This window comes from Typopeltis vanoorti, chromosome 10, assembly GCF_054136105.1.
Source record: "Typopeltis vanoorti isolate ZY-2024b chromosome 10, IOZ_Tvanoo_1.0, whole genome shotgun sequence".
Taxonomy (NCBI): Eukaryota; Metazoa; Arthropoda; class Arachnida; order Uropygi; family Thelyphonidae; genus Typopeltis; species Typopeltis vanoorti.
Genome location: NC_143558.1, coordinates 98,150,722 through 98,434,393, shown reverse-complemented (window position 1 = coordinate 98,434,393; position 283,672 = coordinate 98,150,722). Strand labels below are relative to the sequence as shown.

General features: G+C 35.6%; 1 protein-coding gene across 2 annotated transcripts; it reads right to left on the bottom strand.

Annotated features, from left to right (window-relative positions):
- Positions 1–40,939: 40,939 nt before the first annotated feature.
- On the bottom strand, positions 40,940–246,041 carry LOC150102621 (legumain-like). Of its 2 annotated transcripts, none has more exons than XM_090399527.1 (14): positions 245,887–246,041; positions 245,431–245,633; positions 234,562–234,659; positions 220,879–220,960; positions 189,590–189,675; positions 182,339–182,411; positions 170,793–170,858; positions 159,230–159,299; positions 112,073–112,191; positions 97,111–97,200; positions 91,893–91,967; positions 74,935–75,051; positions 61,099–61,257; positions 40,940–41,196 (listed from the first exon to the last, which is right to left on the bottom strand). In XM_090399527.1, exons 2-14 carry the CDS (start codon positions 245,608–245,610, stop codon positions 41,071–41,073), a joined length of 1,341 nt encoding a protein of 446 aa, XP_090255653.1. In that variant the 5' UTR covers positions 245,611–245,633; positions 245,887–246,041; the 3' UTR covers positions 40,940–41,070. The 2 variants fall into 2 exon arrangements, with proteins under 2 accessions (XP_090255653.1, XP_090255654.1); XM_090399528.1 differs by lacking the exon at positions 245,887–246,041 and adding an exon at positions 245,775–245,862.
- Positions 246,042–283,672: the final 37,631 nt, after the last annotated feature.

Here is a 283,672-nt window from a genome sequence, read left to right as displayed (position 1 = left end):
CAGTCTTTGATCAAGAGTTTTATTTCTAACATAGCTCTCAGATCCATAAGTTAAAATTGGATTGAACACTGTCTTTGTACAGCTAATTTAGTGTTTTGATTAATTTCTCTCTTATTCCATATAAACAGTTGACTTCCTACCATACCAGCTCTTCTAATTTCGCTGTCTATTTCCAAATTTAATTTGTCATCTTCACTAAAAAAAAAAAAGTGTGCCTAAATAGCTGAAATGTTTTACTTGTTCTATAGGTTCTCCTTTCAGGATGCAGTTGAATGTTTTCAATGTTCCTGCGTATTTTTTCACCATCTTTGACTTTTTACTGCTGATTTTCATACCAAATTTATTACAGCAGTTATTCGATATGGTCAGGGAATCTTGCAAACTTGTCCTGGATTTATTGAGGAGTATAACATCATCTGCATACAGTAAAGAGCTGAGATTAACATATCCAATTTTGATAGGATTAATATTGCTTTCCTCCATAATGTGATCCATATAGATGAATAACTATGGAGATAATGTACACCCCTTGTCGCAAACCTGACTTATCAAACCATTTTCATGTAACTCATTCAATTCACAATTCAAATAGAGACTGTATTAAAATGTTATGACAGTTTCAGATATTATGGAATTCGGATGAAGAGAATCAGCATTTCAACTCAACAATTGTTGGCTTGCCTTTATCATTGAGTCACGCAATCTTTTGTTAATACTGAACCAGTTATATGCACATCCTTATAGCTGCTCTATTTCTTATTTCTACTGGCCTACCATTGCTGTCCGTTTTGTGCTCTGCCTTCACTTCTCATTAGTCATTTGGGAAGAATTTTTCATTACATATCTCAAGTCTTGTAAATTACTGGTACTTTCTGCTTGAAATATGGAGAAACATTCAAGTTAAAGTGCTTGTTTTAAACTCAAGGTTATTTTTTTTTAATTTATTTTTTTGATTTTTTTTTTTGATTTTGCAGAAAAACATAACAATCGAGCAGCAGGCCGTGAGTTTACAGTGACTGAGTTTAATGTGCATTCCCTGGATCTGCCAGTGTTTATTGACCAAGTCTCTTGTACTTGCAAACTGTCCTACTACAGCTAAACAAGCAGAACAGTCAATATCAGAATTTCTGAACATATGGAATACATATCCTTTGAGCACTACAGTCTTGCTGACCATACTTTGGACACCCACCACAGGAAATGCTGGAAGTAGGTCATTCTATATTATGCCAGAGTAAATACAGATATGAAAGGCTATTCTTGTAATCTGCCTCAGCCCTGAGAAACTTAACTTCATCAAATTTGGATGCATGAAACTGCCCCGAATTTAGAAAGTAGTCATCCTTGGATCTTCGGCCCAACAGCTAAGACTACCCAATTTATCCCACTATGGAGTGCCATTTAGGACTCGGCCTGACTTTGGTTGCCTTTTCTTGGCCTCATTTACCCAGTGTTAGTGGCTGTGTGCACATATCATTGTTCTGTGATCCTGATGATGGCAATGTAATGCCAAAATATCCTATCCTTCTCATCCGTCTAATATGGGTTGAGTCCCCTCCTAATGATGGGTTACTGGCATATTAATGCAGTGGGTTCGCCACTCCTCTGCTGCATCCCCTAAGAGTGATATTCATGACTGTATCCGTGTGTGTTCATGGGACCCAGTCTGCCTGTTTGCGGGATAAAAAATCCCAGATAAACTAGGGGAAAAAACCCTGCTGTCCATGCCCAAGACCGGCTAACTTGGCTATGGCCGAGGAAGATCCTTAAGCTCCTCACATTGTCGACTGAAATCAAACTTAGGACACTCCTTCCTCAGGCATATGGTTGCAAAGCGTGCAGCCGCTAGGCTAACCATGCAAACTAATTAAAGTTATTGTAATTAATATTCAGTATATTTTGTAATTTACTCAAAAATAATAATTATGTGTATATATATGTCTATTCATAATTATTATTTTTGAGTTTATACTCATAAACACAAAATACATAATTTATGTATTTTGTGTTTATACTCATAAACACAAAATACATAAACACAAAACAAAAGTTAACAGTTCAGTAATTATGGACAGTTTTGAAAAATATTTGCATTTTAAATATCAGCATTCTTTTGTAGAAACCACTGTATAATAGAAAGTGCATAAAAATATAATTAATAAAATAATAAAACCATAAATATTCATTATTATTCATCACAAACATTTGTTTAAGGACTTTAATATTGGAAAAAATTCAATTTTAACTATTCTTATGAGAATACTTCATTCTCAATGAATTATACTTTATATTAGCAATCTTGTTCTGGGAGAAATTATAAAGCTCGTAATTATCACAGACTTGGAGGCTTGAGAAGCTACAAGGAAAGAATTTTAGTAGCGCATGAGAAGTGGTCAGGAATTGTTTGAGAAAAGCAGTATCAGACTCCATACCTATGGTCAGGAGATTAAACCAAGTAGGAGTTAAGACAATGAGTAGAGACATAAAGCAAGAGGTACAAAAAAGAAAACATCATGGAGAGAGTATAAGGAATATCAGTATTTTACTCCAAGAGGTCTTGCTATTAATGAAGAGGTCTTTTACCATCACCCTAATACCATCAGGTCATGACAGGAAAATGAAAGTCCAGAATTACATTGTTAATGTTTCAAACTTCCCTCTTAAACCTTGTCAGTATTTTGGACGAGTGGCAGTATGTGAGATTAATGTTTTCAGCTGCTGATGAACCTTGGTTGCTTTAACATTTCTGGATAAGCTTCATAAAGCTCCATTGTAGTCAGCAATGCATTGCATTATTAAATCAATTTGTTATCTAAATTATTCCATTCTTTAGTATTAGGAAAACCAACTTTGACTATCCTGAATAGACTAGATAAACAAGGTTACATCAATCAGTTGTATCTTGGCTGAGAGCACCATTTGATGTTCCAGTTGCATATCTTCATGCAGCCATTAGATCTGGTGGATTAGGAATTCTTGCAAATGAGATGGATGGTTCCATCTCATTTGCTACCACGCTCTTGCCCAGCTTCCATGAATGGAAGCTGGGCAAGAGCGTGGTTGACAAGGGTGTTAGAGCTAGGTTTTTTGCTTGGAGAGTGGTGAATGAGTGGAATAAGCTTCCAGAGTCTGTTGTGGGTGCTACGACTGTGAATGAGTTCAAGGCAAGATATGATAGATACTGTGTGAATGTTGAATAGTTGTTCCAGACATGATGTTAGGGCCTCCCTCGATGAGTCTGTCGACTCCTTGGAGTTTCCCGGAACAACAACAATAATAATAATAATAATAATAATAATAATGGTTCCTCGTTTAAAATATCTAAGGTTAAATAAACTACAACATTCATCTTCACTTTTTACCATAGCTGCCTTTAGAACTGCTTTGATTCAACAAGAAGTAACTAAAACACTATGTTGGACCTTACCTTTGATAATGGAATGCATATTATTTCTAACTCTCTTGAAAGGAAGAGATAAGAAAGACTTCTATATCTTGCAGTCAACAGGAAGCCCTTCAGTGGCTTAGGGTTTCTGTCTCAGAATCTGAATCCTGCAAGGAAAAGAATGGTACCTGGATGGTGGGAGTATATAGATATGGTCAGGGCTAGGATAAATACCCTTACCAAGGCTTGTGTAGCCCATGGTAGGCATAATATAGATACTGCATGTAGGGCTGGATGCAAGTTTAAAGAGACTATAATACATATATATCTCAGTGATGTTTTAGAACTCATGACATTATAGTTAAAAGATATGATGCAACATATACCATCGTATAGAACGACTAAAACAGAAAGGATTGTTAGTGAAAGGAATCAAATATCAGGACTGAGGTAAGTATAAGAAAGAATGATCTTTTGGAATCAAGAGATGGTAGTGTTGTTATTCTGGATATTCAAGTCTGTAGATTGAACAGAGACCTTGATTGGGCAAATGAAGATAAGATACATTATTATACAGGGTGTTCGGGATAAATTTGACAGTTTCGTAAGGAAAAAGAAAATCTTCTTTGTATCTATTAAATTTAATGAATTGACAAAAAAACATTACAGGCAGAGTTAATTACAATACTATCAACAAGATTTACTCAAAATAACCACCATTAGCATCGATCACAGCTTCAATTCTGCTTCGGAACCTCGAACAAGCTGATGCTACAGTCTCCCTGGGAAGGGCCGCAAAAACTGTTTTAATTTTATCCATTAACTGGGCTTTTGTATTACTGGAAGTGCGATTGGTGTCTTTTTCAACTGCGCCCCATACAAAATAATCCATGGGGTTAAGGTCTGGGGAGTTTGGAGGCCAAACATTTGGACTGGTGAAGTCGTAGAAATTTTCAGACAACCATTTTTGACTTTTCCCAGAGGTGTGGCAAGGGGCCGAATCCTGCTGCCATACATACAGCCTACCATTGGCTACCCTTGTTATCCAGGGCTTGACTACAGTTAGCAACTCCACGAACAAAGCCCGAATTCCAATGCCAGGGTTCTTCAACACCTGTTCCTGCAGATTTGCGAGGAATTCTGCTGTACGAACGCAATCAGATCGTCTGCTAGGGATCTTTCTTCTTGCTACATCCTCGTAGTCACCATTGCAAGTCTCTAGTTCATGCCTGATTGTTTTTACTGTATTCAGGGAGCATTGGGCAGCAGTCGTAATATCCTTATTTTGATGGCGGGCACGAATCATCATGATACAAGTTATTCTCTTCCATGATTCAGGTGGGTTCCAGCTATCCATCCTTTCTGACATCTTGTATATGAATGAAGAAGGGTCCAAACTTTTAAATGAAGAGAAGTGCGTGTTAATACATGTTACTTACGGAAAAATATAATTAATTATATTGAAAGTTTATTTTCCACTTGGTTAGAGTATAATAAATTTAGTTTAATCCTTTATCCAAGTGTGAGCAAACAAAGTTTGCGCCTGAAAGTATCTTCAGGACTGGGTTAAGGTGATACAACACCAGGGCAACTCGTTGCAAAGGTGGAGCAAGATACCAACACTCCTATCCTAGTATCTCCTATAATGCAAAACACATCTCCTTGCGGATATGTCTAATGTTATGCATTAAGGGAAGGGCCACTACCCAGACCGGTTTCGACCTTTATTGAGGTGTCTTCAGTCGGAGCCAGGCCCAAGTCGAGATATCAGGCAGAAGCATTAGCAGGTCATCTCCACCTATAGGAATTGCCAATTGGTGTGTCACCCTTTTTTAATAAATTACTCTGGATTTAGAGAAAGATGTTGAAAGTTTATTTTCCACTTGGTTAGAGTATAATAAATTTAGTTTAATCCTTTATCCAAGTGTGAGCAAACAAAAAGTTTGCGCCTGAAAGTATCTTCAGGACTGGGTTAAGGTGATACAACACCAGGGCAACTCGTTGCAAAGGTGGAGCAAGCTACCAACACTCCTATCCTAGTATCTCCTATAATGCAAAACACATCTCCTTGCGGATATGTCTAATGTTATGCATTAAGGGAAGGGCCACTACCCAGACCGGTTTCGACCTTTATTGAGGTCTCTTCAGTGGGAGCCAGGCCCAAGTCGAGATATCAGGCAGAAGCATTAGCAGGTCATCTCCACCTATAGGAATTGCCAATTGGTGTGTCACCCTTTTTTAATAAATTACTCTGGATTTAGAGAAAGATGTTGAAAGTTTATTTTCCACTTGGTTAGAGTATAATAAATTTAGTTTAATCCTTTATCCAAGTGTGAGCAAACAAAGTTTGCGCCTGAAAGTATCTTCAGGACTGGGTTAAGGTGATACAACACCAGGGCAACTCGTTGCAAAGGTGGAGCAAGCTACCAACACTCCTATCCTAGTATCTCCTATAATGCAAAACACATCTCCTTGCGGATATGGTATTATACTCTAACCAAGTGGAAAATAAACTTTCAACATCTTTCTCTAAATCCAGAGTAATTTATTAAAAAAGGGTGACACACCAATTGGCAATTCCTATAGGTGGAGATGACCTGCTAATGCTTCTGCCTGATATCTCGACTTGGGCCTGGCTCCCACTGAAGAGACCTCAATAAAGGTCGAAACCGGTCTGGGTAGTGGCCCTTCCCTTAATGCATAACATTAGACATATCCGCATGGAGATGTGTTTTGCATTATAGGAGATACTAGGATAGGAGTGTTGGTAGCTTGCTCCACCTTTGCAACGAGTTGCCCTGGTGTTGTATCACCTTAACCCAGTCCTGAAGATACTTTCAGGCGCAAACTTTGTTTGCTCACACTTGGATAAAGGATTAAACTAAATTTATTATAATTAATTATAAATATGTCAAATTTATCCCGAACACCCTGTACATGTCTACAAGGAAATGTGCTTTGCATTATGGGATACTAAGGCAAGTGATGTGAAGTCATTAGCTTCTATATAAGAGTTGCCCCAGTCCTGAAAATACTTCAGGTGCAAACTTTGTTTGCTTACACTTGGATAAACGATTAAACTGAGTATATAATTTCTTGGTATCTTTAATTTAAAGTCTTATAAGGCTGCACAGGTGTTAGGTTTAGTGCCAGTACATCAAAATAATTTTCTTCTGAGCCCTTCAAGGAACATTTGTTCCATCGAGAATGCAGCTCAAATGACAAATAGGATACCTAGAAAAGGTGTTGGTTAGGCTTCAACATGTATTTGTGAAGCATGCACACTATATATATGTGTGTGTGTGTATGCAGGCAGTTGATGGGTGCTAGTTATTGCCCTACCATTAGGGTACTGTAATGCAAAGAAATGAAAATGAAATAAGGATCAGCATACTTGTGAGCCAGCATGAAGTGCATACAAGAAGGGTGACTAGTATGGTAATAAAGGCCAAATCAGATTACAAAAGAAAATTAGTTAAGTGGGCCGAAGTACATCCAAAAGAGCTCTTTTCTTAGGTAGCAAGTAAGAGGAAGAATGTCCTGGAAGGATGATTTTAATCACAGCTGATGGTAAGAAGATGACAGAAGCAAAATATATAGTTGAATACTCACTTTAGAAGGGTGTATCATCCTTGGCGGAGATTTTACAGTTGCTCATATGACAAAGACTCATGTCAGAATAGAATAGATGAACAGGAGGTACTCAGCATATTGAAAATTTCCAATGTGAATACAGCAATGGGATTGAATGGCATGTCGGCCAGTGTGCTACGTGAATGTGCAAGAGAATTGACTGCACCTCTGACAAAGTTGATCAATTTGTCTCAGCTCTGTCAAGAGGACAGGTGGTTCCAAGAGGCAGGATAAGTCCTGCCCTAAGGCCACACACACACACATTTTGTAGTAGAGTAACAGCAGAATTAGTTAAGAGAATAGTTACCTGTGATACTGCATTTGACAGAATACTCCATGGAAATTATTGCAAAAGTGGAGCAATGGGAATGGATGTGATGCTTAGTGACATAGATAAGGGAGTGGCTGACAGACCAGACAGAAAGTAGTACGGGGTGGCCTGTAACCACGAAGGGTTTTAAATGTGAATAACTTTTTTTTTTGAGTATTTTTTTTTTCAGTATTCTAAGGAACATTTGGGAAATCAATCATGGAGAAGTTCACAACCCAACATTGAACCAAAATCATGCAATTTTGTTCAAAAAATCAGTACATTTCTGGTGAGCAAATAATTTTGCAGAGATCTGTAATTAATTAGTCACCATGTTCTCCAGATATGATAGCTCCTGACTTCTTCCTATGAGGTTGCCCGAAAGAAAAGGTGTATGTGAACAGGCTCCAGACAATCCAACAGCTGAAGGAGAACATGCAGATATTAGGGCTAGAAACATTAACAGTTGTCATGGAACATGGGGAAAGGACCCGTCTTTGTGAATCCAAAAATGGAAAGCATTTAAATGGTATGGGTTTTCATAACTAATAAAAAAATATCCAGGTTCTGTATTTGATTATAATAAAAAGAATAAAAATAATTTAGTTTTTAAATGTTTAAACTCCTTTGTGGTAAATGGGCCGCTCTGTATATGGTGGAATGGAGAATTTCGGAGAAGAGTGATTAGTTGATTGCCTCAAGGTTCCACATTAGGGGCAGTACTCATCGATTTGTATATTAATGATATATATAGGAAAGATTCAAAGGGGATTTTTTTCTTTCTGTTTTTTTTTTTTTTTTTTTTTTTTTTTTACAAAATTGGCATCGTAGGCAAAGGATAACTGTCATCAAAATGTAATGTTATGCACTTTGGGTTGAAAAGGTTACATACTATCACAATGATGGTACTGGATTGCAGGAAATTGTAATAACAATCAGAGAGTTTGAAGCTCAGAGGACATATTACAAAAGTAAATAAAATAGCTCAAAGGATTAGTTGGATGTTGAAAAACGCAAGTAATGATAGGGAGGTTATTATCCCTCTTGATAAGACTATGACTCAGTTGCATCTTGGCTATCATGCACAGATTTATTACCAGGGGATCAGGACGTGGAGGAGAGGACAGAGATGAATGCCTGAGTTGGTGACAGGTCTGTGGAATGCTCCCTATGAGGATAAGTTGAAGGTGTGTGGGTTGCAAAGTTTAGTTGATAGGCAGAAATAAAGGGGGGGGGGGAGGATATGATAGGAAATTATAAGTTATTAAAGGAGTTTTATAAGATTGACACAAAGGAAATTTTTTTGCACATGAACAGAAAGAGAATTAGGGGGGTCATCTGAAGTTGCGTAAGTGTGGTTAGGAAGGGAAAGCGGACTAAATTTTTTGATTGGAGAGAGGTGAATGAGTGGAATGGGTTCCAGAATTAGCTGTGAGTGCCCTGACAGTGAATGACTTTAAGGAGAGATATATGTATTGAGAGATTAGTGTACAATGAGCCTTCTGATTCCATGTAGATACCTGTATAATAATAATATTTCTAGACATAAGAAGATTAAATCCAACTCATTATTCCTCTGTATTCTGCATATATATATATATATCAGTTTCAAAAAATCAATTTCTTAACCTTAAAAATTAAGGTTAAGAAATTAACAATGTGAGTGATATATAAACTGAAATAACTTAATGTTATTTCCTGTATTTCTCCAAAGTCAAATTGACATCATTAGGTAAAAACACATAGATAATGATATGTACAGACTACATGGTAGATTTGATTGGGTGCTCCTGGCCGATTAGTCTAAGAAAGAGCATTTTCCTAGATATGAGGCAGTTTTATGTATTCAAATTTGTTGAGGTTTGGGTATTTTTTTTTTAAGACAGGCAGATTCCTGTGATAATCTTTCATACTTGAATACTTTGGTGAAGGAAGCTGGTCTTTTTCCAGCACATCGTGTGGCTGTTATCCACTAGATAATGAAAAAAAAAAAAAAAAAAAAGTTGGAGAAACAAGAGCTCATGGCTTCTCTTAACTATTTAAAAGAGCCAGAGTTCATTGTGAATTGAAAGAAGATCTGAGATATCAGGAGATAATTCAGTTTGGATTAGATCAGTGTTTCTCAACGTGGGGGGGCATATGCTCCACAGGGGGGCAATTAGAAAACGATGTTGCATTCGTCACCTCATCACTGATATACTCAAAACACTCACCATATTGTCGGTGAGGGGGGTGGGACATCAAAATCTTTGAGGCAGGGCATGATCCAAAAAACGTTGGAAATACTGGATTAGATCAAAGGTGTGTTTAAGAGGAAACATTAAAACTGACCATTATGTTAGTCCTGTGGAGAGCACTTTTCTATATTGGACTTAAATGTACAGTAATTCTTTATGTGCAAAGAGGTATTGCCAGCATACTGCAAGAGCATGGCTAATTTTTAGGCATGTGAATCATTGTCATCCACAACTGAGTGCAATTATATTAGTGATAATTTTTGTTTTCGTATATATTATATGAAACAAAAATTTCTTGTCTAATTATATTAGACAAGAAATTTTTTGTTTTTGTTTTAATCTTTTACACAAGGATGGGACAACAAAGTTGTATGTGTGTGTGTGTGAAGTATCTTTATGACAAAGCTACTTGTATAGAGATAAATGACTACATATATTGCTACTTGCATGGAAAATATGACTTTTGCATTAATTTAGCTCTTAGTATCCCCAAGGGTCTAATTACCATTGAGACCTCAATAAAGGTTGTAACTGGTCTGGATAGTGACCCTTTCCGTAATGCATTATGCATAACAATATACACTACCAAAAGATGGTGTATGTGCATAATGGAATATTAGGACAATTTCATGTGATGTCATCAACCAGTATATAAAAGTAGCTTTATGAAGATAATTCATGTGTATATTTCATTTTCTCACACTTAAGTAAAGGATTAAAACCAGAATGTAATTTCTGGTCTAGTGTAATGTATTGTGTAAGCAATTTAAAAAGCATTCTGCAATAGTACATTTTGTTTGTGGATTTCTGACAGTCTGTATGTAGTGGGATCACTTGCATTTGGTTGGTAACAGCTTTAGCTTCCCCTAGCGGGTACTCATAGGGTGCAGGAACGAGAACTTAGCTGCACACCCCCATAGTAGTAGTAGTAGTAGTAGTTAATGCAAGGAACAATATACTAAGAAAGCTTACTTCCTGCAAATGGTGTGCAGACCCTAGCACACTGAGATCTGCCTTGGCCCTTTGCTATTCTTCTGCTGAATATGTCTGCCCTGTATGGTCCAGATCCTGCCATGCTGAAAAACTTGACTTAAATGAAAGCTGCTGCTTAATTACAGGATGCCAGAAACTAATACCACTAAGAGACCTGTATACTTTGGCTGATATTGCACCCTCTTCAATTCAAAGATCTGCATTCTCAGCTGACGAAAGAAGCAGACAAAAGAATGAGTGCCACCCACTATTTGGCCAGACTACAGTACCCAAAGACCAATATCCCGACATAGCTTCCTAGCAACCGTTGAACTACCTAAAAACCCTCCAGAGACAAGACTTCAGCAATGGTTTGCACTATACCCTGAGAATAATACCAGTATTTCCAACAACCGAACATATTCCACATGGTGCCCACTTGGACTGGAATACTTGGAAAAGCCTCAACAGACTATGCATGACAGGATGCTGCAAACAGAACCTTCAAATGGGGCTACTCACTGGACCAAATAATTGTGAGTGTGGGACAACCCAGTCCATGGAGCACCTTCTTTCTTGCTCCTTTCTTCAATCACCTTGCACAAAAAAGGACCTTATATCCTGCACAGAAAGAGCAGTTGATTGTGCAAGATTCTGGAGGAACATCTAATATTTATTGTATATAACTTATGTATAGTTTCTTTTTCCTTCATATTTTACTTATTATTCCTTGTATAATTTACCTACTAAATTTAAACTGTTCTCATTTGTAATGTATCCTAATTTGTTGTAAATAATGTTGTACCACTTTACTTACTACTGACTTGTGTTTGAATACGAAATAAATAAGTCTGTATGTAGTGGGTGGGATTCTGGAAGTATGTAGCTTTTATTTATTTGTGACTTCTACAGAACAGGAAGTGACCTGTTTAAGGAGTCTGAAGGTTTCAATTGGTGTTTTTGCCATAATCTGTTCTGATGTTCTTACAATTTGAGTAACATGGTCCATGAACTTCAAGTCTCTGTCCACTAGCACTCCTAGATCTGTCATCTCTTTCGTCTCCTTCAAAATTTCTCCATTAATTGTATACTCTACATTCCAATCTTGCCTACAAATTTCAAAACTTTTGCAACATTCAACTGAAAGCTCCACTCACAATCTATTGAGATTCTCCTGCAAGGCCATAACATCTGCTCTGCTCCTGAGAGTGCTTCCCAACTTCGCATCATCAGCAAACAACTCCATACCTATAGTTAATCCCATCTCAACATTGTTAACATACAAAAAAATAATGGCTCCAAGGTACATGGAGCACAGTATTCTGGGAGCAGAAATTAACTAGTGGGTGTTTGTTTTGGATGTCCATTATTGTTTAATTTGCACATTAATAACTGGAACAAGTCTAACTAAAAATATACAGTTGCTTGTAGATAATGCAGAGTTGGGGAGAACTGTGAGAAGTACAGAATATGTGGCCTTGCAGGAGGATCTGAACAGACTGTGAGTAAAGTGTTACAAAGTGTAAGGTTTTGAAGCCTAGGATGCAGCATACAGTGGTTGAGAAACTTTGGAGATGAGGAGTCTGGGAAGGATGAAAGGACCAGAAATTTAGGGGGGTTTCAGTGCTAAAATTGCAAGGATTCCACAATGCATTATGGCAACAGTAAGAAAGACCTTGATATGTAGAACAAGAGTCTGGTCAGAAAACTTATATGGTGGCTGTTAAATAGAATAATATACTTAATACTTCTAATAAAGTTTCCTAATGATAAAGCCATCATTAGGGAACAATATACAATGATATGTGCACATAGACACCACATTTGATAAGTAACAATGAAGCAGGGCAACAACAAATGGTGGACATAAAGCCCAAAATAGTGCCTCTTAATGGACTGGTTTGGGCATTCTTGACTTTGAGCTGATGTTCTGAGAATGAGTGCTTCCAAATTTCTTGAAGTTTGGATAGTTTCTTAATGCTGATTCCACGAAAAGTCTATTATAATTGTATTTCCTGTAATGGAGGAAGGTAATTTTGTTTCTAATATATCCTGTGGTGGGTCTCTGAAGTGTGGCTCACAAGTCCTGAGTCACCATAGCAGAGGAACAGGATATACAGTAGCAAACAAATTAATCCAAGCAAGCCAAATTTTCTTCAAGTTTTGGTTTGGTTTAGTTCATTATTTTGGTTGAGTGCTGCATACTTTAACTTTCTCTATGTTTATTAATAGTGTTGTGCATTTTTAATAGTGTAAACAAGTTAACATCCATAGTGTTTTATTCATTTTGTGTATGAGGGCTGTTCAATAAGTAATAAGACTAATTTTACTGTTGCAAAACCACTCATCACAATATTCATTTTTGTGGAATAAAGAAATGTTGCTGTCTGTATTAACAAAAGAGGTTGATAGATGGCGTGTACTGGCTGATGTGCCAGAGTGTCACATGACTAAACACAAGCTTGCTTCTTCACGCCTACGAGCCGAAACCAGTCATCGAAATGGAAGCGTCCTTGGAACAGCGTTATGCGATTAAATTTTGTGTGTGTTTGCAAAAATCGGCATCGGACACTTTTAACATGATACGCGAAGCTTTCCATGATGAAGCAATGTCGAGGGCAAGTGTTTTTCACTGGCATAAAACTTTTAAGGAAGGAAGGCAAAATGTGGAAGATCTTGAACGTGAGGGAAGACCTTCAACATCCATTACAGACAATGATCAATACAGCAGTGATCATCAAGGAGGATTGCAGAATTACACTACGCTAGCTGCATGTTGTCCTGAATATTTCTGTGGGAAATGTTCACTCAATCATGGCTGAACATTTGGGACTGAAACGTGTTTGCGTCTGATGGATTCCCAAACTCTTGACACCGGAGCAAATGCAGCATCGAGTGGATGTGTGCACAAAATGAAAGAAAGACTGGAACAAGAAGGCGACAACTTCTTAAAACGCATCATTACAGCAGATGAAGCTTGGTTGTATCACTATGACCCTACCATGAAACAACAAAGCAGTGAATGGAAGCATCTGTCTTCGCCTACCCCCAAGAAAGCAAAAACTGTAAAATCGGCTGGTAAAGTTATGACCATATCACCAGCAGCCCTGCTCGATTTTAGTGATTTTATTGCTAGATGGACCTCTTCTGCTGTGAGACTAGTCATCGCCCTGATCTGCACCTCTTGGATGTCCACAGCTGCCGGACCATCCGAGTTAAGAAGGCTCTCAAAGTATTCCCTCCATCTGTGGAGGATATCCTTCTCGGTTGTTAAAAGTTCACCATCAGAGGCCTTAATTGCCCTTACTGTACACGATTTCCTCCCTTGAAGGCGGCGGTGGGTCTGCCAGAATACCTTGTTTGCATTTGCAAACAAGGTATTCTGGCAGAAGATGAATCTAATCTTTCTCCAAAGGATTCCCAAGCCTCCTACTTTGCTGTCTTTACTGCCTCAGCAGCAGCTTTTCGTGCCTCAGCGTGCCAGAAACCAGGGGCGCGCCAGCCATATGTGTAATGTGTGATGCACACAGGTGCCAAAGAAGAGGAAATACTTAAAAAAACGTTTTTTTAAAGTGATTTTTTTATTGGAGGGGGGGGGGATAGGGGCGCCGACTAAAGTTTTGCACACAGTCACCGGACACTACTGGCGTGCTACTGGGTATAGGGGCACCAACTAAATTTTTCACACAGGCGCCGGACACTACTGGCACGCCCCTGCCGGAAACGCATCTCAGGTGACCTGATCCTAATCCATGTTAGGTAGGCCTACTTTTTTGCTCGGACAGCTTTTTGTACCTCTTGGTTCCACCAAGGTGTCCTTTTCTCAATGCCCGTCGCCACACTGAGCCACTTTCTGCCACAGCATGAGAGTGCAGAGGCAGTGACAGCTGTTCTGAACAGCTCCCACTCCTCCTCAACATCTGCAGTATATCTGGAATCTCTTTGAACCTGGAGATGTTATCTGTAAATTTCTTCCTCACAGCCTCATTTTCCAATGCCTCCCATTTCACACAGTATAGCTGCTTAGGTCTACCAGCATTGATGATAGCATTTGTGATACCAAGTATAACTTAATATAATCCATCATAAAAGTATGGTTTTGAGATGCAGAAATAAGAAAAATATGTTTTACATTTGTAGAGTCCATGCCTAAGTGAATTAATGAACTTATTAGGAAAACAAAGGAGCACATATGTTATTAGGTAAATTTGGAATTTAATTTTTGTACTTATTTTCTTACACAAGTAAAATTTTTGTTTAAAATGTGTGTTCAAATTGATTTGTTTGCTAGTAGTTCTTGTGTTCAGGATTCTGATGTTGGCTGTCCTCTTTAACCCTAGTAAGATAATTTACAACTGAAAGGTGCCTGGTAAACACCTGGCAGGTACCTTCTGATAGAGATTCTGATTGGTCTTTGGAGGAGTGGACAGTATTTTATATGGTCTGTAAATGGTTAAGAGGATTATACTTTTTAAGATTTTAGCAAGTTTTTCAGATGTGCCCCAGATATATGGGATGGATAATCTTTGTATAGCCTATGTTTTGGAGGAGAGAAGAGTGTGGTATTGAGCTTTAATATTTTTTGGATTTGATGGAGATTAGCAATTGGCTAAGGAGGTGTCTCAAATGTGGTCAAGTTCAGGAGTGAGGCATTATCAAAACAAATCAGTTTTGTTCAGGTTGTACAGTCTTATACTGTTGAAAAGGGGGGGGGGGGGAGGCAGGACGTATGACTTATTGGATGTGTCTGTTGTTTTCTTTTTCTAAGATGAACCAGATTCTGAGATGTTGGTTATTTAAATGTGTTCAAGGGGCATAAAGAGTATCTGAGCCATGTGACAAAATGGAGAACATATCATCTACACAGCATACCTAAACAGTGGGTCTATGTGGACAGAGTTGAGAGCTTTCTCTTCAAAAGCTTCCATGAAGTAATTAGCTGGAAAAAAGGGGAAAAATATATATTTATATGGGATGAAATTCAGCTTGCTGAAGGTCTGAGGTATCTTTGAAATGTGAAACACTGATGAATAGAGAGGAGATTTCAAAACTTACCATTATGTCAGTATGTTAAAGGGTAAGATTCTCTATACTGGACTTAAAGTGCACAGTTTGTGTGTAAAGAGGCATTGTCAGTATGGAAGAGAGCTTTGGCTAAGTGTTAGGCTAATCTGTATGTGTGTAAATCACTTATTCATAAATGGGCATAATAACACATTTTCTTTCTGGATTTTTTAGCATGTATATCAGGGTTGGGAGGAGGTCTGGAATTGTATGACTTCAGTGTATTGTTCATTTCTACAGGCCAGGAGATGATCTTCTTAGATCCTGTGAAGGGATTCAATTTAGTGGCACACTCATGATTTAATTTTGGTGGGAGCTAAGATGAATGGATAAAAATATTTTTAATGCAAATTTGATAAAATTCATTAGGTGATTATAAAAATATATTTAAAGAATAAAATCCAGTTTTGTTTTCTTTTTACAAAACTCTTGAATTACTTCAGTCATGGTTACATTAACCCCCCCCCCTCCCCCGATTTGATTTATGTGTTGGTAGGAGTCATTGTCCAAAGGATGGTAAGCATAGTGATCCTTAAGTGGGGAGATATTTAAATAATAAAAATATTTAAAGAATAAAATCCAGTTTTGTTTTCTTTTTACAAAACTCTTGAATTACTTCAGTCATGGTTACATTAACACCCCCCCCCCCCCCCCGATTTGATTTATGTGTTGGTAGGAGTCATTGTCCAAAGGATGGTAAGTATAGTGATCCTTAAGTGGGGAGATTAGTTTGTAGTGGTTTAGAAATTACTATTCTTTTATTGTTCTTCATTTCTGTTAATGCCTCAAATTCCTTGTAGGAGAGGTTACTTTTGACACTATTTGCCTGCTAGAACATCTGCCATATCCAATCTGATGTCTGCAATATGAGTATGAAGGCTATGGATCCATCATTTAATCTGGATCATAATTTTCATTGGCAGTACTTTTCTAGGTGTGAGTGTGTGGTTGTGACCATGGACAAGTATGCTAGTGGCTATTAGCTTGGGGTGGGGGGAGTGAAGTGACTTGGTTTTCTGCTGATGACCTGGAGGATCATCGGGAGGTCAGCATCAGAGAAAGTTCCTCTTCTAGCATACAAATATCTCTGTGTCAACAAGCAGAGTGCAATGGCACCAATTTGTTCATGTAAGAAGGGAAAGCTGGTCCACTTGTATATGCAGAGTGCCTTTACATAGTTTGGGATGACATTATTATCCCAGCAGCATTTTAAGAAGTCTAACCCATTCAGTTGTCTGAAAAGCTTTTTAACTTACCAAAGATACAGACACCGCATGTTATGAATCTCCATGGAACGTAGGGGTCTAAGGTCGTTAGACTTATATGTTGGCTGTTCATGCTGGTATTTTAATAAGCAAATTACAATGTAGAATATATATTAATTAGAGTAATTAAAGTAATACTTCCAATATTTTGACAGTCAAATTGCCATCATCAGGAACAACATATGTCATACAGACACTACACTAGGTGCAGTGACAGTCAGCCTATAGTTCTAATTAGCAAACCCTAGTGGGTTGGATATGGTGTTCTTGATTATTGAGATGATAGTCTGAGGATGTGTAGGGGTCTAAGGTCGTTAGACTTATATGTTCATGCTGGTATTTTAATAAGCAAATTACAATGTAGAATATATATTAATTAGAGTAATTAAAGTGATACTTCCAATATTTTGACAGTCAAATTGCCATCATCAGGAACAACATATGTCATACAGACACTACACTAGGTGCAGTGACAGTCAGCCTATAGTTCTAATTAGCAAACCCTAGTGGGTTGGATATGGTGTTCTTGATTATTGAGATGATAGTCTGAGGATGTGTGGTTTCCAAAGTTGAGGCAGTTGTGCAAAATTAAAACACTGCTTTAGTTCACAAAAAGGCACTCTGTATATACAAGTGCACTGGCTTTGCCCTCCAGAATGAGCAAACTGCCACCACTTGCATTCTACTTGCTGCCACAAATGAAACTATTCATGTCCTACATGAGGAACTTGCCAAAAAGCTGAATGCTAATCTCTGGTTGTTTCTCTCCAATGCTTCAGCAGCAAAACAATTTTCCAGAAAATAAATAGGAAGTTTTTCCACTTGGTTATGCTATAAATTAAAGATACCAAGAAATTATATATAGGTAACCCTTGTATAACGCGAATGTTAGGTTCTGCAGAAATGCCGCGTTATTGCGAACCTCAGATCACATAGAAAAAGTAGGGTTATGTTCTGAAATCATTTTTTTTGTTTTTTTAATTATATAAACAACAATGACATATCCAACAAAAATATATTTTTTATTTAATTCAGGTAATTCATGTAAGTTAAGAAAACATATAAACTATGAAACAAATACATAGTATAAAAATTACAAATTGTAATTAAGCGTCATTGCACGTAATGCATAAATGCATTAGGCAAAATAAAATTGCATATTTTAATCTTTCATAGCACGAGGATTTGAGGATTGGTTAATAAACACTGGTTCTGTCATGTAATCTCCTGATGCATTACTACAAAACAGTAGAGTAATTCTATCTTTGGAAACTTTGAATCCAGGAGCTGATCTTTCATTTTTCGAAGTATAGGTGCATTTTTGCATTTTTTTTTTCCAATATAACCCAGATTCATCTGCTTTGAACACCTGATCTGCACTATTAATGTTTATAAACTTTGAGAGCTTTTTGTTTAATAAGATTTCATGCATCAAATACCATAAGTCATTAGTAGAAAAATATCAGAGGAATTTATGATTTGTATCCATACTATTCCTACCCATGTTAGACTGGATATAACAAATATTCTAACACAGACAAAACTGCCAAAAAGAAAGCTGTTCCACAAGAAAGTTGAGGCATTAATAGTAATGAAGGACAATAAGAGAACAGTAATTACTAAAATGAATGCCACTGTAGTTATAAACCACCATGATTACAACCTTAAACTAACCTCTCTAGACTTAGGGATCGTTTGTATACAAACACTCAAATCAAAACCCTTCATAGGCTCTTTAAGAGGGTCACCTCCTCAGGCCTGTAGAAATTACCACTAAACTAAAGCCATCCAATTCCTCCCCCCCCCCAAAAAAAGATATATGGGCTACTAAAAAAATACACAAACAAAATGTGCCATTACACCCAATTGTTGATGTTATTGATTCACCCACATAGAAATGAGCCAAAGTAATCCCCTAGCTTACTGGCATCACCTCTTCACACACAAAAACTATCCACTTTAAGTTCAGGTTAGAGAACATCACTCTTCAAGAGACTGACCTATCGGTTTTGACATTTATTCACCTCTCTATTCATCAATGTTCCACTTTTTAAAGACAACTTGAATCACCTGACTTTGAATGGAGGCTGTTTCAGTTGGCAAAGAAAATTATATTATCATATCACCAAATCCAAGAAGTGGAGTCAGTTAGACTTGTTATAAAACTAGAAATAAGCTAGGTGTTTACAAATGCTAGATGTACTCAAAATAAGGGGAATGAAACTATTGCATAGTTTACTTGACCCAAGTTTTCAGAATAAGTGAGACATGGTTGGAAGATGGTATTCTAACAGGAATAGAGATAGATGGATATGATGTTTTTCATGAGAGATTGGGCAGAAAGGGATATATGCTGTTGATGGTCATAGAAGAGCTAAGCACATCTGAGGCAGAGATGAAAAGGAACAAACAGTGACAGTGGTTTTGAAGTAGTATGGTGGATAGATGGGAATATTTAGTTAAATGTTGTTTAGACCTGGCAATGTGGAGGGTGGGGAGAAAGAAATGATTATTTCATCAGCAGATATTATTGTAAAAGAGGTGTCAAAATTTCCTCCACTTGGTAAAAGTGACTATGAAGTGATCACTTGGATGGTGGCCATATCAGGACTTTTGTGAGAAAGGGATACATGTGGAACTATAAGGCTGGTGATTATGACAAACACAGAAGACAGCTTGCAGCTATATCATGGAATGATGAATTGGACCAGGAAGAGATCAATGCTGCTTGGTCTATACACAGGAACTATTTGGCAGAGACAATGCCTGAATGCATGCCAAAGCTCAGGAGATTAAATAAGGTAGGTGTGAAATGGATGACTGAAGAAATAAAGTATGCAATCTGAAAGAAAAAGTAATTGTAGAGACAAGTACGAGATGATTGGCAATAATCAGTTGTGTTAGGAATACAAAAAGTAAGAAAGGTAACTTGCTTGCTAAGGTAGCAAAAACACAGTTTGAGCAGCAAATAGAATGAGGTCAAAAGGGGCCTTAGGGAGTTTTTTCAATATGTGGCCAGTAGCAAAAAGAATGAAAATGGTAAAATGATACTGTTGGAGAGAATGGAAGACTAATATAGTGGAGATGTTAAATGCACAATTCATTATGGTATTGCAACTTTGTGAAATTTTTATATAATGAAACCTGTGGTGAATTCATTTGTATTTTTATTTCATCCCATTAAATCCATCCACTAAAATTTCATCCCAAGTATCTTGGGACATCCTCAATACAGTAATTCAAACAATGCTGGGAATAACATAATTAAGGCGCATGATTACGATGGAATCTCAATACGCGTGCAGTAACCCGTTATAGAAGTAAATTAAGGAAAAAAAAAAAAAAAAACATATGTAAAGAGACTATTTTACACAATTTTGGATGACAATTTCCCATACTTGTGGAATAGTACGAACGTCATCGCAGTTTAAATTTCATCTCTGTAGTAAGGCTTCAGCGCTTTCTTTATATAGACGTTCATGTTTAAATAAAGATCTATGTAAAAGTTTCGACTTTTCCCAATGGATCCTGTGGTTTGGGTTTTCAACACCATGTTGAGAGGAAATCCAGCTGCAGAAATCTAACCAGATTTCTGCAGCTTGAAAAGATGAATGTGGTCTTGATGCTCCGAGATGCATTTCCAAACAGATCTACCTGTCTGTCCAAAGTAAGACAAATTGCAGCAGCATGGGATCTCATAAACGCCAGGTAACATCAGAGGTGAGAATTTGTCCTTAGGAGAAGGTAACAAGTTATAGATCTGGTTGATGGGTTTGTAAGTAGTGGCAAAATTGTATTTCTTCATAATTTTTGAAAGATGTTCAGAGATGCCTTTGACAAAGGTATGGGAATCCTATGGACTTCTTCTTGTCTAGGTTAATGTGTGGGGAAGTGACATGATTTTTTGAGTTGTTTTAAGATTGTATCCATTTAGTATGGCTGTATTTTTGATTATTTCTAGTTCTTCGTTTAGAGATTCTTGTGAATCTCTAAACCCAAGAACTAAACTAAGAGTTTAGTCTAAACTAAGAGTTTCATGCTGATTGTTCTTTGGCATGAAACTCTTAGATTTCGATCTCCGAGTTTCGTATCTGGCTTTAAAATAATGAGGGATTTATTATCCCCTTAACTTAATGTACACTGCCGGAAAAAAATAGCCTCTTGGCTCTTTATTGTAGTAATAATAAAGATGATATGGGTACACCTTTCTGGCAATTCGTATAGTAAAGATATGTAAGTTCATTTCACTTTAACCTTGGTATTATCCAGGTCTACCTACTCACTGATGAGACCTCAATAAAGGTCGAAACCAGTCTGGATAGTGACCTCTCCTCATAATGTAAAACAGTAATACATCTCCTAGGAGCTGCATTTTACATTATGAGAAAATATTAAATATAGTGAGGGAGCTTGCTCCACCTTTGCTCTGAGTTTCCCTAGTGTTGTATTACCAGGTGTTGGCTTACGCTTGGACTCGCCGATAGTTCTTCGGCATGAAACTCTTAGATTTTGATCTCCGAGTTTCGTATCCGGCTTTAAAATAACGAGGGATTTATTATCCCCTTAACTTAGCTTTAACTTACCTCTTTAACTTGATGAGTCTTAGATTGAACAAAATTCCAAAACAGTTTAAAGAGAGCCAAATTGTTCTGCTTCATAAAAGGGATGATAAGACAAAGGCTTTGAATTATAGGCCAATCTGCTTGTCTGCAGTTATGGTCAAGGTTGATGGATAGCATGGGTTTGCTCAAGGGAAATTGTGTTTTAGCAATCTACTTATAACAAGGTGATGAATACATTGGACAAGTAAGATTCATAACAGTGGTATATTTAGATCTTGCAAAAACCGGTGATAGACTGTCACATGACAATGGCTGGTAATTGGAACAGATGGATTTGGAAAGTAGATTATTGCATTGGATTGGAGATTGGCTGTCTGATAGGTATCAGCAAGTTGTGGAGGGGAGAGCAATATCTCATAAGAGCAAGGTTGCCAGTAGTGTGCTCCAAGGGTTTATTTTGGAGTCTTTTCTTTTAATTTGTACATATATGATATTAGGAAGGGCTTGAATGGTGATATGCAATCGTTTGCAGATGATGTGAGGTTGGGAAGAAGTATGAGGAATAGAATGGATGTTGTAGCCCTGCAGTTGGGCTTGAATAGACTGTGTAAATGAGTCAGGCTTTCAGTTCAGCATAGCAACCTGACATTAACTTAGTAAACCTTCTCTGGACCCTTTCCAATAACCAGGCAAACAAATCTGCACAGTAGTCCATATGTGGCCTGATCAAAGCATTATACAAGATAATCATAGCCTGCTGAGAAATCTGAAAGCTATAGCACTGCTCAGTGTCTGTCTTAAGTTACTATAAAGACTCATTTACAATAGAATTAGTACTATAATTATTGACACTCTCCTTCATGAACAGGCTGGTTTCAGGCCTGGACGCAACTGTGAAGATCAAGTTTTGGCCTTAACGAATCATAGAATCTGGTTTTGAAAAATGCCTTAAAACTGGTGCAGTCTTTATAGACTTGACGGCTGCATATGATACCGTATGGAGGAATGGCATGATCTACAAGCTCCTTCAAATACTGAAATGTAAAAAAATGACCCATATGATCAACACTATTCTATCTAATAGAACAATACTTGCTCATATGATCTAGATGATGATATGAGCAAGCCAAGAACACTTAACAATGGACTCCCCACAAGGGTCAGTTCTGGCCCCTCTTCTTTTCAATTTGTATATTTCTGACCTTCCAAGGACAACATCTAGAAAATTCGCATATGCTGATGATTTATGCATCGCATTCCAACAACAGAACTTCTGTATATAGAGCACGTACTAACTAGTGACCTAGAGGAGCTAAACCATTTCTTTGAGAAGTGGTGTCTTATTCCAAGCACTACCAGGACTTAAACATGCTGTTTCCATTTGAACAATAGCATGGCACAAGACATCTTAAGAGTCCCACTAAATGGAAACCTACTACCGCACAATTTTAATCCAAAGTATCTGGGCATAACCCCAGACAGAACCCTCTCCTTTAATAGACATCTCTCCGATACTGCTGCCAATCAGACCTAGAAATACCATACTGCATAAACTTGCCGGCACAACCTGGGGGGGGGGGGCTTGTGCTCCCACATTAAGGACATCTGCTCTGGGCTTTGTCTACTTAACTGCCTGGCTGAACAGTGCACACTTTAAATTAATTGATACTGTGTTGAATCAGACAATGTGTATCATTTCTGGAACAATAAAGACTACTCCATCATATTCTGAGCCACATACAACTGCCACAACTACAAAGCCAAGACAACCTGATTTGCAAATATAACAAAATTTGCCAGACCCCACTGCTTCCTATACACTCTGATATTGACAGCTTTACATCACAGAGGCTTAAGTCAAGACACTCACCTATTATAATTGCACAACAACTTGTCACCGAGGACTATGATGCAACAATCACATGGCAGATGGAATAGACTGCCAAAGCCCCAGTAAGCTGGCAGACTGTCTTTAACCCCAAACAGCCCTCCATCAGGGTTTGACCTACCTCAAAAAATATGGACCTCCCTAAATAGGGTTCGCACCAACCATGGTAGGTGCAGAGCTTCCTTATTTACTTGGGGAATAAGACCAAACTCATCTTGTGACTGTGGCGAGGATAACCAAACTATATAACATATCACATTTGACTGTCCTCACAGAGCCTTCATGGGACCAGTAACTGATTTTATAACAGTTTCTACTGATGCTGCTGACTGGTTATCGAATTTAGACATTCAATTTTAATTTTATGCTTATTTGAATATTTTTATATGTATATATGACTACAGTGTTGTCACTTCACACTACTGGATTCCTTTATGCATTTTGTTGTCTTGTACATGGTTTTTTTTTTTTGTGTGTGGTAGCATATGCATGTATTCTTCTTAGCCAAATGCTAAATAAATAAATCATAACCTCTTGCTAGGTCACACTGCTCTACTTCTCGTAGCACTTACCAACTTTTTAAACAATAATGGTCCCAAAACAGATCCCTGTGGCACTCCACTAGTGATCTTCCTCTTTTGGGATATAACTCAAAATCCAAGTACACCACCATATATGCATCTCCTTGATTGAGTGAATTTGTCACCTTGCTGTAATACATAAACAGACTGCTAAAACACTTCCCCCACGTAACAAACCTATGCTAACCATCATAAATACTGCTATTATCAACCTACTTCTGAATCCTAGTCCTCACCAACCTCTCTAACATCTTAACAACAACAACCCCAGACACACAGACTGGCCTATAATTTGTAGCCCGAGTCTTATCCCCCCCACCTTTGTGGAGTGAAAAATTTTCCCACCTTCCATTCTTTTGGAGGAAGAGGAGGAGAATTCCATTAATTCCATAGAGCTTTCCTCAAGATGTGTCATGTACTGTCAAGTCCTATTGCCTTATTAACATCAAGTTTATTAAATTTCTCATCTCATAGCTCCTCCACCATATTCTCTAAACTCCAACTTCTCTTGTTGTCTTCACAAGGATGAAATACATGATACTGATCATTGAATATTTCAGCTATATCCTCTGTATTGGTTACCAATCTTCCAGTGTCATCACAGCATCATCCTCCCATAGTCATTTTTGATTCTAATTGCCACATGTTGAAAGAACTCACTAGGATTTTTGTTAGCTTGATTGGCTAATTTCTTCTCATACTGCAATTTTGCTGTTTTTACCAACTGAATCACCTTCCTGACCTGATCTTTGTACTCTTCATGCAACTGATCATTAACAACATTCATCTTGTGTTGCCTCCACAGTGCCTTCTTTCAGCTTTCACACTTAATCTCTTCCATTTTATTCCTACCTTGTTCAGCTTTCTCACCTTTAGAATACAGTCAAACATTACTGCTGTTAGGCAGCTCTTAATAAAGCAATGAAAATGTAACATCTATATCCTTCCCACTCAACTTTTATTTCAACACTATAACTCCCAATTCTCTCCTACAGTGGGCCATGGAAGCTTGAAAGCTGTATTATGGAACGATGAATCATGCTACATCCTCTACCATGCAGATGGACAGGGCATAGTGGATATCTGGTGAATATCTCTTACCAGAGTGCATAACCCCCAGTTACAAAATTTGGAGGTGGCGGTGTGATGGTATGGTCCTGTTTTTCCTCAGATCTCTGTTTGTGATGCCACAAACATTGAAAGGTATGTGAACATTCTAGATGGTGCAATGCTTCCTACTTTGTAGCATTTTTATAGCACTGACCACTAGCTCTTTCAATAAGACAATGTACCATGTCATAAAACTGTTGCTGCTGCTGTAACTGCATGGTTTATGCACATAAATGTCATCACACTTGACAGAGCCCTGATCTCAATCCTACTGAACATCTGAGTAGGATGAACTAGAGCACTGGGTGAGGTTAAGGGATATCCACCCCACAACAGTCCAGGACCTCATTACATGCCTACAGGAAGATGGTCCATTCCCACGGATCACTATCATACACTTGTGAAAAGTATGCCTCGTAGGATTGCTACAGTCATCGCAACAAAAGGAGGTATTACATCTTATTAAGATAGGAGCCATGACTGTTTGTTCCTGACACTATGGTGTCCATTGACTTCTTTCCATGCAGTGTATATTGTATATTAATTGTTTTGTTAAAATCATGATGTAATTTTTGATCAAGAATCCAAAATCAGTCGTGACACTGATTATTTCAGCTGAAGATGCTGTATCATAAGTTTTTGATTTAATGAGCTATTTTGTGCTAATTTAGTTTATTTCATTTATTATTTTTTGAGTACTGTTCACATATACCTGAATCTCCAACTTCAACATTTAAAATAATACTACAGTGAATTTTTATTCGTGGTTACAAAAAATCTTTTCAATCAAATATCAAGTTACATGAAATATTCTAATTCCTACCTCTGACTTCTCACTATTTGTCACAATATGTAAACAACTGACACAACTCACTGCTTTCTCAGTGATCATTCAGAACACAGAATATAATTTTGTCATCAATGTCTCGAAATACTCGCACATATTTGCAATAGGCAGAGATAAGGGCTTCCATCAAAACCAAATATATGTAGAGAGGGGAAAATCTGTTTCAGAATGTATGAAAAACCAATAATTAAACGAAATTCTATATTAGTTGGCATATTTAAACTGGCCAATAATAAAAAGCACCTGTATATATAGGTTGCTTAGTACTGTAATGAAAATGACTACAAAAACACCCCCCCCCCAAAAAAAAAAATAAATAAATAAATAAATTTAAGACACCATACTGCACACAGCTGCAACCAAAACAGTTTTATTGTAGCATTAAGTACAAATATAGAGCCAATGCACAGTAATATAATTAGAAACAACTGAAATGTAAGCACCTATATAGTGAAAAACATTCTTCTCCACAGTCACCATACTGCATAGATGGAAGCTAACGTAAAGGTTTTACTGTAATACTTCAACTTGCTAAAATCAACATAGTGCAATCCCCCAGCCATGACCACTAGTATATATTGTCTGTGAACTGTGTGTTCAAGGTCAATTTGCCTGTATGCAAGATGAAAAACTCTTGAGCTTCCAGGAGGGGAAAACCCTACTGTCACTATATAAGATTGGTTTACTCACCTTCAACTGATAAATAAACTGATAAGGCCTTTGAGCTTAAGGCCTTATCAAAGGCTGATAAGGATATATTATCCTGATGGTTTTGACATGATTTTTTAAACTGCCAGAACTATCCTAGGAAGTGAGTATTATCCATTATTTCATCAATTTTGTTAATCTGACTTACCGTGGGATTTTAACTGCTGCATCTATAGGTTATATAATCTCTGAGAAGCACTAGTAGTCTGGTATTGCAATCATTGTTTATATATTCTAAGAAATATTATAAGAAAAATTTTCTTTTTCATGATAAAATAATCTAACATTACATTCAAGAATTTCTATACCATTAAGAAGATTCACGAATGCTATTTTTACAAATAGGTTTACTCAAAAGAAACTGTCATGCCACATATATTTAACTATTTGTAAATAGTTAAATATGTCTCGCCTGACATGCATCCTGCATGAGAGACAGCCTAAAGTATACATGTTAACTTTACAAGTTACCAATTTTTTTTTCTTTTCTTTTCTTTTTTGTGTTACTCCCATCCATGAAAGGTTATTTGCTAACCTATAGTACATTTCGCACTGTTTATGGGTTAAGGATTTTTTTTTAAATTAATTACCTTATTTGCCGGCGTATAAGATGCACCCCCCTTTTTTGTACACATTTTTTAGTAAAAAAAACTTTATCAGTGAATATTATATGAATTTACAGTATTTCAAATATAAAGTAATAAGTAGGTCTACTTTCAACAAATACCTAGGAAAGAATATCCACCTTTTAATCTTCTTCGTCAAAACCCAGAAATTCATCTCCAGAGCTAAATGAAGAGAAACTTGAAACCTCTTCTAAATCAGAATCCTCATACAACAAATTGTTCTCTATACCATCCAGTGCATTACTAATGCCACACTTCTTAAATGATTTAACCACTGTGGCAGTTTATATAGCATCCCATGAAGCTTTGACCCGCTCAGAAACTTGCGAAATGATAGGCCTCTTCCTTCTTCCTGATGGCGTAACCTCAAAATCTGAAGACTGCATCCAGCAGTCTTCTGGATACAGTGTTCCACTTCTCCTTCATAAATCCCTTAAATGGTTTATTAATACAGACATCTAAAGGTTGAAGCTGACTAGTTAGACCTCCTGGAATTACAGCTAACTGAGTTTTCAATTCCTTCAATTTATTTTTAACATCTTCTGTTCTGTGAGAACGAAATTGATCCCATACTAGCAGGGCAGGCTTCTTCAACAGTCCGCCAGAGTGCCTAGACCAAATGTTATCTATCCATAACTGGAATACATAACTAACGTAACTGAAATGCTCTCACAGACCACAAGGAAGCAAGAAAGAAATCACATAACTTGGAACAGAGAAAATTTCCAGAAATGAAAGTAATAAAAAACTGAGTATCGGCGTATAAGACGCACCCTGTTTTTCAGACCTATTTTCAAAGAAAAAAGTGCATCTTATACGCTGGCAAATACGGTATATGTATATTTTTTGTACTTTTTAAATAGTATGGAAACCCTGCTCTAGAGGCTAAACATGGAAAACTTTGTTTAAGTCACTTCAGGCATCCAATAAATGGGGACATGGTCTCACACCAGTTGATGAAATTCATCTCCCGCCTGAAGACAAACACAAACATCCATGCCCATGCACGATTCAAACCCCCCAGCCTGTTGATTGGTCAGTTGCTTCAACATCGCAATTATCTTTTGAATTATAATGTAGTTTTTTTATGTGATCTTTAATTTTCCCATGACTTTACAACTATTTGTCGTAAAGTGAATATCTGATCCTGACAGCCTCTTTTTGGCCTGAATCCAGCTTTTTCCTCACCAAGCTTCTCTTCCACAATCTTCAACCGTTTCTCAAGTATACTGGCATAAATCTTGCCAGTAACACTCAGTAGAGAAATACCTCTGTAATTCTCACATTCAGTTTTATTTCCCTTTTTATATATGGGTACTATGAGAGCTCTACTCCAATCATCTGGAATTCGTCCTTCTGTCCAGGTCCTCTGAACTATGCAATGTAGCCACTGTAAAACTTTTATACATCCATACTTGAGCATTTCTGGTCTAATATCATCTACTCCAGCTGCCTATCCACATTTCACACTTTTGATAACTTTTCCTACTACAAGCATGGGTAATTCCTGATTGCATGCCTCGTCAGTGTTTTTTTATCACTGTGCTGTCATCACTGCTTGTTTCATTTAGTAATTTTTTGAAGTAATTACTCTATACTTCAAGGATATCTTTTTCTCCAGTTTTCATATCACCTTTATCATCTCTAATTCCTTTTACAGCACTCGTTCCTCCATTTCTGAGCTTCTTCCTCCAGAATATCTTGCCACCTTCTTGATATTTATTTTCTATGTTCTTACCAAAGTCTTCCCATGACTTTTGTTTAGCTAGTTTTACACAGTTTAACTTTCTTACATTTGTCTCTGTATTTTCTAAAAGCAGAAGCTGACTTATTTGCCAGGAACGTTTGATATGCTTTCTTTTCCTTCACTGCCTCTTTAACTTCCTGCATCCACCAGGGAGTTCTGATTTTTTTTTATCCTTGCAGACAACCTCACCACATGCTTCTCTGGCAGAATCAATGTTTTTTTCAGAGCTTGTCACTGAATCTCCAAAAAAAATGAAACTGTTTCATTTTTCCTTGAATAATGTTTGTATATTTTAGTCTACAGTTCACATCTGAGAGCTGCTCAAATTTTATTTGTTTTAAAACTTTCTTACATGTTCTTCTTTTCAATATGAAATTCAATTTTATCCTGCTTAAGACTAAATGGTGATTACTTCCAATTTCAAATCCTCTGTACACTCTAGTGTCCTGCACCAGAGAGAAAACATCAATATCAATAATAATATAGTCAATGAGACTTTTCTTATTCCTTGCCTCTTCTCTCCATGTGAATTTATGCACACTTTGATGTTGGAAGATTGCATTAGTAATAACCAGTCCATGTGCTGAGCAGAAATCCAACAGGTATTTGCTGTTATTGTTACTTTGCTCTTTTCTTCAAATTTTCCCAATATATTTTTGTATGTCTGACAGTCATTTCCTACTTTGCTGTTTAGATCCCCAACAAGGACCAAGTTTTCCTTTTTCATTGTGTCAGTTGCTTTTTCTAAAGCCTAAAAAAATTCCTCCACTTCTACTTTAGTAGAACCTTCTGTGGGATCATAGGCACAAATAAGTCTCATTGTTCAGTTTCCCCATTCTGATATTTTCCACATCACTCTACTTGAAACTGCCTGCCATTCAAAAAGATTAGCCTCGTATTTAGTGTTGAATACTATGGCTACTACTTCGTTTCCTTGATTGTCATTGCCTGAATATAACATTTTGTATTTATTGTTCAGAAAGAGCTCACCAGTTTTGGTCTTTTTTGTTTCAGTCACCCCTATTATGTCGATCTGGTACTTATCTAATTCCTCAGCTGGCTCCATTTCTTTGCCATTCAGGCTTCTTATGTTTATAGTACTGATCTTCAATTCTGGTGATATTGAGTTGGGATGTGTTTTAGGATTAATAAAATATATTTTGAGATTTGCTTTTAATTATAGAATATTAATTTTTCATTTTAGCAAAAAAATCCTAAAATGAAAAATTAATATTCTATAATTAAAAGCAAATCTCAAAATATATTTTATTAATGAAAAACTTCAGTTTTTTATTTATTAATTAATAAACAAAAGAACCTTTAAAAGTCCATAACTTGCATAGATTTTTTTGTTTAGTCCTGTTAATTATTTATTTCTTTATTATGTCTTGAATTAATCATTTTGTGGATTCTCATCATCATCATCATCATCATGCATATCAAGGATTTAGGCCTAGCATGGCCTGTTCCAGCCTTAGAAGTCATCGTTGAATCGTTTAAGAGGACGTCCCGTTTTCTTTTTCCTAATGGCTTGTATTTTAAGGCTTGTTTTGTGGATTCTAAGAGAATTAAATTCAAAGTTATTGCATTACTTAGAAAGAGTCTCATGTTTCTTTTTCCGCTGAGTATAAAAGTTATATATATATATATATATATATATATATATATTAGGATAACCAAGCAATTTTATATGCTTGGTTATTTTAGCTCCTAATCCCAAGTATGCAAACAATTAAGTTTGCGCCTGAAACAAAGTTCAAGTCTAAAGATGGTACAACACCAGGGCAACTCATTGTAAAGGTGGCTAAAGCTTTGATCACTATTCTTAGTATTTTCCCATAATGTAAAGCACATCTCACTAGAAGATGTATACTGCAATGCATTATGGGTGGGGTCACTACCCAGACCGGTTTCGACCTTTTTTGAGGTCTCCTCAGTGAGTAGCTAGACCCTAAATACCAAGGTTTTAGTAATACAAAGCCTTATCAACTTTACCTATATAAGTTGCAGCAAGGTGTATTAAGTTTTAATAAAAATCTCTGGAGGAGATATTGATGGGAATAAATTTTTAACTTGGGTATATTGTATATTAGGATAACCAAGCAATTTTATATGCTTGGTTATTTTAGCTCCTAATCCCAAGTATGCAAACAATTAAGTTTGCGCCTGAAACAAAGTTCAAGTCTAAAGATGGTACAACACCAGGGCAACTCATTGTAAAGGTGGCTAAAGCTTTGATCACTATTCTTAGTATTTTCCCATAATGTAAATACTAAGAATAGTGATCAAAGCTTTAGCCACCTTTACAATGAGTTGCCCTGGTGTTGTACCATCTTTAGACTTGAACTTTGTTTCAGGCGCAAACTTAATTGTTTGCATACTTGGGATTAGGAGCTAAAATAACCAAGCATATAAAATTGCTTGGTTATCCTAATATACAATATACCCAAGTTAAAAATTTATTCCCATATATATATATATATATATATATATAGCTAAACAGTGTACAGTAATGCCCACCATATGTTTTTTATGATGATCCACTCACACAGGGATTCAGCTATTACAATTGTCCATTTATGTGACACTGCATTTGCTTCTGCTAACAATTTTAGTGACAAGTGACATTGCCATAAATCAACCAATGCACAGTTTTCATGGAATCATTTTATTTATGAAGTTATTGCTTGCTGCATTTTTCTGTGAATTAGAAATTGTTTATAGCTATCATTTTATTGTGGCTAATAATGGCAGACAAAAATCAGGCATTATCAGCTAAAATTAAAATGATTAAATTTTGTGATGATGCATCACACTTAGAGACAAGGACAGGGTAACCTTAACTTGTTTATTAAATAAAAACAAAGTTCTTAGTGAAGTGAAAATTGCTACATAATAGTGTGCCCATTAAATAATGAAATTGATTTTTTACACATCAGTCCTTTGAATAAAATTAACATGTTTATAGTTTTGACTGCTAGTGTGTGTGTTGTAATCACAGGTGCAACATCCAAGTCAGGTAATGCAGCAGATTTCACGTGGCAACCTTGAAGTAAGAGTATGTGAGTGGAGCAGGTAAGAAGTTGTATCATGGAGCAAAGAGCTGTGATAAAATTTTACTGTAAATTAGGAAAAACTGCTACATAAGTGAATGAAGACATAAAAAAAAAGGTTATGGCCCTGACTGTCTGAGCCATGCACAAGTGTTCTGTTGGTTTTCGATGTTTAAGGGGAGGGGGGTCCCTGAAGGATGAACCATGCTGAACCATGATGGCCAGTTTCAGCATGGACCAATGAAAATGTGGTGAAAGCTAGGGAAATTGTTGCCCATGACAGGCAAATAACCATTAGGCTACTCGCTGTACAGCTTGGTGTTGGTAAGGAAAGGTCAGATTAATCTTAGAAAGAGATTTGCACAAGAGGAAGATTTGTTCAAGGTTTGTGCCACACATGTTGACATATGAACAGTGAGAGCACTGGGTTGCATGTTGTCAAAATTTCAACCAATGCAGCTGATCAAGATCATCGCCAGTGATGAAAGCTAAATGCCAGAGCATGGAATGTCTTCTTTCTGGCAGAAGAAACTCAGGTTGAAAAAATTATGTGTCAAAACAATGGTCATTGTTTTTTTTTCGACACACACTGCTGGAATTATCTGCCATGAATTGTTCCTGAATGGCACGTGTCAGGAAAGAGTTGTTCCACAATAACATTGCTTTCTGTTGCATAACAATGTTCCCACATAGCCTGTGAAGCAATTTCTGACCTTGAAGTCTATCTGTGTAATCAAACATCCTTCCCCCATTTTACCACATTTGGCTCCTGCACTTTTTTTCCCCTCTTCCCAAAGATGAAGTGTAGCTTGAAAGGGGAGCGCTTTGGTGACATTGAAGACATACAATGTGACCTAGAGAGTGAAGGAGGTTCCCATTCAGGACTTCAACCATGCCTTCAAACACCTGTGCAACAGCACTTGTCTTGGTATTTCCCATAATGCAAAGCACATCTCCTTGCAGACATGTAAATGCTATGCATTAAGGGAAGGGTCACTACCCTTCTTTTTTTTTTACCACTTTTGGCAACTCTTATAGGTAAATATGACTTCTCCATTACTTCCACCTTAGTATCACCACCTCTAGGTCTGGCTTCCACTGACGAGACCTCAATAAAGGTCGAAACCGTTCTGGGTAGTGGCCTTTCCCTTAATGCATAGCATTATACATGTCTGCAAGGAGATGTGCTTTGCATTATGGGAGATATTAAGACAAGTGATGAGAGCTTAGTCCACCTTTACCATGAGTTACCTCAGTCCTGAAGATACTTCAAGAACAAACTTTGTTTGTTTACACTTGGATAAAGGATTAAACTAAATTTATTATAGTCTAACCAAGTAGGGAAAAACTTTCAACACCTGTGCAACAGATGTAAACGTTATATGGAGATGGGGGAAGAATATTTTGAATCTGACATTTCCAAATGTACTTCGTTGTGATATGATAATGAGTATTGTCTCATTACTTAATGGGCACACTGTGTAATAAGATTATTTCTGAAATGGGAAAACATTTCTACTTCAGTAAAAATGATTCTAAATTTTTCATTTGCATAACTGATAAAAATAAATGCTTCATTTACATCAGTTACACACATACTATATATATATATATATATAGTATCTTAAAAATGTTATTAAACCATTACATGCATCTACAGGTGGTGGCTGTAGGAGGGTTGCAAAGATTTACTATATGACAGCAGTCTGTAACTCAATGTCATAAAATGAGGTACGTGTCTATAATCAGTGCTGTTAATACCTGTACGTATTAACAGCACTGATTGGTCTATAATTTACAACAGCTGTGTTGGAGCCATCTTTATGCAATTGAACTATTTTGTCCTGTTTCCACTTCCTTGGACATTATGAGGGAGATAGCTGATGCAGAACCTTTGCCAATGGTTCTGTGAGCAAGTGATAACAAATGTCAGTTTAATATTACCATGTGTAAGGTTATGCATTTTGGGATGAGGACATTGCAGTATAGTAAGTGATCTGCTGTAAGTAATCAGTGAAGCCAGCAATCTGAGATGACTGTGGACACAAAGGTTGTAGTACACTACAACTTTGTGTTCCCATCATGTTAAAGTCCAAGTTCTCACATCGCCAAGGTGGTTAAGTCACTACATAAAATAACTGCAATGGTGAAGATAACACTGACTTGTAGACAAGTTATTCCTACAAGTTAGTAGGAATAACTGTGTTATTCCTGCTGCTTAGTAGAAATACGTGTGGAGAGAGAGACTGAGGGTATGTGGTCGTCAAATTCTGAGAACAGACAGAAGAGATGTAGGGAAATAAATGGCTTATATCAGAGGCACTGAGAAAGGATTAAAAATTATGTAATTCTTCCAATCATGTTGGAGCTTAAATGGAGTATTAACAGCACTAAGAAAGGATTGAAGACCAACTTTAATGCTTCCAATATTTCATTTCAGTCACTGAGACATCTTCAGGGAGTACAAACAACACTTGTAACAATTAAGCATTACATTGGAAGCATTAAAATTAGATTTTAATCCTTTCTTAGTATTGTCAATACTCCATTAAACCTCCAATACGATGTCCTCCCAGCATTTAAGTCTTAATACACAAATTCTTCGAATATTTCATCTCAGTCATTGAGACATTGTCAGAGAGTACAATATGAGACTTGTAACACCCAAACAAAGGCAACACAAAACTAAGTGAAACATGTGGACAATAGAGTACAGTCCTAACTGTGGAAGTATGATAAGGCCAAATGGTGATGTGTTCCCCATTTTGACTCATGGCCTAGATAGTCTCTTTCCTCTCTCAACTCAATAGTCATCACCCTAGAATCCAGTTTACCATGGAAAAAGAAACTAATAATAGTTGAGCCTTTCTAGATACCCTGGTAATACACCTGGCCAATGGTAATAACCTGTCCTTATACAGGAAGCTCACCCACATAAGCAGATACATTCACAAACTTTCCTATCATCCCCTCCTCTTCTCTCAACAATATGGTATCATTAAAACACTAACCAACAAACTATAACCTTTGTTCTAATGAGTCCTCTCTTACAGCAGAACTTAATCATATACAGCACACCTTATCTAATGGCTACAATTCCCACAACATCAAAAAAAATAATCAATCCTTCCCACAATCTTTGACCTTCTCTTCAGAAAGATTTTAGTAATGCTATTATCATCCCATATGTCCAAGACACTTAAAAAAAAAAAAAAAAAAATAGCCAGCCTTTAAAAAAATACAATCTCTGCATGGCTTTGAAGTCCCACCAAAAGCTACCCTTATACTTTCTACTAAAGATCAATTCCCTCCTCTCTCTGTATCTACAGTATATAGTGTCCTGTTCTTCCAAGTTGGCCTATTATGGACAGACAGGAAGATCAGCCAATATTTGCATGGAAGAACACAAAAAATACATCTGCAGTCATGACTATGGTCAATCAGGCCTTGTGGACCATGTTTTAGATATGGATCATAGAAACAATTGGAAAAAGACCACCATATGCTCCATCACAGTAAATTTAGAAGATAAAGACTACTTTTGGAATCTGCAGCTACCCTCAAAAATCAGCCTAATTTAAATAAATATGGTTGCATACTTCACAAAATATGGGCAACACTAATACTTTGATATCCCAACTTACATCCAAGGCTGCCAACAAGTGCCCATAGAGAGCACCCCACCTAGTTAGGATTCTAGTCTTTTGTCAATGTGTTTCTCTTAGTTTTGCGTTGCCTTTGTACTCTCATGTTGTACTCCATGGTGATGTCTCAGTGACTGAGACAAATTACTGGAAGAATTAAATATTTTTAATCCTCTCTCAATACTGTTTCACTCCATTAAGCTTCTAAGATGAGTTTCTCCCAGCACTTAAGCCTTAATGCACAGAAATAAACAGCATTTTTGCAGGCTAGTGGCAGGTGTGAGAAGAACATATGTCATCCATGAGTAATGTCAGGAAGCATGTTAGAGTCCTGGTTCTCACAGAGCATGAGCAGCATGACCTATATTACCAGATGTTGCGAGAGCTAGTGAATATATTAAGATTAAGAAAGATATGAAAAGTTTTTAGATACTGTTTGTCAAATGGGGATAGTCCTCCCTCAATGAGCTTTTAAATTCCCTGGAGAAGTCTCCATAATAATGATAGTTAATTTTCACATCTTTTAATGTTTACATTTTATTCTGATTATGTTTGGAATATTTTAATTTACTATGATTTTTGATATTTTTTGTTGTCTATCAAACTGACCTGCAGACCTTATATTTTGAATTACAGAATTCATCACACCTATCTAATGGTGCACTTCCAAAAAACTAGTTTATTAAACTTAGCCAATATTAGAAAAGATAAGTTTCTTCTGTATTTTTACTTCTAAGAGATATGTTTATTCTGTACTATTACTTCTATCTTTGATCATATTTTTTACAAAATCCAAAATGGTTCAAGTGGAACTGGTCTAATAAGGCTGCTGTGATATAGTAAGATTAATATTATTATTAGTTTTTTTTTTTAATATGGTTTTAAACTGATATGTTTAACTGTTCTTTTCAGTTTGCATTTGAAATTTAGAGGTTGCTCAATATTGCTTTATGTAATTATTAATTGAATGCTTTGGTTTTTGCTAATGTGGAGATAAATCCACTCAGGAAACTGACATGAAACTTTAGAAATAAAATGACATTTGTTAGTATTATTTCAAGAAATATATAACAGTTGGAAATAATGGATTTTATAGACCTGAATCAAGTAGAAAATGCATACATTTGAGACGGATGGTTGTGTTTTCAGAGAACTCCCGAAAGCTAAGTACAATTTTGAGTAAAAATTAGAATATAGGTTAAAATCATAACGTAATATTGCCTAATTTTGGTAGCTTGTTGTGTCTGTGGGATTTTGGTGTGAATTCCGTTATTTAATTTAGTATATAACGTTACGTTTCATAGATTTGAATATGGCGCCAATGTGACGTAAGATAATGGCGTCCAAAAATACGACGCCATTGTTCAAAAACTATAATGTGAGAGAGTTTGTCCAATGTGATGTGTGTGGGATGTATGCATACCCGAATGAGGTTGTAATTTGAATTGAAAGTGATAGTGGTGGGAGAATGTGCAGAAAGTGTAAGCAAAGTGAGGAGTTGAAGTATGTGTCAGGTTGTGAGATAGTTGAAGAAAGCCAGAATTGCCAGAATGTGAGTGAAAATAGTGGCTTGATAGGGAATTGCGATGTACAAGATGGCAATGAGAGCGGTGATCTAAGAAAGAGTGAAAGCAACCATACAGAGAGAGAAAATGGTTTAAATGATAAAAATAATGAATTATTTGTAGGAAGCGAGATCGCTAGGTTGCGTGCAGTGATACAAAATGCGCAGCGGCAATTAGAGCACCTGCAAAACTCTTTCCAGAGTTATTCGGCTAATGTAAATGAACAGCGTAAGAAAGGGAGAGTTTCTGAAATGAAGGAAAGAGTGTTGTATGGCGAATCGTTATTAAGAGGGGTGATAGATGGCAGTGTAACTAAATCGTACTTACCGGGTGCGAAATTTAAGGATGTAAGTGAGAGTATTAGAGTGCAAAAACAGAGGGTGAAAGAATTAAATTAATAATTGTGGCAGGTACGAATGAATTGAAAGGTGATAAATTTTTTATGAGAGAGGACTTGAAAGTATTGTTAAAGGTAGCGAAAGAAAAGAGTGACAGAGTTAGAATGGTTAGTCTGTTGCCGCGGTATGACAGAGAAGAGTTTAGAAGGAGGGCCATAATCGCAAATGACATTATGCGCAGGTTATGCAGACGGTGTGGTGTGAAATTCGTGGACATGTGGAATGAGTTTGAAGGGTGAAAGGACTTATACAAGATGGATGGCCTGCATTTGAATGGACTTGGTGTGCAGAGACTGGAAAGAGTGTTGCTGAATGAAGTGAAAATGGATGTGCAAAACCAGGGAAACTAGACCTACCAAGGAGGGGGGGAGAATGGATATGCAGACATCAGTGAGACAGATGAGTGTAAGAATGTATATAATGTACTAGAGCCAGCACTAAGGACAAAAAATGGGAATGGGTCATTTAGAATAACCCATCAATATAGGGGTGGGACTAAGGGATCACTGCATTTCATGTATACTAATGCCAGGAGTATTAGGAACAAGGAAGAATTTTTGGCCTTGATTGGCTCTTCCTGGGCACAGGTTATTGACATTAGTGAAACATGGCTGACAGAAGATGATATAGTTAGTGGGATAGAATGTGTAGGTTATAGTGTGTTTAGGAGGGACAGAGAGAATAAAATGGGGGGAGGGGTATTATTGATGATAGCTGATGAACTGCAGCCAAGGAGAATTGAAGATGTATTGCAGGATGGTGAAAGGAGCTCATTTGAGGCTATTTGGTGTGAGATTGAGACTGGCAGAATAAAATATACAGTTGGGTGCTGCTATAGACCAGGTGATGGAATAGATGGTGGAGATAGTATGCATAGGAAAATTGATGAAATGAGTGGAAGGAGGGTAATTATTATGGGGGATTTCAACTATGGTAACATTGATTGGAAGGAGGAGAGGACACATGTGAGGAAGGAAAAGGATTTTATTCAATTATTAAGGGATAACTATCTGAGACAGCATGTAATTGAAAATACTAGGGGTGTGAGAGTGCTTGACCTGGTAATAGCATCTGAGAATTTGACTGTAATGAATATGACCATGTTGCCACCTATTGGTGAGAGTGATCATAAGGTCTTGACCTGGGAGGTGGCTAAAGGTGTGGAATTTTCGATTAAGACAGGGTATATGTGGAATTACCGTGCTGGCAAGTATGACAAGCTTAGGAGATTGCTTGGATCAGTGCCATGGCATGTACAACTGCAAGGGCTGGATATCGATAGAGCATGGGAAGTGGTCAAGGAGCATTTACAGGAGGTTATGGCTGATCGTATACCTAGGGTCCAAATAGTAAAACAAGTAGGGGTTAAATGGATGAATAACACCATTAAGCTTGAGCTGCAAAAAAAGAAACAGCTGTGGAGGGAATTTAAAGAAAGGGGTGACCTGCAGGCACACGAACGGTATAAAGAGCAGGCCAGAAAGGTAACGAGTGTGGTAAAAAAAGCAAAAGCAGATTATGAAAGGAAACTAGCTATGCAAGCAAAAGAGAATCCCAAACAGTTCTTTCAATATGCTGCAAGCAAGAAAAAAACTGTACACGGCAAAATGATTTTAAGGAATGACGATGGTAAGGAGGTCACTGAATCAGTCGATATAGTGTAGTTACTGAGTGTGCACTTTGCAAAAGCATATCATCCAGGTAGTGACATTGAAAAAATAAAGGAACCATTAGTTCATACGGGAATAGTGATGAATGAAGTGGAGGTGACTAGTCTATTACAGAACCTTAATGTGAACACATCTGTGGGATTGGATGGTATACAGGCATGGGTCTTGCGTGAAGCGGCTAAGGAATTATCAGTGCCCTTGACCATGTTGTTTAATCTGAGTCTCAGGTTTGGTTTAGTCCCGAAGGTGTGGAAAGAGGGGAAAATAGTTTCACTGCATAAAGGAGGATCCAAGACTACGGTTGCAAATTACCGACCGATCAGCATATCAGGAGTCGTTGTCAAGGTCTTGGAGAAAGTAGTCAAGGGAAAAATACAGGAATGGACTGATGAAAATGAGTTACTGTACAGGAGACAGCATGGCTTTGTGAAGGGTAGATCATGCTTCAGTAACTTGCTCAAGTTTTATAACAAGGTGACGGCTGAACTGGATAAGGGTAATGGGTTTACAGTGATACTGCTGGACCTGGCAAAGGCGTTTGACAGGATACCACATGGAATACTAATCCGTAAACTATAACATATGGGAATGGATATAGGGTTGGTGAGATGGATAGGTGGTTGGTTGATGGAGAGATATCAAAGAGTAGTTTATTCAGGAGTAGAGTCCAAAAGACGGCCTGTGACTAGTGGTGTGCCGCAGGGTTCTGTTCTTGGACCACTGCTGTTTAATCTGTTCATCAACGATATAGGGAAGGATCTAAATGGAACAATTCATTTGTTCGCTGATGATGCAAAGTTGGGTAGGGCAATAGTGAATGCAGAAGATGTCAAAGTCTTGCAGGATGACTTAGATAGATTGGAGTTCTGGGCTAAGGAGAATGGATGTCAATTTAATGTGACAAAATGTAAGGTTATGCATTTTGTGGTGAAAAGATTAGCAGCAGTATACCACATTGGTGGAACTGTACTCCAAGAGATTGATGAGGCCAGGGACTTGGGAGGGTTGGTGGATAGGGAGATGAAGTTTAGGGGGCACATTGCAAAAGTAGCTAAATCAGCTCATCAACTCATTTGGTTGTTGAAAAATACTTTGATGAGCAGAGACAAGCAAGTTATTGTACCTTTGTACCGAGCCTTGATAAGACCTCATCTCGACTACTGTGCCCAGATTTGGTCACCTCGGTTCCTTCTTGATGGGGAGGAGGTGGAGAGGATCCAGAGGCGAGTGACTAAGATGATAACAGATCTATGGAATGAACCATATGAGAACAGGTTGAAGATTTGTGGGTTGCAGAAACTAGTTGATAGGCGAAAAAGGGGAGATATGATTGAGACATTCAAATTGCTAAAGGGATTCTATAGGATTAATTCAGAGGATATTTTTGAGATCAGGACTGGTGGTGGGAGAACTAGGGGACCCCTATGGAAGCTGGGCAAGATTGTGGTTAGCAGGGGTGTTAGAGCTGTGTTCCTTACTTTTAGAGTGATAAATGAGTGGAATAAGCTGCCAGATTCTGTTGTGGGTGCTATGATGGTGAACGAGTTCAAGGCAAGGTATGATAGATACTGTGAGAATGTAATCGCATGGTTGTATGGACATGATGTTTAGGGCCTCCCTCGATGAGTCTAAGGACTCCTGGAGTCGCCCGAAATAATAATAATAATACATTAATAAATTGAATGACTTTATTTTTTTATAAGAGAGAATTTAGCATTTACATACATATGGTAAAATAATATAATATGTTTTTATATTTTAAATACAGCAACGAAAAATTATTGTAACCAAATCTGAAGCTGTGTTCATACGATATCACAGATGGTTGGATGAATGCAGACATTATCAATACTATTGATTATTCTGGATATAGGCACATTGCTCTCACACAGGTTCACAAATACATAAAGAAACTCCAATGCATATGGATTCTGTAAAGAAAAACAATATGATAAATAATATATACACTACTGAGGAAGAAAGGAGGTGTCCAAGTATAATTTCACACATGGATAAATTAATTAGCATATATTTGAGAAAATTTTACATGTTAGCAATTTTGCATAACCAAAGCTGGTGTGTAGAAAAGTAATGTATAATCATGGGTGAGAAAAAAAAAAAAACTTGAATATTTATTAAAATCAACAGCTATTGCCTAAGTATATTATTTTAGTGTTTTTCCACACTTTATGACTTTTTAAAACAAAATCCTTCATATCAGAATTACAGGGTAGTCAAGTCTTGAACACACCATAGGGTAATGCAAAGTGTAATGCAAAAAGTACAAAGGCAGGAGACATGTAAAAGTGCTTTAAGTTTTACTGGTGAGGAAGGAAAGAGCCTCTTTAATAATCAAGCTCAGTATGGTGAGCATTTCTGTGACACAAAATGATCACACACCATGTCCTCTGGAATATTTTGCAGAGCACAACCTTATTGATTTGTGTAAATGCAGTCTCTTCTATTGGTTCTCTTATCTTTTCGTGGATACAGTTACAGTTCTCCAATATCCTACAGTTTGCTATCTCAGAGAAATAAGAACTTCTGGGAGGCCAATCATTTGGAGCTTATCCTTGCAATATCAACAAATCTACAAATTATATAGAAAAACCCCTGACACTGATGGCATAGTGGGAGAGTACTCAACTTTGTTCAAAGTAGAGCATATTTCTTTGATAGGACCATCAAAAAAAAAATAAATAAATAAAAAAATAAAAAAATAGGGGCTAGTAAATGTTTATTAAATTGTAGGTAGATTTAACTTTTCCTGTAGGTTGCTTTTAATCCAGAAGTAAATATTCCTGTTCCTAGTGCATTGATAAATTGCAAGCTGATCTGAAAAGAATATATCTTACTACCATGAGCATTACAAAAACTTCAACTGATGCCGAATGTGCTAGACATAATTTTTTTACATGTCATCATCATCACTTAGCTCAATGACAAATTCAGGCCTAAAGGAGAGTTCAAGTGAAGATCACGTGTGTTAGCATTATCGTTTTTTGGAATATTAAGTGTGGATGATCCACATTTGCTGCTTCTTTTCAGTATTCTTTGATATTTTAAATATACTACCATTAGTAATGGTTTATGGCTATGAGGTCTGTTTTGCAATAAAAATTCAACTTTAAACCACTGAAAGGAAGCTAGATATTTTGTACTTAGCAGAGAAGCTTACCTCAGGGATATTATGAAATTTTAAAACTAGAACTACCAGAATAAAAGGATGAATTAAAATATAAAAACTTTAGCATTTAACATAAAAACTGCTTAAACTTTAGGATTGTTTTCAGTAGCTATGACAACTTTCAGTACTTCAGGTTTAAATGTAAGGTTAAGCAAAAAAAAAAAAAAAATCATTATATGCAGACAAAAGCAAACCCTCCAAAGCCATTCAAAATTCACTTCATAAATATATGTGGTCTTATTTTCAACCACAGCAATGTTTATTTCCACCTTCAGTCTGCCAAACTACACCTATTTTTCTAATAGAAATGCAAATTTTAGCTTCATGAGGTATTACACACCTTAATTTTCCCAATAAACTTTGACAGTTATCTCAAATATGGTAAACGGTTAGTACGACAATCACAAACATCCATGCCCTGACAGGAGAGCAGATAACAAATTGACCTCCCAGGCTAGCAAGTGATGATAAAAGTACTAGAAAAATTGGTCCAAAAGAGAATTCAGGAATGAGTGGATAATAATAATATATTCTAAATAATAAATAAAAATATGATACTCTACAAGGGATAGAATGGCTTTGTGAAGGATTGGTCATGCCTAAGTAATCTACTAACTTTTTATAATAGAGTGAGAGCCAAGTTGGATAAAGGAAATACTACACAGTGATATTGCTGAATTTTGCAAAGGTGTTTGACAGGATATCACATGAAACTCTGTTATGCAAACTCCATTATGAATCTTAGGGCTCTATGGAACAGAAGTAATCTAAGGTGGTATGGCTACTTAAACAGAATGGGAGAGGAAAAGTTAGCAAAACAAGTGTTTTAGATACCAAGAAAGAGATACAGAAGAAGACCAAGATCTAGACTGAATGATTCAGTCAGAAGCACCTTAGAAGAATGAAATGTTAGATGTGACAATACTGGAGTGCTAACAAGAAATAGACCAATTTGGAGGGGAAATAATTGATAGGAAATTAATAATAATGTAAACTTAATCATGTAGTGCTGTCATAGGCCTGAACGCCATTTAAGGGTACACATTAAGAAATTGATGATGTATCTCATCCTCATAATTAATAATATAGGAAAGACAAGCTCCAAGGAATGAGATTGTGCCTAATTTCTGGGGAAACAATGATTTACAATAATGTGAATCAGAACAAAGGTCTGCAAGAGGAATAATAATTATGGAAGGGTGTGTTTCTATATACAGACATACACACACACACACCACATACATAGATTCATACTATCTGGTCAGTTTTATGTTCCCTAATGGAAGTATTCTCTATTTCAACAAATGTTGTTTGGGCATTGATGGTTCAAGTTGTTTAAGAAATCTTGAAGGGATTGCCAACCATGGCTCCATATTAAGAAGATATCACCAACAAGCTTTTCTTCATAATTTAGAAAGCTTATGAATTTGATTTTTTTTCTTTTTTTAGCAGTCAAAAGTAAAAAGTTCAGTTAGTTATTGACATTTAAAAATTTGGTAAATGCTAATTGTCAGTTCTGTGACAATATGTGAATTATATTAAATTCCGTTATTTCTGTGTTACTTGAAGAAAATTCTGTCAGTTATTTGTAAAATTTGTCTGAAATGCCAAATTTTTGAAATTATGGAAAAAAGTGATGTTTCTTAATGTTCCCTAATGTGATGTCCTTTGTGAAATTTTGAGAAATTTTGTGCCCTATCCCTTTCCTACTGTGCACGTGGGTAAAGAAATAATGGACATGTATCATCTCTTTTTACTACAATACAAGCAAGAAAGTAAAAGTAACGGTAGACTGAGAATGCAAATCTATTGAAAATTAATGCAGTTAAATTATTTGTTCATCTGATTTGCTAAGGCAATGATATCAGTTAGAACAGAGGACTTGAATTCAATTGTAGTAAGACATTTAGGTTCTCAACCACGTGCACCTTAATGGAGAAAGAAATGAAGTGAGCAAAAATTTGAGTACCTCGGATCCATCATGTAAAGAATTGTTATCAAGACATCAGAAAATAAATCAGTAATGGTTAAAACAACAGACTGGTCTAAAATATGGACGGATGGATCGGTAACAGATGAACAAAGTTTAGGATTCTGGATGCAACTGTTTTTTGAACAGTGACGTGAATGTGAGATTTGGAACTAGAAGAAAAGTAACAAGAAAAAGAGTTTCTTTTGAGATGTAGTGTTACAGAAAGTTGTTGAGGATATCATATACTGAAATGCACACAAATGGATGGGTGCTAGAAATGATTGGTTGAACTTCTTTAAGACTCTTTAAAGATGTTGACAGAAGGAAACTGAAATACTTTGGATTCATTGAAAAAGGAGAAAGTGGCAGACCCACAGTGAGATGGAAGAATGGTCTCTGGAGTGACTGGTTTGCAGAAATTTAAAACCTACAACAGACCACCTGGCCAGGACTGGCATTGCATATCACTGAGGAACGTAGTGACAGTGACATGCAATGCCATCCAACATTCTATATCCATCTGCTGGACATCATATGCCATATGCATATGATATCCAGCGGATGGATATAGAACTTATTCAATTGAAATTACACAAACATTTTATTTAATTTTTAGTTTTGGAAAAGGCAAAGAAATTTTCTGCCAGTTGAACAACCATCCTCTCATATATTGGCTCAACATAAAAAAAAAAAACAGAAGTTGAAATTGAAGTGAAGTATTCTTCATTCAAGATTAGCTGTTGTTATATCTAAGATTCTGCTTGATGAGTATCATTTCATCAGAAAGCTGCTCTAAGGAAATGTGATTTTATTATTATTACCTGACACCTCCAGGGAGTCTAAGGACTCATTGAAGGAGGACACCTACTCTACAACTCTGTCTCCACCACTCAAATCCACCAACTACAATGAGCCGCAACTACACCAACACCATCTACTGCCAACCACTACCACTACTATACAATCACAAACATTAATGCCCACGGTGGGATTCAAACCCACAGCCTTTTGGCTGAAGAGTGGATACACTAACCACTCGGCCAACCAGGCCGGCTGAAATTTAATTTAAAATTTTTTACTAGTTCTGCTTCTTCAGTGATTGCTGAGCCTTCATGTTTAATACTTCACCCACCCATTTTACTAATGTGCATAATGTTCATATATAAAAGTTTGGATTTGCATTAAAAATAGAATATGAAATACACTGAGTGTTTCAAATGATAAAAACTAAATGTGCTGTTTCTTTCATTGATTAAAGATGCATGAAAAGCTTAATACATAATTCTTAAATATAGATGTTGAACAGTTCAGTATTTTTTTCATCCTTTGAATTTGAAAGTCATGTTGTACCATCATTTAACATTGAGGTTTAAGCTAATATGAATACAATTTGGTCGGCTAAATCCAAAAAAAAATTACCAGCTCGTCCTTGTTTGTTCAGTATGCCGGTAGACACCTAACAGGGTGCACCACAAGAAGGTGAGGATTGGACATTAGGTCAGAAGCCCTGGTCGGTTCTCTGCATTCCTTTTGGTTATCCGCTTTGATAACTAACTATTTTATCAACAACAACATAGTCAGTTATTGTATAACTGCCTATGTTATTGTTGACAGTGATGTTTTCTCCCTGATGCAGGACAGTACAGTATACAGAGGATTTGAAATTGGAAGTAATCACCATTTAGTCTTGAGCAGGATAAAATTGAATTTCATATTGTAAAGAAAAACATGTAAGAAAGTTTTAAAGCAAATAAAAGTTGAGCAGCTCTCAGATGTGAACTGTAGACTAAAATATACAAACATTATTCAAGAAAAAATGAAAGAGTTTGAGAACAGGAACCAAACCTTAGAGATTCAGTGGCAGCCCTGAAGAAAACATTGATTGATTCCGCCAGAAAGGCATGTAATGAGGCTGTCTGCAAGGATAGAAAAATCAGAACTCCATGGTGGACACAGGAAGTTAAAGAAGCAGTGAAGGAAAAAAAGAAAGCATATCAAAAGTTCCTGGCAAATAAGTCAGCTTGTGCTCTTAGAGAATACAGAGACAAATGTAAGAAAGCTAAACACTGTGTAAAACTAGCTAAACAAAAGTCATGGGAAGACTTTTGGTAAGAACACAGAAATAAATATCAAGAAAGTGGCAAGATATTCTGGAAATATTCTGGCTAATGTAAAAGTTTAGAAACAAAGGAAAAAGTACTGTAAAAGGAATTAGAGATGATAAAGGTGATATGAAAACTGAAGAAAAAGATATCCTTGAAGTATGGAGTAATTACTTCAAAAAATTACGAAATGAAACAAGCAGTGATGACAGCACAGTGATAAAAAAATACTGACGAGGCATGCAATCAGGAATACATATACATACTTGAAGTAGAAAAAACCATCAAAAGCCTGAAATGTGGAAAGGCACTGCAGGAGTAGATGATATTCGACCAGAAATGCTCAAGTATGGAGCTATAAAAGTCTTGCAGTGGCTGCACTGCATAGTTCAAAAGGCCTGGACAGAGGGACAAATTCCAGATGATTGGAGTTGAGCTCTCATAATGTCATATATAAAAAGGGGAAAAAACTGAAGTAAGAATTATAGAGGTATTTCTCTATCGAGTGTTCCTGGTAAGATTTATGCCAGTATACTTGAGAAACGGTTGAGAAGGATTGAGGAAGAGAACCTTGGTGAAGAACAAGCAGGATTCAAGCCAAAGAGAGGCTGTCAGGATCAGATTTTCACTTTACGATAAATAGTTGAGAAGTCATGGGAATATGACAGAGATCTGTATTTAAGTTTTCTAGATGTGGAAAAAGTGTATGACAAGGTGCCAAGAGAGAAGCTATTCAAAATGCTGCAGTTGTATGGTATCAATGGGACATTACATCAAGCAATAATTAGTCTTTGAGTTGTAAGTTAGCAGTATGAATTGAAAGAAGTACAGGAAGATGGTTTAATTTAAATCTGGTGCCAGACAAGGATGTACTTTATCCCCCTTGTTATTCATTATCTATATGGATCACATTATGAAGTAAAGTGGTACTAAACCTGATATCAAAATTGGAGATGTTTATCTCAGCTCTTTGCTTTATGCAGATGACATTATACTTTTAAATAAATCTGCTACAAGTCTGCAAGATTCCCTGACTAAATTGAATAACTGTTGTAATAGATTTGGTATGAAGGTCAGCAATAACAAGACAAAAACAATGAAAATAGGCAAAAACATTGAAAATATCAATTGCATTGTGAATGGAGAACATATAGAACAAGTAAAATATTTCAGCTACTTAGGCACAATTTTTAATATAAATGGTAAATTAAATATGGAAATAGACAACAGAATCAACAAAGCTGGTATGGTAGGAAGTCAAATGAATAAATTTATATGGAATAAGAGAGAAATTAGTCGGAACACTATATTAGCTGTATACAAGACTGTTCAAACCAATTTTAACTTAATGATCTGAGTGCCAGGCTAGAAGTAAAAGACTTGACCAAAGACTAGAGACTGCAGATAAGAGAATCCTGAGACATATTAGGGGCATGAACAGATGGCATCAATGGCAATATCATATTAAAAACAAAAAATGTTAGGAAAGAACCTGACATTGTTAGCATTCAGGAATGTGTTAGCAGAGTTAATCTCAGGTGATATGGTCACTTAAACAGAATGGGAGAGGAAAGATTAGCAAAACAAGTGTTCTCTGCCAGGTTGGCAGGAAAAAGACCCAGAGTAATACCAAGATATAGGTGGATTGATACAGTAAAAAGTGCCTTAGAAGATAGAAATATAAGATCTGACAATGTTGAAGCCTTGAGAGGTAACAGATTGATCTGGAGAAAAATTGTAAACAGGAAGTTAGTAATGATGTATATTTTTCATGTAGTATTATCATATCCTGTACACCCCTTGAGAGTAAATGACAGGAATTTGATGATGATAATTAATCTTTCTTACAGTGCATTCAACTACTTCTCAACCTAGATCCTGCACCTGCATAACATGCACATCAACAAACACATATGCACAGAGCTACTTTAAATTACCAGAATCCTGTCTAATAGCACATCTGTTAATATCAGTGTTATTCATGTACCATATTTTTCTTTTTTATTATTATTTCGTACACTGGAAGAAGATCTTTGCAATAAGGATAAAACTAGTTGTGTTTATATTAATACATACAACTAATCTATTTACACATGTAAACACTCCAAAAAACTGCTTTAATAACAGTCTCATATCTTTTTCTGCTTGTTTTTCCTCTTTAATTGGTTAGTTTAATTAATTTAATTTAATTAATAATAAAAATAATAGGTAAGCTCTTCTCATACTTTAGAAAAGTACCTCCTGCAATCATTGTTGTAACCTTTAATTTTTTTATATATACTTTATTCTTTTCTGGTGAAAAAATAGCCAGGAGACCTGTACAAAATTTCTGTTTGACTAAGCAACTTTGCATGTTCTTCTGTATAATTTATAATATTGCAATGAGAACTTTCTCATTTCACCAGATACTAAATACCACTGATAAACCATGTGGCACCAGCAAGGCAAAGGAAAGCATAAAAAATGACTGTAGTTGTGTCAGTGGCATAGCTAGAGCAGTTGCTGCCCGGGACTGTCCCCAAGTTTGCCACCCCTCTCAATATACACCAAAAATACTACAAGTCAAAACGACGTATAGGGAAATAAACTAAAACACTATTTTTGAAGGAAAACTTTAATTTCAACATTCTAAAATGTTATTTTTCTTGCTTTTCTGTTAGCAAAATCGATGACATTGGCGAAGTCTATTTCATAGTAATGTAGGTAATTCGTAATCAAATTTTATTTTAAAAAACTCCTCTCACAACTAGCAACACTTACAGCAATTGTGAGGAAAATTCGCAGTAGCATTACATTATTTGGAACTGAGTTCTCGAGACTGTATTTTAGAATTAACTACAAAAGTTCAAAAAGGTTTAAAGTGCCGCCTGGAGCAGACCCCCCCCACCCGCCCTTCTATGCCACTGAGTTGTGTATGGTAATAGAAAGGGCATGGTACTAACCAGATTAAGGTACGATATACTCATAACTGTGACATAAGTCATCAATTAGTTCATAATGTTGTAGTACAATTAAGGCATCCAGGATCATCTAAGCTAAAATTAAAGATGAAAATTGCCAGCATGGCAGAGAGGATAGTACACCTGCTCTCCAACCAATGGATAATGTGTACAAATCCCACAGTACACAAGGATGTTTGTAAAAGTCTGCTCTGGACGAGCTTCTATAGCTCCCTGAGTTCATAAGAAGAATAAGTTTATTAAATACAGGTTACAAAATATACAGTAAAATCCTGAATAAAAGACTTATTGCCAACAATCTACTCTCAGAAGAACAAAATGGTTTCAGAAATGGAAGATCATGTATAGATAATATTTATGTACTAAAACAAATTATTGAAAAAAAGACGAGAATTTAATTTAGACTCATATGGCTTTATCGATTATGAGTAAGCTTTTGATAAAATACAGAGAGAAAAACTATGGAATATAATGAAAAAAAAAAAAGGATACCAAGTACATTTGGTACAAACTATACAAAGTTTATATAAAGATAAAAAAATACATAAGTTAAGGGGATAAAAATCCCCTTATTGTTTTTCAGCCAGTAAGCGAAACTAAGATCGAAAACTACGATCTGTAACGTTTCATGCTGACGAACTGTCAGCGTATCCAAGTGTAAGTGACCACTTGGTAGTGCCACACCACGGCAACTCGTTGCAAAGGTGGAGCAAGATCCCTCACTGTTCTTGATATTTTCTCATAATGTAAAACACACAGCTCTTAAGAGATGTAGTACTGTTTTACGTTATGAGGGGAGGTCACTACCCAGACCGGTTTCAACCTTTTTTGAGGTCTCATCTCATCTCCAACCAATGGATAATGTGTACAAATCCCACAGTACACAAGGATGTTTGTAAAAGTCTTGCTCTGCACCTTTGCAACGAGTTGCCCTGGTGTGGCACTACCAAGTGGTCACTTACGCTTGGATACGCTGACAGTTTGTCGGCATGAAACGTTACAGATCGTAGTTTTCGATCTTAGTTTCACTTACTGGCTGAAAAACAATAAGGGATTTTTATCCCCTTAACTTATATCAACTTCGCCAGAGAAAAATAGCCGTTTTGGCTTTTCATCTTAGTTATAAAAAAATACAGTTAGAAAATAAATTAACAGAAGAGATTGAAATGAATCAGGGTGTCAGACAGGGATTTGGCTTATCTCCAACTCTATTTAATATATGGAAAATAACGATAAAACAAGGTATCCAGTTAACCAGAACTGTTATCAATACAATACTGTATGCAGATGATCAGATTATATTACAAAGACAATGAAGACAACCTTCAAAAATCAGTTTATGAATTAAGCCAACAATACAATTTAAAAATTTCACAAAAGAAAACAAAAGTCATGGCATTTAAAGGTCGAGATCATGCTAGACCAAAAATAGTTATAGAAAATAAAATAACAGAATAGATGACACAGTTTAATTATTTAGGCTGCATAATAACATATCTAAAAGATAAAGATGAAAAAATAAAGAAATTTCAGAAAATCTGAGGAACAATTAAAAGGACACTGAATAAAAAACAAGATGAGAAATAACTAAAATTTTACAAATTAATGGGCACTCCCACTCTGTTATGGTTCAGAACCATGGATGGTTAAAAAGAAAGATGGAAGTAAAATACAAGCTGCAGAGATGAGAGTTTTGAAAGCAATTAAAGAATGCACAAAATTGGACCATATAAGAAATGAAGACATCAAGGAACAGAGAGGGAAAGAACATCTATTTAGGACAGAAAAATATCAACTACCAAAAGAGGTGGATAGATATAGGCTGGGGGGGGGGGGGGGAAGAGAGAGAGAGAGTAAAACAAGTAACAAGATGGAAAGACCTGTGAAGCTGGAACAGGCAAATGCCTAATTTCTGAAGAGATGAGGAAGCTTATAAGGCTTGTTATAAAAATGAAAGAGATAGAAATGAAAAAAAGGATTATGTGTTCCCCAATCATGTATCTGTAAATTTTGTCATTTAGAAATTACGTCACATATGGTTACAGATTTACAGAATGCAAGAACTCTATAACCTCAGTCTTCATTACACAGCTGCACATAAATCAGCAATGCTTGGAATCAATTGCATAATAAAGAGTTTGAATGTTAAGAACATCAAAGGAAATCTATATGGAGTGATGGATCACAATAAACACTCTTCAGATTAGATGGATGTGTTTACACATGATGGCTTACAGGATAACAGATTGTTGTCCTGAGTTATTGGGATGCATCTCCAAATTTTGGCTGACGGTGGTGGTGTCGAGGCTAGCTGGTGAACGGACGTGCTATCGGAGAGCTCCTGAGAGATTTGTGTTTTTTGTTGATTTATTGGTGTTTTGGATTCGATTTAATGGACTTAAGTGTGTAATTTTGGTATATTATTGGAGCTTTATTAGCGTGGTTAGTGTACTAAAGTGTTTTATAACATAATCTATGTCGGGAAGTCGCCGCTAGATGAATTCGTAATGTGTAGTGTTCGTGCAAGCTCCAGATAAGATAAGTATCATTTTCAGTTATCGATACAAATTACTTAATATTGTGTAGTTTTGTTTTGTTTGCCTTGCGTATTTTAGTGCGTCTAATTTTGGTGTGTTATAACGTATAATTTGACAAAACACGTTGCAAATAAGGATGGCACCAGTGCGAAGGAAAATGGCGGCCAGTAATGAAGGTTCGCCATCGTTATCAAAGAACGGTATAAAAGAAATGAGTCAGTGTACTAGCTGTGAAATGTACGCTTTGTGGAGTGCGGTCGGAGTGTGGTTAGATGATAATAAAGGATTGAATGTGTGTAGAAAATGTAGGGAGAATGAGGAATTGAAGTGTATTTTGGATCGTGAGTGTGATATTTTTGTCAACCTTCAGAATGAAGGAAATAGGGATATGACAAGAAACGGCAAGGTTGTACATGAAAATTGTGAGAGTGTGAATGTAGAAAGTGTGAATGATAGTATAAATGGTTTCTCAGAAAACAAAAAAGATGAGATAGATGCATTGAGTGAGATCGCGTTGTTGAATAGTGCGATAGAAAGAGCAAAACAGCAGCTAGAGTGCATGAACAAAAGTAGACTGAATGAACCAACCAATAATAAAAGGTATGACAGGAAAAATAGACATATGAATGTGAACATGAACAAAATGAAGGATAGAGTGCTGTATGGAGACTCGTTAGTACGAGGTGTGTTAGTAGAGGATTTGACAAAATCGTACCAACCTGGTGTGACCATAAAGGACGTAACTGCGTCTATTAGAGAGCAAAAGGAAAGGGTGAAAGAAATGATTGTTGTGGCAGGTACGAATGATTTGAAAGGAGATAAAATGGAAATGATAGAAGACCTGAATGAATTGTTTGAGGTAGCAAAAGAAAAGAGTGAGAAAGTTAGAATGATTAGTCTTTTGCCACGGTATGACAGTGAAATGTTTAAAAGGAGGGCTATAATTGCGAATGACTTTATGCGTGGGTTATGTATGACGAGTGGTGTGGAATTTATGGATGTGTGGAATTTATGGATGTGTGGAGTGAGTTTGATGGGCGAAAGGATCTATATAAGATGGATGGCTTGCATTTGAATGGTTACGGTGTAAGAAGACTTGAGAAAGTGTTGCTGAATGTAGTGGATGTCCAAATTCAGGGAAACTAGATTTGTTAGGTGGGGGGGAGTAGAGATACAGTCCTTATGGAGGCAGTTGAATGTAAGAATGAATATAATATGCCAGAGCAAATAAGGACAACAAATCTGAGTGGGATAGTTAATATAAGGCATCAAGGTAGGGTTGGGGCTAATGGGGATCTTAAATTCATGTACACTAATACTAGGAGTATTAGGAACAAGAAGGAAGAGTTTTTGGCCATGGTTGGCACTTCCAGACCACAGGTTGTAGGTATTAGTGAGACATGGCTGACTGTAGATGATATAACTAGTGGGATTGAATGTGATGGGCATAGTGTGTTCAGTAATGACAGAGAGAATAAAATGGGGGGAGGAGTATTGTTGATGATAGCTGATGAGCTCCAGACAAGGAGAATAGAAGTTGAATTGCAGGATAGAGAAAAGAGCACATTTGAGGCCATTTGGTGTGAGATTGTGGCTAGCAGAACTAAATATACAATTGGGTGCTGCTATAGACCAGGTGATGGAAAAGATGGTGGTGACAGTATGCACAAGCAAATAGAAGAAATGGGTGGAAGGAGGGTGATTATTATGGGAGATTTCAACTATGGTCGCATTGATCGGAGTGAGGAGAGGACACACGGGAGAAAGGAACTGGATTTTATGCGGTTATTAAGGGATAACTATCTGTGACAGCATGTAATGGAAAATACTAGGGGTCAGAGAGTGCTTGACCTAGTAATTACATCTGAGGATTTGGCTGTAACAAATATGACCACATTGCCACCAATCGGTGAGAGTGATCATAGGGTCTTAACTTGGGAGGTGGCTAAAGGTGTAGAATTTTCAATTAAGACAGGGTACATGTGGAATTATCGGGCTGGAAAGTATGACATGCTTAGGAGTTTGATTGGTTCAGTGCCATGGCATGTACAACTGCAAGGACTAGAAATTGATAGTGCATGGGAGGTAGTTAAGAAGTGCTTGCATGAAGCAATGGCTGACTGTATACCTAGAGTCCGAATAATAAATCAAGTAGGGGTTAAATGGATGAATAACACCATTAAGCTTGAGTTGCAAAAAAAGAAACAACTATGGAGGGAATTTAAGGAGAAGGGTGACCGGCAGGCACATGAACGGTATAAAGCGCAGGCCAGAAGGGTGACGAGTGTGGTAAGAAAAGCAAAAAAGGATTACGAAAGAACATTGGCCATGCAGGCTAAAGAGAATCCTAAACAGTTTTTTAGATATGTAGCAAGTAAAAGGAAAAATGTACATGGCAGATTGATTTTAAAGAATGCTGATGGTAGGGAGGTAACTGAATCAGTTGAGATAGTTGAGTTACTGAGTGAGTACTTTGCAAAAGTATATCATCCAGGTGGTGACATTGCAGAAACGAATAAACCATTAGATTATACGGGAATTGTGGTTAATGAAGTGGAGGTGAGTAGTCTATTGCATAACCTCAATGTCAATACATCTGTGGGATTGGATGGTATACCAGCTCGTGTTGTACGAGAAGCAGCTAAAGAATTGTCAGTACCCTTGACCATTTTGTTTAATTTGAGTCTCGGGTCTGGGTTAGTCCCGAGCGGGTGGAAAGAGGAGAAAATAGTTCCACTGCATAAAGGTGGTTCCAAGACTGCTGTTGTAAATTACCGACCGATTAGCATATCAGGAATCATTGTCAAAGTCTTAGAGAAATTAGTCAAGAAAAGAATACAGGATTGGATAGATGAAAATGGGATATTGTATGGGGGACAACATGGTTTTGTGAAGGGTAGATCATGCCTCAGTAACTTGCTCACGTTTTATAACACAGTGACTGCTGAACTGGATAGGGGTAATGGGTTTACAGTGATACTACTGGACCTTGCCAAGGCCTTTGATAGGATACCACATGGAACCCTAATCAGTAAACTGGAGCAGATGGGTATAGATATAGAGTTGGTGAGATGGATAAGAGGGTGGTTGAAGGAGAGATATCAAAGAGTGGTTTATTCAGGAGTGGAGTCTAAAAGACGTCTTGTGACTAGTGGAGTGCCACAGGGCTCTGTTCTTGGACCACTGCTTTTCAATTTGTTCATCAATGATATTGGAAAGGATCTGAGAGGAAGTGTTCACTTGTTTGCTGATGATGCAAAGTTGGGTAGAGCAATTGTGAGTGCACAAGATGTCAAAATTTTACAGGACGATTTGGATAGTTTGGAGGACTGGGCTAGGAAAAATGGATGTGAATTTAATGTGGCAAAGTGTAAGGTTATGCACTTTGGGGTGAAAAGAATAGCAGCAGTATATCGCATTGGTGGAATCATACTCCAGGAGATTGATGAGGCCAGGGATTTGGGAGTGTTGGCGGATAGGGAGTTGAAGTTTAGGGGGCACATTGCAAAAGTAACTAAAACAGCTCACCAAATCACTTGGCTTCTGAAAAATACTTTAACATGCACAGACGAACAAGTTGTTGTTCCTCTGTATTGAGCCTTGATAAGACCCCATCTGGACTTCTGTGCCCAGCTATGGGCACCAGGGTTTCTTCGTGATGGGGAGGAATTGGAGAGAGTCCAGAGACGAGTGACCAAGATGATAGCAGGTCTGTGGAATGAACCTTATGAGAATAGGTTGAAGATTTGTGGGTTGCAGAAAATGGACGATAGGTGAAGGAGGGGTGAAATGATTGAGACATTCAAATTACTGAAGGGTTTTTATAAGATTGATCCAGAAGATATTTTTGAAAATATGACTGGTGGTGGGAGGACTAGGGGCCATGCATGGAAGCTGGGCAAGAGCGTGGTTGACAAGGGTGTTAGAGCTAGGTTCTTTACTTGGAGAGTGGTAAATGAGTGGAATAAGCTTCCAGAGTCTGTTGTGGGTGCTACGACCGTGAATGAGTTCAAGGCAAGGTATGATAGATACTGTGTGAATGTTGAATAGTTGTTCTTGACATGATGTTAGGGCCTCCCTCGAGGAGTCTGTCGACTCCTTGGAGTTTCCCGGAATAATAATAATAATAATAATAATAATTCTTCTATAATCTACTCTATCCCCTTCAATATATACCCTATTCCTCCTATGGGTTTAAATTCGGAAGAAGGCTAGTTCAGAAGCCTTAAGGTAGCAGCCCTACCACTGAACTATTCCATCGTCAGGCTAGTCCCCTGACATGGAGCACATAATCCTACTTGTAAGCTGACAGAAAAAGATAATCGGATTGAATCTATGGGAAACAGCCCTGGAATGGAAAAGGTAAAACAAAAATGGAAACGACAAAATATAATACACATAGCAAACTGGAATGTAAGAGGAATAGCATATAAAGAAATAGAATTAGACCAGTTATTAAATGAAAGAAGAAATTTTAAAATAGCAGTAATCACTGAAACAAAAAAGAAATTTAAAGGAACCATGAGAACTGAAAATTTTAATGTGATATACAGTGGAGTTGACAGAGACCAAAGAGCACAAGCAGGAGTCATGATTTGGATTCATAACTCCCTTTCAAAACAGTTAAAACATTATCAATTATGGAATGAAAGAATAATAGAAGCTAGAATAAAAATAGATAGAGGCTATTTAACAATAATTGGTTTATATGCCCCAGAAGAGGGAAGAGAACAAGATAATATTGATTTTTATAATCGGCTACAAAACATATATAATAAAATAAATAAAAATGATTACGTAATTTTAGCAGGAGACTTAAATGCAAGAATTGGAAATACGAAAATTAATAATAATATAGGAATACATGGAGAACATACTCTAAACAGGAATGGTAAAAAATTGATTGACTTTGTAGTTTATAATAACCTAAAAATAATGAATTCCTTCTATAAACATAAAGACATGCATAAATATACTTGGGCAGCAAGAAGATGGAAATCAATATTAGATTACTTTATACTAAATGAAAAGACATCAAAATTTTCACTAGATGTTAGAGTTCACAGAGGATATGAAATAAGCAGTGACCACTTCCTTGTTAAAATAAAATTAAGATTACCACCTAAATGGCTATAAGTAACAAGAACAGAAAGAATAATTGAAACATTTGTTTATAAAACTAGACTGTTGAATGACACAAATGTACAATGGCTATATGAACAAAGAATTAACCAATATCTAGACAAAATAAAACAAAATGAAGAAATAGAAATAGAATGGCTTAATATAAAAACGATACTAAATGCAGCAGCAAATGAAAGCTTAGGAAAGACCAAAAAATTCAATAAAAGGAAAAAACTGAAGATCTGGGATGATACAATGAAAGAAATAATCAAAAAGAAAAAAGAAGCCTATCACAAATGGTTAATAGTAGAAGCTAGAATAAAAATAGATAGAGGCTATTTAACAATAATTGGTTTATATGCCCCAGAAGAAGGAAGAGAACAAGATAATATTGATTTTTATCAATATTATCTTGACATAGCTAAAAGAGAAGTCAGAAAAAGACAGAGAATCATGGAATAAATTTGTTTCTAATTTAGAACATGATTTATATAAAATAAGACCCAAGGTATATAAGATTTTGAAACACTTAAAAATGCAGATACCAAAGAAAACATAAAATTAAACACTGAATTGAAATTAAAAGAATTTCTAAGTTAGTACACAGAACTGTGGGCACACAAATATTTTAAAAAAGACAACTGGCAAACAATTAACGAAAATGAAATAACTGAAGAAGAATTAGAAATCAGCCTGAAAGAAACAAGAAACGAAAATCACCTGGAGAAGATAACCTAGGTTCAGAACTATATAAATATGCTGGAACAAGATTCACAGAAAGACTTATTATTTTTAAATAAAATTTACTCAACTGGTATCCCCCCAATAGAATGGAAAAAAGCAATTGTGATTCCTATCTTTAAGAAAGGTAATAAAGATGACCCTAAAAACTATAGAGGTATCAGTATACTAAATTCCTGTTACAAAATATATAGCAGAATCTTAAATAACAAACTAATGAAATATTCCGAAAACTTTATTCTAGAAGTACAGAATGGATTTAGAAAAGGACGATCATGTATAGACCCAGCCTTTTGCCTAAAATTAATAATAGAGAAAAGAAGAGAATATAATTTAGAAACACATATTGCATTTATTGACTTTGAAAAAGCATTTGACAAAGTTAAAAGAAACATTATTTTACATATTAAAAGAAAGACAAATACCAAATAATATCCTAAAAGCTATCACAAGTATATACGAAAATAATCAAATACAAATAAGATTAAATCACGAGCTATCATATACAAGAGAGATAAACCAAGGGGTCCGACAGGGATGTCCCTTCTCAGCAACTCATTTTAATATCTACTTAAATGAAATAATAATAAAATGGAGTAAAAATTTACATCAAGGAATTAAACTTTCACCTACAGTTAACTTAAACACTCTCCTCTTTGCAGACGACCAAATAATAATTACAAATTCTGAAGATAACTTACAGAAAGCTATTTTAAATCTAACTGAAAAATCAAAAACTATATCCTTTAAAGGACAAGATCCAGCAAGAACTAAAATAATAATAGATAACAAGATCTTAGAACAGGTGAATTCATTTAACTACCTAGGATGTACGATCACATATGAAAATGAAAAAGATATAAATGTAAAAATTGAAAAATACTTATAAATAACAGGTGTAATTAACTCTATATTTAGACCAAACCTAGTTCAAAAGCAAACCAGACTAAAAGTATACAATACATTAGCCCTACCGGTCTTAATGTATGGAAGCGAAATCTGGACAATAAAACAAAAAGACAAACAAAGATTAACAACAGCAGAAATGAAGTTTATGAGAAAAACTGCAAAGTATACCCTATTTGACCACAAAAGAAACAAAGATATTATGAAAGAATTAAACCAAGAACCAGTAATAGAAAAAATTAAAAAATATAAACATAAATGGATGGAACACGTTCAAAGAATGAAAACAGAAAGATTACCAAAACAAGCCTTAAAGTACAAGCCATTAGGAAAAAGAAAACCAGGACGTCTTCTTAAATGATTCAACGATGACTTCTAAGGCCAGAACAGGCCAGGCTAGGCCTAAATCCTTGATGTGCATGATGATGACATTTTATTAAGTTTATTTTTTTTTTGTATTTTTGATTTATTTTTTAGATAATTTGGAAACTCTTCTCTAGAGACCAAACATGAAACTTTTACAAGCCACTTCAGGCCTCCAATAAATGGGAAGGTGGCCTCACACCTTCCCACTTATTGGATGAAATTCATCTTTCACTTAAAGACAATCACAAACATCCATACCTATGGTGTGATGCAAACTCACAATCTGTTGGTTGGAAAGCAGATATACTATCCACTCGGCCAACCAGACTAGCATGAATTCCACCAAAAATTAACAATATCATTCTGGATAATTCTGTGCTTGCCTACATTGTAGCAGTTCTGTGGAAATGAAAATTTGGTTGTATATCATATGATAATGCAATGTCATACTGTAAGGATTAGCAGTAGTTATGTGATTTGATGAAGAATTCAAAGATTACATTAGCAAGCACAGTGTTCAAAAACCCTGAGCCTATAAAACATCTCTGGGAAGAGTTAAAATGCTGGTTGAAGATGAGGTTAACAGATTCAACTTCACTACACAAACTGACTAACATTTTAGTGTAAGCGTGCCTGTTTACCAACATTTAATGAGTCAACTTGGGTATTTGTAATGGTTGGAATTATGGAAAAGGCAACTAAGGCTATAAAGCCAATAATTAGATTTTTTAATTGTGTGTGTTCTCCAGAGAGCTTGTCTATTCTGAAATATGAAAAAACTCCATTATCTCTGTATGAATTATTAAATATATATTTGGTTTAATCCTTCATCCAAGTGTAAGCAAACAAAGGTTGCACCTGAAGTATTTTCAGGACTTGGGCAACTCATGGTAAAGGTGGAATAAGTTCTGATCATTTGCCTTAGTATCTCCCATAATGCAAAGCAGCACATCTCCTTGCAGACATGTATAACTGGCTCCCACTAATGAGACCTCAATAAAGGTCGAAACTGGTCTGGGTAGTGGCCCTTCCCTTAATGCATAGCATTATACATGTCTACAAGGAGATATGCTTTGCATTATGGGAGATACTAAGGCAAACAATCAGAACTTAGTCCACCTTTACCACAAGTTGCCCCAGTCCTGAAAATACTTCAGGCGCAAACTTTGTTTGCTTACACTTGGATAAAGGATTAAACCAAATATATAATTGGTAGCATAGCCAAGTGAAAAAACTTCCATCAACTATCTCTAACCCAGAGAATTTTAATAATAAGGTGTTGACACCTTTTGGTAATTGGTATATGGTAATATGACTTCTGCATTACCTCCACTTTAGTATCACCACATCTGGGTCTAGCTCCCACTGATGAGACCTCAATAAAGGTCAAAACCAGTCTGGGTAGTGGCCCTACCCTTAATGCATAGCATTATAGATGTCTGCAAGGAGATGTGCTTTGCATTATGGGAGATACTAAGGCAAGCAATCAGAACTTATTCCACCTTTACCACAAGTTGCTCCAGTCCTGAAAATACTTCAGGCGCAAACTTTGTTTGCTTACACTTGGATAAAGGATTAAATCAAATATATAATTGGTAGCATAGCCAAGTGAAAAAACTTCCATCAACTATCTCTGTATGAGACTGGCTAATTCAGTTTCAGTTCATAAGCCCTTATAAAGGTTCTGGATCAAAGATGGGGTCGAAGACCATGGCTTTCCAACAAAAGAGAAATGTTGTGTGCTTGTAACTGTGGTATAGGTCTATTAGGAGGAAGGCAATTGTTGGTGTGCTAGGGTAAAAGGCTTCCTGAAACTCAGTTTCTGTATAATTTATAGCATAACATTAATTTGTCAGGACAGTATGACATTCCAGTACATAATACAAAAAAAAAAAATAAGTAATGTCAAATGTTTAAAAATTAACAAATGAAACTCACCTTGGATAGTTTAAAGCACATTTGATCAAAATACTTGACAAGTGTTTCATAGCATGCAAAATTACTTAGCTCACGTTTGGGTTGCCAGTAGCCAACATAATCATTTTCACTAGATGTGCCAGAAATTTTTAACATCACATTCATCAGAAATTCTCTATCCTGCAATATTACACAAATTTATGCTCATAACTATGCATAAAAAGGAGATAAAAATAAAGAAAAGAGCCATAAAATGATACAAATCTAACCAAATTAAACATAATTAAGCATTCTGCATATATGTATGGAACATGAAAGAATATAATGTGTAGTCACCTCTCACTATAGCAAATGCTGCTAAAACAAATTTCAATCATGTTAACTAATGAAAATACTTCATCCAAGCCTTATACTGTGCAGCTGCTACAAGTTTGCTATAGTGACACTTAATTATAACCCAGAATCCACAAACAAACAGGTTCACACGAGAACAATATGTTAACCATTTTGCAAACCATTAGATTGCTGATGGGGAAAGAAAAGAAAAGGAGAAACCAGTCGTGAAGATGTTGTAACTTCATAATTAATAGTGCCAGGTGGAATTTAATCAGATGAAAGTAAAGAAAGGTTACTTTCGTTTTATTTAGTTGATATAAAGATAAGATTATGTACTGCTATGTAAGTTTACTGCATACTAGTCAGTTCTTGTTGCAAGTTTCCAAGCATCATAATCTGATTTCATTAACAAAACATTTATAATATGAACTTCAATTTCTGAGAAATTTTTTTTTCTTTTTTCATGTATGTTGATTTTTATTATTATTATCCAAAGACATCTAGTTTTTTTTTTTTGTAATTGATGGAAGTTTTCCCATTTGGTTATACTATGAATTAAAGATGCCAAGAAATTATCTTTTTCTTCTCTCTTCCATCATCTATATGGATGATGAGGCCAAATGAACTCTTTCCATTTCTGTCTGTCCCTGGGGAGTCTGAACAATTCTGTCCAGTTTGGTGTTGCTTGTTGTGATCTGGTTTTCAGGTCCTCTTTTATTTTGTCTATTCATCTAATTCTGGGCCATCCTTTGGATCCTTTGCCTTCCATCATTGTAAACAGGGATTTAGTTAGTAACCTTTCTGTGTCTATTCTAGTCACATGACCAAACCATCACAGTCTTCTTTCTTGGATTGTGTCTATTATTGTTATTTCTTGTTTTTGTCATTTCCTTGTGTCTTTGTTTCATAGTCTATCCATCACAGATACTCCAAGTAATCTTAGCCAACCCATTTCAGTAGTTAATAATAAATTTTTTTTCTCTTCAGCTTTTTTGAGATTCCAGCATTCGCTTCCATAGAGAAGTATTGGGAGGACCACTGTCTCACAGATTCTTTTGGATGACTAAAAGTTTGGGATGCTTGACTGATTATCTGTTTATATCTTTTGTAATTTCTGTTGTACTCAATTACTCCTCCAAAGTAGGTGAAGTTTTTTACCTGCTCTAGATTCTTACTATCAATTTTAATTTTCAAACTGGTGTTTCTTTTTCCTAGTTGCATAATTTTTGTTTTGTCTATATTTAGGTTTAATTCAAATTTTATACATTCTTCCATTATTTTATCAGAAATTCATTGTAGATCTTCTTCCATTCTTGCAAGTAATGCAATGTCATCTGCAAATTTTAAATTTGTTATATTTTCCTCATATATTTGGATTCCAGAATCTTCTTTAAGGCTTTACTGGTTGCTTCTTCCAGTGTAAGACTGAACAGGTCCGGTGAAAGATTGCATCCGTCTTACTCCACGCTCTGTGTGGAACGAGTTGGCTAAGGTGTCCTCCACTTGTGCTGCACTTTCAGATTTCTCATATAGATTATTATTCTTATAGTTTTGTTGGGAATTCCAAATTCTTTCATAGTTTTCCATAGTTCTCTTCTACGGATTGAATCAAATGCCTGATGAAAGTATGAAATTTCTATAGCAACTTCGGTTGTACTCTAGCATTTTTTCTATTAGCTGTCTTAGGGTGAATAATTGATCAATTGTGCTTCGTCCTGGTCTGAAACCTGCTTGTTCTTCTCCTAATGATAGTGCTATATATGGTTTAATTTGTTTTTGGAGTACTTTCGTAAAGACCTTATTTGGAACACTGAGGAGGCTTATGCCTTTTTAATTATTGAATTCTGTTTTATCTCCTTTTTTTGTACATAGGAGTTATAACTGATTTAGTCCAATCAGTAGGTATTGCTTCATTTTTGTAGATTCTTTCAAATAATGTTTTTAATGGTCCCAAAAGTTGTTCCTTTCCTGCTTTTAAGAATTCTGCATGTATTTGATTAACCTATCTACCAGCCGTGATGGAAGAAATAGTGAGATCAAATTGCTTGTCTTATCCATGTTATTCAATAGGTGTTACAGAATCGTATCCAGATTTTGCTGAACATCTATATACGTCATGGCCGGTTGGGGTATTAATACCAGGTGCTTTCCTAGTTTCAAGTTTATCTATGCTGTATGCTATTATTTCTTTGGTAAAGATATTTGTTCCATCTTCCATTTCAGCGGCCGGAATAATAATATCCTGAGAGTGGTTTTTATTATATAAGTCTCTAAAGTATTCTTTTCATCTGGCCATTCTTTTTATTTTACTTTCAATTAGTTGTCCCTCTTCGTTTTTGAGCATTATCGTTTTTGTTGTCTGCATCTTACTAATTTGATCTATTTGTTTATATAATCCATTTAGGTTATTTGCTTTTGATAGCTTCTGTGCCATTTTGCATTTTTCTTCCAACCAGTTATTTTTGTCTCTTAACTAGTTTTGTAATTTCTCTGGTTAATCTATTATATTCATTTCTGTTATGGTTCTGTTTAATTTCATGTTTTTGCTTTGGTTACTTAACCTTTTTACTTCATTCGAGATTGAATCCTTTTTGCTTTCTCTTTCTGTGTAACCTATTGTATTTTCTGCCGATTTTAATATTATTTCCTTTAATTGGCACCAATGTTCTTCGATGTTTATATTCTGTTTTCGTAGTTCCTTCAGGTTTTTATCTAGTTCTAGTTGATATTTTCTTAGAATATTATTGTCTTGTAGTTTATTTATATTCAGTCTTCTTTTGACTTTAAAAGTGTTTTCAGATTTTAATCTTATTCTTAGGTTTGCTAGTACTAGCTTATGGTCTGATCCACGTCTGCAGCAAAGGATCTGCAATTTAGGATACATCATTTCCATCTTTGGTTTACAACAATATAGTCAATCATATTCTTGGTTTGCTATCTGGTGATATCCATGTCCATTTTCTTTGGGGTTTTAGTTGTTTAAAGAGAGTATTGGTTATTGTTAGTCTATTAACCTGAACAGAAGTTTAGCAGTGCCATGTCCATTACTTTCTCCGTATCCAAACTGTCCATTACTCCTGGCCAGGTATTCCAGTCTTTGCCTATTTTTGCGATTAAGTCCCCATTACAATTAGGAGATCTTAACTTGATGTCTGCTGTACTGCTTTTTGCAGATCTGTATAGAACTCCTCAATGCCTTCTTCTAATGATGTTGAAGTGGGCGAGTATACTTGAATAATTGTCAGTGATCCAATTGATGTTTTAAATCTTGCTTTAATTACCCTGAGTGAGATAAGATTGTAAAAGAATAGAGTTTTGAGCCTTTGGTTTTAATATAAGTGGTTTAATATATTTGGTTTTAATATAAGTGGTTTAATATATTTGGTTTTAATATTACTCCCTCTTGGTGTTTGTTGTCCTCCAAGGTGAAGTTAAAATTTTGTATTATCCATGATGAAATTCTACTTTTCCATCTGGTTCGCACAGTCCAATCACTTACCATCTGTAGTTATCTAATTCATGCAGTAGTATTTGCAATGCTACTTCCTGGTGAAGGGTTGTTACGTTCCATGTTACTATGCTTGTTATGTTTTTCCTGTCTACTAGGTGATGTTTTGTTCAAATAACATTTTTCACCTTCACTATCTTGGTTCCCTAATAGTGGGTGTGACCCTTGTTTGACCGGGTGACGGTCAAGCCAGCATGCATCTTTAGGTTGGTTTCAGTTCATTCAGTTTCAATGGTTAAGTTTCGTCAAGTATCAACCACCACTCCTTGATCTGAATTCAGCCGCTCCTAACATGGAGTATAGATGTTGTTTGCAGCTGATTCACTGAATACAATTACTGCTTGAGATCACCATATCTGGCTACCCTCACTTAGTTTAGCCCGTAGGTCGACACAGTTTAACAGGGTGTGGCTGCTACCAGTTTATAGTGGCTTGGAGCCATAAGTGAGAGTTGGTTGTCCAGTGAGAACCAATCCATCTGAACTACAATTATGTGCGACTGTCCAAGATCACACATAAAAAGGTGATACCAAGGTCGAAGTAATGAAGAAGTGATATTTTCATATAAGAGTAGCCAAAAGGTGTCAATACTTGGTAAAAATACTTCAGGTGCAAACTTTGCTTATACTTGGATAAAGGATTAAACCAAGAATAAAATTTCTTGGTATCTTTAATTTATAGTATAACCAAATGGAAAAACTTCCAACAACTATCTTTAATCCAGAGTATTTTAATAATAAGTGCAACACCTTTTGGGTACTCATATATGAAAATATGACCTGCATTACTTCAACCCTGGCATCACCTGTTGGTCTGGTTCCCAATGATGAGACCTCATTAAAGGTTGAAACTGGTCTGGGTAGTGACCCATCCCATAATGCATAGCATTATACATGTCCTTAAGGATATGTGTTTACATTAAGGCAAGTGATGTGAAGTCATTAGATTCTATATATATATGAATTGCCCAGTCCTGAAAAAACTTCATTTGCAAACTTTGTTTGCTTACACTTGGATAAAAGGAATACACTGAGAATATAATTTCTTGGCATCTATTTTTTTTTTTTTTTTTGTAAATCACAAAATTCCTTGTGTTTGTAAGTTAGAAAACTTCAGAAATAAGTGCTATGTATAACAATATGAAATGTATGGAAGCCAGGAAGTAATATAGTACTATATTACTACTCATTCAACGATTGAAAAATGCACTTAATACTTATGATACTTTGGTATCACAAGTATTAGTAAAAAAAAAAAATACTAACTGTTTTGAGGAACAACAAAAAAGGTACAGTCTGGAAACTTATAGTCTGGTTGAAGGATGATATCCACCGATAATTTTCTAGTGGTGATTTGGTTATATCCATTAGTAGTCACGGCGATTTTTATTTTATTTAATTCTTTCAACAGAAGGGAATCAGAATACAAGTAGCTTGAAAAGTTATGATAATCATCATGAAGGAATTGAGGTGGAACCATATAGCTTACACTTTATTCTATATATTCTCCACAAAGTGTTACACTTGTTACAACGCAGCTGCATCATTTGCAATCTTAGAAAAAAGTCTTTCCTTTGTTGCATAAATCAGTCCTCAGCTGAAGACCATCTGTGGTAAATTTTGTTCCTTTCAAGTGTTTCTTTGAATTTGGGAATAGGAAACAGATGGAGCCAGGTCTGGCAAAATAGGGTGGGAGACGCAGACACAAAGCCAAAGTTGTGTATTTTCTGTTGGATTTCATGAGCAGTGTGAGCAGGTGCATTGTCCTGCAAAAGCAACACACCTCTGCTCAGTTTCCTGCAGCATTTTTCCTTCAATTCCATCAGAGCTGTTGAATAAACTGCTGCTGTAACAGTTTCACTTTTTTTCAAGCTACTTGTAAGAATTACACCATCCAAGAGTCAGCTGGCAAGAACCTTCCCAGCTGACTTTTTGGTTTGGAACTTCTTTGGCCATGGAGAATCTTTGTCTCCACTCCACTGACTGTTGTTTGGTCTCTGCCATAGTGATAAAGCCATGTTCCATTAATAGTCGCAATACAAGCCAAAAGATTTGTACCCGATTTCTCAAAATGACCCAAAGTCCTTTGAGATGACAGCACATGCTCTCTCTTTCGGTCGGCATTCAAACATTTGGGGACCCACTTTGCTGAGAACTTCTGCATGTCCAGATGTTGGCAGATAATAACCCCAACTCATTCCCTGGATATCCTCAGAGTCATTGCAATGTTTATGACTGGTATTTGTCTATCATTAAAGATCATGATATGCACTGCATCAATGTTTTCAGGTGTAATTGTTGTGGAAGGTCTTCCTGACCTGGGGTCATCTGTTGTCTTAGGATGCCCAGTTTTAAACTTGGCCACTCATCTTGCAACCATTGGCTATGCTGGGACACAGTCCCCTAAAGTGTCACATAAAGTTTGGGTTTGCATACTTTTCTTGCAGCACAAAAAATTTTGATGATGGCTCTCTCTCACCTTGTGTCTTTTAATTTCTTCAGAACCTCTGATACATCTTACATATCCTAAAAGAAAAAAAAAAAAAAAAATTATTAAAATTTGATGAAACATGGGGGTTTTAAGATATGTTCTTTCTTGCGATTATATCAGTTGCTTTAATATCATTTTCAAGGGAAGTTTTCTATAAACAGAAAATTGAATACTTCCTGTAGAAATATAGGTTAAAGTACCCAGAAAGGGAAGACTGTTGGATTCATATTCAAAGTGAAGTTGATATGGGAGTACATGGAGTTTATTTTATCCAGAAATTGTAGTAATTCTGTTTCTAAGTGGGATTAAACTGTGGAAACATCATCCATGAAGTGCAGTTACATATGCAGAAGGTAGTGAAGAGATGAACTCCAGATGTTCCTTAAAACACTCGACCAAAGTGGCGAGATATCCCACGGTGGTTCCTTCAATCTGCTTGCACCACTTATGCTCCCAGTAAAATAGCATATGTTGATGGTGAAAGTAAACAATGTCCTCAGGGAAATCAGTTTGTATGAATTAAAGACCTTTAGTGATATGTTGGTGAACAGAAAAACAACATCAAAAGACACCATTATTTCATCGTCCAACAAACATGGGTCTTTATGGTCTTTATTTCATCTTTGAAGTCACTGCTTTTTTCTAACATATAAAAATATGTCTACTATGCATGTTTCTTTAAAATGCTTAATTAATAACCTCTATGGTGACGAATACTAGAAAGCTGCTAGTATTCTAGAAGATTTGATAAGCTACATTTTAAAATAGCCATTTTATGTAACAGCCTCATGTTCCTTACGGACTGTTGCAAAGTTTATTATTGCTGTGTAAAAATCAAGGAGAACATCAAAAATATATTCATGGTATGCTACCACTATTGAAAAATAGTGGTAGCATACCATGAATCTCATCCTCTAAACATATCTATTGTCTTCCAAGGTTCTTAAAGATGATTATCCATTATGTTGCAGTTGACTGCAGGACATAATAGATAACTTGTACTGCCACACAGGTTCTTAAATTAAAACCAGCAATGACTTCAAAGATAAACTTAAAGATCTGTGTTTGATGGACAATGAAATAATGGTTGCCTTTGATGTTTCCCTATTCATCAACATACCATTTTAGGAAACTGAGTTCTCAGAACATTGCTATCATGTTGGCATTCACTATCAACACAAGAAGATGCATATTATCAATTCTTACACACAGACTTCACATAATCTGTTTTTCTGATTCCCTTCTGTTGAAAGAATTAGAATACAAATCACCTTGACTACTAAAGGACAAATCGCCATCTAGAAAATTATCAACATATATGATCCCTCAACAAGACTACAATGTGATAAAACATTGTCATACCCTACCTTAAAGGAACACTGGAATAAATAGCATAGGTTTTCTTTAAGTGTAATCTATATATCACTTTCTGACCAGCTCAGACTGTCTTCTTTGCTACCATCCTCTAAAGATAAATCATCCCCCCCCCCACCTGTCTATCAATTGTCCTGTTCATGTCAACTTTGCTATTTTGGACCCCATGCACCACTCTGCTGAGATTAGAATCAAAGTACATCAGGAATATATGAAATTCTTGGAATCTGATATGTTTAGACTTTCCTATCATATTACTGATTACTGACACTAGACAGAGGTCTCTGAAATCAGATCAAGATTCTTCACCCTGGTAGATTTAAATTTGACTGTCTGTTTCTTGAACTTGTGAAACTTAACATTGTCTATATCTTAACCACGCTGATAGCATGACAGACTGAAAGTTCTGGGAAGTGATCTCCATTAACCGTTCATATTTTCATAACAAAAAAAAAGGTATGCAATCTTGTATTTCAGTTACAAAAACTAACTATTATTTCCCTTTCTAATAGTACATTCTCCTGTTGACTTGGCTATGAATGAAACAAGCAGATAAATACCAGTAAGTAAACATGTGTTATGATTTGTGTTTTGAATGCTGTCTACCAATCTTCTTTCCTTTCCCTGATAATATCCTTGTAACACAAGATGAAGTATCATTATTACCACATGACACCTCCAAGGAGTCACTGCCAGAGTGCACTCCACTACACACATCCAACAGTCCCCTACTACTTAATTCTTCTACCAACACAACTTGCATCACAATCTCAATCAACCCAAAGGCATGTAGGGTTGTTGTTTTTTTTCACAATTCAGCATAAGCAGCTCAAAGGATTTTTTTTCCCCACTTTACTCAGTTTGGCACACTCAGAATAAGAAGGAGAAACATTAAAGTATATGGAGTTAAATAAATTCTATTATAACAGAATCTGCAAATATAATATGAACAACACTTAGAAAGTCAGGAAGATTAATCCAGCCATCTTCTAGTCGTCAAGTAGCAGAAGATAAACAAAATTTTAAGTACTCCTAATTTGGTTGCAAACACACACAGTACCATAGAAATTGATAGAAAACCTATGTGAAGGAGATTAGCAGTACTGCAAAAGAAACACCTCAGTATCATACAGAATGAGGTATGGGGGATGTACAAAACATTGAACAAAATGCATTAAACAGGAATCCTTATCTATACATCACATCAATGTACAACAAGAACTATGAAACATTTATCCTTCATCTGGAAGGACCTGATACTTGAATCCCATCTAGGATTCAAGAGACCTTTATATGGACTTTTTTCAACTAAAGCTGATTTAGCCTTCTCAAACTTTTTTTTTGAGGGGGAGAGATTTTTTCACCCTGCAAAACAGACATTTCAAATCAACGGAGTACATGCAATTAATAGATATGACACAACTGTCCTCACAGTGTCAACAAACCCAACTCCTCCATGTAGTTTTTTGTTGTTCCGCATAAGCAGTTCAAAGGAAATTCTTTTTCTCTTTACTCAAGTTTGGCATACTTAGAACAAGAAGGGAAAACATTAACCCATTATTCAATTTCTATTTCTTTCATGTTTTAATCGGCTATGGAAAACATGGAGATCAGTGTTTTAGGCCTACCAGGTTTTATATGGCTTGCTCAGTGTTACCTGTGAGTTTCCATTTCTTCAGTACTGTCACCTATGGACTTACATAATTGCTGTCACATACACATTTTCTTCCTGAAATGAGATTCGACTACCATTTCCCCATTTGACTTAGTTATTTGCATTTGGTATCACTGGATGCTGTATGGTCAGTCCCATATCTCATAGGGTTTTGTGAGTGAAGCCTTTTTTTTAGAAGTGGTAGAGTTACAGCTTCCCTTTCCACACAGAATTAGGACAATCACAAACATCCATGCCCATGGCAGGATTCAAACTTCCAGCCTCTTGGTTGGAGAGCAGATACACTGACCACTCCACTAACCAGACTGGCACTTCCCTGTTTACAACACTGTTAAATGGACAATTCATTCAACATATAAAATCTAAATGACTTCCAAGCAAACAGTTGATCTCCTTAATATTCCACAGAAAATGTGTGTATATGCATTGCCACTTTCATACTGCAGTGGTGCTAGTGATTTCTTGTGAACAACATAAACACAGCTACTCCTAATGTGCTGTAGGGTCTGACCTCTCTGGTGGGATCAATAGGAAAAAATAGCATGTATTCCTCTCGTTACAGGGTATTTAAGAGAAACATATATAGAGTGAATCGTATCAGGCTAATTTTCATTCCTTACCATTAAACCATTCAAGTAATGCAAGTATATATGAGATTTATTAAGCCATACTGCAGTCTACTGAGGCAATCATGCAATCCCTGTCGATACTTTTATATGAAGACAATGTCTCCTTTCACCATTTCAAATTTGCAAATGTACAGAAAAGTTTGGGGAATCCAAGTAGCAGGTCTTGATATCTCTTATGCAATACAATCATATTTGGCAAAAAAGGCTTATTCAAGAAAGCTCCATCATAGGATCCATCTCATGAATTCTACAACATTTATTAGCACTTTGTCTAGATACACATTGCATGCCATCAGGATTTTTATCCTGAAAACTTTACAGCTGATGCTAGAGTTCCACAAGGCTCTGTTCTTTAGTCTTTCTTCTGTATAACAAGTTTATTCACCAACTTTGCAACTAATGGTAGAATTTACAATGCTGTTTTTCACCTGTATTCTTCCTTATGTCAATACATGATTTGTTTATGCGAAAGAGAGAGAGAGAGAATGCCCTCCTCTTTATTTATCATTTGATACCCCCCCCTCCCACTACACAAATCACCAAACTTCATCAACTTCTATAAACCTAATTTATGATCTCTAAAACTACTGAGGGATAGTTTGGAGATCAGGAAACTTTCAATTTCAATGTTAGTAAACTCAATCCTGTCTGATTTCCAACAAAAAAGGAACCTTTTCCTTTCAGTCATACTTTTGGCAATGCTGAAATCTCGAAACAAGATGAAATTTCTCTTATTAGGATTACTTTATTTCCTGATCTCTCTTCAAAGATATTTGTCATGTTTATGACAAATATCTTTAGCTGAAGATATTACATTATCTATAAACAGAGAACTCTATACAAATCAGAAATCCATTGAACCACTGAATGCTGTTCTCATATTTGGGATGCCCCCTCAAGAGAATTTAGAACGATTAATGTTTTCTCTCTCTCACCGGTTCACTCTACTATCTTTCACACAGATATTTCTTTCTTACTGCTTATATTCTTTTACAAGTTTCTATAGTCATTATTCATCAGAATTTGCAATGATAATTCTCTAGCTCTCTTCTAAATCTGATAAACACAGCAGCAGCTATTCAACCTTCACAGAAACTACAAAATCACAAAACCAATTTTTCTTTCTCTTCAATCATTTCTTCTTTCTCCTCCAATGTAAGTGAAGGCCTAATGTCGTGGCCAAATGAACATTATATATAATGGTGTCTGCTATTTATCAGAAAATAATATTTTCATTATTAAAATTTGAATTTTTCAAACATTATAGAAGTATAACAAACAACGTTTTTTTCTACACTAATACACACTATGATGACCTACATTTTAAATTTACAGACTTAAATTCAAATGATTATTAATATTTAAAAAATGTGGCTTCACTATGCATCACTTCCCTAAGAAAAAAACTGGAACTACACATCCTGTTTATGAAATAACTTATTTTATTTTTTTCAGGTACTATTAAGTTTTCGGCCAGTGGTTCCTAAACTTTTTTTCATTCTCACTCCAAAATTTAAAATCATTCAGCTTGAAACACAAATGGTTAAGAAATTCCAGCAAAATAAAAAGATGTGAGAACTAATTTATTTGAAATTAGCTAATAAATGGAACAGGATTTTCTAGATTATCAAGCTAAAAATTAAAAATAATTTTTTGATTTCTTTTACTCCCGCCCATGAAGGATTGGGAACCTAGAGTACATTAGTACCGTGGGTGGGCTAAAGACTTTTTTTTCTTTTTTTAAAAATATTTTTCAAATAGTTTTTCAAATATTTTTCAAAAATTCAAATCCCACTCTAGAGACCAAACACTGAAGTTTGAGACACTGCAGTCTTCCAATAAATTATGTGGTGGTCTCATGCCATGTCATGAAATTCATCTTCTGCCTAAAGACAAGACAATCGAAACCTGCAGCTATTATTAATAGCAAATTAACCACTTGGCCAATCAGGCGAGCTAAATAGAACTGATTCATATTTGCTTTATACAACATGAATATTCATTCAAAGAATCCAAGAATATTCTTTGACATCAAAAACCTAATCTTAACAGAGTCACTAGGCTTGACTACTAGGGAAGTCAAAGAAGATAAAACTCTTCGAAGTTCTTGCTATTTTCCGAATATGTGACTGGATCAAACCAAGAAGCATTCTTAGTAAATTTCTATTGACCTTTGAAATTGAACGGCCAGTTTTCTCTACAACTGCTCATTGGTAGATGGCTTACCTTCATCAACTTCCATACTCCTACATGATTATCCAAGCATTCTGTCTTTTTTATTCCTGTCTTCCTCTTCCTGTACATTAATGACATCTCATTGACTTCAAATGCAATACATAGTTTTGCTAATGAGAACACAATCCATCTCTCTTTCTTGTTTATTAAATTCTGCAATGCTCTAACCATGATACCTTCAATGACATCTGTACATGGCACTTTGAATGCCACTGCAGATCATATGACAGTCTGGCCAGTTTTAGTAGAGATAAAGTAGACACGGTTTAAATTGTGTTTTATGACCTTTAGTTATCTTTAATAAAAATAATCAGATTGTCAACAAGATCAGATCTTTCTCTAAGTGGGTTAATATTTTCCTACAACCTAACTCAAAACTGGTTTCCTTCATCTCCTCTATATCATACTTCCTTCAGGAACTACAACCTGTTGCACTTAATAAAAAGAATAACAATAAGTGCCTTTGTTTTCTAGTCATACATGAGATATTAGTGTTCTCCAAGTTATACCACCCCGTGTATAAGATTTATATTTAAAAAAAAAAAAAACGATACCCGACTTCATCAGCAGCAGGAATATTATTCTACAAACTAATGCTTCTTAAAATCCAGGAATATTCCAATATGACAGAATTAACTCAAGATTTTTCACCTAAGTTTGTGTGTGTGTGTACAAAATATCAGATGGCACATCTTATTAATCAAAATGTAGAAGAAATGAAAAATTAATATTATTTAAAGTGATATCCACTTTAAATAATATTAATATATTACCCAGCTTTACAACAAAAAATTATTTATCTTGTTTTAAAATGCAATGGTATTCGACAAGTTATCACTTTACAGTTCTGAAGACGTCTTTGTTATCATACCAAATATGTATTCAAAAACAGTCATAAGACTAAATAGAATTTTAAAGCTATTTGAAAGAATAAGGTAAATGAAATAACTCATTTATTTTGCTGTCCCAACAAATGTTTTTAGAGTAGAGACAAAAAAGTTTTTCTTAAACGTTGCTTCTGAAATTCCAATGCAGTGTATACTGACTATGATATTATTCTATGTTATTAATTAATTTTCAGTCTATAGTGTAGAAATAGGCATAAAAATTTTACTCTACCTAAATATTTTTTTTTTAAATTTTGAATATCATTCAGAATTATTTATGTATAGTGTTATCAAAAATATATGTATAGTGTTATAAAAAAATAAAAATGGAAACTACTTTTAATTATTAATACCCTGTTAGACTAGAAAATCACAGAAAAATCATAATTATAGCAGTCAACTATAAAAAATAAAGAAAAAACTTTTCCTTATTTTTTATAAAGTTCTATAATTAAAATTTTAAAGAAAATTTTAAATTCTTTTTTTTTTTATTTACAGATGACTTCTGAATTAAGTTACAAAAAAAGTTACTCCTCTCTCCCTTAAAATTTATTAATTTATGATTTTATTAAACAATCTGGTTTTGTTACAAGTACCAATTATGTCAGAGATCTGATATTAAACAGCAATCATGCTCTTTGCAATTTTGTGGCTACCAAGAGATTCCAAAGTTTTAACTTTTGGTTATGAATTCATAAACACCGAAGTTAAACAACAGCTTACCCTTTGTAGCTTTGCAAGCCTTCTTCCCAGTTGATATTTCATATGTGAAGAATCAGCTTTGGCTAATTTCTTCTTTGCTATTATAAGGGGAACATCTCTACTTGGAACCGCATCATGCTAAAATGATGTATCATAAATTGAAAAATGAGTTGAATAATTTTTTTCATATTTCTCACTTTCTAACTGCGTGCGCGCGCACACACACACGCACACACACACACACCAATATACAAATATTTGGGAAAAGAGATAAATTTATCAGTCTTAAAGCTTACTAGCAATATATTTTCAAACAATGAAGTATTGCTAATAAAAAATGCACATCCTTACTGATTTAAAAAATCCAGCTTCCTTTAGTCTATACTGTAGCTTAAAACATCTATATATCAATCATTAAAAAACTGAAACTGAGTTTCATCAAATAAAAAGGACACGCTCTTTTGCATGCAGATAACATTACAATGGTAATACTGTAAAACCTCTTGTGAAATATAGAAATATTTTTCACCTATATCGATTTTAGATAGGCCATAAGATACCTATAATTAAAAGTGTATATAACCTACTGTAATGTAATAAATTTTGTAATACAATGTTAAAATAACTGAAAGTAGAATCATAAGCAATTGTAACTAAAAAGATCAGACAGGATTAGGCTAGTAAACTGAAGGTCAACAACAGTCTCAATGGTCAAAGAATTATAGGAGTTTTTGCCGTCAAAACCTAACGTAAGCGTGGGTGACATAAGGGCGCTTCCAGTAAATCCGGGAAGTTTGGAAGGCAAAGGATGGCCAATGATATAAAAAGCGGAGATTGAGGGGCAAAAACTCTCTTATTTTTTGTTCCTGGCAAGCTTTTCGAGGAGGGGAAGAGTCAGGGTCCCCCGAGCAGTAGTTCCGGAGATCATAGGGAATTCGCTGACAGAAGAGGCCATATTTCAAGGTAGCCTTCTGTGAAATTCTTCAATGAATGCAAGCACGTGGATGTACCGATCCACGTGCTTGCTTATTTGTCGCAGTTCCTAACAGCACTGAAGAAATATATTACTGTTACAAGGAAAGAATTTGCAAGACGACAACCGTCGGATAGTGCCCAATCACAGCCATTGTGCAAGATTAAGAAAAGAACCAGCAGAATTCGCCCTTAATCCTTTTGGATCCAGGACTGTACATGATATTGTGAACTTGTAAGTAAACTGCTTTATGTTAATTGTCTAGATTGTGTGCAAATGATAGATGTCGATTCTGTTTAACTAATGGCATAATGTATTGAAGAGGTCAGAAAGCCGAACATCAGTTTGAATGTGTGTAATAGAATATTGTAATCTTGAATAGTGCTTGTGTTATGTAATGCTTAAAACGTGATGAGTATAATTGTGCCTTATTTAATAAGACAGAGTAAGGTTAAGTATGCAAAAATCCATCCAAGTGTCCAATAAGTTGAGTGTATATAATTTCTTTGTCTACTGTTTTAAGTGAATTGTCTATAGAATGTGTGGAGAATCAGGCACGTGATATGTCCCATTACTTTTGATTACTAATTATAATAAACATGTTTCATTTTGTTAATAGTTTGTCTGATCTTTGTTAGCCAATGCACTGTCTCACAAAAACAAATCGAACCTGTGTGACCTAAGTGAAGTAACAGCCACGACTGAGTAATTCGGAGTTGCTTGAGATAAAATTGATTTAAGGGTTATTATATGTGCTTAGCAAAATTATTCTCTTGTATGTATAAGAAAGACAGAAAATTCTTTTACACGATCCTTAATGGTGCAGTTGTTAACAAAAATAAAAATTTAAGGATTAATACACTAGAATTACAGCAACCTAGATTAAGAATTTTGTCCCAGCTTGAGGCTTTCCTCAGTCTACATTACTAGCACGTGTAAGAGTATACTTTACAAAATTTAAAAAGGGGGAGCAAGCTAAGTAGATTACGAACAGACTAAATTAGGATAGTAGTATTATAAGTGAGTTTGAGATAAGAGCATACAGGCATTTTGTACAAGCTCAAGCAGACACGAAAATAACAAAGTAAGAGAGAAACACATTGAAGAAAGAAGTAACATCACATTATACAATATAAACAAAGTAGTAAATAAAATTACGTATATAAAAACGTTATAAAAGGTGCAGTTCGACAGGATAATAAAATAAGAACTAATAAATAATTGCAATACTATACTAAAAATTAAAGATGTCAAGAAATTATATTTTTGGTTTCGTCCTTTATTCATTAAAGCAAACAAAGTTTGCTTGCAGTCACTTTAACGACTGGGCTACTTGTGTATAGAGGCTAATGACTTCACACCAATTTCCTTAGTATCCCATAATGTAATGTGCATGTCCTTAAATTATTTCTTGGTATCTTTAATTTATAGTATAACTAAGTGAATAAAACTTTCAACAGCAATGCTACACCATAAGACTTCAAGCACTGAATTCAATACCATCTTTATCTGCTTTGCAACTAGGAAGCAAAATATCCACGTCCTACTATGACATGGTTATTTGTGAAAATATTAGGTGTAATGATCTTTACTGCCCAGTCAACTATTTTTAGTGGAAGCCTCAAATGGCTCAAAAAGCCTTTTGACAGTGTTTCTGGCTAAATTAGGCTCAAAAAGCACTACTGGTTTTTACAGCAGGATTGATGGGCTTAAAATTAGATAATTCAGGAATCCTGCACTAAAGCCAAGTTCCAGGATTATTAATTTAAACAGAACTCAGTCAGTGTCAATGATGCCCTTTAGCTGGAAAGAACTGAGTTCAAATCCCATCAAGGATATAAGGAACCTTTATCAGGGTTTCTTGATTGAAAATGAGTTAGCAGGTCTCATATGGAGGTGGCAGGGTTTTTCTGCCTAGAAATGTTTTTCATCCTGCAAAAACAGACAAACCCACCAGAAGAATGCACTTGACTTACAGGCATAATACACTGGCCCACAGCCTCACATCTAGCATCAGTCCATAAATCCTTCCTGGAGACTTGGGTTTTTCAATCTGCAAAACAGGGACACCAGCCAGAGACGCAGCAGACAATGCAGCTACAATTAACCACCCTATCATAAACGGTAATCAGTTTCTAATAATGAGTCTAACATGAATTTAGATACATAGATGGACAACTCAGAAGATATTCCTTATTCTCACAGCATACAATAAAATGGATATGTATGTGTGTGTACACTCATCTCCTACAATTCAAATTTGGCTCTTTTATGGGAATTCATTTATTTTATTCATTTTATGGGAATTCACTTAGTTCTTTTATGGTTATCTATCAATATCTCAAACTGGTAGTGAATGGGATGGGGGTACCCTTTTATAGAGAAGGAATCAGTATAGTATTTCAAAATAAACATGTCAAATAAGGACATATGATAAGGTATAACAGCACTGAGTACAAGAAGACATATGTGGTTATTTTTCTACTCAGTGCTTTCTAACCATGCTCTCTTATTTCTAGAGATTGGACTCATAGAAAGTTGTCTTCAGCATGTTCCAACTTTCATTTTGTATCAATTTATAGTGAAAGATATATACAGTGAAATCCAGGTTTAGTTGTTGATTACCTAAAATTTGCTTAATTTCAATGGTTCTGGAAAGAACAATGCTCTTCTTTGAATCAACATAGAAAATATTTCTTGTACTGAGATATTGGATTTAACATAATGCTTTAAGTGCACCAGTATTTAAATAACATGCAAATAAGTCGTCCTACTGAAACAAAGTATTTTATTTATTTATAGTGAAAGGTATGTACAGTGAAATCCAGGTTTATAAAGTTACTTTACATTCAGAAGTGTTAAGAAATCTTGATATCAGGTAGTACAAAACAAAAAAAAAATACCCCTCATCCCTTCAAAAAATTAATAATAAAATTAATTAATAAAAATAATTTTCATTTAAAGCATGCTATAATGAATAGACATGGAAGACCTAGAATCAACTTTTTTAAAAAAAAAAAATATATATATATATATCAACTCCATTCTATGGACCTCAGGACTCAACATGGGAAGAAATAAATGTATTTTTGTTTATTAATTATGCATGTTCAACTAGCTGGTTTGCAGAAGAAAAACTGGAGTTTCCAGAGGAAAAACTTCTAATGTTGTGGACTGGCCAATGATGAGAGAATCCAGAAATCCTGCTCTCTCTAGAAACCATATATTTACTTTTTTTTAATGTCATTTCAGGCTTCTACAAAGTAGGATGGTGGTTTCACACCAAGCAATGAAAATTATTCACCTAAAAGACTTTCACAAACATGCATGTTACAATATGAAATGAAAATATGACCAGCAAACTGCTCGCCACTTAGGCAACCAGTCTAGATGAGGTAAACTCAAAAATGAGGAATAGATTTTTTATTTATTTATTTCATATATTATTATTATTATGGCTATTTAGCCTGCTTCAGTTTAGGAGTACCCCTGTTTAGATGTCATTGGCTATTTACTCATGGATTCTTAGGGCATTGTAGGTGTAAATTTACCAAAAAGTATATGTAGCATAAGAAATAGAAATTTACACATGCCGTCAACCACCTTTCCCCTTCCTATTTTAAAAAATCAACCCTTTCACCTTTTCCCCCGCCCTATATAATATAATATATATGTTTATATATATTACAAAAAAAACCCGGGTTTTTCTAACTTAATTCTCCCAAATTGCCTACCCCCCCCACACACACACACACACATACACTCAGTAGTTTTTCGACATTGCAGAAAGAGGAAAAGCCGCAATACCCAGAAAAAGGTATGTGTAAATTTCTATTTCTTATGCTACATATACTTTTTGGTAAATTTACACCTACAATGCCCTAAGAATCCATGAGTAAATAGCCAATGACATTTAAACAGGGGCACTCCTAAACTGAAGCAGGCTAAATAGCCATAATAATAATAGTTTATTAAGAGGAGTAACATGGGAGTTTTCCCAGAAATGATATACATATTTCATATATATTCAAGATACCTTTTATAAACTTGGTTTTTTAATCCTATTTCCCAAGTGAGCAAACAGACAGGTAAGTCAAGTTTGTGGCTGCATGTAGTTTAGGTAAAATTCATATAAGCTCTGCATTACTTCAACCTTAGCATTGTCGGGTCTGGCTCCCACTGACGAGACCTCAATAAAGGTCGAAACTGGTATGGGTAGTGACCATTGCCTTTAATGCATATCATCAGACATCTCTGCAAGGGGATGTGCTTTACATTAAGGGAAAAATACTAAGGAAAGTGATCAGATCTTAATCCACCTTTATCAAGAGTTGCACTACCGTTAGTTGCCTCAGACTTGCACTACGTGCAGGTGCAAACTTGACTTACTTGTCTGTTTGCTCACTTGGGAAATAGGATTAAAAAACCAAGTTTATAAAAAATTACTTGGTATCTGGAATACATAATATACCCAAGTTAAAAGACTTTCTACATATACATATATACATATATATATATATATATATATATATATATATTTTTTTTTTTTTTTTTTAATTTATTGATTATTCTATACTGGAGAAATCTCAGAATTTTTTTTATACTAATTACTGTAAAAAAAAAGTAAAGATTTTTTTTTAATGTCAATTCACCCACAAAAGGCTGTTAGCTCACACTATCTATATTAGGGACATCAGTGGGTTTGAGAATCTGAAAAGCCTGCTCCAGAGACCAAACAAACTTTTTTCAAGCTACTTCAGGCCTCCAATAAGCAGGATGATGGTCTCGCATCAGGTAATGGTAAGATTTGGTAAGAACATAGAAAATAAGCCAATTTTATACAATGCTTTGGTTTCTTACATTTTTTCTCTGTATTCTCTAAGAGCACAAGCTGACTTACTTGCCAGGAACTTTTGAGATCTTTCTTCTTCTTTTCCTTGACTGCCTCTTAAAGTTCCTAAGTCCACTGTGGAGTTCTGATTTTTCTATCCTTGCAGTGTACCTCATCACATGCCTCTCTGGCTGAATCAGATCAAAGTTTTCTTTACGGTTTGCCACTGTATCTCCAAGGTTTGGTTCTTGTTTTCAAACTCTTTCAGTTTTTCTTGAATAATGATTGTGCATTTGAATCTACAGTTCACATATGATAGCTGTTCAACTTTGATATGTTTCAAAACTTTCTAATATACCCTTCTTTTCAATGTGAAGTTAAATTTTATCCTGGTCAACAATAAATGATGATCACTTCCTATTTTGAATCCTATATATATATACTCTTGTGTCCTGAACCAGTGGGAAAACATCTATTCTTTGCATCTTCTCTCCATGTGAATTTCTGTGCATTTTTATGTTGGAACATACTGTTAGTACTAATTAGTTCATGTCCTAAGCAGAAATCTAGTAGGTACTTATCATTATTATCAACTTTGCTCTTTTTCTCCCAAATCTGGTGATTATTTCCTACTCTGCTCTTTAGATCTCTAACAAGGACCAACTTTTCCTTTTTCTTTGTGTCAGCTGTTTTCTCTAATGTTTTGAAAAATTCCTCCACTTCTTCCTTAGTAGAACCTTCTGTGGGACCATAAGCAGAAATAAGTCTCGTTGTCCAGTTTGCCTTTCTGATATTAGCCCACATCACTGTACTTGATATTGCCTGCCATTCAAAAAGATTATCGTCATATTTTGTGTTGAATACTATAGCTGCTCCCTCTTTTCCCAGATTGTTATTGCCTGAACATAACATCTTGTATTTGTTGCTTAAAAGATCTCACCTATTTTTATCTTCTTTGTTTCAGTAATATATATTATAGCAATCTGGTACTTATCTATCCAATTTTTGGCTGGATGTCATAGGCTCTTAGGAAAATTTTACATTAAATAAAAAATAACTCTAAAAAGCACAACCTAAGCTAACTAAATATGGTCAATAATTACCTAACTAAAAAAAAAAATTAAAGAAAATAAACATATACATAAATATGGTTAGGAAAGATTAGTAGATTTAAAAAGTACTATCTCCCACAAAGGGGGAGAATAGACATAGACCACTGGATCTGTTTAAGTTGATACCATGAAGTAAAGTTTCACACATTTGTTTATAAAAATATTCTATGAGGAAATGACTTTCATGAACTTCTTGTCTTGTTCCAATAAGCTATGTTTAGTTCTGATAGCATGCTCAGCAAAGTCCAGACTGTTCAAGACTGGTGGTATTTCATATAAGAATTGTGTTCCTCTAGACGAATAAAAGCAGATCTTCTGGTTTTGTCCAAAATAAGATAACCCAGAAGAGCAAGGAATCTGGTAGATGCCTGGATGATTGAGAGGTGGAAGCCTATCCTTAGGAGAAGCGAGATGGGTGGAAATCTTTCTGATTGAGCGAAAAGCAACAAAAATATTCAGTGGGTTTAAAAACTATGTGTTCACTAATGCTATGCACATAAGGGATAGAATGCAAGTTATTTCTTCTGTATTTAAAGAGGTAAAAATACCATGCCTGTTGAAAGTTCTTGATGAAAGAATCCTTAAAACCATTAGATAAAAAGGTGGAGTTAATATGTTGTCATTCTTTCTGTATCAACATAAATATGGAAGAATATAAAGAATGGGCACATACAGGCCATTATATCCATGCTGACTCATCACCATCCTAGTCAAAAGGCTGGAACTATTAAGACTTTAGTACATCATGCTTATTCTTTATGTTCTTCAGATGAACTTTTTCAGAAAGAATTACAACATATTAAATCCACCTTTTTATCAAATGGTTTTAAGGATTCTTTCATGACAAAAACTTAATAGTTACAGTATCTCTACCTCTTCCAATACGTAAGAAATAACTTGCATTTGCATTCCAGTCCTTTATGTTACAAAGCAATTCTGAATGAACAGCAAAAGCTTTAAAACAACTGAATATTTTTGTTGCCTTTCGTCCCATCTGAAAAATCTCCACATAACTCATTTCTCCTAAGGACAAGTTTCCATGTTTTGGTTTTCCAGGGATCTACCAGATTCCTTGCTTTTGTAGATTATCTTATTTTGGACAAATCAGAATATCTGCTTTTATTCGTCTAGAGGAACACAAGTCTTATATCAAATACCATGAGCCAGAACAGTCTGGACTTGCTGAGCATGCTATCAGCACTAAAGGCAGAGTTTATTGGAACACGACAAGAATCTTCATAAAAGACATTTCCTCATATTATGTCTTTATAAAGAAATGTGCGAAACTTTACTTCACTGTTCTAACTTAAACAGATCCAATGCTCTATGTCTATTCCCTTTGTGGGAAACAGAAAAGATTATTAGCAGATTTAAAAAGTACTAACTTTATGTATCTATGTATCTGTTAAGTTTTCACAGCCATTGTACATGTTTTAAGGAGAATCACTTATATGACTATATATCTGAATGTTAAATTACAAAATAACTTATATTTAAAGGCACTACTAGTTTCTAGAATACTTCATTGGGTATGTAATACACAGAAGAAAAAAGAGATGCACAAAAAACATTACTTAGTTATATCACTAAAGATTTAAATTATTAACCAACTGCTCAAATTAGGACAGATTTGAGGACCTGCTGCATTGTTGTTATTCTCGTGCATAAGAACATGGTCTCGAGACTGACATAACTGAATAGCAGAGTAACAATCAAAAAGGTTGTGGCTGAGGTTGACATTAATGTGAATAGGATTTAGTGCAATTTCTGTTGATTCAAAGATTTTTCTTTCAACTTTATCATAGCATATATAAATAATTTCAGATCTATCCCAGTTTACTGAGTGTGTATAGTGGACTGATGGTGATTGAGACCAGAAGAATTAAGCACATGACTAGATAAAGCTGTGGCCCTGGTTCTACTATAATGATGTCTCTGAGATGTTCTTCGATACAAAGCTTGAATGATTTTTCTGTATGTCCATAATATGGGGAATTATAGTCACAACACAGATGGTACACACCTGGATATTTCAAACTGTTATGTTCAGGTTTTACTGGATGAAGCTATGATTGAAGCTTTCTTAAGGAATGAATCATCATCATCATCATCAACACCATGCATATCAAGGATTTACGCCTATCATGGTCTGTTCTGGCCTTAGAAGTCATTGAATCGTTTAAGAGGATGTCCTGGTTTTCTTTTTCCTAATGGCTTGTATTTTAAGGCTTGATTTGGTAATCTTTGTTTTCATTCTTTGAACATGTTCCATCCATTTATGTTTATATTTTTTTAATTTTTTCTATTACTGGTTCTTGGTTTAATTCTTTCATAATTTCTTCATTTCTTTTGTGATCAAATAGGGTATACTTTGCAGTTTTTCTCATAAACTTCATTTCTGCTATTGTTAATCTTTGTTTGTCTTTTTGTTTTATTGTCCAGATTTCGCTTCCATACATTAAGACTGGTAGGGCTAATGTATTGTATACTTTTAGCCTGGTTTGTTTTTGAACTAGGTTTGGTTTAAATATAGAGTTAATTACACCTGTTATTTTTAAATATTTTGCGATTTTTACATTTATATCTTTTTCATTTTCATATGTGATCGTACATCCTAGGTAGTTAAATGAATTCACCTGTTCTAAGATCTTGTTAACTATTACTATTTTAGTAATTGCTGGATCTTGTCCTTTAAAGGATATAGTTTTTGATTTTTCTGTTATTATCATACCATAATCTTTGGATATCTCATTTAGATCTAAAATAGCTTTCTGTAGTTTATCTTCAGAACTTATAATTATTATTTGGTCGTTGGAAAAGAGGAGAGTGTTTAAGTTTATTGTAGGAGAAAGTTTAATTCCTTGATGTAAATTTTTATTCCATTTTATTATTATTTCATTTAAGTAGATATTAAAAAGAGTCGCTGAGAGGGGGACATCCCTGTCGGACCCCTTGGTATATCTCTCTCTCGTATATGATAGCTCGTGATTTAATCTTATTTGTATTTGATTATTTTCATATATACTTGTGATAGCTTTTAGGATATTATTTGGTATTTGTCTTTCTTTTAATATGTTAAATAATGTTTCTTTTAACTTTGTCAAATGCTTTTTCAAAGTCAATAAATGCAATATGTGTTTCTAAATTGTATTCTCTTCTTTTCTCTATTATTAATTTTAGGCAAAAGGCCAGATCTATACATGATCATTCTTTTCTAAATCCATTCTGTACTTCTAAAATAAAGTTTTCAGAATATTTCATTAGTTTGCTATTTAGGATTCTGCTATATATTTTGTAACAGGAATTTAGTATACTGATACCTCTATAGTTTTTAGGGTCATCTCTATTACCTTTTTTAAAGATAGGAATCACAATTGCTATTTTCCATTCTATTGGGGGGAATACCAGTTGAATAAATTTTATTTAAAAATAATAAGAGTCTTTCTTTGAATCTAGTTCCTGCATATTTATATAGTTCTGAACCTAGTTTATCTTCTCCAGGTGATTTTCCGTTTCTTGTTTCTTTCAGGCTGATTTCTAATTTTTCTTTTGTTATTTCCTTTTCGTTAATTGTTTGCCAGTTGTCTTTTTTAAAATATTTGTCTGTCCACAATTCTGTGTAGTAATTTAGAAATTCTTCTAATTTCAATTCAGTGTTTAATTTTATGTTTATTTTGGTATCTGCAATTAAGTGTTTCAAAATTTTATATACATTGGGTCTTATTTTATATAAATCATGTTCTAAATTAGAAAAAAATTTGTTCTATGATTCTCTATGTCTTTTTCTGACTTCTCTTTTAGCTATAGCTCTTATTGTTATTATTACAGGCAACTCCAGGGAGTCATTAGATCCATCGAGGGAGGCCCAAATCATATTCATCACAACTATTCGACATTCATACAGTATCTATCATACCTCGCCTTAAACTCATTCACTGTCACAGCATCCACCACAGACTCTGGCAGCCCATTCCACTCATTCACCACTCTAAAAGTAAAGAACCCAGCTCTAACACCTTTACTAACCACACTTTTGCCCAGTTTCCATGGATGTCCCCTAATCCTCCCACAACTAGCCCTTTTCTCAAAAATATCTTCTGAATTAATTTTATAGAAACCCTAGAGTAATTTGAATGTCTCAATCATATCCCCACTCCTCTGCCTATCAACCAATCTTTGCAACCCACAAATCCTCGACCTGTTCTCATAAGGTTCATTCCACAGACCCGCTATCATCTGGGTCCCTCGCCTCTGGATCCTCTCAACCTCCTCCCCATATCAAGAAGAAACCTAGGTGACCAAATCTGGGCACAGTAGTCGAGATGGGGTCTTATCAAGGCTCGATACAGAGGAACTATAACCTGCTTGTCAACGTATTCTTCAGCAACTAAGTGATTTGATGAGCTGATTTGGCCCCTTTTGCAATGTGCCCCCTAAACTTCAACTCCTTATCCACCAACACTCCTAAATCTCGTGCCTCATCAATTTCCTGGAGTACAGTTCCACCAATGTAGTAATCTGCTGCTAATCTTTTCACCCCAAAATGTATAACCTTACATTTTGTCATATTAAATTGACATCCATTCTCCTTAGCCCAGACCTCCAATCTATCCAAATCTTCTTGCAAAATTTTGACATCATCTGCATTCACTATTGCCCAACCCAACTTTGCATCATCCGTAAACAAATGAACTGTTCTTCTAAGATCCTTTCCTATATCATTAATGAACAAATTAAACAGCAGTGGTCCAAGAACAGATCCTTGTGGCACTCCACTAGTCACAGGCCATCTTGTGGACTCTACTCCTGAATAAACCACTCTCTGATATCTCTCAGTCAACCACCCTCCTATCCATCTCATCAACCCTATATCCATCCCCATATGCTGCAATTTACTGATTAGAATTCCATGTGGTATCCTGTCAAAGGCCTTAGCAAGGTCCAGTAGAATCACTGTAAACCCATTACCCTTATCCAGTTCAGCCGTCACTGTGTTATAATACGTGAGCAAGTTACTGAGGCATGACCTACCCTTCACAAAACCATGCTGTCCCCGATGCAGTATCTCATTTTCTTCTATCCAATCTTGTATTTTCTCCAAGACCTTGATAATGATTCCTGTTATGCTGATTGGCCGGTAATTTTCAACAGCAGCCTTGGAACCACCTTTATGCAGTGGAACTATTTTCCCCTCTTTCCATCCCCTTGGGACTGACCCAGACCCAAGGCTCAAATTAAACAAAATGGTCAAGGGCACTGACAATTCTTTAGCTGCTTCACGTACTACACAAACTGGTATACCATCCAATCCCACAGATGTATTGACATTGAGGTTCTGTAATAGACTAGTTACCTCTACTTCATTCATCACAATTCCAGTATAAGCTGTTTGTTCTTCCGTTCCTGCAATGTCACCACCTGGATGATATACCCTTGCAAAGTGCTCGCTCAGTAATTCCACTATATCAACTGATTCGGTTACCTCCCTACCCTCAGCATTTTTTAAGATCATTCTGCCATGAACATTTTTCCTGTTACTTGCAACATATCGAAAAAACCGTTTGGGATTCTCTTTAGCCTGCATGGCCAATTTTCTTTTGTAGTCCGCTTTTGCTTTTCTTACCACCCTTGTTACCATCCTGGCCTGTGCCTGCTGGTCACCTTTCTCCTTAAATTCTCTCCACAATTGTTTCTTTTTTTGCAGCTCAAGCTTAATAGTGTTATTCATCCATTTAACCCCTACTTGATTTATTATTCGGACTCTTGGTATACAGTCAACCATTGCCTCCTGCTAACACTTCTTAACCACCTCTCATGCACTATCAACATCCAGCCCTTGCAGTTTTACATGCCATGGCACTGAGCCAAGCAAACACCTAAGCTTGTCATACTTACCAGCCCGGTAATTCCACATGTACCCTGTCTTAATTGTAAATTCCACTCCTTTAGCCACCTCCCAAGTCATGACCTTATGGTCACTCTCACCAATTGGTGGCAACATGGTCATGTTCGTTACAGCCACATTCTCAGTTGCAATTACTAGGTCAAGCACACTCTGCCCCCTGGTATTTTCCACTACATGCTGCTGCAGATAGTTGTCCCTTAATAACTGCATAAAATCCAATTCCTTCCTCCCATGTGCCCTCTCCTCTTTCTAATCAATGTTACCATAATTGAAATCACCCATAATAATTACCCTCCTTCCACTCATTTCTTCTATTTGCCTATGCATACTATTCCCACCATCTATTCCATCACCTGGTCTATAGCAGCACCGAATTGTATATTTTGTTCTGCTAGATTCTATCTCACACCAAACAGCCTCAAATGTGTTCTTTTCTCTATCCTGCAGTTCAACTTCTATACTCCTTGGCTGCAACTAATTGACTATCATCAATAACACTCCTCCCCCCCCTTTTTATTCACCCTGTCGCTCCTGAACACGCTATACCCGTCGCTTTCAATCCCACTAGCTTTATCATCTTCAGTCAGCCATGTTTCACTAATACCAACAACCTGTGGCCTGGAAGTGCCAACCAAGGCCAAAAACTCTTCCTTCTTGTTCCTAATACTCCTGGCATTAGTGTACATAAATTGCAGAAGCCCATTAGTCACACCCCTACTTTGATGCCTTATACTAACTATCCCATTCTGATTTGTTGTCCTTCGTACTCACTCGGGCATATTATACTCATTCATACACTCAACTGCCTCCCTAAAGCCTGCATATATACTCCCCCCCCCCTTAATAAATCTAATTTCCCTGAGTCTGTACATCCACTTCCACATCATTCATCAACACTTTTTCAAGTCTCCGTACACCAACTCCATTCAAATGTAACCCATCCATCTTATATAAATCCTTTCGCCCATCGAACTCGCTCCATATATCCACAAATTCTCCATGCATAACCCACGCATAAAGTCATTGGCAATTATGGCCCTCCTTCTAAACACTTCACTATCATACTGCAGTAAAATACTCACCAACCTAACTCTCTCACTCTTCTCTTTTGCTACCTCAAGTAATTCCCTCACATCCTCTATCATTTCCATTTTGTCTTCTTTCAAATCATTTGTTCCTGCCAAGATTATCATCTCTTTCACCCTCTGTTTTTGCACTCAAATAGATTCGCTGAAGTCCTTTATGTTCGCACCCGGCTGGTACGATTTCGTCAAACTCTCAACTATCACACCTCTTAATAGCGAATCCCCATACAGCACTCATTCCTTCATTTTATTGACGTTTACGAACATTCTATTATTTGTCGTCACAGACTTTCGCCATTTATTAGTCGGTACGTTCATCACACATTTTTTCATACACTGCAGTTGCCTTTTCGCTCTGTGTATTGCTCCGTTCAAACGAGCGATTTCACTACTCACATTTATCTCACCATTTTCATCATCAATCAAATAATCCATTCATTCTGTATTTCTACCCTCATTTACACTTTCAACGACGCTCTCACACCTATCTGGCAGTACCACGCAATTCTCTATCACACTGCCATTTTCTACATTCTGACTATCGTTAATGATATCACTCCCGCCACCCGAAACACGCTCGAGATCCCCATTCTCCTTACACTTTCTGCACATATTAACTCCACTTATTCTTTTATCTTCTATTTTTTTTTTTAGGCTTCTTTTTTTCTTTTTGATTATTTCTTTCATTGTATCATCCCAGATCTTCAGTTTTTTCCTTTTATTGAATTTTTTGGTCTTTCCTAAGCTTTCATTTGCTGCTGCATTTAGTATCGTTTTTATATTAAGCCATTCTATTTCTATTTCTTCATTTTGTTTTATTTTGTCTAGATATTGGTTAATTCTTTGTTCATATAGCCATTGTACATTTGTGTCATTCAACAGTCTAGTTTTATAAACAAATGTTTCAATTATTCTTTCTGTTCTTGTTACTTATAGCCATTTAGGTGGTAATCTTAATTTTATTTTAACAAGGAAGTGGTCACTGCTTATTTCATATCCTCTGTGAACTCTAACATCTAGTGAAAATTTTGATGTCTTTTCATTTAGTATAAAGTAATCTAATATTGATTTCCATCTTCTTGCTGCCCAAGTATATTTATGCATGTCTTTATGTTTATAGAAGGAATTCATTATTTTTAGGTTATTATAAACTACAAAGTCAATCAATTTTTTACCATTCCTGTTTAGAGTATGTTCTCCATGTATTCCTATATTATTATTAATTTTCGTATTTCCAATTCTTGCATTTAAGTCTCCTGCTAAAATTACGTAATCATTTTTATTTATTTTATTATATATGTTTTGTAGCCGATTATAAAAATCAATATTATCTTGTTCTCTTCCCTCTTCTGGGGCATATAAACCAATTATTGTTAAATAGCCTCTATCTATTTTTATTCTAGCTTCTATTATTCTTTCATTCCATAATTTATAATGTTTTAACTGTTTTGAAAGGGAGTTATGAATCCAAATCATGACTCCTGCTTGTGCTCTTTGGTCTCTGTCAACTCCACTGTATATCACATTAAAATTTTCAGTTCTCATGGTTCCTTTAAATTTCTTTTTTGTTTCAGTGATTACTGCTATTTTAAAATTTCTTCTTTCATTTAATAACTGGTCTAATTCTATTTCTTTATATGCTATTCCTCTTACATTCCAGTTTGCTATGTGTATTATATTTTGTCGTTTCCATTTTTGTTTTACCTTTTCCATTCCAGGGTCGTTTCCTATAGATTCAATCCGATTATCTTTTTCTGTCAGCTTACTAGTAGAGTTATGTTCTCCATGTCAGGGGACTAGCCTGACGATGGAATAGTTCAGTCTGAACTAGCCTTCTTCTGAATTTAAACCCATAGGAGGAATAGGGTATATTGAAAGGGGAAAGAGTAGATTATAGAAGAATTACAGTAAGGTTTATAGAGAGAGCATAGTTGTAAGGCCAGAAATGAAAAGACCCCATGGCCCTCGAGTACTCTAATAGCATAGGGGTCATAAAATAAGAAGAATTGGCTAATAAGGCCTTATAGGAAAGATTAAAGTAAGTGGATCTTCCTCAAAGTAGTAGAAGAAGAGGAGATAGATCCAGCTAGGGGTCCATGGGAGTGCCGCTTCCCTTACAATCAAGATGATTGCCCCTGTTGGTCCACGAGTCCTTATTCAGTATATTCGGACCATCCCACCATATACACACACATGGTGGGCTCCTGTATCCGCCACCCAGGAGACGCGTTCTCTAGGGGTTACAGGGTCCCCCAAGAGTTAAAGGATGAATAAGGTACGAAATTTATATTTCTGGACGATTTTTGCCAATTTGTTAGAAATGGAGCTGATATACTGAATGGTGATATAATTTTTCACATCACTACTCTCCTCTGTATAGAGTGCAGAAGGATTAAACAAGAGTTTAGAAATCTGCTGCATAGGATAACCATTATTTTGGAAAATTAATGTCAACCTCAACCACAACCTTTCTGATTGTTACTCCTCTGCTATTCAGCTATGGCAGTCTCGAGACCACATTCTTGTGTATGAGAGCAACAATGCAGATGATCTGCGAATCTATTCTAATTTGAGCAATCTGTTAATAATTTAAATCTTTAGTAATGTATCTAAGTACTGCTTTTTTGTGTATCTCTTTTTTCTTCTATGTATTAGGCACCTGATGAAGTCTTCTAGAAAGACTAAACTAGTAGTGCCTTTAAAAAAATTGCATATTTTCTAATTTAATATTCGGCTATATAGTCATATAAGTGATTCTCCTTAAAAAATATATATATTTTATATATTTTAATATATAAAATATATTTATATTTTAAGTTAGGAAATTATTGACCATATTTAGTTATCTTACATTAGCTACTTAGGTGGTGCTTGTTAGAATTGTATTATTGTTTGATTGGTATTCTACCTGCCTATGACACTTAGGCAAAAATTTTGCATTAAATAAGATTTTTATGCAAGTTTTCCTATGTTTTTATATTTCTTTTGATTATCCCAGTTTAATTTGATATTCTTATATAACAAGCAAATCACAATATGTTATGATTTAAAAGACAAAAAATCAACTACTTACTGGAACTTTGGGCAAAATTATTGGACGTGAATCCTTATTTCCTTGAAAATCACTGACAGACATTGATCCAATAGTCTGAAAAAAATCCGAAATAATGCCTTATATTCACAAAATGTATCTAACCAAGCATTTTCAAAAGTCTCTTTCAATCGCTTTTTCAATGAATGCTGTATGTCTAAAACAAAGAATTTATATGACACGTAAATAAATTTAAGTGTGCAGTGAACAACACATTTTACATAACTTAAATATTTACATTAAATAATGTTCTGATTTCTGACACATCAGAAAAGAACTTGATATTTATAACATAAATGAAAAGATCAAGGGATATAGAGAGAAATGGAAAGATATCAGCTACCAAAAGAGGTGGATAAATATAGACCAAAGGGAAAGAGAATGAGAGAGAGAGGAAGACCAGCAACAAGATAGAAAGACCAGTGAAGGCAGAACAGGAAAATGCCTAATCCATGAAGAGAAGAAGGTTTTGAATTCCAAACTCTGTGTATTATCTTTCAGAAACTGCTCAAAGAAGGCAAAATCATGGAATTGTAGGTTAATTCAGTTCATCTGCTACCATCTTATGAAATTTGACAATTTCTTCAAACAACCTGTTCTTGATTAGTCTACTTCAAATTTAATTAACTTAATTTGTTTTAGTTCCATTTAATGCACAATAAAAAGAAAACAAAAAATGGTAACAAAAAATTAAACTAAGAAAATACATCCCATGGCTAATTCTGATCCATCAGTTTTGTGCTTCTGTCTTTTTTAAAAATGACAGAAACAAAACTGATGGACATAGCATACTAATGCCTCTTGGCTGTTCTAATACTGTTCTAATACTAATAATAATAACCTAATACATATTTTTGCAGTATTTCATGTTTTCACAAGAAGTGCTGAATTGTAATCCCCATGAATATGGGCATTGATTGTATATCTGAATTTTTGTAGAGATTCTCAGAGTATTCTTTCCATTTCTCCATTTTTCTTTTTATTTATTTATATTCTTCCATTTTTCAATTACGGTAATGATACTAATAATAAAAGTGACAATTACTTTGAAAGATTACTAAATGAAACAAGTAACAGAACAGTGGTAGGAGGTATTCAAGAGGAATGCAATATCAATTCATATCATCTACATCATTACATGAATCATGTTGTCATCACATTCAAACATGACAACATCTGGCATTCTATGATCCTGTACTGAAGATACCTATGACACTTAGGCAAAAATTTTGCATTAAAAAAGATTTTTATGCAATTTTTCCGATGTTTTTATATTCTTTTAATTATCCCAGTTTAATCTGATTGATGTTCTTATATAACAAGCAAATCACAATATGTTATGATTTTATGATATTTTAATACCATACACAACCATAGTTAATGAGTTCAAACAAAAGAATTAGCTTTCCATCATAATGTTCCTGAAAAGGACAAGTTCTACATCAAAGCCTAAAACTCCTTGTGTGAGGTAGAGGTGTGCAAGACAGGATATTTAGTGGGTGTTGCTAGAAACCAAGGAGCACAGAGGGTGGGGACAAGGAGATGTTTAGACAGTTGAGCTTGGCAAGTACAAGAAGAATGATTGTTATGGAAGATTTTAACTACAGCAGTATAAATTGGGGAGAGGAAGATGCATGTAGCAATAAGGGAATGGAATTTCTAGAATTCTCGAGGGACAAATGTCTTAGGCAACATGTAATAGAGGAAACAAGAGGTTCAAGAGTTTTGGATTTGGTCATAGCATCAGAAGAGTTGATAATAACTGAGATGACATCTCTCCCACCAGTTGGAGAGAGAGTGACCATGTGGCTTTGACTTGAAAGATGAATAGGCATGCAGCAGTATCAAAGAGACTGGAATATATGTGGAATTATAAGGCTGGTGATTATAATAGTCTTAAATATCAACTTGGGGAAGTTTCATGGAGGAAGGAATTGGAAGGCCAGGATATCATGAGTGCTTGGGAAATTGCGAAAGAATATTTGTTAGCAACAATAGTAAGCTGTATTCCACAAGTGAAGAAGAGGACACAATTCGGTATAAGATAGATTACAAACAATATTAAACTGAAACTGCATGTGAAAAAGAGGCTATGACCGGTGAAGAGCAGATGCATGAAGAATATAAGACAGGTCAGGAGAGTGACTAGTATGGTGAGGAAGGCAAAACTGGAATATGAGAAGAGATTGGCCCAAAGTTCCAAAGAAAATCCTAGGGAATTTTTTTTTTTTAGGTATGTGGCCAGTAGGAGGAGAAACGATTATGGAAGAATGACATTGTGGGATAAAAATGGGAATAGAATGACTAATGCAGAGGACATAGTGGAATTGTTTGAACACTTTATTGGGGTATTTCATCCTGGAGGAGTAAATTTTAATACTAGAGGGATAGGGCAGGTTTGAGGTTTAGAAGTGCAGAAGGAGAGTGTGTTCCAAATACTGATTACTTTGGATGTCAGTAAAGTTGTGGGACTGGATGGTATTTCATCATGGGTTTTGAGATAATGTGCTAAAGAACTAACAGCTTCTTTGACCTGGCTTTTCAATGAAACTCTGGCTATGGGAAAGGTGCCCAGGGAATGGAAGGAAGCTAAGATTGTGCCATTGCATAAGGGCAGGCAAACTGGAAGTGTCTAATTATAGGCCAGTTTGTGTGTCATTAGTGAGGGACCGTATATAGCATTGGGCTGATGAGGGTAATGTTATCTGTGAAAGTCAACATGGATTTGTTAAGGGGACACCCTTGTTTTAGTAATATGCTAGCTTTTATAATAAAGTGACAAGAGCTGTTTATAAGGGAAAGGCATATACTGCCATTTTTTTGGATTTTGCAAAGGCATTTGACAGGGTGTCACATGATAAGCTGATATTTAAGTTGCAGCACATGGGTTTAAATGTCGGGTTAGTCAAATGGATTCAGGATTGGCAGTCTAATAGGTATAAGAGTTGTGTATGCTGGGGCAATATCAAGGAAGCAGGTTATGAGTGGGGGGTTCCACAGGGCTAAAATCTTTGGTTAATTTAACAGAGAAGGGAATTAAATTTAGCTGGGAAGAAGCTGAGCAAACGACTCAGCTTCTAGTCACTACTAGGACCTGTATTGTTCAACCTTTATATCAATGACATTGTCAATGGATTGCAAGGGTATATTCAGTTGTTTGTGGATGACGTGAAGCTGGGAAGGGTTATCAGTAATAGTGCAGATGTGGCAGCCCTACAAGAGGATTTGGATAAACTAGACAGATGGGTAAATGAATGGGGGTATCGGTTTAATGTAGCAAAATGTAAGGTCTTGAGGTTTGGGAAACATCGATGGGCCATTGCATACTCTATGGGAGGAGTTATACTGGCGGAAGTAGGGGAGACAAGAGATCTGGGGGTGATGATTGATAGAAAACTCTAATTCAGGGAGCATGTTGCAAAGGTGGTGAAGGTAACACAGAGGATTGCTGCAATAATGATAAGGACACTGACCTGCAAAGATAAAAGGGTTATCATTCCATTGCATAAGACTCTGATCAGACCACACTTAGACTATTGTTCTCAGATTTGGTCCCCAGGATTTGAAGGGAATAAATTAACTGTGGGAAAGGTACAGAGGTGGTTAACAGATGGTTTCAGGACTGAACAATGTCAGTTACGAGGATCGACTGAGGGAATGTGGACTGCAGAGTTTGGTGGATAGAAAAAGGAGAGGTGATATGATTGAGACTTTTAAACTGTTGAGAGGCAGTAACAGGGTAGATATTGGAGAGTTTTTTCATTGGGTGGAACAATGGAAAGTAGCAATGACAAATACCATCCCTGGAAATTACGAAAGGAAGCTGTGAGCAAGAGGGTGAGGAGTGGTTTCTTTGTGTGGAGGGTGGTTGAACTGTGAAATGCATTGCCTGAGAGAGTGGTTAGAGCAAGAATGGTCAATGAGTTCAAGGAGTGGTATGATAAACTTTGTGTTTCCTAAAAACGACCTCCCACGATGAGTCTTTTAACTCCATGGAGAACTGGATAATAATAATAAAAGTAATAGGTTTAAAATCATTTCTTTCCTTTTGTTCCAATACTGAAGCTATACAATATCTTGAAACATCTGCCAGAAAAAAAAAACGTCCTCTCTCTCCAAATTTTGATTAGATTAAGACTAGTGCTTTTGTCAGTGCTAAATTCAAAGAATCATATGCCTTTTGCTAAGCTTCTTCCCAGCTAAATTTAATTCCCTTCTCTGTTAAATTAACCAAAGGTCTTAGCAGCAATTCAGAGCAGTTAGGTATGAACTTCCGATAAAAATTTATCATGCCAATATATCTGTAAACTGGTCTCACTGTTTTTGGAATTTTAGTAGACAGTACAGCATTTATAGTAGTTGGAATACAAATTATTCCTGCTTTTCTAACTTTACGATCTAAATATTTAACTTCTAAAAATAAATCTAATCTAGCAAGAACTTTTAATAAGGTATTTCTATTGTATGTTAAGTCCTTTAAGTTTATAAGTAACTTATCTTGGAAATAACTAACTGCTTCACTTAACATATCTATAGAAAAGAGTTCATCAATGATTGAAAAGAAGAGTTTCTAGCTCCTTGAGGGTACTTCTACTTGTGAAAGCAAAATATTTTCTATCTTGCTCTTTAGAGGAATCTCCAAATGAGCCAGAGTTCAGATCTAGCCTAGTGAAATATTCTACTCCTTGTAAACCTATTAATAATTCTTCAATTTTACATAAAGGAAAATCGATTGGTTTTGTGACTATTGATTTCTCTCAGATCCAAAACAAATCTTAAAACTTCCATTAGGTTTTGCAGAAAGTTTTCAGTATTGAGACCACATTATTATGTAAACAGAGGTTAATAAAAATAAGAAATTAAAATCCAACAAGTTTTGTAAGTTGTAAGACATCCTCTGGTTTCCACTGTTTAGGATATTTCGTTTAATGAATATTTGTGTAAATGCTATCCTATGATTCTCCAGTCTGAAGACACGGTAATATTCCTTAATCTGATCCCTCTTTCATCTCTACTGGCAAGAGGAACCTATCACTAATTAGCTATTGAGGTACATGGGTCTCATAATCTGGCAAAAAATCATTGTCAAGGTAGTAGTAATAATACTGAAAATGATCCGATTTTTTTAAAAATTGAAGACTTTAGGCTAATGCAAGGTTCACCTAGGAAAGATAAAGCATTATAAAGCTGTAATATTTACCAAATCACCATATTCCTCAACATGGCTTGTATTGGTTTCCTTCTTAACTATCTTGAACTGTTTTAGCAAAGTTTCTTTTGTTAAAGTTTCCTAAAGAAAAGAAAATAGAAACTATAAAATCCATCTTTCCTGCATCAAATAAATTTCTAAAACTCAAGCTGTCACAGGATTTTTGAAAATAAACTGCACATTAGAATTTCTAAAAGAAATCTTTTATCATCTGTAGTTTTATTTTTATTATTACTATGGATTTGTTTAAATGATTAAGCAAATTGATGTTTAACAATAAAATTAGTCAAAAAATTAAACATTTTTTAAAATGAAATTAACTTAGGTGATTCTAACATTTTGAGGTATGCACTGAATTCACATCTGCAAGCCAAAAAATTCATCACAAAAGGATATTTCTGTATGCTTTTCACAGATTTTTTGAATATTTTATCATGACTAAGTCAGTAATAACACTAAAAATTTTAATTATGGTCACTTCTGTCCTTCTGTAACTGTTACAACTCTAAATACATACAGGTAATTTGCAAATGAAGAGAGACATGATTCCATATGCTTAAACCTCTTAACATCAAGGAATAAACTCAATCTATTAAGAGTTTTCACTTGTGTTCAGATGACTTGATTCTCACTTTTTAATTTATTATTACATCATGTTTAAAATGCTAAGCTTGGGACAAAGCTGACTGCTACTGAACACATTCCAAGGTGAAAGAATATCTTGGGATATGAAGGTTACTGAGAAATAAGCAGAGTTAACTTCAATGAATAATCAGTCATAAACCAACAGTGATAGCTGCTAACAGGATATGGGAGAGCAGGGCTAGCAATATTCTGTTTCAACCAAAACCTCACATTACCCTATGACAGCACTACAGCATGGCAAGTCAGTGTCACCATATAAGCACCAACTCTAGCACAAACACAGAACACTTTCTATAAGGGCAGCAATTTTGAGCACCTTCAAAAGGCAAATGAACTGTGACATTAACAACAGAAGGATCTGGCACTGTGATTAAACTGTTATAGCCCAATTAATGGCTGGTAACCTGAGCCAAGCATATTAGTTATTGTTGCAACTCTAACAGAGGATTGGCAAGCCATTATGGGCTGGTGATCATGCAGTATAAAGCCTCTCCCAACCAGGTCATCCCACCTTCCTGTGGCGGAGCATATTGCTGCTTAAATGCATATCTTTCTCAGTTGAGGAAATGCCAATTAGATCCTAATTCTCGTAGAAAGGCTTATACATTGGTTGCAGATGATTACTAAATAACTTAAGGAATTCAAAAGTATACTGGAATATAAATTAAAATAAACTTTAATATATACTTCCTATATTTCAGCAACGTCATGTTGCCATCTTCATGGGAACATGAGATTAAGACACGTGCACGCAAGCACTAAAAATGGCAAATGAGGTAGAAGCGAGGAAACTACTATTATTCCTAAAGTCCTGATGGTGCTCCCTAGCAGGCTATGTAGGTATTCTTGGCTGTTGGGCTGAATTTCTCCAGATGTACGTCTCCCAAATTTGGGGCAGTCTCGTGCATCCAAATTTGTTGAGGTTTGGCATGTTTCTTAGGCTGAGGCTGATTCCATGAATAGTCTTTCAAATTTATACTTGCTGCGGTGTATTACTGTGGCTTTCTTCCACCATATTCTGTGGCGTGTATCCAGAGCATTTATAAGCTTTGTATGTGTTTTGGGTGTATGGTAGTTTGATAATTTTTTGTGTTGGGAAGTTTGTTTTGGTACTTGGGTTGTTTTGGCGGTTTTTTGCTATCTTGTTTGCGTAGTTAATCAGTTGTGTAGGATAGTTGCGATTTATGAAGATCTGTGTTAGTTTTTTTATTTCTGCGTTTAGATTATTCTTTAATTCTCCCAAATTGCCTACCCCCCCCTCCACACACTCAGTAGTTTTCGGACATCGCAGAAAGAAGAAAAGCCGCAACACCCAGAAAAAGGTATGTGTAAATTTCTCTTCCTTATACTACATATACTTTTTGGTAAATTTACATCTACGATGCCCTAAGAATCCGTGAGTAAATAGCCAATGACATTTAAACAGGGGCACTCCTAAACTGAAGCACGCAAAATAGCCGTAATTATAACAATTCTTCACTGTTATTTTTATGTTGTAATAATTAAAATTAATAAAATAAACATAAGATTATTTTGTTTAATTTTTTCTAAGTTATTAACATTAAAAAATCTAAAATAGATAAAATAAAAAAAAATTATTGAAATTTTTTGGATATAGGAACGGATTATTTCACTTTCCATTATTTCTTATGTAAAATCTTGATTCTGACTTCGAATGGGTTTCTGGAACATATTAAATACGAACTACGAGGCACCCCTGTATATATAAAAATATAAAAATACAACACAAAAAAAAAATTGGAAAAACTAATAAAAATATGCCACCCCCTCACCAAAAAAAAAAAAAAAATCTAAATTTCTTCCCATAAAAACACTTCCATATCCATTTCACCAACATTTGAATCATAAATACAGTGATTTAGACCACCACTTAGAGACATCAAAACCTCATCACATTTTCTTAACAGAATCCCTATTGGCATCCTCTATTACCACAGCCCACCTCAACTTTCCCAACTACATCCTGAATGATGCATTCCACAAAAAAAAAAAAAAAAAAAGGAACATGTGCTTTTGTAAAATCTGATATCCCTTAACAAAGGCTATCCAACCGGGAATTACCACTTTTCGACCTGCTTTGGCACAATTTCTTTGCCTCACTTTACAGCCTACGTTTGCTGCCTTTACTGCTACCCTAACTCCAATAACCATGTCTCCCTTTACAGTTACTAATCACTTATTACACAAAGTGTGAGATTGTCTTCCTAGGGCTGGTGACTGTGCAATATAAAGTTTCTCCAACCAAGCCATAGCCTAACATATATATAGTTAATCTCCAAAAGAATTCCAGACAACCCTCAATCATTCTTCCAGCACTCTGTACTGGACTGTACGGAGTGCTCCTCCCAGCCTTGCACCCTACAGTGCCAACTGTGATGACTTCCAGATGTTTTATGAATCTTTTTCATGGTCAGATTACTTATTTCACTCTCCCAATCTAAACATCTGAAGTGAACTAATAACTGCATAGTCCTCACTGGAACGAGAGCTTTCATTCTTCATTCTACTACAAATCTCTGACCAGTATCCAAATCTTGGTTCTTAAAACAAATTCCACTTCTGCAGTCGATGATAAAAATGCAGCATATGTGATCATCACCACCATCGTCAAATTCTTGACATGTACCCACAAGGGGTGTACAGGATATGATAGTACGACATGAAAAACTTACATCACTACTAACTTCCTATCTACAATTTTCCTCCAAATCAATCTTTACCTGTAAAGAATAAAACATCATCAGATCTTATATTTCTGTCTCCTAGGCACTTTTTTACTGTATCAATCCACATATATCTTGGTCTTCCTCTGGGTCTTTTTCCTGCCAACCTGGAAGATAACACTTGTTTGGCTGATCTTTCTTCTCCCATTCTGTTTAAGTGATTATACCACCTGAGATTAGCTCTGCTAACACATTCCTGGATGCTAACAATGAAAAGTTTTTCCTTAATATCCTCGTTTTTAATATGATATTGCCATTGATGCCATCTGTTCATGCCCCTAATCTTTCTCAGGACTCTCATATATACTTTCTATAATCTTTGGTCAAGTGTTTTATTTCCAATCCAGCTCTCAGATCTATAAGTTAAAACTGGATTGAACACCGTGTTGTATACAACTAATTTCTCTCTTATTCCATATAAATTTATTCAGTTGACTTCCTACCATACCAGCTTTGTTGATTCTGTTGTCTATTTCTATATTTAATTTACCATCTTCACTAAAAATTGTGCCTAATTGGTAGTTGAAATGTTTTACTTTTTCTATAGCTTCTCCATTCACAATGCAGTTGATATTTTCCATGCTTCTGCCCATTGTCTTGTTATTGCTGACCTTCATACCAAATCTATCACAATAGTCATTCAATTTGGTCAGGAAATCTTGCAGACTTGTAGCAGATTTATTTAAAAGTATAATGCCATCTGCATAAAGCAAAGAGATGAGATAAATATCTCCAATTTTGATATCAGGTTTAGTACCACATTACTTCGTAATGTGATCCATATAGATAATGAATACCAGAGGGGATAACGTACATCCTTGTCTGACACCAGATTTAACATCAAACCATCTTCCTGTACTTCCTTCAATTCTAACTGATGACTTACAACTCAAATAAAGACTAAGTATTGCTTGACATATGCTCCACTGATACCATACAACTATAGTGTTTTGAATAACTTCTCTCTTGGCACCTTGTCATATGCCTTTTCTAGATCTACAAAACTTAAATACAGATGTTTGTTATATTCCCATGACTTCTCAACTATTTGTCGTAAAGTAAAAATCTCATCCTGACAGCCTCTAATTTGGTTTGAATCCAGCTTGTTCTTCACCAAGCTTCACTTCCACAATTCTTCTCAATCATTTCTCAAGTACACTGGCATAAATCTTACCAGGAACACTCAGTAGAGAAATACCTCTGTAATTCTTACATTCAGTTTTTTCCCCTTTTTATATATGGTACTATGAGAGCTCAACTCCAATCATCTGGAATTTGTCCCTCTGTCCAGGCCTTTTGAACTATGCAGTGCAGCCACTGAAAGACTTTTATACCTCCATACTTGAGCATTTCTGGTCGAATATCATCTACTCCAGTTGTCTTTCCACATTTCAGGCTTAATGGCTTTTTCCTACTTCAAGTATAGATATGTATTCCTGAGTGCATGCCTGGTCAGTGCTTTTTTTTTACCACTGTGCTGTTACTAATTATTTCATTTAGCAATTTTTTGAAGTAATTAGTCCATACTGCAAGGATGGAGTAATTCTCCAGTTTTCATTTCACCTTTACCGTCTCTGATTTTTTTAACAGCACTCTTTCCTCCATTTCTGACCTTTTCAAGAGCCTCCAGAATATCTTGCCACCTTCCTGATATTTATTTTCTATGTGCTTACCAAAGTTTTCCCATGACTTCTGTTTAGCTAGTTTTACACAGTGTTTAACTTTCTTACATTTGTCTCTGTATTCTCTAAGAGCACAAGGTGACTTATTTGCCAGGAACTTTTGATATGCTTTCTTCTTTTCCTTCACTGCCTCTTTAACTCCCTGTGTCCACCATGGAGTTGTGATTTTTCTATCCTTGCAGACAACTTCACTACAAGCCTCTCTGACTGAATCAATCAATGTTTTCTTCGGGACTTGTCACTGAATCTCCAAGGTTTAGTTCCTGTTCTCAAACTTTTTTAATTTTTTTCTTGAATAACGTTTGTGTATTTCAGTATACAGTTCACATCTGAGAGCTGTTCAACCTTTATTTGCTTTATAACCTTCTTACATGTTCTTCTTTTAAATATAAAATTGAATTTTATCCTGCTCAAGACTAAATGGTGATCACTTCCAATTTCAAATCCCCTGTACACTCTAGTGTCATGTTTTTCCTGGTCTGGCCTTGGACCATTGTTTGTGATGCCATGAACAGTGAACTCCAAGAGATATCTGAACATTCTAAACAATTAAATGCTTCCTTCTTTGTAGAGTTTCTGCAGAATGAACCATTGTCTCTTTGAGGAAGATGATGCACTGAGTCATAAGGCTGCTGCTGTAACAGTGTGGTTCGTGGAAATGCACATCACACTTAACTGGCCTCCACTAAGCCCTGATCTCAACCTTGTTCAACATCTGTGAGACGAACTGGAGCATTGGGTGAGGTTAAGGGACATCCATCCCACAACAGTTCAGGACCTCATTACATGTCTTCAGGAAGAATGGTCCAAAATTCTCATTGATCACTATCATATGCTTGTGGAGAGTATGTGCTGAAAAATTGCTGGCAGCAGCAATTCTATGGGGTGTTTAGAGCAAAAGGAAATCCTATATCTTATTAAGGTGGTTGCCATGGGTGTTTGTTCCTCACACTAAGGTGTCTGTTGACTTCTTTTCAAGAAGTGTATACTGCTAAGCAATAGTTCAGATAGCATGTAATGTAGGGAACTAGGAATGAAAGTGATGGATATGACGATCATGATTATGTAAACATCCACAATAGAAAGAGTGTTCATGCAACCTGAATCAGGAGATTGACAGACATGGAATTTTCAGTTACAAAGAAAAACATATGAAATGACAAAACTGGTGATTGTGGAAAACTAAGGATCCAGCTTGCAGCAGTCCTATGGCATATGAATCCAGAAGGTAAAGATGTTAACTGTGCATGGTAAATAGTCAAGGGGTGTCTAAAAATAAGCACTGTCAGACTATACACCTAGAGTCAGGAGGATAAATCAAGTAGCAGCAGGTGTAGATGAATAGTATCATTAAGTGGGAGTTGCAGAAGTGGAGGATATATACCAAACCAAAAGGCTATCAGCAAATTCATAAACAGTACAAGACACAAGGAATAAGGGTAATTGTATTGGTCAACCTTCTTTTTGCCTTCCTTAGAAGGAAGAAGCTAATTATTTGAGGAGGGCTAAAGAAAAGCCCAAAGAGTTTTGTTGCTATATGGCAAGTAAAAGCAAAACAACTATAGAATAATAAATTTAATAAGTGTTAATGGTAAAGAGGTAAGTAAAGCAAAGCAAACAAAATAGTGGAGTTACAGAGTGATTATTTCGCAAGTGTGTAACCATCCAGGTGGAGATATCACAGTGCCAAATGTGAGTCTGATGAATTGCATGAGCTTTGGACACTGCAGAGCCATAATGCAATACAGCCATAGGATTAAATGGTATACCAGTCCATGTATTGTGAGAGAATGCAAGGGAATTGGTAACTCCTCTAACAAAGCGTTTAAGTTCCAGCTCTGAGAAAGTGCCAGGGGAGCAAAAAGAGAACAAAATAGTTCTACTGCATAAAGGAGACTCCAAGACAGAGGTAGAAAATTACAGACCAATCACTATCTTGGGATTTTGATAAAATATTAGAGAAGTTGATAATAGACAGAATTCAGGAATAGATGAGCAGGAATGTTTTACTTTACATGGGTTTTGTGAAAGATAGGGCTTTTTTTTTTTTTTTTTTTTTTGCCTTTTTATAATAAACTGAGTTGGATAAAGGAATTGTCTGAAGAGTGATACTGCTGAACTTTGCTAAGGCTTTTAACAGGATGCCATATGAGACTGTTAAATAAAATGGAGCAAATGAAGAAAATGAATCCACGAGAAGACGTGAATTTGTGGTGTACTGCAGGGTTCTGTACTTGTGCTATTGCTGTTTAATTTGTACATCAATGATACAAGAAATGATTTAAGGGAAAATAGTCAGTTGTTTACCAATAATGCAAAATAAAAAGAGTGACAGTTAATGAAGATAATATAGAGATCCTGCAAATGAATTAATAGACTGGCAATATGGGCAAAGAATAACAGCTGTCAGTTTAATGTGACAAAGTGAGAGGTTGTTCACTCTGGAGCAGGAGATCACATGTTCCACACCACACTGATGGAATTGCACTATAAGAAATAAGAGGTCAGGGATTTGGGCATGACTGTGGACTAGGAGTTGAAGTTTAGAGAGCATACTGCAAAGTGGGCCAGGAGGCCAAAAGAGCTTACCAAATAACTTGAATGTTGAAGAATAAGGATACATTTGGTTTACAGTGCACATATCTAGTTGCTGGGTCTTGGAGATGTAGTGATGGTAGAGAGGATCCAGAGAAATGCTCTAAAATGTTCTCTATGAGGACAGACTGAAGTTCTGTGGATTACAAAAACTAGTTGGTAGACTAGCTTTTTGTGGGTTAGAAAAATGAAAGTGTATATGATTCATCCATGAATAAGTTCAAGGAGAAGTATAATAGGTATGAGTAACTACAATGAGTGACTCCCTGGAGATTTCTAAGAAAATAATAATCTCTAACAATGAAAGACCTCAAATAATGGTATTTCAGATTCATCATCAAATTCCTGATATGTACCCTCAAAGGATGTACAGGTCCATTTCTTTGCATTCAGGCTTCTTATGTTGATAGTACTGATCTTGAACTCTGGTGACAAGTTGGGGTGTCTTTTAGGATTTGTTCCAGTAGCTGACTTTTCACTGTTCGCCCTGGTTCCCTGGCAAAAACAATGGGGGGCTTGTTTAACCAGGCAATGCCTCAGCCAGCATGAAATTCTGCCATGTTGTAGCATCATTTTTATTTCATTTATTTTCATTTCAGATTCATTTATATTTACTTTTTTATGTGAATTCCACCTTCTAATGTTGTAAACGAATTTGTACATGAGATTTGCAGTACGTCTGCACAGTTAGCCGAGTGGCTATGTGCTTCAGCCATATGTCTGAGAAAGGCGTGTTCTGGGTTTGATTCCAGTCACTGACGTAAGGAGCTTAGGATCTTTCTCAGACATAACCAAGTTAGCCCATCTTGGGTGTGGACTGCAGGATTTTTCTCCCCAGTTTATCAGGGGTTTTTCATCATACAAGCAGGCAAACTGGCCTTAAGAAGTCAACACCTCTACAGACATAGGATGCACTGGGAGACATAGGGCTAATCACCTTATCCTTGTTTACTGTTGTGGTTAAATGAATAGAAAAACCTCGACACCACAAGGTAGAGAGAAAAAGGAAGAAGATTTGCAGCACTACATTTGTACATGTGGTGTTGCAGATAGATATGTCTGTAGCATTACTGACAGATTAAGATTTTTATTCAGTTCTCCTACAAACCACAAATGATACTTTTTCAAGCCACTTCAAACCTCCAGTAAGCAGGTGGTGGTTTTCTTCTACAAGAAAAGTCATTAATTTTTGGTCAATTTACCTTTTTTTTCTTCCCCTTACCCTATTCTGGACTGTAAAACTGATACATCTGATTTAGTTTTCTGTAAAAAAAAAAAAAGTTCTCTCTCTACAGAGTGATAGCAGAGTTAGATAAGGGGAAAGAATAAACCACAATACTTCTGAATTTTGCAAAGGTATTTGACAGGATTCCATATGTGAAGCTGTGATACAAACTCTAAGGGATGGGTATGCTCAATAAAGCTGTGACATGGATAGAAGAGTGGCTGACTGATATGTATCTGAAAGTAACCAGTGATGTAATACCAGATTCTTTACAAGGGCCATTGTCATGTAACTTATATATTCAAGATATTGGAGGATGGACTGGAGGGAGATATCCAGTTGTTTGCAGTTAGGAAGAATGAATATCTGATGCAGAATCTTTGCAGGCAACTTGCACACACTATTTCTATGGATAAATGATAATGAGTGTCAGTTTAATATCTCTAAATGTAAGGTTATGCATTATGGATGAGGGTGTTATTGCTTGCAGAGTGTCCTATTAATGAGAATTTTCTGCAGGCAGTCAATGAAGATAGAAACTTAGGGATTATACTGGATGGTGGGTTAAAGTTTAGTAACTGCATTGCTAAGATGGTTGTCATCTCACTGGTTAATGGCACTGTTGAAAACACTAAATTTCAAGAAAAAGGAAGTTATTCTCCCACTTAGGCTTGATAAGACCACATCTGGAATACTATAAGAAGATATGGTCACCTGGGTTCTTCTAAGAAGATGGGGGGAAAACAGCTGAAAACATACACAGGCAAGTGAACAACACTGCAGGAATGTGGATCTTTATGTTTGAGAAATAAATGGATGAGAAGAGATATGACAAACATGCAAGTTAGTAAAGGATACTTCATCATCATTAAATTCCTGCCATGTACCCTCAAGGGGTGTACAGGATATGATAGTACTACATGAAAAAAATTACATCATTATTAATTTCCTATCTACAATTTTCCTCAAAATCAGTCTGTTACTTGTCAAGACTCCAATATTATCAGATCTTATATTTCTATCGTCTAAAGCACTTTGTACTGTATCAATCAAATTACATCTTGATCTTCCTCTGGGTCGTTTTGCTGCCAACCTGGCAGAGAACACTTGTTTTGCTAATCTTTCCTCACCCATTCTGTTTAAGTGACCATACCACCTGAGATTAGCTCTGCTAACGCATTCCTGGATGCTGACAATGTCAAGTTCTTTCCTAATATCCTTGTTTTTAATATGATATTGCCATTGATGCCATCTGTTCACGCCTCCAATCTTTCTCAGGACTCTCATATCTGTGGTCTCTAGTCTTTGGTCAAGTGTTTTACTTCTGACCCAGCTCTCAGATCCATAAGTTAAAACTGGTTTGAACACTGTCTTGTATACAGCAAATTTAGTGTTCCGACTAATTTCTCTCTTATTCCATATGAATTTATTCAACTGACTTCCCACCATACCAGCTTTGCTGATTCTGTTGTCTATTTCAATATTTAATTTACCATCTTCAGTAAAAATCGTGCCTAAATAGCTGAAATGTTTTACTTGTTCCACAGGTTCTCCATTCACAACACAATTGACATTTTCAACGATTCTGCCTATTTTCATTGTCTTTGTCTTTTTATTGCTGACCTTCATACCATATCTATTACAACAGCTATTCAATTTAGTCAGAGAATCTTGCAGACTTGTAGCAGATTTATTTAGAAGTATAACATCATCCGCATAAAGCAAAGAGCTGGCATTAACATCTCCAATTTTGATATCATGTTTAATACCAGTTTCCTTCATAATGTGATCCATATAGATAATGAATAACAGAGGGGATAATGTACATCCTTGTCTCACACCAGATTTAACATTAAACCATCTTCCTGTACTTCCTTCAATTCTAACTGCTGACTTACAACTCAAATAAAGACTCAAAAAAATAAGCATTGCTTGATATAATGCCCCATTCACACCATATAACTGCAGCGTATTGAATAGCTTCTCTCTTGGCACCTTGTCATATGCCTTTTCCAGATCAACAAAACTTAAATACAGATCTTTGTTATATTCCCATGCTTTCTCGACTATTTGTCGTAAAGTGAAGATCTGATCCTGACAGCCTCTATTTGGCCTGAATCCAGCTTATTCTTCACCAAGCTTTTCTTCCACAATTCTTCTCAACCGTTTCTCAAGTATACTTGCATAGATCTTGCCAGGAACACTCAGTACGGAAATACCTCTGTAATTCTCACATGCAGTTTTATTTCCCTTTTTATATATGGGTACTATGAGAGCTCTACTCCAATCATCGGGAATTCGTCCCTGTGTCCAGGCTTTCTGAACTATGCAGTGCAGCCACCGTAAGACTCTTATGCCACCGTACTTCAGCATTTCTGGTCGAATATCATTTACTCCTGCTGCCTTTCCACAATTCAAGCCTTTGATGGCTTTTTCTACTTCAAGTATGGATATGTATTCCTGACTGCATGCCTGGTCAGTGTTTTTTTACCACTGTGCTGTCATCACTGCTTGTTTCATTTAGCAGTTTTTCAAAGTAATTACTCCATACTTCAAGGATATCTTTTTCTCCAGTTTTCATGTCACCTTTATCATCTCTAATTCCTTTTACAGCACTCTTTCCTCTATTTTTGAGCTTCTTCAACAATCTCCAGAATATTTTGCCACCTTCTTGATATTTATTTTCTATATTCTTGCCAAAGTCCTCCCATGACTTTTGTTTAGCTAGTTTTACACAGTGTTTAGCATTCTTGCATTTGTCTCTATATTCTCTAAGAGCACAAGCTGACTTATTTGACAGGAACTTTTGATATGCTTTCTTCTTTTCCTTCACTGCCTCTTTAACTTCCTGTGTCCACCAGGGAGTTCTGATTTTTTTATCCTTACAGACAACCTCACCACATGCCTCTCTGGCAGAATCAATCAATGTTTCCTTCAGAGTTTGCCAATGAATCTCCAAGGTTTGATTCCTGTTCTCAAACTCTTTCATTTTTTCTTCAATAATCTTTGTGTATTTTAGGCTACAGTTCACATCTGAGAGCTGCTCAACTTTTATTCGCTTTAAAACTTTCTTACATGTTATTCTTTTCAATATGAAATTCAATTTTATCCTGCTCAAGACTAAATAGTGATCACTTCCAATTTCAAATCCTCTGTACACTCTGGTGTCCTGCACCAGGGAGAAAACATCACTATCAACAATAACATAGTCAATGAGACTTTTCTTATTCCTAGCCTCTTCTCTCCATGTGAATTTGTGCACATTTTTATGTTGGAACATGGTGTTAGTAATAACCAGTCCATGTCCTGAGCAGAAATCCAACAGATATTTGCCATTATTATTAGCTTTGCTCTTTTCTCCAAATTTTCCCCAAATATTTTTGTATGTCTCACAATCATTTCCAACTCTGCTATTTAGATCCCCAACAAGGACCAACTTTTCCTTTTTCATTGTGTCAGTTGCTTTTTCTAAAGCCTCAAAAAATTCCTCCACTTCTACCTTAGTAGAACCTTCTGTGGGACCATAGGCACAAATAAGTCTCATTGTCTAGTTCCCCATTCTCATATTTGCCCACATTACTCTACTTGAGACTGCCTGCCATTCAAGAAGATTAGCCTGGTATTTTGTGTTGAATCCTTGATTGTCATTGCCTGAATATAACATTTTGTATTTATTGCTCAGAAAGATCTCACCAGTTTTTGTCTTTTTTGTTTCAGTCACCCCTATTATGTCGATCTGGTACTTATCTAATTCCTCAGCTAGCTCCATTTCTTTGCCATTCAGGCTTCTTACGTTGATAGTACTGATCTTTAACTCTGGTGATGTTGAGTTGGGGTTTATTTTCAGCTTTGTTCCAGTAGCTGACTTTTCGCTGTTCGCCCTGGTTCCCTGACGAAACCAACGGGGGCCTTGTTTAACCGGGCGACGCCCCAGCCGGCATGAAATTTTGTCATGTTGTACCATCATTCTATATTTTGGTTTAACCAATTAAGAATACAATTTGGTCGGCTAAATCCCAAATTGCCAGCCCATCCTCGTCCGTTCAGTATCCAAGTAGATACCCAACAGGGTGCACCACGAGAAGGTGAGGATTGGACATTAGGTCAGAAGCCCTGGTCGGTTCTCCGCATTCCTTTAAAGGCTATGTGGAGGTCTCCTCTCAGTTATACAGCTTTGACCCTTAAGCACCCCCCCCCCCTTAGTAAAGGATACTTAGCAATATGAATGTAAGATATTGCAGCTGGTGATGATGCAGGCACAGCTCAGGTCCATTCCTGGTAAAGGGTGCAGCTAGGAAGTATGTCAGGTACAGATTCTTCTCATAGCAAGTGTGTGAAATAGGCTATTTTTTAGATGTAGTAAGTGTGTCTTTGGTAAATATATTCAAAGACAAGTGGTTGGTAATGAAGTATGACTAAAATAGCTTTGTCTTGAAAAATCCTTCAACTTTCTAGAGGAGTATGCTGAATAATTATAATAAATTCTATCAGTTTGCCATACATTCATTTATTTCATACCATTAAATTTCCCATCACATGGGAATACATGGAAGAAAGATAGTCACTCTGAATACCTGGTTATAAAAAATGTGCATATGCATGCTTCGTACATATAAATGTAAAATCCATTAATACTAAGTGTATTGAGGCAAAATTTTCAGGTTTTTAGGAAAAGACTAAGTAAAGAAATGTAACACTGTGTTAGGCTTTTGTCGCAAAGACTTCTATTCATCATCACTTACTAAATATTACTTTAACTTAATTATTTATTAATTAACTACCATATTTACCAGCATATAAGACGCACTTTTTTTCTTTGAAATTAGGTCTGAAAAACAGGGTGCGTCTTATACGCCGATACTAAGTTTTTTATTACTTTCATTTCTGGAAATTTTCTCTGCTACGAGTTACGCGATTTCTTTCTTGCTTACTTGCGGTGTGTGAGAGCATTCCAGTTACGTAGAGTTTAGTGGATGCGTACGTGCTGTCATCGATGATCACAGCTGTTAAATCACAGATATGCCATTAAATTTTCTCTAAATTTATTCGCAAATTATGGCTGAAAAATGTCGGCATTGCTACAATATTGCATACAAGCTATGTTGCATATGCTAAAGAACATGGAAACAGGGCTGCAGAGAGGCATTTTGGGCCACCCCCAACTGAGGAAATGATAAGAACTTGGCGGAATCAGGAAGAGGATCTTAAAAAAGCAACTCACAGTAAACATAACCTACGAAGCGGAACTGCAAAATGGCCAGAACTTTAGGCAGAACTGAATACTTGGATTTTAGACCACAGAAAAGAGGGACTTTCAGTATCTACAAAAATGATTATTCATCAAGCAAAAGTGATAGCCACTAACACAGGGATCACCAACTTTACTGGATCAACATCATGGCGTTCAAGATTCATGAAGAAAAACCAGCTATGTATGCAGACTAAAACAAAAATATCACAAAAGATGCCAGCTGAATATGAAGAAAAAATTATTGAATTTCATTATGTAAATTCATTATAATATTCAGTGATAGTTTTTTTCCTAAAAAACGTGTACAAAAAAGGGGTTGCGTCTTATACACCGGCAAATACGGTAATTAGATTAGTTAGTTAATTATTAGATTAGATAATTTAATAATTAATTAGACTTAATTATTAGATTAACTTAACATGCACATTTCTTATTGCCTTACCAGATTAGAAATATCTTATTAGACTGTCAAGTTATACTAGCCAATGTTAGAGGATCGAATATGAACATTACACCTTCTATCAAATTTTAACACCAGAGTTCTAGAATAACTGACTGGTGTTCCTTTATGTACTGCCATTAAAACTTTTTTGATTGTTCATATCCATTCTTCTAATGTTCCTGTCTAGATGCAGCTGCCCTTGCAAATCTGGAAAATTTCACTTTGTACATGTTTATTGACATACAAAGTATAATAAGGAATATTTTAATTAAATATTTGTAAGAAAAAAAATGTAATTTAAAATTCAAAAAAAAATTCTCTGAAAGAGAGAAAGGGTATAATACATAATACAGTTTCCACACAGAGTACCTTATCAGAATCTTCCATCCAATTAACACTGTAAACATCACCAAGGTAAGTTTCTCGTTCATCATCATAGTAACATGCATAAGATGATTCAGTTGGATTTGCAGCTGTTGTAGCATATACTGTAAATAAAACAAATTGAAACATTGAATGTTGGTATCTTACTTGGCAACTTACTTTATAGACCAATCTTCTAAATTAACATGTTTTAACATTTCTTTAAAATTTCAATATTAGGCAATCATAAATTTGATATTAATTAAATTAAGGGAATATTAGATCCCACATTGCTTTAAAACTGAATAAGAACCTCAAAGATTGGAATCAGAGAGTTTCATGCCGAATATAAATTGTGGGATATTACAATGTGGGATCTAATATCCCCTTAATTTAATTAATGTTTATATCGCCGAAATGAAGCCTGTTGGCTCTTTATATTTAAATAAATTTGATAGTTTATTTATGCATTCAAGTCAATGACGATGTGAGGAGCTTAAGGATCTTCCTGAGCCATAACCAAGTTAGCCGGTCTTGAAGGTGGACAGCAGAGTTTATTCCCCAGTTTATCTGGGGTTTTTCATCCTGCAAGCAGTCATGAATATCACCCTTAGGGGGGATGCAGCAGAGGAGTGGTGAACCGGCTGCATTAATATGCCAGTAACCCCTCATTAGTAGGGGACTCAACCCATTCTAGATGGATGAGAAGGATAGGATAGGAATTTCAGTGCTAGACCTGATATTTAATACCACTCTTAACCTTGACAACTATATAATGCAAACTGCTTCAGACAGACAGATTACTTCTTTCTCCTTAATCACTCATGCACACATGCACTGTTGAGTTACTTATAACCTCTCATTTGTGTGTGTGGGGGGGGGGGGGAACAACAAAGATATTAAAACTAGCTTCATAAAGCTGATCACATTAGAAGAATCACTGACATAATTATTAAAATATACACATATATAGGATTTTTTTTATTTATTTTAGCTCTTTAAAGGCCAAAAGCAAGTTTATTTACATACAACAATAAATTCCGAGATAAGTAACTGTTCATATTTGCTTTTAAGAAAACTATATATATTAGTGGTTTTTTTTGTTGTTGTTGCTTTGTTTTTTTATACAATTTTTCTGTACATAATGAAAGATTAAAACTTGCATTAGACACTGAAGATCTAGCAATATTAATACATTATCAGTGAATGATTCAAACCATTTACTTCTCTTTGTAATAATGTGATTTTTCCAGTGTAGATTACATATTACAGTACATGAAAAGACTACATATATTTCAAAAACCAAAAATTAATACAAATAATCCATAACGTTTTATGCAAATCCCACCCATGAAAGATACCTACAGGGCAGTTACTACAACTAGTCTGGTTTCTCTGCCTCTAAATACCAAATAGTAATTTTTCAAGAAACTCAAAGTATCCAATAAACAGGATGTGGGTCTCATATCAAGAAACATCTATTACCTAAAAGCTTTCAATAAACATCAGTGACAAAATGGGATCTGAACCTACATCCTGTTAGTTGAAAAGTAAAGATGCTATTCATTTATTCAATCAGGCTGTATGAACTGAAATGACTTGAAGCTTTAAACCTTTAATGTCTAATGATCAATGCTTTAATGCTCAAACGAAGAATCAGAAGAAAATAAGAGGAAAAAATCCTTTCCTTCATGGTTAGAACATGATCAGAGATAAAACAGTTATCATTCCGTTGTATAAGACCATGATCAGACCACACTTGGACTACTGTTCTCAGATTTGGTCCCCAGGATTTGAAGGGGATAAATTAACTGTGGAAAGGGTACAAAGGCGGATAACAAAGATGGTTTCAGGACTGTACAATGACAGTTATGAGGATCGGTTGAGGGAATGTGGACTGCAGAGTTTGATGGATAGAAAAAGGAGAGGTGATATGATTGAGACTTTTAAACTGTTGAGAGGTGGTTACAGGGTTGACACTGGGAAGTTCTTTCGCTTGGTTGAACAGCGGGAAGAAGCGATGACAAGAGGCCATCCCTGGAAGTTACGAAAGGAAACTGTGAGCAAGAGGATGAGGAGTGGTTTCTTTGCATAGAGGGTGGTTGAACCATGGAATGCATTGCCAGATGGAGTGGTGAGAGCGAGAACGGTCAATGAGTTCAAGGAGTGGTACGATAGACTGTGTTTCTTAGGGGGGGACCTCCCCTCGATGAGTCTTTTGGAGTCAAAAGACTCTTCGTGGCCTGAATAATAATAATAAAATAATAATAATGATCAGAATTCATTGCAAAAATTATGGAAACAATTACGTGTTAGAGAAAAACTTCAGTTTAATATAAACCAAAATAATTACTTCACGTTTTGCCCTTCACATGAAGGTCATTACCTGGAGTACATACATATATATATATATATATATACAAAGAAACCAGCTGCACGACAATCTACACTGAATGCTAAAGTTCTGTTAATATTATCTATTTAGTCACAAAAATAAATTAAGCTAGAGAGTTTTTTTTTTACATAAGTATATGTATATACTTAAGTTACTCATATAAGTATACACATAAATTAAACCAAACAGTATGGATGGTGGCCAATAAAACTGAAATAATTGTTTAAAGTCCTAAAGTCAGGGTTTGCTGGAAAATTTAAACTAAGTGGGAAATTTAAGCCTTTATTAAGTAATGAAAGTTCACCATTATTTAGGGTGTGACTAGATAGATTGAACATTGCCTGAATGTGTGCCATCCAAATTCTTGGGATTTTTATCTTACCATTATTGTTAAGATTAGGATAGTTAATAAAAATTTCACAGGCTTCTTTAAATTTGCATTCATACCAGGTTTTTGTATGATGTAAAGAACTTTTCTACTTTTCCAATCAATTTGGTGTATGGTGAACAAGTGAGATAAGTAGCGACCAACCATATGCAGGCAATGTTAATGTGATCAATCTATCTAGTCACACCCTAAATAATGGTGAACTTTTATTACTTAATAAAGGCTTAAATTTCACCTAGAACTGTTAATAAACTGGATGTTACATACCACACAGAAAGAGGCATAAGTTCCTTTCAAATAATATAGCTGATAAAATTCGTCTAGAAACCAGCAATGTTTTGAATAAAAAGAAATCCCTATGCAGCAATTTTACAAAAACAGAAATAGCAGCAGTCAAGTCATTAAAAGCTGATCAGGATATAGTTGTTACAAAATCTGACAAAGGTAATGCCACAGTTGTCCTTAATAGATAAACTTATATTGATCAGATGAATCAACTAGTTTCCAATAACAGCACTTATCAACTTGTGAACTATAATCCAACTAACAGGATTAAGAAAAAAACTGAAATTACTTAAGTCTGTCACTTCTAGGCCATCATACACTGTTAAAAAACTATTATCACATTACACCCATTCCCACAGAATATATGGTGCTCCCAAGGTACACAAACATAATGTTCCACTTTGGCTGATAGTTGAGGGAATAGACAGCCTAATTATCACCTAGCAAAGAAATTAGCATCAACACTCAAGGAGTTGGTAGGTCATTCTCTCCACTCCTATATAAAGAACACACACAACACCTCGTAAACACAATTAAAAACATAACACTCGGCAAAGATGATTTATTAGTCAGTTCTGACATTTTTGCCCTTTTCACAAATGTCCCAATCAGTGGCACAATTCTTCTCTTACAGAACAAATGTCTTCCTGACATTTCGGTTCTCTTTGCTCACGTACTACGTTCTGGTTACTTCGTATTCTTTGGTTACTTCATTATGGCAAAATAATTTTTACCTTTGAAAAGATGGCACAGCAATGTGCTCTCCACTACCCCCCCCCCCAATTGCTAACTTTTATATGGAAGCATTTGAGCTTTAGATTCCTTTACTTTAAAACCTAGCTTAGCTTAAATACATTGACGTTGTTTTCGTTATCCAGCCACATGGATGCCAAACATTAAACACCTTCCACAGTCACCTGAACAAACAACATGAGCATATACAATTTACAATCGAAATTGAAAATCAGAACTAGCTTCCTTTCCTGGATATACTGGTCACACGACTTCCATTAGGCAGTCTATCGTTCACCATCTACCACAAGCCTACACATACCGGCCAATACATATATGCTAACTCATATCACCACCTTCGCAAAAACTTGGAATCATTAACCTTCAAAAATAGCTATGACAATTTGCTCTAATGAACAAGCTCTTAAACAAGAATTACAAATTATTAGCAACATATTTATAAATAATGGCTATAGCAATAAATTTATTATCAATAAAGTTCTTTGTAAAACTTCATAAAAAAAATACATGTAATATAAATTACAGTAAAGGGTTATCAGAAAAAATAAATAGAATTCTACACCATTATAATCTTAATGCCACTTTTAAACTAACTATAAAATTAAAAAAATTTTTAAAAAAACGTATGCAACTCCTCTTGGCTCATCCTAGAGTTTATCGTATCTATTGCACCTGTAACTTACCTTATATTGGGGAAACTAAAGGTACAATTCCTATCCATAAAAAAGAACACAAATGACACATTATATTTAGTCATTTTGGTGAAGCAGGTCTCTGAGATCATGCTCTTAATACTCTACACCAAATTCATTTGAAAAGTACCTGTTCTTTACATTATACAAAAACCTGGAATGAATGCAAATTTAAAGAAACCTGTGAAATTTTTATTAACCATCCTAATCTAAACAATACTGGCGGCATAAATATCCCAAGAATTAGGATGGCACAAATTCAGCTTACTTAGTTCAAGTTTTAAAATCAGGGTTTGAACCATGGAATGATTCAAACCCTGATTTTAGGACTCTAGACAATTATTTCAGCTTTGATTGGCCACCATCCATATTATTTGGTTTAATTTATTATTATTATTCAGGCCTCCATGGAGTCAAAAGACTCTTCGCAGGAAGTAATTCCTGGGAAACACAAAGTCTATCGCAAAGTCTAACAAGACTCATCGCATGAGGACCTTCCTAGGAAACACAAAGTCTATCATACCACTCCTTGAACTCCTTGACCATTCTCGCTCTCACCACTCTATCAGGTAATGCATTCCATGGTTCAACCACCCTCCATGCAAAGAAACCACTCCTCACCCTCCTGCTCACAGTTTCCTTCCGTAACTTCCAGGGATGGCCCCTTGTCATCACTCCCTGCTGTTCAACCAAGCGAAAGAACTCCCCAGTGTCAACCCTGTAACCACCTCTCAACAGTTTAAAAGTCTCAATCATATCACCTCTCCTTCTTCTATCTACCAAACTCTGCAGTCCACATTCCCTCAGCCCATCCTCATAACTAACATTATACAGTCCTGAAACCATCTTTGTTATCCGCTTCTGTACCCTTTCCACAGTTAATTCATCTCCTTCAAATCCTGGGGACCAAATTTGAGAACAATAGCCTAAGTGTGGTCTAATCAGGGTCTTATACAAAAGAATGATAACTCTTTTATCTCTGCAGGTCAGCTTCCTTCTCAATATTGCAGCGATCCTCTGTGTTACCTTCACCACCTTTGCAAATATAAATTCTGAATTTCAGGTTTCTATCAATCATCAACCCCAGATCTTGTTTCCTCCAGTATGACTACTCCAACTGAGTTGGAAGTGTCCCATTGATGTGTTTCAAACCTCAAGACCTTACATTTTGCTCAATTACACTGACAAATCCCATTCATTTGCCCATCTGTCTAGTTTATTCAAATCCTCTTGCAGGGCAGCCACATCTGCACTGATAACCATTCCCAGCTTCACATCATCTGCAAACAACTGAATATCCCCCTGCAATCCACTGACAATGTTATTGATATAAAGGTTAAACAATATAGGTCCCGGTACTGAGCTCTGTGGGACCCCACTTGTAACCTTCTGCCTCCTTGATACTGCCCCACCATACACAACTTTCTGATACCTATCTGACAGCCAATCCTGAATCCAGTTGATCAACTTGACATCCAAGCCCATGTGCTGCAACTTAAATATCAGCTTATCATGTGGCACCCTCTCAAATGCTTTCGCTAAATTCAAGAAAATGGCAGTATATGCCTTTCCCTCATCAACTGCTCTTGTTTTTATTATAAAAGGCTAGCATATTACTAAAACAAGAGCACCCCTTAACAAATCCATGTTGACTCTCATAGATAACATTACTCTCATCTGCCCAATGCTATATATGGTCTCTCACTAATTTCTCCAAGATCTTAACTACTACTGATGACACACAGACTGGCCTATAATTAGACACTTCCAGTTTGCTGCTGCCCTTATGCAATGGCACAATCTTAGCTTCCTTCCATCCCCTGGGCACCTTTCCCATAGCCAGACTTTTATTGAAAAGCAGGTCAAAGAATCTGTTAGTTGTTTAGCACATTCTCTCAAAACCCATGGTGAATACCATCCAGTCCCACAGCTTTACTGACATCCAACGTAATCAGTATTTGGAACTCGCTCTCCTCCTGCACCTCTAAATCTCAAACCTGCCCTATCCCTCTAGTATTAAAATTTGCTCCTTCAGGATGAAATACTCCAATAAAGTGTTCGAACAATTCCACTATGTCCTCTGTATTAGTCACTCTATTCCCATTTTTCCCACATTGTCATTCTTCCATAATCATTTCTCTCTACTGGCCACATAGCTAAAAAATTCCCTAGGATTTTCTTTGGCTCTTAAGGCCAATCTCTTCTCATATTCTAGTTTTGCCTTTCTCACCATACTAGTCGCTCTCCTGCCCTGTCTTATATTCTTCATGCATCTGCTCTTCACCTGTCTCCTTATATCTCTTCCATAACCTCTTTTTCACATTTAATATTGTTTGTCATCCACCTTACACCAAATTCTGTCCAATTCTTCACTTGTGGAATACAGCTTACTATTGTTGCTAACAAATATTCCTTCACAATTTCCCAAGCACTAATGATATCCTGGCCTTCCAATTTCTCCCTCCATGAAACTTCCCCAAGTTGATATCTAAGACTATTATAATCACCTGCCTTATAATTCCACATATGTTCCAGTCTCTTTAATACTGCTGCATGCCTATTCAGCTCTTCCAAGTCAAAACCACATGGTCACTCTCTTCAAATGGTGGGAGAGATGTCATCTCAGTTATTATCAACTCTTCTGATGCTATGACCAAATCCAAAACTCTTGAAACTCTTGTTCCCTCTATTACATGTTGCCTAAGACATTTGTCCCTCAAGAATTCTAGAAATTTCATTCCCTTATTGCTACATGCATCTTCCTCTCCCCAATTTATACTGCTGTAGTTAAAATCTTCCATAACAATCATTCTTCTTGTACTTGCCAAGCTCAACTGTCTAAACATCTCCTTGTCCCCACCCTCTGTGCTCCTTGGTTTGTAGCAACACCCACTAAATATCCTGTCTTGCATACCTCTACCTCATACCATACACTTTTAAAATCATTAGTGTCACTGCCTTCCAAAGTCTCCACTCTTAGAGGACATAAGTCGTCACTTATCATATGCAATACGCCACCACCACGTTTTCCCTTCCTATCCTTGCCGAAAAATGCTGTACCCTGCTACTTCTATTCCAGTTATTATATCCTCTTCTGTCAACCACGTCTCAGTGATCCCAATAATCTTTGGCCAGGCTGATGCTGCAGCACCACCAATTCCTCTCCTTTATTGCGGATACTCCTGGCATTAGTATAAAGCATAAAAAATGCCACTGTTTTTATATCTAGCATTATTCCCTCTAGGCTCCACTAGGCTCAGCATTACCTGATGTCATCCCCCTTCTTCCAAGCACCCATTCCAACAAGAGGCCACCCCTGCTACCATCCACCCTGGGTATTCTAGTTTCCATGCATTGACACACCAACTCGTTCAGAAAACAGCAATCTCTCCAGATGCCTACGTCCTCGAATGCCATCCAAGCATCCACATATTCCAATCCTCTCTTCTGACACATTATAGCTATTATGCTATTCAATATTATTGCTATTCTGCTCGGCTCGTCACTATCATACCTAGGCAACATGCACACTATCTTTTCTCTCTGCATTTTCTTTTGTACAACCTCAAGCAACAATCTCATATCTCTTGCGGCCCGATTTACACAGCCTCTCAAGTTCGTGCCTACCATCGCAATCATCTCATCCACCCTTTTACCCCTCTTAATTGCCATAGCCACTCTTTCTATCGTTCCTCCAGGCAAACATTCCTCACACATCCTATCTTGCACACCACGGATCATTGAGTCCCCACACATCACACTTCTTACCACCCTGTTCCTCGATTGCTCACCTGCATCCCTCACTCTCTCTCTACTAACACTTTGTGTTCCCTTACTTACCTGCCTTCCTGATATCGCTCTATCCCTGGTTCCAGAGCTCCCTCGCATTCTTCTCATTCCCTCTCTCCTTACTGTTTCCACTTTCTCCTCTTCTATCATTCCCATAATTCTCTCTCATTCCCTCTCTTCTACTGTTCCTATTCTCTTCTCTTCTATCATTCCCATAACTCTCTCACTCCTACTCTGATTTGCCTTGCATTCATCTCTTCCATTCACCTAATCTCATCTTTCACACTTCTCATCTCATTCCCGAGACATTCCACCTGCTCTTTCCACTCATCTATCTCTCTCTGCAAGTCAGCCATTCATCCTCCCAATTGAGACCAACACCCAAAACTTCACAATCATTCAACCTTTCCACACTCTCCACTCTCATTTTTTCATTCATATTTCTCTCGCTATTCTCACCCTCTATCATACCACTTGTCTCTCTCTACATGGAGAATCTCCCGCCTCTGACTCAATGAGGTCAGTTATAGTCACCTCTAACTCACCAAGTTCCTCCCACTGCCTGCATTTTGCACATATACATATTTTCCCTTCTCTCACCTGCCACATATACAACCGCCAGGACACATACATTCCAGAAGTCCCACATGCCACATAATCCCTTATTATGTCATGCAGAATGGAGTCCTTAAATGGGGAAAGGACTTGGTGATACGCCATTTTCAATTGGAACTGCTGCTATTATTCAAAATAGTGTCAAGGAACTACTGCAACTAAACGCTAAATAAGTATAAGTAAGTATAACTATAGGTATAACTATATATAAGTTAACTATAAGTATAAAACATATTTAAGTATACTAAATATCTAAATAATGAAAACTTATATTATCTTCTTCTCTTCCATCGCTATGTACCCAATTCCGACCCCGCCTTCTCAGTAACCAAAAATACACAATATAGAGACAACAACTAACTCCAAAAACAACTGAAGGACACTTGTATTACAGAAAAACAACATAGCACAAATCTCGACAGAAGCCACACTAATTCACTGATTAAAAAAGCACTTTTTCAGCACAGCTCAAATCCACTGCCCAATTTAGCTTAATTTATTTTTGTAACTAAATAGATAATAATATCAACAGGACTCTAGCACTGATGTAGTAAGGTTCCCCCCCCCCCCCCAGAGGTCAGACCAGTAGCTTTAATGGTTGACCAAATCAATGTAACTTTAGCATACCACGTAGACTGTAATGCACTTGTTTCTTTGTATACATGTATCAATATATACTCCAGATGATGACCTTAATGTGAAGGTCGAAACATCAAGTGATTATTTTGGTTTATATTAAACTGAAGTTTTTCTCTAAGATGGTAGTTGCTTCCATAATTTTTGCAATGAGAGGATAAAATCTTTAGTACAAAAATTTAATGATAATAACAAAGTAATGAATCTAGTCCCAGCACGTTCCATATACTCTTCACCAGAATTTGCTAAAAATTTCAAATTCTATGAACAGATAGTTATAAGAAAATAAAATAATTGCATAAAAAAGTGGCAAGTGGGAAAATTCTGCATTTTACTAGAGAATATCATGTGCAACATTTCCAGTGTTGATGAAATAACATTTAATTGACATCTACCAAATCATATAAAAAAACAAAAGTGAAAACAGATGGGAGAGATGGAAGAGAAGTCAGAATTGATCATTTTGTTGGCAAAAAAAAGGCTTGTTTTCAAGACAGAAATGTAAGTTCTGACAATACTTGAGTACTGAAAATGTCCACTAATCTGAAGAAAGACTGTTTACAAAGATTAGTAATAATGTAAACATAACTGAGTACTGTCATAGTACCCTCTACACAGCTCTTGAGAGTACATAAAGTAACTGATAATGATGATAATTAGCAGCTAATAAACAGCTACTGAAAGCAAAACAAAAGATACTTCAAATCACCTAAACCAACAAAAAAATTATATTATTGTTCAAAAATGAACAGCATATTTAGAACAATAAACTCATAATCTCTGACAATCACTCTTATCAACTAGTTAAACAAACCCATGAATAGTTAAAAAGAACACTATCAATTTGCTACAATTGATCACCCTATTTAAATCAATTTAATTAGATACCTAGCAATTTACTTAAACTGGTCAATTCTTGGTTTTCAGATAAGGTGAAGAATACACTATTCCTTGAGAATTTAAATTTTTTCAAAAATACACTAAAATAATGTGCTGCTTTGAACAATATAGTTGAAAACAGAAATAACCTTAATTATTAACAGCCATGAAAATTGATACAACACTCAATACATTATTATTATTATTATTATTCCTGATACCTCCAAGGAGTCCGAAGACTCATCGTGGGAGGACATCTACAACTGTCTCTGCACCTAACCTCTACTACGAATCATCTCTATCAACGCCATCTGCCGCCCACCTCCAACACCACCACAACTAGTAATTTTTTGTCTGTAAATTGCATGTGTTCTGAAGGGCCGATTTGTATGTATGCGGGATGAAAAATCCGAGTTTCCGGGAGAAAAAACCCTGCTACCTCCGTATGAGACTTTCCACTTTCTGCACAAAAAAAGCAACACTTTATAGTTAAAAGGACTCAGCAGAAAGAATATATTACTTAGTCTGACATATTTTCCGAAATATTCAATTACCAACACTTATTTTGTAATAGAACTTCCCTGCATGAAATTATAGGCCAACTCTGCATGCATCCTGATACACCCAAACATCTGTAAAAGCAGGGTACCTCACTGTCCTACTAGACTGTACATTCTCATCCACTGAGATGTTTTAAATGTTATAAATACAAGCATTGTAAAAAGTCATTGCAAATTGACAGAGAATTCAGTACCCAAAAGGAGAAACCTTTTGGGTACTGAATTCTGAGAAAGAATGGAAGTTTGAGAACACAGAACAGAGAATTTTGTTTTTAGGACTTTTCTGAAAAACCTACAGTCAGAATGTATTAATAGAGGAATCTGAAAAGGAGTCTCAGCAAGATGTATCCTTTGACTGGAAAAGTTGATACTGTCAACAAGTGAATAGTAATAAAAAGAGATGAAAAGTTTTGTCTTCTGTCTCAAAGAACCAGTGATATGAATTATTTTCTCAGAACAAGTGATGCAATTAGTGATATCAAAAACTGTAAAGTGAATTTAATAAAGAGTAATGTTCCCTAATTTGATACATTGTTTATAAAGTAGTAAAAGAAATGGCTTTTCTCTAGTAAAGAATTTGTGATGTGTTTCACGTAATTAAATTGCCTGAAATAAGAATAATTACACTTAGTAATACAGTGAGAATTAATGGAACAATATATGCTAAATAAGAAAACACTGCATAGTACCATGGAAGTTAAGAAGTTTTATATTTTGAGAAAAGGTCTGATAAAGAAATGACTCAAAGGAACATTCACTTTTTTTTTTTTTTTTAGGAATTTGTTGTAAAAAATAAAATGTTCAGTCTGAAAGACTAAGTATGTGTTAAACAAATCAATAATAGAATGAGTTAGTGAGAGAATGAATTTATCCACTCCAAGGCCATCTACACCATCTATCCAAAAAGAAACCGAACTTTTTGGAAATAGAAGAGACTAGTGGCGCCACTTGTATCTTTTTGTTGTCGAAAGTGGCAACCTTCATTAGTGTTGTGTCAACTGTTTATGACATTTGTTTCATTAGAAGCTGAGTTATAGTGCCAAGAGTGACAGTGTGTTTTGACGAATGGTTGGAAAATGAGTTTCAAACAGAGCTGCTATTGACTTTTGAATTAAACTTGGTAAAATTTTTACCGAAACACATCAAATGCTTCAAAAAGCTTAAAGGTGGTGAATGCTTATCCCATACTCAAGTTTACGAGTGGTTTAAGTGATTTCAAAGTGGTTGTGTGAGACCCTTGAGGACGGCGAAAAGCCAGGCCGTCCAAAAACTGGACTGAGTGAAGTTAACATCCAAAAAGTGCATGATTTCATCAAAGAAAACCTTGAAATCATCCGTGAGATTGATTGAAGATGAATTGGGGATTTCAAAATCAATTGTGCACAACATTTTGACCAAGAGTTTGGGCCTTTGTGAATTGAATTCATGATTTGTTCCCCACAAGTTGACTGATGACCAAAAAATGTATTGAATTGAACACTGCAAGGACCTCATTAAAACTGCTCGTGAGGACTCAAACCCCCTTGAAACGATTGTTACTGGTGATGAAACAGTGTTTTGAGTATGAGCCCGAAACAAAGCACCAGGGTGCTGAGTGGAGACCACCAGAAGAGGGGCATCCAAAAAAGTCACTTGGATAAGTCAAAAGTAAAGACAATGCTGTTTTTTTTCTACGATTCCAAGGGCATTATCCACAAAGAATTCGTTCTGCCTGGCCAAACCGTCAATGGCGAGTTTTATCTCGAAGTTTTATTTTGAAGCAATGATAGCAAGAATCCGTCGTGTACGGCATGTATTGTGATGCAGGCAGCTGGTCACTTTTACACGATAATGCACCATCTCATCGTTCAAAAATTGTGAAACAGTTTTTGAGCAAAAACCAAGTTTGTGTGTTGGATCAACTTGCCGTATTCACCTGATTTAGCACCGTGACTTCTTTCTCTTCCCCCAACTTCATTTGCCGATGAAAGGAAAGCGATATGACACCACTGAAAAAAGGTTCAAGCGGCAGTAACCACTATCCGAAAAACCGACATAAAAAAAATCACTTAAATTAATTGACCGTGCCAAACGCTGTATCGAAGTTGAGAGAGAGTATATTGATTGAAATAAATTATTTGAATAATTATAACTGGCCTGTGTTTTATTTTCTATCAGAAGTTTGGTTTCTTTTTGGACAGAGAATATATTTAAAAGGCCTTGGATGAAAATAGCTTTGTGGTTATTGATTTAATTATATTTACCATGTTTATTTAGCTTCATTAAATGTATTTTTTTATTTGGCAGTGTGTTTTGCCTTAAGTCAATCATTTCCTGGATTCTAAAAGAAATGCTGTCATTGCACCAATTGGATTAAATTCTTGTAAATTTACTTAACATTTATCAAGAAAACCATAAGATGCAATCTATGAATATATCAAGTGTTACACAACACACAAAAATAAACATGTCGTTTTAAACAAATTGGCACATCTGCTTTGCAAAGAGATAACAGCATGCTCAAACTGCCTAACATGGCTCTATTACCAGTCCCAGATGTGTTAGTAAAGAGCATGATAATAAATCTTGTTCCATAAAGAAACCTAAATGTCAATTATGAGAGACCATTCTGCCTGCTCCTGCACATACAAAAATTGGCAGGATGAAAAAGAAATACAAAAAATAAAATCAGAATGAAATACAGTAAAACCCTGAAGTTATGCGGTAGGTGGACCAACAAAAAGCGCTTAAGTCAAATTTGCGTAACTCGGGGTATAATTTTGCATGTAATTTATATATACAAACATACAAGTGGGACCAAAGGTTTACAAAAACACTTATATTTTTTAAGAAATATAATCATAATTGTAGTTTTTCGTACATAAAAAAAAGTTATTTCGATGTCGATGGTTTCATAAAATCTAATAGATTCGTCTGACGGCATAATGTCTTTTTCTTGTCACACAAATGTTCTTCATAGCAAGCTAATGATTTTTTTTATTCCTTGCCTTTTGCCTTGTGGCTACAGTTCGTTCCTCATTAGAATCTGTCCTCCAAAATCTGTAAACCTTTCCTTTATGATTGTTCTTACTGTGGATTCCTGTAGATTGAACTTCTTTGCTAGCTCACAAATTTTCATTCCGCCTTCAAAATCCTTAATAATGTTGAGTTTTGCTTCCAAGGTTATTGTTTTTCTTTTCTTGCTAGCTGCAGAAGAATTGGACTTACTTCTTTTGGACAACATTATTATTTTTTATGTGATAAAATTTTTATCAAGAACATAACATTAAACAATCGCAAGGTTTGTAGACTATAAAAATTGTGTATGAATGGAGACCACGCGAAACACGTCAGTGCTTGTTCGCAACATGTGCGACACTGGCGAATGTGGCCGGCACCTGAAAGATATGACTAGTGGTGAGGCATGAAGCAGAACTGGAATACATACATATAAGAAACCGCATAACTCCGGATTTGCGTAAGTCGGGGTATGACTGTATATCAGGATGCAATCTACCCACCACCATACCCGTCTTGAAATCCTCTTATGCTTAGAAGATGGTAGTTAAAAATTATCAAAAGCAACTCAGACATGTAAATTATATATTTAGTTTAATCCTTTATCCAAGTGTAAACAAACAAAGTTTGCGCCTGAGGTATCTTCAGAACTGGGGCAACTCATGGCAAAGGTGGACTAAGTTCTCATCACTTTCCTTAGTATCCCATAATGCAAAGCACATCTCCTTGTAGACATGTATAATGCTATGCATTATGGGAAGGGTCACTACCCAGACCGGTTTCGACCTGTATTGAGGTCTCTTCAGTTGGAGCCAGACCCAGAGGTGATACCAAGGTTGAAGCAATGCAGAATTCATATTTCCTTATGCCAGTTGCCAAAAGGTGTCACACCTTATTATTAAATTACTCTGTATTAGAGAAAGATGTTGGAAGTTTTTCCCCACTTGGTTAGACAATAAATTATATATTAGTTTAATCCTTTAGCCAAGTGTAAGCAAACAAAGTTTGTGCCTGAAGTATCTTCAGGACAACTTAGTCCACCTTTGCCACGAGTTGCCCCAGTCCTGAAGATACTTCAGGCACAAACTTTGTTTGCTTACATTTGGATAAAGGATTAAACTAAATATATAATTTATAGTCTAACCAAGTGGGGAAAAACTTCCAACTCAGACATGTATTCCACCATAGAATAGTTTCCACATACCTGTACTTTGTGATCATGAGTGCTTATCTATGAAGCACATTAGTAATATTAATGTGCTTCATAGATAATATTACTAATGTGCTTCACATTAGTAATATTATCTATTATGGGTTAAATTGAAAGACCTAAAATGATCCCCTTTAATGAGAACTCGCTTGTCAAGAAAATTATAGCAAGAGTATCACTGAAAGATAAACCATGAGACACTCCACACAGAAAAAAAATATTTCTGTGCCCACTGACATACGGTAAACTCAACAAATGACCTGACACAGCAGAAGATGTGTCAAACATTTTTCCTGGAAAAAAGTTGAACAATGGCCATTCATACTTCCAAAAACCAGCTGACAAACATAAGTCAGAACAAGGATAAGCATCAACATCTCAGAAATCAATAAAATCTACAAAGCCAAAAGAATTGAAAAATTCTTACAGTGGATCTGTCATGGATTCTGTTAAATATTGATATATCAAGGTGCTGCTGTAGAAACACAAGCATTGTTTCTTTCTGCAGGAAACATTTAAAACCCAATGAGGACTCCACTTTAAGGAATTTCACAGTTATTTGTAAGGAGAGAACCAGAGATGGTTGTGCTCTCAGTGGAGTACGCATCCTAGTGGGTAATCATAATACTTTCCAATATGTCTAGCTTAATGCTACTGTGGAAGTAGTGATTCACCTATCTATGAGATTTCTCATTGCAATATTATTATTATTAAGAGAGACATCCAGGGAGTTAGGGACTCATCGAGGAAGGCCACATGCTACACACACACCAGCTATCATACTTGTTCTTGAATTCATTCACACTACTTGTGCATACACACACGAAATCCAATGGCAATCCATTCCAATCACACATCACTCTATGAGAGAAAAATTTAGCTCTCACCACTTCTTAGAAGCATTCTCTTGTCCTTTCCTCACCCTCCATAATATAAAAAATTCCATCAACTGAAATCCTGTATGACCCTTTCATAAGTTTGTTAGTCTCAATCATATTACCCCTCTCTTTCACCTGTTTGTTAGTGTCTGCCAATTCTCAATCTGTCTTCATAATCGGTATTCCACGATCTTTGACACTCTCCTTAGCACTCTCCACTGTATCAGAATCACTATGGAAACCAGACCTGTGTACAATAGTCCAAGTGAGGTCTTATCAAAGCCTTGTAGAAAGGCAAAATGACTTATTTTGCCTTTCTACAATGACTTTACACTTTCATTTCAATATTGCCATTATTGTATGAGTTGTATTTACAATTTTTGCTAAATGACCATTGAACTTCAGCCACATTCATGATTACTCTACCTATCTTTGCATCATAAGCAAATAGGTGTATGTCACCGGTCAAATCCTTCCTACTGTCATTAATGTACAGAATGAATAAATAACAGTGGACTAAAGACTGATCCTTGTGATACACCACTGGGTACTTTAAATCTTGCAACCCATTTCTGAATGCAAGTCCTATTTTTCCAAAATCTTCACCACCACTTATGAGATACTGAATGGTCGATAGTTGGATACATCAGTCTTTGCACCACCCTTGTGCAATGGGATTACCATACATTCTTTTCCCTCCTGAGAAAGTCACCCTTACACCATCTGCATTCAGTAGAGTTATTCTTTCAAATTAATTCTTTCTTTGACTTGCAACATATCAACAGAATTCTTTGGGGTTATCTTTAGCTTACAGAGCCAGTTTATTTTTATACTCAGACTTAGCTTTCCATACAACAGTTGTGACTCTTCTGGCCTGCTGCTTATAAATTTCATAACAGGTAACATCCTTATGCACACATACTCCTTTCACATCATCATTTTGCTATTGCTTGACAAGATTCTATTGATAATCTTGATGAGACTACATATCCAACTCTTGGGACACATACCAAGAGTTGAATGGGACACATACCTCAGACAGTATGTAACAGAGGGCACATGAGGATTAAGGGTCTTGGATTGGTCATCATATCAGAGGATGCAATTATAAATGAGGTGTCAAATCGTCCACCAATTGGTGAAAGTGACCATGAGGTGATTACCTGGGTGGTTGCCAGCAGTGCAAGGACCCCTGCGAAAAAAGGGTATATGTGGAACTACAAGGGGGGGGGGGTGATTATAAAGAGCTCAGGAGACAGCTTGCAGGTGTAGCATGGAATGAGGAGTTAGCTGGAAAAGAGATTAATGCAGCTTGGGGGATTTTCAAAAACTATTTAGTAGATGCAATGTCTAAATGTATTCCAAGGGTGAGAAGGTTAAATAAGGTGGGTGTGAGATGGATGAATAAAGAGATTAAGCATGCGATACAGAGAAAAAGGGCATTGTGGAGGCAGCATAAGAGAAGTGGAAGTAACCAATTTCATGAGGTCTACAAAGACCAGGCATAGAGGGTGACTGGGTTGGTGAGAGTAGCTAAAGAGAGGTATGAACAGCATTTAGCTAATGAAGCCAAAAAGAATCCTAGGGAGTTCTTTCGATATGTAGCCAGCACAAGAAAGAATGATTATGGAAGGATGACATTGATTGGAGGAAATGGTATAAAGACAACTGTTGCAGAATGTGTGGTGGAGATACTTAATGAGCAGTTCATAAAGATCTTTCAATCTTGTGATTGTGACTTTCATGGAGAGATTAAGAGCAGTTGATGATGGGAAGGAGAGACCGACTGTAAGTGAGCAAGAGGTGTATGGGGAGTTGAGTAAACTAAATGATAATAAGGCTGTGGGACTTGATAATATATCACCACGTACTCTGAAGGAATGTGCCAGGGAGTTGACACCTGCCTTGACATATTTTTTTAATACAAGTCTTGCACTTGGTCAAGTTCCTAAAGAGTGGAAGGAGGGCAAGATTGTGCCACTTCATAAAGGAGGTGATCGAACTCAAGGCATCAAACTATAGACCTATCTCTGTGTCAAGTGTTGTGGTTAAGTTGTTAGAGAAGCTTGTGAGAACTAGGATCCAGAGTTGGGTTGACAACAATGGTATAATCTTTGATGGACAGCATGGATTTGCTAAAGGGAGGTCATGTTTTAGTAATCTACTTACTTATTACAATAAAGTGACTGCTTCCTTGGACAGAGGAGAAGAATACACAGTAATATACTTGGATTTCGCAAAAGCTTTTGATAGAGTACCTCATGATAAGTTGACAGTCAAACTAGAGCAGATGGGGTTGGATATTAGATTAGTGCATTGGATTGGAGACTGGCTATCTGATAGGTATCAACAAGTTGTGTATGGGGATGCGATATCCAGGAAACGGAAAGTCACTAGTGGAGTGCCTCAGGGATCTGTTTTAGGGCCATTACTATTTAACTTGTATATTAATGATACTGGCGAAGATTTGGATGGAGATATTCAGTTGTTTGCAGATGATGCAAAGTTGGGACGAACCATAAAGAGTAGTGAAGATGTTGTGGCCTTGCAAAAAGACTTGAATAAATTGAGCGATTGGGCACTGAAATTGGGATGCGAGTTCAATGTTGCAAAATGTAAGGTTTTAAAATTTGGAAAACAAAGATGGGATGAAGAATTTATGCTTGATGAGAATATATTGTTGGAGGTAGAGGAAATAAAAGATCTGGGGGTGATAGTGGATAAGGATCTAAAATTTAGGGGACACATCGCCAAAATTGTGAAGACAACACAAAGACTTCTGGGAATAATGCGGAGGACACTGACGTGTAGAAGTAGGAAGATTCTTGTTCCATTGTATAAGGCTTTGATTAGGCCACACATGGACTATTGTGCCCAGATTTGGTCACCGGGTTTTCAGAAGGATGAAGAGATGTTGGAAAGGGTCCAAAAGTGACTGACTAAGGTAGTTTCTGACCTCTGGAATGATGAGTATGAGGAAAGATTCAGAAGATGTAATTTGCAGAGTCTGGTGGAGAGAAGGAAGAGGGGAGATATGATAGAGACCTACAAGTTGGTAAGGGGTTGTTATAAGATCAATGGTGGAGAAGTTCTACAGAGAATAGTGGGAGATCAGGGGAGAACCAGAGGTCATCCCTGGAAATTGTATAAAGAGGGTGTGAGTAGGGGAGCGAGAGGCAGGTTTTTTTTGTGCAGAGTTGTGAATGATTGGAATGCCTTGCCTGAGAGTATGGTGTCTGCAAGGAGTTTGAGTGTGTTTAAGACACGATATGATGAGATGTGTGTGTGATAAAAAGACCTCCCAGATGAGTCTTTGACTCCATGAGGTCTTGGGTAATAATAACACTGTTATTGTATCATTTAAGTATTTTTTAAATGAAGGATATCGACAGCACATGCTTCCCATATGCTGTCGATATCATTCTCATCCATCAACCGATACCATGGTGCTGAATTCAGTATACTCCTCAGTTGATCATAATTTCTTGCTTTGTAGTTCAGCATGTATATTTTTATGAATGGAAAATTCATAAATTTAGCTACTTCCCAAGTGAGTACCACATGATCACTATCGCCAACCAGAGGCAGAATAGCTAAACACCCTCTGACACTATGATTAAATCTAACACTCTTAGATCTTGAGTTCCTTCTGTCATATGCTGAGTGAAGAGGTTGTCTCAAAACAGCTCAATAAATTTAGTTTCATTCTTCTCATGAGATTTGACTGCTACCCAATCAAATGTCAGGATAATTAATGTCCCCCCATTATGATTATCATTTCATGCTCATCATATTTGGTGATGCATTTCTTTGTCACTAGCAACCAATCCACCAGGTCTGTAACAACACCCCACTATGTACTTGATTTTGTTAGATTCCGCCTCACACAAGATGGCTTCAAACTCAGTGCCACATGAAAAACTGTTACTAATATTACAATCATAGGTCTCAACACCAACTGGATTCAAGTCATCTGATATCATTAGCAGCAATCCACCCCTGCTCTCTTATAGAAAGGATAGTGTATCCTTCCTAAAAATACTGTACCCTTTATACTCAATATCAGTTAGTATGTCTGATTCTAATAGTCAGGTCTCACTAATGCCTACAATCTGAGGTTCCAACATATTGACCAAGGCAAGAAACTCTAACCCTTTGTTTTCGATACTCTGAGCATTTGTGTATAGACATAAGTTACCTGCATGTTCTTGTGTATACTCTTGTCTGTAGTCTGTGTGATGCAGTTGGACGACTTAGAGATCTCTGTTCATGTCTTATATATGCAGATGTCTTTGCACACATTTGATGGGTCCAAACTTCACAAACACAAAGTCAAAATCTTTCTCTCCTCATAAATCATTTCCATAATAATGCCCATTCCTGTTATTAACACAGTTACATAACACTGTCGCACTTACACACAGATTCTCAGCATTTCTCCCATTATAATTTAGTTTCACTGACTCTGTGTTAGGTCTCATATTAGTGATTAGTTTTTCAAGACTCCTGATACCAAATGCATTCAAGTGTATGCTCCATCTTATACAAATCCAATCTTCCCCCAAACTTACTCCACACATCGAAAAACTCGCATCATAGCTTATATATCAAATCATTTGCCATCATAGCCCTTCTTAATTCTTTTTTATTATATTGTGGTAATATGCTTACAATTTTCACTTTCTCACTCTTGCTTCTTCCAACAACCCTTTCATATCCTCTCTCATACTGAACTTATAGGTTTATAAGTCTCATATATGTTTCATTTCTTTTATCATCAGTTCTGAATTAAATGAAATTGACTTTGATAACCTTATACTGTAACTGTTTCAGCCTATATGGGTGACCTTAATGGACAAACACTTCATGGCGTAGAATCAACACAAAAGGACAAGGATATATCAGTGAGCAAATTCTTGATAATAATGACTGTCCCTTCTTAATAATAGACTCAATACCACCTACCTGTTCGTATTCTGCAATAGATCTTACTATTTGTTTCTGCTGCCCTTATTATAAGGGCAAACAAGAAGATAAAGCATATAAGAACCGCTCTGTTACCTTACCCTTTCTTGCCAATGTTGTAAGTATTGTCCAGTTCAAGATGATAAATCATCTTCTTGAATCTCCTTCTCTTACTATGCAACAGAACACTTGCAAAGGAAGAGTCTCCTCATTCCTGGCATGAGTCAATTTTCAGTGCCATCCCAAAACCGAGAAAGGATCAAACACAAGCAAAGAATTATCAACCTATCACTCTCACCAACCATCTTTGTATGATAACTAAAAATTCACACATATACTACAGTAATTAAATTTTAATAATATATAGATATTTCATCTTAAGTATCTTAAGACATCATCAGTACAGTTATTACAAACAATACTAGGCATTACATTCAAAGGAACAGTTAGTGCATGCTTACATTGGAATCCCTCTATGCATACAGGGCAAGGTTAGGGTTTTCAACATAGAGTTGAAAACCTTAACCATAGGATCCAATGGAAAAACACCAGCTGCTACATAGATATTTATATAAACATGAGCATTTATATAAAGAAAGCTGAAGTCTTACATCATAGACTCAATCTTAATTGTAATGACTGTTTCATTATCCCAAAAGGTCTGGGAAATTATTATCCTCAATTGCATAAAATAAATTTATCAGATATATTTTATATTTTAATTTATGCCAATATTTTTAGTCCTCAAATACGCACTGTACACAGAGGGATTCCAATGCAAGCATGCACACTAACTGTAGCTTTGAATGTAATTCCTAGTATTGTTTGTAATAACTGTACTGATGATGTCTTAAGATACTTAAGACAATATATCTACATATTAAAATTTAATTACTGTTGTATACATGTGAATTTTTAGTTATGAATACTCCACAGGTTTCACTACATAATAGAATCTTTGTAAGATATTCAAGAAAAAAGCAAATGCCACTCTTCTCTTGTATTTAAAAAGAAATGAACTTCTCTCTGACACACAATGCAGCTTTTGTAGATATTGCTCAACATTAGACCATTTAGTGCATTTAGAAACATGAACACCTGATTTCATTGTTAATTGGCATGCAAAAAGCTTATTTTAAATAAGTTTTTTCCATAATTTTTTTTGTTTGTTTTTATCACATGCTTGTTTTTATCAAAAACATTTTAACCAAATCTTCCAAATCCAAGTGGGGAAACACTTTATCCCAGCCATTTTGCCAAGAAGTGTTCTTCGAGGCTCTGTCTTAAGTGCGACTCTTTTTGCTATCACAGCAACCTCAATCACTGAAGAACTTCCTCCTACTGTAGGCAATGTTTTATATGTAGATGACTTCACAATAACATGCAGTAACATGCAGGTTAATGAAAGGCAATTTAAACAAGTCATCGATTCTCTCTCATCTTGGGCTCTTATTAATGGATTCAAGTTTTTTTCAGCATAAAAACAACTGCTGAAAATGCACTTTTCACCCATATCCAAAGTTAAGGATGGGACAAATTATTATTCCAGTAACAAAAGAAGCCAAGTTCTTAAGACTTATTTTTAACAGAAAGCTTACACTCCTTGACCACATTCATCACCTTAGACAAAAGTGCAAAACAGCTGAATATCCTTTGTGCTCTATCCTCTACAGAATGGAGTGCCGATTTATTTTACCTGCTTACACATTTATCGTGCACTTTAATAGCTTCTTCTTCATTCAACAGCTACTGGTACTTTTAGCACACATCCCCCATTCAAAGTCTTTATGTCAAAGAAAGCAAACCCGTTCAGGTTATCGTGGATGCAAAGTGCATATTAAAATTGTAATACTATTGATATTACATTGAAATATATGATGAATACGAAGCATATGAGGATGAATATTTGATCCATAATGGCCGGTTAGGTGGTTAACAGAAAAACACGTTTGCTCTCTTAACCTTTTAATAAAAATAAAGTTTTTTCCAGAACATCCTTAACCCTTTAACTGCTACGGATGAGTTAACTCGAGCAAAGAAAAAAATGGCGACCTTGCTACGATCGAATTAACTCGATTTGAACTTTCAATGTGTAATACTCATTTAATTTAGTTTGTGAAAACATTTGAATTGAGTGGGCTTATAGTGCCATCTCTTAGGATTAGAAGGAACTAATTTTCAAGCTAACCCTTTAACTGCTGAGAACATATTATTATTACGGGCTCAGAAATACATGCCTGCTTTGCTGAGCCTATATGTATGGTTGGCATGCCTCCCATATTCAGATAATTTTTTAGTATGGAAAGAATCGTAATAAGATTTGGTCCCCAGAATTTGAAGGGGATAAATTGACTGTGGAAAGGGTACAGAGGCGGATAACAAAGATAGTTTCAGGCCTGTACAATACGAGTTATGAGGATCGACTGGGGGAATGTGGACGGCAGAGTTTGGTGGATAGAAGAAGGAGAGGTGATATGATCAAGACTTTTAAACTGTTGAGAGGCAGTTACAGGGTAGACATTGGAGAGTTCTTTCACTGGTGAAACAGCAAGAAGGAGCGATGACATCCCTGGAAGTTACGAAAAGAGGCTGTGCACAAGAGGGTGAGGAGTGGTTTCTTTGTATGGAGGATGGTTGAACCTTGGAATGCATTCCCTGAGAGAGAGAGAGAGAGGTTGGAGTGGGGACGGTTAATGAGTTCAAGGAGTGGTATGATAGACTTTGTATTTCCTAAAAGCGACCTCCCAAGATGAGTCTTTTGACTCCATGGACGCCTAGATGATGATAATAATAATAATAATATATTCAAACTTCGCAGGTAGGTTCTTCCATCTATTGCCAACCAATTGAAGTTTATTTGACTTGGGTTTCTGTCCTTGTATGACATCTAAAGAGAAAAATTTTAACTGGTGCAACTAATTATATTAAGTGCCTCCGTAGCGCAATTGGAAGAACGATGGTACATTGCGCCCTCCGATTGGAAAAGGCCTAAGTTCGATTCTCGTCATGATGGGAAGAATCTTTATATATGGACTTTTTCAATAGAAGGCGAGTTAACCAATCTCATACGGAGGTAGCAGGGTTTTTCCTTGCAGAAACTTGGGTTTTTCAGCCAGCGTACAAACAAATCGGCCCTTCAGAACACACACAATTTACAGACAAAAAATACTGGTTGTGGTGGAGAGCGGTAGATAGCATTAACGTGAATGATTGGTAGCAGAGGTTTGGGTAGAGACTGCGAGTTGTACAGTAGGTGTCCTCCTGTGATGAGTCTTCGGACTCCTTGGAGGTGTCACGAATAATAATAACAACATGCAGCACAATGCATAAACCATGGGAATTTCCAGGATGTCGCAATATGGCATCTACCAGTAAATATCAGCGCCATCTTATTGATGATCAAATTGATGAATTGTTAACAACAAATGAGTCGGGAGAAGAATTGTCTAAGTTAAGTGAATTGTATACTTCAGATGAAGAAGATCCTGGTGATTCTACATAAATTAATGTTTAGAATTTGCATAATCAAGTGGACACCCCTTGATTATGCAAATTTTATAAAACACTATTATTGCCATTTTTGTGAGTGAACAAGTGTATATCAAGAATGTATGATGCTGTCTGTACTCTTTATTTCAGTAAGAATTTTAATTCATTTTATTTATAAATTTTTTGCAAAATTAATTCAGCACGTGGGACAATGTCAGTAGAATATAAAATCAGCAGTTAAAGAGTTAATAGACTAGTGTTTTTTCTCTTCATTAGGAAGCTTGATATTATAGACTGCCATACACCTGGTATGTGTGTGTAAAAGATTATGCAAGATATTGGCATGAATGTTGACAAAATTGCAGCATTCTCCCATGACAGGTTTGCACTCCATTCTGCAACCTCTCACTATGTTAACTAAGCAAGTCTCATATTCCATCTATCTAACTGCAATTGTTTAATGGGCACAGAGCAGTCCACTCTGAATTCATACCCATCTATACTAACTGTTCAAGATCTAAGATCTCTGTTGGTTGCACTGCTGTGCTTCCTGATCTTATTATATCCAAACAAATCACACTTGACTGCAGTTATCCTACATCAGAGTTGAAATGCCATTCAGTTTGAGCTTGTGCATATACATATACTTTGTACATGCCTGTCAAACTTATATCAACTTCTGTTTATAGTTGAAGTGAGTGGGCATGTCTGGTTGAGGAAAGCGAGATTCTACTGATTAAGTCAAAATGTTCATGATTAAGATTATTCTGTAGTATAGTTTGAAATTCAGACATTTTATTGTTATTAGAAAAGAAGAGCTTTCTAATAACGTATCCTTTCAGAAAATAGTGACTTGCTAGCTCTTTGGTAAATATGAGGTAAATTAGTAAATGTAAGGTTTTAAAATTTGGAAAACAAAGATGGGATGCAGAATTTATGCTTGGCGAGGATATATTGTTGGAGGTGGAGGAAATAAGAGATCTGGGAGATGATAGTAGATAACGATCTAAAATTTAGGGAGACACATAGCCAAAATTGTGAAGACAACACAAAGGCTTCGGGAATGATGCAGAGGACACCGAGGTGTAGAAGTAGGAAGATTCTTGTTCAGTTGTATAAGGCTTTGATTAGGCCACACATGGACTATTGTGCCCAGATTTGGTCGTCTGGTTTTCAGAAAGATGAAGAGATGTTGGAGAGGGTCCAAAGGCGACTGACTAAGGTAGTTTCTGACCTCTGGAATGTCGAGTATGAGGAAAGATTGAGAAGATGTAATTTGCAGTCTTGTGGACAGGAGGAAGAGGGGAGATATGATAGAGACCTACAAGTTGGTAAGGGGTTGTTATAGGATCAATGCTGGAGAGGTTTTGCAGAAAATAGTGGGGGAGATCAGGGGAGAACCAGAGTCCCTGGAAACTGTATAAAGAGGGTGTGAGTAGGGGAGTGAGAGGCAGATTTGTTTTGTGTAGAGTTGCAAATGATTGGAATGCCTTGCTTGAGAGTGTGGTGTCTGCAAGGAGTTTGAGTGTGTTTAAGACACGGTATGATAAGCTGTGTGTGGGGGGGGGGTCTTGGGGTAGTAATAATAATAAAAATAATAATAATGAGCAGAATAAGATTTACTAGCCTCCTTCATTTTGATAAATTTGGGAATTAAACCAGAATTATGATGTCTTGGTCCAGAACACTGACTTAATCAGTAGAATTTTTCTCTCCTCAGCCAGACATGCTCAAACTGTATACAGAAATCAGAAGTTGATACCTAAGTTTGAATTATTAGAACAAAGAAGCTGTTGGTTCATTCAGAAACCACCCAACTCTGATCATAAAAAGTGGTTTATAAATTTAACTCTTCTTCTATAAATGATGATTAGAGAATTATGTACAGATGATGCTAACAAGCTAAGATTGCACAGATTTTGTATTAAGCTAAACCTCCTCTGAATATTTCTTTGCTTGAATTACAAGCCTCTCCATTCTTTACGCTGAAATAATAACATTGGAATAATGAAGTCTGACAAAGGAAATGCAACTGTACTCACAGATACCACTGGCTACAATCGCAAACTTAATGTTTTACTGCATAATAGATCCAGTACAGTATGGCAAAGCCAGCTAAACAAATTGAATCAATTATTAGATCAAACATATTCTTTAGATACTAATACTAATGAAAAGTTACAGATTCATTATGCTCGTTCCCCATGCATTTATGGCCTTCCTAAATCTGGTTATCCATTATATCCAATAGTTGATTGCATAGGATCTCTTACTTATTATTTGCAAAACATCTTTCAGCACTTCTATGAAATTTTACTGGGAAAACCACCTCTTATATAAAAAAGATTTTGTACTACAAAGAAAAAAATTAAAGATCTTCATCTTCAAGACTGAAATTATGGTATCTTTGATGTAGTTTCATTGTTTACAAAAAAAGCACTTCAAGAAACTACTATAGCTTTTACAAGTAGATTTCACGGCATTATCAATTTATTCAAGTTTACTATCTATGCTGGCTATTTTACTTGGCATAATAAATTATTTCAACAGATTAAAAGGTACTGCAATGGATAGTCCTATATCACCTGCTTTGGTTGATTATTTTATGGAGTATTTAGAGGATTGGATGTCTAACACCATTTCTACTCAACCTCACATTTGGCTTCATTTTGTGGATGACATCTTTGCAATTTGGTCTCACTCTGAAACAGAACTACTTCAGTTTCTGGATAAAATTAACTCCTTATATACCTGCATAAAGTTCACTATTAAATGAGAATCTGACAAAAATCTTTCCCTTTTTGGATATTTTAATAGATCACGACTCTGCTGATAATACTGAATTTTCTGTTAACAGGAAGCCATCCTTTTACATCTTTACATCATCAACCTGCACAAAAACTAAATATTATCAAAAGCTATGTACACCAAGCACATAATTTGTTCTTCTGAGTCACTTCTATTAGAAGAATTAAATAAAATAAAACTTACTCTATTACTTAATGGATATACAGCGAGCGCTTGATACAGAAAACATTGATAATTATCATCCCTCTTTCAGATGGCAATCTCATGTTAAAAGGTTCAGTGTACCCTACCTTAAAGAAACATTTGAACAAAAGTAAGGACCCTTCGCAAATGTAATTTGTACACTACCTTTAAAACAGCCCAGAAGTTGTCACCTATCTTATGACCTATCAAAGATACATTATCACCTTTATGCCTTGTGTTTATCAAATACCCTGTTCTTGTCATCTTTGCTACTTTGGACAGATTGGTCGTTCTGCTACTATTAGAATCAAAGAACATCAAGATTAAATGAGATTTTTGCATGTTATCGACACTAGACAGAGTTCACTGGATCCGTATCAAGATGCAACACTACAGCAGGTTCAAATCTGATCGTCTATTTTTTGAATCATGTGAACCCCTATGCCATTGTCCTAATCTTAATCGATTAACAAAATGCCTATTTCTAAGTTTGGGGAAGTGAGTGCTGTTAATTGTTTATAAAAATTTTTATATTTTATTTTTAAATCAATTACCGCATTTGCTGGCATATAAGACGCACCCCCTTTTTTGTGCACATTTTTTTAGGGAAAAAACTTCATCACTGAATATTATAATGAATTTACAGTATTTCAAATATAAAGTAATACATAAGTCTACTTTCAACAAATACCTAATCTAACTAGGAAAGAGTACCCACCTTTTAATCTTCTTCGTCAAAACCCAGAATTTATCTCCAGAGCTAAATGAAGAGACACTTGAAACCTCTTCTAAATCAGAATCTGATCCTCATATGACAAATTGTCCTCTGTACCATCCAGTGCATTACTAATGCCACACTTCTTAAATGATTTAACCACTGTCTCAGATTTCACAGTATCCCATGATACTGTGAAACCTTTAATCCACTCACAAACTTGCAAAATGCTAGGCCTCTTCCTTCTTCCTGATGGCATGACCTCAAAATCTGAAGACTGCATCCAGCTGTTCCACTTCCCCTTCATAAATCCCTTAAATGATTTATTAATACAGACATCTAAAGGTTGAAGCTGACTAGCTAGACCTCCTGGAATTACGGCTAACTGAGTTTTTAACATCTTCTGTTCTGTGAGAACGAAACTGATCACATACTAACAGGGTAGGCTTCTTCAACAGTCCAACATGGCACCTAGACCAAATTTTATCTATCCATAACTTCATTCCTCCTCCATCCATCCAACCTTTTGCATGAACATGTACAAACACTCCTTTAAGCAGTTTTTTCCATTGGGTATCATCTTCCTTTTAAAAATCAAGTGGCGGCAATTTTGTCCTATCAGCACAGCAGGATAAAACAACCGTGTAGTGAGTTATTTGTGCCCAGAAGTTTTAACAGTAACACTTTTTGTGCCCTTGGAATCTACAGTTCTGTTTGAGAGCACATCAAAAGTCAGCAGAACCTCATCCATGTTTCCTATTTGTGCAAGTTCAAAATTTTCTCGTTTCCTTGCATTAATGACGAATTGATAAAATTCAATTTGTAGACACTGAAAGTCCCGCTTTTCTGTGGTCTAAAATCCAAGTATTCAGTTCTGCCGCCTCAAGTTCTGGCATTTTGCAGTTCCACTTCATAGGTTATGTTTATTGTGAGTTGCTCTTTTTAGATCCTCTTCCTGATTCCGTCAAGTTCTTATCATTTTCTCAGTTGGGGGGTAGCCCAAAATGCCTCTCTGCAGTGCTGTTTCCATGTTCTTTAGCATAAGCAATCACACATAGCTTGTATGCAATATTGTAGCAATGCAGACGTTTTTCAGCCATAATTTGGCAAGAAATTTAGAGAAAATTTAACAATAGAAATTTATCACCGTTCACAACAACCGCGCCAACTATTGGAAAGTTTAAACGAACAGGAACACAGCTGTGATCGTCTATGACAGCGCACGGGCATCCACCGAACTCTACGTAACTGGAATGCTCTCACACACCACAAGGAAGCAAGAAAGAAATTGCGTTACTTGGAACAGAGAAAATTTCCAGAAATGAAAGTAATGAAAAATTGAATATCAGCGTATAAGATGCACCCTGTTTTTCAGACCCATCTTCAAAGAAAAAAAGTGCGTCTTATACGCTGGTAAATATGGTAATTAATAATACATCTATTCTGACATCTCTGAACTATAAAAGTGCTTCCTCCTACTGGATAGCTGTGAAAGAGACATGATATTATATGCATGCTATATGACTCATTCTTGTATTCAGAATTTAAATGTTTTTATTACCAGTTTTTCTGTCTTGTCTAAAAGAAGCTCATGATATAGTGAGTGAAATATAGGAGTAGTAAATTATATTTAGTTTTCTTGTGAAGCCGTTATTCAAAAAATATAGTATATCTAATGCGCATGCCTTTATTAAGAACTAGAAAGACAGCAAATGTGCAAGAAAATGAGAGCGTGAGTATGATAGAAAGCACAAGTGGCAATGAGAAAGTAACTAAAGAAATAAAAGAGGAGTTGGTGAAGATCAGGCAAGGGACGAAGCATATGAGAAATAAAATGCTGGCCTGGATGGCTGAATGGGTAGCACCTGCTCTTCAACAAAACAAATGGTCGTGGGTTTGAGTTCCCTGTGAGATGGGTGTTTGTAAAAGTGTGCTCTGGATGAGCTTGTATAGCTCTTTGAGAAAATTTAAAAGGCTTGTCCAAAAAAATTAAATAAATAAAATAAAAAAAGGAGAATTATAAATTTGCATAGAAGTGTGAAGAAGAATGAAACAAAAGATGGCTATTTGAAAGAAGTATTGAATGATTCACAAGTATCTCTGAAAGAGGATTCAATCATCAGAAGTATGTGGTGAATGAAAAAGTACACAAGGCTTCTTTTCCTGGAGACAGAATGAGTACAGCGATAGAGACACTGGGTATGAGGAGCAAGCAAGCAGAAGACCTGACTATGGCAGTAGGAATCTCGCCTACCTGGTTGGGAACAAGGAGAATATGAGGTTCAATATCAGGAGGTTGCCAAGGAGTTTAAAAGATAATGGTGTAGTATGAAAGGTAGTCAGTGTTTTGCCCAAGTATAAGCAACGAGTTGAGGAGGCAGGTGCAGATCATTAATGGTATGTTAGCAAAGCTATGCAAGGAGAAAGGGATGTATTTTGTGAGTATTTGTGTGGGAAGAATTTTAGGGATGGATTGAACTGTAAAAAGAGACAGACTGCATTTAAAGTTTTGGTGTGAGTCAGTTGAAGAGACTGTTGCTGGAAGTGAGAGCATTGAATTGAAGATCTGAGGACATAATCAGTTATTTGGAAAGACAAAAGAACTTTTGAATAAGAAGTGAAACAGATGGCAGGAACACAAGACAAACAGGGAGAAGACGTTGCATGTGAATTGTGTATGCTGGATTTAGTTTAGAAGTGAATCTGTGAGTGGAAAGGAAAAAACTTGATATGGCCTGAGATAAGCAAAGATTTATGTCTAGTGAGGGTTGTACAATTGCTGGTGTTAGAGAAGAATGGCCAGGGGAAGGTAGGTAGGAGTCACATTCCAGAAGGGGTGTCCATGGGACTTGTTACCGAACCAAAAGTCACCTTTATGTTAGTATACAAATGCCACAAGTATCAGAAATAAAAAGAATGAAATTTTTGCATTGTTTGAGTTTGTCTACCCAAAAACTGTTGGAATAACAGACGTAGTTGGATCAGGAAGTTATAGTGACAGAAATAGCAAGATGTTTTTCATTAAAACAGACAGGACAGAAAAGAAGGAGGAATTCAGCTCATTTGAGGTAGAGATACAAGGGGCAAACAGTGGCAGTGGTTATCAGGGACTATGGTACATAAAGCAGATGGACGGAATGAAATATAGTAGCGCACCGCTTATTCGAGGGTTCGCTTTCTGCAGTTTCAGTTATCCATGGTCAAACCCAGTCCAAAAGATATTAAATGGAAAATTCCAGAAATAAACAATTTATAATTATGTCAGCAAGCATTTCAAAGTCGAATGTTTGTAAAAACTATGAAAAGTTCTTAAGTTGACCTGAGTACGTACGACAATGCAATCATCGGCATCCCGAGTTGCCTTAGCTACTTAAGTCAAGTATGTAGTGCAACTTGGGATGCCGATGACTGCATTCTCGTAAGCTCTCAGGTCAACTTACGAAACTTTCGTAGTTTCTAGAAACATTCGGCTTTGAAATAATGTTGAATCTAATATCCACTTTGCCTTTTTAATTTTACATCGCCGAAATGAAACCATACGGCTATTTCTTTTAGTAATAGACAATTCGGCTGATCCCAGAGGTAGTCCAACACCAGAGAAACTTGTTGCAAAGGTGAAAAAAGTAGTCAAGATGGGGTCCTATCAAGGCTCAATAAAGAGAAACGATAACCTGCTTGACTCTGCTCAAAGTATTCTTCAGTAACCAAGTGTCTGATGAGATAATTTAGCCACTTTTGCTATGTGCCCCCTAAACTTCAACTCCCTATCCACCAACACTCCCGAGTCTCTGGCTTCATCAATTTCCTGGAGCATGGTTCCACCAATGTGGTATATTGCTGATAATCTTTTCTCCCCAAAATGCATAACCTTACAACCATTCTCTTTAGCCCAGTCTGCCAATCTATCTAAATCATCCTGCAAAATTTTGACATCTGTATTAACTATTGCTCTACCCCCATTTTGCATCATTGGCAAATAACTGAACAGTTCCTCTCAGATCCTTTCCTATATCATTAATGAACATATTAAATAGCAGTGGTCAAAGAACAGGATGCTGCAGCACACCACTAGTCACAGTCCTTCTTTTGGAGACTCTACTCTAGAATAAACTACACCCTCTGATATCTCTCCATCAACCACTCTCCTATCCATCTCACCAACCCTATATCCATCCCCCATGTACTGCAGTTTACTGATTAGAATTCCATGTGGTATCCTGTCAAAGGCCTTCGCAAAGTCCAGTATCACTGTAAACCCATTACCCAATTCAGCCGTCACTGTATTATAAAACATGAGAAAGTTACTGAGGCATGATCTACTCTTCACATAACCATGCTGCTCCACCCCAAACAGTATCCCATTCCATTTATCCATTATCGTATTTTCCTCTTGACCAACTTCTCCAATACTTGGACAATGACTCCTGATATGCTGATCGGTCAGTAATTTGCAACAGCAGTCTTGGAGCCTCCTTTATGCAACGGAACTATTTTCCCTTCTTTTCACCAACTCGGTACTAACCCAGAGCTGAGACTTAGATTAAACAATATGGTCGAGGGCACTGACAATTCCTTTGCCACTTCACGTAAGACTCCAGCTGGTATACCATCCAATCCCACAGATGTATACACATTAAGGTTCTGTAATGTGCTATTCCCCTATATTTCATAAACTTCAGTTCCCATATAAGCCATCAGTTCCCTCATTCCTACAACATCACCGCCTGGATGACATGCTCTTGCAAAGTGTTCACTTAGTAATTCTACTATTTTGACTGATTCAGTTACCTTCCTATCATCAGCATTCCTTAAAATCATTCTGCCATATACATTTTTACTTTTACTTGCAGCATATTAAAAGAACTGTTTGAGATTCTCTTTAGCTTGGATTGCGAACTTCCTTTCATAATCTGCTTTTGCTTTTCTTATCACACTAGTTTACCCTTCTGAATATCTTCTGTGCCTTGTACTGTTCATGTGCCTGCAGGTCACATTTCTCTTTAAATTCCCTCCACAATTGTTTCTTTTTTTGCAGATCAAGCTTAATGGTTTTATTCATCCATTTAACTCCCACTTGATTTACTCTCCTGACTCTAGGTATACAGTCAACCATTATAGTTCGCCCACCGATTAAAGATCCTTCGACACTTCTGCGTCTCAGAAAAGGAGAATCCATTCCGATAATAGGGTAATCAGTCTGTATTGTGGGATGAGTTGTTTATTATTACCGGTCGGAAAATTAACTTTTCTTTTATGATTATTGTAGTTAACTATGTTGCTTGTATAACAGTTGGAAAATTTTACCTATAAAGCACGTGATTTCGCGTGTTGGCGACCAATTCGGATGTCCTTCATTTCTTTCTCGCCTTCAGCATGAATCGACTATTCTTGGAAAGATGCGAAGCAGGGACCTACAAACGGTGGGCGAACTATACCTCCCGCAAACCCCCTTTACCACTTCCCATGCACTATCAACATCCAGCCCTTGCAGCTGTACATGTCATGATACTGATCCAAGCAATCTCCTAAGCTTGTCATACTTACCAGCCCGGTAATTCCACATATACCCTGTCCTAACTGAAAATTCCACACATTTAGGCACCTTCCAAGTCAAGACCATATGATCACGCTCACCAACTGCTGGCAACATGGTCATATTTGTTATAGACAAATTCTCAGATGCAATTACTAGATCGAACACTCTCACACCTCTACTATATTCCATTACATGCTGTCTCAGGTAATTATCCCTTAGTAACTGCATAAAATCCGTTTCCTTCTTCCTATATGTCCTCTCCTCCTACCAATCAATGTTACCATAGTTGAAATCCCCCATAATAATTACCTGTCCTCTAATCATTGAGTCTATTTGCCGATGCATACTATCACCATCATTTATTCCATGCCTTGGTCTATAGCAGCATCCAACTGTATATTTTGTTCTGCTGCCTCGATCTCAAACCAAACCAGATAGCCTCAAATGTGCTATTTTCACTATCCTGCAGTCGAGCTTCTATTCTCTTTGGGTGCAGTTCATCAGCTATCAGCAATAACACTTCCCTCCCCCCTTATTTTTTCTCTATCTTTCCTGAACACACTATACCCTTCACATTCCATCCCACTAACTATATCATCTTCTGTTAGCCATGTCTCACTAATGCTGATAACTTTGGCTGGGATCAGCCAATCAAGGCAAAAATTCCTCCTGCTTGTTCCTAATGCTCCTGGCATTAGTGTACATAAAGTTCAAAAGTCCCCTAGTCCCACCCCTATCCTGACACCTTATACTATCTATTTCATTCTGGTTTGTTACCATTGGTACTAACTCGTACATATTATACACATTCTTACACTCAACTGCCTCACTGATGTCTGCATATCCACTCAACAGCTTCCTCTAAAAGCTCTAGTTTCCCTGATTCTGCACATCCACTTTCACTTCATTCAACAACAATTTTTCCAGTCTACGAACACCAAATCCATTCAGATGCAAACCATCCCTCTTGTATAAGTCCTTTTGCACATCGAACTCACTCCACACATCTACAAACTCCACATCACTCCTCCTGCATATTTATAAACTCAACAAATGATCCTGACACAGCAGATGATGCAAATGACTATGCATAGGTTAGCATACTTTCTGTGAGCATGAAGAATCCTTTTTCTGTGGGAGGGGCATCTGGTGGTTTATCTTTCAGTGATACTCTTGCTGCAATTTTCTTAACAAGCAGGTTCTCTTGGAAAGGGATAATTTTTGGAGGTGTTTTTAAGAGTTTGACCTGGGGAGGTGTTTTTAACAGCTGGACCATACAATAGGTCATACAATTAATGCACTCCATAGAAAAGCACTCACAGTCACAAAATTCAGGTATCTTGAAATTATTGGATGGAAGAATATGTGTTTGAGTTGTTTTTAATAATTTCTTAACTGCCACCTTCTGATCATAAAAGGATTTCAAGACAAGTGTGGTAGTGGATCGATTCCTCTTTGCATTCTGATATATTTTGTTCTGTTTTGTTTTCATCATTTTTATTTCTTTTACATCCTTCCACCTTTGCCATGCAGAGTAGGTTGAATGATCACTCATATTTGACATATTTCGGTTTTCTTTGCAGAGCAAGATTTACAATCATGCTCTTTACTATCCCATCAGGGACAGGTAATAGAACCATGACAGGCAGTTTGAGCATGACTATATTTCTGACATTTAAAGCAGCTTAGTGGATTAGGATGTACCATCTCAGGTAAGCGTTATTTCTTGGCCAGAACCAGGTAACAATACCAATGTATCAGGATTAATACCTAACATTCCCTGATTTTTAGTACCAAGATCTCATCTGGAACACCAAAAGAGACCCCATTCTGATATCACACCTCTAGAACAGCTGAGTGATTTGGGAGGTGTAAATCAATGGGTATTTGTCCCAACGATGTTGCTCTCAGTACAATTTTTTTTTTTTTATTGTTGCTGGCATATTTCAACAAGAATATCACTAGAACATAGTTTAACTGCTTTGGGTGATCCTGACAGGTCTTCTAAACCCTTCTGAATAAAGAAAGGGATGACATTTTCCCTACTGGCCTGGATGAAGATATATATGATATATCAACAATATCTGTACTTAGTTGGGCTATGTACCCTTGGAAAATTTGAGGATGAAGGATTCTTGGTCAAAGTTTGTTTTGTTTGGTGTTGTCAGAGATCCTTGCCTGCCACAGAGCCACACATGGACACCCACTATCTAGGTAAGCAACAAAATTAGCAGAAGTAGAAATGCTAGGGTTATCCTAGATGCTATTTTAGTGCCACAGCAAGTTAAGCTCAGTCCTCAGACAACAAGATAGAAGACTTACTGCAACACTGCTGACCCTTGCAGGCACACCCAGTAGCCGAGTTATCTGGCTGGGCCATCCTGAACTTCCAGTTTTGGTGATCAGGGTAGAAAGTGATGCAAGACTACCAGTTTCCACTGTATGGTTATCCACAGGTTTGCAAATATAACAGCAGGTGTTGGATTCCAGTGATGGTGGTCTACAGGACAACAAGATGGTAAAACACTCAGGAGAAGTAGAGCAAAGAACATGAGAAGAAAACATAATACAAGAAAAAGAATGAAAAGGACCAGTACTATCACTGGGTAGTCCTTTTTACTGCAAATGGATGCCTCACATGGAAAGGCCAAACTTCAAAGTACATTCCAAATTACTTAAAGTGCTCCAACTATTTAAGTAACAGAATTGGTTTTAGTTTACCAATTCATGATGAAACGGACCATACTAACATGCATTAGGTCTAAAATCTTTTCTAGTCGGGATTCATGTAACAAAAATAGCTATAAAAAAAAGGTATTCTTATTTCTGTTAAAAATGCATCAAGATGCATTCATAACATAAATAAAAATAGGATATAATTTCAGATCTCAAGGCAGTGAACCAAAAACCAGTACATTCCATCATTATAACAAACTGCTGATAATTGTACCCACTGAAAGTCCAATTACAATGAATGTATATTCTCCAACCATCTAAAATAACAGGTCACTACATAAATAATTCCAGTGAACCTCACCTAATTAGATAAATGATGTAAACAAACTATAGAAGACCTGCATCAAGGACAATAATTCCAGATGACTAGCATTGATGCAGGGGTCAAACAATCGAGTTAAGGTTATTTTATGTTATCATTTTACTTAAGGATAGTAGCAGGCTCCATAAAATTTTCCATATACAGTAGTCCTTCCCCCTTATCTGTGGAGGGATGGGGGGACTATGTTCCAAGACATCCTGTGGATAACTGAAATCAGGGATAGTACCGAACCCTATATTTACTATGTTTTTTCCTAAACATACATATATACATACCTATGGTAAAAGTTTAATTTATAAATTAGGCACAGTAAGAGATTAACAACAATAACTAATAATAAAATATAACAATTATAACATAATGCTGTAATAAAAATTATGTGAATAGAATCTTAGCAACCTCAGCATACTTTTTTTTTTTTTATTATTTTATGAAGACTTTCACCTTTTCACTTAAAAGAAAGTACTTTATGGCATACCTTTGGCATATCCGAATTGCCAGCATCACTACTCTTGCACTTTGGGGGCCATTATTAAATAAACTAAAGGTTACTTGAACTCAAGTACTGTGATATTGCGACAGTCGATCTGATAACCGAGAACTACTCAGAGCCATACAGCTTCATTTCGGTGATGTAAAATTACATTGGCAAAGTGGATATTAGATCCAACATTATTTCAAAGCCGAATGTTTGTAGAAAACTAAAAGTTTCATAAGTTGACCTGACAGCTTACAAGAATGCAATCCTCAGCATCCTCGAGTTGCCTTAGCTACTTAAATCAAATAGTGAAAGCTAAGGCAACTCAGGGATGCTGAGGATTGCATTCTCGTAAGCTCTCAGGTCAACTTATGAAACTTTCATAGTTTTCTACAAACATTCGGCTTTGAAATAATGTTGGATCTAATATCCACTTTGCCGATGCAATTGCAAATTGTTTATTTTTGGAATTTTCCATTTAATATTTTCAGACTAGGGTTGATTGCAGATAACTGAAACCATGGATAATGAACCCACGGATAAGGGGGGACTACAGTAATACTAAATATGACTAGTAACAGTGATGGAAAGAATATTCAAAAATAATTTATTTTCTGCAAAACCCATTTTTTTTTTTTTTCAATTTCAAAGTAATAGAAAACTTAATTTTGATATCAAAATATTATTTTTATACTTGATAAAGTATAAAAAAGTTAACACTATTACAACAACTATACATGAAATTGGTGCATATAACTGTGCATGATAAAACTTTAACAGAAAACAAAGATTCCCCAAATTCCAGTAGTCACAGATGATTCAAAATTCGATTAATACTTACATTATCAAAGTTGCTGGAATATATTGAAATTTTTTTTTTTTCATCTGGAATTATTGTAGTAAGATAGATGTTGAAAGTTTTTTTTTTTACTTGGTTATACTATAATTCAGTGAAAAAAAATTTTTCAACATCTATCTCTAATTAAAAGTATTTTAGTAATAAGGTGGGACACTTTTTAATTACTTGTATATGAAAATATCAGTGACTGCAATAAAGGTCAAAACTGGTCTGGATAGTGGCCCTTGTCATAATGCATAGCATTATACATGTCTAAGGATATGTACATTGCATTATGGAATACTAAGGCAACTGATGTGAAGTCATTTGCCTCTAAATACAAGTAGTCCATTCGTGAAGTTACTTCACATGCAAACTTTGTTTACACTTGGATGAAGGATGAAACCATGAATATAATTTCTTGGCATCTTTAAATTATTTCTGGAAGATACCACTGATTACTGTGGAAGGAAATGACAGTTTATCTTGTTGTATAAAGAATTCCACAGGAATTCCATAGTTATCTGACACATCATTAAATAACTTTATTAATGAACGTGTTTAATAATTCTATAACATTTTTTTTTTTTCATTTAGATATTTTATATATATTTTTTATACTTACACAGTGTGCCCGTTAAGTAATGGGACAACAATTATATCAAAACAAAACTATATTTGGAATTGTTAATTGCAGACTCAAAATAATCTCCCTCAACTCCACACAACGTTTGCATTGTACAGATATTCGAAGGCACAGTGAAACAACTTCTCAACTTTGAAGCCAGAAACTGCTTCCCAAACAGCGCTCAGTGCACAAGTGTACTGTCGAGCAACAGAAACCAAATGTTGTGAACAGTTCTTTCCTGACACATCGCATGTGGGTGTACAGACACTGCATTACTCCTAAATAATACTGACCATTCACAATAGTGCCCTCAGAAAAAAAATTCGCATCGAATAATTCCAGAAGCATAGAAAAAAAAACAATGACCATTGTCTTGACATGTGATTTTTGCAACCTGCCTTTCTTCTGCCAAGGAGAAGACATTCTATGCCATTCCATACTCTGGTGTTTCATTTCTGGATGAAAGTGAAAACACAGCTTTCATCATAGTGACAATTCCTTTCAGCACATCAGAATCGTGATCAACTGCATGGATGAAATTTTGAGAACATGTGACCCAGTTCTCTGGGTGTGTGTGTGTAATTGTGTGCAGTACAAACCTCGAACAAATCTTCCTATTGTGCAAATTTCTTTCTAAGATTAATCTGGCTGTTTCCAGTTCTTTACACCAACAAAGCTGTACAGCAAGTAGCCTAGTGGTTATTCCCCTGTCATAGGCAACAATTTCCTCAGCTTTCACAACATTTTCATTTGTCCATACAACTTCTGTGCATGGTTCATACAGAGTCATTGCCATAAACTCTTTTAGGTCTTAGTACACTTATGTAGCAGTTTTTTCTAATTTACAGTACAATTTTATCACAGTTCTTTGCTCCATGATGTAACTGTTTAGCACAACTTTTTTAGTAACCGTTGAAGTAATTCAACAGTTACAAAAAAAAAAACCCGCTGTGTCACTCGACACTAAAGTTGCACCTATGATTATAACACACTGTGACAGTCAAAACTATAGATGTATTTATTACTTTTATTCAATCTCATTACTTAACGGGCACACTGAGAATATATAATACTTATATATATATATATTTTTTTAAGTAATTTAATACTTATAATTTACAATTATAATAATAATTTATTATTATAATTTATAATATTACCATTATCATATAATAATTTGCTTAGGTTTTGAAAGAACTTGTACCAATAAGTTTATTCAAGAATAATGCAACTACTTTCATATATCATTAAAGTATGACTACTCGTGCACGACTGAAAATGCAAAGACAAATGGCACAATCGTGGGAACTATCGTCGTGAGCAAATATTTTTCACATGACCTCTTAATACGTGCTTCATATTGATATATCACACATTGCACCTTTTTGCTAAAATTTTTACACTTCAGTTAAATAAATTAGAACATTTTGGCAGGCTGCAAGTTAGTAGTTGGAGGGCCGCATGAGGCCGCAGGTTGCTCATTAATGCTCTAGAAGGTGGTGAGGGCAAGTAGTGTGAATGAATTCGAGTGAATGAACGAACTTTTCAACACACCCACACACACACACAGACACACTGTATATAAAGGGCTTACGCTTTGAAGATATACAATGTTTAAGAATGGCCATTAGTTTTTATAATACCTTATCTTATAGCAACAGATATAAGCATTATACATGTCTAAGGATATGTACATTGCATTATGGAATACTAAGGCAACTGATGTGAAGTCATTTGCCTCTAAATACAAGTAGTCCATTCGTGAAGTTACTTCACATGCAAACTTTGTTTACACTTGGATGAAGGATGAAACCATGAATATAATTTCTTGGCATCTTTAAATTATTTCTGGAAGATACCACTGATTACTGTGGAAGGAAATGACAGTTTATCTTGTTGTATAAAGAATTCCACAGGAATTCCATAGTTATCTGACACATCATTAAATAACTTTATTAATGAACGTGTTTAATAATTCTATAACATTTTTTTTTTTCATTTAGATATTTTATATATATTTTTTATACTTACACAGTGTGCCCGTTAAGTAATGGGACAACAATTATATCAAAACAAAACTATATTTGGAATTGTTAATTGCAGACTCAAAATAATCTCCCTCAACTCCACACAACGTTTGCATTGTACAGATATTCGAAGGCACAGTAAAACAACTTCTCAACTTTGAAGCCAGAAACTGCTTCCCAAACAGCGCTCAGTGCACAAGTGTACTGTCGAGCAACAGAAACCAAATGTTGTGAACAGTTCTTTCCTGACACATCGCATGTGGGTGTACAGACACTGCATTACTCCTAAATAATACTGACCATTCACAATAGTGCCCTCAGAAAAAAAATTCGCATCGAATAATTCCAGAAGCATAGAAAAAAAAACAATGACCATTGTCTTGACATGTGATTTTTGCAACCTGCCTTTCTTCTGCCAAGGAGAAGACATTCTATGCCATTCCATACTCTGGTGTTTCATTTCTGGATGAAAGTGAAAACACAGCTTTCATCATAGTGACAATTCCTTTCAGCACATCAGAATCGTGATCAACTGCATGGATGAAATTTTGAGAACATGTGACCCAGTTCTCTGGGTGTGTGTGTGTAATTGTGTGCAGTACAAACCTCGAACAAATCTTCCTATTGTGCAAATTTCTTTCTAAGATTAATCTGGCTGTTTCCAGTTCTTTACACCAACAAAGCTGTACAGCAAGTAGCCTAGTGGTTATTCCCCTGTCATAGGCAACAATTTCCTCAGCTTTCACAACATTTTCATTTGTCCATACAACTTCTGTGCATGGTTCATACAGAGTCATTGCCATAAACTCTTTTAGGTCTTAGTACACTTATGTAGCAGTTTTTTCTAATTTACAGTACAATTTTATCACAGTTCTTTGCTCCATGATGTAACTGTTTAGCACAACTTTTTTAGTAACCGTTGAAGTAATTCAACAGTTACAAAAAAAAAAACCCGCTGTGTCACTCGACACTAAAGTTGCACCTATGATTATAACACACTGTGACAGTCAAAACTATAGATGTATTTATTACTTTTATTCAATCTCATTACTTAACGGGCACACTGAGAATATATAATACTTATATATATATATATTTTTTTAAGTAATTTAATACTTATAATTTACAATTATAATAATAATTTATTATTATAATTTATAATATTACCATTATCATATAATAATTTGCTTAGGTTTTGAAAGAACTTGTACCAATAAGTTTATTCAAGAATAATGCAACTACTTTCATATATCATTAAAGTATGACTACTCGTGCACGACTGAAAATGCAAAGACAAATGGCACAATCGTGGGAACTATCGTCGTGAGCAAATATTTTTCACATGACCTCTTAATACGTGCTTCATATTGATATATCACACATTGCACCTTTTTGCTAAAATTTTTACACTTCAGTTAAATAAATTAGAACATTTTGGCAGGCTGCAAGTTAGTAGTTGGAGGGCCGCATGAGGCCGCAGGTTGCTCATTAATGCTCTAGAAGGTGGTGAGGGCAAGTAGTGTGAATGAATTCGAGTGAATGAACGAACTTTTCAACACACCCACACACACACACAGACACACTGTATATAAAGGGCTTACGCTTTGAAGATATACAATGTTTAAGAATGGCCATTAGTTTTTATAATACCTTATCTTATAGCAACAGATATAAGCATTATACATGTCTAAGGATATGTACATTGCATTATGGAATACTAAGGCAACTGATGTGAAGTCATTTGCCTCTAAATACAAGTAGTCCATTCGTGAAGTTACTTCACATGCAAACTTTGTTTACACTTGGATGAAGGATGAAACCATGAATATAATTTCTTGGCATCTTTAAATTATTTCTGGAAGATACCACTGATTACTGTGGAAGGAAATGACAGTTTATCTTGTTGTATAAAGAATTCCACAGGAATTCCATAGTTATCTGACACATCATTAAATAACTTTATTAATGAACGTGTTTAATAATTCTATAACATTTTTTTTTTTCATTTAGATATTTTATATATATTTTTTATACTTACACAGTGTGCCCGTTAAGTAATGGGACAACAATTATATCAAAACAAAACTATATTTGGAATTGTTAATTGCAGACTCAAAATAATCTCCCTCAACTCCACACAACGTTTGCATTGTACAGATATTCGAAGGCACAGTAAAACAACTTCTCAACTTTGAAGCCAGAAACTGCTTCCCAAACAGCGCTCAGTGCACAAGTGTACTGTCGAGCAACAGAAACCAAATGTTGTGAACAGTTCTTTCCTGACACATCGCATGTGGGTGTACAGACACTGCATTACTCCTAAATAATACTGACCATTCACAATAGTGCCCTCAGAAAAAAAATTCGCATCGAATAATTCCAGAAGCATAGAAAAAAAAACAATGACCATTGTCTTGACATGTGATTTTTGCAACCTGCCTTTCTTCTGCCAAGGAGAAGACATTCTATGCCATTCCATACTCTGGTGTTTCATTTCTGGATGAAAGTGAAAACACAGCTTTCATCATAGTGACAATTCCTTTCAGCACATCAGAATCGTGATCAACTGCATGGATGAAATTTTGAGAACATGTGACCCAGTTCTCTGGGTGTGTGTGTGTAATTGTGTGCAGTACAAACCTCGAACAAATCTTCCTATTGTGCAAATTTCTTTCTAAGATTAATCTGGCTGTTTCCAGTTCTTTACACCAACAAAGCTGTACAGCAAGTAGCCTAGTGGTTATTCCCCTGTCATAGGCAACAATTTCCTCAGCTTTCACAACATTTTCATTTGTCCATACAACTTCTGTGCATGGTTCATACAGAGTCATTGCCATAAACTCTTTTAGGTCTTAGTACACTTATGTAGCAGTTTTTTCTAATTTACAGTACAATTTTATCACAGTTCTTTGCTCCATGATGTAACTGTTTAGCACAACTTTTTTAGTAACCGTTGAAGTAATTCAACAGTTACAAAAAAAAAAACCCGCTGTGTCACTCGACACTAAAGTTGCACCTATGATTATAACACACTGTGACAGTCAAAACTATAGATGTATTTATTACTTTTATTCAATCTCATTACTTAACGGGCACACTGAGAATATATAATACTTATATATATATATATTTTTTTAAGTAATTTAATACTTATAATTTACACCCTAGAATAAAATTTACACTGCAAAAAAGAATTGTTAGGAACAATATAATTTCTAAATATGTTCATTAAATGTGAATCTGTTTACTGCAACTCAACATTTACAGGTTGCTAGATAAATCATTCTTCAACACACAGTATCTTCTAAAAAATAAGGAACCGTTAAATCTTGGGGATCTCGAACATCGTGGGATGTCGTTTTTAGGAAACACAAAGTTTATCATACCACTCCTTGAACCCACTGACCGTTCCTGCTCCTACCACTCTCTCTCAGGCAATGCATTCCAAGGTTCAACCCACCCTCCACACAAAGAAACCACTCCTCACCCTCTTGCGCACAGCCACCTTTCGTAACTTCCAGGGATGGCTCTTGTCATATAATTTGTTCTTCTGAAGAAATTCTTACATAAGAAATAGAAATTAACCAGCAAATAGTTCTTATAAACAGACATAACAAGAATTGCCCATAAAATTATTCAGTTTCTGTCTCATTCTCTAAGTGAAAAAGAAATCCACAGATGCCTGTTTAGTTAATACTAATATACTACAGGTATGGAATAATTAACTTAAAGGATTATGTTTGTAAATATCTCGGGAACTCCTTTTTCTGATATAATATTGATATTGTTCTTAAGCTTTAAGTTTCTGATCTTATGCTTGAATCTACATTGTATAAAATAAAACACTTAAGCAGTTAAGTACTATCCCTTCTCTCAGTTTCCAGGTTTCAAATAGTATGTATATTATACAAACCTGGAGATTTAGTGCAATCTCATAGTACCACTTTAACTTGATCTATCTTTGCTTAACTTAATCTTGGCTACATCTCTTTCATATTTCCTATTTTCATATTACTGAATCCTTTCATTTGAAATTATTCATTTCACTATGTTAATTTACATGTATATATTATTCATATAGTGAGCTGAATATTCCTTGAATTAAGTGATCTTGACTTTATAAAATTCATTATTTTTATTACATCATCCAATATTTCTTTCAAGTCTTGTGGCATAGATGGCATTATTGTATGCTAGTTACTAGATACAATAACACCATCTATTAAGTATAAAACAAACGAAAATGTCACATTTCCTGGCTGTGCCTTTGGCAAATGTCCTTTATTCAGATTTCAAAAAATTGGCAATCCTAATTGCTAATGCTATTTTATAGTTGAAAAACAAAAAATATTCTAAAGTTGCCTCACGGAGCTTGAGATAACTATGACAGAGTCTAAGGGCTCTATGAGCACAGTTCAAAAAACTATGTAAAAATCTTGTATAGAAAGAATTTTGTACAAAATTCTTATATACTGATTTTACTTAAGAAAGAAAATCATTACAAAATACTTGTAGTTTAATTTACATTTTTTCATAAGTGTTTTATGTAATATGGTAAAATATTAAAATGAATTACTAAATTATTTGACGGCCAATATTGTACAAACAAAGAGATAGCCCAGACAGGATTAGAAATGTAGACCTGAGGCTATCGCCAGGCGCAAAGGTCAGTGAGCTACAGGGCTTTCCCGCCATGACTCAACAATTTCGTAAGGGGGAAGGACCCCTGGTAGAACATCCGGGGAACTCAATCTGAAGAAGTTATAAGGTCGTGAAGGTAGAATAAAAAAGGAGACAGGCACTCTGCTCCTGTGCTCCTGGCTCTCTGTTCCTGACTTGTTCCAGCGTCGCTTCGAAGAGGTTCCTGGGTCCAGCCATTCCAAGGATGGGGGGGGGGGGATGTCCGGCTAGCAGTATTTCGGCAATGATAGGAGATTTTTAACGGCAGTGCCAGCCTGTTTGAGAAGTCCCATTGCAAAGTTCCTTATGTTATCTCCGAGAATGGTGTATCGTCATAGCCGTGGAATAGTGTCTGTTTGCAGTTCTAACAGGAAAGAAGAAGATTAATATTCATGATCTCTAGGATCTTGAATGCTGAACTTGCTGAGACAGGTTTCAAGTAAGATTAATGTAGAACTGTTATGGATTGTGAACCATAGAGCAAGGAATGTTGGTTATATAGTTGCTAGCATATTGTAAAGTTATGAAGTCGGAAAACTGTACTTAAATTATTGTGAGATTGTTATCTGCAGAGTGATGAGCATTTGTTAATGTTAAGAGTTATTGTTGGAAGTTAAAAGTAAATGCTGGAAGGGAGATTGAATGTGAAGCTTAGTTAAGCATAATTCTGTTAATGATCCAAGATAAATTGAATTGAAGCGTGTGTGAAATTGACCACGTGTCTGAAGTATATATGAACGTATATATTTGTCTTTTTTTAAGCTAAAGGCTAGAAATATTGATTTAAGTAATTTGAGAACCAGACACGTGCATTGCATTGATACTTAGCTGAATTGAAAGGAACCAGATAATTTTTGATATGTGTGAAATCCTATCCGCTGAGTATTTCTTTTACAAGTATAGGAAAGACAAACAATTCCTTTGTGTGATCTTTAATGGTGCAATCGTTATACAAATAAATTTTTAAAGATCATTGTAAGAGAAAGCCAGCTAGTTAGACAAAGGAATTGGTTCCAGCCAGAGGCAATTCCTGAATCTATACTCCACACGTAAAAGTAGAATAGTTACGACCTTGAATGGGGGGGGGAGAAAGTGTAGACTATACAATTAAAAGTGATAAGACTAGCTCAAGAAACGATTACAACTCGGAGTTATGACTGACAAGAAATTAAGAAGTTATAATAAGATAAGAAATAATACTGAATACACGTTTAGAATCAAGAATAAATAAAAAATTTAAAGAACAAGGTAAAAAAACGAATTATTTTACACTAATGCTATCTTATAGTTTGAAAAACAAAAAATATTCTAAAATTGCCTAACGGAGTTTGAGATAACTCTGACAGAGCCTAAGGGCTCTATGAGCACAGTTTGAAAACTCTGATTCAGAGGAGCAATTTAGGGAACTCCATTGAAACTCAAATGAATACAACTGGTAAGGATTCTGTTTCTCATCCTCCGTCAGGTGCCTATTAACGCCAGATACATAAGTTATATAAGTCAAATACACATTACTAATGTACTGTATGTGCATTTCAAATAAGAAAAATATATTTCTTTCTATTGAAATATTAATACAAATATCATAGCTCATCATATTGAAATTAAGGCATTTATATAACATCCTTTTTAAACTATCAGAGATATGAACAAATTTCATAAATAATTACATATGACTTACCATTAATATCTGAAGGCAACAACTTGCTAAACATAGAACCTGATTCACAAGCTTCAATGTATAATACCATCTAAAAAAAGACTCTTGATATAATACTTACACACATATGCTTATTTATTGCATTCAATAATATAACTGTAGATATATTGTTAAATTTAGATTATTTCAGAAATTGGCACCAAAACCCAGTGAGAACAAAACACAAATTAATGTAGATGCCGAAGTCAGAATTCTCTGTCCAGCTTACCAGAAATGTTGTGGCACCACTGTTGAAAATATAAACGAGGATAACCTGATATCTGAAATATCCCTATCAAAACAAATTATTAGACAATCCAAAAGAGAATTAGTAAAAGTAAAAAAAAAAAGATTAAAGAAACTCAAGCAGGATAAGAACAATGAGCAGAACAAGAAGAAGAAAGAAAACAGTGAAGATAAGATAACAATAAAGTAAATCAATTAGAATATAAGAAAAAATAAGTAATAACATGGTATATTCATTCTGATCATGAAAATTGCAGTTGCTGATTGTCACTACATCAAGCTTCACAGGAATAAAAATTAAAGTAATAGTAAAAGTAATAGAGAAGCAGAAAAGAAAAGGAGATGATAATGCATGCTGGCATTAATAATTTATGTAGTAATAAATAGAGTATAATAGAGGACATGAAGGGATTGTTGGAAGAAGCTCAAATAAAAAGGGAAAGAGTGAAAACTGTTAGGTTATTACTGAGATACAACAAAAATAAGTTAAAGAGTGCATGATAACAAAGGATTCAATGCAGAGGCTGTGTAGCAGAAACTGATGCATTTTTTTCAGGGAGTTTGATGGCAGAAAAGACTTCATTTGAATGGATCTGGCATTAGGAGCCTGGAGAATTATTTATTGGGATGTGACCAAATAAATGCACAGAGTCAGAGAAACTGGATCATCACATGGGAAAGGGAAGGACAGTGAGTGTATCTGTTCAAATATTCTAGCTATTCAAATGGAACAATGATGTGAATGTTATTGAGTATGCATATCATAGCTCACATTCTGGATAAAGAGTGGAAAGGAAAGTTTTGGGTGTTTAGTGTGTCTGTGGATGGAAAAGAGATTTTTGCCCAACTAGGCCAAGAAGACTAGATATATGAAAAAAAAAAGGTAGATGGAAACTTGTATTGTCTACACACGAATGCCAACTGCATCAAAAACAAAAGGGACAGTTCAGTGCCTTGGTAAATAAGATTATTGACATTAGTGAAGCTTGTCTATCAGAGTCACATGTTACTGGAAGCAAGCAAGCATAAGGGTTTATTATTTTTAGGAAAAATAGAAAAGATAGAAGGGGAGTGTACTACTAATAATATCAGATGATCTGTGTCTGGTTAGGTAGAAACTCAATAGTAATAATGTTCCATGTAGGAGTGAGTTTAAGGCTAACTGGGATGAAGTATATGGTATTCCTACAGACTTCATGGTTCAGCTACTGGGGAAGATGAAATGCATAGAAAAATTACCCTGATGGATGCTACAGTGAGTGATCATTAAGGATGACTTAAATTATCCAATCACTGATTGGGCAGAAGAGAAATTTCATGATAAGAACGAACAGTAAAATAAATCAGTCAATCTTGTGACTCAGAGTGACAGATTTAATCATAATGTCAGAAGGGGTCTCTCGTTTATGAATGTGACTGTTTTGAAAACCAGTTTGTGACTGATCGTGCCATTTTGACCTGGAAAGTATTAACTATATAGATGACCCAATTAGGACAGGCTACATGCTGAATTACAAAGATGAAAATTATGACAAACCAAGGAGAATACATCAGCAATGAAAAGGAAGCTCTGAAAAGTGCTTAAATGAGGCAGTATCTAAGAATTCAAAGAGAAAATAGGATGGGAGCAAAATGGATATGCAACCTTATCAAGCAAGAAATGCATAAGAAAAAAAAATGATATGGAAAGAATATCATATGAAGAAGAGTAACAAGAGTTATAAAATACATCAAGCACAGGCCAGAAAATGTATCAATATTCTACAGAAAGCTAAACTGAAGTAAGAAAAGAAATTGCCTTTGCACACTAAATACAATGAAAAAGAATTTTACTGCTATGCTGAAGTAAAAGAAAAATCAAATGTGGAAGAATAACTTTAATGAATGCAGACAGTACAAATGTATCAGAAGCAGATGCGACTGTTCAAATAATTAGCTCAGTTCACTAAAATGTTTCAACTAGATACATTGTAATATGGTGCACGGTGTTACAACTGCACTGAATTAAGAGATAGAAGTGTCTGAGAATGAGGTTCAAGAGCTATTGCATAATCTGGATGTGAATTCAGCAAATAGGGATAGGTGGAATAAAAAAAGATATACTAAAGAACATTCCTTTGGCTGAACACTGATCTAAAGGAATATTCTGATAACTGCAATGTTGATACGAACACTGACATGTACAGAGAAGTAGTCATTTTTGTTGTGACCTGGGTGAGTTGCAAACCAAACTTCTCCTGATTACTGTCAAACAAGATTACTCTTTCTCTAAATAGTAGACAATGAGGTGTGACCATTCAGAATTCAGGAATGACACAAACAGTATAACAATAACAATTAATGCAACATACAAAAAGGATTAATATACAATGCTTACTAATTCCTGCAACATGAATAACAAATACCCATTCAACTTAAGTAATGGTGTTCTTTTTAAAAGACAATAGTCGAGAAAGCATGGGAATATAACAAAGATCTGTATTTAAGTTTTGTCTATTTGGAAAAGGCATACGACAAGGTGTCAAGAGAGAAGCTATTCAATACGCTGCAGTTATATGGTGTCAATGGGGCATTATATCAAGCAATACTTAGTCTTTATTTGAGTTGTAAGTCAGCAGTTAGAATTGAAGGAAGTACAGGAAGATGGTTTAATGTTAAATCTGGTGTGAGACAAGGATGTACATTATCCCCTCTGTTATTCATTATCTATATGGCTCACATTATGAAGGAAAGTGGTATTAAACATGATATCAAAATTGGAGATGTTAATGTCAGCTCTTTGCTTTATGCGGACGATGTTATACTTCTAAATAAATCCGCTACAAGTCTGCAAGCTTCTCTGACTAAATTCAATAACTGCTGTAATAGATATGGTATGAAGGTCAGCAATAAAAAGACAAAGACAATGAAAATAGGTAGAATCATTGAAAATGTCAGCTGTGTTGTGAATGGAGAAACTGTGGAACAAGTAAAACATTTCAGTTACTTAGGCACGATTTTTAGTGAAGATGGTAAATATAGAAATAGACAACAGAATCAGCAAAGCTGGTATGGTGGGAAGTCAATTGAATAAATTCATATGGAATAAGAGAGAAATTAGTTGGAACACTAAATTAGCTGTATACAAGACAGTGTTCAAACCAGTTTCAACTTATGGATCTGAGAGCTGGGTCAGAAGTAAAGCACATCGCCAAAGACTAGAGACCGCAGATATGAGAGTCCTGGGAAAAATTATAGGCGTGAATAGATGGCATCAATGGCAATATCACATTAAAAACGAGGATATTAGGAAAGAACTTGACATTGTCAGCATCCAGGAATGCGTTAGCAGAGCTAATCTCAGGTGGTATGGTCACTTAAACAGAATGGGCAAAGAAAGATTAGCAAAGCAAGTGTTCTCTGCCAGGTTGGCAACAAAACGACCCAGGGGAAGACCAAGATATAGGTGGATTGATACGGTACAAAAGTGCCTTGGACAACAGAAATATAAGATCTGATAATGCTGGAGTCTTGACAAGTAACAGACTGATTTGGAGGAAAATTGTAGATAGGAAGTTAGTAATGATGTAATTTTTTTCATGTAGTACTGTCATATACTGTACACCCCTTGAGGATACATGGCAGGAATTTGATGATGATGACAATTGCAGTCTTGCTTAAATATACTTAAGTTAGCTGCTCAGGTTTACCGAGTAGCTTCAACGTCAACTTAAGACAATATGTAATTGTCTATCTCTACAGCAGCCATACAATTCTAAAAGGCATCCAATTAGGATGATAGCCCATGACACAAAATATGTCAGGTATCTTAACAACAAATACACTGCTTGCCATAAATTAACAAAAAGAAAATCACAGTAACTCAAAAACTGTATAATGAATTTTTATGTAATTCAGTGAAAATTAGTATGATATGAGATCCAAAAGAAATACCCATGAAAAGTGTAAATAGTTCAATTCAGTAACAGATGGGAATATGATGACAATGGTTCAAAAACAAGAGGTCAAAATGAGATTATCAAAGTACCTCAATAAGGAATATGGTCACCCCTAATGGCAATACTAGGCTACTCAGTCCTTACATATGACAGTCTCTTCTTGAAGATATTGTTCCGTGAGCTTCACTCGATGGGCATTATCATCTTGGAGAATAAATGTCGTCCCTGTTGTACCCGCATATGGGCACACATAGGGGTCCAGGATCTCATCTCTATAAGTTGCAGCATTGATAGTTCCAAAAGGAAGCACATGCAAGTTGGTGTATCCACATAAGGAGATGCCCCCCCCCCCAAACAATATCTTCACCATAAGTATCCCTTTCACATATATTAGAGGGATGATAATATGTTCCCTGGTTCTCTTCAGATAAGAATAGACCTGGTATCATTTTTTAGAGCAAATCAAGACTCATCTGTAAACAATACTGATCCCCATTGAAGTGGACTAGGCTCCACATCAAGGTCCAGTTGATGTGGAGCCTAGTCCATTTCAAACATTCTCTCCTGTGGTGTACAGATAGAAGCATGCAGACTATTGGCTGCCTAGCCTACAGACCACCTTTGTGAAGCCTTCTATGCACAGAGAAAGCAGATATGAATGTTCCTGTAGCCAATGCAAGGTCAGATCATAGCTGATTCTGGGTAGTGCACTCCTGTTTCTGTGATCACCCATGCAGTTGTAGTTAGTCCCTGGCCATCCTTCACTGTATCTCTGGGATGCTCTTTGTGACTGGTGGAAATGGTTCCATAGTCTGTGAATCACAGAATGACTCACATGCAACAAACTACCTTCCACCTGACTTTGGCAACCCTCTAGTCATAGGCTGCTTGCCACCTGAATTCATCAATTAAATGATGTTTTACAGTCATATCTAAGAATTGTGCTATCAGGAAATATCTTGTTCTCACTCCAGACATGAAATGGAAAACCACTACAAAAAGTCAATTTTTATGCCATGGCTCATTTGCAGATACTGCTGATAACACCACTCATTTGTATACAATAACCACACTTACTTACTGTCACTTTTTATATAATGCATCTGGCTTTCATATGGTCACTCCCCCACCCCCAAGTTATCACAATTTCTCTCTTTGTTCCTTATTCTGTAGCCAACACAAGGTCTGCTCTTAGTTGACTGGGAATAAGCAAAGAAAATTACCCACCCTTCTTGTAAAATTACAGTCCACAGATTTTCTTTTTGTGATTACAGACATTTAGAGTCTGTATGCATACTACAGTGCTGAATGGGATACCAATTATTTGTCTGCTTTACAACATATAGGGATTTTTCCTAACACAACAGCATATTCCTTGGCTTTCTGTTGTATGAAATCAGGAAATGGCATACTCTTAATTCAAGAATGCCAAACAGGTACGAACTACTTTGCAGTTTAATTCATTAGTAACTAATAGTTTCTCTACTTACTTAGTTGTCTATTTTTCCCTATCTGCTTTGCTCACTTACATGTTAATTCACTTCCTTTCTACCTTCTCCTTACTGAGATGAGTATTGGAACAGAGTTTTAGGAATAAACTTGACAGTGGACTTTCAGCATGAGTATGTACTCTTCTGGACAAACAAACACTTTCCTGAGTAAAGATTTTAAATATATCTACAGGTAGATCTTGAGAATTTGTAGGTAAGACCTTTCTTTTTTTTTTTTTTTCAGGAGTTGCAATGTTATTAGTTAAGATCTCAGTATAAGTTTCCTTCATCAAGAGATTCTTTCAATACAGATACTGGTATAAATGTTATCTAAGTGATAATTTCTAGGCAGAAAAACCTTTCTCTTAAATTTCCAGGCAGAAATTTGTGAACTAATTGCTCTTGCATATGCTGTGATTTAATCCCCCTTCTTCAGGAAGGACATTTCAGTCTATCTTCAGCCACTTGCTCTGACTCACCAATATGAGTCACTTTCTGTGAAGGCATTTTCTCTTTTCTTTGCCCTCCTATCTCATTTCATCCTCCCACTTGATGGGACTGTAGCTTCTTTATATTTCTCACTTTCATGAATAATGTGACTTCTGCATATGACAGATTTTTCTGTCAAACGTGCCGCTGCCAAAACCCATCATCAGACAGGACAGGTCAGATTTCCGTTACAATTTGCAAAATTAATTGGTGAAAATTCAATCATGTGGAAGTACCTTCAGATGTGAAACTGAATTCTAACAATTTTCCCTCTTTACGTGTTCATGATACAACCTCACCTGGACTGCTGTGTGTAGACCTGGTCTTCTGGTTTCGGAGATGATGCACGTACAGCAAAAGAGGGTGCAAAGAAGAATATTAAAGATGATATTGGGACTGTGGAACATTGATTATGAGAACAGTTTGAGAATATGTGGACACTGCAGAACTAGCAAATAGAAGAAAGAGGGATGATATGATATGAGAGTCACATAGGATGGCAGTAAACAAAAGTTTTCATTTTATGGAGGGGAGAGAGTATTCAAGTTGAATGAATGCAGTATACAGTCAAAAAGGAGATGAGAACTAGAATTTTCTCTTTATTCAAATCTCATGTGTGATTTGAATGACTTGCTCTAGAACAGTGATGAGCAACCTTTGTTCTTCAGTGGGCCACAACTGAAAACCTAATATTCCATACGGGTCTCAATAAACACAATATTAAATACTTTAATATATTAATCAAACTTTTCATTTATGGGGTGGAATTTGTTATTATTGACATAGATCTACAATGAAAAGTTTTTTTTAATTTGATTTACTTTTTATTAGTAATACTTTCAATATATACACATGTATATAATTTTTTTAATCAAAAGAAATTAAATAGCTGCTGAAATTTAATTAACGAGATATTTGGCTCTGTTTCTCATCAAAAAGCTTTTCAATATTGGAAGGAATGTTTGCAACTTTGCATTTAACAGATTTTGAACTCACTGATTAAACACAAAGTTCTATTTGTAAAAAAAAAAGAAAAAAATTTGTAAAGACGCAAATGTTTAAAAGGAAAAATAATATTACCATTATCATATAATAATTTGCTTAGGTTTTGAAAGAACTTGTACCAATAAGTTTATTCAAGAATAATGCAACTACTTTCATATATCATTAAAGTATGACTACTCGTGCACGACTGAAAATGCAAAGACAAATGGCACAATCGTGGGAACTATCGTCGTGAGCAAATATTTTTCACATGACCTCTTAATACGTGCTTCATATTGATATATCACACATTGCACCTTTTTGCTAAAATTTTTACACTTCAGTTAAATAAATTAGAACATTTTGGCAGGCTGCAAGTTAGTAGTTGGAGGGCCGCATGAGGCCGCAGGTTGCTCATTAATGCTCTAGAAGGTGGTGAGGGCAAGTAGTGTGAATGAATTCGAGTGAATGAACGAACTTTTCAACACACCCACACACACCACACACACACACAGACACACTGTATATAAAGGGCTTACGCTTTGAAGATATACAATGTTTAAGAATGGCCATTAGTTTTTATAATACCTTATCTTATAGCAACAGATATTTCTTCAATGAAAATGCTGGTAAACAAATCTGCTGAAACTTATCAAGATATCATGTTCATCAGAATCAATGTTGCTAATGGCTAAAACAAAGTGTTCATTTTTTTTTTTTTTTTAATATGAAATACAGCACTCCTAACTTCTATGGCTGGATGGACATCAATCCCTTGGATTTTTATCCCGTAATCGGTATTTTTTAATTGTTAAAAGAAAGAAAGTTTTGAGCACTTGGCTCACCCTAATTAGGGCTGTGTAGAAATGTTTTAATCTGTGATCAGGGCCGCCTTTGGGCGTTTATGTTTCGTCTGTCTTTTTCATCGTAATCTGATGACTCACGAATGAGTAGGTTGGGATGGAGTGATGCCTGAGCAAAGTAATTGGTTGCTATCTGAAGGAGAAACGTAGGTATGTCTGGCAGGTTTCCGTCTTGGTGGAGGATAGTGTTCCTTACAAACCATGGGGCATCGAAGATCATTCGGAGGCATTTGGTTTGGATTATTTGTAATCGTTTGATGTTGCTAGGGGAGATGTGGCTCCACACTGGTGAACCGTAAGTTAGTATGGGTCTGATGATTGCTTTGTATATTCTTCGTTTGTTTTCTGTACTGACTTTGCTTCTACGGTTGAGTAGAGGGTAGAGTTGAGCTATTGCTGAGTTAGTTTTGTTGCAGGCATGAGAGATGTGGGAGTTGAAGCTAAGATGGATATCTAGTTTGATTCCCAGATATTTTACTTCTTTTTGCCATGGGATATCAGTATTGAACAACGTGACTGCTCCGTGATGGCTTGCTTTCTTCCCTGTAAATAGTATAGCCGTGCTTTTGTCTGCATTGACATCAATTCTCCATTTCCAAAACCATTTTTCAAATTTCGTTGCTGCGTTCTGTAGTCGTCGTGTGGCTAGGTATGGCCTGAGCGATCTGGTCATTATCAGCATGTCATCTGCATAGAAGCTATGGTGGTTGATGCTGTGCTTGGAACATCTGAGATAAAAATGTTGAAGAGCAGCGGCGATAATAGGGAGCCTTGCGGGACACCTGCTATGATACGTCTTGTAGTGAATCTGAGCCCATGGAGGTTCACTTGAAATTTTCGGTCTTTCAGGTAAAAGTCTATGATTTGGATGAGGTTTAGTGAGTATTTTGCAGTTATTAGTTTGTGGATGAGGCCTTTGTGCCACACTTTATTGAAGGCTTTCACCACATCCAGGAAGACTGCACCTGTATGTTGTTTCCAATTAAATCCGATAGTTATGTATTCCATAAGTCTGTGGATTTATTGAGTTGTGCAGTGACCAGTTCGAAAACTAAATTGTTCTTTTGGGATTAGGTCTAGATTGTCCGTTTAGTTTTGTAGGCATTTTAGTATTACTTTTTCAGCGATTTTCCAAAGGCCTAACAAGAGGCTGATGGGTCTGTAATTCTGGGGGAACTGAGGTGCTTTCCCCAGTTTGTGGATGAGGATTATATCTGCCTGCTTCCAGCGAGTGGGGAAGTAGTTGAGTCTTAGCATCGCATTGATGATAGCCACTAGATGCATTATTGTTTTGTGAGGGAGTGCTTTTTTAATTTTATTTGAAATCTGATCAGGACCTGGTGCTTTTCTGTTGTTGAGGTTCTTGATAATTTAGTATATTTCCTTTGGCATAGTGTAGCTTGGGTTGTCACGGCTGGTGGTATGATGAAGTGCATAGCTTTTACTTGCCTGTGGATTTTTTTAATGAAGCGTAAGTCCGCATGAGTGTAGTTTGGCTGAGATTGCAGCTCCAGGGTGTCTGCAAAGGCTTCTGCTTTTTCATCGTCTCGGTAGACTATGCCTCTTTCTCCATGGATTGGTTGTATGTTGGGGTGATCGCTGCGAAGGGCTGTAGTCATTTTCCATAATGAGTTATCTACAGTGTTTAAGGAGCTTGGTTTCCTCTCCCATAGTTGATTCTTATGGCCTTTGATTGCATATCGGACTAGGTTTGTTGCCCTGTTTAACTCTTATTTATCCTGGGGTGATAGTGTTGCATGGTATTGACGTCTCATCCTGTTTCTGTTGCGGATAAGCTTTAGAATCTCTTCTGGGAGCAGGTTAGTTTGAGCTGAAGTGGTAACGGTGGAGGCTGTTGCAAGGCCAGTTTGGATTGTGCTTTCGAGTTTATTGATCGCTGTGTCTACTTCTTTGGGTGAGGAGATGGTTGGGACAGGGCCTGTGATGTTGCAGAAAGTTGCGTTGAGCTTCTTGAGATTTGTGTAGGATTGTCTGTGGATGGTTTCTGTTTCCCCGCCTAGGCTGAGCAGAAACTGGATTGTGGTCGGAGCTAAGATCATTAATAACCTGTAACTGGAACTGGTGTGGGGTGTTCCTGAAAATGGCTATATCCAGCACGTCAGGTTTGCCCAGTGGTCCGTAGTGTGTTGGTTCAACAGGACCTGCTATGGTGATGTTTCTTGTCATAGCAAATTTGTGTAGGCTCTTCCCATTATTATTGGTGTTTCTACTGTTCCACGCAGGATGTTTTGCATTTAGGTCTCCTGCCACTATGGTTGCTTCATTTGTGTCAAGGAGCTGGGAGAGGTCTGAGGCTAGGAGTAGTTTGCCTGAAGGGTTGTAGACTGAATATAGTTTTAGATTACCTGTTTGTTGGTATGTATTTCAATTCCAGTTTCTTCCAGGTTTGTAATTGTTGTTTTCTTGATCTCATTGTATCTTATGCTTTTTTTTTTTTTTTTTTTTTTTTTAACAAATATAACCGTTCTGCCTCCTCTGGCATTGAGCCTGTCTGTCCTAAGTAGTGTGTAGTACCTTATTTTAAGGTTGTCGCAAGGCCGAAGGTGCGTCTCGTTGACTAAAAGGATGTCAATCTTATATCTTTCAGCAAATTCTTTTAGTTCTAGGGGGTTACTGTTTAGTCCATTTGCATTCCAATATGCAATCTGTATTGAGTTAGCTATGGTAACCGTGTTATCCAATAATCATGGAGAAGATGACTTGTGTGTTTTTGAGGAATTTGTTGGTGTCAGCCTGATTGGGATTTTAAAAACTCTTTTAGTCAGTTATACATTCTGTTAGCTCTAGAAGTGTCAAGCTTCATATTCCTTAGATGTGAAAGTCTTTTGTATTTACTCCTGAATTCATTAATTTCAAGAAGTTTCATACACCTAGAATTAACAGAATTTATAGGAGGGCTTCATTCTGATATAACAGAGTTTAAAGCAGAGCATATGTGACAAAGGCATCATTTAAGTATATGAAACCTCATTATATAGCTTCAAGGACTTTTAAGAAACATGAAGACATAAATAGACTGATGCAGGCAGAACTGCCTTAAGAATAAACTAAACTAAGAGCAGATCAAATTAGAAACATACCAAATAAAAGAACAATTTGGAATAGTATGCATAGAAATTATATAAAATATTCTTATATAAATATAAGAAGAAATATAAAATTATTTATAAATACAAAACATTTTTAAGCCTTAATTGTTTTGGGCTATCATCCTGGACCTAACACCCAGAAGTACATGTAGAAATAATGATGAACACAGATATGCCATCCTGCACACCAATGTATGTTCTCACACATCCATAGGTTCAAAAGGTAATGACAGCAAATGAGGGTAATGATGCAAGACACAGAAGGAGTGTGTGTGTGTGTGTGTGTGTGTGTGTGTGTGTGTGTGTGTGTGTGTGTGTGTGTGTGTGTGTGTGTGTGTGTGTGTGTGTGTGTGTGTGTGTGTGTGATGTGCATGCACAGTAAATGAAGTTATCTTATTACAAAATTCAAAACAAAAACTACTTACCTTGTTGTACTTCTTATCTGAGTACATATTTTTTATTGCATTGTTCAAATCAGTAGCATACAGTTCCTAAGAAAAATATGAAAATATATGCACATATAAAACTTATACAGATCTAAAAATCTAAACTACTTTCTAATTAATATCATTCTTAATTCTACTTACATTTCCTCTAAAATACTGCACATATAGTGCAGTATTTTAGAGGAATTAAAATACTACATTAAGAAGTCATGGAATTTTTTTTATAAAGCATTTATTTATCATTAGAAATTGTAAAAAATATTTTAATGCTAATGAGTATATTTTATTAAAAATAAACAGTAAAAACAATAAGTAACACAAACTATGTAATAGTTTGATTTACTTAGACTTAATGTATACAAATAAATAACTTTCACATGTCTCTTTGTCTACTGTCTGACAGCCTCATCAGGAAGATTACCATACCAGAGAATATATAAAAAAGATCTAAGAACGTTTTTTTTTGAAACTCATAATATTAATTATAATATGGATTAGTGATGAAATACATTTGATATATCAACTGAAAGCCATTCATTATTATGCAAGGGATTTAGATGATCAGTGGTGTAATGATGGTTCCAGCTTAGTATTTTCGAGGATTCCTTAAATGTCTTTAATAAGAGACTCTTCTAGGTAAAGCAATGAGACAGATGACTGACTTATTTCATAATGTTCTGATAAAATGAGTGAAGTAAGGCCACTTTTAAATTTTTTCTACATTTTTTAAAATTATCGAGACAACTACCGTGTTTGAGAAAAATATTAGTTTAATATAAACCAAAATCGACATTCGACGTTTCGACCTTTATATCAAGGTCATCTTCTGGAGCATATATACTATATACAGAGAAACAATCTGCACTACAATCTACAGGGTTTGTTAAAGTTGCTGACCAATCGTTACAACAATTATTGGCCTGACCTCTGGTGGGGAAAAAAAAAACTTATTACATCAATGCTAGAGTCCTATTATTAATATTATCTATTGGTTGTAATATTACATTGGGAGCAACAACAAGTCTATATATATATGTGATTATACAAAATATGAGGCTAATTTTCTTGAATGGCAGTCAGTCTCAAGTAGAGTAATGTGGGCAAATATGAGAATGGGGAACTGGACAATGAGACTTATTTGTGCCTATGGTCCCACAGAAGGTTCAACTAAGGTAGAAGTGGAGGAATTTTTTGAGGCTTTAGAAGAAGCCACTGACACAATGAAAAATGAAAAGTTGGTCCTTGTTGGGATCTAAATAGCAGAGTAGAATATAATTGTGAGACATACAAAAATATTTTGGGAAAATTTGGAGAAAAGAGCAAAGCTAATTAATAATGGCAAATATCTGTTGGATTTCTGTTCAGGACATGGACTGGTTATTACTAACACCATGTTCCAACATAAAAATGTGCACAAATTCACATTGAGAGAAGAAGCTAGGAATAAGAAAAGTCTCATTGACTATGTTATTGTTGATAGTGATGTTTTCTCCCTGGTGCAGGACACCAGAGTGTACAGAGGATTTGAAATTGGAAGTGATCACTATCTAGTCTTGAGCAAGATAAAATTGAATTTCATATTGAAAAGAATAACATGTAAGAAAGTTTTAAAGCTGCTCAACTTTTATTCGCTTTTATTGTGAACTGTAGACTAAAATACACAAAGATTATTGAAGAAAAAATGAAACAGTTTGAGAACAGGAATCAAACCTTGGAGATTCAGTTGCAAACTCTGAAGAAAACATTGATTGATTCTGCCAGAGAGGCATGTGGTGAGGTTGTCTGTAAGGATAAAAAAATCAGAACTCCCTAGTGGACACAGGAAGTTAAAGAGGCAGTGAAGGAAAAGAAGAAAGCATATCAAAAGTTCCTGTCAAATAAGTCAGCTTGTGCTCTTAGAGAATATAGAGACAAATGCAAGAATGCTAAACACTGTGTAAAACTAGCTAAACAAAAGTCATGGGAGGACTTTGGCAAGAATATAGAAAATAAATATCAAGAAGGTGGCAAAATATTCTGGAGGTTGTTGAAGAAGCTTAGGAATGGAGGAAAGTGTGCTGTAAAAGGAGTTAGAGATGATAAAGGTGACATGAAAATGGGAGAAAAAGATATCCCTGAAGTATGGAGTAATTACTTCGAAAACCTTCTAAATGAAACAAGCAGTGATGACAGCACAGTGCTAAAAAACACTGACCAGGCATGCAGTCAGGAATATATATCCATACTTGAAGTAGAAAAAGCCATCAAAGGCTTGAAATGTGGAAAGGCAGCAGGAGTAGATGATATTCGACCAGAAATGCTGAAGTATAGTGGTATAAGAGTCTTACAGTGGCTCCACTGCATAGTTCAGAAGGCCTGGACAGAGGGACGAATTCCCGATGATTGGAGTAGAGCTCTCATAGTACCCATATATAAAAAGGGAAATAAAACTGCATGAGAATTACAGAGGTATTTCCCTACTGAGTGTTCCTGGCAAGATCTATGCAAGTATACTTGAGAAACGGTTGAGAAGAATTGTGGAAGAAAAGCTTGGTGAAGAACAAGCTGGATTCAGGCCAAATAGAGGCTGTCAGGATCAGATCTTCACTTTACGACAAATAGTCGAGAAAGCATGAGAATATAACAAAGATCTGTATTTAAGTTTTGTCGATTTGGAAAAGGCATATGACAAGGTGCCAAGAGAGAAGCTATTCAATACGCTGCAGTTATATGGTGTCAATGGGGCATTATATCAAGCAATACTTAGTCTTTATTTGAGTTGTAAGTCAGCAGTTAGAATTGAAGGAAGTACAGGAAGATGGTTTAATGTTAAATCTGGTGTGAGACAAGGATTTACATTATCCCCTCTGTTATTCATTATCTATATGGCTCACATTATGAAGGAAAGTGGTATTAAACATGATATCAAAATTGGAGATGTTAATGTCAGCTCTTTGCTTTATGCGGATGATGTTATACTTCTAAATAAATCCGCTACAAGTCTGCAAGATTCTGTGAATAAATTGAATAGCTGTTGTAATAGATATGGTATGAAGGTCAGCAATAAAAAGACAAAGACAATGAAAATAGGCAGAATCATTGAAAATGTCAACTGTGTTGTGAATGGAGAACCTGTGGAACAAGTAAAACATTTCAGCTACTTAGGTGCGATTTTTAGTGAAGATGGTAAATTAAACATGGAAATAGACAACAGAATCAACAAAGCTGGTATGGTAGGAAGTCAATTGAATAAATTCATATGGAATAAGAGAGAAATTAGTCGGAACACTAAATTAGCTGTATACTAGACAGTCTTCAAACCAGTTTTAGCTTATGGTCTGAGAGCTGGGTCAGAAGTAAAACACTTGACCAAAGACTAGAGACCGCAGATATGAGAGTCCTGAGAAAGATTAGAGGCGTGAATAGATGGCATCAATGGCAATATCATATTAAAAACGAGGATATTAGGAAAGAAGGAAAGACATTGTCAGCATCCAGGAATGCGTTAGCAGAGCTAATCTCAGGTGGTATGGTCATTTAAATAGAATGGGCGAGGAAAGATTAGCAAAACGTGTGTTCTCTGACAAGTTGGCAGGAAAGTGACCCAGAGGAAGACCAAGATATAGGCTCGGATTGATAAGGTACAAAGTACCTTAGACAATAGAAATATAAGATCTGGTAACGTTGGAGTCTTGACAAGTAACAGACTGATTTGGAGGAAAATTGTAGATAGGAAGTTAGTAATGAAGTAAATTTTCTATGTAGTACTATCATATCCTGTACACCCTTTGAGGGTACATGGCAGGAATTTGATGATGATGAACACCTCAAAGGAGTCAGAGAACTCTTTGTGGAAGGGCAATCTAATTCACTCTGCTCTTAATTCTCCATTTTCATATTGTTTTTCCCACTGAGTACAACATTCCACTCTTTAAGAAACATACCAGTTGGGGTACATTTTTCTTCTTAATCACTTACCTACACGTGGCACTATAGTGTTATAGGTCTTTTAACCTACAACATATGTGCTGTCAACATTAAAAATAAAAAAAAAAGGAACTAGTCACATACCATCTAGAGTAGAAAAGGAAGCCAAGCTTCTTGGAAGATGATGATGATGATACAGAAGTGACATGATTATACAAGGATAGGTTTGAAGTAACAGTCAGTCCAAGAAGAAAGATTTGGTCTTGACTGTTGAGCTGAGCATTATCAAAAGTAAGTGGAGATCTGTCTTTTTTTTTTTTTTCTTTTTGTGAAAAAAAAACAACCAAAACTGTTTTGGGAGCAATGAAATTGATCATCATTTCAGAAGTGGTGATCAAGAAAAAGTTAGTTAAGGGAAAAAAACAGAAATAGATGGTGTACATGAATAGAATATTATATATGGTGCTATGACAGTGAGCGAGTTCAAGGCAAGGTATGATAGATACTGTGAGAATGTTGAACAGTTGTGTGAACATGATGTTTAGGGCCTCCCTCGATGAGTCTAAGGACTCCTGGAGTAGCCTGTAGTAATAATAATAAGGAGAAGTATGATCATGTCTCAATGACTTACTTTTTGTTATTAAGTTACAACTGAGTGGATAAAGGTAATAGCTATAGGGCGATACTGCTGGACTTGGCAAAGGCATATGACAGGATTCGACAAGGGATTCTGGTGCATAAATTGCAAAAAACGGGGATGGGTATGAAGATGGTGATGTGGATAAGAGAAAGCTGATAGATATCAGAGAGTAGTTCATTCAGGAAAGACCTGTGACTTGTACTGTGACCCAGGGCTGTGGGGCACTACTATATAATTTATATATCAATGATACAGGAAATAATCTGAGGGGAAATATTCCGTTTTAATTAAGTATCATTTAATTAAAATCGACTGCTCCTCATTAAGTATTAATAAGGAGCAGGTGATTTCTACTGGTATGCTTGTTACATGAAAAAATGTTGATGTGGATACAGTAATCCCAATGGCACATTGGAAATCAGAATTTACAAGAATTATGTTCATATTTAGTAGCATACTTTCATTTGAATCAATAGAATCTAAATGTGGTGAACCTTACAAATATTTTCTCAGGTCACAGACAGACAAGAGCAGAAAGGCCTCAGAAAATATCTCTAAGGTTGATTCCAGTCAGACTATTGATTTAGATGAAAGTATTGAAGATATTTTACAATAGGCCCCCCTCTTAGATAATGATAGGGTATTCGTTTTGTTCTTCATAATAGTTTTACTGTTACTAAACACCCAATTGTTTTTCTAAGAGTGGGCCTATGTAAAATATTCAGCAATATCAAATTGAAAGTTTTGATATTGCTGAAAATAAACTTTCAACATCTTTCTCTAAATCCAGAGTAATTTATTAAAAAAGGGTGGCACACCATTTGGCAACTCCGATAGGTAGAGATGACCTGCAAATGCTTCTGCCTGGTATCTCAACTTGGGCCTGGCTCCCACTGAAGAGACCTCAATAAAGGTCGAAACTAGTCTGGGTAGTGGCCCTTCCCTTAATGCATAACATTAGACATATCCGCAAGGAGATGTGTTTTGCATTATAGGAGATACTGAGACAGGAGTGTTGGTATCTTACTCACCTTTGCAACGAGTTGTCCTGGTGCTGTATCACCTTACCCAAGTCCTGAAGATACTTCAGGAGCAAACTTTGTTTGCTCACACTTGGATAAAGGATTAAACTAAATTTATTATAATATCAAATTATTTTTACATTTTAAATTTAGTGACAATCAATTTTGAGGAAGAAAAAAAAATGGAAAGAACAGTCTTATTTTGAATGTAGATATTTAATTTAAAATGTAATATTATATTCTTTTAATTGGTATTTCTTTAATAAAGTCAATATTAAAAAAACTGCATATGGCTACAGTTATTGCAACTATGAGTACAATATTAATTTCAAATAAGTTTTAATGCAAATGAAGCAGTCTTTTTTCACTACCATGTTGCTTTACTACAGTAGTACGCTTGTACCAAATGATGTATTTCTAAATAAGAAGTTTGATATAGTGAGAATAGCTGTGCATTATATTAATACATAACCCATGATCTTAACTCTAATATAACACCTCTCATGTTAAATTAAGAAACCACTTTTGCTGTAATAAAACTATCTATATGAAATTGTCCTGCGATTATGTTATAAATAGAATATAGCTTTGATAGTTATATCATTTTATTTTCATTTTTTTTGCACTAGAGGTCAGGCCAGTAGAATAACCATTGATCAAATCATTGTCTCTTTGGCATACTGTTTGAAATGTAATATACCTTGTCTCTAAATAAATGATAAAAATCCCTTATTATTTTACAGCCAGTATGCGAAACTCTAAGATTGAAAACTATGATTTACGAGTTGCATGCCGAAGAACTATCGACGAATCCAAGCGTAAGTGACCACTTGGTTAGTACAACACCAAGGCAACTTGAAGCAAGGGTGGAGCAAGCTCCCTCACTATCCTTGATATTTTCTCATAATGTGAAAACACAGCTCCTAGGATGCGTAATACTGCTTTACATTATGAGGAGAGGTCACCACACACACCGGTTTCAACCTTTTTTGAGGTCTCATCAGTGAATAAGTAGACCTGGATGATATCAAAGTTTAAGTGAAAAGAACTTGCATACCTTCACTATACGAATGCCAGAGTGGTGTGCCCATATATAATATATATTATATTATAAATAAGATGAAAAGCCAAACAGCTATATTTTCTGGCGAAGTTAGTTAAATTAAATATAGTTATTAAAAGTTATTAAATTTAATATAGTTAAATTAAATTAAATAAGTTAAATATAGCTGTTTGGCTTTTCATCTTAATTATAATATAATATATATTATATATGGGCACACCACTCTGGCATTCGTATAGTGAAGGTATGCAAGTTCTTTTCACTTAAACTTTGATATCCAGGTCTACCTACTCACTGATGAGACCTCAAAAAAAGGTTGAAACCGGTGTGGGTAGTGACCTCTCCTCATAATGTAAAGCAGTATTACATCTCCTAGGAACTGTGTTTTCACATTATGAGAAAATATCAAGGATAATGAGGGAGCTTGCTCCACCCTTGCTTCGAGTTGCCTTGGTGTTGAACTAACCAAGTGGTCACTTACGCTTGGATTAGCCGATAGTTCTTCGGCATGAAACTCGTAGATCGTAGTTTTCGATCTTAGAGTTTCGCATACTGGCTGTAAAATAATAAGGGATTTTTATCCCCTTAATTTAACTAACTTCGCCAGAAAATATAGCCATTTGGCTTTTCATCTTAAATACCTTGTCTCTCTCTATATATGTGTGTATACTCCAGATGATGACCTTAACATGAAGATTGAAATGTTGGAAATTAAAGTAATTATTTCTAAAACAGTTGTAGTCTCCATAATTTGTCTGAAATGAATGCTGATCACTGTGTAATACTAGAAAGGAAATGAATTTTATATATGCTTATACATGATTTATCTGGATTTTAATAAAGTATTTGATAGAGTTCCTAATTCACTCTCATGCGTAGATCTACACATTTTACCATACAGGCATTCGGAACCAAAATCCAATGGAATAGGTTGGTTACTCCTTATTCCTGGAGGTATCCTGTGTTTGTAGAGGCATGTCTTCACAAGCCAGTTTGTCTGTTCTGGAGGATGAAAAACCAGAGTTTCCGGGTGGGGAAAAAAACCCTACCTCCATATGAGACTGGCTAACTCACTTTTCATTGAAAGATGACCAGATAAAGGTTCTTCACATCACTGATGGGAATCAAACCCAGGTCTTTTCGACCAAAGGGCTTTGTCTATACTGACTGAGCTACAGAGGCTTTGATGGAGAACCACATGATAAACTGCTACTGAAACTGAGCAGGATGTGGATGGGGATGGATAGTCATTTGGTAGAGAAGTTACAGAGACTCTTGACCAATATTAGCCAGCCTGATCAGAAGCCTTTATTGGCAGATACATTCTCCAACCAAAAAACAGGTATTATCAAGTCTTGTACACAGAGTTCATATGATCTGCTCTTCTGATCCCCTTTTGTTAGATGAACTGAATAAAATTAAAAGTAATCTGACATGTAATGGATACAACAAAATTACCATTCAAAAAATTGATAATTATCATCTTTTTACCAGACTACAATTCAATGTGAAAAGAATTTCAATACCCTACCTTAAAGAAACCTTGGAACAAATAGCAAGGATTCTTCATAAATTCGATCCATGTTTCCTTCAAACTAGCTTGAAAACTGTCTTCCTTCCAACCATCAACAAAGGATGCATTACCACCATACCAGGTGTCTATCAAGTATCCTGATCATGTCATCTTTCCTATTTTGGACAGACTGGCTGTTCTGTCTTGGTTGGAATTGAAGAACATCAAGACTATATCACTTTTTTTTTTTTTTTTGGAATCTGAAAAGTCTGGCCTTGCTTCTCATGCTGTTGATATAAGACACATAATTCTTTAGAAACAAGCAAAACCTCTTCACTCCAGCAATTCAAATTCAATTGTCTTTTTCTTGAAACGTGAAATGCTAAGAAATCATCTGAATTTGAACCAATCAGACTGTTTGCCAATGTCCAAAGTTTTGGGAAGTGATCACTATCAATTGTTCATAAGCTTTTTTGTTTTGTTTTTTATTAATGACTTTTTTTTATTTTATTATTTTTTTAATCTACACAACTTACAACTATTTCTTTGACACCTCTAATAGTGTAATATCATATATTTTAGCTGCAACTTAGACACAAGCTAATATACACTTGATTTATGACTCATTATTTTGATTCATCTTTTAAATGTAGTTAACAGTCCATCTCACTGGTGATATCCACATAATGTTAAATTAAATTTATTGGAGTTTTTGAATATATTTTATATAATATATAAAATATATTCAAAGAAGTGCCTCTGTAGCGCAATTGGAAGAACGACGGTACATTGCGCCCTTCGATCGGAATAGGCCTAAGTTCGATTCTCGTCGCGACGGGAGGAATCTTTATCTGGACGATTTCAATCGAAGGTGAGTTAGCCGATCTCATAGGGAGGTAGCAGGGTTTTTTCTTCCGGAAACTCTGGTTTTTCATCCCGCATACAGACAAATCGGCCCTTCAGAACACACGCAATTTACAGACAAAAAAATACTAATTGTGGTGGTGGAGGTGGGCAGTAGATGGCGTTGATGGAGATTATTCATAGCAGAGGTTTGGTGTAGTGGTTGAGACAGTTGTAGGTGTCCTCCCGCGATGAGTCTTCGGACTCCTTGGAGGTATCAGGAATAATAATAATAATTTTTGTTATACATGTAAGCCATGAAACTTACTTTAATATAGTACATGTGTTCCATTAAAGCTACAGATGCTCTATTTCTGCATTATTTCTGTTGCAGGTATTTTCATGAGTGCTGCTCCATTAAACTGACCACTACTACCACCACTGCCACTTTCCTCTAAAATTATGTAAGAATAACGGCAACTTCTGGTTGATATCTACAATCTTCAAACTTATCAAGCAAACTTCCTATCATCTTCCTTAATTCTAGTTAATGTGTTTCTTCAAGAACCTGACCACTTTTCCATGCTATTGTGTTAGAGGTTTGGTGACCTCTTGAGTGCGAGACTGATAAAAAGAAAATAATAAAAAATGCACATATACACACACTCAACCAATAATTGTCCAAACATCCCTTTTATTTGAAGTTATGGAACATTCCAAGTTTGTTAATAACAAAAACTGGTGTACGGATTAGTAGAAAGCAATATTTCATCATAGCAGTTGAATACAGATGGTATGGCAACACGACATGAACTCAGTTACTTCGAGAAGGGGTATCATCGTGGGCTGTCACACTGGTGGCATGTCTATACATGCCATTGCCACCACTTAACTGGAGAATCCAAAATCAGCGGTTGGCGATATGATCAACAAATGGAGATGTTTTGGCATCACTGGTGCAGAAAAACACCCAGGGTGCCTGCCAAAAATGACTGACAGGGACAGAACGGTGTCAAAACAGATGGCATGAAAAAACTGGCTACAATCGGCACAGACCATCCATGATGAGTTCCAGAGGTGCAGCAGTAATACCATGATGAGCACTAATACTGTATGAAAAGAACTCCATTTACTGAGTTTCCACGGAAGAGCAGCAGCATACAAGCCAAACATCACAACAACAAACAAGGCAGCTCATCTGACCTGGTGCAAAGAGTATGTGAACTGGACAATTGACCAGTGGAAAACAGTACTCTGGAGAGATGAATCAAGGTTCACCTGTTTCCAGTCTGATGGTAGAGTGTGGGTGCAGCCTGGTGAACACTTGTTACCACAGTGTATTGTACCTACACCTCAGTTGGTTTGGAGTGGGATCACTGGTCCCTGTCTGTGATTCTATGAAGGCAGCTCAGTACACTGATATTCTGGATAGTTAAGTGCTACCAACTGTGGAGTTTTTATAGAATGAACCCATGTTACTATCAAGTTGACAATGCCCCATGCCATAAAGCTGCAGCTGTTATAGAATGGTATGAAGAGATGGGTGTTAAACGACTGCTCTGAGCTGCACAGTGTCCAGATCAACCTCATCGAACACCTGTGGGATGAAATGGAGCAGCAATTGAGGCCCAGAGCAGCATGTTCTCAATCTGTAGCTGATCTCAGTACCGCTTTGGAGAAATGGAGACAAATTTCACCTGAGATTTGCCTGCTGGTATCAATTGTAAATGGCTAAAGTGGTTAGAGAATTATTGGTAGATGTGTGTGTGAGTGGGTGGGTGTGGAGAGAGAGAGCAAACAATTATATTCAACATGCTCACTACAAACTAGCAAAAAAAAGTCCTGGGAAAACTCTACAGCATCAATGAAATTTTAAAAAAAAAAATTCATTATAGCGATCTTCCACTATAACAGCTACAACAAAGCAACACACATGTATTGGTGAGCATTACTAAAACTCTTGAAAAAATAAAAGCTAATTAATTTTACAAAAATTATGACTGCAAAAGTAAATGAAAAAGCACAAATCAAAGAACATCTACTGAACCATCAAATGAAACAAAGTAGACAGCTTTAGATGTAATGATACTAGATGCGATTTCTTTTTTCTTTATTAGCTATGTCTGACTAGTTCACTTTCACGTTTCTTGAAATAAGTTTATCTCCTCTTGATAATAAAATTATTCTAAAGGTTTTCTCATTTATACAATTAGATAGTGCATTGCATCATGAAAAGAACAAAATAATGGTTACATATAAAACACAATTTTATTTCTTATTTGGTAGTAAGTTACAGATATTGGGAGAAGACCTCACCCTGCAGTGGGTGAAAATACAGGCTGATTATCAAGTTACAGATATTATCAAAAGATAAACACAATAATTTATAACCCCATAAAAGTATGCCAGAATCAAGGAGTTATAATGTTGAATATTATATTCAACATTATAATATAATATTGAGACAGCATTGAAATCAAAGAAACAAACAACCATTATTAACATACACATAATCAGAGAGAGAACAAAAATACTCACTGACTCAGGGAAGGCAATTAGTCCTGGTGCTCCATGATCAGCAAAGTAAACAAAGACATGGTCATTAGGTCCACTAAATAATAATAAAATAATAGTGATAAATACTAAAAGTCAAAATTTAATAAAATACAAAATATTTCATTGCCTGAAAATTTATTAGGTGAATATGATGAAAGTGAATACTGTGAATGCCATTCAGAGTATTATATCATCTGCTGAGAAGGGTATTTGATTTTTATTTCCAATATCGTTAAGTTTACTGATATATCAAAAATGTTTTTATTTATTTTTTGTACCTCTCGCTCAAAAAGGTTTAAAACCCATATTGTGCATTAGTACCACAAGTGAGCTAAAGGTTAGATTATCTGGAAATCCTGTTCTACAGAACAAACAAAATTTTTTTTCAAGCGACTTTAGATATCATAATCAGGGTGGTGATCATAAACCAGGTGATGAAATTCATCCAACACCTACAAATTTGCAAACATCCATATCAACAGTATCATTTAAACCCACGGCCAGTTGGTAGAAGAGCGGTTACTCTAAGAGTTATGTAATAAGTACACTTAGCAGCTGGGTCAATAATACTGATATATAAAAGCTGATTATCATTATGCTGTCAAATATTCATCAGATGGTGGTGAATTGCCTTTGTAGCAAAGACTGGTAGCCCATTCCAAAAATATGTCATAAGAAGAACCTAGCTGAGCTGTAAAATCATGTGTCTATGTTGTATGTTGTAAGATTCCTGCCAAACCAAGTTTCTATCATATCTCCTCTCTCTTCTATTTCAAACTTTCACTACTCAATGATTCTCCATTCTTCTCTTAATCTGTTAAAACACAACAACTGTTTTTTAACATGCAGGAGAGTCTGTTTCAACATAGATTTTCTTCTTTCATTCCTTCTACTACTGTCATTTAGAAGTCTTCCTCATATGTATTGGCTAAACAGTACAATCTGTACTGTCTAATCTAATAGTAACAAGTTTCTTCTTTGTCTACTCTCTATTCACAGCATTAATGTGCTAAAGAATTAACAACCTCGCATATCAAATTACCATTAAAACAATTTTTTAATTCATTTTCAGTTAATCTTTCTGATCTTCTCTGGCTCAAAATATCCCAAAATTCTGTTGCATTTATTTGATATGTTTATCATTCTCTTTTTTCCTCTATATTCTGATAATCACTCTAATCTCTAAGTATTTATATCTGAAGCTTTATTTTCTGCAGTCCCAATACCTAAACAATAAGATCATCTTCCTTGGGGACGTAACATCCACAACTCACACTGGTTTTGTTTACTAATTCCACTAATTAACCTCCCTACTGGCCGAGGTGGATGAAATAGTGAGACCAAATTGCACTTTTTATCCATGTTATTCAATGGGTGTTACAGAATCGTATCCAGATTTAGCTGGACGTCTATAGACGTCATGGCCAGTTGGGAGGTTAAACTAGAATAAATGCTGAGCTAACCGCCAGGTTAGACTTGTTGGAACACAAGTCTGTGTTAACAGACTTGTGTTCCAACCCACAATAAGACTCATCATCCAACATTCTTCTTCTACTGCTAACTATTTCTACTGAGGGTAGAAATCATCCTATTTCATATTCGAGAGGAAATGAGACTGAAAGTGGCTAGGTGGACTTTCCATAGAAAATAAAACATGGAACAAGGTTATGATTATGGTCCAAGTTACCAAGAGGATAGAGAGATTATAGTTACAGTATTTGGATGGAGAACTAGTTAGCAGTAGAACAAAAATGTTGAATTATGAGAATTACTGTGGGTAGGAACACAAGTCTGTGTTAGGTTCCCATGATATACTTATTGTTTCCCTTCTGATCCAAACACTTGTTCTGATGAATGACTGAAATAATTCTTCCTGGAATGAAGGCCTGTATTCATTCAAATCTCATGACCCACTGTTCAAACCTCAGTTTTTTTTTTTCAAAAACATGTGCCTGTGAATGCAGGCATACTTTTGTATTTGATGAGTTTCAGCATAGCTGAAACTCATCAAATAAAATTAGCTTCACACTCAGACAAAAGCTGTAGTAATCTACCCTGATCACTGGATGCAACATCTACAGATCAACGCATTCACCTCTCTCACATCTAGACCGCATAACTCCACCCAAAGATAAAGCTTATCCCCCCCTCTTGACATCTACTATACAGCAATGAAATAAGCCTATATTCAAGCCCATCACACAAAAAAAGAGATAAAAGTCGGTCATAAAACAAATGCCCATTTTACCCTCATCTTAATTCTATCAGATATAATACAGAAGGTCATCAACAGTCAACTTCATCACCAGGAGGACCACCAATCAGTGCCTACCAACATAGACTTCACATCTTAATTTATAGCAGATCCAGATTAACTACCTCTACTGATATCATGTAAATACTTTGACATTACCAAGGTATTTGATTAAGTTTTAACAGAGGTTTACTTATCAAAATATTCTCATGGTCTGCCATCTACTTTTTTTTTTTCTTTTTTTTTGTGGTTAGACTGCTAGTTTCCTCTCTGGTTGTTTGCTATGTATCAGAGTAGATAGTTTTTTTCCCTTCAAATTTCTTCACTTTTCCTGATGCTGGACTAATCAGCAAGCTGTACTTGCACTCAAGCTCTTCTTCCTGTACTGCCTAATTCTTGTATGTAACTTCTCTGTATTGTCATCATTAAAATTGTGGACAGTTTTGATGATCACTGTACAATCCAGTCATCCTCTTCATCTGACAAAAAAATTATAGTGCACAAATCATACAAGCCTCAAGATATTTCAAAATTAACTGTTTCAATAAGGACTATGGAAATAAATAAGTATTTAGGCTTAAGAGCTGGTTTACACTCGTGATACAGTTTAATGGAATAATTACAACACAAAGAGAAATAATTAAACTGCAGGTTTAACTGTTTTAATATTTTGCTTGTCACAGAGACATCTTCAGGAATACATTTGTGTTTCATGAGATCCTTTCAGATGCTAGATTTCAATTTTTCAGCAAACCACGTGCAAAGAATTCTGGATAACAATTGATTTGTGCCACCTTCTGCATATTTTCATTATTTATACTGTAATGGTTTCTATAAGCGTTGTTTAGTAGTGTTTTCATTTAGGGTTATCAACTTTGCATATATATTTTTTTTCTCTGTTTACCTAGAAGAAGCCATATATTTTTTTTAGTGACAAAACTAGTAGGTTTGCCACTAGTTATTTAAGACCAATAAAATCCAATTTTTCTTTACTTTAACACGTTCGCTGCCAACTACGAGTATACTCTTAGTTGGTAAACCAGCTATGAGTATACTCTTATGACGCTTACCACCGGCAATGAGATTACTGTACTGACCTTGAAGAAGTGAAAATGCTTGGCTTGTGAAGCTAGCATCAAAACTGTGTATTCTCATAGATGGTATATGCTCTGCACAAGCCCACTATGAGTATACTCGTATGATGCTTACCGTCGGCAATGAGATTACCGTACTGACCTTGAAGAAGTGAAATTGCTCAGTGTACAGGAACAGACTATGCCAAATAGCATGGCAGCGAATATGTTAAACTTCACTGGTCAAAAGCCTACTATCAAACAAGAGTAACCTGGATGGGGAAGTTAGGAAAAAAGATACATCACTTAGAAAAATTAACATGTAAAAATGCAAAACTGTTAAACCAGCTTATGTTTCTTTAGCAGCATAGAGAAAATGAGATCATTCTTAAGTTTTTATATTTTAAAGAAGTTTCACTCTAGAAGGGTTAAATATATATACTGTAGGATTCCTTGCCACTTGTGTGAAATACACTCCACATGATTTGCAATCAATCAAGATTCTTTAAGTCTAGACTTGCATTATGTCTTAGCCAATTCCTTGCTAACTTAAGGACTCTTTTAGAAAATTTAACTCTTCTTACAACCACACTTTTATATCCAGCAAAAACAGACAAATCAACAAGTTCCAAGTCCTTTACGATTAAAATCTTGCAATACGGTCTACAAGACCAACAATAAAGCTATAATGAACATTTCTAAGTATTGTTTAATGAAAATTGAAACTAGCATCATAAAAAAAAATAAAATAAAAATAAAAAAAAGGCTTTACTTTTAGTCACTCCCAAACACACCGCAGAGGCCAATTTTATTTGAAATGTGGAAAAAAAAGCCCTAAACTATTTAGCAAGAAATATTGCTAACATTATCAAATTCTAAACAGCAGTTCTTCTCTCCTTCCAAAAAACAACATCACAAACTAAGAAAGAAGAGTACTGTTATATTTGACAAAGTTCAAAGAAATCATCATTCTCTAATCAGACCAAGGTCAACACCACAGTCATCATGAACAAAGCAGACCACATCAAAATTTTGATACTGTTACTGCTTCACTGTTGATTATGCATTTCATGAAAGGATAAAATAGTGACATGCACATGAATGGAGATACTCTTGTACATAACACCAATACAGAGAACAACAATTTCCCTGACCATATCGGGGTCTCAACAGTGCCTTCCACATGCTTGGATCCTCCCTTTCAAGCATGCCTTGGAAGGATATGTTGGCAGTGGGATGTTTAGCAAGCTCTTGATGGGCATCATTTACACTACATTCACACATGGAGAAAAAGAAGAAGAACATAACCTGTAACTCCTACTCTGGAGACCAAATATGGCATTCACCTGTTCAGTCTTACAATAAGCAGTGTGGTGGCATTTCAACAGGCAATGAAGATCATTACATAGATTGATTATGTGTTTCATGAAAGGATAAAGTAGTGATATGTAGGTTAATGGAGATACTTTCGTACATGACACTAATACAGAAAACAACCAGTGAGTCCAGCTGCATTTTCTTTGAATTGAGGTTGAATTGATGGTGACCAGTTTGGCAGAGTAGTGTCCATGAATTTTTCAGTTCTTTTACTGCTGGTACTTTCATGGACACTGCACATCTGTTGTCAGTGTGGGAGCAATGATCTATTAATGCATTCCAAACGTCAGAAATTTTTTTAAGAATGGATGGATTTGGGAATCTGTATAGTTAGTAACTGGGTGGGTGGAAAATAGAATCTTAAGTGGAAGAGCATGCATAGTAAATTTAGTTTAATCCTTTATCCAAGTGTAAGCAAACAAAGTTTGCGCTTGTAGTATCTTCAGGGCTGAGGCAACTCATGGTAAAGGTGGACTAAACTCTCATCACTTGTCTTAGTATCTCCCATAATGCAAAGCATATCTCCTTGCAGATCTGTATAATGCTATGCATTAAGGGAAGGGAAGGGCCACTACCCAGACCGGTTTCGACCTATATTGAGGTCTCATCAGTGGGAGCCAGACCCAGAGATGGTAATACTAAGTTAGAAGTAATAGAGAAGTCATATTTACCTATACGAGTTGCCAAAAGGTGTCTCACCTTATTATTAAATTACAAGGAGATGTGCTTTGCATTATGGGAGATACTAAGGCAAGTGATGAGAGCTTAGTCCACCTTTACCACGAGTTGCCTCAGTCCTGAAGATACTTCGGGCACAAACTTTGTTTGCTTACACTTGGATAAAGGATTAAACTAAATTTATTAAGTCTAAACAAGTGGGAAAAAACTTCCAGCATGCATAGTATTTCCAGTCCAGCATCAAACATACTGAACTTGCTTCTTTCTTTCCACTTTTATTCCATCTATGTGAGAAAAGTTGTTCCACTCTGAAAAAACAACCTTTCTCATATCCTCGACTATGCCTTCCAACTTTGAGAAAAATGTCAATAAATTTTATTTCTCCCAACACTCACCTTTACCCCCCCACACACACACACACTGATATGCCATAAGTCTTACTACTTCTCATATGAGATCGATATATAAAAAAATTGCAATCTTTCTCTGAAAACAATTTTTCTAAGCACAAAAAACAAAATCCACTTGAGCATAATCCATCCTACAAAAATTAAATATGGTTTGACAAATTTTAGTAAAGATCTCATATCAAATCTCAAATTCTAAAAAAATGTGTCTGGATATAGCACATCTGTTATATGCACACAAAATATTTCCTGTAGTATATATACTTGTGTGCATAATTGTGAAATGCACTAAAAGTCACAAAACAAGAAAATGTAATAAATTACTGTAATAACTGCACTGATAAGATAACTGTGTGTTAACTCAAATACAACTACAGTGGTATCTCACTAATCCGAACCTCTTTAGTCCGAGCCCTCCAGTAATCCGAACTGCGGTTTGAAAGAAAAAAAAGTTTTATTTATTAAGTATTATTATTTTGTGTACTATTATTTTTATTTAATAATTATTATGTTAACTATTATTATTTATTTTATTATTATTACAGTATTTTTTCATACTGTCAATTGTACGGTTATACTGGAGGCCTATTTTGATTTATTGTGTGTTCACGTTTGCTTTTTTATACTGTACAGCATGTACTGTATTGTCAGCATGAATCACAAATTATACAAAAAGAGGAAATTCAAAACATGCATAATTTGGTTTAAAATATAAATCAATGTTGAAATTTCACAAACAGATGTTACGGAATGGATTACAGGTAGAACCGAAAGTGAATTTGAAATCAAATCAGATGCTACAGAATGAATTAGAAGACGATGATGACGATGAAGAACTCGAAGAAAAAAAAAAGTAAAACATGAAGAGGCAGCTGACAGTTTTAATATGTCTATAGAATGGGCTAAGCAGAATGACACACCATTCCACAAAATTTTGTTGCTGATGCAGCTCCGAGAAGAAGCATTTGAAAAAAGTTTAGCTTCCAAGAAGCAAAAGAAAATCGGCGACTTTTTTACAAAGAAATAAAAAAAATTTTTTGTGTTATTTTGTGAAACATTTTTTTGTATTGTGTACAAGAAAGTGATAATTTTTACGCAAATTAAATTACATACTGAACTATGCAATTTTATTAAATCAGAATTCTCAACAATACAGGTACATACAAATTAAATTTTTTACTAAAATAAACTTTTGTACTGTATTATTTTTTTGTTTTACATTACAGTACAGTAGCTTTTTTCTATAAGTTAATTTATTTACAGAATTAAATTGATGTAGCTTTAGAATCCAATTATTTTTGTCTTAAACACTAGTTATTGTTGTCTCTTGGGGGGAAAATTCGCTAATGCGAACGAGCATGGTTTTTATTAGTTCGGATTAACGAGATACCACTGTAATTATAAACATACACAACTGACAGAATATTTGAAATATTAAAATTACCTTTTGATAACTTTGCCACTACCAATACTTTGCATAAAAGATGTATTTCCTTGTAGAATCATCAAGAAATTCTCTGGTGTTACATACTGAAAAATGAGTTTAAAATTTTTAATTTCTAAATTAAAATTTATAGATATACATTTATGGGTATGTGGTATACAAAACTATGGAAATATATTTTTAAATAATACCACTACATCTTAGTTTTAACTTATGAGTAATACAGTTTGTCTACATTTTTTTCTATGGCAACTTCATTCAGAAGGTTGGAAAAGTATCTAGCCAAGTGATCCCAGGGTCAGACAAGTCAGGAAACCTATGTAACAAATATCTCTTTTTTTCAGGGTATTTCAAGAATTTTTAATTTCTAAATTAAAATTTATAGATATACATTTATGGGTATGTGGTATACAAAACTATGGAAATATATTTTTAAATAATACCACTACATCTTAGTTTTAACTTATGAGTAATACAGTTTGTCTACATTTTTTTCTATGGCAACTTCATTCAGAAGGTTGGAAAAGTATCTAGCCAAGTGATCCCAGGGTCAGACAAGTCAGGAAACCTATGTAACAAATATCTCTTTTTTTCAGGGTATTTCAAGGCATAAAAAAAAACACTGTCATCTCACATCAGGAAAGGAAAATATTTACACAAAGACTCAAAACCTATTGCACTATGTAATTCACACCCACAACTTGTTGGGGTGAAGCAGAAACATTACTTTTGGCTAAGGATGGCATACATAATACAGTGGACTAGACATTGCTATTTTTGAAATGTGGCCTCCTGAATAGGCATAAACCTACAATTGATGCCTTTGATTATCTACAACCCATGTGGGGACACCTGTAACCCCCATCGGGTGCGCCCCCTGGTGGCGGATCGGGGAATGCTCGTCATAGGTTACTATGAAGGGTAGGAGGGAAATAAAATACCTCCCGCGGACCAACAGGATAGCACTTCCCTCATAGGCCGGTCTGGGGGCCTCGAAGGTGGCAGCCTCACGACCAGACTCGGGTGCTGAAGGCTAATCCCCTGCACACCTTAAAATTTCACTCATTAAAAGAAATAAAGAGATAGCCAAACTGCCTAAATGGTTAATGACAAAGCGAGGAAAAAGGTACATGAGATATGGAACATGGAACATTAAAAGTCTATATGGAAAAGAAAACGAATTAATTGATGAATTTAAAAAATCAAGATTGGATTTGCTAGCAGTCACAGAAACAAAAAAGAAAGGTCAAGGTTGCCAGAAAATGAAAGATGGGTATATACTTTTCTATTCAGGGGTAAACCCAAGAGAATGGGAAAAACAAGGGGTAGCTTGCATAATTAAACCAGATCTCAAAGAATATATTACTAAATGGCAACTAATAAACGAAAGGTTGTTGACAATCACTATAGATTTTAAATCAGACAACCAAGTATTCACTGTAATTGTTGCATATGGCCCAAACAATAATGCCAATAAAGAAATTAAAGATGTATTCTTCGAACTCTTACAAAAAACAACTGAAGAAGTTCAAGGGCATATCATACTACTAGGAGACCTTAATGGCCGGGTAGGGAATCAAGTAGATGAAGAAACGAAACAAGTGTTGGGATCACAAGGAGAAATAACCCGGAATAATAATGGAGAAAGAATAATAAATCTTTGCCTTACAAATAATTTAGTGATAGCGAATACTATGTTCAAGCATAAAGAAATCCATAAGTTTACCAGGGAAGAGCCCAATAGAAACGAAAAATCTATAATCGACTACGCCATCATAAGCAGATCGTACTGGAAGTATACAAAAAATGCAAGAGTCTACAGAGGTCCTGAAATAGGCAGTGACCACTACTTATTAGTATTGGAAACAATCCATAAAATAAAAGTTGAAAAATGTAGAAAAAGTAGCAAGGAAATAAATGTTAAGATAAAGAACTACAAACTAAAGAAAGAACAGCCATTGAATATAAAAGTAAAATAGAAGAGAAGATGAAAGAAGTAGAAAAAGAGATATATGAAGACCAAGATGTAGAAAACCTATGGTACAGGTTCAAAACACTTCTTCTAGAAACAAACAAAGAAATTTGTGGTGTATCATTAAATAATAAACAGAAGAAACATAAAACACTCTGGTGGACTGAAGAACTAAAAGAAGAAATTAAAAAGAAAAAGCAATTATGGAAGAGATATATAACATCAAAGCTGCAGGTTGACAGAGAACTATACAACAACCAAAGAAATAAAGTTAAAACCTTAGTGAAAGCAGAGAAAAGAAAATGCTGGGAAGACTTCGGACATACTTTAGAACAAAATTTTAAAGGAAACCAAAAACTCTTTTATAATGTTTTAAGAAGAATGAGGTCAGAGAAAGAATGCCCCATAAAGTTTATCAAAAATAAGGATGGAAAGTTACTCACAAATTCCAAAGACATCATGGAAAGATGGAAACAGTACTTTCAAGAATTATTGGAAGATGCAGGACATGGAAAAAATAGAACCCTAAGAGCAAGACACACAAGCAAAATAGAAGATCAGAGTGAAGAAATTCATGCAAATGAACTGTTAGCAGCAATAAATAAAATAAAACTGGGCAAATCAGCAAGCCATGACCAAATAACACCAGAAATGGTAAAGAATTTAGGAACGAAAGCCATAAAATTTCTTTTACACCTATTCAATGTTGTATGGAAAAAGAAAATTATTCCCAAAGACTGGGAAGTAGCTATAATAATCCCCATATTTAAGAAAGGAGACAACCACAAATGTGAAAACCATAGAGGAATTTCGCTTTTAAGCGTTCCAGGAAAATTATATACCCGCATTTTAGAAGCGAGGCTTAGGAATCAAATAGAGGACACGCTGGATGAAATGCAATATGGCTTTCGAAAAAATAGAAGCACACAGGATCTTATCTTCAGTCTTAGACAAATATCAGAGAAAACACTGGAATATGGAAAAGAACTACATTCATGTTTTATAGATTTTGAAAAGGCCTTTGACCGAGTTCCCAGACACTTAATATGGCAAACATTAAAGAAAAACAAGATACAAGATAACTTAATAGCAGCCATACAAAGCCTCTACAAAAGTAATAGAAATTATGTAAGAACCTGTAATAATAGATCAAAATAATTTGAAACAAATGTAGGAGTGAGGCAAGGCTGTATCCTCAGCCCTCTTCTCTTCATCGTAGTAATGGATGAAATTTTAAAGGCATGCCAAACAAAAACAAAAAAGTTCCACTTAGGATACAGGAAACTGAAAGAAACTAGGATTCCACATATGGCTTTTGCAGATGATGTAGTGATTCTAGCAAATACAGCTGAAGATCTGCAGTACAATATCAACATTTGGCATGAAGAAACAAAGAAAAGGAATATGACCATAAATATAAATAAAACTAAAACAATGATCATATCTAGAAAACAACAAAAACACACAATAAAAATAGAGAATCACCAACTGGAACAAGTCCACTCCTTTAAATACTTGGGATCATATATACAAGAAGATGGTAGACCAGACACAGAAATTAACAACAGGATAAGAGGGGGAACAAAGCTATTCTATGCAATGAAAGGCCCACTCCTAGACAAGAAAGAAGTCACCCAAAATACCAAAATGGCAGTGTACCGTTCAGTGTTTCTACCAACATTAACATACAGTTGTGAGTATTGGTGTTTAACAACAGGAAACACAAATAAACTATAAACAATTGAAATGAAATATCTCAGGAAAGTGGCACAAAAAACAAGACTAGACCGAACAAGAAATCAAACCATAAGAGACGGCCTTCAAGTTGCACCTCTGAATCAATTCATAACACAAGCCCAAATGAGATGGTTTGGACATATCAATCGAATGGAAGAAGGAAGAATAGCAAAAACTGTATACGAAAGCCAGAAAATAGGAAAAAGAAACATAGGCAGACCCAGGAAAGGTTGGCAAAAGGAAATTAAAGAAAAATTGGAAAAGAAGGGAATTAATTGGAAAGAAGCAAAACAACAAACCTTGGACAGGACGGCATGGAAATCTCTTTGGCAAAATCTCGACGCTTAAAAGCATAAGAGATCATAGACGAAGAAGAAGAAGATTATCTACAAAGTTGATGTTTGTTTAAAAATAAAGTAAAAACTGAGAATTTTATATCCTAACCACTACTTATATAGTAAGCACTTATGAGAGAGACACTGCTATAGCACTGCCAGTAACAATAAAAATCTCCCTGGTTAAAAAGACCTGGTTTCACACCCACTGTAATATAAGAGAAATATTTTAAGAGCTTATCAACTAAAGGTGAGTAAGCTGGCCAAATATGAAAATGACAAACATAAAAATATGAACATAAAAACTACCGAGAATAAATTATATGTTCAAAAGAGTTACCTAAGAATATCCAAGGTGATATTGATTCCCAAGGAAGAAATCAAGCCAGTTTAATGCTTCCCACAAATATGAAAATCCACCAAATTTTGAATACTTAAATCTAAAATGATTTTAAATTAGCTATGTAACATGTTGACTGCCATGGCAATTTTCAGGATTCAGGTCTCAGAAGCCAATTTGATTTAATCATGTCATATTATTCAAAAACCCTAATTATAATGCATAGTAATCACCAAAAAACATACAGAATGCGTTTTTCTTTCGTAGTTGGCATATGTAACAGAAAGTTCTTCGCAGTAGCCAACTAAGTTAATTCGTACTCAGACAAGCTTCGACTTGTCATTGTTTCACTAAAGCAGAGTTAGCGATATGTGTGTAAATTCGTCAGTAGTGAATCAAACTTAGTTGAGTATGTTACATTTACTTCTTTCTTCAGTATTTTGTTTTATAATTATTATTATTATTATATATATTTATAACCCTACAATATGGATAAGAAAAGACCATTGACTCAAGAAGAACTTGAGTACTAAGCTAATCTAAGTGAGTCAGAATCTGATGAGATTTTTGCCAAGGATGGTTACGACAGTAGCGATTATGAACCTTCTGAGGATTCGAGTGAGGACAGCGAAGATGAAGTTGTCCCCGAGCCTGAAGATAATCCTGATACTTCCCAAGTAATAACATCAAATACGAACACTAATTTGTGGACCGAAATACAAGAACCTGAACAATTTATTTTCTAAGAGAACATTAGTTTGAAATTGGACACAACAGATTTTACAGTACAAACATCAAATTATTTTTTTCAGAAGAGTTTTTTGCATTACTGGTCAAATAAACTAATTTATATGCTGAGCTTCTATTACTTTGTATTTGATTTTCACTGTATGAATAAATTTTCTGTTCAATATACACCAGCCTTGATTTTTTGTTCTCTTCCCAGATGCCAACTATCCTTAGTTATGCTTATATACTACGAATATACTTGCAGCTGCACAAAAAAGGCAAGTCCAGCAACTACGAGACAACTCGGAGTCAAACCTCTTGGCCAGATCGCCTACTACGAATTATCTCGTAGTTGGCCGTCAACATGTTAAGATCCTTCCCTCTTAAAAAATTACATCTATAAACAACATACTTAGGTACTTTCTGCATTATTATAAATTAAAGATGCCAATATTATATTCTTGATTTCATCCTTTATCCAAGCGTAAGCAAACAAAGTTTGAGTGTGAAGTCACTTCACGACTGGACTACTTGAATATTGAAGGCTAATGGCTTCACATCTATTGCCTTAATATCACATACATATCCTTTCTTTTAAGCTTGCACGGTGATCCGAATGCATTTTTGGAAATTATGGAGACAACTACCGTGTTCAAATAAAAACTTTAGTTTAATATTACTAAAATTTTACAATTCGACGTTTCGACCTTTATGTCAAGGTCATCTTCTGGAGCGTACTAATATACACAAGAAACAAGCTATACTACAATCATACTGGTTCGTTAAAGACACTGACTAACCGCTACCACAATTGTTGGCCTGACCTCTGGTGGAAAAAAAAAAAAAAAAAAAAAAAAAAAAATTATACATCAACGCTAGAGTCCTATTATTTGTGTTGTCTACTATATACATATATTAACATCATTCCAGCCAGTTGGAGTGGAATGGTTTCTAATACTAGCGGATTGGCTAGAGTCCTGACTTATGTTAAATCTTTCATATTAGGTTGGCTGAATGTGTGCCATCCAGATCCTTGGAATTTTCATACCATCTTTATTGTTGATATTTGGGTGGTTTATCAGGATTTCGCAGGATTCTTTAAATTTTCTTTCGTACCATGTTTTTGTGCGGTGTAAGGAGCTGGTGCTTTTCCAGTTGATTTGGTGTAAGGTGTTAAGTGCATGGTCTGAGAGGTCTGCTTCACCATAATGGTTATATTTAATGTGTCTAATGTGTTCTTTCTTGCGTATGGGGATTGTCCGTCCTGTTTCACCAATGTACGGTAAGTTACAGGTGCAGCGGATGAAATAGACTCCAGGATGTGCTAATGGGAGGAGAGGATCCTTAGAGGAGCTGAATATGGTTTTAAGTTTAGTGGGTGGTTTAAAGGTGGCATTGAGGTTATAATGTTGTAGGATTCTGTTGATTTTTTCTGATAACCCTTTAATGTATGGGATGGCTATAGTTTTACTGTAATCTAGATTCATTTTAGTTGTGGTTTTATAGAGTATTTTATTGACAGTATTTTTGTTATACCCATTGTTTATGAATGTGTCACTAATGATTTTTAGTTCTTGTTTCAGGGCTTGCTGGTTAGAGCAAATAGTTGTGGCTCTGTTTTTAAGGATGTTTATGACTCCATATTTTTGTGCTGGGTGGTGGTATGAATTCGCATGTATGTATTGGCCCGTGTGTGTCAGTTTTCGGTAGACCGTGAAGGATAGACTGCCTGAAGGAAGACGTGTAACTAGTGTGTCTAGGAACGGGAGCGAATTTTGGTTTTCGATTTCGATAGTAAATTGTATGCGTTCGTGTTGTTTGTTTAAGTGGCTGAGGAATGTGTTTAGCGTTTGTCGCCCGTGCGGCCAGATCGCGAACACGTCATCAACGTATCTGAGCCAGATTGTCGGTCGAAGCGTGGCGGAATCAAGAGCCCTTTGCTCAAAGGTTTCCATGTAGAAGTTCGTGATTACTATTATTACGGGCAACTCCAGGGAGTCATTAGACTCATCGAAGGAGGCCCCAAATCATATTCATCACAACTATTTGACATTCATACAGTATCTATCATACCTCGCCTTAAACTCATTCACTGTCACAGCATCCACCACAGACTCTGGCAGCCCATTCCACTCATTCACCACTCTAAAAGTAAAGAACCCAGCTCTAACACCTTTACTAACCACACTTTTGCCCAGTTTCCATGGATGTCCCCTAGTCCTCCCACAACCAGCCCTGTTCTCAAAAATATCTTCTGAATTAATTTTATAGAAACCCTTCAGTAATTTGAATGTCTCAATCATATCTCCCCTCCTCTGCCTATCAACCAATTTTTGCAACCCATAAATCCTCAACCTGTTCTCATACGGTTCATTCCACAGACCTGCTATCATCTTGGTCACTCGCCTCTGGATCCTCTCCACCTCCTCCCCATCAAGAAGAAACCTAGGTGACCAAATCTGAGCACAGTAGTCTAGATGGGGTCTTATCAAAGCTCGATAGAGAGGAACAATAACCTGCTTGTCTCTGCTTATCAACGTATTCTTCAGCAACCAAGTGATTTGATGAGCTGTTTTGGTCACTTTTGCAATGTGTCCCCTAAATTTCAATTCCTTATCTACCAACACTCCTAAATCTCGTGCCTCATCAATTTCCTGGAGCAGGGTTCCACCAATGCAGTAAACTGTCGCCAATCTTTTCACCCCAAAATGCATAACCTTACATTTTGCCACATTAAACTTGCATCCATTCTCCTTAGCCCAGACCTCCAATCTATCCAAATCATCCTGCAAAATTTTGACGTCATCTGCATTCACTATTGCACTACCCAACTTCGCATCATCCGCAAACAAATGAACTGTTCCTCTCAGATCATTTCCTATATCATTTATGAACAAATTAAACAGCAGTGGTCCAAGAACAGATCCTTGTGGCACACCACTAGTCACAGGCCGTCTTGTGGACTCTACTCTCGAGTAAACCACTGTCTGATATCTCTCCGTCAACCACCCTCCTATCCATCTCACCAACCCTATGTCCATTCCCATATGTTGCAATTTACTGATTAGAATTCCATGTGGAATCCTGTCAAAGGCCTTGGCAAGGTCCAGTAGAATCACCGTAAACCCATTACCCTTATCCAGTTCAGCCGTCACTGTGTTATAATACGTGAGCAAGTTACTGAAGCATGACCTACCCTTCACAAAACCATGCTGTCCCCGATACAGTATCCCATTTTCTTCTATCCAATCTTGTATTTTCCTCTTGACTATTTTCTCTAAGACCTTGACAATGATTCCTGATATGCTAATCGGTCGGTAATTTACAACAGCAGTCTTGGAAACACCTTTATGCAGTGGAACTATTTTCCCCTCTTTCCACCCGCTCGGGACTAACCCAGACCCGAGACTCAAATTAAACAAAATGGTCAAGGGTACTGACAATTCTTTAGCTGCTTCTCGTACAACACGAGCTGGTATACCATCCAATCCCACAGATGTATTGACATTGAGGTAATGCAATAGACTACTCACCTCCACTTCATTAACCACAATTCCCGTATAATCTACTGGTTTATTCGTTTCTGCAATGTCACCACCTGGATGATATACTTTTGCAAAGTGCTCACTCAGTAACTCGACTATCTCAACTGATTCAGTTACCTCCCTACCATCGGCATTCTTTAAAATCAATCTGCCATGTACATTTTTCCTTTTACTTGCTACATATCTAAAAAACTGTTTAGGATTCTCTTTAGCCTGCATTGCCAATGTTCTTTCGTAATCCTTTTTTGCTTTTCTTACCACACTCGTCACCCTTCTGGCCTGCGCTTTATACTGTTCATGTGCCTGCCGGTCACCCTTCTCCTTAAATTCCCTCCATAGTTGTTTCTTTTTTTGCAACTCAAGCTTAATGGTGTTATTCATCCATTTAACCCCTACTTGATTTATTATTCGGACTCTAGGTATACAGTCAGCCATTGCTTCATGCAAGCACTTCTTAACTACCTCCCATGCACTATCAACTTCTAGTCCTTGCAGATGTACATGCCATGTCACTGAACCAATCAAACTCCTAAGCTTGTCATACTTTCCAGCCCGATAATTCCACATGTACCCTGTCTTAATTGAAAATTCTACACCTTTAGCCACCTCCCAAGTTAAGACCCTATGATCACTCTCACCGATTGGTGGCAATGTGGTCATATTTGTTACAGCCAAATCCTCAGATGTAATTACTAGGTCAAGCACTCTCTGACCCCTAGTATTTTCCATTACATGCTGTCGCAGATAGTTATCCCTTAATAACCGCATAAAATCCAGTTCCTTCCTCCCGTGTGTCCTCTCCTCACTCCAATCAATGCGACCATAGTTGAAATCTCCCATAATAATCACCCTCCTTCCACCCATTTCTTCTATTTGCTTGTGCATACTGTCACCACCATCTTTTCCATCACCTGGTCTATAGCAGCACCCAATTGTATATTTAGTTCTGCTAGCCACAATCTCACACCAAATGGCCTCAAATGTGCTCTTTTCTCTATCCTGCAATTCAACTTCTATTCTCCTTGGCTGGAGCTCATCAGCTATCATCAACAATACTCCTCCCCCCATTTTATTCTCTCTGTCATTCCTGAACACACTATACCCATCACATTCAATCCCACTAGTTATATCATCTACAGTCAGCCATGTTTCACTAATTTGGGGGATTGGGGGGGGGGGGGGGGATAATGGTGAGCCCATGGCTGTACCTTCCTTTTGTAGGTAGAATTTGTTTTGCCACACGAAGTAACCGGACTTTAGTACGTGGGCAAAGAGGGCCGTAATGTCGGACAGAAATTTGTTCTGTAGTAGGAGAATTGTGTCATTGATGGGGACATTAGTGAAAAGGGCCGAAACGTCAAAACTGACTAATAAGTCGTCTTTGTCGAGTGTTATGTTTTTGATTTTGTTTATAAAGTGTTGTGTGTTTTTTTTATGTAGGAGGGGGAATGACCTACCAACTCCTTGAGTGTTGCCGCTAATTTCTTGGCTAGGTGGTAATTGGGACCATCTATTCCTTTCACTATTGGTCGAAGGGGCACATTTTGTTTGTGTATTTTCAGTACCCCATATATTCTGGGGGGGCAGGCGTAGTGGGGTTAGAGTTTTTTTTTAACTGTGTCTGGTGGCCAAGAAGTGACGGGACTTTAGTAGTTTTTCTGTTTTGTCGTTTATCCTTTTTTTGTTGGGTTATAATTTACCATTTTATATGTGTAGTTATCGGCTACTAGTTGGTTCATTTGCAGTATGTATGTTGACCTGTCAAGGACAACAGTGGCACTGCCTTTATCAGCTTTCGTTATTATTATGTTTTGTTTGGCTTTTAATGATTTAATTGCTGCTAATTCTGTTTTAGTCAGGTTGTTCTGTATGGTTTTCTTGGTATTTAGGACATTACTGGTTTCTAGTCATATTTTGTCTGCTATGTTGTTAGGTAGGGATCTGATGCCTCTTTCAATGTGGTAGATAAAATCCAATTTGTTTACCTTTTTAGGCGCTATTGCGTAGTTCAGTCCTTTATTCAGCAGCGTGAGTGTGGCAAAACAAATTCTACCTACAAAAGGAAGGTACAGCCATGGGCTCACCATTATTTCCCCCCCCCCCCCAATCGCGAACTTCTACATGGAAACCTTTGAGCAAAGGGCTCTTGATTCCGCCACGCTTCGACCGACAATCTGGCTCAGATACGTTGACGACGTGTTCGCGATCTGGCCACACGGGCGACAAACGCTAAACACATTCCTCAGCCACTTAAACAAACAACACGAACACATACAATTTACCATCGAAATCGAAAACCAAAATTCGCTCCCGTTCCTAGACACACTAGTTACACGCCTTCCTTCAGGCAGTCTATCCTACATGGTCTACCGAAAACCGACACACACGGGCCAATACATACATGCGAATTCATACCACCACCCAGCACAAAAATATGGAGTCATAAATACCCTTAAAAACAGAGCCACAACTATTTGCTCTAACCAGCAAGCCCTGAAACAAGAACTAAAAAGCATTAGTGACACATTCATAAACAATGGCTATAACAAAAATACTGTCAATAAAATACTCTATAAAACCACAACAAAAACGAATCTAGATTAGAGTAAAACCATAGCCATCCCATACATTAAAGGGTTATCAGAAAAAATCAACAGAATCCTACAACATTATAACCTCAATGCCACCTTTAAACCACCCACTAAACTTAAAACCATATTTAGCTCCTCTAAGGATCCTCTCCTCCCATTAGCACATCCTGGAGTCTATTTCATCCGCTGCACCTGTAACTTACCGTACATTGGTGAAACAGGACGGACAATCCCCATACGCAAGAAAGAACACATTAGACACATTAAATATAACCATTATGGTGAAGCAGGCCTCTCAGACCATGCACTTAACAACTTACACCAAATCAACTGGAAAAGCACCAGCTCCTTACACCGCACAAAAACATGGTACGAAAGAAAATTTAAAGAATCCTGCGAAATCCTGATAAACCACCCAAATATCAAGAATAAAGATGGTATGAAAATTCCAAGGATCTGGATGGCACACATTCAGCCAACCTAATATGCAAGATTCAACATAAGTCAGGACTCTAGCCAATCCGCTAGTATTAGAAACCATTCCACTCCAACTGGCTGGAATAATGTTAATACATGTATATAGTAGACAACACAAATAATAGGACTCTAGCGTTGTATAATTTTTTTTTTTTTTTTTTTCACCAGAGGTCAGGCCAACAATTGTGGTAGCGGTTAGTCAGTGTCTTTAACGAACCAGTATGATTGTAGTATAGCTTGTTTCTTGTGTATATTTGTACGCTCCAGAAGATGACCTTGACATAAAGGTCGAAATGTCGAATTGTAAAATTTTAGTAATATTAAACTAAAGTTTTTATTCAAACACGGTAGTTGTCTCCATAATTTCCAAAAATGCATCCCATACATATCCTTACAAACACGTAAAATGCCTATGCATTATGAGAAGGGCCACTACCCAGACCGGTTTCAACCTTTATTGAGGTCTCATCAGTGGGAGGAGACAGACCCAGAAGTGATACTGTTGTTATCATCATAGATCCTCAAAGGACTGATCAAGAGGGGAGGGAGCTTTTATTCACTTAAGCCTAAATATTTATTCCTGCTCTCTGAATGCATTTAACCGGAGATGCGGTCATTGTATCTAACAGTAGCCCATTCCACACACACACCACAAGAAGAACCTAGAGCTTATATGTTTCCCAACTATTCTCTTACTCAGCTCCCAGGAAATCTCACCCCAGTTCTACCTCACTTTGCATCTATACTGCAAGATTCCATTGCTAACTTACAAGGTTTTTATCATTTCTCCTCTGTCTATTCCTCAAACTTAGAAGACCACTCTCTAAATCTGTCTTCACATGTACAATTCTATACATCATGAAGGTTGTTTTCTTGATCATAAATTAGTAAATAATAATATTTGGTTAACCGATCAAGTGTTGATCAATTTTATTAATTAACTTAACCAACTAGTTTCGCCACACTTTTCTGTTGGCTTCTTCAGGACACTTACATATAGGTTTAAACACTCTCACAATTATGCGTAACTGCAAAACTGACAAGAATAAAAACTGACTAGAATAATTACAAATAAAATAGTATCGAAAGTGAGTGAAACACGTATCGCGTGTACAAGATCAGCTAGCTGTTGCTGAGGAACCTTCTGTAGTTTGTATTAAAGTTCATTTCTTCCGTTTTTAAGGCTCTGATTAGGATTTTCCATATCTCTGGCAGTATTAGGCCTTGATTTCTGTTAAGGTTCACAGTAGAACGGGCGACTGTGGCTGCTTCTTTGAACATTCTTGAATGGTAATCTTCCTCTAAGTAAGGGGAACAGCTTTTGTCCCACTTGATGACATGGTTAGTTGTGGAGAAATGAGACGATAGGCCAGAAATGTCCTGTCTGTTGTTTTTGACATAGCCAATGTGCTCCTTTTGCCTGATTTCGAGGCTTCTCGAAGTCTGTCCGATGTAATTAGAGCCACATGAGCATGGAATATTATAGACTCCAGCATATTTGTAGAAAGGATGGTTGTCTTTTGGAGATCTTAGTAGTTTACGAATAGTATCTATAGGCTGAAATGCTACTCTTATTTTGTGTTGTTTGAGGAGATTGGCGAGCTTGTTGGAGATGCCACTTACATACGGAATTGCAATCGTTTTTATATATTGAATCTCTTCTTGTTCTCTTTGTGGTGGTTCGGAGAAAAGAATTTTATTGACTAGTCTTCTTGGATAGCCGTTCAAGTACAGATTGTTGGAAATAAATTTTAACTCATCTTGCAACAGCTAGCTGATCTTGTACACGCGATACGTGTTTCACTCACGTTCGATACTATTTTATTTGTAATTATTCTAGTCAGTTTTTTATTCTTGTCAGTTTTTCAGTTACGCATAATTGTGAGAGTGTTTAAACCTATATGTAAGTGCCCTGAAGAAGCCAACAGAAAAGTGTGGCGAAACTAGTTGGTTAAGTTAATTAATAAAATTGATCAACACTTGATCGGTTAACCAAATATTATTATGTACAATTCTATAGTTTGTACAACCTTGGTTATCTGCTACTGGATCTTTTCAAATGTTTGTTCCACATTCTACCCATCTTAAATGAAAAACACCAAATTAATATGCTTGACAAATATATTTAACAGCTTGGGGATACAAAGTTTTATTCAACAGAATGGTCATTTTTTCAACCAAACTGGTGACCTCAACTGCTCAGACTGCATGCCAAACTCTTAAGTTTCACACAGTTATGAAAATTATTTGAAGTTTGTTTGTTTTTTAATCTATGCAACTTTTAAAACTGATACTTTCAACTTTAATAGCGTAATCATATACTTAGACTGTCACTGAGACGCAAGCTAGTATATACATACTTTTGTACTCATTACTGTCATTCATGTTTTGAATATAGTTAATGTTTCCCTGATTATGTCCACATAACTGAGAAAATATATTGGAGTTTTGAATAAAATCTAATAAAATTTGAATAGAATTTGAATAAAAAATTTTATATATATTTTTGTTATATGTGTAAGCCATGAAAGTTTTCTTAAATGCCTAGTATATGTTCCATTAAAACTATTTATTACAATATTAATGCATTCATTAAACTGTATAAACTGATAAAATAATTTAATTAGAGCATTTCAGCTCAAAACATTATGTTATTATAGTAATGAAGCATCAAATTCAAAATAACACCTGATAAAATTAATTCATTTATAAAGTTCATATTAAAAAATGAACTCTTTCCATAGTCCATAACATAATCAATTGAACAGATATCAGGAAACATTATCCACAGAAATCTTCCTTGACTGACATTTGGCTTTAAGCTCTAAGCAAAGCACGTGTCCAGTTTTTTATATTATCTATCCAGTTTATGTTGTCCTCTTTTTTCTGGGGGGGGGGGGGGGGGGTCTTGGAATAAGTCCTTTGAGAATTGGCATTGGAAGATTATTAGATCAACAGATATAACCATGCCAGATAAATTGTTTCCTTCGAATCTTTATTATGAAATCTCTTGGACAAGTGAAAAATAATTTCAAATGCTGCCGGCAACCTCTCCTCATCTTCTTTTGAGAGATTCCAAGTTTCACTTCAATATGGAATTATGTCAGTATGTTGTAGTGTAAGGTTTTCTACACTGGCTTTGAAGTGGGCTGAGTTTTTTTGTGTGTGTGATGGTGTGTTGCCAGTATAGTGTGCGAGCTCTTTGGCTAAATGTTTGGCTAATTTGTACGTGGGAGAATCAATGCCATCCACTTTGGGACGTAATGGCACATTTTGTTTATGTATTTTTTTTTTTAGATGGCATGAAGATGGCAATGTGATGCTGCTGAAATATAGTAAGTATATATTAAAGTTTATTTTAATTTATATTCCAGTTTACGTTGTGAATTCCTTAAGTAATTTAATATTCCTTAAGTAATTTAATAATCCTTAATTTAATTTAATAATCCAATATGGCAAATAATAAACTGCCATATTGGATAATCCAGATCATTTATCAAGAATTCCACACATTTTCTCAAAAAAATCAAGAATTTCCAAATAAAAGTCGTATGTTAGTCAGCTTTGATATCGTTTCTCTATTTACCAACACTCTGTTATCTGACAGCATTAGTTTACTATATGATGATTTTCCTCCTGATGACGTGAAGGTTTTTGAACTTGTTATACAATCAGGATATTTCAGCTGGAAAAATAAGATCTATAGACAGGTTGAAGGAACTGCCATGGGTAGCCCTCTGTCTCCACCTTTGACAAACTATTTTTTGAACCATCTGGAAGATAACTTGTTCTCATACATTCATCCCTAACCCACTCTTTGGTTTCGTTACGTCAATGCTGTTTCAGCCTTTTGACCTCATTCTGAAAATTAAATTACCACTTTCCTACAACAGATCAATAGCCTTTGACACCAACACATTCAGTACAGAATGGAAAAAGAAAATGCTGTTAATTTACCATTCTTGGACATCCTTCTTACTTGCACAGTCTCCAATACATTGTCAGACAGTGTTTATTGAAGCCTACTTTTACCGGTAGATAAATTCATCAAAGTCTGCTCATCACATCTCACAAAAATTGGTGTTATCAAGTCTTTAATTAATAGAGCACATAATGTGTGCTCATCTCCCTCAAGCTTACAACAAGAAATCCTCAATATCAAAACTTTAATGGAATTAAATGGTTACAACCCTCATCAAATCTAGTAGATCACTGACTCCTATGTTTCAACACCTAAGGATTCTTCAGTAGACTGCAGGGTTCCAATTCCTTATATTTCTGGTATATCTCTGAACATTTTGGTGGAATTTTGAAGTAGTATCATCTTATTCCCACCTATTTTCCTATCAACAAAATTTCTCATTTATTACCATCTAAAGATAAAGAAGACAAACTGTCTTCTTTATCTTTAGTTGGTGTTTATTAGATTCCTTGTGAATGTAATTTGACATGCTTCTGGCAGACAGACTATTTCTTCCTCACACTATGGTGTCTGTTTGTTGATTTCTTTCAAAGCAGAGAGAGAGAGAGAGAGAGAGTGTGTAATTTTATATATCAGTACAACACATCACTATGAAACTGTAATACTATAATAATATAAGCCAAGTTCATAGGATTACCTGGTTTGTCAAAGAACACCCAGACAAGTAGAGATTAGATTATCTTGGCTGGGATCTATGTTAGTAATCCAGAGCTCTGCTTCTGGATTATCTAACCTTGAGTGGCAGATGCATGGTGAATGTCTCTTACCAGAGTGCATAACTCCAACTGTGAAATTTGGAGGTAGTGGTGTGATGGTATGGAAGTTGTACAAGGCATGCTCAATAAAAAGACTGAACTTTTGCTATAAAGACTTTATTGCTCATTTTAAACACTGTCCCTTTCAAAGTAGTCCCCTCTACTGGCAATACCGTTCCCAACGCTTCTTCCATTGTTGGAATGCTTCTTGAAATGCGCTTTCTGTGATGGTGCACAGTTCTCTTATTGCATTTTCCTGAATTTCCTCTATGGTTTGAAAATAACATCCTTTCAAAGTGATTTTAAGTTTGGGAAACAGGAAAAGTCTGCTGGGGCTAAGTCTGGAGAATAGGGTGAATGGGGGCACAACAGATGTCTGATGTTTTGCCATATAACTGTGGATGAGGAGCAATGCGTGAGCCAGCACATTGTCATGGTGCAACATCCAAGTCTAGTTTTCCCACAATTCGGGCCTCTTCCTGTGCACAGAATCCCTCAAACGTGTTTAAAACTTCCTGGTACAACTCTAGCTGCAGCATGCTTTCTGTGCCGGTTGGCATGCTATTTAAAAAGTTTGGTCTTTTTTTTTTTTGATCACCCCTTGTACATCTTTCATAAAAAAATAAACTGGACATCATTATTCACAAAACAGAATATGAAAACAGAAGTTGAAATTTACATCTAAAACATAGTTAACTTATATTAAGATTTGATGTTATATGACCTGTTCAAATTCATAATGGACAATGTCCTTCCAATCAAAAAACAACCAACATTACCTTGATCTTTGACTGACTCATCCGTGTTTTTTTTTTTTTGGGTCGAGGAGATCCTTTCCCCACCCACTGCAACAATTGCATCTTGGTTTCAACATCATAGCCATAAACTAAGCACATGTCTCATCTCCTGTTATGATGATCTTAAGAATGTTTTCATTACCATTTGCATTGGCAAGCAGTTCCTGACTGATTTCAACACTGTTCTCTTTCTGATCGTCAGTCAACTAATGCAGCACGAATTTTGCACTGACGCGACACATCTGAAGTTTTTTAGTAAAAATTTGATGGCAAGATCCTATGCTGATTCCCATTTCATCAGCAACTTCTCAGACAGTTAAACAGTTCTCCCCGTATGCTTGGTTAGCCATTGAAATGTCTCTGTAAAATGTTTACCAAGTTTGTAGCAATTTTTCAAGCACACACGCTGTTCTTCAAGCTTTTTCATTGTCACTGTCACTAATCTGACAAACAATTTGTGCATGTGTTCACTTCAGTGGATATAACTTGATGACTAATGCTCATAGCAGAACAGGACAAATGCAGTTTCTTGTCAAAACCTGCTGTTAGGTACACTGAGTAGCCACAACATGATCTCTGTGCCGGTTGGCATGCTATTTAAAAAGTTTGGTCTTTTTTTGAACACCCCTTGTATGTCTTTCATAAAAAAATAAACTGGACATCATTATTCACAAAACAGAAGTTGAAATTTATATCTAAAATAAGGTTAATTTACGTTAAGATTTGATGTTATATCACCTGTTCTCAAATATCCCTCTAGACACCCCTGAGCCTTTAAAACAAAATCCATACGCAGCTATTTTACACACATATAAAGGGAAAATATAAAGGTAATAACAAAGAGAAAGGCCACATGTTTTACCAAATTCTCAAATCCTAACAAATTTCTACGTCACAATTTGAGGAAGAGTTTTTCCAAATATCATCTCACCTCTGCAATTAGTTTAAATAGGTATATAGGGCGATGTTTTTGCAATGCGGTGACTCTTCTGACCTGAGATGTATATTTGCATCAACATAATAAACAGTACTAATAATCCCATAAAGTGGATGAATACTGACCAAGAGAGATGAGTAGCATGATCAAGGGTGAGGAAAATGAGCAGCATGTGAATGAGAATATAAAATTAGGAAGTGAAGTATGTTTGAAAGATGTAGTTTTGAAGGATAATGACTAGGTGGATGAATCTTACAGAGAGAGATGCATTGAAAGAAGAAGTCGAATGTATGAAGAATGAGTTAAGAAGTAAAAGAAGAGATTAGGAGACCGGAAACAATGAATGTGAAGCAGATCAGAGTAGGAAAGAGTTATGGGAATAGAAGAGGAGGGAATAGGAGACCCAGTGGAAGAGTGGGAATGAGAGGAAGTCAAGACAGTGCAGGAACCAGAGATGCAATTGGGGAACAAAGAGAGAAGTGTCAAAGAGAGGGGGGAGGATGCAGGTGAGCAATGAAGGAGCTGAGTAGAAAGAGATATGATGCATGGAGATTTGATGATCTATGGTGTGCAAGATAGAATGCCAGAGGAGTGTTTGCCTGGAGGAATGATAATGTGACTATGGCAATTAAGCAAGGTGAAAGAGTGAATGAAATTAATGTGATGGTGGGCACAAATGACTTGTGAGACAGTGATAATCATGGCAAGAGAGATTTGAGGTTCATGCTTGAGGTGGTACAGAAGAGGACAGAGAAGGAAGACAGTGTTGTGCAGTTATGAAAATGCAGAGCTGAGGAAAAGAGTATCAATAATGAATAGTATGATAGCCAGAATTTGCTTGAAAGGCATTTAAGGAGAAAAAGGAACTGTATACAAGAGACAGCTTTCATCTGAATGAGGAAGGTCATAGGTTTCTGGGGAGAATGTTGTTCTCTGAAGAAGTCAGAGTGTCAATGCAGGGAAACTACAATTATCAGGATGGATGGTAGCAGCAGTGATTGCTTGTAAGAATAGTAACAGGAGTATCAATAATTAAAGAGATGAACTGGGCATATTGGGAATCACTGAAACATGGTTGACAGAAGATGATATACTGACAGGAACAGAAGTAGCAAAGGATAGCATTTTTTGGCAGGATAGGAAGGGCAAATGCAATGGTGGAGTGCTGTTTATGATAAGTGATGAGTTGTGTCCTCTCAGAGCAAAGGATTTGGAGGACAATGGTACTATTGTTTTTACAAGTATATGGTGTGAGGTAGAAATGTAGAGGAGAGGATATTTAGTGGGATGTTGTTATAAGCCAGGGAGTATAGAGGGTTAGGAGCAGGAGATGTTTAGTTTGAGCTTGGAGAGTGCAAAAATGATTGTTATGGAAATCTTAACTATAGCTCTTTAAATTGGGAAGAGAGAATTGCATATAGCAATAAGAGAATAGAATTTCTGGAATTCTCGAAGGACAAATGTTTTAGGCAACATGCAGTAGAAGGAACACAAGGTCCAAGAGTTTGGGATTTGGTCACAGCATTAAAAGATTTGATTGTAACTGAGATGGCATCTCTGTCCCCAGTTGGAGAAAGAGACGATGTGGTTTTGATTTGAAAAATGAATAGACATACAGGATTATCAAAGAGAAAAGAAATTATGTAGAATTATAAAGCAGGTGATTATAATAAGCTTGGAAATCAGCTTGGGGCAGTTCCATGGGTGGAGGAATTGGAAGGGTGAGATATTATCAGTGCTTGGGAAATGGTAAAGAAATATTAGCAGCAATGGCAAGTTGTATAATGAGAACACAATTTGGTGTAAAGTGGATGACAAACAATATTAAAAGAGAAATGCAGGTGAAAAAGAAGTTATGTAAGAGTTATAAGGAGAGGAGTATCTGCTTCATGCATCTGCTCTCTACCCCTCTTGAGAGCAGATGCATGAAGAATACACAACTCAGGCCAGGAGAGTGACTAGTGTGGTAAGGAAGGAAAATTTGTGAATAGGAGAAGAGATAGCCGTGTGATACAAAGAAATCACAAGAAATTCTTTCATTGTGTGGCCAGTAGGAGGAAGAATGATTGTGGAAGAATGACATTGTTGGATAAAAATGGTAGAAGAGTGAGAGATGCAAAGGACATGTGGAGTTGTTCAATGAACACTTTATTGGAGTATTTCATCCTGGCAAAGTAAGTTTTAATATGAGGGATACAGGTTTGAGGTTTAGAAGTGAAAGAAGAGAGTGCATTTCAAATACTGAATATTCTGGATATCAATAAAGTAATGGGACTGGATAGGATTTCATCACAGGTTTTTAAGAGAATGCATTAAAGAACTGACAGATGTTGACCTGGATTTTCAATGTGAGTCCAGCAATGGAAAAGGTGCTCAAGGAGTGGAAGGAGGATAAGATAGTGCCATTGCATAAGGGTGGTAGTAGAATAGAAATGTCAAACTATAAACCAGCTTGTATTTCTTCAGTAGTGTTTAGAGACATTAGTGAGAGATCATTTACAGCATTGAGCAGATGAAAGTGATGTTATCTGTGAGAGCCAGAACAGATTTGTTAAGGGGCAGTCCTATTTTAATAATCTGACTGTCCTGTATAATTAAGTAACAAGAGTGGTAAATGAGAGAAAAGCATATTCTGTCTTCTCTCTCTCTCTTTTTTTTTTTTTTTTTTTTTTACAAGGCATTTGACAAGGTGCAACATGATAAGCTAATATTCAAGTTACGGCAGATGGGTTTAGATATCAAGTTAGTGAACTGGATTGGGGTTGGTTGTCTGATCAGATATCAGATAGTTGTGTATGAGAGAACAGTATCAAGAAGCATAAGATTACAAGCAGGGTCCCACAGAGATCAGTACTGAGACCTGTATTGTTTATCCCCCATTTATATCAATGACATTGTCAATGGACTGAAGGAGGATATTCAGTTGTTTGCAGATGAAGTTAAACTTGGCAAGGGTTTTATTAGTGATAGTGCAGATTATTATAATCATTATTATACAGTATCTCTATGGTGTCCAGAGACTCATCAGGGGGATACCCAAACTAACTATTATACACAAAAATCCCATCATACCTCTCCTTACGTTCATTCACTGTCAGGGCACTCAACTAATTCTGGCAATCCATTCCACTATTCACCACTCTCTCCATGCAAAAAATCTGGTTCAAATACTCTTGCTAACCACTCTTACACAATTTCCATGGATGGCCCCCTAGTACTCTGACTATTTGTTATATACTGAAAATTTCTTTTGCATCAATTTTATAAATCCCCTTTAATATAAGTTTCTATCACATCCCCTCTTTTCCCTTATTAACTAAACTTTGTAACTCACAAGCCTTAACCTGTCACTAGCTTGGTCACTCATCTCTAGATGTTCTCGACCACCTCCTGGTTCCCAAGAAACCCAGGTGACCAAATCTGTGCACAGTAGTCAAGATGTGGCTGAATCATAGCCTTATAAAAAGGGATAATAACTTCCCTATCTTTACTCGTTAGTATTTTTCAACATTCAAGTAATCTTTTGAGCCATTTCACCAACTTTTGTAATATGCCCTCTGAACTTCAATTCTCTGTCCATCATTATCCCCAAGTCCATAGCCTCATCAATTTCCCACAATCCAGTACCATCAATATGATACACCGTATGCAACCTTTTCAACTCAAAATTAAATTGACTATCATTAGCCTTTGTCCACAATGTCAGTTTATTTAAATCATCCTGCAGGACATCTATATCACTTTTATCTACTACTGCTCTCTCTCTCTCTAGTTTGCATGGCCATCAGCAAACAACTGAATATTCCCTTTTAAATCTTTCCCTATATCACTGATATACAAATTAAAGAGTAGCAGCTCCATAGTAAGAACCCTGAAGCACTCCACTGGTCACCCTCATTCTCCTAGATTCTGCTCTACCATATACTACTCTGGTATCTGTCTATCAGCCTCCCCCTCTATCCATGCTACTAGCTTCATATCCATTCCCATTTGCTCCAATTTTTGTAATAGTTTTTCCATGAGGTATTCTGTCAAACTCCTTTGCAAAGTCCAGCAATATCAAGGTATAGCCATTTACTTTATCCAATTCTGCTGTCACTTTATTATAAAATGTGAATAAATTACTAAGACAGAACCTACTTTAACGCTCTCATGCACATGTCCACTGTGGTAGATGGCTACTATTGGTTTTTTAATCACCATTTCAGAAATTTGTGCATGAGAGGGTTAACATAGCCATGCTGCCTACTATAAAGTATAACATCCCTATCCAGTAATGTTGGATTTTATCTTTAATCAACTTTTCCAATACTTTAACAAACACTCCTGATATAATAATTGGTCTGTAGTTTGTTATCTCTGTCTTGGAGCCACCTTTATGCAATTGAACTATCTTACCCTCTTTCCCACTCCCTTGGAACCCTGATAGAGCTGACTTAGACTGAACAACTTCATCAGATGCAATGGCAATTCTCTTGCACATTCACATAGTACACAGGGTGACATGCCATCCAGTTACACTACTGTGTTCACATTCATATATTTAAATATGCTGAACACCTCCTCTTCATTTACTTCAATTTTGATATGCAACTCATCAGCAACTGCAAAGTCTCCACCTAGATGATACACCTTTACAAAATAATCACTCAGCAACTCAACTATTTCTTTTGCCTTTGTCACCTCCTTACCATGAACATTGTTTGAAGTCATCCTACCATAGTCATTTTTTCTCTTACTTGCCACATAACAAAAAAACTCTTTTGGGTTTACTTTGGCATGCTTAGCTAATTCTCTCTCATAATCTGATTTGGCCTTTCTTACAAAACTAGTCATCCTTTGTGCTTGTACTTTGTACACATCATAAGCATGTTCATCACCTTTTTCTTTATATTTCCTCCAATGTTTTTTTTTTTTTTTTTTTTTTTTTTTTTGCAACTCTTGCTTTACATCTCTATTCATCCACTTAATTCCCACTTGGTTTATTCTCCTGACCTTGGTTACATAGTCTGATACTGCTTCTCTCAAAACAATCTCTTCTGACCACTTCCCATGCACTACTGACACTCTTTCTTTGTAGCTTCTCAAGCCAAGGCACTGCTCCAAGATGACTCCTAAGTCTGTCATAATTACCAGCTTTATAGTTCAATATAATCCTTTCTTGACAGAGATTTCCACATGTTTGGCAACTTTCCAAAACAAGACTTTATGATCACTCTCCCCAACTGGAGACAAAGTGTCTACCTTGGTTATGAATATATCTTCTGTGGTTATCAGATAAACTCTCATTCCCTTTGTCCCTTCTATAACATGTTGTTTCATGTAATTATCCTTTAGCAACTGCATAAATTCTATTTCCATCTCATCAATATCCCCTTTCCTACCTTTAATCTATGTTCCCATAGTTAAGTCTCCATATTCAGCCTGTACTCGTTGTGCTAATCTGCCAATACATGGCACCTTCCTATGGATTCCCTAGTGTATAGCAGAATCCAACAACATATTTTGTTCTATTGGCTTCTATCTCACACCAGACGCCTCAAATGAACCATCTCCCCAAGACCTAAAACCCTCTTTAACTTCTAATTTTGTTCATTATAAGTCTTCATTTACCATCAGCAATACCCACCTCCTGTCCCTCTATCCTCCCTGAAAATACAATACCCTTTACATTCTATCCCTGTAACTACATCATTTGCTGTCAACGAGTCTCACTGATGCCTGTAATTTTTGGCCAAGTAGAGCTGACTAATGCCAACTCTACTCGACCAAAAATTCTAGCATTCGTGTACGTGCATTTCAACATTCCTTTGAATCCACAATTACCCTTGTGTAATGTCATTATCAACCCATTCAAATTGGAAACCTGTGAAATTGCATTCAGCATTGCATAATCATCTCTGTGTACACACACACACACACACTCATTTATCACATGCTTGATGGTATCCTCCCTAATATCTCTAGTTTCCCTGGTTTTGCAGTTCAAAATTCTCACTATTCTCCAAAACCATTTAAAATGTAATCCATCAGACCTTTAATATAATATATAAGTCCTTTTTCCCAACAAATACACTTCATTCATCAACAAACTGCACACCATTCCTGCTGCATAATCTTCTCATGGACTCATTAGCAATCATTGCACTTCTCAATTCTATTCTATTATACTGAGGCAGCAGACTCACAATTTTACTTCCCTACTCTTAATTTTTGCTTCTTGCAAAAACTTATATCTCTTCACTCATTACATATTTCTCCCCTTTCAAATCATTTGTTTTTGCTCATTTTTTTTCCTTTCTACAAACTAACACCATCACTAACATCTTTGATTTTTGCACCTGGGAAGTATGCTTTCATCACTTGCTCATTAAGTATACCTCTTATCATCAAATCTCTACACAATACCATATCCTTATTTGCAGTATCTTGCACTGTTGTACTTTCAAAATTCTTTTTTTTTTTTTCATTCTCCCACCTGCTGTACCACACGACAATCATTTCTCCAGTTACTCTAAGCTCCCATTTTGTCCTATGAAGGATGCAATGTAAACACACTATTTCACTCATTACAGTCACTTCTTTCACGATCTCATGCCGAGCAGGATCATTCACAACCTATGCATTTGCCAGACCACTTTTGCTATCCTTCCTTATACTGTTGACATTCAATTCATTTTTCCCACTTTCTATACAACTCACGTTTCTTATAGAGGTACACAAAACATTTACAACAAATTCCCTCTCCTTTTACACTTTCGTATCACAGCCCATTCACTCTTGGCAATGTAACATGTTACATCCATTACATCGTACTAGATCCCACATGCTAAACTAAGCTGCCTTTTTCCTTGTATGTATCAGTGCCATGTATTAAAATGCTTTCTAAAACAATATCCCGTATTAAATTTCATAAAAGCACACACACTCAACTTTACAGTCTAAAATAAGTAAGATATAACTAAATATAATTAATAAAATTACTAATAGCCACTAAAATAAAGACATTTGTAGGCATGTGCAACACAACTTTTGCTCTCCAGATGTGGTAGCTCTACCTCTAGCCCTACCAAACGTGGTAGCTGTTCAAAAGGATTTGAATAAACTGGACAGATGGGTAAGTGAATTGGGGTACCAGTTGAATTCAGCTAAATGTAAAGTCTTGAAATTACATCGATAGGAGGCTGCATATGCTGGAGGAACTATACTGTACTGAAAGAAGTGGGGGAGGACAAGGGATCTTGGGGTGATGATTGATAGAAATCTGAAATTCAAGGAACATATTGCAAAGGTGGTGAAGTTAACCCAGATGATTGCTGCAATACTGAGAAGGATGCTGACTAGCAGAGATAAGAGTTATCATTCCATTGTATAAAACCCTGATCAAACCACACCTGGAATGTAGTGTTCAAATTTGATCCCCAGGATTTGAAGAGGATAAATTAACCTTGGAAAGAGTGCAGAGGCAGATAACAAAATTACTGATATAATAAATAATATCAGGACTGTACAATGTTAGTTATACAGATGGAATGAGGGAATGTGGACTGCAAAGTTTGGAAGGAGAAGTGATATGACAGACATTTGAACTGTTGAGAGGTAGTTACAGGGTTACCACTGAGGAGATCTTTCATTTGATAGAACAAGGGGAAGGAGCAAGGACAAGGGGCCATCCCTGAAAGCTGCTAAAGGAGATCAAGTGCAAGAGGGTAAGGAGTGGTTTCTTTGCATCCTTATAGCATGGTGAGAGAACGAATGGTAAATGAGTTCAAGGAGTGGTATAATAAATGTGTTTTCTAGGGTGGGCCTTCCACGATGAATCTTGTGACCCCCATGGAGGTCTTGAATAATAATAATGACTAGATTTTTTTTTTTCTCCTTGCATAGAGCATGATGAATGAGTAGAATGTTATTGCCAGAGGTGGTCACAAGTTCTTGGTCAGAAAATAGAATATGGGCATATCCATATAATAATATGGAGATACCCATATAGTAATAATTCTATTTTAAATTCTTGTCCCTTATATAAATCATGGGTCTCCAGTTATGTATTTTGTATTCTTGATTTCTTGGAGATGAAATCTCCTTGTATACCTTGATTTCTTGAAGATGAAATCATGGTTACCACCTCTGGATCCTCTCCACCAAGAGAAGATTTTTGATGGAAGAATTTTGATGTAAATCAGTCCGAATATGCTTGGTACATATGTTGACTGGCTTATATCAAAATTTCTCCTTTCTAGTTATAGCCAAAGTATGAACTAACAAAAATAAATTCTGATACCGTCAGAAGTAGGAAAACAACTTGCAGTGTTATAAAATGCTTTCTAGCCCTATGTCAAAATTACTGGCCGTAAATTTCATCCATTTCTACACATGCATGATTCTGTTATATCCTTATACAGGAAAAAAATCCAACCTCCTGACTTTTTACTTTTCCTCAAATTCCTACATTGATTATATTGGTAAACATCCACTTACCATTCCAAACATGTAACATTAAATGTCCCCTTTGAGTTTTTGCTAGAAAGAGATCAAAGGTCATGTTTAAAGTGGACACCATAAAATTTCTTGGCCTTATGACATTCCTCTGGTTCTCTTTGTTCTTGAGCTGACTACTGTTCTAATGTTTTTATTTTCTGCATATGTCAATCCATTAGCATTCTACCTGAGATCTATAATGTGCAGTAGAAAGATAAGCTGGTGAGGCTCTAATCTCTTCCATCTCACAGTTAGTATCTTATGACTAATGATAAATGTGTGTGATCTGTAGATGTGTGTGTACATGGGACCAGTTTGCCTGTTTTGAGGGATGAAAAAACTGATTATAGGAGAGATAAAACCCTCCACCCCCCCCCCCCATAGGACCAGCTCACTCACCTTTGACTGAAAAATCCTAATGAAGGTTTCTTGCATCATTGATGGGATTTGAACCCAGGTCTTTCTAACCAAACAGCTCTGTCAAAATCAAATGAGCAATGGAGGCTATGTTCAGAAATCAGCCCATATTCAATCCATTCCTAAGAATAGTATTAAATCTCACTATCAAATTACCTTTCATTCTCTCTCAATTCCATTCATTCATTCTTCAATCCACTAACATTCAACTCCTACATTGCCTGAAAATCTCTCAACCAATAAATTATCATCTCCACACATATTTTATGTAGGCACTATAAAGGTGACAGTCCCAACAGTCTCTCAAGGTGTTTCTGTTTTGGCATCACCAGTATGAATTTTCATCAATAAATTCATACTGATGTTAAACAACAGAAGATCTTGCTTATGACATCCATATTTGTGCAAATACCATGGAACATTTTGGGAATCTCAAGTGGTTGCTCTTGATATCTCTAAGGCATTTGATCAAGTTCACAAATATTTGACTTCTGCAAATGGTTATCAGCTTTCACTCTATATGCACATTATTTGCAATAGTGGATAGATCCTTATCCTGAAAATTCTGCAATCAATGCTGAAGTTCCACAAGAATCTATTTTCTTCACTTTCTTCCTACTATGCGACGATGATTTTCTTCAGCTGACTGCAAATCAATCCATAGTTTCCATATGAAGTAATCATTCGGCACAAACCTTGCATTACATAAATCAATTTCTACAACTATAAATTCTGCTTTCCAAATCATTTTTCATTCCATTCTTATAATCATTGATTTCTATATTAGTGAAACTAAATCCTGTCATTTCTTACCAAAAGGTCCTTTTATTTTTTTAGTCTTATTTTTAACAACATTCTAGACAACATGAAATTTCTCTTAGATACTCTACCCACCAATTTCTCTTGGCATAAAGAATTTGGAATACAAATGAACATTATTTTTAAATTTGGGGTGATGCCTCTAAAAGCTCCCTAAAATTGAAGTTGGTTGATAAGGAATCACATACAGAAGTGATTGACAGAGAATCTATACTTTGCAATGAACATAAAATGAAAGAGAAGGTCATGTTTGAGTAACTAGCTCACATTTTATAATAATGTCCCAGTTGAGTTAGACAAGAAGAATGGTTACATCATGATACTTTTGGACACTGCTAAAGCTTTTGACAAGATTCAGTATGGAAGGCTGTTGCATAAGTTAGAAGATATGGGATTGGATTATAAATACTAGTTTGAATAAGAGGATGGCTGAGTGACATATCAAAAAATTGTGTACAGGGGATGTGAGTCTAAGATTTAAGGTGACCAGTGGTGTAATCCCAGGACTGAATGATATTGGAAAGGATTTAACAGGTGACATACAGCTGATGATTTGCATCATCAAATTGCTGCATGTCACCTGTTAAATCAAGAATGCAACCTGACATGCAGTACTTGCAGAATGATTTGAATAAGTAGGAACTGAGGACATATGAAAATGGCCTGTCAGTTCAATGTTAGTAAATGTAAAAGTTATGCTTTGGTGTAATGAGATATCCAATGACAAATTATATTGGAAGGATTATGCTAAAAGAAGCTAAGCAGAACAGAGATTTTAAAGTTTTAGTAGATAAGAAGTTGAAGTTCAGGGATCATAGCAAAAACTGTGAATACAACAATTCAGAAGATAATTGCAATACTGAAGCGAACATTAACATTAAGAATAAGGAAATCATTTTGACTTTTTATAATGCTTTAATATGTCATCTGTATTATCATGTCATTTGTACTATGCAGATTGGTCTTTCCAGTGATGCAGATAGAGAGGGTGCAAAAAGGAGTTTGTTAAAGATATCAGGACTGTGGAAAGCAGATTATGAAAACAGATGGAAAATTTGTGAACTGTAGAAAGGAGAAGAGGGTTGATAGAAATCTACAAACTTTTGAAAGGATCACACAGTAGATGGAATTTTTCATTTTATGGAGAGTGGTGAGAGGACACCAGTGGAAGTTGAGAATGAATGCAGTCAAGAAAGGGGTGAAAATCAGATTTTTCTCTCATAGAGCAGTGTGTGACTGGAATGATTTGGAAATGGTGAGTGTAGGTAGTGTAAATGAATTCAAGAGGTATGACGTGGTTCGAGTGATATGTTGCCTTCCCCCGATGAATTCCTGACTCTCTAGTGGTCTCTTGTAATAATAATCTTCTAATCTTGAAGATAGAATATGATAATTCATGCTCGTTAGTTTTAGCATCTATCTCTATCTATATACAGTTGATTGGTGTATTCACGTGAAAGAAAAAGAAAGAATATATAGTTGATTTTTTTGCCTCCGTAGCGCAATTAGAAGAACGACAGTACATTGCACCCTTCGATTGGAATAGGCCTAAGTTTGATTCTCATAGCAACGGGAGGAATCTTTATCTGGACGATTTCAATCGAAGACGAGTTAGCTGGTCTCATATGGAGGTAGCAGGGCTTTTTCTCCCGGAAACTAGGGTTTTTCATCCCGCATACAGACAAATCGGCCCTTCAGAACACACGCAATTTACAGACAAAAAATACTAGTTGTGGTGGTGGGCAGTAGATGGCGTTGATTCATAGTAGAGGTTCGGTGTAGTGGTTGAGACAGTTGTAGGTGTCCTCCCATGATGAGTCTTTGGACTCCTTGGAGGTATCAGGAATAATAATAATAATAGCTGCTTTTCACAGTTCAGGTTTTGGATGGCTTTTTCTATCTCAAGTATTGATATGCACTCCTGACTTAATGTTATTATTCCAGAAGACTTCTAAAATATCTAACTTCACTTTTCATGTCACCTTTATCATCTCTGGTTCTTTTCATGGTACTCTTTTTTCCATGTCTAAGCTTTTTCAATACACTGCCTCCAGAATTTTTGCACCTTCCTGATATTTATTATTCCCATTACTTTTTTTTAGCTAATTTTACATATTGCTTTCTTACATTTTTCTCTGTATTCTTGGAGCATATGCTGTTTTACTTGCTAAGAACTTTCAATATGCTTTTTTCTTTTCCATGACAGCCCTTTTAACTTCTTAAGTACACCATGGAGTCCTAATTTTTCTATCATTGTAAACAACTTTACTACATACTTCCCAATCTGAATGTTTACTTCGGTCTGCTAAGGATACTCCAAGGTTTTATTCTTGTCATCAACTGCTTTCATTTTTTTTAATACAGTCCCCCCCCCCAACCTCCACTGAAAGCTTCTTTCTTTGATTCTTTTTAAAACTTGCTTATTACACTTTTATTTTCAATTTTTCCCTACTCAAAACTGAATGATCACTTCCTATTTTAAATTCCCTCTTTACTCTTGTATCCTGAATGAGTATGCAAATATCATTATCAACAATACCATAGTTAATGGTATTGTTGATAATGTTAATGGTATTGTTGATTTCTTGCAGCTTCTCTCCCTGGGAATTTGTGCACATCTTTATGATGGTATGTTGGATAAGTAATGACTAATTCAAATCCTGAATAGAAATCTGGCAGGTACCTACCATTATCATTAGCTCTGCTCTTTTATCCAAATTTTCCCAGCATATTTTTTTGTTCTGGAATTCATTTCCTACTCTGCTATTTTAGATCTCCAACAAGGACTATCTTTATAGGCAAGCAAAATGCCCTTTCTAAAATAGTTTTTATATTTAGAAATTGCAGTTATTTATTTAACATAAATCATACATATTATTTTAAATAATAATGCCGCCCTGGTTGGCCGAGTAGTTAGCGTATCTGCTCTCCAGCCAAAAGGCTGCGGGTTCAATTCTCGCTATGAGCATGGATGTTTGCGATTACCTGTGAAAATACTAGTGGAAGTGCTGGGTAGCAGATGGCATTGATGCAGAAGTGGAGAAATGGATTGAGCGGAGAAGAGTTGTAGAGTTGGTGCCCTCTCGATGAGTCTTTGGACTCTCTGGAGGTGTCAAATTATGAGAAAATTTTAGAAATTTCAAAAGGATCCTAAATGAAATAAGCCAATGTTGGAATTTGTAGCATACAGCAGCTTTGAATAATACAACAACAATTTAATGATCACAAGATAAAGTTAATTATCTTTTCTGAATAGTCATGTGAAACAACTTTGTAGACATTTCTTTCATTTGGATGATGAATGATAATACCTATGGGATTCTTAGTGATACAAAAAGGAAAGAACAGTCAATAATCATAAGTAAAGTTAATTACCTCTCCTGTGTAATCATGTGGAACACCTTTGTAGACATCACTTCCATTGGGATGATTAATAACAATGCCTGGTGTGGGATTCCTAGTAATTAAAAATGGATATATATCAAATATTAACTTCTATCAACATATTTGAATAAATATGATACATAGAACATGCATATATACAGAAAAGAGAAATCATTTGTTACTGGAAACCACAAGAAGTTATTCTCAACTTTTTCCTAAAAGATATGTTTTTTTTTAATACTTCCATACCATTATGGACTAGCAGATGAATGCTTGCAAAACATTTTTTGCGATTAAATTTGCATAGTATTCCTATTTTGAAGCAAATGATATCAGCATGTATTATTCAGTTAAGTTTATTATATTTGACAAGAAATTATATTTTCTTTTCATCCATATTTTACCATAACATAATAAACAAGAAAAGTCTGCACACTTCTTAAGAAATATACATTGATATACATTATTGTAAAGGACACATCTCCTATTCATCTTCAACATACCAGCAAGAGATTATACCCAGATATTGAAGCCTACTGAATTACTGCAGATGTTATTTCTCATAAACAAGTAGCAAAATGTTGAATAATGAAATTTTCACTTGAGTTAATTATAGGAAATTTATTCTATGTAATGTAATTTTCATGGGATGGACACAAGGCTGGTAACATGAATAAAAAGGTGGTTATGGACACACATCAAAGAATAGAATGACAGAAGAATCCAAGAGAATGCAGATGACTAGTGGTGTACTTGGGCCATTGCTATTTAATTTGTACAATAATGATTTGAGGGAAATGTCCCATTATCTGCAGATGATACAAAGTTAGAGAAGAGAACAATTAAGAAAAGATGATGTGGAGATGGTGCAGGATAATTTAAACAGAGTGACAGTGCGGGCAAAGGACAACAGCTATAAGTTGAAGATCAAAAGATTAGAAATTGCATATTAAATTGCAGACTAAATCTCTGCATAGTTGTCTAGACTGATAAACAAGAATTAAGTAAAATATATATAACCTCTTATATATAATAAGAGGTTACTATTCCTCTTTATTAGTTTTGACTACTCTATGTCTAGACAACTATGCTGAGATTTAGTTGTTTGGTGTTCTTGGAGAATTGGCAAGATGATCCAGAGGCAAGTGACCAAAATGATTACTAGATCTCAGAGGAGAGAAATAAAAGTTTGTGGACTACAAAATTCACTTGATAGGCAGAAATGAGGGAAAAGTTGCTAAAGTGGTTTTATAGAACAGATGTGGAAGAGAAGTTCCAATACATGACAAGACAAGAGAGAACAAAGTTCAGCCCTGGAAATTGTATAAGAATATGACTGGTTAAAAAGGGCATTAGGACCATATCTTTTGCTAAGAGAATAGTGAATTAGTAGAATGGGCTGCTGAAATAATTGCGAGTGTTTTGACTGTGAATGAGTTTATGGAGATATGTGATATATAACTGCAAATAATAGTTAGCATTGGCTCTTACAATGAGTCACTGGACTGCATGGAAGCACCCATATAATAATAATAATAATAATAATAATAATAATGGGATGATTGGAGAAATTTGATGTGTTCAAGAAAACTTTCACTATTTACTTATAGCAGATGAATTTGGCCAAATAGATAACATTTCCAATAAATAGGATGCGAGTTCAAATACCACTGCAACATGAATGTTCTTGAATATTTTTCGGTAATAGATGATTTTCATCACAGATATGAGACCACTACCCTACATTTTTTTTTTAGAAGGCTTGTAAATGCACCATGTTTATTCTCAGTAATAGAAGCAGGATTCCACAGATTATTTTTTTGCTCACCTATTATAAGCATGTTTATAAGTTAAAAAGCTTTTCTAGAGCTAAATGATACTCATATGTGAAAAATATCAGTTGCACCAGCTCAGTCTTTATAGGTTGGAATAGAACAAACTAGATATGGTCAACTTCCCTATTATGCAAGTAGACTATCATAAAGACACTTCACAAACTTATTATCAGCTTGAACTAAGGTATGAATATAAACAAGAAAGTCTATTTTATTTTATTATCATGTATGTTATCCAACTCAACACACACACACACACACAAAAAAAGTCCTTTGTTCAAGCTATTAAATTAGTAATTTAACTGACTTTTCAGCCTAATATTTGCAAAAAAAAAAAAAAAAAAAAAAACACTATGCACTGCTTCCTTAATAAATAAAGAGATTTATCCAATCTATGGAACTGAAAAACTCAATCAATTTAAAAAGAGTCAGGAAAATAAAAGGAAACCAAAAGTTATAATTTAGTAATTTCTCCAAAAGAATTCAAACTCTTGCTATCACATAAAGTAAAAGTCATAATTTCAGTAAATATACCCAAAAGAATTCAAGCTCTTGCTATCAAATGAAAAAATTAACATCGTTACTAACTTCCTATCTACAATTTTCCTCCAAATCAATTCATTACCTGTCAAGATTAGCTCTGCTAACTCATTCCTGGATGCTAACAACGTCATTTTTAATATCATATTGCCGTTGATACCATCCGTTCACGCCCCTAATATTTCTCAGGACTCATATCTGTGGTCTCTAGTCTTTGGTCAAGTGTTTTACTTCTAACCCAGCTCTCAGATCCATAAGTTAAAATTGGTTTGAACACGGTCTTGTATATAGCTAATTTAGTGTTTTGACTAATTTCTCTCTTATTCCACATAAATTTATTGACTTCCTACCATACCAGCATTATTGATTCTGTTGTCTATTTCCATATTTAATTTACCATCTTCACTAAATATCGTGCCTAAGTAGTTGAAATGTTTTACTTGTTCTATAGGTTCTCCATTTATAATACTTCTACCTATTTTTATTGTTTTGTTATTGCAGACCATCATACCAAATCTATTACAACAGTTATTCAAATTAGTCAGGGAATCTTGAAGACTTGTAGCAGATTCATTTGGAAGTATAACATCATCTGTATAAAGCAAAAAGCTCAGATTAATATCTCCAATTTTGATATCAGGTTTAATACCACTTTCCTTCATAATATGATCCATATAGATAATGAATAACAGAGGGAATAATGTACATCCTTCTCTGACACCAAATTTAACATCAAACCATCTTCCTGTACTCCCTTCAATTCTAGATGTTGACTTACAACTCAAATAAAAACTGAGCATTGCTTGATATAATGCTCCACTGACACCATACAACTGTAGCGTTTTGAATAGCTACTCTCTTGGCACCTTGTCATATGCCTTTTCCAGATCTACAAAAATTAAATACAGATCTTTGTTATATTCCCATGATTTCTCAACTGTTTGTTCTAAAGTGCAAATCTGATCCTGACATTTGGCCTGAATCCAGCTTGTTCTACACCAAGCTTCCCATCCACAATTCTGCTCAAGTATATTTGCATAAATCTTACCAGGAATACTGTAGAAAAATACCTCTGTAATTCTCACATTCAGTTTTATTTCCATTTTTATATATGGGTACTATGGGAGCTCTGCTCCAATCATCTGGAATTTGTCCCTCTGTGCAGGCCTTCTGAACTATGCAGTGCAGCCACTGTAAGACTTTATACCCTCATACTTCAGAATTTCTGGTCAAATATCATCTACTCCAGCTGCCTTTTCACATTTCAGGCTTTTGATGGCTTTTTCTATTTCAAATGTGGATATCTATTCCTGACTGCATGCCTGCTGAGTGTTTTTTTTACCACTGTGCTATCACTGTTTGTTTCATTTAGCAATTTTTCAAAGTAATTGCTCCATACATCAAAGATATCTTTTCTTCCAGTTTTCATGTCACCTTTATTGCTAATTCCTTTTAGAGCACTCTTTCCTCCATTTCTGAGCTTTTTCAACAACTTCCAGAATATCTTGCCATCTTCTTGATATTTAATTTTCTATATTCTTACCAAAGTCTTCCCATGACTTTTATTTAGCTAGTTTTTATATAGTGATTAGCTTTCTTACATTTTTCTGTGTTCTCTAAGAGCACAAGCTGACTTATTTACCAGGAACTTTTGATATGCTTTCTTCTTTTATTCACTGCCTCTTTAACTTCCTGTAACCACCATTGGGTTCTGATTTTTCTATCCTTGCAGACAACCTCACCACATGCCTCTCTCTGGCTGAATCAATCAATCAATCAATCACTGTTTTCTTCAGGATTTGCCACTGAATATCCAAGGTTTGGTTCCTGTTCTCAAACTCTTTCATTTTTTCTTGAATAATGTTTGTGTATTTTAGTCTGCAGTTGACATCTGGGAGCTGTTCAACTTTTATTCGCTTTAAAACTTTCTTACATGTTCTTCTTTTCAATATGAAATTCAATTTTATCCTGCTCAAGACTAAATGGTGATCACTTCCAATTTCCAATCCTCTGTACACTCTAGTGTCCTGCAACAGGGAGAAAACATCACTATCAACAATAACATAGTCAATGAAACTTTTCTTATTCCTTGCTACTTCTCTTGATGGGAATTTGTGCACATCTTTATGTTAGAAATTGTGTTAGTAATAACCAGTCCATGTCCCAAGCAGAAATCCAACAGGTATTTGCCATTATTAGCTTTGCTCTTTTCTCCAAATTTTCCCAAAATATTTTTGTATGTCTGGCAATCATTTCCTACTCTGATATTTAGATCCCCAAGAAGGACCAACTTTTCATTTTGTCAGTGGCTTTCTCTAAAGCCTCAAAAAGTTCTTCCACTTCTACTTTAGTAACCTTCTTTGGGACCATAGGCACAAATAAGTCTCATTGCCCAGTTCCCCATTCTGATATTTACCCACATCACTCTACTTGAAACTGCCTTCCATTCAAGAAGATTGAATACTATGGCTACTCCTTAGTATTAAATTATTATCATTTTATTATTATTATAATGGTATCTCCATGGAGTCAGACTCACTGGGGGAGACACATTATTTGCTCAATACCTATCATATACTTCTGGTCAAACTCACTGATGAAGTACTTGCAACCACCCTTACCAATCCAATCCATTCCATCAATTTACCACTTCCAAAGTAAAAAAATCTAGTCTTAACTCTTGCTAATCACACTTTTATACAATTTCCAAGCATGACCCAGTGTTCTCTCATTTCCTGCACATGCTGAAAAAGTCTTCAGTGTTAATCCCATAAAAATGTATTTTAATAATCTTCATGCTTCTATCATAGCTCCTCTTTTTGAGCCTATCAGCTAGTTTTTAAAGCTCACAAATCTTTAAATCTATTCTCATAGGGAGAATTCCATAGACCTGCACAATCATCATACACTTCTGGATTCTTTCCACTATCCCCATGGAATCAAGATGACGAGATATGTTCACAGTAGTGCAGATGTTGCCTCATTAAAGCCTTATAAAAGAGAATAATAACTTTCCAATCCTTGTTTGTCAGTGTATTACATCTACATAATCCGATGTGCTGTTTTGGGTGTCTTTGTAATATGGCATCTAAACTTCAACTCTGTCCACAATCACTTTCAATTCCCTGGCTCCATCAGCAAATTATCAGCTTGTAATTTCTTTTTCCCAAAGTGCATCAAGCTTGGCTACCAGATTAAACTCACAGCCATTACCTTTTCCCATGCCACCAGTTTAAGTCATCCTGCAGGATATCTACATCATGTTCATTAATCATTGCTCTTCCCAGTTTTGCATCAACAAACAGCTGAACATTTTCCCTCAAATCATTTCCTACATCACTGATGTATAAATTAAACAGAAGAGGGCAAGTACTGAGCCCTGTAGTACACTACTGACACCAGCCTTCTGGACTTGACTCTCCTATAAGCCATTCTGATATCTGTCCATCAGCTATACTCTAATTAAAATCACTAGCTTCATATCCATTCATCACCCCATTTGCTCCAATTTATGTAATGGAGTTTCATGTGGAATCCTGTCAAATACCTTTGCAAAGTTCAGCAGTATAACTGAGTAGCCATTTCCTTTATCCAACTCCATTGCCACTTCATTATAAAAAACAAGCAAATCAGTAAGGCAAGACTTACCCTTCACAAAATCAGTTCCCAAAGAGTATCATACTCCTGTCCACACAGATCTGAATTGGGTCTTTTACCAGCTTCTCCAATACCTTAACCACAGTACTAAATGACCTATAAGTTGCTACCTCAGTCTTGGAATCTCCTTTGTGCAGTGGAACTATTTTGCCTCTTTTCACTCCACTAGCACCTTCCAAGAATTAAAGCTTAAATTAAACAGCTTGATAAGAGGATGTACTAATTCCCTTGCACATTTTCATAATACATGTCTTTTAATCCAATGACAATGTTCATATTAAGGTTCTACAAAACCTTAAGCACCTCCAATTTATTAATTCCTATTCTCCCATTAGTCAATATCACATCTAGTATTGCAATATCACCCCTGGATTGTAATACACCCTTGCAAAATGATCACTCAGTAACCCAACTATCTGGTTAACTGTGTTACCTTCTACTATCACCACTTCTTCCTTTTTACTTGCCACATTGTGAAAGAACTCTTTAGGATTTCTTTTGGTCTCATCAGATAGCTTCCTCTCAATAAAGTTTTAACTTCCTTAGCACAAAAGCACACTTCTCCATGCCTGGAACTGGTCAATGGCATGCTGATCACCTTTTTTTTTTTATATTTCATCCACATTTTTTTTTATATTTCATTCTTTTTCTGAAACTCCTGCTTAGTGATGCTAATTATCCATCTAACTCCTACCTGATTTATCTCCTGACTCTGGATATACAGTCTGATACTGCCTGCTTTCTTCAAACATCCCTTGATCATCTCCCATGCACTATCAACATCTCTCCCCCTTCAAATTCTTAAGCCATGGCAGTGCTGAAAGCTGACTCCTCACACTGTCATAATCACTTGCTTGTAATTCCACATATACCCCCATCTTAACAAAAAATTCTGCATGACTGGCAATCTCCCAGGTCAAGACCACGTGAGATTCCATGCCCCCAACTGGAAGCTGTGCAGCTAGATTGGTTACTTCTAAGTTCTCTGATGCTATGACCAAATGCAGCACTTTTGAACCTCATGTCCTCCTCCATTATATGCTGTCTCATGAAATTATCTCTTAGCAGCTATATAAATTCCATTTCCTTTCTTCCCTGTGGGCATTCCTCCTTGCAATCTATGTCCCAATCTATGAACTTCCCCTCCCATAATAATAATTACTCAACCTGCACTCATCATGCTAATTTGAAAATGCATGTCATCTGCATCCTCTTTTATTACACTCTGTCTATAGCAGCAGCAAACTTATAGGATCGTTATGGCAGCAGAGTGCCATTGAAATATATTGTGGAATTGCTGAACATGCACATATGTCATACTGGTGTAAATGATACCCATGCAGTATATAGAATGGAGGCAAGTATTAGGAGAATTGGAAGTGAAAGAATCAGAGGTGTATCAGGTGACGATTGGGTTAGATATTAATAAGGTTGTGGGAATGGATGACATATCACCATATTCTTAAGGAATGTGCACAACAGCTAGCTATGCCCTTGACCTGGTTATTTAATGAAAGTCTTGCAGTTGGTGACATTCCTAAGGAGAAAGAAGGTAAAATAGTGCTACTCCACAAGCAGGGTTCTAAGACAAAAGCTTCCAATTACAGACCAGTCTGTATAACTGCTGTTCTAGTCAAGATGTTGGAGAAATTTATTAGGAATAGAATAAAAGATCTTTAAGATAAAATAAAGATAAAATAAGATAAAAGGCTTTAGAGAAAGCAACTGACATAAGGAAAAAATGAAAAGTTGGTCCCTGGTGAGGGGATCTAAATAGCAAAGTAGGAAATGACTGACAGACATACAAAAATATTATTGGAAAATTTGGAGAAAAGATCAAAGCTAATGACAATGGCAAATACCTGTTGGATTTCTGCTCAGGACATGGACTGGTTATTACTAACACAATGTTCCAACATAAAAATGTGCACAAATTCATATGGAGAGAAGAGGAAAAGAATAAGAATGGTCTCATTGACTATGTTATAATTGAGAGTGATGTTTTCTCAATGGTGCAGGACACTACAGCATATAGAGTAAAGAGGAAACAGAATAAAATTCAATTTCATAATGAAAAGATGAGCATGTAAGAAAATTTTAAAGCAAATAAAAGTTGAGCAAATCTCAGATGTCAACTGTAGACTAAAATACACAAACATTATTCAAGAAAAAATGAAAGAGTTTGAGAACAGGAAAACCAAACCTCGGAGATTCAATGGCAAGCTCAGAAGAAAAAATTGATTGATCCAGCCAGAGATGCATGTGGTGGGGTTGTCTGCAAGGATAGAAAAATCAAAACTCCATGGTGGACACAAGAAGTTAAAGTGGCAGTGAAGGAAAAGAAGAAAGCATATCAAAAGTTCCTGGTAAATAAGTCAGCTTGTGCTCTTAGAGAATACAGAAACAAATGTAAGAAGGCTGAACAGTGTAAAACTAGCTAAAAAGTCATAGGAAGACTTTGGTAAGAACACAGAAAATAAATATCAAGAAGGTGGCAAGATATTCTGGAGGCTGTTGAAGAAGTTCAGAAATGGAAGAAAGAGTGCTGTAAAAGGAATTAGAGATGAAGTATGGAGTAATTACTTTGAAAAATTGCTAAATGAAACAAGCAGTGATAGCACAGCGGTAAAAAACACTCAACAGGCATGCAGTCAGGAATACATATCCACACTTGAAGTAGAAAAAGCCATCAAAATCCTGAAATGTGGAAAGTCAGCTGGAGTAGATGATATTTGACCAGAAATGCTCAAGTATGGAGGTATAAAGTCTTACAGTGGCTGTGTAAAATTCGATGCAGTAGAAATTTTTTTTCTTAACGTTGCATCGACTTTTACAGAGGTCACGATTGTATAAAGGAGATTGTAATTTAACAATGATTGTAAATTTTTGTTACGAATTTTGTAAGGTATATATTAATTCTGTAGTTGTAATAATTTTGTGATTGATGAAAAACCATGCAAGTATATGTTGAAACTGTATGAATGTTAAACTGTATATTTCAAGGGCAATACCTTAGAAAGCAGCCCAGCATTTTGATGTGGTTCCGATTTTTAAGAAATAGCTTAGAAGCTTTGTTTGTGCAATGTAAAGTGTCTTCAACTGTGTTCGAGCTTACCCAAATGCAAGTCTCAAGGACAGTGCAACAAAAGGCGGCAGACATCTAAGGATATCCCACGTTTGGTAAATAAGATTGTTTTTGTGTCTGTGGGAAACAGAATTATTCAACTTTGAAGGTCACATCCCCTTTTGCATGGAAATATTAGGGGTTCTCAACCCTTAATCCAGGGACCAAGGAGAAGTATAAGAAAGGATCAGGAAAAGCTTCAACCATGCAGAAACGTGGAAAGAAGGCAGTCTCCTCTTGTGGTGTCTCGATCCAGCGTCACGGAAGTGGGTCCATTAGAAGTCTGGAGAGAAGCCAGGAGGTATCGAAGGGGAAGAGAAGTAGGACCAGCATGCCTTGGCAATAAGATAGTCTGCCATGTGCATCGAGCGGCGAACATCTTTGGCTGACCTAGAAAGCATTGGTGTGACATGCCTAAAGCCCTAGGAGTCCCCCACGATACGATGCCGCTAAAGGAAAGAAGCCTGCACGAATGTTGAGGTCCAGGACAGAAAAAGCAGTCAGTGGAACCAGTAAAGAGATAAAAAAGCCAGTTAAGATATGTGTCAGAGAAGAACTGCGAGTAGAATTTTATGTGTTTGTTTAACATTACAGAAGATAGACTGATAGTCCACGGGACATTTAAAAAGGTTAATTATGATTCTTTGTTCTGGACTAAGAAGCTGAAGATTAATTTGTATACTTAGATATGAGAAACTTGTTAAATGAAGTATATATTGCATGAAGAAATTAGTATTGGAATGAGAACATAGATTCTTGTACGATAGTATTGCTGCATGCTTTAATGTATGTACAATTATTGAGATATTATAATTCTTAACTTTGGATTTTTTTTTTAGAAAGAGCCAATTCATTTAAGATACTATATAAGTGCATCGTAGTTTAATATACATGTTTGTTATGTTAAAGAATGTGTATTCATTGATCCTTAATCCAATACACTGTTTCTAAATAAACATGAACCTATGAGCGAAGGTAAATAAGAGTAGCCACGACTGTCCATAAAGCTTGAGATAGATCTAGAGAGATTGTGCTAGTAATCTTAATCATATTTAATACCTATAAAGGGGAATCTTGGTGATGCAGTTGTAACATTAAATAAATTTTCCAAGGTGTTTAAGAAAATAGATAACTTGTAATAATCTAAGGTAAAGAGAAAAAGCATAATAATATAGTAAAGAGAACATAAAGTAAATAATAGCATAATATTACAAAGGAACAACAGACCATACGTTTACAGCTGCACTGCATAGTTCAAAAGGCCTGGACAGAGGGACGAATTCCAGATGATTGGAGTAGAGCTCTCATAGTACCCATATATAAAAAGGGAAATAAAACTGAATGTGAGAATTACAGAGATATTTCGATAGTGAGTGTTCCTGGTAAGATTTATGCAAGTATACTTCAGAAAAGATTGAGAAGGATTGTGGAAGGGAAGCTTGATGAAGAACAAGCTGGATTCAGGCCAAATAGAGGCTGTCAGGATCAGATTTTCACTTTACGACAAACAGTTGAAAAATCATGAGAAGGTAACAAAGATTTGTATTTAAGTTTTGTAGATCCAGAAAAGGCATGTGACAAGGTACCAAGAGATAAGCTATACAAAACGCTAGAATTGTATGGTATCAGTGGAGCATTATATCAAGCAATACTTTGAGTTGTAAGTCAGCCGTTCGAATTGAAGGAAGTACAGGAAAATGGTTTAATGTTAAATCTGATGTCAGACAAGGATTTACATAATACTCCCTGTTATTCATTATATACGTGGATCACATTATGAAAGAAAGTGGCACTAAACCTGATATCAAAATTGGAGATGTTAATTTCAGCTCTTTACTTTATGCAGATGATGTTATACTTTTAAATAAATACAGTAAAAGTCTGCAAGATTCCCTGACTAAATTGGATAACTGTTGTAATAGAGATAGTATGAAGGTCAGCAATAACAAGACAAAGACAAGTGGTGAGGGCAAGAACAGTCAATGAGTTTAAGGAGTGGTATGATAGACTTTGTGTTTCTTAGTGGGAACCTCCCCTCGATGAGTCTTGACAGACTTTATGTTCTTAGGAAGGACCTCCCACGATGAGTCTTTTGACTCCATGGAGGCCTGAATAATAATAATAAAGACAATGAAAATAGGTAGAAGCATTGAAAATATCAACTGCATTGTGAATGGAATATAGAACAAGTAAAACATTTTAGCTACTTAGATATGATTTTTAATGAAGATGGCAAATGAAATATGGAAATAGACAACAGAATCAACAAAGCTGGTATGGTAGGAAGTCAAATGAATAAATTTATATGGAATAACAGAGAAATTAGTCAAAACACTATATTAAATGGATACAAGACAGTGTTCAAACCATTTCTAACTTATGGATCTGAGAGCTGGGTTAGAAATAAAACACTTGATCAAAGACTAGAGACTGCAGATGTGAGTCCTGAGAAATATTAGGGGTGTACAGATGGCATCAATGTCAATATCATTTTAAAAAGGAGGATATAGGAAAGAACTTGACATTGTTAGCAGAGCTAATCTCAGGTGGTATGAACACTTAAACAGAATTTGATTTGAAAGATTAGCAAAACAAGTGTTCTCTGCCAGGTTGGCAGGAAAAAGGCCCAGAGGAGGGACCAAGATATAGGTGGATTGATATGGTAAAAAGTGCCTTAGAAGAAAGAAATATAAGATCTGATAATGTTGGAGTCTTGACTGGTAACAGATTGATTTGGAGAAAAATTATATATAGGAAGTTAGTAATGATGTAAATTTTACATTTAGTACTATCATATCCTGTACACCCCTTGAGGGTAGATGTCAGGAATTTGATGATAATGATGGTACTTAGTCATTATTTGAGTTGTAAGTCATCAGTTAAGGAAGTACAAGAAGATGGTTTGATGTTAAATCAGGTTTCAGACAAGGAAGTACATTATCCCCTCTGTTATTCATTATCGATATAGATCACATTATGAAGGAAAGCAGTAATAAACCCGATATCAAAATTGGATATGTTAATCTCAGCTCTTTACTTTATGCAGATGATGTTATATTTTTAAATAAATCCAGTACAAGTCTGTAAGATGCACTGATTAAAGTAAATAATTGTTGTAATAAATTTGGTATGGAAATCACCAATAACAAGACAATGAAAATAGGCAGAAACATTGAAAATATAAGCTGCATCATGAACCAAGAATCTATAGAACGAGTCAAACATTTGAGCTATTTAGGCACAATTTTTAGTGAAGATTATTATTATTATTACATGACATCTCCAAGGAGTCCAAAGACTCATCGAGAGAAGGAACCTACTGTACAACTGTCTCCACCACTCAAATCCACCAACTATAGCGAACTGCATCATCTAGACCGATGCCATCTACTTTCCACTACCACCACCACTAGTATTTTCACAGACAATCAAAAACATCCATGCCCATGGCAGGATTCAAACCTGCAGACTTTTGGCTGGAGAGCAGATATGCTAACCACTCAGCCAACCAGGAGGAATGTGTTAGCAGAGCTAATCTCAGGTAGTATGGTCACTTAAACAGAATAGGAGAGCAAAGATTAGGAAAGTAAGATGGTAAATTAAATATGGAAATAGTCAACAAAGAGAGAAATTAGTCAAAACACTAAATTAGCCATTACAGGACAGTGTTCAAACCAATTTTAAATTATAGATTTGAGAGCTGGGTTACAAATAAAACACTTGACCGAAAACTAGAGAAAGAGACTCCTGGGAAAGATTAGGGGCACAAACACATGGCATCAGTGGGCAACATCATATTAAGAACGAGGATATTAGTAAAGAACTTGACATTTTTAGCAGATCTATCAGGTGGTATAGTCACTTAAACAGAATGGGAGAGGAAAGATTAACAAAATAAGTGTTCTCTGGCAGGTTGGCAGGAAAAAGACCCAGAGGAAGATCAAGATATAGGTCAACTGATATAGTAAAAAATGCCTTAGAAGACACAAATATATGATCTGACAATGTTGAAGTCAGATCGTATATTTAGTCAGATCGTATAATTAATCTGTTATCTTGACAGATAACAGATTAATTTGGAGGAAAATTTCTGATAGGAAGTTAATAATAATGCAAGTTCTTCATATAGTACTATCATAATATCCTGTGCATCCCTTGAGAGTACATGTCAAGAATTTGATGATGATTATATGGGTTCCTCACATCATGCATGTATGTGGTATGCATGCAGTGAACACATATTCATCAAGAGTGTGGGCTAACAATTGTGATATAAGAGTGCATCACGTCCTGCATTTCTTCTAATAACAGGAAATATCTCAGACAAATAAATTATAATTTATTAATGTTTAAAAAATTAAATTAAAAATCCCATAATTTCTGAAAGCTGTTTCTAATTATTCATGAGATAAATAACATTGTATAAATTTGTACCGCACAAAAATTTTCCTACGTTTTCTTATATGGCTGCATTAGCATTTACATACTTGTACTAACAAAAAAACAGAAATAACTTACTGTTCGTTATTGGCAATATCATCTTTCATCATCACAACAATCTGTTCATCTGGAATTCCATGTCTATGCAGAATCTGATATGCATGGCAAATATCTGCCTAAATTAAACAAATGGTAAAATTTCACTTAAGTTTTGAATAATTTATAAAATAGGCATAACTACCTGTTTTACTCTATAGATTTATATGAATCTTTGCTAAATGAAAATGTACAATACACATGCTCTTGTTTTTGTGGAATATTTTACCCACTCAATCCATCCTTTTTTTTTTTTTTTTTTAATTTAGTGAGAGAAATTTCAAAAATTTACCAATCAGCTCATTTTAAAATTTTATGTTCTTTCTCTCAGATGACAAAAACTGACTGATAAAACTAATTTTGTGATGTTCCAGTAGAGATATTCATGATAATCTTTTCCTTTCAAGGTATGACATAGAAATTTTGCACTGTCAATCAGATAGGAACTATAGCAAAACTTATTTTTCAAAACAGGACTCATTTTGTACTTCTTATATTTCCTCTTTTTGTTTTTTACTTTGCTTTTTTACTAATAACATATCTTGTTTTTTTTTACTAATCAGGAATGGTCCTTATACATGCAAAAATGCAGATCCTGTTCTTAAAACAAGTACAGAACTACAAAATATAATGCTTTCTCCGTATATTTTGTTTCACTAAACGTCTGCATAGAGTATTATTATTCTTAAGTACAGCAATCCCTCAATTAATGCCTCTGATTTGTGCATTTTTGATTAGTGCTTTTTTTTGTTATACTCAAATTCAATTAGTGCACCTATATACATCTTAAAAATAAATGTTACAGAGTTTAAAAATTTTCCATGTATGCATTTTTTATGGCTAACTATTTTAAAAAATCATTTACCAGGATGAAATAATTTAGTTACCGATTTAAAACATTTACCAAATTTAGCGCGAAAATTTATGTCATCTGCTATTTGCATAGCATTTTGATGATCATATCTCATGCCTCCTTTTCAATTGTTTTCCTTACTTTTTTTTTTTTTATTATTATTCTAAAGTATTTTCCCAACCTTCATCATGAGTAAAAGAATTGAGCAAAAAAGTGTAAGTGTTAAAATGATTTGAAAAGTAAAGTAATCTCATTGAAAGAAAAAATTGAAATAATAAAGAAAAATGAACAAGGCAAGTCCAGAGCAAAGATAGAACAAGAATACAAAAATGGGTGAATCAACTATAAGATCAAGCTGAGAGAAAACTGACAATCCACTTACATAAGGATAAAGACAGTCGAAATGATGGCAACTTGTTACAAAGCCCTCGATGAGATACCCTATCAAAAGTCTTAGAAATGTGAAGAGCAATGGCACAGGTTTCTCCAAACCTTTCCATGGAATGGGTCCAAAGGTGCACAACATAGGCCAGGAGATCCTCTGGGGATCTCGATCATCAGAAATCCACACTGGTGGTTGCTAATTAGACAGTAGTTCTCAAGGTGTTGAAGAAGATGAATGTTGATAACCTTCTCCATTACTTTACACAAGTGATATTAAATCAATATGTTGATAGCATCATAGTAAACAACTCTTCTTTTTTTTTGATGATAGAGAATACGTGTTAGTTAAGGAGCACATCTCTTGAGCACAATGGTGAGATTCCACTGGGTCCGGCTACCTTTGTGGTATCCAAATTATTCAAGATTCTTCTGATATCTTTCTGATGGAAGGTCATAGGAGGCAGGGGATGCAATATTCTAGCAAAGGAGGAGGTAATTTGCCATAGTCATCTATGTAGGAGTTTGAAGAGAAGAATGAAGCCAAGATACCAGCCTTGTCATTAAGTAATGTTACAAAGCCAACATTTGGGTGAGATAGAGGAAGTAGCACAGATGGACGGAAGTTGCACCCAACAGCTTTAGTGAGGGACAAGAATGTGCTGCAACGTGTGACTCACTGGCAGTGAGTCAGTGGTGCATGCAGCAAGTTTTCTAAATTTATCCTTGTTGAATTTAGATTTTGCCCCTTTAATGGTATTTTTACAAGTGCTGCAGGCAACTATGTAGACTGTCTTTGGTTTCAAGTTACTTGTGAAAGGCTGTTTGCTTTTCTTGGACAGTCCTGGCACACTTCTTGGAGAATCAGAGTTTAGATGGTGGAAATTTGAACAGAGTGAGGAGGAATTAAAGTTTCCATTCAAATATGAATTATTTCTGTAACAAGATCACAACAGGTATGACTGTATGAAATCAAGCTTTGAAGATAGAAAGTTGAAAAGGTCAGAATGCTTTTCAGAATTGAGAGAATGGTAGAAGTAGCAGATGAATGAAGCAACATGTGGCAAAGAAATTTTAAGTCACAGAAGATCAAGAATGTGAAATTCTAGGTGAGGCATACTTTGGCAAGTAACATCAGAATGCACAAAAGCATAAATATCTCCCCTATGGCAGAACACGTCACACAGGGTGTAATCTGGACAATTAAAATGAACTCTCCTGTGGTTGATTTAGTAGAAATTTGTGGTTCAATCAGAAATAAAACATCACATTTTTGAAGGAGGTTTATTTTTCAGTTTAACCATACTATACTTATTTAGACTTGGTTTTATATTTAATGTTATAAAAGGTGAAGAGAAAATCAGAATGAAAACATGTAGTGGGAGAAAATACTATTGAACATGTCACCCAAACAGAGGGCATCTGGTCTCCAAACCACAGCATGGTCTCAACAGCAACTCCCTCTACATACAATCATATGGCTCCCTCCAATCATGACCTGGCAGTGTAGTGGACAGCAAGATTATGTGCCAGTTGATTAGGAATCTGCCTGAGAGGTGCATTACCATCTGGTGCCCCAAACACTAACTAGTGACCAACCTGAAGAACTGCTTTTCTGTTGTAACCCTGAAGATCGGGGGGGGGGGGGGTGACTGCATCCTTGCAGTATGTTTAGCATACCCTTGAAGGGTATCACTTACTCACTTTGCATGTCAAAGGTTGGGGGGAGAGGAAAGAAAAATCAGGAACCAAACATAATGGCAACCACTTCAGGTCTTCAATAAGCAACATGGTGATAATTCCCCAGGCAATGAAAGTCATCTACCACCTAGAACTAATTGGCATTTACTCCAGCTAGAAAGGCATCCCTTTACAGCAGGAATACTCAATGTCACCAGAGTCCTTTTAGTAAAAACAGGCCACATCTTGAGAAAGTGGCTCATTTGACTGGGAGATGCTGTATAGTGTGTATCCTGCTCACAGTGGCCCATGCAGCATAAATGATTTCTATAACTGTGGGTAAATCATTAAAGCTTTCATTTGGATATTTTAAAGATAATTTTTTTTTTCTATGTTTCAAATCAAGCATCAAACTATAGGCCTATCTCTGTGTCAGGTGTTGTGGTTAAGTTGTTGGAGAAGCTTGTGAGAACTAGGATCCAGAGTTGGGTTGACAACAATGGTATAATCTTTGATGGACAGCATGGATTTGCTAAAGGGAGGTCATGTTTTAGTAATCTACTTACTTATTACAATAAAGTGACTGCTTCCTTGGACAGAGGAGAAGGATACACAGTAATACACTTGGATCTCACAAAGGCTTTTGATAGAGTACCTCATGATAAGTTGACAGTCAAACTAGAGCAGATGGGGTTGGATATTAGATTAGTGCATTGGATTGGAGACTGGCTATCTGATAGGTATCAACAAGTTGTGTATGGGGGTACGATATCCAGGAAAAGGAAAGTCACTAGTGGAGTGCCTCAGGGGTGTGTTTCAGGGCCATTACTATTTAACTTGTATATTAATGATATTGGCAAAGATTTGGATGGAGATATTCAGTTGTTTGCAGATGATGCAAAGTTGGGACGAACCATAAAGAGTAGTGAAGATGTTGTGGCCTTGCAAGAAGACTTGAATAAATTGAGCGATTGGGCACTGAAATTGGGATGCGAGTTCAATGTTGCAAAATGTAAGGTTTTAAAATTTGGAAAACAAAGATGGGATGCAGAATTTATGCTTGGTGAGAATATATTGTTGGAGGTAGAGGAAATAAAAGATCTGGGGGTGATAGTGGATAAGGATCTAAAATTTAGGGGACACATCGCCAAAATTGTGAAGACAACACAAAGACTTCTGGGAATGATGCAGAGGACACTGACGTGAAGAAGTAGGAAGATTCTTGTTCCATTGTATAAGGCTTTGATTAGGCCACACATGGACTATTGTGCCCAGATTTGGTCACCGGGTTTTCAGAAGGATGAAGAGATGTTGGAAAGGGTCCAAAGGCGACTGACTAAGGTAGTTTCTAACCTCTGAAATATTGAGTATGAGGCAAGATTGAGAAGATGTAATTTGCAGAGTCTGGTGGAGAGAAGGAAGAGGGGAGATATGATAGAGACCTACAAGTTGGTAAGGGTTTGTTATAAGATCAATGGTGGAGAAGTTCCACAGAGAATAGTGGGAGATCAGGGGAGAACCAGAGGTCATCCCTGGAAATTGTATAAAGAGGGTGTGAGTAGGGGAGTGAGAGGCAGGTTTTTTTTGTGCAGGATTGTGAATGATTGGAATGCCTTGCCTGAGAGTGTGGTGTCTGCATGGAGTTTGAGTGTGTTTAAGACACGGTATGATGAGATGTGTGTGTGATAAAAGGACCTCCCAGATGAGTCTTTGACTCCATGAGGTCTTGGGAAATAATAATAATAATAATAATAATAATAATAATAAATATATTGTAATAATACCTATGATTTATATGTCAATTTTATGTGTAAATTAAAAAAAAAAGTCTGTCTTCTTTCCTATTACAATATATAACTTGCTATTATTGAAGTGGTAGTGCCAAGCAAAGAAATTATTAAACAAGTTTTTTGCCTACCTTAATTGGAAGAAAAATATTTTATTTGAAGAAAAAAAAAATGCAACAATTGCACTATACCTCATACTGATTTCATTTTTACTGATTTGTTTTATAGTCCACAAACACACACTAAAATCTTTTCCTGTTTTAGTATGAAGGTATCAAATTATAGAAATAGTTTATATTACTTATGTAGCTATTAAGTACAGAAGAAACCAGTAAGAACTTACACTCAGATGTGGGCAAATGAAAGTAATTTCTGAGAGTGTCAGCAAAGATTGGTTAAGGGAAAAGTGGTTGTTGAAGGAAATGCATACATTATAATGTTTTGGGTTTTGCAAAAGCATTTGACAGGTTGCCTTATGATAAGCATATATTTAAGCTGCAATGTATAGGTTTAGATATTAAGTTGGTAAGGTGAATTTGCAATTGGCTGTTTGACAGATATTAAATGGAAGCTGCTGCTAGTGGGGTTCCACAAGACTATATATTAAGACCATTACTCTTCAACCTTTATGTTAATGATATTGTCACGAGACGTTAGCGAGTTATTAGACTGTTTGCAAATGATGGAAACTAGAAAAGGTTCTTAAGTGTAGTGTTGATGTAGGGGCTCTTCAGAAAGATATGAAGGAGATGGGCAGATGAAGGCAGAAGAAAGGAAATACCAGTATAAAATCACCAAATGTGAGGTTGTGAATGTTGGGATCTGCAGGTGGGAGACTGACTGCATATTCTATATGTGGAAGTATACTGGAGGAGGATGGGATCTAGGAATAATGGTGGATCAAAATTTTAAATTTAAGGGGAACAGTGCAAAAGACAACTCATAGGATTCCTGCAGTATCAAGAACATTAATCAGTAGGAATAAAATATTTGTGGTTCTATTGTATAAGGCCCTGATCAGACCACATCTAGAATAAGGTGATCAAATCTGGTCACCAGGATTTGGAAAGGATAAAGAAACTTAGAAGAGGGTGCAGAAGTAGTTGATGAAAAGGATTTCAGACCTGTGAAAGCTATGAAGATAGATTAAAGGCATGTAATCTGTGCAGTTCAGCAGACAGAAGATGTGATATTATTATTATTATCCAGACCTCCATGGAGTCAAAATACTCATCGTAGGAGGTCGTTTTCAGGAAACACGAAGTTTATCATACCACTCCTTGAACCCATTAACCATTCCCACTCCAACCACTCTCTCAGGCAACGCATTCCAAGGTTCAACCACCCTCCACGTAAAGAAAACACTCCTCACCTTCTTGTGCACAGCCTCCTTTTGTCACTTCCAGGGATGGTCCCTTGTCATCGCTCCTTCCCGCCATTCCACCAAGTGAAAGAACTCTCTAATGTCTACCCTGTAACTGCCTCTTAACAGTTTAAAAGTCTCGATCATATTACCTCTCCTTCTTCTATCCAGGCAACTCTGCAGTCCACATTCCCTCAATCGATCCTCAAAACTCATATTGTACAGTCCTGAAACCATCTTTGTTATCCACCTTTGTACCCGTTCCACAGTCAATTTATCCCCTTCAAATCCTGGGGACAAATCTGAGAACAATAGTCTAAGTGTGGTCTGATCAGAATCTTATACAACGGAATGATAACTCTTATCTCTGCAGGTCAGCATCCTTCTCAGTATTACAGCAATCCTCTGAGTTACCCTCACCACCTTTGCAATAAGCTCCCTGAATTTCAGTTTTCTATCAATCATCACCCCACGATCTCTCATCTTCCCTACCTCCTCCAGTACAGCTCCTTGAATTGAGTATGCATCCCCCCCCACCCCATCGATGGATCCCAAACCTCAAGACTTTACATTCTGCTGCACTGAACCGACAACCCCATTCATTTGCCCATCTGTCTAGTTTATACAAATCCTCTTGCAGGGCTGCCACATCTGTACTATTACTGATAACCTTTCCCAGCTTCACATTATCTACAAACAACTGAATGTCCCCTTTCAATCCATTGACAATATCATTGATATAAAGGTTGAACAATACAGGTCCCAGTACTGATCCCAACCCCACTTGTAACCTTCTGCTTCCTTGATATTGCCTCACCATACACAACTCTGATACCTTTCAGTCAGCCAATCCTGAATCCATTTGACTAACCCAACATTTAAACCCATGTGCTACAACTTAAACATCAGCTAATCATGTGGCACCCTGTCAAACGCCTTTGCAAAATCCAAAAAAAAGGCAATATATGCCTTTCCCTCATCAACTGCTCTTGTCACTTTATTATAAAAGGCAATCATATTACTAAAGCAAGAGTGTCCCTTAACAAATCCATGTCGATTCTCACAGATAACATTACCCTCATCTGCCCAACACTGTATATAGTTCCTCACTAATTTCTCCAAGGCCTTAACAACTACTGATGACACACAAACAGGCCTATAATTAGACACTTCCAGTCTACTACTGACCTTATGCAGCGGCACTATCTTACCTTCCTTCCATTCCCTGGGTACCTTTCCCACAGCCAGACTTTCATTGAAAAGCCAGGTCAACGGAGCTGTCAGTTGTTTAGCACATTCTCTCAAAACCTGTGGTGAAATACCATCCAGTCCAACAGCTTTACTGGTATCCAGAGTACTCAGTATTTGGAACACACTCACCTCTAAGCCCTGAACCTACCCTATCCCTCTAGTATTAAAACCTCCTCCAGAATGAAATACTCCAATAAAGTGCTCATTGAACAATTCCACTACGTCCTCTGCATCAGTCACTCTATTCCCATTTTTATCCTGCAATGTCATTCTTCCACAATTGTTTCGCCGCCTACTGGCCACATAGCTAAAAAATACCCTAGGATTTTCTTTGGATCTTAGTGCCAATCTCTTCTCATATTCCAGTTTTGCCTTCCTCACCATTCTGGTCACTCTCCTGGCCTACGTCTTATATTCTTCGTGTATCTGTCCTCCATCCCTCTCTTATATCTCTTCCATAATCTCTTTTTCAAAATATCACAAATGATATCATATATCATTTGTGATATGACAGAACACTTAAGATATCAGAGGTATTTAAGATGGGTGCATAAGATTTCAATATGATGGATATGCTGCAGGCAGAGTAGATTATTATTATTATTATAATATAAGTATGTGGAGTCTGTGGACATCTGTAATAACTGCACAATCCATATATATATATATATATATATATATATATATATATAGCTTATTCTGCTTTTACCGTGAGTTGCCTTGGTCTTGCACTACTTTGAGGATCAGCTAGACTCGCAATACGTGCAGGAGCAAACTTGACTTGTTTGTCTGTTTGCTTACTTGGGAAATGGAGTAAAACCAGGTTTAAAATAGCTTGGTATCTTTAACGTTTATTATACCCAAGGTAAAATACTTTCTACATTTATATCTCCTCCTGAGATTTTTATTTAAGGTTAAAACAGCTTATGGTAACTTGTTTTGGTAAAATACTTATAAGCTCTGTATTACTAAAATCTTGGTATTTCTAACCTGGCTCCCACTGATGAGACCTCAATAAAGGTCGAAACCGGTCTGGGTAGTGGCCCCTTGCCTTTAATACAAAGCATCATACATCTCCTCTAGGAGATGTGCTTTGCATTAAGGGTAAATATTAAGATTAGTGATTAGTGCTTATTCTACTTTTACCATGAGTTGCCTTGGTCTTGCACTACTTTGAGGGTCAGCTAGACTCGCAATATGTGCAGGTACAAACTTGACTTGTCTGTTTGCTTACTTGGGAAATGGAGTAAAACCAGGTTTAAAATAGCTTGGTATCTTTAACATATTACACACACACACACACACACACACACACACACATTATATAACATTTATATCTTCTTCTTCCCTTCAGGTATTAGGCATAGTGGCCTGTTACGGAGCTATCATCCAGAGTACGGTTTTCTAGAGTACCGTACTCTGGACGGGTACGGCTTAGAAGGGCCGTACCCATCCAGAGGATAAGGTGGCTAGTCCTATGGCTGTAGATGCGCGTGTTCATGGGGCTGGTTTGCCTGCTTGCGGGAAGAAAACCCCCAGAAAAACTGGGGAGAAAAACCCTGCAGTCCACGTCCAAGACCGGCTAACTTGTCTATGGCTGAGATAGATCCTTAAGCTCCTCACGTCAATGACGGGAATCGAGCCTAGGACACCCCTATCCCAGGCATATGGTTGCGAGGCGCATAGTCACTAGGCTAACTGCACGGCCTTGTATTTATATATTCAAATATATTTATATTTTTTTTTTACAGCTGCTGCACTGACTCATGAAGTTTCCAAGACTGGAATGAAAATAAATAATTTACTGACTAAATTATTTACATGCTGAAATTTTGCTAGTTCACACTAACATTATCTGTTAACTGTGCTGGAAAAATGGATGAATTGGACTTGTGGTCCTTTTATCCATTTGTCAGATTTGCAATGAAATGTCTGGATTAAGGAATACTGTTGGCTATTGACCACCAGTGAGTTTTTCTGGAGATGTTTATTCAGTGTACTGGTAGTTGGTGGACTGTAATGGGCTAGGAATATTATTGAGCCTTTGGTTCACTCATTTTGGGCTTCTGGCAGTGGGTTTTCAAAAAACTAAACTTTTCAGTATGGTTTTGGGACATTTGTATTTTGTAGGATCATGCTCACTGTCCCTTGGCAAATTAGTGGGTTACAGTGGATAGCAGTATCTGCAAAGAATTTTGCAACCCTTTTTTTTTTTTTTGTACAGGGAAGTTTTGATTTGAGGAATATTGGCTTCACTATGAAGCTGTATGTTTCATATGAAACATGGTGTGCTAAATGCTATTTGTAAACACTTGTTTTGGATTGTCTGTGGTTCGCTAGCATTTGAATCCTCTGTGTGACTCCATGCAGGTGAGTCATACATCAGGACTGGCCTGATCAGCATCTTGTATAGCAAGAGTTTAAGTTCCGTGCTTAGCTGGCTATGACAATTCAGTACTGGTATAACTGTCCCATTATCCTATTTGCTTTTGAGCAGATATAATCGATCTTGTATCCCTAGGTTATTTGGCTACTAGCCGCCATGGAATGGGGGGCACCAAACATGACAACTTTGCCCTATGTGGGATACTTTTCTTCTTGTGAATAGCACTGCAGTGTTTTTGTCTACATTAACATCAATTTGTCATTTGTTCAATTACTGTTCTAGTAATAAGACTGTGTTTTGCACTTTTTTAGTTGCCAATCTAGGTTGCAAGGAACAAACCATTATTGCAGTATCATCTGCGTGTAAGGCCATTGTGGTGGCAACTGTGCATAGGATGCTAGCCACACAGATAGCAAAAAGTGTAGGTGATAGTAGGAAGCTCTGGGGGAATGCCTAAGTGAAGTATTCAGACAATCTAATTTCCTGCAGCTTTGCTCAGAGTTTGCAATCGCTGAGGCACAATTTGATAAGTTTGACCAGTGGAAATTGGCCTGCAGGAGTTTGAAAAGAAGCCAATTGTGCCATATTTTGTTGAATGCTTTTGCAATGTCCAGGAAGATTGCCCTTGTGTGCTGCTTCCAATTGAACCCTATGCTGATGTGTTTCCACAACTCTGAGAACTTGTTCTGTGGCATGGTTCTCACAGAATCCAAATTACTTATCTGAAATGAGATTTAATTTGTTAATGACTTTCTGCAGTGTTATTAGTATTACCTTCTCAGCTATTTTTCCTAGGCAGGTCAGAAGGCTGATTGGCCCTGTTCTGATAATGCTAGGCATTATCAAAGGAACATCAAGGATACATACTGAAGACAGACCTAACTATGGATCTTTTTGTAGTGAATTTTGATTAAAAGCCTTTGATAATGCTAACTTGCATTGGCAAAATACTGGTATGTAAATAATTTAGTTAGTGAATGATTTTTCATTCCAGTTTCACACTGTGTTGTTCTAGACATTTCAAATGAATAATGTGCATTGTATAATATTAAGTGCATAATGGTATAAACTTCTCTACTTCAATGAGAAAAGGAAAGCTAACATAACAATAACAGTCTAAAGTACATAAGCCATGCTATCACAAACATACCTGATGCCTATAGTTAAACCACGAATCTGAGCCGGCTACAATCAAGGCCCATAACTTCCCATTTGGTGCAACGTCAGATGTTAATTTCTGAAGAAAATGCTCATCAAAGGAACTGCAACTCAATATTACAATAGAAAAAACTGCCCAAACGCTCAGCAATTTTACAGGTGATCCCATCATTGCCGTAGAAACAAATGCTAAACCTAGTTAAAAAGAAATACTGTATCAATGACAGTTAAACGTGCAGTAACTTGAAGATAAATACACACACACAAACGTGTATATATATATATATAATGCTGGTTGCTAGAATGCCATCAATATATATGGACATATAGCTTTACTTCAATATGTTATCTGTTTCGCAGATTAAGGAACAGAAGACCGATTCTCAACATTAACATAATAAGAAATGTCTTGCACAATTATTTGCAACCCCCCCCCCACCACACTCACCTTTTCACATGTTCTCGTGACCACTTCATCAACGCACATGGCTCGCACGCAGATAATGCAACAATACCTATCATATGACATCTGACTGCTGCGTCACAAGTTACCAGTTATTTGGAAATAGTCTCGTGAAATGAAGTACAAGGACATATATATGTTTGCATTTATAATTTATGTTTAATGTTATACTGAATATCTTATATCTGTATTTCCTTCTAGTGATTGATTGAAAAATCCCTGTTAATTTTTTCTTACAAATTTACCAAACTAATCCACGTTACTTATTTAATACAGTGACAAAATAATGGCATTATTTAATCTGTAAAATGTGAATTATTGTACTATATATATACATATATATGCCTGGTAATTTCCAAGTTCGGTTTGTTTGTTTTTTTATTAGCAAGCGTTACATAACCTAAATTTGAGCGCTCTCTTGAGCTTTCGCCGTGCCGTTGAACTGCCTCAATCACTGCATTCCAGTGAATGTTTGCCTATGGTATAGCTTCTAGTGACGTAGCCTTGACAGGGCCTTTTGGTAGGTGCTTTTCGTGGGATATGAACGACTCTTTTCAGGGGTAGGGTAGGCCTGTCACTGAGTGGAACCACCGCTGAGTAATGGGTTAAATGATCCTTTGGGTTACTCATTCAAGTTAGAGTGATCTGGGGATCACCTAGTTTTTGGAGCAGACACTTTGCTTATATAGTGCTAACTGTTAAGTATTCATTAATGTATAAATACGTAAGGTTTTGGTTACAGTTAAAAATATATTTCAAATTTCGCTGTCAATAACATATTTTTTTAAGATACAACCAAGCGTACTGATGTATTAGTTTATTTTATTAAAATTGGATTAGATGTCGAATTCCAAAAACAGCGTTTCTTAAACAAATACAAAGGCTTAAATAACAATTCATTGTAATGCTTCCTGTACTGTTGTGTTGCAGAGTTTACCTGTCAATCAAAGTTATTCTTTTGAATAACATGCGCTTTAGTATTATTAGCTCTCAGAACGTAAATTACCACTAATGTGAGCAGTTTTCGCTGGTAGTTATTCGGTTTCAGTTATGGCATGATTGTGTGTTTTATTCTTCTGAACTTTTTTATTTTATTTTGTTTATTCGTGTATGCAGATTTCTCTCTAAATTATACAATTTCATTATTCTTCAGTTTTTATGCCTTATTAATTTAGGGAGCAACCAAGTCCTTTGTCCCAAAGTGGTATGCATTCCAGTGCTGACTAGCGCTCGCAGCAGGGTGACCACCCACTAGTACTTTCGTACTAGATCTAGTACTTTTTATAAATGTTTAGTGTTTAGGACGTTCACCAACAGATCTAGTACTTCCTTCCTTCCGAATAATAACAATAGCATGAGTTAGAAATGTGAGTGTAATATTTTTCTCTTCTCCTACCTCCTCATATGTCACATTCAATGACACAAGCATGATTTCTCTTTTTTCCTCCCCCTCTCACTGTTCGCTAACTTCTCCCCCCCCCCTATCCCATACTCACGCAATCCGACTGGCACTAGCCAATGAAAATATATTCTTCGCTATTCAAACACTATTCGCGCGTTATAAGATCATTGCAACAATGAAAACCGGTGGAAAAATTAAATATTTTAATATGAGTAATAACCATCTTTTAGTGATGCACAGCGTAATTTGGATTCCATTGAAAAGATAAATCCAACCGACGATGGTCAGTTTTTAGACACAGAAATGTATACCTAGGGGCATTATGAAGAGCTTGATAGAGGATGGCAATTATTGAAGACCGTAGAAGCATTGAAAAAAGGTCATGAATTCGTAGTGTTTTTGAAATAAAAAATGCTGTAGGAGAACAAATGTTTCCTAATTTAACGACATTAGTTAAAGCTATACTGTGCCTCCTCATTCATCAGCAGCAACTGAAAGAATATTTTCAGCAGTGATAATAAATAAGGATAAAATAAGAAATCAACTACAAACTCCCTTGATGAATGGACTCCTTTTGACAAAAGAAAAATTGGAACATTCATATCAGCTACAGATTTTACTATTTCTGAAGAGTTAACTTAGCACAACCTGCTTTAAAATAATGAATAAATACTTTCAAGGTTTTTCTTGTGAGTGGGAACCCCTGTATATATATAAATAGCATATTAAATAACTGAAAATTTAATGTTATTTTGAACATAAAATGAGACTAAAAATTACATGGTAAATTAATATACATGTTAAGTGTTTATTACCACTGGGACTTCTGTTATGATGATTGACAACTGCATAGATGACTACAGTGAGATGAGTTTGACTTTTTTTCTTTTCATATTTGTCGTACATGTGTTAGTTTAGCGGTTTTACATTGAGTTCATTTATGATATAAGATTTATGATATATCTATGATATTTATGAGTTCATATAAGGTAGTAATATCGTAAAATATCCTAAATAGAGTGAAACGAAAGCAAAAAAAAAAAAATTAGTACTTTTTTCAAATTCAGATTTAGTGCCTTTTTTTTCCCCTGCATAAGTTGGCACAAAATGATTTTGCTGGGTGGTCACCCTAGCTCGCATTGAAATGAGTGCCTCAACCTTGACTCCAGCGCAGCTACGTCCATTAACGAGTGTGATCTGCAAATTAAAGAAAGAGGTAAGTGATATAAAAAGTTCTGCTGAATACACATCTGCCAAAAAAGACGATATACACGCTATACACGATAGTTGGGCTAACAGAGGAAATCCAAGAACTTAAATCTAAATCCCCGAGGCCATTGATGTTTGTGATTGTCTGTGAAAATACTAGTGGTTGATGGTTGGCGGTAGATGGCGTTGGTGTAGATATGAAGGTTGTTGCGGTTGGTGCGATGGTGGAAACTTGTGAAGTAGATGCCCTCCCTCAATGAGTCTTTGGACTCTCTGGAGGTGTTATATAATAATAATAATAATAATAAATTTACAGTTACGGCGTGAACTTAATTAATCAACTGTTGCTGATCTCAGTCAACAAGCCATAAACAGACATTTGGAAATAGTAGATGTCCCTCAAGAGCTGCAAGAAAGCGTGTATGAGATAATATAAAAGATTTCACAAACAGTTCAAGTGGATTTTAATGTAAAGGACATCGAAGCAGCGCATGGACGCCATAATGCACAACCAAACAAACCAAAGCATTGAAAAATTCAGGTCTAAAGAGACAAGGTATTTATGGCTAGAAGAACATAAAGTATACAATAAGTACTAGAAGTATGTGGTATTTTAAAGATTGCAAAATATACTTGAATAAACATTTGATTGCGAACATGAAGCATCTACTGCATGCAGCAAAAAAATATAAACAGGATAAACACCTCTGGATCAAGGATGGTAACCTCTTCATGAGAAAAGATGACAGTTCGCATATATGGAGGAGAAAAAGTGTAGAGAAGATTTCCAAAAACTTTAAAAATAACAAAAGAATCTCTGATTACGATGGATAATGAGAACATGGATATTGGTATAGCTGTTTTGATGATTGTATAATTTGCAATGATTAAGGAAGATTTTTACGTTTCAATAATAAAATCACTCTAAAAGTATTGCATTTAAACTTAGATGTATAAGAGATAAAATGGAACATCTAGAACTAATATTAAATGACCTAGATTATAATATAGATAGTTTCATACTAACAGAAATATGGATAAAGAAACCAGAAGCTGGCTTATGCTATTTAGAAAGTTTTAAAAAATACTATCACTATAGGGATTATAAGAGATTTAGAGGATTAATGGTCTTTACTCGAAGATGTTTAACTATTATGAACATTCCTATCCTACCCTGTGCCCTCTTCTCTATTGAGAGGGGGATGTAGCTAATTACTGAGGAGATGATTATGAAGCAAGGTGGTTTCCTGTTGCCTTCCTTGCCGTAAGTATTTATGACTGTAGCCATGTGTGTGCGTGTGTTCACGATTTGCCTGTTTTGAGGGATGAAAAAACCCGAGTTACCAGGAGAAAAAAACGCTCCAGCTCCGTATGAGATCGGTTAACTCACCTTTAGTCGAAAGAGACCAGATAAAGGTTCCTCACGTCATGGAAAGGAATCGAACCCAGATCTTTCCGACCAAAGGGGTTCGTCTATACTGACTGAGCTACGGAGGCTCATTAAACATATTAGCACTACGATAATGGAAACATCCGAGAATGTTAGTGTAATAATTGATGCTATGTTATAAAAAGGTATATGTAATAATTGCAGTTTTCTGTAATTATTACATAATGACTATTTATAGATCTCACTCTTTTACACCTTACGACTTCGCAAGAACTGGACAGCATTCTGCATGACATTAATTATGATATTCTTATCATAACTGGTGACATAAATATCGATTTGCTAAGAGACAGCCATTATTCTCTTGGTCACATGGATTTATTAGCCACGTATGGCTTTGAGCAACACGTAAATGTCCCGACGAGGGATTTCAATGGCTGTGCTTCATGTTTGGATCATTTGTTTGCAAGAACACAAAGTCCGACAAAATCAAGACAGCAGTTATTTATTCGTATGGGGGTCCCCCCCCCGTTCCTCGACCGCCCCTTAGGACTAATTGAGCCCTCCTAATGACGGATTAAGTAAGTACTGTATCCTATGACTGTAGCATGTATGTTCACGGGGCCAGTTTGCCTGCTTGCGGGATGAAAAACCCCAGATAAAATGGGGGGGGGGGAATCCTGCTGTCCACCCCCAAGACCGGCAAACTTGGCTATGGATGAGAAAGATCCTAAAGCTCCTCACGTCGTCGGTCTTGAGCGTGGACAGCAGGATTTTTCCCCCAGTTTATCTGGGGTTTTTAAAAAAATATTCTAAAATTTTTTTTCACCGTGTTTAAGCAACAGGGTGAGATGACGTGGAGGGAGCGGAAATGGCTATGCGCGTGCATGAAATCACAATGCTGAAGCGAGGACCTGGATGCTCCCACAACCGAGCAAGCCGAGGTAGCTTGACTAGAGTCGGCCTTCGATACACAACGCAAAGCTCAAATATTGCCGCGCAAGCTTAAAACGTCTTCTGTCTACAAAAATAAAAGCCTAAATGAAATGCTTATAAATGCATACATTTATTAACAAATAAATATTACTTCTTTCTCAAGTAATGAGCTTGCACAGCAAGCATGGAGAATTCGCCACTGGTGTTGTCATGCACGGAGAGGCTGCGAGAGCCGATGTAGAAGAAGCAGACAAATTTGTAAAAGCCTTTAATGAGTACGTGGATAATGAGGGATTTGTATCTCAACAGGTTTTTAATTGAGATGAAACAGGTCTTTTGGGGGAAAAATGCTCAAAAGGACCTATATCACAAAAGAAGAAAAGACGGCACTGGGATATAAACCTATGAAAGACAGAATTACTTTGCTGCTTTGTGGTAATGCTAGTGGAGAGTGTAAGATAAAGCCTTTGCTCGTTTACCATTCTGAAAATCCACGCGTTTTTAAAAAGAACAATGTCATAAAGAACAAATTCGGTGTTATGTGGAGGGCCAACACGAAAACGTGGGTTACCAGAGAGTTTTTCACTGAGTGGATTTATCAAGAATTTGATCCCACTGTAAAAGCTTATCTTACTGAAAAAAATCTACCATTAAAAGCTCTTCTAGTGATGGACAATGTTCCTGCTCATCCCCCAAATTTAGAGGAGGATTTAGTTGGTGAATTCAGTTTCATCAAGAAAAAGTTTTCGCTGCCCAATACCACTTCTATCATACAACCATGGACCAGCAAGTGATTTCAGACTTCAAAAAACTGTATATTAAGGCTATGTTTCAAAAGTGCTTTGAAATAACCAATATCACAGAACTGACTCTTAAAGAATTTTGGAAAGAGCATTACAATATTCTTCATTGCTTAAGGATCATCGATAAGGCATGGAAAGAAGTTTCTATTAAAACAATGATTTCTGCTTGGAAAAAACTCTGGCCAGATTGTATTTCAGTCAGTGAAGTAGTAAGCTGTGAAGAAGAGTCTGTTGTAAATGAAATTGTGTCTTTGGGTAAAGCAATGGGTTTGGAGGTGAGTGATGAGGATGTAGAGGAGTTAATAGATGATCATAAAACCGAACTCAGCACAGAAGAACTTCAACATCTTCACGATCAACAACAAAAAGAAGTGGAAAAAGAAATTTTTATGGAAGAGGACGCCAAAGGATGTATTTCCAATGCCGACCTTCAAAAATTGTTCTTTGTTTGGGTTAGAACACAAGCTATTGTGGAAAAATAGCACCCTAAGAAGACAGTAGTGACCAGGAATATCAACTTATTCGATGACAACGTGATACGTTATTTTAAAAATATCAAAGAAAATCGTCAGTGCCAAACAACATTAGATAGATTCTCTGCAGAAAAAGAGAACGTGAATCATCATTCTCAACTCCAGCTGCTATGAAACAGAATGAAGACGCTTAATAACGGGAGCATTATTTTCGTCTTTGTGATTTTTATATTAAAAAAATATTCTTCGCCTTTGTGCGTGTGGCTTGGGAAAATTAAGTTACAACCAACTTTTAATGACGATGTTATGGACCAGTTCATAAAGAAGAACTGTAGGGTAGAATTTGTATTGAAGTAGCTAAATTGAAAAAGATAGAATATCATTTGTAAAATAAATGTTGTATTTGTATGATTAAATGTACATAAATTTCTAAATACAGGTAACCCTCGTATAACGCGGTACTTATACAACGCGGTCTAAAATTGTAGTAACCCTTTATCTTTTCATATGTTTTTCACCGCGCGACTTAAAAATCAAATTTTATCTTCGTTAAATTTGTGTCTGCCTGTATCCCGCATGTAATTATAAGTAGCGAATTTATATTAGGGGAAATACCCTTTAACACGCATGTACCTCAATTGTTTACCGTATAAAACGTTTATTGTTGAAAATTGTCCTCGTTTCTGCCAGGAAATTGCATTAAAAATCATAAGTGTGTTCATCTCATGCTGAGCACTTTATTTTCTGGTGAGTTACATACAATATGTAATGCTTGCTTTTTTGTGTAAAAAATAATTTTTATAGTAATGGCCACAAACTGCAACGAAAGGGAAAAACCAACATTGAAAACAAAATTAATTTCTCTGGAAGAAAAATATTCAAATCTTGGATCGGTTGAATAATGGAGAAAACCAGGAGTTTTTGCATGGACTTTGAATTTAAATGAATCAACATTTAGAACAATCAAACAAAATGAACATAAACTCCGAGAAAGTGTTTATTGCTGGGTCAACGATAAGTGCAAAGCGCGTTGCTCGTGTACGCGATATTCTAATGGGAAAATGGAGAAATCTCTAATGATTTCGATAGAAGATTGCACCTCAAAAGAAAATTCCTATGGATGGAAATCTTATTAAACAAAAACTCTCAAAATTTATAAACATTTATAGTGCAGACCAGGTGTTCAATGTGGATGAATCCGGGTTATATTGGGAAAAAAAGTGCAAAAAACGCACCTATATTTCGAAAAATGAAAGATCAGCTCCTGGATTCAAAGTTTCAAAGATAAAATTACTCTGTTTTGTAGTAATGCATCAGGTGATTACATGACAAAACCAGCGTTTAATAACCAATCCTCAAATCCTCGTGCTATGAAAGATTAAAATAAGCACTATTTTATTTTGCCTAAAACATTTATGCATTATGTGCAATGAAGTTTATGTACAATTTGTAATTTTTACATACTATGTATTTGTTTTATAGTTGATATGTTTTCTTAACTTACATGAATTACTTGAATTAAATTAAAATATATTTTTTGTTGGATATGTCATTGTTGTTTATATAATTTTAAAAAAAAGAAACGATTTCGGAACATAACCCTACTTTTTCTATGTGATCTGAGACTCGGATAACGCGATTTATATAACGCGGCATTTCTGACGAACCTAACATCCGTGTTATACACTTTGTGATCTGGCATTTAAGTAATTTTTGAACCAGTTTAGGGCAGTACCTCGCATTCCTATGACTTCTAATTTTTTTATTGAAATTTCATGTGATACAGAGTCAAAAGCTTTGTGTATATCTAGAAATACTGCTAATGTTAGTTTATGTTCGTCAAGGGAGGTATAAACTGTGTTTGTGAAGTTCAGTAAAGCATGTTCTGTGCTAAGCCTTTGCCTGAACCCAAATTGATTCTTTGAAAAGAAGTTGTTTTTGTCCAAAAATTTCACAAGTCTAATTTTTACCAATTTCTCTAATATTTTCGAAAAGACCGGTAGAAGGGAGATCGGTCTGTAATTTTTCAAGTTATTTTTGTTTCCCTTTTTTGTAAATAGGTACAACTACGGCTTTCTTAAAATCTGGCATTCTTTCACAATGTTTGTGCTAATACCATCGTATCCTGAAGTTTTGGTTGTTTTTAGGTTAGCTATAACATTTCTGATTTCGTTTTCACAAGTGAGGAAAAGATATATGGAGTTATCAAGTCTCTTGAGAATGCAATTCCGAGAGGTTTAACATTTTTCAGAATGCTTTCACTGACTGTGGCAAAATGGTTATTGAATTCTTCAGCTAATCCTCTATCTCCATTTTTTCTATTCCTATCGATATCTTTACGTATGGGGAGGTTTTGTTTGTGTGTATCTTTACCGATTAATTTATTCACAAACTTCCATTGTTTTCTGGGGTTTCCTTAACATTTTAGGAATTTGTTAGGAATTCATTTCTGTATGACTCGTTTTTACTTTCTTTTAATTTATGATGTATCAGATTCCTATAGTACTTGAAACTGTGTTCATAATATTGATTGTGCGGGTATTTTTTAAACTTTTTATACACTTTATTTCTAATTTTTATGTAATGTCTGATTTACTGTGTAATCCAGGGCTTTGTTTCTTTCATTTTGTTTATTATTTTAACTTTAATCGAGTTTTGTATTTTATTGTTCGATATTGCATAATAAATTTATGATACGAGGAATCAATATTTGTTTCCCTCATTATATCTTCCCAGGAGACAGTGCTTAAGTTACGTTACAATATTCTGGAGTCAATTGTTGTGTAGGAAATGTTTTCAGTTATACTATCTTTGTGCTGTACTTGCAAATGCACTTTAATACCGATTGGAAAGTGATCCGCGAGAGGTTGGCGCAGAACTGCTGCTTGGATTTTGTTTCCACTTAATGCTCTCCGGAATACATGATCTAGACACGTTCTACCATCATTGAATTCTCTCGTCGCCAGATCCGTCAAACGTGCACCGCTTTCGTGTTTCATGATAATTTCTTTTTTCATCTCAATTGTCGACTACAACTTTTCTTTTAGGTTTTGTTCTTTCCACATTCTCGGATGCCATGGGCAATAAAATGAAATGCCAAAAACAGTTAAAAATTCTCTACACAAACGTATCGCGCAATGACTAGGCTGTGTAAAGTAAGGGACAACGCACAGCGGACTGAGACAGACACACACTGCGCAGGCACGGGGAAATGAGTGAGGGAAATTAGTGGGGGAGAAGCAGGCCCAATGGCGTGCCAAAACTGTCTAATGCTATATGACTCTGAGTTCCTGGACTATAGTTCGAACTTCGAACTGCGAATCAAATTTCTTGCGTTCTCAAGCGTTTGAACTCTGGAACGTTCGAAGTACGAGGCACCACCAACGATATCCTTTTTCTGAGAAAACTCAAAGATAAGATGTATAAAAAGAACAAAACTATCCTCACAATGAATACTATGAGAACAGATTCAAATATTATAGAAACCAAGTAATCATTAAATTGAAAGAAGGTAAAAACGAGTATTACCATAATGAATTTTTGATATGTGAAGGTAGTGCCAAAAAACAATGGAAATTCGTCAATAAGATAGTAATGATGACAACAATTATATAGCAAAAAATAACTAATGATAGATATTTAATTAAACCTACTAGTTTTGCTACATGTGCTAGTGACTTCTTCTGGGTTAGGAAGAACAAACATATAAACAATAAGCCGTAAACATGAAACGTTTACTAAAAGCCAAATACTGTATATAGGAACCGTTAAAAAAAAAAAAGCATTAACACGTGAAAGAAAACATCTTTTCTGGCAGAAATGATGTTTTCTGCCAACTATGTGCACACCTGCTGAACAATCACTGACCGTACCAGTTTCCATGCTCCACGTGTTTCTGTTTTTTCATTTTTGTGTAACGGTTCGTATGTATTCAGCTTTTAGTTATGTAATGTTTCACGTTTACTGTATATTTGTTTGTTCTTCCTAACCCAGAAGAAGTCGCTAGCATATTGGCGAAACTAGTAGGCTTAATTAAATTAAATTAATTACATCTGTTACGATCTCCGATAATATTACGATATTACGATTTATATTAAACTAAAGTTTTACTCTAACGCGGTAGTTGGTTCCATAATGTTCAGCCCCGCAAGTTAGCCGAGTGGCTGTGCGCTTCGCACCCATATGCCTGGGAAAGGAGTGTTCTGGGCTCGATTCCCGTCGCTGAAGTTGAGGAGCTTAGGATCTTTTTCAGACACAGTCAACCGGTCTTGGGAGTGCACTTCAGGGTTTTTCTCCCCAGTTTATCTGGGGTTTTTCATCCCGCATGCAGGCAAACCGACCTTGAGAACTCAATGCCTCTACAGACATAGGACACACCAGGAGGCATAGGACTAACCACCTTATCCTTGTGTAGGGTTGCGGTTAAATGAATAGAAAACTCTCGACACCGCAAGTAACAGAGGGAAGAAGAGGTAGAATGTTCAACCCCACCCATTACAATTTAATTACCAGCTTCTCATGTGGAAATTTATCAAACGCCTTTGCAAAATCTAAATTTACCACAGCATATGCAACACCCTTATCCAACGCTTTTGTCACTTTATTATAAAAAGTAAGCAGATTACTAAAGCACGATCTTCCTTTAGTAAATTCCATGCTGGCTGCCAAAGAGTATTTTTCTGTTTTCAACTCAATGCTGAATCTTGGTCCTAACTAACTTCTCTAATACCTTAACCACAATTCCAGACATACAGACTGGTCTATAATTCAAAACCCTACTCTTATCACCTGCCTTAAGAATTGGAACAATTTTACCCACTTTCCACTCCTTTGGATCTTCACCCAGTGAAAGACTCATGTTGAAAAAATATGTAAAAGCTGTGGAACCTTCACCTTTTGCAAGCCGGTCTAACATTTATATTTTTGTTTCTAAAGAAATTGTTTTTCGTTTTGGCTTCTTTCCAGTTGTTTTATCCGTCATTTCTGTCAAGATAGAAATATTTTCAATTAATTAAATAAATCATGTTATAAAAATTTATTTAATTAATTGAAAATATTTCTATCTTGACAGAAATGACGGATAAAACAACTGGAAAGAATAAATAAATCATGTTATAAAAATTTATCAGTATACTAAATTCCTGTTACAAAATATATAGCAGAATCTTAAATAACAAACTAATGAAATATCCCGAAAACTTTATTCTAGAGGTACAGAATGGATTTAGAAAAGGACGATCATGTATAGACCCAGCCTTTTGCCTAAAATTAATAGTAGAGAAAAGAAGAGAATATAATTTGGAAACACATATTGCATTTATTGACTTTGAAAAAGCATTTGACAAAGTTAAAAGAAACATATTATTTAACATATTAAAAGAAAGACAAATACCAAATAATATCCTAAAAGCTATCACAAGTATATATGAAAATAATCAAATACAAATAAGATTAAATCACGAGCTATCATATACAAGAGAGATAAACCAAGGGGTCCGACAGGGATGTCCCCTCTCAGCAACTCTTTTTAATATCCACTTAAATGAAATAATAATAAAATGGAGTAAAAATTTACATCAAGGAATTAAACTTTCACCTACAGTTAACTTAAACACTCTCCTCTTTGCAGACGACCAAATAATAATTACAAATTCTGAAGATAACTTACAGAAAGCTATTTTAAATCTAAATGAGATATCCAAAGATTATGGTATGATAATATCAACAGAAAAATCAAAAACTATGGCCTTTAAAGGACAAGATCCAGCAAGAACTAAAATAGTAATAAATAACAAGATCTTAGAACGGGTGAATTCATTTAACTACCTAGGATGTATGATCAGATATGAAAATGAAAAAGATATAAACGTAAAAATTGCAAAATATTTTAAAATAACAGGTGTAATTAACTCCAAACCTAGTTCAAAAACAAACCAGGCTAAAAGTATACAATACATTAGCCTTGCCGGTCTTAATGTATGGAAGCGAAATCTCCAGATTTCGCAAAAAGACAAACAAAGATTTGATCACAAAAGAAACGAAGATATTATGAAAGAATTAAGCCAAGAACCAGTAATAGAAAAAATTAAAAAATATAAACATAAATGTATGGAACACGTTCAAAGAATGAAAACAGAAAGATTACTAAAACAAGCCTTAAAGTACAAGCCATTAGGAAAAAGAAAACCAGGACGTCCTCTTAAACGATTCAACGATGACTTCTAAGGCCAGAACAGGCCATGCTAGGCCTAAATCCTTGATACGTATGATGATGATGATGATGATATTATAAAAATTGTAACTTACCTTAATATAAAAAAAATTCAAGTTTATTTATTTTTATTTTATTTTATTTTATTTTTATTTTTTTGTTTAACTATAACAGCACTAGAAATCAATTAACACAACTCGGAAAACTTGTAAATTTCTTATAAATTTTCATTTTTGAATTTAGATGAACATCATATGAAAATGTGTAATATGAACACAATATGAAAATAATAAATTAAAAATAATCACGTTTGTTCAGCCTCGGTAGCTCAGACTGTATAGACGAAGCCCTTTGGTTGGAAAGCCCTTTGGTTCGATTCCCTTCAGTGACATGAGGAACCGTTATCTGGTGTCTTTCGAGAAAGGTGAGTTAACCGGTCTTATCCGGAGGAAGGGTTTTTTTTCCACCGGAAACTCGGGTTTTTCGTTCCCCAAACCGGCTGCGTGAACACACGCTTTTACAGACTTGGGACATTTCCAGGAAAGGAGTAACGAACATATTCCGTATGATTCCAGTTCTGAATGCCTACATGGTAAAACGTGTAGGTCTACGCGTGAGTTAGGATTAGGAACTTGTGTTATAAAAATAATAAACTTAAATTTGAAAAAAAAATTACATACATACTTAACAGAAGTACTTTATTTTTGCCAACCGTATAAAAAAGATATTAAAAACAGGACTGGGTGTGTTTGATGACTATGTTCAACTGGTGTGTTTCCAACAGAATTTAAGTGGTAACAATACATAATTTTTTTCCATCTTTTTTATGTATAGTGGTAACAATACATAAAAAAGATGGAAAAATAATCTTAAAAACTGCAGGCCAATCTCCCTAATCTCGGTTTTGTCCAAAATATTAGAGAAGTCAGTAAAAAATAGATTAGTAACTTTTTTTTTTTTTTAGAAAAAAAAATGCAGTTGAAATGTCAGTGGAATGCTCCGATCCATCATACGTTGGGCGAAAAGGGAAAATGACAAATTTAGAATTATGGCTGTTTCTTTTAAAAGAGCAATAAAAAATGTTACAAGCCAAGAAATTGTATAATAAATGTTTCCTTACTATTAGTCACTTCTGTACAGTAGAGTAAACTTGTGACTGTCTCATAGTTGAGTTTAGCACTAATAATCTAAATTCAATTTCCGGAAAAACAGCCGATTTTGGCTTGTCATTTTTTTCATGTAGTTGCGATATGTAGAACTATAAATGCAAAGAATATGGCTGCAACGTTTAAACTGTTGAGAGTTATTTACTGAATATTTAAAAGATTTTTTAAATGCTAAAACTAGAGGAAGGGACAAGAATTAGGAGCATTCATGGAAGTTGCGCAAGATTGTGCTGAATAAAAATGAGACCTTTTTTTTTTTTTTTTAAATTCATCTTCTACCTAAGACGGGAGATGAATTCTATCGCCTGATGCGACACCACCACAATCCATGTTGAAGGCCAAAAGTGGCTTTCAAAAAGTTCCATCTTTGGTCTCGAGAGCTGATTTATTGTAGAATAATAGTTTGTTTCATCAACTTCTTGAATTGCCATTAAAGATTATTAAGAACGAGGAAACAAAGAAGAAATTATACTCTTGTTCAATAAATTCTTTCTAAACAGAATTGATTCATCATTGTCAGACGGGGAGAAGTTTCGATATTCGTAAGAAAAAGCAGGTAGGCAATATAGAAAATAAATTAAAAAAAAAAAAACCGTCTCACTGGACACGTACGGAAGCGTACAGCCAATCCATATCAAGACAACCTTTTCGCTAGATTGTTTTCGTTCAAAGGGCATTGAATGGAAAGCAAGACCTTATATTTCATGCTATTTGACAATCATACGAGGCGTCTGCTATATCAATAACTACTTATAGACTTTCTTCTTCTTCTTCAAGTGTCATCTCCTAGAAGGAGGATGGCAACCATGTCACGGAACCTTTTTCTTTCTTTTGCTGCTCTGGAACATTTTTGGTAATTCAAGCCAGTCCAGTCCTTAATGTCTTCGAACCACATTCTCCTGGGTCTACCTCTCCCTCTTTTTCCATCCAATTTCCCTTCTAATATTAATTTCTGAATGCCTTCTTGTCTGGTTAGATGTCCAAAATGTTTAAGTTTTCGCTCTTTAATTATTTTCATTAATGTTCTTTTCATTTTTGCTTTCTTTTAAAACATCTTCGTTTTTCATTTTCTCTGTCCATGGTATTTTTAGCATTCTTCTGATGGTCCACATTTCGAAAGCTTCTAATTTTTTCTTTGCTTCTTTATTTAGAGTCCAAGTTTCACTGTTGTAGAGAAGGCTTGACCAGATATAGCATTTTATTAATCTTTTTCTTGTGTCTGTATTAATGTCTATGGATGTTAGAACAGTTTTCATATCAGTAAAGACTTTTTTTGCTATATCTATTCTTCTTTTTATTTCTTTAAGGGAATTTCCTCTGTCTGTAAACATTTGTCCCAAATATATAAAAGACTGAACCTGTTCAATTTTCTTTTTGTTAACAGTTATGTTCAGTTTCTTATTTATTGGTTCTTTTGATATAATCATGCACCTTGTTTTCTTTAGGTTAATAATTAGTCCCATGTCTAAGCCTCTGTTGTAAATTTCTGTGATTAAGTTTTGAAGATCATCTTCAGATTCAGCTATAAGAACTGTGTCATCTGCATACCTGAAGTTGTTGAAGTTCCTACCTCCGACTTTTACACCCTTCAGTTCTGAAATATTTTTAAAAACTTGCTCATTATATATATTGTTCAATAAGGGTGATAAGACACATCCTTGCCTTACTCCTTTTTTGATTTCAAAGTTCCCAGAATATGTATTTTTATATCTTATTGAGGCCATTTGATTCCAGTATATATTTATAATTATACGTAGATCATTTCCTTTTAACCCGTTATTCTGTAGGATATGTATTAATTTCTTGTGATCTATTGAATCAAATGCTTTGGTGTAATCAATAAAACAAAGATATATGCTTTTCTGGTTGTCAAGGCTTCTTTCACATAATGTTTTCAAATTGAAGAATCCTTCTCTTGTACCTTTGTCTTTTTGAAAACCTGATTGAGTGTCTTCTATTTCTACTGAAAAGCCTTTTATTCTTTCTAGGATTATTCTCAGTAGTAATTTTGTAACATGGCTTGTTAAACTTATTTGTCTATATTGTGTACATTCAAAAGTTCTTGGAATTTTGGGAATAGTGACAAAGATGGATTTCCTTAGATCACCAGGGATGTATCCTGAATCATAGATGTAATTAAAAATAACCTTTAGGTCATTAAGTGTGTTTTCATTTACTTTCTTTAACAATTCAATAGGGATCTGATCAGGGCCTGTTTTCATTTGGCTTAGAGTATTCTATTTCTTCATGTGTAATTGGTTCACCATCTATATTTTGTATATCTGGTGCATCTGTGCGATCAGAGTCAAACAGTTCTTTTCCAAATTCTTTCCATCTTTTTATGATATCTTGTGTCTCTAGTAGCATTTTTCCATTTTGATCTTTTATACAAGGATTATGGTTGAAAATTTTCTTTTTATTTGTCAGGGCTTGGATTGACTTATGCATTTCTCTATTATTGTGTTTCTTGTCCAACTTCTCTATTTCTTTACATTTTTCATTTAGCCACTTGTCTTTAGCCTTCCTGCATTCATTTTTTATAATTTTACTGAGTATTCAATACTGTTGTGTACTTTTCTTTTTTCGTCTTTCATTCATAAGTTCTAGTATTGATTCAGTCATCCAGGGTTTTTTCTTATTGTATTTAATTTTTGGGATAACCTCGTTAGCTGTCTTATATATTGCACTTCTAAAATTTGACCACCTGTTTTCAATTTCCTCTGTGTTACAAAGTATATTGTCTTCTGTTTTATATCCTACATGATCTAATTTCTTCCTAATTTCTGAGTCAAACACCATTATGTTGTCAGGTATATTCAGAGCTGTGAAGTCAAGTCTTTCAGTATGATTGTTTTCAGAAATGTTTTTTAGTTTAATTTTTAAAGTGGACACAACAGGGTTATGGTCCGAACCTATATCAGCACCTGGGTATGTTTTTGTTGGTTATATTATTTTTGTATCTATTATTTATCATTATGAAATCTATTTGGTTTCTTATAGAGTTATCTGGGTTTGTCCAAGTATACAGTCTGCGCTTTGGAAAGAAAGTATTCATTATGTGCAAGTTGTTTTGAATGCAGAATTGTATCAATCCATCACCTCTTTCATTTCTGTCGCCTAGTCCAAATTTTCCAAGAACTGGATTTTCTTCCCCTTCTCCAGCCTTTGCATTCAAGTCACCCATCACTATGAGTATCGCATTTGATTTTACATATTCTATTGATTTTTGTAAGTTATTATAAAAATCTTCTATTTCTTCATCATTGTGATTCATCGTAGGGGCATAAACCTGGATAATTATGATGTTAAAAGGCTTTGCGGCTAATTTAATAAGTATTATTCTTTCGTTTATGGGCCACAGCCCCATTACACATTTAAAGCTGTCTTTCTTAATCATGAAACCCACTCCATATTCATGCTTCTCTCCACCAGAATATACAAATGTAAATCCATCTTTCTCTAGTTTTCTCATGTTAGGCCATCTTGTTTCACTAATTCCCATCACATCAATTTTAAGTCTTTTTATTTCCTGTATAATGTTGTCAAAATTCCCTAGTTTATATAATGTTCTCACGTTCCAAGTTCCAATTTTCAAGACTCTGTTTCTTGTTTTCAAACGAGGAATATCAGATGCCAACCTTCCTTTCGGATTTAAGTTGACACCATCATAGAGTGCACTTGCAGCACTCGTTTTAATCACAGTTTCAGTGTCTTCTTCCCTGTAACTATTTACAGCTTGGGACGTTGCAGAGTTTCCAACTTCCAAAGCATAGCTTTTAAAATATTTCCGTTTCTTCATGGCCGACTATAGGATAGAGGATAGTAACGTGGTGAGGCCCGATCTCTTCCACGTCTGCAATAGCCAGCTAACTCTGTTAGCCATTGATCTGTATTCAGAATCTTCCACCTGCCAGTTGTTTCACATTGTCGTTGATATATGAATTCTTCCGCCAATAATGAAACAGAAGATGTTATTGCAGTCCTAACATCTCCCACGCTGGCCACATAACGTCTTGGGAGATGCAGTTTATAGCTTTCTGCCAGCTCTTTGCTTGGTATTAACTTTGCCATGGCTCATTGCGACACCATGTTTCCCGGGGGGGGGGGGGCGTCTACATGGAGGCATGATACTAAGACTTCCTGGGTATGGCCCTCCGGACTTCACCGAAATATTGGCACTGCCATCTATATCAGTTCCATCAGGGTTTTTGACCGTGTTGTAAGTTGCCAGCCCACCACGGAAATCCATCCCAGGCTTAACTGTGTTCAACATGCTACAAGCATGACTGATGGCTAGTCAGCCAAAATCCTGGTAGGAGAATATAGCTAATTCCTCCCCACTTATAGACTTTAAGCAACAATATATAGACCCCGCACAGGGGCGCGCCGGTCAGATGTGTAAGGTGTGCGACGTACACAGGCGCCAGGATAGTTAAGGCGCCAAAGAGGAGGAAATACTTAAAAAAACTTTTTTTAAAGTGATTTTTTTATTGGGGGGATAGGGGCGCCAACTAATGTTTTGCACACAGGCACCGTACACTACTGGCGCGCCCCTGACCCCGCATGATCTAATAATGTGTGTGATTAGTTATTATGTTATGAAGTGCTTTCATTAAAAAACAACAAAAAATGTTTTTAAGTGTTAAGATCTTTCTTTCTTTTTCTTTTCGTTTCTTTTTTATGTTCTGTGCTTCCTTTCTTGACGTTAATTAGACAGCAAAATATCGAAGTTCATCTAATTTCTATAAAAAAAATCTATAGCCCTTACCCCACATTATTTGACACCTTAGTTTTCTTCCCCTACCTTTGATAAATTTCAACTTACTCATAACCAGATGTCTGTTTTCAAACTGCCTCTCATTCTAATCTTACCTGGAATAACAATATTGCTTCTAGGGTGTTGTTTGTTTCCAAAAAAAAAACGAAAAAAAAATCTTAGCATTCAATTTCATTCAAGATATTATTTTTTATTTATCCATCTACGTATTACTCTATACAAATCCCAAATCCACCTACCCTTGGAATACTACTCCCACATTTGAGGTGATCTGAAAGCTCACTAATGTCGCTCCCGAGACATTTATTCATTGATAACGGGAACTCACTGTCAGTGAATGTACAAAGGATGGAGATCGGTTGACCCTCCTTGTCTTCAAAATCTAGTTAGTAGTACTACGAGTTCCATCTATTCCCTCTGGGGAATAAAAGGCGTTAAAGCAGCGGTGTTCGCTAATTTTTATACAAAATCTACTTCTTCAGGATTTATAGTTAAAATTTTAATGTATTAATAAAGATAAATATAACACTTTCATAGCATTATAACAGATTATTAAAAATAAATAAAATAAATCCTCTAAAGTCATTTTTTTTTCATTCTTAAAGTAGTCAGAACATTTTAACAGAACTAATAATGATTTTGATGATATCAGGATGAAAGTATGATGGATATTTGTCATTGTCATCTTACCCTAATTTTCATTGTTGGCTAAATGCATTCTACAGTTGAGTTTGCTTACTAGTGAGGTTAAAAATCCGAGTTTCCAGAAGGAGGACTCTATTTGTCTGCTTCAAAGATTGTTTAACTCGGGAAATATCTATAAAAAGCCTAGGAAAAGTTCCTCTGCGAATAACTTTCTTACTTGTGAGTCTTTCTTCTAGTAGTGGCACAGTATTAGGCTGACCATACGTACCGTTTTGAAGAGGACAGTACCGTTTTTTTTTTTTTTTTTCATATTTCCCGGCAGTCCCGTCGTTTTAATAAAAATGTCAGTTTTCTCCCTTTTTTAATAATATTGGTAAATTATAAATTATTATTCATGACCTATAATCGTATATCAATATCATGGATACCAGTAATTTGTATAACCATGGAGTCGCATTGTTCGATACTAAATATCGATATCTGCAGTGATTTATTCAGAGAAAATAAAAACTACATTACTAATTATATGAAGAGCCAAAGGCTTCAATTCGGCGACATAACTTATTTAAGTTAAAGGGATATTACATCCCATATTGTTTCTTAGCCGAATAAGAAACTCAAAGAGTTTCATGCCGAATATAGAAACTATATAAAGTTCGACAATTCCAAGCGTAAGCGAATACCTGGATACTGCAGCAACTGACCTTTTAGGTAGTGCAAGCTGAGGCAACTCATATCCAAGGTGGAGCAAGCTCCGATCACTATTCTTGATATTTACCCATAACGCGAACTTAGCTCCTAGGAGCTGTATTATTGTTCTACATTATGAGAGAAGGTCACTACCCAGACCGGTTTCAACCTTTATTGAGGTCTCATCAGTGAGTAGGTAGACCAGTTAATAATACCAAGTTTGTAGCGATCAGAACTTACATCCCTTCTATGAGAATTGCCAAGAGAAACCGGTCTAGGTAGTGACCTTCTCTCATAATGTAGAACAATAATACAGCTCCTAGGAGCTAAGTTCACATTATGGGTAAATATCAAGAATAGTGATCGGAGCTTGCTCCACCTTTGATACCTTTGATATGAGTTGCCTCAGCTTGCACTACCTAAAGGGTCAGTTGCTGCAGTATCCAGGTATTTGCTTACGCTTGGAATCGCCGAACTGTATATAGTTTCTATATTCGGTATGAAACTCTTTGAGTTTCTTATTCGGCTAAGAAACAATATGGGATGTAATATCCCTTTAACTTAAATAAAAAATACATGTTAGCAACACTTTCGCGTCTGTTCTGCTGTAGCGTTAGTTTTTGTTTTGCCTGTACGCTAACCGATGGCTTTGTTATTCAATGCCGGTGGTTTAAATTTCATAGTTTTTAAAGCTTTGAGTCTATAATTGCAATGTCAAAGAGGCGAAACTGCAGTTTTAATGATGATCTCCAGAAAGAATTCAAATTTATTTAACTGCATAAGCCGTGTACAAGTGATGGAACAAAAGTACAGATTTTTTCTGAAACGAGTGAAAAAAAACCTAGATTTTCACGACTTTTGTAATATTGTAGAGTTTATTCTTTGTCTTCCAGGAAGTCCTGTTGAGAGAAATATGTTGAGTACAACAGCTGCTGTACTCAACATATTTTCTGTTGTGAACAGTATGTGGTCAAAGGAGAAATCTAGATTAAGTGTTGAGACAATGAGGACGATCTTAGTTGTAAGACAAAATAGTGTCATGAAGTGTGACAAGTTTTATGATAAGATATTGAAAGACCGAAATTTGCTGCATAAGATCACTTCATCGGAGAAATATTCATGGTACGATCATGGTGAAATACAGTCCCCCTCTACGTCTACCTAAATTTTTGTATGGGTCACTGAAGAATAATGGCAAGCTCAATAAGTTGATGTGACAAAACTTTTTTTATCGTCTTACTTTTTCATGAATACAGAATATTACATAATCCCTGCCCCCTTTTTGCATCCCAATGTCCCGTTTTTGTCTCAAGGAAATATGGTCAGCCTACACAGTATGATACAGAATGTTGCCACAAGCCGACAGAGGCGCCATGAAATGCTAATTTATTTATAATTTAAAGTTTATGGAACCCGTATTGTATCGAGGTAACTTCCATGAAGTCCGCAGAAGAAAGAAATTCTAAGTTTGATTCTAATTTGCGAAATTAGACTTTTTTTTTTTTTTTTTTTCCAGCCGATTGCAGGGACAAATAAGCAGTGTTGTTTTAATCTTCTCAGGTTTTAAATCTAGAAATTGAGCAAAACAGAACATACACGAATACATGAATACCAAAACGAGTTAGGATTTAGAAGATTGGCTCTCATCTAGCACGCGACAGAAAGGCTCAAATGCATGATTATGAAAGGTGGAGCCCAACTGCGCCTACTAGTGTCAAAAAAAAAAAAAAAAAAAAGAAGTTCGCATTAATTTATTCAGAAAATATTTTTTAAAATCACGCTACCGGCCAGGATGTATATATACGTCCACATTTCCATGGATGCGAAGTGCATATTAAAATTGTAATACCATTGATATTACATGGAAATTTATGATGTATCCATCATAAATTTCTTTTGAAGCTTTTGAAGATGCGTATTTGATCTTTAATGACTGGTAAGATGGTTAAAAGTTTGAGAATTTGTTTCTTTGTATTTAAAAAAAGGTAAGTTTTCAAATCCTTAAAATTTTCTTTTTGTTATTTTAATTAAATTTTATTAAAAAAAGTTTACATCTATGTTTCATATTTTACGAGAATTTCAACAAAGGATTTTTTTTTTTTTTTTGACATTTATATTTTATGGAACAATTAACGTATTTGTTGGAAGTTTTTCCCAGTTGGTTAGATTTATTTATATTTATATATAATTTCACATATAATTCGTATATTTATATATAATTTCAAGTATCTTCAGGACTGGGGCAACTCGTGGAAAAGTTGGACTAAGTTCTCATCACTTTCCTTAGTATCCCATAATGCAAAGCACATCTCCTTGCAGATATGTATAATGCTTTGCATCATGGGAAGGGTCACTACCCAGCCGGTTTCGACCTTTATTGAAGTATCTTCAGTGGGAGCCAGACCAAGAGGTGATACCAAGGTTGAAGCAATGCTGAATTCATATTTCCATATGCCAGTTGCCAAAAGGTGTCTCACCTTATTATTAAATTACTCTGGATTAGAGAAAGATGTTGGAAGTTTTTCCACTTGGTTAGATTATGAATTATATATTTAGTTTAATCCTTTATCCAAGTGTAAGTATGTCCTACTAACTTTCCACGCAAAGTTAGTAGGACAATCACAAACATCCATGTGCGGGATTCGAAAATGCAGCCTCTTGGGCAGAAAGTGGCTACGTTAACTACTCGGCCATTTTAAATAAATTATCATGATTGAAAACTTGAGATCCATTCATTAAAAAGAAAAATGAAAAGAAAAACACAAACGCATGATAAGTTTAGCAGACGTACACTCAGATCGAGGCTTCTATAAGATCTTTATCCGACCTGCGTTGTTAATAAAAAAAAAAAAAAAAAAAAAAAAATGCAGTTAGAACGCATGAACTTAGTTTTCATATTTTTAGAAGGTGATATTGATAAGAATACCACAAATCTCTGCATTCAGTAACATTGGCGTACTACATATCGTAGTAGAGTTTCCGTTCAGTTGTTTTCGACGAAGCCCTTCAGCTAGAAAGTCCTAGGTTCGAATCCATTTAGAATACGAAGAACCATTATCAGGGCTTTTGAGCTGAAGGTGAGATAGCCAGTTTTATACGAAGCTTGAAGAGAGTTTTTCTTCAGAAATCTTGGGGTTTCCACCCATCAATCAGATAAACCGCTAAGGAGAATATGTGCGAGAATATGTAAATATACAGAAATATATGTTTAGGCATGACTAACCACTTTATTCTAAAATTATGGATTCGAAAGCCACTCTGGTATGATTGTGGAACTTAAGGGATATTAGGTATGGCTTATTATCATTACTTTGCATCGTGACATCAGAAAAAATAAACATATGCGCACTTTATTCGATTTAATGTTAATTTATACAAAACTGCCATGTTTTATGCACTGTGATGTTGTGTTTAACTGGATAAAACCTAAAAATGAAACTTGCCCTTTATAATAATCAGATGATTATCATAAAAGGCAAGTTTCATAATATCTATGACACAGACACCTGTTCATTACATATCTGTTTGTTCAATTTGGCTGTTATTTCTTTTAAAAACTGCAGTTTCATTCTTTCTATGATAAGCAATTTATTTAATCAAGAATGGAGAGGATAGTGATTATCTTCAGATCAGATCCTAGAATTTGAGCGAGCGAGCGAGAGAGAGAGAGAGAGAGAGGGGAGATGAAAGGTCATTCTCTCACAGTATCACTTAACTGATATTCTATATTAATTTCGATGTGAACAAGCAGATGGTTTACGCTTCTCAAAAGGGATATCAGATTAAAAAATCTGAATACAGCATGTGCTACTTTAAAATTAGATAACGCTTGGCTATTTTAGTACCTCGATTTCTTTATCAGAATGTGAATTCGACATGTCTATCATAAAAAAAAATAAATAAAAAGATAACTCTAGGCGTCTCTCACTCTAGGAGGTGTGTAATAATCACAAGAAAGAACATATTAGTAGCAGAGTTATGAAGGCAACTTATGTTCTTATATTCTCATATCCTCGTATGTTCTTTCTTGTGGTTATATCAGTTCTTTAATATCATTTTGGTTCTAGGTGTTTACCAGAATCCCCCCCCCCCCCACACACACACTCGTATACAGGAGCGCACCGGCCATATGTGCAATGTGTGCGACGCACCTACAGGCGCCAAGATATTCAAGGCGCCAAAGAGAAACGGTTTTTTTTAAATGATTTTTTTATTGGAGGGGCGGGGGAATCAAGGGCGCCAACTAAAGTTTTGCACACACGCGCCGGACACTACTGGCGTCCTACTGGGTATAGGGACGCCAACTAAAGTTTTGCACTCAGGCGCCGGACGCTACTGACGCGCCCCTGCTCGTATATCATAAAAGATAATCTAGACGTCGCTCACTCTAAGAAACTAATTTTCTTCAGCAGATTATAGATCATAACGTTAATTGCGCCAGTAATAACTAGACACACAGAAATGACAAAACGTCTTACTTGTATTTTGTTTAGAATCTTATGTAACTGTATGTGCTTATAATGTCTCTATACATCGCTATAAATAGCAAGTGACCACCGTTTGGAAAGAATCTACAAATTTTGATAAAGTTTTCTATAGGCAAAGGAACACTCAAAAATCAGTAAAATGTTAGTGTCCTTTGAGAAACTTATCCTAATCTGTAAATAGCATTTCGCAAAGTTAATGAATTTATGAAGTGTGAATATCATCATAACTTGCACTTATTTCGTTAGAGGGGGGGGGGGGGTTTCGCCAACACAAAACTTATAGCGAAACTAGTTCTATGGGAAAAATAGGTCTAAGAAACTGTAGTAACGTAAGTTATAGAAAAAGTAGAACTATAACGCATATAGTGAAACTAGTCTATGAAACTTATTGCGAAATGCTATGAAATTCATCTCCAACTTAAGTTTGGAGATGAATTTCATCTTTCGCTGTGAGACTCTTGCTCATTGGAGGACTGGAAAAGCATGACAGAGTTTTATGTTTGGTCTCTAGAGCAGGGTTTTCGAAGCATGCAAAAATAAAGAAATATAAAATAGTAAATAATAATAAGAAGAATTTTTTTTTCTCAACGTTTTATTATTTCTCAGATAATTTACATACATTACATGAACACAGTTGTTTATAACAGACACTTGCACGTGGATAATGTTTTTTAAATAATAATAATAATAATAATAATAATAATAATAATAATAATAATAATAATAATAATAATATATTTTTTAAATGATCTCTCAAATATTTATATATATACGATGATCATCTTGAGTAATATTCAGTATATTATTTTACAAGGTTCAGCACTGAGTGCTACATATAATGAGATTTCAATAATAATGATGATAACATCGTGTTTTTTTTGCTATTTTTTAAAATAACAATCACAGTAATAATTTACAATTATCTAGTTCAGAGTTACACAAGTTATATAATATTACATGTAATTTGCTATTTTTTTTTTCTTCAAAGTTTGAGAAAGTGTGATTATACAACAGTATTTACACATATGCAATTAAAATATTATATTTCCTAATTCTCACAAACATACAATGTAAACTCATTATTTACATGATTTTTTAATAATAAGAATAATTAATTACATTATTTTTTCATGTTACATAGTAATATTATATTAATGATATTATCGCATAATAATCAGTATCTTCAGTATATATTCTTTATTGTTATATACTTTACTGACTGTTTTGTTACATAATCTTCATTCTTTGATTATAAGGATTACGTGTAGATGAGTGAGGCGTGTTAATCCCATCTACTTCGAAGCTTGGGTTAGCTTTTATGAAGAGAGTGGGATTTCGCCTTCACTATTTATGTTGTTGTTACTGTTTATGCATGGGATGTAAGCATTGGATACAAGCGATTTGTGATGTGTATATTAGTATTAATGGTATGTTAACTTTGTTGATATATTTTCCAGAGTTCGTTTTTTAATGTTCTGTAGTTATCTACGTGTTTTAACTTTCTTGGTAGGTTGTTGAGTTGCGTGGGTATCTGATGTGATCTCACAAAAGAACCGTATTAGTTCTTGAAGTAATAATAATAATAAATAATAAAATAAAAACAAATAATAATAATAATAATAATAATAATAATAATAATAATAATAATAATAATAATAATAATAATAATAATAATAATAATAATAATAATAATAATACACTTTACGGAGAAACTAGTTCTTCGAAATTTATGGCATCATTTATAGTGAAACTAGTTCTTTGAAACTTTATTGTAACTTATAGCAAAGACTAGGACTGTGGATTTAAGTCGGGGTATATGGTTCCAGCATATAATAAGAGAATTTTTTTCGGTATTTTTCGAGCAGAGTTAAGTTAGTTGACCTTAGGCAGAACTATCAAGTGTTCTCGTAAATCAGGCAAACAGTGTGCGAATACATATATACATATTTACAGACATATACTGACAGCTCTGAGAAGTGAAACAGTTAAAAATTACAGTACGCAATATATGGTCCATATAAAACACGTGCTGAAACTAATTGATAATAAAGGTGAAATAGTGGAATAAATAATGAATATAATGATCATCCTGTTATGAAATGAATACTAGTAAGTTTGAGATTCAATGAATGCATGAGCGTCTCCACAATAGTGTTGAAACCTACAACTGGTTGTGGTTATTTTGGATTTATGAATGAGACAACTAAGGCTATAAAGCCAGTATATTATAATTACGTGTGTTTCTCTCTCTCTCTCTCTCTCTCTCTCTCTGTCTGTTTACTTCTCTGTTGGATAAAAAAACCTGAGTTTCCTGGAAGAAAAACCACCGTATGAGACTGGCTAATGCACATTGTAATGCTTCCTGTACTGTTGGGTTGCAGAGTATACCTGTCAATCAAAGTTATTCTTTTGAATAACATGCGCTTTGGTATTATTAGCTCTCAGAACGTAAATTACCACCAATGTGAGCAGTTTTCGCTGGTAGTTATTCGGTTTCAGTTATGGCATGATTGTGTGTTTTATTCCTCTGAACTTTTTTATTTTATTTTGTTTATTTGTGTATGCAGATTTCTCTCTAAATTATACAATTTCATTATTCTTCAGTTTTTATGCCTTATTAATTTAGGGAGCAACCAAGCCCTTTGTCCCAAAGTGGTATGCATTCCAGTGCTGACTAGCGCTCGCAGCAGGGTGACCACCCACTAGTACTTTCGTACTAGATCTAGTACTTTTTATAAATGTTTAGGACGTTCACCGACAGATCTAGTACTTTCTTCCTTTCGAATAATAACAATAATAACAATAACATGAGTTAGACATATGAGTTTAATATTTTTCTCTTCTCCTACCTCCCCATATGTCACATTCAGTGACACAAGAACATTATTTCTTTTTTTTTTTTCCTCCTCCTCTCACTATTCGCCAGTGGCGGTTCGTGGCTTGAAATCGTGGGGTGCTGCAACTTAAGAAATATACATACACACTGTAAGTACAGTGTATACGTGTTTGGATAAAATATCAAAATTATGGTAAAAATTAAACGTGAAAAAATATTGTTTATTATCCATAAAATTGTACAGTTTCGTATAATTCAAAATTACTTAAAAATAAAATATATTCTTCTTGTTTTGTTTCATGAAAAAATATTGTTTATTATCGACAAAATTATACAGTTTAGCATAATTCAAAAGTACTTAAAAATTCTGATGTTATAATTGTCAATAACACATAATGTTCTAAAATAAAAACTATAACAAATGTTATGTCTTTAATTGTAATGTCCAAATACTGTATTTAAAGAAACGGAGTAAACACGATAAGCACTACGAACGCTGCTACTGGCGCATACTGCATATAAACAACAGTGGAACTGCGCGACGGACAGTGCCGCATTACGCTAATAGCTCGCATCTCACTATGACGTGCATTTGCTTGCGTGCGTAGCAATATGACACTGTGATAAACACAGTGCTGCTAGCGTCTTTCGCCCTCATAAGTGCTACAAGATGGAGTTTTATTATTATTTTTTATATACAACAAGAGAATTGTACAGGATTGTTGATGATAAAATTAAATATTACAAGCAAATATAAATAAATTAATAAATATATTTATATCGAGAAAAATTGGGGGTGCTGCAGTTCCGTAGTGCCTATGCATGAGCCGCCCCTGCTGTTCACTAACCTTCTCTTTCCCCCAGATCTCCTACTCACGCAAACTGACTGGCATTAGCCAATAAAAATATATTCTTCGCTATTATGAAAGATCATTACAACAATGAAAACAAGTGGAAAAATTAAATATTTTAATATGAGTAACTACCTTTTATTGATGCAGAGCATAATGTGGACCCCATTGTGTAAAATTTTGCTCCACAATGTGGAGCAAAATTTCAAACTTCAACAATGAGATATAATCGATTTCGTACGAATTTCAATTCATTGCTCGCAGTCGCAGTTTGGTTTGGAGTAGGTGCCTGATCAGTACAGTGGGGTTGAAGTCCAGCGTTTTTATTAATTTTATTAACAAAAACTTGTTCAGTTCTTCATAAAAAATATTATTATTTAGATTTTCCTTTTAAACATGGACGAGTGGCAAGAAAAACTTTCTAAATTTAAATTTGATTCTAAATCTCAGAGAAAAAAGCAACTGAAAGAATTTTTTCAGCAGTGACAATAAATAAGAATAAACCAAGAAATCAACTACAAACTCCCTTGATGAATGGACTCCTTTTGACAAAATAAAAATTGAAACGTTCATCAGCTACAGATTTCACTATTTCTGAAGAGTTAATTAATTTAGCAAAATCAGATAGCAATATCGTAAAATGCTCTGAATAGAGTGAAACGAAAGCAAATAAAAATCTAGTACTTTTTTTTTATTTTTTTTCAGATTTAGTATATTTTTTCTGCATAAGTTGGTACTAAATATTTTTACTGGTGGTCACCCTGCGCTAGATGGCCCGAAGAAAAAGCGTCATAGTTCAATTCTACTTTACGACTAGAGGAACTTTTATTAATCTTTTTTTCGACCGGTTCCCGAGTTAGTCGATCTCTGGCATGGGCAAGCAGGATTTTTTCTTCTACAAACGCAGGTTTTTTTGTTGTTGTTGTTGTCCCGTAAATTCAAGAAAATCAAGAAAATCCCGTAAATTCAAGAAAACCGTAGAATCCACACTATTTTTAGACAGTAAACAGCATAGTGTTAGGATTAGGGACCACGAGATAGCCACTCTTCACCGGATGTCATGTGTAATTAGCGATAGCCTTGGGACAACTAGCTCTAATTGGCTACAGGTGGAGATTGGACCGCCCCCCCCTCTCAGTATCTAAAAGGTGGATAGGGCTAAAAACCTTGTTTACTCTTTAAGGAATGAAAAGCGTTAACTGATAATAATAACAATAATTTTTTTAAACACTTTATTATGTCTTGCATACATATAATAATTACATTATAAGATTATATACATTACAAAATTTAAAAATTCTAAAAATTACATATATATATATATATATATTTTTTTTTTTTTTTCATTTTTTTTCAATTTACACGTACAATAAACATCTTGAGTGACATTGCAACTTATAGTTTTACAGAATTCAGCACAAAGTGCTACATTTTCTACATTGGATTTCAATTAAATTTTTTAAAAATACTTTTTGCCTCTGTATAATGTATTTACAACACATGTTCTTCTAATATTTACAATAAAGATTATACAGAAGTTTTGAATATAGAATATACATAATAATAATAATAATAATAATAATAATAATAATAATAATAATAATATATTTGTTTATTTTATTTATTTATTTATTATTATTTTTTTATGTGTCAGATAAATTGCATACATAGATACTGTAATAATTTTATATATATATATATATACAATATTTATAGGAAAGCACTTGGCATTGTCTGCATCAAGGAATGCGTTAGCAGAGCTAATCTCAGGTGGTATGGTCACTTAAACAGAATGGGAGAGGAAAGATTAGCAAAACAAGTGTTCTCTGCCAGGTTGGCAGGAAAAAGACCCAGAGGAAGACCAAGATATAGGTGGATTGATAAGGTACAAAGTGCCTTAGACGATAGAAATATAAGATTTGATAATGTTGGAGTCTTGACAAGTAACAGACTGATTTGGAGGAAAATTGTAGATAGGAAGTTAGTAATGATATAATTTTTTCATGTAGTACTATCATATTCTGTACACCCCTTGGGGGTACATGGCAAGAATTTGATGATGATGATGATGATGATATAATATTTATAACACTTTACAATTGTGAATAACAGATACTTGCAAGTTAATAATTTTCTTCCTCGAAGCTTAGCAGAGATTATCTGAGGAAGATAATAGATGAGAGATGGTAGTGGTTTCTTGGTTATGTTCCTATACTGGTCACAAGCAAGGTGTTGATTTTACTGTTAGTTGGTAGGTGCTTGGAAGACTTCAACTGCCATTGCAGTTTTACTTTTTTTATATATAATATAATAATTTTTATATAATAATAATAACAATAATGATATTTTTTTATTGTTCTTTCAAAAATTTACATATATACAATGATCATCTATTCAGTATATTATTTTACAAGGTTCAGTACTTTGTGCTACATATAATGAGATTTAAATAGTAATGATGATAACAGTTTTTTTATATATATATAACAATCATAATAATAATTTACAATTATATTGTTCAGAGTTACATAAGTTGTATAATATTACATGTTGTGGTTTACTATTTATTTTTTTTTTTTAAGTTTGAAAAGGCGTGATTATACAACAGTATTTATACATATGCAATCTAAATATTATGTTTCCTTATTTTCACAAACATACGGTGTAAACTCATGATTTACTTTTAAAAGATTTTTTTTTTTTACATTGCATACATTTGTTACAATTATTATATACATTACATACATTTGTTTACATATGATACATTACATATGATTGTGTTATGTCTCAACTTATCATCTTTAGTCTTTATCTTGCAAATTGCCTTCGCCTATATTCTTCTAACTTCTACCTTCAAGATATCATCGAATTTTCTACTAATATCTGAGTTATTGCTCCCTGTAGTATCCCTAGTATTTGTATTTTTACTGCGCCCTTTGGGATATTTAGTTTAGGATATTATATACATAAACAGAGAAAAAGAACTCAAATATCTGAAAGTGTAACTATTGCAGTCGTGACACTATTTAAAAGAAATGTTTATCAGTTATTTAGAATGAAGATCTAATATACGTCTTGTATAATGGAGTATGTAGGGAATAAATTACCTCCTGGTAGGGTTACTATTGGGAGGAAACATCTGTGAAATATCTTGCAAACACAGCCTACACATTTAACATTAATCTCTTAAACTTATTTAAGAATGAAGTTATTTAGAATGAAGATCTAATATACGTCTTGTATAATGGAGTATGTAGGGAATAAATTACCTCCTGGTAGGGTTACTATTGGGAGGAAACATCTGTGAAATATCTTGCAAACACAGCCTACACATTTAACATTAATCTCTTAAACTTCCCGTTTCTTAACATTAATTCCCCGCGTGATTAGGCTCGAATGTTTCTAAGCGGTGCATTGGATTAGCAATATCAGACAACTTTTTTATCATTAAACAAAAGGTTTATTATTTCTCTAAACATGGTACATATCAAAATACTCAACTAAATTACTTACACACTAAAATCAGCTTAATACAAGTGGTTGGGCTATGATTCGACAAAAGTTACTACGATCATGCCGCCACAAAATTTCATACAAAACATGAATTCACTTAACATGGACAAATTAGATTACTACACTCTATTAGATTATTAAACTTCAAGTACACTAACAAAATCATTAACTACTCTAGCACATACTTATGACGATTCCGATTTTCTACACATTACATCAGGTATTCAAATTCCTCAGGCTACTTAATTATTCAATTCACACTAATCAAACTCAAGGTTAACAAAACCATTCGCTTCATTAACACACAACTATGTCATTAACTTTCCTTTTACAATATAGTAGGCACTCAAGATTCATAGGACAATTAATTACTCACAAATTATCAACACAAGTTAGCTTGCTTTTAACACTCTCTATCGAATTCTAAAGTCCTATTATAATTTCTCCCTAATCACTTTAACAGTTCCGTATTATGACAAAGGTATCTATCACAAACAACTTCTAGTTAACATAAGATAAAATTCACAATACTTTTCTTTAGCTTCACTTACGGGCCTTTACCTTCTACTGAACGAACTTGCTTGCTATAACTTCTTGCAATTCAGGGCTATACAAACATCTGCGCGGTCGGCTGTACTATCCGAAACGAGGACATCGATATCTTCACAGCTTCCTATGACTCTATGGCATATTTCGCTTTCTACATAGGAATACGGGAATAGCTTTCCCGCTCACCTTCGTTTCCTTGTTGTGGCATGAGGATATAAGCCATATCTCTCCACTCAGGAACACCGTGAAATCCACTAGAAAACCAAACTAAAACCACCGCGACTATCCAAACGTTTCTTCTCCTCTCGCAAAAGGCAAAAAGACTCAAGCCTCCTTGACTATCTAAACGTCTTCTCCAAAAAAACCCAAAGAGCCTACTCTTCCCTCAAAAGCCACGAGGGGGGGTTACCCACCCTTTTATAGCTGCTCTCCTAACGGAGCCCTTTCTCACTTCTTTCTCCCGCCTCCTACTTGTTTTTCATCTGTCTACCAATTGGGTAGCATTTTGCCACCATACGTCATTTTGATCGGCAACTAGTAACGAAGTTTCTATCAGGGTATAGGCCCTAAGCGATATTCTGTTATTTCTCTTGTTAGCCTCTATCTTAACCCCTTTCAAATACCTTTCTCAGAATTCTACTTAATGCTTAATCTGTAGCCTCTCACATAGCGTATTTCATGACTCATTCTTTTCCACTTATGTACTTAACTCTTTCATTCTTAATCGCATTACAACATTAATTCTTAGTTAGCTACTTATTTAATACAAATTCCTTGTTTAGTCATAATACATCTTAATACATTCTTTTCTTTTGCTATTTTAACTAAACAATAGACCTTTACATTTTACTCAATTTATACTGGATGCAAGAATATTTTATTAATTAAATTATTCCTTTTATGCAGAGGTTTTTATTTATGTTATTTATTTTTCATGTTATACCATGATAACTGAGAGTATTGTATTCTCAAGATATCAGGTGTAACAATTGTGTTATACACATTACATACATTTGTTACAATTATTATATACATTACATATATTTGTTTACATATGATACATTACTTACATGTGATACATGTGACTAATGTATCATATGTAAACATATGATACATTACATATGATTGTTATATGTGATATTTACATTACGTACATTGGTTTACTTATAATACATACATTACATACATACATTGGTTTTCATGTGATACGTACATTACATGTATTTGGTTATATATGATACATCTTGGATGACAACTAATTTTTTTTGCTTTCATCCTCGAAGCTTATATGTAAGCTTATCTGAGGATGACACCAGTTGGTTATTATGTATTTTTTTTTTTTATGCTGTGTTGGGATGCTACGATATCTATGATTGAGAAAATAATAATAATAATAATAATAATAATAATAATAAATTTTTATTTATTTTTTTAAGAATTAGGAAATATAATATTTTAATTGCATATGTATAAATACTGCGTATAATCACACTTTCTCAAACTTCGAAGAAAAAAAAAAGTAAACTACAACATGTAATATTATTTAACTTGAGTAACTCTGAACTGTATAATTGTAAATTAGTACTGTGATAATTTAAAAAAAATAGCAAAAAACTATGTTATCATCGATACTATCAAAATCCCATTATATGTAGCACTTAGAGCTGAATCCTGTAAAATAATATACTGAATGTTAATAATATACTATACTGAATAATAATAATAATAATAATAATAATAATAATAATAATAATAATAATAATAATAATAATAATAATAATAATAATAATAATAATAATAATAATAATAATAATAATAATAATAATAATAATAATAATAATAATAATAATAATAATAATAATAATAATAATAATAATATTTTTAACACTTTATTATGTCTTGCATACATATAATAATTACATTATAAAATTATAGAAATTAAGAAAAATATAAAAATTACATTTTTTTTCAGATAAATTACATACATTATATGAACACAATTATGCATAACAAATACTTTCTCGTACATAAAGTTTTTTTAAATAATAATAACAATAACTGTTTATAATGTATATTATTATAATATTCATAATGATGATTATTACAGATGTTTTTAATTATTAATTAAATTTTAAAAAAAATTAACATTTTATTATTTCTCATTTGTAATAATAACAATTAATAATAGTAATAATTACAATTATTATTTCTCATTAATTTTTATTTATATATATTTTTTATTTTTTATTTTTAAAGCTTGAGAAAGAGTGATTATTCATACAAATTTCTGCATCTGCTTATAAGGATTACTTGTAGCTGAGTGAGGCAAGTTAATCCCACCTACCTCGAAGCTTGGGTTAGCTTTTATGAAGAGAGTGGGATTTAGCCTTCACTATTTGTGTTGTTGCTACTGTTTATGTATGGGGTGTAGGCATTGGATGCTAGTGATTTATAATGTGTATATTAGTGTTAATGGTTTCTTAACTTTTTTGGTATATTTTCTAGAGTTCGTTTTTTAATGTTCTGTAGTTATCTACGTGTTTTAACTTTCTTGGTAGGTTGTTGAGTTGCGTGGGTATCTGATGTGATCTCACAAAAGAACCGTATGAGTTGTTGAAGGGTGTGGGGATGTAAAGAGTTGTTGTAGGTCGTGTTATACGATATGTGTCTCTGTTGTTTCGGTAGGTGATGTTGAAATAATTCCTTGTTAATGTCATGTAGTGTTTCAGGTTTTTAATGCTCAGAATTTTGTGTATCGCCATGTGCTTGTCGGATATTGGTTGTTGCATGTAAGGTGTCCAGATCACTGTTGACACGATTTTCCTGTGTAGTGTTTCTAATTTTGTTAGGTGGCTGTTTGATGTATTTGCATAGACTGTTATTCCGTATCTGAGTAGGGATTCGCAGATATAAATGTAAAAATATGGATATAAATGTAGAATTACGAACATATAGATTTAAAAGTATAAATGTAAATATTGGTATAAAAATTTAAACGTAAATTTAAAAGAAATGTTTATCAGTTATTTAGAATGAAGATCTAATATACGTCTTGTATAATGGAGTATGTAAGGAATAAATTACCTCCTGGTAGGGTTACTATTGGGAGGAAACATCTGTGAAATATCTTGCAAACACAGCCTACACATTTAACATGATGTTATTCTGGTCACCTTCTGGCTAATCGAAACTAGTATACACATAAATATGAAAAAAAAAAAAACGAAGTTTTAATGATATTAAAAAATCTACAGAATCAAACCATAGAAACTAAGTATCTTTGGTTTTGATGCATACTTAGTTTCTATGGGTTGATTCCCTGGAAACTAAATATCTCGCTATCCAACATCTTTCCTCCCATGCAAGACGCTTGCTCCATTAAAACCATATCTTTCAGGTCATACATGACATCTCGGACTTTAATTAGATTCCGATCTAAATTCTGATAGCTGTATAACTATCTTCAAAATAACAGCAAGCGAACTTCGGATAACATCAAGTAGACTACAATGATTAAAATATATGACTCAGACTAAATAAAAATAAATCCTGATGGCATTATGTAAAAGCTACGAAATACGAGAGCCTCTATACCTCAGTCTGTTTTTTAATTATACCTTTCTACTAGAAAGGCTCGCCTTCGAATCACATCTACTTTGGGAATAACCTCTATCAGGACTACTTGATAATCATTATTTCTTCCTTCCTAGAAACTCGGATTTTTCATCCCGCAATCAGGTAAACCAGCCAGGAATTCACATCCGAAGTGTGCCTTAAGGGCCTTTTAGAAGAAATGATGATGGCAATAGAGCTTCTGTAGCTCATTGTCATTAAAATGACAAGATTAAATAGTGATAGATATAGAAGTCCTATTACTATACATGCCAAGGCCCAATTCAAGTCTTAAAATGTTTTTACGCTTGTCAGTTGACAGTCTCTACAAACCACCAAATTAAGTTGCATGATGTATAGAGAGAAAATAGCAAACAGTTACTATTTTCTAAATCGTTTCTTTTGCTGTATATTTGTTTCTCTAATCCAACTAGAATGTAGCTATTTGCCTCATGGTTAAAAAGCTGCCACATTTGATCGTATATTGAAAGGATATTTATAACCCATTTTTCAACCAAAGGATTTAGATGGTACTAAATTATATATATATATATAATTTATAAATACCCGAGGAAGTATAACAAAAACCTTTAATAAATCACGACTAGTTTCATCTTCTTCAGGTGAGAAAGAAAAAACATAAGACTTATAAAAATAACAAGGCAAAAAACATGGACTTTCCTTTACCTAATATGGTTGGATTCCCATGTGAGTGATTATTTATCATAGTAATAATAATAATAAAGGTAAAGAGTTTTCCAGAGGAAAGTGATTTGACTGATGAATGACCCTCATTGAGTCTATTCAACGGCTATTCCTCATGTGCACTGTCTCAGCTCTGTCTTTCCTACAGGTATTTTCATGGACGCTGCTCCACTGAACTGGCAACTGTCATTCCTCCATTTCCTTTTTTTGGCTAGTTAAAATAAGAGTAGCAGCTGTCAGCATGCTTTTTAAGTCCAACTGCCAATACACCAAGCCTGTTTATCCTCTTCCTCTTTTATTACATTTACCTCTATTTTCTGGAACAACAATTCCTCATGAAGTGTTATCTAACTACTACAACTCCTAATACTGCAAAAAAAAAAGATTTCTTTTCCAATTCTTACCTGCACACACACACACACACACACACACACAGCACTAATGTGCTGTAAATTCTTCTAGCCCATGTACGAGATCACTATTTAAAAATAAAAAAATAAAAAAAAAAGTTATTGCAAGTTCTCTGTAGTAAATTTTGTGTCATTGAATGCTGTTAATCTTATGAAGAAACATTCCGAGAGTAAGGCCAAACAGTGGTAAAATTCTGATGCCCCAATTAAATCATATAAAAATTGGATAGGTTTGTTGAAATAGGACATGGCTGTTACTTCAACTTGTTAATATTTTCCTTTTGTAAAGTTTTAGCCTAGTTAAAAACAAAAACAAAAACAAACACTACTTGCTTTCTTGTTTCCTTTCTCCAAAAACAAAGTACATCCTTGGTCACTGCCAGGTGTTTACAGCATTCCATGATGATATCATCCTTTTGCATTCGTCACTATAAATTTAAAAGATATTATAAACATCCTATTAGGACTTTCTACATCAGCCAAATTTGAATAATACCAATTGTAAGCGTATTTCTCAAATTTTGGAAATAGCTTTCCGAAAGACTAATATGGGGGTAAGCTGAAAAGTTCTGATAAACATTTAATCAAAAATTATATTAAAGCAACTGATATTAACTACAAGAAAGAACATATATTAAAACCCTTCAACCCTCCATGTTTCATCAAATTATAATAATTTTTTCTTTTTCTTTTATATAAGAAGACATGCCAGAGGTTTTGAAGAAATTCGAAGATGCATAGGTGAGAGCTGTCATCAAGTTTTTTATGCTGTAAGAAAAGTCTGCAACTGAGATTCACCAAACTTTGTGGAAGACTTTAGAGGACTGTGTTCCCAGCATATTCAACAGTTGCCAGATGGGTGGCCAAGTTTAAAACTAAACATCCTGAGACAGCAGATGCCCCTAGGTCAGGAAGACCTTCCACAGCGATCACACCTGAAAACATCGATGCACTACATGCCATGATCCTTGATGATAGATGAATACCAGCCAAAAACATTTCAAAGATTTGGGATATTCAGGGAACGAGTTGGGATCATTATCCACCAACATCTGGACATGCAGAAGCTCTCAGCGAAGTGGTTCCCCGAATGTTTGAATGCTGAC

What these genes read in the sequence shown, in the direction of transcription:
- LOC150102621 (XM_090399527.1), bottom strand. Translation starts at nt 245,610, where the DNA reads ATGATGGGATCACCTGTAAAATTGCTGAGCGTTTGGGCAGTTTTTTCT. An exon ending in GGTTTAACTATAGGCATCAG is followed by an intron (nt 234,660 to 245,430) that starts GTATGTTTGTGA and finishes TGTTTAATTTAG; the next exon opens with GCAGATATTTGCCATGCATA. An exon ending in CACATGATTACACAGGAGAG is followed by an intron (nt 189,676 to 220,878) that starts GTAATTAACTTT and finishes CTCATTTTTCAG; the next exon opens with TATGTAACACCAGAGAATTT.